Source organism: Aulonocara stuartgranti (assembly GCF_965226115.1).
Source record: "Aulonocara stuartgranti genome assembly, chromosome: 7".
Taxonomy (NCBI): domain Eukaryota; kingdom Metazoa; phylum Chordata; class Actinopteri; order Cichliformes; family Cichlidae; genus Aulonocara; species Aulonocara stuartgranti.
Window position 1 is genome coordinate 61,467,477 of NC_138945.1, and position 270,534 is coordinate 61,738,010.

The window sequence follows — 270,534 nt, forward strand, 5'->3', positions numbered from 1 at the left end:
ATTATTTGTTTAACAAAACTTTATTTAGGCTTGTTTTCCAGCAAGAAAACCAGAGGTTGCTGTCGTTGAGCTGACCACGAACTCCTCTGGATACCACAGCAGCAGCAAATCTGCAACAGAATGACTGAAAAAGAAAAGGCAGGCTTTGGCAGGAGCTTCAGGGAGCTGTGCACAAATGAAAGAAGCTGTAAAGAAGAGTGGGCGAAAATTCTTCCACAACGATGCAAGGGTCTGATAAAGACACGCAGACGTCATGTTTTCTGATGTGCTTATAAATCTTTCATCTAAGTTAGACTATACTTTCATTGTTACTATATTTTTATATTTCTTAGCATCTGCATACAGAACTACAGATCATTGAAGTCTGTTGTATATCATGTGAAACAGAGAAGTAAGCCATTGAAATCATGCTCTGATAGAAGCTTATTAAACTTCATCTATGATTGATACATATGACATATTCATGTGTAACACAATAAAGCAGCACTTTGTCTAGCCTGACTTATTCAGAAGACTAGCAGACACTCTGACAACATCATCCAGTTGGATAGTTCAGTTATCTTTAATCTTTACATGGAGGAACATAGAAATGTCATCAATGTGGTGCATCTTCCAGTAAGTCTAATCAGTTTTCAAGCTGGTTGATCTCACGTCCTGACCTCTGTAAGTCAATAAGTAGATCACAGCAAGCAACAAAAAGCTGCCGACTCATCTCCTGTTTGATCTCATTAACACAGCAGTGGCTCATTGTTCAGGAATTTCTTACTGTCTGTGACATTTCATAGACTCCCTTCATTGTCTACCTGCCGCCAGTCTGTTCAAGGGTTATTTGGACAGTCTGTGTTACATTATGAGACCAACAGTGGCTGAGAATCTTTCTGCCTCTAGGTGAGCTCTGAATGTACTCTTTGGGATAATATTTTAGCTTCAGATGAGAAAAAACGTGTCGGTAAACGAGTGAACATTGTAAAACACCAGCAGAAGGATTGTTTGATTAATTGTTGCATTGGGAGTAGCTGTCCCATAAAAAGAGATCAGGTGTAAAAACCTTTGTCTCAAAAGGTTCTTGCATTTTAACAGGGTTTGGGCACGCCTGCTGTATTTGCGCTTGTACCTTAAACAAAAGAGGGTGTTGATCTTTTCCAGATCATTACTCACTGTGAGAATTAGCAATTATTACAATTCTAAGTCTGTTTATTTACACATGGTCCATGTAAACAAGCTACAGTTGTTATGTGACGGCTGTGTGCAGGCAGGAAAAGGACCCAAAGTGCAGACTCCGGAGACAGAAAGTAACTCAAAACAGCTTTAATGCTGAACTCAAAAGGGTAACAAAACTAAGAATACAGAATACACCTACACAGCCAGCACACACAGCAAGATAAGAGTAGATAAGCATAGATCACAACAAATGAAAAACTGAAACACAGGGCTTAAATACATAGAGGGAGCAATCAGGGAATGGACAACAGGAGGGAAACACAGCTGGGGCAAATCAGAACTGACGAGACAAGGAAGCGTAAACTGAACACACTGAGATAAGACAGAGACCTTCAAAGTAAAACAGGAAACACATAATACAGACTGAACAAAAGACACAGACTCACATGCAGATACTACAACAGAGGGAACAGAGACGTGGGACCAGGGCAGACACAGACACTGACTGGACACGGGGATATAGCGGACAGGGGAGACAGCAACTAAGGATTACACAGAGACAAACCATAAGACATGACTCTAACAAAAACCCAAAGACTAGAAATGATAAATAATATAATAAACTCAAAAACCCTGGGTCAACGACCCAGGCATCCTAACAACAGTGGCTAGTCATGCGTTTGTTTTGCTCCTTCTGCAACTCCCAGTGAGCTTCAAATCCAGATTATAACATGTCTGCATTGCAGCTCCCAAAGATGTGGGCGAAAGGTTGACTCATGGTACAGCTGATCAAAAGGAGTTACTCCAACCACGTGTTTGGCTCAAATATCCCTTATTTAAGTTGTGTGTTAATTATCCTTTGTAGCTTGGAAGACATAAACAAAGTTTGTCACTTTTTAATTTCTTAATACACTTAGATCCATGTGTTGACAAACAAATAATGCAATCAATATATGATTGACATGCAGAATTTCAGCTTTTATTCAAGGCCTTTAACAAAAGCATTGAAGTAACTGTTTAGGTGTTGCATCTGTTTTAGCTCCTTATATTGATACATTATTTTTTAAATTCATGAATAGAAACACAGTGGGTTTACAGGAAAGTGAAAACTGATTCAAATTGTTGGACTGATAAAACTAAAATTGACTTGATGGAAAGAGAAAAGTATGGAGAAGGAGGGAAATAGCTCATGATCTGAAACAACCACAGAATCTGTTAGTGATGGAGACAGTAAGACAGTGTTTATTGATAACATGACTGCTGATAAATGTAGCAGGATTGTGAAGTGTACAGGGCTACGCTTTCTGCTCAGATTCAGCCAAATGCTGCAAAACCGATCAGACCAAGCTTCACGGTGCAAATGGATAATGACCTAGAGTATGCTGCAAAAGCAAAGCAAGAGTTTCTTCGAGATATAAACGTTCTTCAATCTCAAAGTCAGTCACATGATCTCAACTCAATGGAGCGTGCTTTTCAGTTACTGAAAGACCCACAGACAACAGGATTTGAAGGTGGCTGCTGTAAAGGCCTATCAGAGCATCCCAAAGGACGACTTTTTGCGATGTCCAAAAATGATTTCCGACACAGGAGTTTCATCTAACTAAAAACTGTATTTCTAAAATCCAAAATATGTTAGTTTCTCCAATGACGTATGAACCTCTGAATATCTGGGGATTTACATAAAAAAATTACACTACTGTGAAAAAAAGTCTGTATTTCACTTGATAGCCGTTTATTAATCCCTCAAGTTTAAAATCACAGTTGTTTTTAATGGCTAGTATGTGCATTAAGTATATAATATAAGGTAAACATGCAAATCTACAAACATCAAATCAAATCACTTTTATTGTCACATCACATGTGCAGGTACATTGGTACAGCACATGTGAGTGAAATTCTTGTGTGCGAGCTTCACAAGCAACAGAGTTGTGCAAAATACAATAATGTAAACAAGCAAAATACAAGAATGGCTACATCTGAAACTAATAAATATATGTACAATATATAATAGTATATGCATTTCTGGATGTGTATACTAAATATTTTTCTACGTGTGTGTGTGTGTGTGTGTGTGTACACATATTTTACAAATTAAATAGAGTAAACAATAAATAAAATATATAAAAATATACAGAGTTGAGACATGTGCAAAACAGTGGCATTACTGTACAGTATGGAGTGCATAATGTTAAAGTTCCAGTAGTGAAGCTGAGGTGTCTATGACGTGTTCAGCAGTCTGATGGCCTGGTGGAAGAAGCTGTATCTCTGACATATACATGTCATTATCCATATATCTCTGATAAGCCATATTCATTCAAAACAAAGGGTATTGACGTTCACGTCAGTTGTTACCGACTCTTTTATTTATTTGTTATTGCTAGATTATTGCGGCGAGGCCCTTTAACAAAACTATAAACATTTCCATGTGACTCTTGAACGCCACTTGAGCGTCCTATTCTCCTCTGATTGGTTAGTTCAGACCACGTGGCTATGACGTCTCGGACAGCAGCAGCTGTGGACAGTTGGAGGAGTTAGCATATTTCTTTATTTTGCTCTGAAGCCAGAGCTGGTGGTTTCATGTCGCGCCGTTTGTTTGTACTGAGGCGGATTCCTGTCCGGGTCTGGGTGTGAGCCTCTTCGGTCGGCGTGTCCCAGGTTAATCATGTCTTCGCCTGAGCACGGTGAAACTTTCAGTCAGCTCAATAAGTTTGAGAAACTGTCGTGGAGGCCCTCCATCCGCGACTCAGGTTTGTAAACACAGGCGACTGCTCTGCAGCTGGATCCAATCAGCAAGCCTTCCTGAGAAGTTAATGTAAATACTTGGTAATGCTGCTCAGAGCTCGCTGCCTCTTTGGGCAGAGCTGGCTGCTCATTTGCATTAGCTGGGCTTTGTCTGTGAGCTAGCCATACTAGCTTTGTGTGCATTCTGCATCGCTACAGCAGCTACACAGGCCAAATGTTGCTAACGTTGCTACGGAAGCCAGCAGAAATCAGCCACTGAATATTTCAGTGTTATTGTTGCTTATGTTCCCATTTAAATGGAAATGAAAGACAAAGGCACAGCAATGGTTTTCATATTCTGTAAGCTCTCCCATACATGAAGTGGATTCTCGGTTACACAAAGCATACTTAAGAATAGAAAATGAGAGCGGTTACACCTGTAATCCTGATTTCTCTGAGTGTAGCAGTGCACAGAGTATCTTGATTCACCGAGGAAGTACAATAGCTGTGGCTTAAAAACAAAATAAAAAAAACTATGGGAGTATACGATGACTGTATTCATATACTTCTACGGTTTTTACTGGGATCGTCCCAGAAACATCAGCCTCGGTTTGCTGGAAGTGTGACGCTTGGCTGAATATACGTGACTGTGGTTGTTCAACATTTGTAAAGCCTGCAGTGTGGTTGAAGTAAAATAAACAGGTGTGACGGCGGTGGAGCTATCAAATGATCGTCCAGGAGCTCCAGAAAATCTTTTCCATGACAGAAGGATCGTGGACAACACCAGCTGCTCACAGCAATCTGTGAGATCCTGTAATTGGTCTGTAGTGAAAAGGGGAAAGAAATGTCCCTTTGGAAGTTAAAATGAAACGGTAGATGCTAATTAGTTCAACCCCTGACAAGAACATGAGAGAATTGGTTTATGAATCTGTCTTTTTCTCTGTATATCTTGCAGCCACTAAGAAGCGAGCACGGTGGTTTCAGGCCCGGCGCATCTTCTCCCCTTCCTGCCCAAACCTGCGGATCCCCAACAGGTTTCTGAGAGAAGGTACTAAACCTGCACAGACACCACACTGGACGGTCTAAACTCATAAACAGTAGAATTCAAAGTGCAGGAGCTGCAGTTAATGTCCTGTAAAGCAAAGCTAGAAGTGTTATATTGCTCCTAATAGAACTATTCAGAGGGGAGAAAGAAGTCTGCGTGATGATTTACATGGTGGTGTGTGGCGATGAGACTGATGGTGTCTGTCTACAACTCCTCCTCCCCCCACAGGACACTGCATTCCTCCTGCCCGCAGTGGACACCGCTGTGTAGCAGACAGCACCAACCTGTATGTGTTTGGAGGCTACAACCCAGACTTTGATGAGGCAGGCGGCTCAGAGAACGAAGACTACCCTCTGTTCAGGGAGCTCTGGCGGTATCATTTTGCCACAGCATCCTGGCAGCAGGTCCGCACAGAGGGGTACATGCCCACGGAGCTGGCTTCTATGTCAGGTAAGGACTGATGCTGCTTTTATTTTTATTCCCTTGGTATAAGGGACAAGCTGGAGGTGGCGGCTGGGGAGAGGGAGGTCTGGGCCTCTTTGCTTAGGCTGCTGCCCCCGCGACCCGGATGAAGCGGATGAAGATGGATGGATGGATGGTATTCAAATGATGTGATGTGGTTCTGCTGGATTGATGAAAATATTTTTTGACTTATTCCAGTATTTTTATCAGCATATTCTAAAGGCTGTATGCACACCCCTGCCTTCATTTATGCAATACACACTGAGCACATGTGGTTAGTCTAGCTGTTATTGAAAAGCAGCTCTAAATTCACCCCTGCACACTTTTTTTTTTTTTTTTTTTTTTTTTTTCTTGAACTCACACAAATAAATTAGGACGCATCACATTTGAGGCTAGAAGCTGGCCTGCATTTCTCAGCAAGTTGTGAGACTTTTGGTTGCAATTTACAGCTCAGTTAATTTAGGTGTGAATTCTGGCATTTTATAGCAATGTCTTTTTTTTAGCAATAAAAATAAAATATTCTGCTCTAAATGATATTTCTCAAGTTCATACTTTTATCTGATAACTAAAGTTTTATCGTTGTTTAGTCAACAAACAGATGCAAAGTCCTGCAAAAACTCAACTCTTTGGTTTGTAATTCATTATTTGTGTAGTCACAGTTGACTGTTGTGTAGACTTTAGGGGGACCTTTTGGCATAAATGTATTCAGATTTATTTTTAGAATTAGTCCATATAAGAGGGAGGTCCACCTCCACACTACATTGTGTTGTCATGTTTCCACAGCATAGGCAGAAGTGTGCAGTGAAGGCCATTTAGTTGGTTGAAATCTGTAGCCTCACCACTAGGTGGCACTAGCAGAGAAAGCAAAGCTAGCAGAGGTGTCTCTTCTGGGATAAAAAAAACCCAAAAAACTACAGTATTCAGAGGACAGAAGTCTGCATGATGATTCACTGTGTTGCATCAAGATGAGACTGCCTGAGAACCACTGAGCCTGGTTTGTGTGCGCCAGTGTGTCTCACTAACGGACGTGAGCCAAAAATGACCTGACGGCGGCTGCCGTGCCCTGCACTTTAATGTCTTTCTGGTTTTGTGTCAAAGTGATTTCCAATGTTTATGCATTTTCTCTCTCGGTGTGTTGGTGTGTGTGTTGGTGTGTGTGTGTTGCTTCTATTGGTAAATAAACTGTAGTGTAGTCTCAGGATTTATGAAGGTTATGTATTAAATAAGGAAATGACCCGTTTTGCAAGTATCTTTGTGACTTGGCTTTTTTTGTACCTACATTATAATCAGTCCTTTGTATCGACTTTAATGTTTTTATACAACTGCTATGTTATTTGTCTCTTGCCCTCCTGGCAAGATCACTCTTAAAAAATATACATTTTTAATATCATAGAAACGTTTTGGCTGGATACATAAAAGATATATAAAAGTCACTTTGCCAAAAACTGATTGCAGCTTCTTCGTGACAGGAATATTCTTTTCTGGCTCAACATGACTTTACATCATTCATGCGAGATGAGATCTAGAAAACACTTTGACTCAGATTTCCTATAGGTTTTATAACAGAAGACTCCTGTACAAAACATTCAGGGTTTTGTTGTTTCTTTTTATTCCCAAACTTCACTCCTAATCAACAAAACTGAGTTTGATGCTGTTATCTTTCCCCAGCTGTCCTACATGGGAACAACCTGCTTGTGTTCGGTGGCACCGGGATTCCATTCGGTGAAAACAACGGCAACGACGTCCACGTTTGCAACGTTCAGTACAAACGATGGAACCTGCTCAGCTGCAGAGGGAAGAAGCCCAACAAGATCTATGGACAGGTAACTGTTTTTGTGTATGAGGTCCTTTTGAATGTTCTGTCCCATCCCATCTGTTACAACCATTTATCCTCCTTTTCCAGGCCATGGTCATCATAAATGGCTACCTTTATGTGTTTGGAGGGACGACGGGCTACCTTTACAGCACCGACCTGCACAGGCTGGACCTGACCACCAGGGAGTGGACCCACATCAAACCCAATAACGCGCCCTCAGACCTACCTGAGGAGAGGTCAGTCACCTTAGGTCATTCATACACAGCTAAAAGCAGCAGGCACACTTTGTTAAACACACAGTGAATTCTCTACATGTGGCTCCAGATTTTCTGAAAATGAATCAATAATTTTGCAGATATAGACATGAGCTAGCTCATGACGGGCAGAGAATATATATTTTTGGAGGCGGGACTTCCTGGACATCATATCCACTAGACAAGGTGAGAGTAACTGGCACTTAAACACCATTGCATGCAAACTTGTTGTCGTCCTGTCTTTAAATTAAGGTTATTTGTGTTCATCAGATTCATGCTTATAATTTGGAGACAAACTACTGGGAGGATATCATGACAAAACCCCAAGAAAAAATAGGTTTGACTCATGTTCAACTTTTATTTACAGCGGTAAAGCGTTTTGACTGCCACAAGTCAAATTCATTTCATTTTCTTCTCACAGGATATCCTGCTGCCCGTCGATGTCACAGCTGTGTACAGGTCAAAGAGGGTGAGTGTTTCACACGACATCATCAAACGGGCTTTCTCTGAAATGTTTCTGCTTCATGCCTCTTTTTATGTGCAGAGGTTTTTATATGTGGGGGTTATAACGGAGAGCGCATCCTGTCAGACCTCTGGAAGCTCAACCTGCAGACTTTTCAGTGGACAAAGCTTCCTGCGATCATGCCGGAGCCGGCTTACTTTCACTGTGCTGCGGTCACTCCGGTCAGTACCATCGCACACTGAGAGAACAAAAACTAAATCGTCATAGAGTAGACTCAGATTTCATCCTCTGGTGTTCCTTTTCCTTTAGGCCGGCTGCATGTACGTCCACGGCGGAGTCGTCAACATGTCTGGGAATCGAAGGACTGGCTCTCTGTATAAAGTGTGGCTGGTGGTTCCCAGCCTGCTGGAAATGACCTGGGAGAAACTGCTGAAAACTTTCCCTCACTTATCCCAGCTGTCCACCCTCCAGCTGCTCAGCCTGGGACTGACGCACACGTTAATCCAGCGGCTCAAATAAAGACTGAATGCAGCGGTATGTGATGGCGTAGCACGGACTCTAAGATGTCTGACGATTTAGGGTGAAAGGACAAAGTAAGCCTGATGATGTCAGATAGTTATGAAAATACTTTGCCTTTTTACATTAGTCTGATGTAAATGTGTGGGTTGTTTTAAAAAAGTGCAATTTATTTTTTTTTTAAGTTTCCCAGTGTGTCATATGTGCACGCATCCATCAGAAACTGTGTAGAAAATAGAAATTACTGTATGCTGTTTGTTTTTCACTTCTGCCTTCTTCAGGTTTTTCTTCGTTTTTTGGTCGTGGAAACTTGTGGAGCCTGAGAGATATTTTATAAACTCCAAAGACCACTTGTTAAAAGGCCAAATGAATGTTGGTACAGTAGTGAAGTTTTAGCTTTTATTTAGAGGCAAAGACTTTTTTGTCTGTTCTTTCTTTTCCCAATCCTGAAGTGGAACAGGTTGTGCAGCACTACCCTCAATCAGTCCTGCTGTTCCCTCTTCAAACCCAGCAGAGGCACCAGTTTGTAGGCCCTGACATTTAAATAGAAAGTTTCGAGATTCTCAGTAAAAAGCAGACTTGTATTTCTGATTGCTTTTCACAGTTTAAGTAACACATTTCAGCCTCAAAGACTCACTGATTAGGGTGCTGATTTGGAGCTGCGATTAAAACTCGACCGTTCAAATTGAAAAATGTTCCTCTTGCCGGTCACAATTAGGCCTTCTGATCAGATGAAAACATGTGACACGGCATCACTGTGAAATATCTTATGCCTCTTCAATTTTTATTCCTCTTTTTTGGGGGGGGGAGGGGAAAAAATGAAAAACCTGCTTTGAACGCCCGTAGCTCCAGAGTATCTATTTATTTAGTGCCTTTTGAATTTCAAAAAGTGGGGTGTACAAATTGGTCTGCAAGAGTCAAGTTTATTTCACTCAGTGTGTAGCCTTTTTTTTTTTTTTTTTTTGGTTTTGTTTTGTTATTCGCCCACTAGGTTTTAGTCGGTGCTCTTCATAAGCTATGTATGCTTAACTAGTCTGTTATTTTAAACCCACGAAGCCATTTTTACTATTTAAATCACTGTGCTGCTGTTTTTATTCTATTAGAAATCTTTGAACTGCACCCTACTTGTAGCTGTACTTCCCCAGAAACCCCAACCCAACATTTCTGTCACGTTCAGTTTTTTCCACTTTAAAGCCAAGAATCCATTTCAACTTTTTGTACTGCAACATGCATTGTTGATATTATTATTATTATTATTATTATTATTATTATTATTATTATTATTATTATTATTATTATTATTATTATTATTATTATTACTACTACTACAACATTGTTGTTTTTTTAGAGATGCTGTGCTTTGGTACTTGGCAAGGAACATTAACAAACTAGTAACAAGGTGTGGAAGGTGTACTCAGGATGTGAAATACTGTGATCAGTCTGATGAGCCGTGCAGACACTCATCATTGAAACATCAGCAGGTTCAGTGTGAAACCAGATCTAGGCACACCAGCAGCTTTGTTTTTTGTTTTAGTTACTGTGGACTGTAAATCTTTGATACTGTTGTGGTTCTCCTAGTTGCTTTCATGCAATTTATTATTTTATTTTTTAAAAACACATTTTGCCTTGCATTGAGCATTTGAATTCACGTTAACTGCAACTGTGCTGGTTCGATTTCGAGCTGCGTTAATCTGACGGCTATTCTACTACGATCCCTTTTGTACACTGCGCCACACCTCAGTTCCTTTAATCATGTCATGGCCTTATTCATTTCTATTTTGAAGCATTCTGCTTCACTGCGTGCTCAAACTTAGTAACGACGTTGCTTCAGATTGACATGTTCAATATTTGCATCATTTTTTTTGATGTTAATGAAAGCTCAATGATCTGTTGCATGTCGGTATGGTGTGCATGTCACTTTAAACTCTTGGGAGAAAAGTTGAATGTCTTTATAAAAGGCAAATATGGCTGCAATATGTTTTGTAATTTCTGTGTACAAACAATTAAAAACGCAGGCAGCTGGTTTTTCAAAACATTGTATTGACTCACTTTTTTTTTCCCCCCCAATAGCCTGTTCATAGAGAACAAATCTTTGCTGGCACAGCCTGCCATGCCTGGTTTCCAGTTAGTCTTTTGAAAAATTCAGTACACGAGCGTTCAGGTCTAAGGTGTTGCGTATCAGTGTGTACCTTAAAACATCATCTGAAACATTACAATTGGGTAATACAACCTAAAATGAACAAACGGCAGAATAATACAGTCATTTATTTAACAAAAACAAATTAAAAAAAAAAAAAAAAAAAAATGTAGAAGCAGTTTGTTGAAAAGCTAGGTACCATCTTACTGCCTCTATAAGAGGCTAAGTACAAGCCAGATGCTGCTAATCAAATGTACTTGATGGTGGGAAGGAAGAACTCCTTTTGGTAAGTCTGTTTTATTTATAAGCATATTTTAAAAACAACACAGGTTGACTAAAGTGCTGTACAATAAAACTCAGTCACAATTAAATGCTAGGGATTAATGTGTGGTAAGACCCCCTAGGGGTCTCCAAGGGATGGTGGTTTGACAGCCACGGGACTTGGGACACGTGCAGTCATTGAGTCGACCATGAACTCTGAATATTAAAGTATTTTAGAGTCGAATACAAGGCCATCTAACTGATGAGTCGTGGCCAAATTGGGTAATGCAACAAAATGATCTGAAGCACAGCAGCAAATTGAAGTGTAGCAATGACATTTCAAACTCCAGACTTGCATCCAACTGAAATCCTGTCCCGGGACTGAGAGCTGTGCATGAACAAACGGGGTGTGTGGTAGTTGTTCACACACTGCTTCTGTTTTGGCGTAGCTTTGGTTAAATAATGACACTGTGTAATATCTCATGCTGTTGTCGTTCATCTGAGGCTGTGTTTGAATCATAAAATCTGTTAAGCACTGTGTGATGTAAAAGAGGGTAAACTTTCTAACATAATTCACACGACTCATTTAAAAATGTCACATCACACACACAAAATTTTACTGCAGTTAAAATATACAGACTTCATCACAATTGTTGCTTTAAAGTATGATCAGTGCAGAAACTCCTGTTGTACAGTAAAAATAGTTGATCTCTCATTGCTGTTAATTATGTCAGTTTATAAAATATACTTTTTTTTTTTTTTAACAGCACTAGTCACAAAAGTACCATCCTGAGCTTACAATTTTTAGTTTTGTCTCAAGTATGATTACAATAAAAGAAATAAAATAGATTAAAAAAATTAAAGGTTCCATTTGGGATTTCCCCCATCGACATTTATGCATAATTTGACGAGATAAGAACCTGCCAAAAAAAAAATCGGCAATTTGTGCAAAAAATCCCCATCCAACGTTCAACAGCCGGCTGGAGATGGAGCAAAGTAGTACTGAGCCAGGAGGATGAGGTAGACGACCACCAGAGCTGTACCTGGGAGAAAAAAAACACCAAACCACACTGGATCAAAACACCCTAAAATAAGATTCAGGTCTTTCAGCTGCCATTAGTATCAGATCCCAGATATGCCTAAGGAGTAAACAAGAGCAACTAGAGAGCAAAACTCCTTCCAAAGGGCAAGGGCTATATCCATGATGTTTTTATTACAATATGCTAATGTCAGCCTGTTGTTCCGTTATTGTAGGGATGTTGTAGGGAGTCGTATCGAATTTCATATGACTTGATGTGGTTACTTTAAATTTTTTTGGCAATGATCAACTTTCAAGGTCAAAAGCTTAGCCAACTAGGGTACTCCTGTCCCCCAAGGCCTAGTATATTGTTTTGAAGTTTTAAGACCATCCATAAAAAAACTGGGCAGTATAAAGTTTTTATTTTTACATTTTACACATTTTTACATGCTCCCGCCCTTCAGGGGAAAAACAGCTCACTCTGGTTTTTTTGTTTTTGGTTAAAGTTTTAGATTTCAAAACACCCATTAGTAATGCAAAAATACAGTGCATGGACCCCTTTTATAGTCTTATGTGATGTATTTCACAAAGGGGGAGCACATTGTAAAAATTCTGTTTCTTAAATGCACATACAGTGGGATGCAAAAGTTTGGGCAACCTCATTAACAGTCTTTATTTTCCTGTATAAATCGTTGGTTGTTACAATAAAAAATGTCAGTTAAATATATCATGTAGGAGACACACACAGTGATATTTGAGAAGTGAAATGAAGTTTATTGGATTTGCAGAAAGTGTGCAATAATTGTTTAAACAAAATCCGGCAGGTGCATAAATTTGGCCACTGTTGTCATTTTATTGATTCCAAAACCTTTAGAACTAATTATTGGAACTCAAATTGGCTTGGTAAGCTCAGTGTCCCCTGACCTACATACAAAGGTGAATCTAATAATGAGAAACAGTATTTAAGGGGGTCAATTGTAAGTTTCCCTCCTCTTTTAATTTTCTCTGAAGAGTAGCAACATGGGGTCTCAAAACAACTCTGAAATGACCTGAAGACAAAGATTGTTCACCATCATGGTTTAGGGGAAGGATACAGAAAGATGTCTCAGAGATTTAAGCCGTCTGTTTCACAGTTAGGAACATATTGAGAAAATGGAAGACCACAGGCTCAGTTGAAGTTAAGGCTCGAAGTGGCAGACCAAGAAAAATCTCGGATAGACCGAAGCGACGAATGGTGAGAACAGTCAGAGTCAACCCACAGACCAGCACCAAAGAGCTACAACATCATCTTGCAGCAGATGGAGTCACTGTGCATCGTTCAACTATTCGGCGCACTTTACACAAGGAGATACTGTATGCGAGAGTGATGCAGAAGAAGCCGTTTCTCTGCCCACAGCACAAACAGAGCCGCTTGAGGTATGCTAAAGCACATTTGGACAAGCCAGCTTCATTCTGGAATAAGGTGCTGTGGACTGATGAAACTAAAATTGAGTTATTTGTGCATAACAAGGGGCGTTATGCATGGAGGAACATGGATTCCACTCAGTATCAGCAGATTCTGGAGAGCAATGTCCAGGAATCAGTGACAAAGCTGAAGCTGCGCCGGGGCTGGATCTTTCAACAAGACAACGACCTGAAACACTCCTCAAAATCCACTAAGGCATTCATGCAGAGGAACAAGTACAACGTTCTGTAGTAGCCATCTCAGTCCCCAGACCTGAATATTATTGAAAATCTGTGGTGTGAGTTAAAGAAAGCTGTCCATGCTCGGAAACCATCAAACCTGAATGAACTAGAGATGTTTTGTAAAGAGGAATGGTCCGAAATACCTTCAACCACAATCCAGACTCTCATTGGAATCTACAGGAAGCGTTTAGAGGCTGTAATTTCTCCAAAAGGAGGATCTACTAAATATTGATTTCATTTCTTTTTTTGTGGTGCCCAAATTTATGCGCCTGCCTGATTTTGTTTGAACAATTATTGCACACAATCCAATAAACCTCATTTCACTTCTGAAATATCACTGTGTGTGTCTCCTATATGTTATATTTAACTGACATTTTTTATTGTAACAACCAAAGATTTATACAGGAAAATAATGACTATTAACAAGGTTGCCTAAACTTTTGCATCCCACTGTATATGATACAAGAGCCAGCTATCCACAATTTCAGCTCCAAAATCTTTTAAACTTACTAACTTTAACTTACCCTGAAAATAATCACACTTGCCATCCATGAAGATGTAGTTGACCAAGATCACACTGAAGATGCTGGCCCACAGGTGCTGGTCACTGAAAATCAACACAAATCCCACATCCTGGGAAAGGCAGAGATAGATTGTGTCTATTATAAAACACTGTAAAGCAGCAGAATGACTTGTATTTATATATGAATAAATGAAGGATTAAAATGAAGGCTTACATAGAAAGCATTAAATAGGACCAGTATTGGTATTTGTAGCATGCAGACCTGCACAGCGATACAGCTTCCCACCTCGAGGCTGGAATAAAAAAGAAAAGTAGATACAAATGATGCTCTTCAAACTGTTCCTGTAGCTTATTGATGAGACGGGATGTACCTGAGACTGATGTTGTTCTGGAGTGCAAACTGGATCCCGTTAACAATCTCGGGGATCTCAGGAACCATAGCCAGAACGGTCACCCCGATGAAATACTGCCGGGAGAGAAGAAAACATTAAAGCTATAACATACAAACAGCCTGAGCGTGCTCAGATCCGTGTACTTACCTGAGAGATGTTTGGTTGGCTTAGTATGGGCTGAATGTGCTCGGTGGCAAGATCGGCACAAGCAGACGTGAGCACCGTAGCCAAGATGAGGATGACCAGAGACCTCCAGCGTGACCAGTGGACCACCGTCCCGTGGTGGCCACTCACTGGTGAGATTATAGTATTGTAAGTAAGCATCAAACACAGCTCACTTTTCTCTAAAATAGCAAAATGTAACATGAAATTTTTGGCTGACCTGTTAAGTGTGACTCGTTAGAGTGATTCATACCCTGTACTTCTCCTACGTGGATGTTGTAAATGTGGGAGTGCGTCTTCAGAGTGAAGAGCAGACCGATGATGTAGGCAACGGGCAGGAGGGCACACACGGTGTACACCAAAGGCCTAAAAACAAACATTGCACAATTAATGAGCAGCAAGTGCAGCAAAATGATGATGAATGAGGCCTTAATGTGTGGTTTTTAGACACAGTTTCTACAGCTTCAGATTGAATTACTCCTCTCCAGGAAGATTTGTTTCATTAGACTGGTGCAGCAGTTAGCTTTGCTACCTCACAGTGGAAGGGTCCATGGTTTGAATCTCCTGGTGGGGTCAGGACTGTCTGTGTGGAGATTGCGTGTTCTCCTCGCGTCCTGCAGAGGTGAACTGTTTATTCTAATTTGACTTTAGGTTTAGATGGGAGCCTGAACGGTTTTGCGGTTTAGGTCCCTTGACAGAGTGGGCACCTATCCATGGTGAACCCTGCCTCTAATCTTGGATCTGCTGGGATAGAGGTCAAGAAAATGGATGGCTAGGAAAAGAGAAAAGCCCTAAAAGTAATTTAGGGAATATTTAGATTTAGCAACATCAGATAGTCACTTTCAAATTACAATGTCAAAGTAATTCCCAATTATATCCATCTATACTTTTAACTGCTGGAGCCAATCCCAGTAACATTGGGAAAGAGAGACAGACACCGTCCACACCTTTGCCAATTCAGAATAACCACTCGGACTAACATGCATGTCTTTGAACTGTGAGACACAGACACAGGGATGATGCTCAGAAGCCCCGCAGCTGGCCAGCAGGTCCGAACCAGGAGCTTTCTTGTTGTGATGTAACGGTGCTCACCACTGCACCACCCAACAATGATCACTTTAATAAAAAGTTAAGTTGGTGCGTTAAATTGGAGAATCCGCTTAGAACACCTCACCGGCCACTTTGATAGGTACACCCGTTTAATTGCTTATTAATTCAAATATGTAATTAGCAACACTATGGTTGTTCCCATGGTCCAATGAGTCTCAATTTCTGCAACAACATTCGGGTGTTTCAGCTGCTAACCTTTCTTTACATCGCTTCCATTTTCCCTGCGCTCAAAGCAGACGTCATTGCTTTAGTCCAATCATTTTGCTGCTCGCCTTCTCCAGCCTGCATCCTTTTTTGTCATTCTGTTTTTTTGGGTCTCATTCCTACAGGCCACTTCCTCACCATATCCAGCTCAATATCTAAGCCTTCATCTTCATCTTCACCTATCCTCCAGGTGTCCTCTCATAATTCCTCACTGCTGGGCTTTGTTCTGCTATGATGGGACATCGGAGTCTAATTGCCAAATGGCTTAAATTAATTCTGTATCTCAAAAATCTTTTTCAGTTCTTACAAATGATTTCTCCCTATTGAACTGAAGGAAAAAGGGGGTCCAAGCAAGTTCTTGAAAATTAACTGTGCAGTTCTAAAACAAATTTTTATTAGTAGATAAATTTGAAAAATAACTTACTGGACATGGTTGTGAAACAGTGTACCATTGCTCTGTTGAAAACAACAACAACAACAATAAAAACATTGTACATGTGCAGTACAGTGCATACGGACAGGGTGTCCTCCTGGCTAATGATACCTACCAGGTCATAGTGGCAGTTGTGGCAGACAAACGACCCGCTGCTGTTGCTTGTGCTGTTTGCCCCGGTAGAGTTGGTACAGGAGTCACACACCAAGTTCCCATAAGCCTTAGAGAAGAGCGTGGGTGCGAACACACCTGCCAATAACATTCAGAGGAGGGAAGTGAGTGTTTAACACTGTTTGTAATGTTTTTAAACTATAAGATGTTTCTGGGGAGAATAAAAACAAACTGTTCGTGCTGCTTTCAGCTGACTTGATTCATGAAGACAATCCTCTTAGACTTAGCTTGTATTCGGTGTTTTAAGGGCACCAGTTCGATGGTATTTGCATTTGATTATTTAATATCCAGAGATTATAATGGCCGACATCTGCTGCGGGTGTTACTTACTAACAAAAACAATGAAATAAAACTATCGCAGGCATAAACATTTGTTTTCTGATTGTGGCACATACATGCTATTCACATATTTTCATGTGGCAGTCTGAACTGCTTCTGCAGCCTTCTGCGTGTGCTGATTTTCAAATACGTGCCTCCTATAGAGATGAAAAGCAGCGCGCAGCTCACTCCGGCAGAACGGCTGTTGAACCTTTGCTCACTGTGACGGAGACCTCCAATTATCATGCAAATGCCCTGAAAAGCAAACAAAACATGACGTCTCACTCATACATGCTTATTTAACACATTTCTCAAACCTACGCCTTGAAAATATATATAAAGTATACTGGTGCTGGCACTAACTGTGTTACTTAAAAACTGACGTACTAGCATTTTTTCTTTTTTTGTACAGGTAGACTTTCCAACATATTAGCCATTCATGTTGTTGTGCACAGCAGTGCAGTGCCAAAAGGCTGTAGGTAAGTCTTACCTACTAACTAACCAACTAACAAACCTAAGCAAGCTAAACAAGATGAAGCTTGACTCACAGGAATAAAGAGGATACATCCAAGCAGTGTCCCAGTCAGCGCAGCCTTAACAACCTCCTCCAGACAGGTGTTAGCTTTCTGGTGACCTCTGAGCAGGGCTGTGATGTAAAAGGTCAGTTCTGTGATGGAACCAAAGGTGGCGTTGACCACAGCGCCCACAGCAAAGTTACTCTGAGCTGAAATGCTGCAAATGCAAAAACGAAATATAAAAATCAGAGACTCTGTTCTGCTTCTCGAGGTGTTAATGGTTAATGAAAAATACTTACCTGGCAATTCCCATGCCAATGTAATATGACAGAGGTATGATGGAGCCAACTGCTATGGTGAATTTGACATCGGAGCTGGCGTACTTGTTTTCTCTGTCAATATATCCAGTTACCAGGGCAACTATCACTAGAGGGAGGAGGTCTGAGACAGGAGTCAAGGATAATAACAGGTCTTTATATCACAGAAGGAAACACACACATTTTATGTGTAAAAGGATACTGGCAGCAAACACATTAATCCCATCAATCGTGTACTTGTAGTAGTACCAGTTGGCAGCGTGGTAGCAACACAGTAGCGCTCTGGTCTCATAGCCCTGATGCTAAAAGTGAAGAAAACCAAAGAAAATGGTGCATTAGGAACTCCCCAGGACTATGCAGTGACCAATAAACACTACGTGTCACCTGTACCTTCCTCTGTGAGCCAGCAGAGATAGACACATCCTCAGGAGGCAGCAGGAGGATGACGCCCAGAGTTCGTGCGTTCATCTTGAAAACTGGAATGGTGAAGACCAGGATCCAGGAGATGAAGCACGCCAGAGAGTGAACGACCACCAGAGGAGGATATCCCAGCAGCAGCCACACATAGGTGGCAAAACGACGCTGTACAACAAGAAGGGCACATTGTATAACGATATGTTACACTTGCAGCAAAAAATCTGCTAAACATGCAATGTATTCAGTGCTAGGTCAGTTTTACTTCTATAACCCAGTACTGCAAATTACAGCAAGCAACACCCTCTGCACTAAATGCCAAAGTCTTACTTGTGAATTTCCGGTATCTATATATATGTTTTTAAGTGTGAACATTTACCCAGTAAGGAGTGCGCAGAGGTCGGTCTGGCATCTCTGGGACTGGCACCTCTGTGGGTGATGGCAGCAGAAATGGTGAGTTATCTTCTTCCGCCTCCATACTGCATTCACAGTCTGGTGCGCGCTCACAGCATCGCCTCAGTGTATTTCCCATCTGGAGGAACACAACCAAAAAGATGTCTTTTACAATCATGCTTCATGCTTCAGGTCTATTCAGTGGTTTTATTAAGGTACAACTTAACAACATGCACACATTTAAGGTATTCCTGCAGCAAAGATTCTACAATGTACTTAAAACAGTGGTGTCCAAACCCAGGCCTCAAGGGCCGGTGTCCTGCAGGTTTTAGATGTGTCCTTGATCCATCACTGCTGATTTCAATGGCTATTATCTCCTCAACATGTCTTGAAGTTCTCCAGAGGCCTGGTAATAAACTAATCATTTGATTCAGGTGTGTTGACCCAGGGTAAGATCTAAAACCTGCAGGACACTGGCCCTCGAGGCCTGGAGTTGGCCAAGCCTGACTTAAAACATGCTGTAAATGAAAGAGTCAGTGGAAACATGGCATAAAATTACTGCCTACTGACCAATTAACTGCAATTAAAAAGCTTATTTTTCCATGCTGTGCATTAAATCACCAGATTAACAATTAAGCATCATCTCTTGTTCTTTTTTTTCAGTTTTACTATTAGATATTCTACGTTGTTCATAGTTTTTTAGTCACCATTTGATAATATTTCAAAATAGATGTCATAGGGATCATTTTCTGTGGAGGAGAGAAGAGTCAAATGACCCTTAAAACACCCTCTTTTTGATTGGTCAGATGCTGCCAACACCCTTTTATGTGAATGCGCAGGAGAAAGCCTGGGTTAACGTAACAAACTGATGACCAGCTTCATGTGACTGTTTATCCTGATTTCCAATTTTAGGGTAAGTAAATCCAGATAACAGAAAGATACCCTGGGAATGCTGAATGAATTCGTAGTATAGGGCCCAGGTTATGTGTTCGGCATACGCTACCATGCTGATTTAAGCAGGTAATATATAAAGACAGTTTCATGACACAGAAAACTTTGACTTTAAGCTCGTTGAGCCATTAATCTCACTTCACAGTACACCTCTCTGTGAATGGGGAACAAATACAGATGCTGTGACACAGACTAAGAGAAGGAGAGAGAGGGGGGATTAAGGAATAACGAACAGGAGGATAACAAGCACAATCCCATACAAGTGAAGATTATCAGGAAAATTAAGGGGACTGTCGAGAAAAGTGGGACAGAGAGAGATTGAAGTTTCCTGGTTTACCTCTCATTACATCTGAGAGAGGGTGAAAAGGGTTAAAATCCAGTCTTTTCACAATCTTCACTTTCATTTTTGGAGTGATAATTGAAACTCTTATTTTGCTAATAGTAACTTTATTCTTAATCAAAGGGATAAATCAAAGTATAAGTCTGAGAGATATGTAGTTTGAGCTGTGAAAACGTCTAGACCAGGAGTAAAACTAATCCATAAACAACAGAAAACAAACCTTCAAACAGGAAGTACCAAAACAAAAACTAAACACGGAGACAAAGATACAAAGAAGCAATGGAGGACAGGGACATAAAACAGAATAACAAGTCAGAGGAAGGAGGCGTTAGGGACACACTGAGGGAACTCACTGAGGGTGTTCAAAGTCGCCCTTGCACCCTGAACGTGTCGCCATAACAAGTTGTTGCAAATGCACTGTTGCAGACTTGTGACATCATTCAGAAAAACACGACTTCTGCTTTAATGACCACGAGTCAATGAAGAAACTACCGGATTTACTGTGAATCAGTCTGATGCCGGCTAAATGAAAAGAACCACAGACAACAGCAGGAATATTAACTCAACCCAAACAGCACCTCGTGGATTGGGTTGCCAAACGGCCACAGGAAGTAGCAGCACAGCTTCCAGCACAGTTTACCTGAAGACAGAAACAGAGTGAAGAACAAAGGGAATTGCAGATGATCAATTATTATCATTATCTATTACCTCACCTACCATACGGTACCCCAGTAACAGTGATGAACATCAGTGTGCCAACCAGGAAATATGCCAGAGAAACCCACCAACCAAACAGGAGCACGTAGGCTAGGTTTCCACATGTGATGAAATGACCTGACAGCAGAAGGACACAGAGAATGAAAGAAGTGTTTCAGCAGAAATATCTTTACGCTTTTAGGATTTATGAATATAATTTAACTTAAATTTCATTAATTAATGCAAAAAAGAACAGAATAAATAGACAGATTTCACTTCCAGATTATTATTATCAGACACTTTTTTATTAACAATGTTACTAAAGCCTCAAAATATAATAACAAAAAATTCTATTGTCATCAGATTTAGTTCAGGTAAGGATTTGTAAGTCTTATCAGTTTCTTCATTGTTGTTACATGTAATGTGTTCAAAAGAACTTGACAGCCAGTTTTATCTTCTACAACTAATTCATATCAAAGATGGTTTCAAAGGTTTTTTTAAAGTAACATTCATAAAAGATTTTCTCAACTAAAAACTAAAACGAGGCACAAAAAATGTGTGTAAATTGGTTAAATGGTAACAACTGTCTTACTCCCTCTGACTCACTCCTCACTTTTTCCAAGGAGAATGATGCTATTTTACAATATTAAATCTGACTTGAATCTTTGATCAAATGTCATGATCCTGGGTCATTTGACCCAGCATTTTGAGGTTTCTTGTGTTTTTCTCATTTTGTATTATGTTTAAGTCCACTTTGTTAAGGGTTTATTCTATAGTACCTTGGTTATTCTGTTTAGCTTTCGTTTATTAGATTCCCACCTGTGCTTTTGCCCTCTGTGTCTCCCTCTGTGTCTTTGTGTGGTTGCTTGTGCCTTGTTTCCCCTCCTTGTGTTTTATTCCATCATGTTTATTCTATGTTTCCCCAGCTCGTTATGTCTCCTCTCTCTACCTCATGTTTCTTCGCTCCCTCTCCTCCACTCTTGCGTCATGTTCCTTCGATTCGTATTTTATTGTGAAGGTCCCATGTTTTCTTGTCTAGTTGTGTTCCCCGTGCGTTCTCACTTCCCTCGTTTTCCTTCTGTGTATTTATGTCAGCGTCTCCCTCAGTTCTGTGTCGTGATCTCCCTCATAGTTGCGTGTGTTTCACTGTGTTCCTAGTTATGTTCCCAGTATAGTTTTCTATCACTTTTTTAAATTCTCTGCAATAAAGCTGCATTTTGAGTTCCCGTTTCGCCTCAGTTGAGTCTGCGTTTGGGTCCTCTCCTGCCTGCACACAGCCGATTTATGACATCAAACTTTCAAATCTATCACTATTATTATTTCTCTTATTCTAAACCGAGACGTAGGGACAAGAAAACATTTTAGTTTTTAAATACATTTTTTAAATACATTTACCCTTTCATTACAGTAATTTAGCTGTAGTGTTTCTCAGCAATTATCTTTGTGCTCAACTTCAATGAACATGACAAATAATGCACGAGATTTAACAGACTGATATCATGCATCAACACAAACTTTACATAAAACAAAAACATTAACAAAACATACCTGGACCTGAATGCGGTTTTATGACATTCAGCTCAGAGTATAGTTCTTTCACAACATCTGACCGGCCTTCAAACGGCCGCTCCGTCACGTGGCTCTTCCACTTTCTAAACCCAAACTGATAAAAACGCACACACAGACAGCAATTACTCCAGTGTCCTCAACTCGGCTCACTTTCTTTTCCTGTGCAAAACTCTTCCAGTTTCTTACTCTGTAATTGTTGACCAGTTTGTTGGCTTCCACTTCATTCTCGGCTCTGATGGTTTTCTTATTTTGGCTTTCCTCCCAGCTGTCTTCGCATGCATGATGGCTCGGACCTACAATGAGAAAATAACCAAGAAATGGCTGCAAATATCTCTTAACAGGAGAGCTGAATATGGATATAAAGACTGGTAAACTACACTCACATGCACATGCACATGCAGCAGTGCATTTTGTTGCAGAATATAAGGAGTGTTGTGAAGATGAAGTGGAGGAGTCTGCGTGCTGAGCGCCACACAGTCGATCATGGGCCTGTTCATTACTGTAACCTAACAGAGGATCATGCTCGCTTGAAGAATCTGTAACACCAAAGAAACAAAAACTGAAAGATGTCAAAGACAGCATTCATACACCAAGTGCCATCCTTAAAAAGACCCAGACTGGAACTTAGCATGAGCTGTTTTTGCCAGGTGTCCATGGGCCTGAAAAGGACATCCCATAATATATGGTAATAGGCAGCATTTTGTGTTCAATCAGGTTTTAATCAAATATATTGTTGTGGCACAGCAGTGAATTTACAATGACTTTTAGAATAATCAGACAATTTAATTTCAATTGTATTTTTATAGCACGGAATCACAACAATTTGGAATTTGGAAGTGAGCAATCTGGGAAAAAAGCAATTTCAGCAACTCATGGTATTTCAGATTTTCACCCACAACCATCTCCAGATTTATAGAGAATGGTCTGAAAAAAACATCCACTGCCCAGAGATCACAGGAGAATGCAGAAAGGCAACATTATCTCAAAGAACCACTCGTTACATCTGAGCTAAGCAGAATTACAATTTGTAATTCTTGCGAACATTCAGGTACAGTTAGAATTTAGAGTAAATAACATGAAAACTATGGATCCATCCTGCTGTGTATTAATGGTTCAGTACAAACTCAGGACCCCTCAGCACCCATCACTGATGGCTGTTTCAAGCAGAATAACGCAGCATGTCACGAACAGTTAAGCTGTGCCAAACTATTCCAACACTCGCTCCTATGAACTGATAAGACAAATAAAGACATCACATGGAAACTGTTTCAAAAATCACTAATCACCGTAACCCCAACTCTGTAAAAGACTTCAGCAAGAAAATCATCACATGAAGAAAAATCAAAATAGCATGACTCTCAATCGATTCTCCAAAGTAAATGGCCTGTATTTATATAGCGCTTTACTAGTCCCTAAGGACCCCAAAGCGCTTTACATATCCAGTCATCCACCCATTCACACACACATTCACACACTGGTTAAAACAGTAATCAGAGAAGGCCAGTTTTTAAGTATCTTGCTCCCCACTTGCACATATTGCATCTGGGTCAAAAAGTATGATGTGCATATAGAATCAGATACACTGTGTCACAGTGCACGCCAGGTTTTGAGGTTTTTGTGGTTTCATGATTTCTTTTTGCTTTTTAAAAGGGATTTATGTTTGAGCTCTTTAGTCTTTTAATGATTAGACTTTATGTGCCCCTTGTTCTTATGAGCTGTTGGTTATTCTACACCTTGAGTCCTTTGCTTAGCTTTTGTTGGCAATAGGTTACTTGCCTTTTGTGTTCCCCATTCTGTTCTTTCACTCCTGTCTCCATGTGTTTGTCTTTTTTCTCAGTGTTAGTTACTTCTTGTTTTATTTTGATGGTCTCTTGCCTCATATGCTTTGTATTTAGTTCTACTTCCCTTGTCTCGTCCTCCAGGACCACAGAGTACAGGAGGATTGGAAGACAATTCTTTGCAAGATATCCCCTCATCTGTTGCTTTAAATATTGGCCTTGGTGATTCTGGTGAATTCAAATGAAATATCATGTGACTGTCATCATTTTCCTACTAACTGAACCATTAAGTGACCCCCTCATGCCATACAAACAGGGGCTTTGTAAACCTGTCAGTGTAGATGAGGAGATTCTGATTTGCCTTCCCTCTATGTCCCTTCAAAAGCTGCACACAAAACACCTCATCTCTTAAATTTTTCATTATTATTATTATTCAATGACATGATGAGACGTGTACATAGATCTCCTGAGGGGCATAAAAGGCTTTCTATCTATCTTAACTTGACCTGATTAAAGTAGCTAGATTTGTTACAGTGAAACCAGACTTGTGACAGCAATTAAAGCAAGGAAAGCGCCTGCAGCCATTCAGAAAGATACAGAAGATTGATGAATGAATGGATACATAACAAACCAGATGCATCAAAGGCAATGTGGGCACATCGGTCCTGACTTCCCTTTTTCAACAGCTCAAATTGGCTCACACACTTTTAGGTAGTCTTGTTTTGTTATCCTGGTTCTGCTTTTTTGTTGGCTTCCTTAAGTGTGTCTGCAAATACAGCAGCTGCAGTGTTATATGATGGTGTTAGTGACTGTGCACACACACAGCATCACCTCGATACACTATCGTGATTTTGTTCTTTAGTGTGCATGAGTATTTGAGAACACTGAGAATGCCTTTTAAGAAAGAAATCACCCTTGTTCCTGTGAAATCAAATACAAGTAACTAAAAATGCTGTTATCTTTAAGTAACAGAGAAGCTTGAGTAAGAATGGAAGAATTCTTTAAATATGCAGTAATGAATTAATATCTTTTCTATTTCTTTGTTTAAGCCTCTATGACGTGAAAACTGGACATTGGCTGTTGTAATATTTGGCTTTCAGGAACGTTTGTCAGGTACATATAAAGACACTGGACAGGAGGGCACTATTTATGACATTTATAGGTCTATATTAATCAAAAAATTAACTGAAATATATATTAATTAGTTGAGCGCTATCATTGATTAGTTGAGAGCACAACCGTGCAATAACTCCATAATGAGCTCCTGTAAATATCAGTGTAAACAAAGCCTACGCAGACAGAAATAAAGCGGAGACAGTTAAAATGGGGAGTGTAATAACGGTGCTGTTAGCGACACATAACAAATAAAGTTATAAGACGCTAAATAATGAGCTCGTGCCGCTCACCTTGCGCGTGTTCAGCCGGCCTCCTCCTCCGGCTGGTCGTGTCCGGGCTCCCCGTGGACGACAGAGACATCTCCGCCGGTAAAAACACTTCACCGTTTGCTGAGTGTGTTACCGGAGCCTGACCGGATCATCTCCTCGGATGCTGCTGTCGCTGTCGCGTGGACTCACTTGATTTAATGAGTGTTATGGAGCGTGGAATTATGGGAAATGTAGGCCTCTGGCGTCTTAAAGGGAAAAGCCACAATAAAACGCAACAACTGTTCACTTCAGCTCAGCCGAGCCTTTGTTAACTGAAAAATAAAAATACAAAGTCGTCTGACTAAATAAATAAATATTTTTTTAATATACGTATATTTGTTTTTATTTCAACTATTTAACTTTACAATAATTACATTTTGTTATTAAAAAGGCTAAGTGTGAGTGGTATGGAGTCTTTTACCCTTCTTGAACTGTTGCTGGTACTGAAGGTGTTGCCAGTTTAGTTAATTCATTTGAAAGGACTCCCGGTGTCCGGTGCAAGTCGTGAAACAAACACTTCTTATTAATTATATAATGATGCTGGCATATTAGTGAATTAAACATTGTATTTCATAAATATCGCATGGTTTGTGTGGTATACAACGAGACTATTTTAGGTTTGTGAATCTTGGTAAAATACAGAATTCGGTGTAAATAGAAAACGAGATAAATGACAGCACTGAACCTACTAAATGTTATGAAATGCATCAGAACCCAGGTCGTTAATACCAAGGACCAACAAACAGCTGTTTCTCTTTCTGTTTTTATCGCTCTTTTTCACTAAAAAGGTCACATCCTTCAGCTTAGTTTCACTCAATATATTTCTCTTGGTTATTCATGCTCCACATCCAGTGGGCATACAAACGACCGCGGTTGCTATATCTGAAAAACAAAATAATAATAAACTGGGCCAATTTAGTTGTATATATGTGTTAAAGAGTGTAGATTTTCTAAACAACAAAACTGCACAGTTATGTGGTGCGTTTGACTTGAAAATGACTGTAGGCCAGCAGAAACACAGCAAATAGCTCCACGATATGGTCACATGTAGCTATGACATGAAGCGGTTTGTCCTGTTTTTAGGTTTTAGCAGAGGTTTCGTACTATAAGCACCAAACACACTTTTAAAATGGTTACATTCTAAATCCAGACAGGAGGTTCTTTGCAAAGTCAGTGCCTTATTATCAGCTTCTTTCTTGCTACCATAAATATATCTAAATAAATTTTAAATAAATTAATTTAGAACTGTAGCACAGAAACTCCCTCACTATACTGCACACTGTCCCAGAATAGTTTAAGGATCAGACAGCTCCAGAAACCATCTGAGCTGTCCAGACTTTAGTTTTTTGGAGTTAGGAAAAAAAAAACCTACACAATTTTTCAATGAAAATCACTCCACATATATGGCTGTTGTAGTTGTTTTGATATTTATTATAGATGTCCATTATAGAGGTGACTGCAATTGCCAATTCACATTTAGTCTTCATATAATTTATTGAACGGCCCCTCAAATTAATAATGATCCTCTATAATTATCCACTTGTGCTTTTATACATTTCAGAAATAAATGCTTAAATGAATGTCTCAGTATTATCTGATATATTTAATATGCGTCCTTTAACATTCTTGTCAAAGTGATGTTTAAGTTGGAGGTCCTGAAATAGAAATCCTGACGAGCTAGTTTGTATCTATCAGGCAATTTTTTAAATGTGTCCCCAACAGACACAGTGCTGTCAGTCCTCGTCTCCTCCACTGGATAAACCTGTTATCATTTGCAGCAGGTTTAACTAGTGTTATAACTTAATCAGAGGAATCATGAATTTGAATTTTGGCCACATGGCCGCAACTGATAAACAAGCTTTACATTGTAGTGTAAAGTTAGAGACCTTTGCATTTCAGAAGGAAATGGTCGCACTCAGGCAGACTCAGAGTAAAGCAGTGCACACTGATTTGACTGGTGAATGAGAGACGGTGCAATCAAAAAGATCCCACAGAAAATTTGCTTAAACTCACCAGCGTGTAAAACTAGAGACTGATGATTGAAAACTCTTGCACATTTTATGTGAGCTAGGCTTAATCTGGGTCAACATTATCTCCTTTTTCTCCTCTAATGGAGGCTGGTCCAGTATGGTGAAGAAGATAAGAAAGAAAGTACTGGGAAATACTGCTCCTTTACATTTAAAAACTGGCTCTCATTTCATCTACCACTTCTAGGTCATTTCACTGTTACTAAGTATGAAAACAAACTATTCAACCTCAGCTGCTGTGTTCAAGTCAAACATAGTTTTCATCTGTAAAGATTGCTTACTGTGAAAAAAATATTTAGCATCTTAAGAAATTTTTTTTTTGGGGGGGGGAATAGTTTTTAACTAATCTTTTGCATTCAAAATAAGAATCTATTATTTGACTAATCTTATGTGTAGTTTGGCATTACATTTGGCTTAGCTTAAGATTCTGTGCATATATCCACTGTGTTGGCCTGTCTTCACATGTCGATGTTGTGTAAATGTTCAACTGTTAGAGGAGTAAGATAAACAGCTGACAAGGTCAAATGTGAGATGTCCGGATTATTGCGTTCTGGCAAAATGAACATTTGCTGGCAAATAAAACTTGAGGCCACGCAGACCCTAAAAAGGTCTCTGTGACCCAGAGTTGGACCTGTAAATAAACTCTTTAATCTCAAACTGTGACCAGCACACTGATCTTTTATTGTAGTTTCATCTCCTTTCCCACCAATACAACTTCTTATCAAGTTTCTCAAAATTATATTACACATAACCAAAAAAAAATGAAGAGTAGGAGGCTGATACAACATAGGAAGGGGCTTTTGAGATCTCATGCCTACATGTAAATGTAGCAGCAAATATAAATCATTCACTTTAGAGCTCTTTGGGTAAAACTGGGATCAAACCATGGCAAAGTCCTTGTTTTCTATAGATAAGAACCTTGTTTAACAAACACACTCCAGTGGATGTACTGGGGGCAACTCAGGGTTCAGTATCTTGTCCAAGGATGCTTCAACATGCAGAATGAGGAAGTTTGGGGCACAAACCACAGACTTTCCGATTGGTAGACGACCCAGTCTGTCTTATGAGCCACATTCACCCAGTTAAGAAGTACATATGGAGAAGGTGTGAAACAGCTAATGATCCAAAGCATACCACATAACCTGTAAAACATACTGGAGTCAGTGTGATGGCACTGGGACACTAGTGTTTGTTGATGATATGGCAAAGGGCAGAAGCAGCCAAATGAATTCTAAAGTTTTCAAAGATAGTGTCTGCCCAAATCCAGCTAAACACAGTCAAACTGATTGGGGGCTTTTCATAATACAGATGGACAATGACCCAAAACATACAGCCAAAGCAACCCAGGAGTTTATTAAAGCAATGAAGTGAAATATTCTTGAATGACACACTCAGTCACCTGATCTCAACCCAAGTGATCACGCATTTCACGTGTTGAAGATGAAACTTCAGACAGGAAGGCCTGCAAACAAACAGCAACTGAAAGCTGCTGCAGTAAAGGCCTGGCAGAGCATTAAAAAGATGGAAAACCAGCATCTGGTGATGTCCATGAGTTCAAGAATTCAGGTTGTCATTGCCTGAAACCAGAAATAAACATTTTATTTTCAGTTATTTCATTTGTCCAAATAGTTTTGAGTCCCAGAAATGACGGGATTGTGTTAAAAATGCTTTAGTTCCTCAAATTTTTATGCAGTCTTTTTTGTTCAACCCAGCGAATTAAAGCTGAAAGTCTACCATTTGACTGCATCTGAGTTGTTAAATTTAAAATTCATTGCGTTAATGTACAGAACCAAAATTAGAAAAAAAGTAGCCTCTCTCCAAATATTTATGGACTTAACTGTCACTGCGAAATCAGGCTGCACTGACATGCTATCAGTTTGGATCCATGCAGTGTTAGTTTTAAAAACATTTGGTGACAGATACAATTTGAGGCTATGAAGACCTTTAAAAGGTTTGTGTGACCCAGATTTTGGATTTGTCAACAGATATTTAAATGTTTCTGACTGTCGAAAGTTGCTAAGCTCTGATTGGTGGTTTTTTTGCCCGAGGAGGTGGGTTTATAAGAAAAAAAAAAACTTTAGGGTTGGTAGCAAATAAATGGTACAGCTGACTGAAACTGTGCACTTTGGAAGTGTCCAGATCAGACAGCTGAGAAACCATGGCAAAGTTCTGGAGTGCCAAATTTTTCATGGCACTAGCTTGGCTAGGCTCTTTAGCTGGGACAGAGGTGGAGGCTCAATACGTTCCACCATTCGTGCCTCCTCCGTGGCAGAAACCCCAGGACCCTCAAGTTCCACTGTACCGTCCTCCTCCGTGGCAGAAACCCCAGGACCCCCAAGTTCCACCATTTCCGCCTCCTCCTCTTCCAAAGCCCCAGAACCCTCAGATCCCTCCACCATACCGCCCTCCTCCACCAAAAGATCCTCAACAGCCTCGACCTCCTCCTCCACCTCCGCCATACAATCCTCCTCCATGGCAGAAACCCCAGGACCCCCAAGTTCCACCATTCCAGCCTCCTCCTCTTCCAAAGCCCCAGAACCCTCAGATCCCTCCACCATACCGACCTCCTCCACCGCAAGATCCTCAACAGCCTCGACCTCCTCCTCCACCTCCGCCATATCAGCCTCCTCCATGGCAGAAACCCCAGAACCCTCAAGTTCCACCATTCCAGCCTCCTCCTCTTCCAAAGCCCCAGAACCCTCAGATCCCTCCACCATACCGACCTCCTCCACCGCAAGATCCTCAACAGCCTCGACCTCCTCCTCCACCGCCATATCAGCCTCCTCCGTGGCAGATTCCCAAGAAACAACCTCCGCCTCCACCTCCACCGCACATCCCTCCTATACCACAAAATCCCCAGCAACCTCGACCACCTCCAGGGCAAGCCATACCTTTTCCTCAAGTATCCGATGATTACTTTCCCCAAAAACCAAAAATCCCACAGAATCAAAAGGTGCCTCCGACGCTGCCACCTGCTCAGAGCTGTGATGTGGAAAGAAGTGTGAGAGTCCCATGCGGAACTACTGGTATTTCAGGTGCTCAGTGTGAATCCATAAAATGCTGTTTTGATGGCAATCAGTGCTACTTTGGAAAGGCAGGTGAGGTTTCTTTGGTTTGTTTTATCTAATAAATGGCTTATATTAATTGATCCAAAGCTGTTGTCAACAAAACCTTGAAGTCTGATTACACTAAAAATATTCAAGTAAAAGTGGTGTTCTTAATCTTTATGTTGTTTACAGTTTGTCAGCAACATCAAATCCTTTATCTGCCAACTTTTTTTTTTATCACCAGTGACTGTCCAGTGCACTCGGGATGCCCAATTCATTGTTGTTGTCGCCAAAGATGTTACTCTACCCCACCTTGACCTCCAGACAACCTCGCTGGCAACAGGTGGTCCTGGCTGTTCATATGTTGACTCCAATTCAGCCTTTGCCATATATCAGTTTCCTGTTACTACCTGTGGCACTACCTTTATGGTAAAACAGTGTATTCTCCTACTTTTCCACCAGTCAGGCAGGGTATATTTGTAAATATTGTTATCTTACCAACCACGTTTAACCTTTTGCAGGAGGAGCCTGGTGTAATAATCTATGAGAACAGAATGACTTCCTCATATCAGGTGGGGGTTGGGCCTCGTGGATCTATTACCCGAGACAGTCACTTTCAGTAAGTAAACATTTTAGAGTGTCCTGACATTAAATTAAAGTTTTGGACTGTGTAGCATGATATCACTTTCTTTTTCAGCTTCATCTTCCAGTGTAGGTACATCGGCACCGATGTTGAAACTGTGATTGTAGAAATCCTACCGTTACAAAATCCCCCTCTGCCAGTTTCTGCTATGGGACCCATTAATGTAGTCTTGAGGTTGGCCAATGGACGATGCCTTACAAAGGGTTGTAATGAATGTAAGTGTATTCCAACTTAAAAGAGTCCATTCGTTTGCAAGATAATGTAAAATCTTGTAATAATAATTGACGTGTCTGCTCTCACAGTGGATGTGGCCTATACTTCGTTCTATACGGAAGCAGACTACCCTGTGACCAAAGTCCTGAGGGACCCTGTGTACGTGGAGGTTCAGCTTCTCAAAAAGACAGATCCGATGCTTGTCTTGACTCTTGGTCGCTGTTGGGTAACCACAAGCCCTTTCCCTCACTCCTTCCCCCAGTGGGACATTCTGATAGACGGGTAAATAAGATACCAGTGTGCTCAGTCCTGTTTGTGACAACATGTAGAATTTTAATCAAAATGTATTTAATGCTAGATTTTTGAAGAAAATAATTTTATTAATATTTGGGAATGAAATAAAGACATGGTTTTGATAAATCATCCAATAATCTAATAAGCTGAAAGGTTCGTCTGTAGTGGACACACAGTATATTATTTATAATCGATCTTACCCGTAGCTGGTATTGCTGAAGACAAAAAAACTGTTGGCTAGTGTTCTCTTAAATAAAATTGTTCTCCATGCACTCCATCCAGATGTCCATACCGGGATGATAATTACTTGTCCTCACTGGTACCAGTGAGTGCTAACTCTGGCCTGGACTTCCCCAGTCATTACCGGCGTTTCGTTTTCAAAATGTTCACCTTTGTGGGTTCCTCAGTAAAGGACCAGAAGGGAATGGACCCACTGCATGAAAAGGTAATTAGTACATCAGTTTGAGCAGTGTTTCTGCACTAACTAAATATTTTTCCCTTTTAACCAACACGCTTATCCTTATTCCTTCAGCTGTACATTCACTGTAGCACAGCCGTGTGTGTTAGCGGACAGTTTGTCAGCTGTGAGCCAGCATGCCACAGGACAAGTAAGATATAAATTCATAGTCTCTAAGATTCAAATGCAAAATGACCTTCAATCTGATCATGTTTCTATTTCCATGTGTAGAGAGAGATGTCGAGGCTGAAGACCAAAAGACGAATGAACCAAAGACTGTGGTTTCCTCTGGGCCACTGATCATGACTTCTCCCGAGCAGTTGACAGCTTGACCTCAAGAACTTTGCTGAGAACAACAAGTTAAAAAAAAATCTGCAACATGAAACGGTTATTAGTAGTATGAAGTGGAAATTAGATTATAATGTAGGAGAAAAGAATTCAAGTGTGCTGTAGGAAGAAATATGTCTAATGATGTCATTGAGATTTATATTAAAGAAGTATTGGCTCCAACATGATGCAAATTAGTTTGTTTTTTGCTTGTACTATACCTTTTTTACCAGTGACATTCCTAAAAAGGAGAACCAATTTCTGTAGTACCCAAGTCATGCCTTTATAATGAATCCTACATAAAATACAAAAAGTCATCTTTCCCCAACCACATCCCTTTATTTTAAGAAAATTTTTAGAAAAGATTAACAGATAACAGACACCTTCCCAAAATGATTTTGGGAAGGTGTTTGTTATCAAACAAACAAAAACAAACAAAAACAAAAAAACAAGATATTAGATATTGGTTCACAGCAAATCTGTAAGCAGGTATATGGACTCAGAATGCAGAACTAAACTCACAATCACAGCATTATAACTGGTAAACAGGTGACAAAAACCAAAAGCTAAACAACAGATCCTGAGACATGACAGATTGGGGAGACACAGGGACGATGAGATGAACGTGGCAACATGGAGGCAGAACACATAGAGACCAGACGGACAGGACTGGGGAGATCAAAAGTAAACAGAAATTAAATAAATTTGCAACGTAATTTATGTTCCAAATTATAAACTAAGGTGAAAATTGTGCAGAAAGTTTAAAATCTCCAGAAAGATTAGCGTAATACACACTCACCAGTCACTTTGTGAGGTATACCTGTTTAACTACTCGCTAATGAAAAAATCGAATCAGCCAATGGCATGACAGCCACTCAATGCATTTAGGCAGGTGCAAGTGGTCAAGGTGGTCTGCTCAAGTTCAAACTGATCATCACAATGGAGAAGACAGATTATTTAAGAAACTTCGAATGTGGCATAGTTGATGGTTCTAAACACGCTCGTCAGAGTATTTCAGAAACTGCTGACTTACTTGGACACAAATATCTCTCAGGTTTACAGAAAATGGTTGGAAAAATCCAGTGACTACATGGAAAAATTATGAAGAGAGAGATTTGATGTCGGCTGTAACATTCAGATGCCAGTAGGATAAGATAATAAGGTGAGAGATTCTAAGGTGCTCAATCCAGTAAAGCACCTTTTGGATGTGGTTGAATGGGAGACTGTCACACATGTATGTGCAGCTGACAAATCAGCAGTAACTCCGTCATGTTATCATGTTAATACGGACCAAAATCCCGGAGTAATTTTCAGCACCTCATTGAATTTACCTTATGAAACAGCAGTTCTGATGACAACAGTGGGTCCAACCCAATACTAGCAAAGTATAGTTACTGAAGTGTATGTTATAAACTGAAAAATAAATAATAAAAATTGTGCCTTTTCAGTGTGCTTAAAAAAAAAAAAAACAACAAACAAACAAACAAACAAAAAAAAAAAAAAAACACGAACAAATACTGGTAGAAGAAAAATAAAATAAATGTTAAAGCCCTCTATTTAAAGTAACATTAGTAGACTACAACAAAAACATGAAGGAATAAGGCTGCTTTAAACTGTGACATGAATTTTACAAAATATATTGATGAATGTTCAGAGATGCTGGTGCAGTTCTGAATTTAAATCACAAATGTATTAATAGTGTAACGCTAGTAAATGCAATAATTTGGTCTTATATATATTAAATCTTATTTAGTAACAGAGGAAACAGAAAACAAATGACTTTCAGATATTTTATTACAAAAACAAATTCTAAGTATATATTTGCCATGTTTGAAAAGGCTTCTAACAATCTGTAACACTGATCATACAAAAGCTGTGGAACCTCAGTTCTCCATGATACAAAGCCTGAAAGCTACTTAACTGGAGCTCAAAGGTATGCACTTTCACAGGTTTTCAGCTTAAAATGTACACTTGAAACTGAGAATGTAATTCCAAGAAATCCAGCTGTCAGAGTTTTACCACACAGCAGTAAACAAAGTAACAAACAAAAAACAAACAAAGCACTGATGAAAACTTTACTGGACTGCAGACAGTGTGTGGAAAAATGTTTAAATAACAGAAGTAGTGAATGTATGAAACAGGAAAAGGTTTCATTGCAATTAACAAGCTCTGAATTTTAGACTGTAATGCTGTATTTATTATAATAAATCAGGATCGGTATGACAGCACAAAACATTTCACTAAGCTGAAAAATACAGAAAAAAAGACATCAGTCAAAAACCCACCAATGAAATATCAACAACCAGCAATGACTTTTACAGGTCTGATATATCTTTGATTAGACATACCTTCTGATTTGTGAACAACTGAGTAAATGAAAGGACATGAAGGAAACCTAAGAATTTCCACATAAAGTAACAGTGTTTGCCAGTTAACAGTAAAATATGAATAAACACATCATCACAGATCGCTGATTGTCTTGCAAGTAAATTTGACTTCATAAGTGCTGGTTTTCCTCCCGTACAAAAGTTACTAATGGAAGCAGTGTAGCGGACCATCACTGAACATCATACGAACATTTTATTGGCACAGCCGAAAGGTCTGGTGTTTGCATTTAACAGCAGCAGTGGAGTGTTTATTATGCCGCTCTATACAAAAAAAGCCATTTAATTTTATGGATGTAGGTTTTACCAACAAACACACACATGAAACTAAACAAAACAAAACCAACAGCAAAACGTGCACACTGAACTTCTGAGTCCCACGTTGCTCTTTTCCTGCTCAACAGTGCTGAATCAGGTGAAACGCCGTGCCAGCGTTACCACTCAGCTGAGCGTCTCTGCATCAGTCAGACTTGTCCTTCTTTTTGCCTCCCCCTATAGGAACTTTGCTGGCTACTGCGGAGCCGACAGCAGTTACTCCTCCAGCAACAGCACACACTCCCCCTTTAACCAGTCCTACTCCCATCACAGGCACGGCGACTACGGAGGTGACAGCAGTTTTGGTGAGGTCCAGACCCTTTCCTCCTATCCAGGTCACACCGCCTACTGTTGCTCCCAAAGCTCCCTTGGTGGCACCGTATAAGCCCCCCGCCAATCTGCCGAACATGCCCGGCTGAGCCACTGGATGGTCCTTGTTGTCTGATTAGAAACATCAAAAATATCATCTTACATATTTTTTTTTTTTTTTTTAAATCCTCTGAGCCATCCTGAACTATATTATACAAAATAACACTTCACCCACAGCAACAATTCTTGCTTCACATATAAATCTAAATTATTTGTGACATAATTGCACTAGGGCTGCCACAAACGATTATTTTGATAGTCGACTAGTCACTGATTAGTCGACTAATCAGATCATGCATCCATTGGACGTAAAACGTACAGCTTATTGCACCAGCATGCATTTGCTCTTATATAACTATCATTAGTTTACAGCTTTAAGTGTTTAAGATATGTGCTAACTAAAAATAAAGACAAGATGATAGTTTATTACATTTTAAAGGAAAACGGTGAAGCTATTGGAGTTTAAAGACATGATTTCACTACAAAGACTGATGAACTGAGTTTTGACGTACTAAATTGGTGCATAATTGGATCGCTAATTGAAACATGCCAACGCCCTCTGTGGAAATGTTTGTCCGCTGCAAAAGGCAGGTAAATGGATGTCATGTTTGTACTTTAGGCTATGGACTCTCAGTGTGCTGTGCATCTTTATAAAGTTTGAAATAATCCAAGAGGACAATAAAAATGTCGGATATTAAGAGTAAACGAGAGGATGACACTGAGATGCAAGCAGAGAAAAGAAGCGTTAAATTTACACCAAAAGGTTTGGATTTGTATATAAAGACATGCCAAGAAAAGCGCAGTTCAATGTGTAAGCAAGCATCTAAGTACATGGGGAAAATTTCCGCTTTAATGACCTCACATGAAAACGTTAAGGAAGTGTCTTCTGAATTTGGGAAGTTTATTAAATGCTATCAAGATGCAAACGCTTTGCAAGAATCCTTTTTAAGTTTGCCACTGCCAGAAGATGAAGTGAAAAGGCAAGTTGCACATTTTCAGTCGAAGGTGACAGCATTCTCTGTTTTTATGGACAAAGTAAAGGTTTGGTTGCAGGAGGCGGGCGAGCCGTATACTGAACAAAACAATACTGTTCGCAATGATAAAGCTGTTGAAAGTTTGGATGAAATAAAACCTGAAGACAGTGTCTCTAATATCTCAAGTGTAAAACCACCTTCAAAAACCTTGTCACAGCAAAGTCGAATTTCATCAACATCTTCCGCATGCATTAAAGCTGCGGCTGACAAGGCAGCGCTCATGGAGCGACTCGCTGCATTAAAGAAAAAACATTCTATCGAAGCGCAAGAGGAAAAACTGAGAAAAGAAAAGGAGAAACTGAGAAAAGAAAAGGAGACATTATCCTTGGAAACAGAGCTGGCAGCCACTAATGCAAAGCTTCGTGTCTTAAAAATAAATTCAGTTTGTAGCTCTGAGCATTCTGATGGAATGAACTCTTATTTTGAAAGAGGGCACGTACAAGAAGCGCCTAGTTTAAATCCTTGTGCCGATACATTTGTTCCAACATCAAGAGATTACTCTGGTATAAATTCTGCATCTGAATCACAAGTAATCGTACCTAGACAAAGTCAAACCCAACATCAGGTTGATGATTCAGCTCAAGTGACGCAGCAAACACAGCCTCAGTCTCCTACTTTGACTGGGAATTGCACGAAGGAGATTGTAAATATTATGCAAAAACAAAATGACATCACTACTTTGCTTGTAAAACAAAACTTATCTTCTGTCCTCCCCGCCAGAAACATCCCTGTGTTTGATGGAGACCCTTTACAGTACAGATCATTTATGAATGCCTTTGAAAATGGAGTGGAAGCTAAAACTGATAACTGGAGCGACTGTTTGCATTTTTTAGAGCAGTTCACTAGGGGGCAGCCTAGAGATTTGGTGCATAGTTGTCAGCACTTACCACCTGAGCAGGGCTATTCCACAGCCAAAGATCTTCTTGAAGAACATTTTGGGAACGAAAATAAAATTGCCTCTGCATATATGGAGAGGATTGTGAGTTGGGTACCTATTAAAAGTGAGGATGTGAAAGGTCTACAGTCATTCTCTCTTTTTCTTCAAGGATGTTCGAATCTAACACAGCAAGTTGTTTATATGAAGGAGTTGGATTTGCCCTCAAATATGAGAATGGTTGTTATGAAACTTCCATACAAATTGAGGGAAAAATGGAGAGTTGTTGCCTATGAACTGCAGGAACAAAATGGTTACAGAGCAGTATTCACTGATCTGGTTACCTTTATAATAAAACAGGTAAAAGTAGCATCAGATCCAGTGTTTGGCAACATACAAGACTCAATCTGGAAGCAGCTTTAAAGCTTCAAGTTCTACCAAGCAAAGGAGAAAAGGAAGTAGTTTTGCCACTAATGTCAGTACAGTGCCAGGAATCAAAACTCAATCAACTGGAAGCAGAACAACTTCCGCCGTTCTGCATAGTTGTTTGTTTTGTTCACACAGCAACCATTTACTAGAGAATTGTAAGCAGTTTAAAGCTAAAACGCATCAGGATAAGTTGACTTTTATCAAGGAAAGGGGAATTTGTTTTGGTTGTTTAAAAGTTGGTCACACAAGCAAAGACTGTAGGAGTCGTTTGGATTGCGACGTGTGTCACCAAAGGCACCCAGGGGTTCTTCATATAGAGCGAAAGGATCCAGGTGCGTCTTCGGAACAAACTCAACAGAGGACAAACTCTAATGTCAACTTTTCAACTGCAACCACTCAGACATGTGGGTATATTGGGGCTGGTCATGAAGTTGATGCAATTTTTTCTATAGTTCCAGTTCAAGTTAAGAGCCAAAAGAGCAATAAAATTGTGCAAACCTATGCGTTTTTGGATCCTGGAAGTTCAGGTACATTCTGTACAGAAACTCTGGCAAAAAGACTGAATGTAAAAGGTAAAAAGACCAATATCTTTTTGAGAACAATGAGTCAAGATAGGATTGTTAGTACACAAGTTCTGTCTGGTTTGGAAGTGTCTGGTTTGGAAGCAAATGATTTCATGCCATTGCCAGATGTTTTGACTCAAAAGACTATGCCAGTTTCTACAGTTAATATTCCCCAGCAAAGCGACATCGATCAGTGGCCTCATCTTAAACCTGTTAAACTGTACAACGTTAATGCAGATGTGGAGCTACTGATAGGCACTGATGCTTCCAATGTTTTGGAGCCATGGAAGGTGATAAACAGTGTGGGAGGTGGACCTTATGCTGTAAAAACAAAAGTTGGCTGGGTCATAAATGGTCCCCTGCGCACTGGAAGTAACAGTGGAAATAAAACCAACTGCACTGCTGTAACAGCCAATAGGATTTCCGTTGAGCGTCTTGAAGACATGTTGATTAAACAGTACAATCATGATTTTAATGAAAGATCATCAGAGGAGCAGACTGAAATGTCTAGAGAGGATCTGTGTTTCATGGATATTGTTAGTAGTTCAATAAAGCTTATTGGAAATCATTATCACATTGATTTGCCTTTCAGGAGAGAAGGTTCCAGTTTGCCAAATAACCTCTGTGTCGCGGAGCAGCGTCTCCAGAGTCTCAGACGGAGATTTGAAAAGGATACTCATTATAAGGATGAATACACTAAATGTGTAAACAACATGCTTGAACGAGGATATGCCGAGTTTGTGCCTGTAGATGAGTTGCACAAAGATGATGGAAAGGTGTGGTACATCCCTCATCATGGAGTGTATCATCCCACAAAGGGCAAATTAAGAGTTGTATTTGACTGTGGAACAACTTATAAAGGAGCATCATTGAACAGTCAGCTTCTACAGGGACCTGATCTCACAAACTCGCTGGTTGGGGTTCTGATCAGATTTAGACAAGAGCCTGTTGCATTAATGGCGGACATTGATTCCATGTTTCACCAAGTTCACGTCTCAGAAAAACATGTCAACTTTCTCCGTTTCCTGTGGTGGCAACATGGCAACACTTCAAGGTCTGCACAGGAATGCAGGATGAAAGTGCATTTGTTTGGAGCTGTATCTTCGCCAAGTTGTGCAAATTATGCTCTACAGAGAACTGCAGATGATAATGCACAACAGTTTCCAGCTGAAGTGGTTGATACAGTCAAAAGAAACTTTTATGTGGATGATTGTTTGAAATCTGTTGCTTCAGAAGAGGAGGCAGTGCACATGGTGAAGAGGCTGACAGATATCTGCGCTAAAGGAGGATTTAAGCTTTCAAAATGGATCAGCAACAGTCGCACAGTGCTCATGTCAATCCCAGAGGAAAGAAGAGCAAAGGAAATTAAGGATCTGGATTTGGACACAGATCAACTTCCAGTTGAGAGAGCACTGGGTTTACAGTGGTGCATAGCAACAGACAAGTTCCAGTTCAGAACCTCCCTGCAGGACCGTCCAACAACCAGAAGGGGAATTTTGTCTGTGGTCAGCTCACTGTATGATCCTTTGGGAATCTTGTCTCCCTTCAGTATGCCAGCTAAACTGTTGCTACAAGAGCTTTGCCGACAAAATTTGAAGTGGGATGAAGTTATTCCCCACTCTCTTTCCCAGCGGTGGCGTGATTGGCTGGAGGATCTCCAGCTGATTTCAAAGTTTAAAGTGGAACGTTGCATTAAACCAAATTGCTTTGGAAGACCAGATAGGGCACAACTTCATCATTTTTCTGATGCAAGTCAAGATGGGTATGGAACGGTGTCATATTTAAAGTTGGAAAAGAATAACGTCACGCATGTTGCTTTTATCCTGGGAAAGGCTAGAGTTGCTCCTCTCAAGCAAACTACAATTCCCAGGTTGGAATTGACGGCTGCAGTTCTTGCAGTTCGGATGGACAGGCTTCTGCAAAAGGAGCTGCAAGTCAGGTTGGAAAAATCAGTTTTTTGGACTGATAGCACAACAGTACTGAAATACATCTCCAATGAAACCAGAAGATTCAATACTTTTGTTGCAAACAGAATTGCTGTTATTCGGGAAGCAACAGATGTGAATCAGTGGAGATACGTTTCTTCTAAGGAGAATCCTGCAGATGACGCATCCAGAGGTATGAGAGCTGGGGATCTCCTCAAATGTAGGAGATGGATAAAAGGGCCAGAATTTCTCTATGAGTCAGAAAAGGAATGGCCTAAACTGGATGTGGAGTACAGTGTAATTTCTGCAGATGACCCAGAGGTCAAAAGGGACCTGACAATGAATGCCATTGTGAGAGAATTACAAAATCCTACCAGCTATTTTATCCTCTACTTCTCGTCTTGGGCAAAACTTAAAATCTCTGTAGCCTGGCTTTTAAAGATGAAAGAGGTCTTGGTGTTGTTGGCACAGAAGAGGAAAGAGTTGCTTGCTGCAGGTTTGAATAAGAATGATCCGGAAGGTCAGAAAGAAGTGGAGATAAGAATGGAAAGATTTAAGACCACTTTGAAGAAAGGAAATCTCACTCCAGAAGACTTGGCAAAGGCAGAACAAGCTATTCTTCAATATGCACAACAACAGAAATTTACGACTGAAATGGCTTTAATCCGCAATGGCCTCAAAGGAGTCTCTAAGGGAAATTGTCTCTATAAACTTGATCCAGTGTTGGATGCAGGAATCCTCAGAGTGGGTGGCCGATTGAATAAACCAGCCATGTCTATGGAATTAAAGCATCCTGTAATTTTGACAAAAGATATGCATGTGTCAACACTGATTTTACGCCATATCCATCAAAGGTTGGGACATGCAGGAAGAGCACACATGCTGTCAAAACTAAGACAAAATTACTGGATACTAAATGCAAATTCTGCTGCCAGGAAAATCATCTCTCGTTGTATCACGTGTAGACGCAACAGAGGAAAGTTTGTTGAACAAAAGATGGCGGATCTGCCTGAAGAGAGAGTCCTGCCAGACATAGCCCCATTCACAAATGTTGGAGTGGACTATTTTGGACCTATAAGTGTTAAAAGAGGACGAAGTCTCCTTAAAAGGTATGGAGTTCTTTTTACTTGTTTCACCAGTCGTGCAGTACATCTGGAGATTGCATGTACACTTGATACAGACTCTTGTATAAATGCTGTGAGGAGGTTCATCTGTAGACGAGGCCCAGTTTCGACCATCAGATCTGATAATGCTACAAATTTTGTTGGGGCGAATCGAGAGTTGAAAGAAAGTTTGACTGAGCTGGACCATGCCAAAATTCAAAAGGCTTTTGTTCAGGATGGCATGAAATGGAACTTCAACATCCCAGCAGCTTCTCACCAAGGCGGTGTGTGGGAGCGTCTCATTCGTTCAGTAAAGAATATTTTAGCCTCAGTTCTTAAGGAGCAAGTTCTGGATGATGAAGGACTCCACACAGTCTTCTGTGAGGTTGAAGCTATAATGAACGACAGACCCATTACTAAAGTTTCAGATGACTCAAATGATCTTGAAGCACTGACACCCAATCACTTGTTGTTGCTGAAAAATAAACCAGTTTTTCCACCAGGACTGTTTCATCCAAGTGATTTGCATGTCAGGAAAAGGTGGAAACAGGTACAGTACATGGCAGAGTTGTTCTGGAAGAGATGGCTTTCTGAGTACCTACCTCTGATGCAAGAAAGACAAAAATGGATGAGGACTAAAAGATGTCTTATACCTGGAGATGTTGTTTTAATTGCAGACGCTACAGCTCCAAGAGGATCATGGATGATGGCGAAAGTCTTAAATGTAAACCAGGATGCAAAAGGCTTGGTGCGTTCTGTGAGACTACAAACAAGGACCAGTGTTTTGGAAAGGCCAGTGACAAAACTTATTTTGCTACTGGAAGCCTCATCGTGAAGAAAATCCTCAATGAAAATTAAGGATTTGTTTAAGGGAATAGCTCCTCCTTTTGGGACTTTAAAGTAATTGTGATTGTATGCACAATTAGGGGCCGGAGTGTTGGAGCTATTTGTTCTTTATTTTTGTTTTTGTTCTTATTTTTGAAATTAGTTAAAGTTTGTTGTTAGTTTACTTATATTTTGGGGTTTATTTGTCGGTTAATATTTTGTTTTAAATGATTTGTTTTGTTTGTTGTTATTTTGTTAAATTAGTCAGTAAGAGCTGTAGGGCCATTTTGTTTCTATAAATAAAGAGACTGGTATAGGACCAGCATGCATTGGGGTGGGCCTATGGTTTTTTACCAGAGCAGGAGAAGCAGTAGGAAGGATCTTGTTATTGCTTGCCAAATGGATAAATAAACCAAAATCAAAACTCTCAACTAAAAGGTTTGGACAATGGACTTCTTTTGCCTGCGTACGAAATATTACCTCAGTGCAGCAGTGGCTTGTGGACTTTAAGTTGTGGGACGTTTGATCATACAAAAGTAAAGGAATTGCCACTACAGTGATTGATATATCTATCTATCTATCTATCTATCTATCTATATATATATATATATATATATATATATATATATATATATATATATATAAAATTAAAACTATCATGTTTATTAATGATTAATTTTTGTATTTTTGTTTATTTAAATATATAATCATTTAATCAAGATGTCCCAGAGCTCAGGCTGAAACCTTCAAATTACAATCTAATCAACAGCCATAATGATATTGTAACTGGTGGTTGGGCCTCAGGAGATAAAGCAGGTTATCCACCAACTGGACGCTAGCTTGATCCCCAGTTCCTCCAGTCCATATGCTGATGTGGCCCTGGGCAAGAAACTGAGCCCCAAATTGCCCCAATGCATCTGCTGGAGTCTCTGTGCGTGTGTGCTTGTGCATGTCTTTGCGTGCGTGCGTGCGCTTGCACGTGTGTGACTGTTACAAAAGCTCTTGAAGGCATGTGACAAAAAATGCAGTATAAGTGTGTGTGTGTGTCTTTCAGTGAAAAGTGCCTTGAGTGCTCAGTTAAGAGTATAACAGTTCCATTCTACCCCAAGTACCAGTCCTACTTGGGGTAAAAATTGCAATAAAATTTCTGATGAAATTTTAAAAAAGAAAAGAAAAAGAAAGGTGAACATTTTACTGACGCTTACATCCAGCAGAATTTATAAGTATAAGTAAATAAAAGGCATTTTCCATTCTTCTTTTCCAACGAGCTATTATAGTTAATGACACACTTCCTAATTTAAAATGTAATTCTACTGAAACAAGTTGGCACAAGCAGCAGCAGCAGCACTATAGCAGTGACACGACATTGTATTCAGTGACAGAGCAGAAGACAAATTTTAGCCCAAAATTAGCCTAGGTTGTGCTTTTCACTGGAAATTCAAAGCAAATAGCTAATAATAACAAACAAATACTAAAGTAATGTAACCTTATAACTCTTTAGGACCTGCACAAATATGTCACATGATAAAAAAATAAATGAAAACTGAAGTATTTTCTATACGTGGGATGAACCAGCTGTTTCAAAACCTGCTATTTCACCATGTAACAACATCAGTAATTTCCATCTACTGATTTCTTTTCCTGTCATATGAAGTGCAACTAGCAAGGCTCAGTGGAGTCATATGTTGACATTTGGGTCACACATCCACAGGTGTTAGCATCTCCTCTTTCATAATCTGGCTGAACTCAACGGTGTGTTTTTGCCTCAAGTGGTGAAAGAAGTTTGTTGTTGCCAGCTTTAGCAGAAACTGGTTTCTTGCATATTTTGCAAAGTACTGTGATATTTTAGAGGCGGTTGGAGTACCTCCCTTCCTAGGTACTAAATTGTCACTGGAGGCTAAAAGGAAGCTCTTGCTCTCACGCATCCCTGGCTAGTCTCTTTGCGAGTACCAAGAAACATAGAAAATATATCGTAACATGATATTTTTATCTATTTTAAAAATTTGTACCACTGTTATTGCCGACAATATCAATGATATCGCACAGCCCTACCTGTGTTTCTGTAAAAGTAACCGCTGTTCAAGATTTATTAGATAAAAGTCCAATACAAAGAGTTGGACTTTGGCAGAGTAATGGTGACGCACCAACAAGAGTATAAATGTAGACAACACTGTTGCCCAGTACAGCAATGCTATTATAGAAAACATGTTGGCGGTGTGGAACAGCCATTACGACTTTCCCCCTTCATACGGGATATTTAATTATAACATTTCCCAGTTTTGACAAACTGTAGCAAAAGGACATGAGGATTTCAAACAGAGCAGTTAAAATCTCTTTGTTGTATACAGGCTACCCTGTGAACACCCGCTAATCAAATTTTAATAAAATTACAGTGCCCTTAATAGCTGATTCCTGGAGAAACAGCTAATCACTGTGGTAAAAACGGTCCTAATTACATATAATTTCCCCCACGTGTACATCTTTAACCAAACAGTGTGCTACTATGCTAAGCTTAAAAGACGTGTTAGCATACGTCAAAGGAGGTGTCCCGCTATACTTACCTGCAGCTGCTGGCTCATCTTCATGGCATGCAGGCATGTCCGAAGGCGCCTGCTCTGCCTGACTCATCTCTCTGGGAAAATAAGTGACACAATTACCAACATGTCACACAGCAACGCAGATATGAAGTGTACTGAACTACAGCTAAACAGAGACTGCCTTAACTTGAAAATCCCACTGAAACTATTGAAAGTTATCTTGTTACTGACTGAAGTGTTTCCGTGCATGTTGAAGCACGTTTAGCTGTAATGCTGAATGTGATAAGTTGCTGTATTTTCAGTTTATGTCCTTAACATTATGAACAACAAAGTACATAGTGCAAAACTGCTCCACCACAAACACGTTGGTGTAAGTTTTGACGTCTGTGACAACGTTTTGAGCTTACTGAAAGCCTTTCTTCCAAATAAAATATGTATGTATGTAAGACAGCCTACAAAGACAGCTTTAACTTACAACGTCAGTGTAAATAACTGGCTGCTGGATGCACAATGTGTACAGAAAATAAAGGAGCTTGCTTTGGGCGTGCTCCGTATCCTTAAAACAAGGCGGACCTGTTCAGGTGTTTCTCACAGAGCAGGTTAAAAAAAAAAAAGCACAAAGAGATAAAATATGAACTGTGTACACCTTCACTCCAAATCACTCCAATTCTATTGTTGAATTCGTTAGTTAATTTGTGCACAACTATTTAAAGCATTTTCATGTCTGCACAAGCCTATTTCAGAACAGACGTTGGCCAAAACAACAAACATAATAAATAAAGAGCCATTTCAAAAACAGACCATTAAGAACTTATAAAAACCTGCTCAAAAGACATCTTCTTTAAATGGGTTGTAAACATAACGACGGATAACGGTTGAAAGCTGTCGTGGAAACAACTCTGTATAGGGTTCAAACAGATCGAGCTCTACGTGCAAAATGCGACAGTAACTTCCAGTCAGTACTCGAAGAGTACGCTAACTTGTATTACTAACCTTTATAACCGTCATAGTTGTGTGACTTATACGCGGAGCCTGAACGTCACGCGCTGATTAATGTTATTTTGTAGAATCTTCTAGCTCAAACGTCACATCTCTCCCCAGGGAAACGCCACTTTCAGCAGCTTTCTCCCGCTAATAGTCGACAGTGCGTCGTCATTTCTAAACTAGCCGTCCCGTATAAAGTAAGGGTCTGCGGTGTTTTCGCTCGGGAGTTGTTTTAAGGAAATATGGCTGAGGTGTTTTCCTTTTCCTTTTTTTCTTTTCAAAAGTGACGCTCGTGCTTCTGCTGAAGTTTTCATGGCTGACTGTCATCAAACAAACTGAATCCCAAACAGCTAACCCAACACTTACCTTGCGCGAGCGTACAGCTAGCAAAGAGAGCGACCCACTTTTGGGGAAGGCTGTGTTCTTTAAAAAAAAATGACCACAGTTATTTCTAAAAGGACCAAAATCCTCAACAATGAAGCTGCTGATGGCGAAGCGAGCTTGTGTTGTCTGTCTGACTCTTTTTTTTGGAGGAGGAGGACCTCAGTCTCCACCCATAAAAAAACAGACTTACGCACTGTTTGCAGATGGATCCCCAGCTGCTTCTCCGTGTGAGAAAAACACACGGCTCACAAATACTGGATCTAAAATTAGACTGTTCCTGTTTATAATTTTAGTCCACTTTTTGACATGTTTCCGAAATTAATTAGCATAATTTCATAATGCAGTGAGGCCCTTACGTTTAAGAACCTAAACAGTGTTTTCCGATTATATCTAAACGGTTAAGAAGTGTACAGGGGGTTGTTTTCACATTTAAAAAATGTTTTTATTTTGGATATGATTGGGAACACCGTATTTCGAAATATACATTTATATGTAGTAGAAACAATGGGTTTAAATAATACGCAGCCTCAAAACACAACCAGACTTTGGTGGGATGGGACACGGACATAAATACCTCGAGACCGCCTCCTCCCTTCGAGGCGGAAGTGACGTACATGTTTAGGTTTACCAGAGATCGTCTGTCTTAAATAGATGGTCACGTCTCACCTGAAAACAAATGCAACCTCTGTGCGTAAAGGCATAAGATAAGATAAGATAACCTTTATTAGTCCCACACGTGGGAAATTTGTTAAAGGTGAAAGGTGGTATGAAATATGATAATAAGCTATTAATTTTAGAAATATACACATTAAAAACTTAGTATCAACCGAACTGAAGTGAATAAGGGTATAGGTCCTGTATTTTAAATCTTGTCACAGAGTTTGTGAAAGTTATCCAAACATTTATCACAACATTAAGATAAGAGTAGTCCAGGGGTAGGCAACTCCAGGTCTCGTGTGCCCTGCAGATTTTAGACATCACCCCGTTTCAACACACCTGAATCAAATGGTCATTCCCAGGCCTCTGGAGAATGTCAAGACATTTTGGGGAGGTAATTTAGCCATTTAAATCAGCTGTGTTGGATCAAGGACACATCTAAAACCTGCAGGACTCGAGGCCTGGAGTTGCGTACCCCTGGAGTAGTCTAATCCACACTTGGTCAAAAGTACACATACAGGCTTGCATATTCATAGACCTTCACTAATACTTGGTTAAAACTCCTTTAGCAAGTTGCACCTTGACCAGATGCTTTTGGTAGCCATCAAAAAGCTTTGGTTACAGCTTCCGTTGGATATTTGTTCACTCTTCATTTCACGCTTGGTAGTTAATTGAAATTTGTTGGTTTGATACATGGACCTAACTTTCAGGTGTAGTCTGCACATTTTCAATAGAGTTACGGTTTGGAAAGGTTTGGAAAGATGTTTATAGCAGCTTAATGTTTGCCTGCATTTTCCACTCCAAAACCAGTTTTGATGTGTCTTTGTGATCATTGTCCATTTGAAACACCCAATTTTGTCCAAGTTTCAACTATCAAGCTGTTGATTTGAGGTAAACTTGAAGAATTTAAAGGGAGTTCTCCTTTATTATTCTGTCCATTTTCTGTAATGTACCAGTACCCCTGGTAGCAAAATAGCTGCAAACAACATGCTACCACCACTATGCTTGACAGCTGGTACAGACTTTGCAGATTTAAAAGCCTCACCTTTACTCCACTAAACATTCCTCTTGTCATTGTGGCCAAAGAGCTCAGATTTTTCCTTGTCTGACCATAAAACTTTTCTTCAGAGGACAGCTGGACAGCATGGACAGCTGTAAATTTCAGTCAAGCTTGAAGATGTTGATTCTAGAGCAGGGGATTGTTTCTTGACTGACACAATCTTGTTCCATAGTGATGCAAAAATTCACTTAATTGTGGGCAGAGGACATTGATGTTTCAGCAGTTTCCAGGTCATGGCAGGTTTGAGCCTCGGTGGCTGCTGGGTTGTTCCTAAACTTTTCCTGTCGTCTGAGGGTAACAGTTTGGCTCTTTTCCAGACATTACAAACAGATGACAGATCTGAATATCTTGTCCTGGCCTTGTCTTGCCAGAACAAGATGTTTAAATTGTTGATCTTGAATTAATGATCTTGTAATCTGTTTAGAAATGGCTCCAAGAGACTTTCCCAACTTGTATAAATCTATAATTCTTCTTCTTAGATCTTAATTGAGTTCCTTGGACTTTCCCATTTTTCTGCGTATCGATCAATCCAATGAGTGCTGTCAAACACAGCCTTTCTATGTTGGCAAAGAGAAACTACTGTTGTAGTCAATCATGATAGTTTTTATATTTACAAAATGTTTAGTTTTGGTTCATTTTTAAAATTAATTTCTTTTTTTTAAATTTCTTTTAACTATTACAGTACTATAATATGGGGGTTTAATCAGGGCCAATTTTTTTTTTTTTTGCTTGTGTCTTTACTGGTCTTGTCACATGTTTGTGAGCACAGGCTAAATAAAGGAAACATCTCTCTGTATGATATCAGCAAATCAAGCTACAGCCTCCAAAAAGATTACAAACACCTCTTTGAACATCCAAAATGTATCGCTGGGTGACTTTTAGACCTACTATTAATTTGAATAGGACTTTACCGGAAACGTGGTGTCACGTGACTCCTGTTTAGTTTCCCGCCTGTATTCGTACACAGTAATTTAGTACCCGGAAACGGCAGCAGAGTGACATCTCGCTCTGTAAAAACTTCCCGTTCAGGCTGCGTGCAACCTCACTGTATGGCTTTGAGAAGAAGGAGACACCCTTAATACAGTTTAAACAGCTGTTTGTTTGGCTGCCGCAGCTGGAGGGCTACGCTTTAACATTTTACGGGAAGCTCGAAAGTTTTTGTTTATTTTTTTGGATGTAAAACATCACGAGTGGCTCAACAAAAGTCTGCAGTGTGTCGTCGTCGTCTGCTCGTCATTCAGAACCTCTGCCGTCTGGAAAGACACAGGTAGCTAATGACATGCAAATGAAATGAAAGCCCTCTTATAACCTTTCAGTGGCATTACTGTTAGTGCTACCACTGCACTTCCATCTTTTAATATCAATTCCCATGTTTTCCTGCAGAATGAAGCGAAATAACGTCAAATTGATTTTAGGGAAAGCTTTTTTTTTTTTTTTTTTTTTTTTTTTACTAAATGGATCCACATACAGTTTCATGAAACGAGTCCATGGGCCCTTCAAGTGAATTAAAACCCCACATTTTCAGTGTGATCTGACGTAGTTTGCACTTATGCTAAGTCGAAGAAAGGGCTGATTTTCCTCTCTGAGAAAGTGGTAGGCCTATCTAGATGTCTGCTTCCAAAATGTGGAAAGTTTCACGCTAACATGTCTCCCCCATCATTTTAGTGACAGTGTAAAGATTTTCTGAGCTACAAGCATTCAAAATACATCGGGGTTTGTCCAGAAAAAGCAAATCAACACCTGTGACAGAGAAACCGAAATAAGCATTGGCACCCTGGATGTTATATGTGCTTTTATTACAGCTCAACTGTTGTTCGTGTAAATCAGGCCTCCCTTTCACACCTTTAGTTGGTCCAAAATGCTGCTGTTCACCTTCTTAACAGAAAGCATAAGATGCAACTTATTCCTCTGATCTGGCCTCTCTTCAGTAGCTTCCCCTGCATCTTAGGATTGATTTTAAGATTTATTTTTTGCGTTGAACCCACCATATATTGCTTATCTCTTAACACCTTATGTGCCTCCAATCAGAATCAGAATCAGAAAGGGTTTTATTGCCAAATGTTGAGCAGGTTTACAACATTAGGAAATTGCTGCGGTGCTTCAGTGCAAACATACTGTCATAAATTACGCTAAAATAGACATGAAAATGAAAATAAGAATAAGAATTAAAAGTGCTACGTAGATAGATATATACATGAGTGCAGGTGGTGATCAGTGCCAAACATGGAATGATGCAGTGAACACAGCGTAGGGTCATGTGTTAGTGGTGGGAACAGTCATATGGTTATTGTTCATGAGTCCAACAGCAGAGGGGAAGAAACTGTTCTTATGGCGAGAGGTTCTGGTGCGAATGGACCGGAGCCTCCTGCCTGAGGGGAGCAGGTCAAACAGACTGTGTCCAGGGTGTGAAGGGTCAGCTGTGATCAGAGTGCACGCCCCAGTGTCCTGGAGGTGTACAGGTCCTGCAGAGATGGGAGTCTGCAGCCAATCACCTTCTCAGCAGAGCGCACAACACGCTGCAGTCTCTGTTTGTCCCTGATAGTGGCTCCAGCGTACCACACGGTGATGGAGGAGGTGAGGATGGACTCGATGATTGCAGTGTAGAATTGCATCATCGTCCGTGTTGGCAGGTTGAATTTCTTCAGCTGCCTCAGGAAGTACATCCTCTGCTGGGCTTTCTTGATGACGGAGGTGATGGTGGGCTCCCACTTCAGGTCCTGGGTGATGGTGGTACCCAGGAAGCGGAATGAGTCCACAGAGGTGATGGGGTTGTCAGTCAGGATGATGGGGGGGGGAGTGGGGCTGTGTGCTTCCTGAAGTCCACAATATTCTCCACTGTCTTCTGGGCATTCAGCACCAGGTTGTTGTGGCTGCACCAGGACACCAGACGTTCAACCTCCCTCCTGTAGGCAGACTCATCCCCGTCCGAGATGAGTCCAATAACGGTGGTGTCATCTGCAAACTTGATTTGCAAGGGCCCTAAGATCTGCTAACCAGCTATAAACACTAGCCTTAAGAACAGGGAGGGGAAGTCTAACTTTCTCAGCTATAGTCCCTAAATTGTTGAATAAGTTGCCCCCCACCTCATGTTAAACTGGCTCCCACCTTTAGTATGCCTTCAAACTCATGTTTATTCTTTGACTTTAAAGTCTGCGTGAAAGCTTAGATATTTAAGCTGATGTATTGTCTCTTGCATTTTTGTGTTAATTACTGATAAGTGTGGGCATGTGTGCGTGGTGCATCTTTCTTTATTGTGTAACTATCTGCTTCATGTGCAACACTGGTCAGCTTTGTTATTTTAAATATGTTTCATAAACAAATTTGGACTAGAATTTTTCTGTTAAACGTTTAAAAACATATTTCTGGGTCAATTTTCAAGGATCATATCATTTTTGACACCAGGCTCATCTTATACATCCATTTCCTGTGTTTCAAAAGTAAATATCTAATATAGTCATTTTAACACTTACAAGTATTTGGGCTTTGAAATAAAAAAATAAAAAAACACAGAAGGGTGTCTGGATCAGTGGATCCTTTGCATTCATGGACTAGGACAGGCTTCAGCTGTGTTGGATTAACGACACATCTAAAACCTACAGGGACACCGGCCCTCGAGGCCTGGAGTTGCCCACCCCTGGACTAGGAGAACTTCCTCAGAATCTGAAGTTGTTGGATCATTGTGATATCACCAAACTATTCTATAAAACACACAAACATCAGTGTTTTCATAGCCATGAGTTAAAAATGTGACTGCCAGAAATGATTTTGACACAGAACAGATTCATGTATATCTAAATGTAGGGGAAAGTGATGCTCATATGACCCTTGACTGTTTACCCAAAGTGCTTTGTTTTTTTGTTTGTTTTCTCCAGTGAAATATTAAAAAAAAACCAAAAAAAAAAAAACCCCAGTAATGTTTGCACTTGGTGCAGGTGTTAGTCTGCACCCTAAAATTGTTTAAATGTATAAAACCACAGCAGATCCAAACTAGCCCACTGGTACAAACTATATCAGTTTGTACTGATGTAGCTTGGAGAATACAGAGGTTTGTAGTCAATACAATGCACTTACCACAGTGTAGCTGAAATTATCCCTATGTTGTTGGTGCCATATGTGTCCGCCTTTACTTGGGGGTCTAACATTTATCCACAATCACGGTTTCTTCATTCATTTTTATGGTTGGGCTTCTCTGTTATGGCAAGAATCTTGGTAATTTTTGTCACTGTTTTTGCATTGTTTTGTTTTTAATAATTAACTGAAGCCAAATTTCTAACTGAGATAGAAATTTGGTGCTTGCACAGTCCTAGTTTGTGGTTAGTTTGTTGTTTACTAAAATGTTATGTGTAATGCTTGAGAAGTGCCAGCAGGTGACAGTGTACCCTCACTGTGTGTAACACAGCACTAACAGAGCCTCCACCATGTTTTACAGATGACTGTAGACACACAGTTGTACCTCTCTCTTTAGGTTCTTCAAACATATTGACGACAATTTTAATCAGAAATTTCAAATTTACATTAATTAAGACCTGTTGCCACTGATTTTCAGTGCAGTTCTTGTGTAATTTGGCTACCTCAGCGTTTTCTCCCTGTTTCCCTTCCTTAAGAATAGATTCTAGACAGCTATCCTTTCTGAGAATATTTCTGTGAGACTTCAGTGAACAGTAGATGAATCAACTAAGGTGAGAGGTGTACATCTCAGGTCCTGTGTAAAGTCTGCTGGATTTTTCTTTTTCCCTATTTCTTAAAGACACAGCTTTCAGATGCTGTGTAACTGTTGTAGATCATGTTTATTCTAGCCACTTCTTCTCTGGTTCTTCACTTATCCGGTTTCCTGTTGTGACTCACCTTGTTGGGAAAAAAAATAAATAAATAAAATTATGTCTGTCAAATTGTGTTGTCTTTGGCATTTTCATAGATTCACCTTCAAGTGACCACACGTTGTTTTTCAAACATTTTTGGACATATTTCAAATTATTGAAATTATTATTTTTTCTCATATGGAGTGAAAATAATGTAGAATTAAACTGTTTAATTAGAAAGTGTTTCTTATTACTAAGCTTCACTATTGTGAAAATAATGTCATTTGAATTTTAAAGTGATGCAGTGACTTTAAAGAGAATGTAGGTTGTTCGGTACAAGCTATAAGCTTGTATTGATAGCTCATTGGTTCTTAATTTAAGGCGAGTGCGTCTTCAGAGGAGCAGCAAGGCAAGAGTCATTATTCAGCCATCGACCTGCTGGGCAAATTTAGCTCTCCACCGCCCACCTTCCTCTCTACATGCAAACAATATAGCAGCACAAATTAGGACTTGCTGCTTTGTGTCAATTGAGAGTCCAACAAAGATGCTACATAGAGTGATATGTCATTAGTGAGCAGGTGGGGTGGGAGGACATATAGCTGCTGCCTCTCCAATTAAGTAATGAAGTGGTTTCTATGGAGACCAGGCTGCTGTGTCTGCTTGGGGAGGGGGCAGAGTTCAGAGTCGGCAGTTGTCAACTCTGCTGCAAGTGGAGGGTTAAATGCCGGGGCTGCAGGGGGAAGCCCCTCATTAAACATACCTAAATTTAATCAAAGGGACACCTGAGCCTTTCTTTGAAGTTTCAGTTGCACCGCTCACAGAAAATGGATAAACTGCAGCACCATTACGATGATGTAATCATAAAAACATACCTAAGCAGCTTTAACATTATTGCACTGTGAATGTCAAAACTAAACACGAAACTAACACTCTTAATCCTGTTCCTTATGGAAATGTTTGCTGTTTTTTATTTTTAAAATATAAATTACTCTACTATTCCTTTGATTTATCTCTATTTGTGTTCCTTTTTAACACAGTATTTAGGTAGAACTTGTTTACCTACTGATCAGTAAATATCGTGGGGATGCTGTTGCCTTTGTTCCCTTTATACAAACTTCTTGGTTGGCATTTGGCCTTTGCTCTCAGTCTCTTATATGTTAAAAGGATTATCAATCAGCCTAACTTTCTTTTAGGGGGGTTTCGTGGTGATCAGTGAGGTGTCCTCAAACCTAATTAGATGACTGTAACCCTCATATGAGCAGCTACAGGCCTGGTGGTCTGGTAGTGGGACTCTCTGGGCTCAGATTTTCAACTAGGGAGAGTGAGAACAAGCAGAGTGAAAGGCCAAGCAAAGAGAAGGGGGCACTCAAATCCGTTTTAAGCCTTTTGTCATTTATTCAGGGATTTATTTGTCATTAAAGAGTGATAACGGCATCTGTGGAACGTTTAGACTTTTTGCTAGATTTGGGGGGGGGGGGAATTAAAATCAACATTTAAGTCAAAGTCAGCGTGATGGTGGTGGTGGTGATGTCATAAAAAATGACTTTGTGGACCTTTTGTGGCAGAGTTGTTTCTGAAGTTTAGAGGTCAGAGTCATTTGCTCAACTTAAGATTCACTACAGCAGTTTGTGCAGCATCTCCAGATGTGATTCTGCTACAAGAGTTAATATCATGTTGTTGAGTTGAGTGCTGCAACACAACACGGTCTGTGCGAGATCTTAATAATTGGGCTGGTGATATATTGCCTGTACTCAGCAGTGTCTTTTTGAGAGGGGGCCAGACAAAGCCAAGACCCTCGGCCTCCTGCTGTTTTTAATAGTTCTTTAGGTAATGTGGGAGCTTCAGTCTTTTATGGAGGGAAAGAATGTGTCTAAAATATAAAGCAGGTTGATGAATGTGAACTTTAACATGTTCTTTATCACTAATGCATTATTTTAAGAGGGGAAAAAAGTTGCATTTTTTTTTCTCAATTTTTATTGTTTATTTTTTGCTTCAAGCCTTTAAATGTTAAAGTAGTTTTAGCAAAGTAGTGTCCTGCAGAGGTGTCTCTTCTCCTCTCACCTCTGGAGGGTGATAAAGAGCTTCTGGAGGAGGGTGCATCGTATCTCCCTGCTGCTCCCATTGCTTTCTGAAATGGACTTGTTTTATGGGTTGTACATCTTTTGTTTTCTTGTTCACAACCTCTCTGTGGTCATTCCTCGTGGAAGTTCTTTGAAGGCCTAGAATAGCTTTGAGGAGAAGCCCCCTCCTCCCTTCTGTCCTCTTCTTCTCCTCTGCTACCTTTTATTGAATCCTGCTTCTGTATCATTTATCTCTGAACACCCCCTCACCCCTGTCTGCCCATTTGTGGGGGCTGTTAGGGGGCATCCTCTTTTCTCTCCCAGCTGGGTTTGTTGACACACAGTCAACCTACGCTTCTCTTTCACCTCTGCTCCCCCTCTTTTTAACTCTCACCCCCCACCTCGCAGCTCCTCTCTCTGCTTTGACTGAACAGTAAAGCTGCCACAGCTGTGGGTTGTATTGGCATAGCTGCTGGGGGGGTAAATATATTGCAGTCATTACCTTTTGTTCAAGAGTTGACAGTTTTAAAACATTTCAGCTTCTCAGTGTGTAGAGGAACTGAAGAGAAAAGGATGCCCCGATGATTTGAGTGTAACAGCTTTTTAAATATGGGAGGAGAAGGAAGGAAAATCAGAGAATACACATTCATAACTAATTAGCAGAAAAAGATGTGAATTGAAAGGAAAACGTGCATTGGAAAAAAAAAAAAACAAGCTTATGAATTGCCTCTTTAAAAAAAATGTCCATTGTGCTATCAGTACACAGACAAATCTCATACAAATAAGACAGAGGGAAGAAATTTGAATTACAGCTCATGAACAGTCACTGAAGTTTAATTTGTGTATTGTTTTCGCCAACAGGTGTTGGAATGAACAGGTCCAGGTCCAGCTGGGATAAAAAGACCTCCCAAGCTTCAGTCACCAGGATAACCCGCAGCTCTCAGGCCAGGCACACCAACCACATAGAGCCCCCGGACTCCGGGCCGAGCCTGTATGGAAAACAAAGGAGGAAGCAAACTGATTCGGCATTGGCTCAGAACCTCAGTCAGATGAGTGTGAGTGGACAGGATGCTTTGTTTACAGGGTAAGGACATGTAACAGTGATCCTGTATAAAGAAAACCACTTAACATCACACAAGTCCAGTACAGCAGTGTATTAATTAATAGGAAAATGTTCAGTGTCTTGGAGAACTTTTGGCTCTCTCAAGCCATTTTTCCACAGGAACATCAGGAAACATCAAGACAATGGCCCTCATTTACTAATATATACATAGAAATGTCACTATGCTATGAGCACTAAATAAAAATAATCAGGTTTTAAAAACATAATATGATCAAGAAATTGGAGTGCAAGTGTTGCAGCAGTGTGGCCTTAATATGCTTTAAAACTGAGGCATGATCATCATCATTATGTACAGAAGTGTTCATATCAAGTATTTTTGTCTAGCAGTGAAATGGTTGCCTATGAACTAATTATTATTTTTAAAAGTATGCTTCAGCCCACGCCCACCAAAATGTCTTGAGTCTTGGTTTCTTTACACTCAGTTTTAAATCCTTTTGTTTGATTCTGTGGGTTTTACTGTTGGTTAACATTTGGGAAACGTGACAGAGATGAAATTATGAATATTTTGTCATTTAAAGATGTGTTAACTAGAGCAGGGCGATATGGCCAAAAATATTTATCACGATATATATTTGAAAATTTGCGATAACGATATAACTGACGATATAATTGATGCGAGACAAAATACAACTCCACAACATTACTAGCGCAAAAAGACAACCTTCCATTTATTTTCACTTAAACAAGAAGCTGGTTTTTATGTACATTAAAGCTTTATAAAAATGTAACAGTGCAAATGCAAATTCCTTGCTGAAAGTTTAACCAAAAGGCATTTCCAGTAGAAATGGGCTGACATATACTGAGCATAACCATGTATAATATCCACTGAAGTTAAAAAGAGGTGCTTTGCAACATTAAACTGCAGTGTGCAGTACGTATTTTTCGGACCATGAGGTGCACGGGATTATAAGGCACATTAAGCGAAACAAAGCAGTCAGATAAATCAAACTTTATTAAACTCATTCTTCTTGCTTCCTCCACTTCTGTACCATTGATTCATTAATGTTGAATTCTCTGGCAGCTGCTCTATTCCCATGTTGTTGCAGTATATTAATGACTAACCTCGTATTGTGGATGGATTATCTCAGTTGTTCTCGTGACTGAAGTTTGGGGCATTTCCAGCATCCTGCCATGCGATTGCATTTGTCTCTAACCATGAGGAACCTTCACGTTAACTTTTATAAGTGTAAAAGTGTTAGTGTTCGTCCTCCAGCTTCACTGTTTATGTTATGCTAACATAGCTGTGTCGCTAGCGATAACGTAGCACATCATTATATACCAGCTAGCCCAACTTCAGTAACCCTACAAACCTCACTGCTGTGTAGTTTGTCTTCATTTATGTTGGAAGTGATAGCAGAGCTGTACCTTTGAATTTTTCCAGAAATCTCAGTCAGAACATGCTATATCATGCTTAGGCAACTAGCAAAACTAGCGAGCTTACTTCCGCTAGCTTCCTGCTAACTTCTAACTCCGTTAGTTTTGTTTTCATGGATGCCTGGAAGTTAAACTTCATAGTTACACCTGGTAAAGCAGCAATGCTGATCGTTTTATTAAAGATGAAAGAATTTAGACAGTTTAACTCTCAGTGATGCTGCAGTGTTTGCTTGACCTGAAAGTACGGAGTTTAGGACCCAGATTACTCCCAGATTTAAGAGCATCTTAGTCCGACAAATACGACAATAACGACGGCCGCTTGCATGTTCTGCAAAAAATGTGCTTTGTTGTGTATCTGACGGACAAACACCAAACCAGTTCCACATCACTGAAGTTGCACCATTTTTACAAACCAATTCTGGTTCATCTGTTTCACTCAACAATCGGCCATGTGCGTATGAAAACAAAGGCACTGCGCGTGCGCGTTTTACTCATATTCTATCGCGATATTTCATTTTCCTATCGTCGCCTAACATTATACCGGTATTACCGTGAACGTTATAATATGACCCAGCCCTAGTGTTAACATTCTGAGGCGTGCTGGCCTTCTCAGACAGGTATAATTGTAATAAAATATTGATGGATGCTGGATTTGTGCTGAAGATCACAGATCTGTTTGAGATTCCTTTTGGTTGAGGTGCCTGTGGTCTTTGAGTAGAACATGCAGGATGTAGGACCATTCACTAGCTGTGAAGTCACTGCATTACTATTACATACTGCTCTATTATTTGAGCCACCAGGTGAAAGATTTAACAGCCAGTGTTTGCATCACATGCACTTACTGAAGTTCAGCACTGTTTTATGAAACAAAAATGACACACGGACTTCATGAGGAGTTTAGGACTCACAGTGCTGAAGAGAGTCCTGCAACAATGAGCGGAAACATAATGAATTTGGGGCAGATTACACCTCCTTGGCGGTATGGCCTGACTGATAACTGTCTAAAGTAATGTTGGTGTGGTCCATGTGACACGAGACTATAAAAAGAAATAATGAAAGCTGCAAAGTAAAGCACACACTGTCTTTTTCTCCAGTAAAGGAAAGGTTCCCAAAGCCAGCAGTGATTCTGTGCCGGCACCTCAGCCCTCTGCACCAAGATCTGATCAGACTGCTCCATCTTCGCCCGCTGTTAAGTCATCATCCCAGGGAGGCCTGGCATCTGTGGCTCGGCTGGTGAAGCTCGGCCGCTGTAAGAACGTAGTGGTGGTGGCTGGAGCAGGAATCAGCACAGCAAGTGGGATCCCAGACTTTAGGTTGGTGTCTAAAACCTCACCAATCTGCAGATTTTCACTGTGAAAGCTGTGTAGCAGCTCAACCTTCTTGTCCATAAGAAGAAATCCACCACTGGCTCACTTTTATCTGCATTACTTGAACCTCAGAAAATCAGTGTTTCAGAATGTACCAATGTACCAATTTTTCAGGACTCCAGGAACAGGTCTTTACGCAAACTTGGAAAAGTATAACATCCCATACCCAGAAGCCATTTTCAACATCGACTACTTCTCCAATGACCCGCAGCCGTTCTTCTCCTTGGCTAAGGCTCTGTATCCTGGCAGCCATCGTCCAAACTACATACACTACTTCATCCGCATGCTTCATCACAAAGGCCTCCTGCTCCGATTGTACACCCAGAACATCGACGGACTGGAGAAATGTGAGTGAGAAACAGTTGGGCTACAGCATCAGTGTTGTTTTGAAGCTGCCCAGTGGTTTGTGCATTGACTTAAGCTCGAGATGCCTCATTACCATTAATGTGACTTTTTGAAAAACCCAGCTACAGGATTGGAAGATTTGGCTGCCTTTTTTTATTGAAGCATCTGCCAGCAGGGATGAATTGTAAAGGGTTGTTGTTTGACGATTTAACAATAAGGTGTCTTTGAAGGGGCTCCCTGTCCACTGCTGTTTGGTAGCTTTCATTTTTCAGTGTACTTCGCTATCTGTGAGTTCTTCAGTGCATTAGTCAGAGAAGATGTGTAATTTAATTTACCTTTTTGGTGGGGGATTTGTCAATGTAGCGGCTATCTCGGGTTTTACAAAGTGGCTGCAGCTAAAAAAAAAATTGAGTTTAGCTAAATCTACTTTTTCAAGGCCAAGGAATCCAGTGCAGGAAAAACAGGTTTCCCCCGTACAGCAAGTGATGTTATCTGTGCTCTGTGGATGATTTTATATAAGCGATCGAAGAAACGCCATCAACACTGGCTTTCTCTTTACAAGCAGCGTATCAACATTAAGACAACCCTCAACTGCAATGGCATCTTTTCTGTAGCTGAATGCAGAAGAAGGTGAGAACTCAGTCCGTCACTGCTCTAAAGCAGCACATTTTGAGAGTTCATATTCAAACAAAGGTACTGGTGACAGCTGCTCTGCAGGACCCAAAGCTGGCTGCCTGTTCTCCGTTCTCCTGTGTCATAGTCGGTTCAAGCTAATTTGTTGCTGTTATTGAATTCCTTGGCCTAAAAGTATATTTAGCAGTTAAAATCAATGTTATAATTAGTTTCTTTTTTTGTTTTTTAAAGAAGTTTAGAAGCAGAAATCCACAGAGACATCTGGGCAAAATGCAACACTGTGCTTAAAAAAACAGCTTTTAGATATCCCCCTAAAAACCCACCAAAAATACAATTAATTAACAATAATTATAAACCCTCACTATGTGGAATATCTTGTTATGTAAAAGATTTCAGTCAGCACGCCTGATGTTAAGATTTGTCTTGAGGGACCTAGAGTAAGATTTTTATTCCCCCTCATTATTGTCTGACTTTAATAAAAGTCAAATAGGACAAACTCAGATTGTTTGCATTAATGCTCCTGTTTCGCTCCTAATGTGATCATATTTGAAAACCTTCAGTGTGTGGCATCCCTGATGAAAAACTCGTAGAAGCTCATGGAAGTTTTGCCACTGCTTCGTGTCACCTGTGCTACACTCCTTACCCCGCTGAGGAGGCCAAGGTTCGTATGCCTCTTTATATTATATATGAATCCCATGCGCTTGATGCCACGTTAATCTTTCCTGCGTGTTTTTTGTCTAACAGCGGGCGATAATGAATGACAACGTCCCCATATGCACATTTTGTGCCGCAACGGTCAAACCGGATGTTGTGTTTTTCGGAGAGGACCTTCCTCAGAAGTATTTCCTGCACACTAAAGATTTCCCAAAAGCTGACCTGCTCATCATTATGGGCACGTCTTTGCAGGTAAACATTAAAATTTAATATGATATCATAGTAAAAACAGGTTGTTTGTGTAAAGGCACATTCCATTAAATGTTAAATAAAATGTTTCAGATTGAGCCATTTGCCAGCTTGGTGAACACGGTGCGCTCCACTGTGCCACGTCTCCTCCTGAACCGACATGCTGTGGGTCCCTTTGAGAAGGTCCCGCTCCGGCGAGGGGACCACATGGAGCTAGGAAACCTGGAGGATACTGTGCGGAAGTTTGCCGAAATGCTCGGCTGGAACAACGAGATCGAAGAGCTGATGAGGAACCAGGAAACACTGGTGGGTTCTAAAAGCTCTCACAGGTCATACATGTCTCAGTTAAAAAGGAAAAAAGCTGCAGAATGATTGTTACACAGTCCTGTGGCACTCAGTGGTTTTCATTTCTTTCTGCAGACCATCCCAGCGTTGGTAAGCAGTCCGCCATCACAGACATGTCCGATCAGAGCAACAGCAGAGCCTCAAGGCAGGACGGAGACATCCAGGTCCATACCAGGAGCTCAGAGAGCAGCAGGCAGCGGTGGCGAGGAGACAGATTCTGAGACAGACAGCAAGAGCTCTGCATCGTCCACCCTAAGCAACTAAATATTACGACACTTGAAGGATTTTGAAGTTTCCACTATCCATAGTTCACATGGCAGACTGTTCTGTTAACTGTAACCTCTAATCAGATTAGAGTCTTACCTCTTCATCTAAGAGCCAGTAATGTGATGTTTGTATCATGGTTATATGAACGCGTCAAAAGGTTAATCAAGTTCAAACAGCATCCATCAAGAACACTAGTAGACATTCGAGCCTTGTATCAAAAATATTAATTTTAAGGTGTTTTAAGTCAGTGTAATGTGTTAATGTTTTATAATCAGTATAACACTGTCTTTGAGAGCGTATTTAATAAAAGTATTGTGTAATTTGCACTTTGTCCAAAAAAAGACATTTATTCTTCAGTCTATTAACTTTTGTGGAAATGATATGATGCCAGTTCATAAATGCTTTCCACTTAGAAAAACACGAACAGAAAACTTGAATGTGGTGGAATAATTGTTTACAGCTGAGCACAAAACAAATCTACAGCGATGCGGGGAAAAATACAGACATGAGAAACCCAGCAAATGATAACCAACTTTAGCAAATCGAAAAGAGTAAAGTCAACTTGCACAAATTTGATTAACAATGAGAAACGCTGATGTAACAAGCAGTTAAATTATGTGTATAACCGGCCAAGCATGTGAGATCTGCATAGAATTAAATTATACCAAGACACAGAAAATATATTACTTTGTTTATATAAAGTCACACATTTAGTGTCAAATAAACAACATTTTCATAGGTTTCTTTTTTTTGATTCAACATCATGCAGATGACAAAAGGAACAGAGATTAGAAAACAATCATCGTAGTTCACACATTTCATTGTCAAGAGCCCGAACAGGCAAAAACCACCATCGACCTGTGGAGAATGCTGCATTGCCTCAAGTCTTAAATTTAATGAAACTTGTTTTCTTTTCTCCATAACGTCATCGAGTACCAGAGAGAAAAAAGTGAACTACCACTAACATTTGTCTTTTGTCCATGGTAAAAACTGATTACACAAAGTGAGCTGCAGGTTTAAACCGTCCACAAACACATCAGTCCTGTGCTCCAGCAGTACCAGCAGCTTTACCGCTAACAGTGTTTACTATGATTCGTGTTAAAATTGTGCACCTTCTAGTCATATATTTTTTATATGTATATATTTTTAAAAAAGAGAAGTGAAGGAATGTTTATTCACACCCAAAACTACACTTTAAACAAAACAGTGTTTCCAGCAAGAAGCAAAACTCAGCAGAAAGTATATTCTTTCCCCACAGGGAGCACTAAAGCAAAAGATGCAGCAGTAACTGTGAACTCCTCCTCGGCAGTCTTCCTGCCACGCACGACTCCGCTTCAGCGCGAGACAGCCTCTGGAGCCTGCTGTGAAATGTTTAGCTGCGTTCTACTTCAGGACTGGTTTGATTTCATTTATTACAGCAAGTGCCTGTCCTATTTGAAAAAAAAAAAGAGGCTAAGATTTTGCTAAGAGTCCAGTCCATGATTGCAAAATAACACTTTATTTGCATTTAAGTGGCCGTCAGTCAATATCACTAAGAAAAACCAAAGAGGAGCTGATTGCCCTGCAAAGCGCAATAAAAGCCTGATATAAACTTACACATAAATATTTTATTTTTCACCATCACCATTTGTTCAGCTTTCTGTTAATCACTACCACTTGTCCCAGTTACAGCCCCCGAGGTGATAAATGGGACTTTCCCATCCAGCACCTGAAGTTTTTGGACACAGCTCTACACTCAGCAGCAGCTCATTCAGGATGGAGGCACAAATTCAAGCCCAGCTACAGAACCCACCTTCAATAATCACAGCTCGAGATTTGTTGGGGGTGGGGCCCATCGGGCTTAGTCTGGAAAACGTGGCTGAGATATTCAGCAGCACTAGTCCGAGTCTGAGTCCGAGTTTTCCTCAGGTGGACTGCAGAGAGTTTCTTCCAAAGGTGCCAACGTCCCGTCGGGTTTGACGCCCATCGGTCGAATCACGTGCTGCCTGCGGACACAAAGAAGTAGATATCAGATATGACGTGCTGGATGGATGCTAAAGGAAAGCTGGAAGAACATTTTTCTTTTTAAAAAGGGCTTTTCAATTGCATGCGTCTGCACGTTCTGCATACACAACTCAAGGACCCTCACTCAACAACTCCCTCCCCTCCTTTCATGGACACTCGCCCCTGTCTGGCCATCCTCCCTCCCCTCCTTTGCAGTGGCAGTTTAATTACAGGATCAGTACTCAGCCTAATCTCCTCAAAGCCACGGCTGCCCCTTCACCCTAATCCAATTATACCTGCACCGTGTGTCACCACTCCCTCCGAGATGATTTATCAGAGAATTATCGGTCAAAAGATTTGACAGACTCAAACACAAATGGCCATGTAATTCCTTCTGATTCCTAGAATTAAATATCATTTAATTCTTAAAGGTTAAAGTTCTTTAAAGAGAACCAGAATCTCGTGACCCGGTATCACTGGCTCATTTACAATACAGACCAGCGTGACAAAACAAACAAAAACATGTGGCATCATCTCTTCCAATTAGAGAGGGCGAAAAATGTCTTCCTTCCTCCTCGGGAGTGACAGAGGGCTGGGCGGGGGGAGTCTGGCAGGTGTAAGGGGTGGGGTGGGGGTGCAGAGTATGTGCTAATTGGAGCACCAGTTAAACAGTTAGAGGGGCACATTCTTGCAAGGACCTGACCGATCTCCTTAGAGTCGGCATCAAGGGACCACCTCTCCTTCATTGCAGAGGAAGAGAAGAAAGGGGATGCGGCCTCGGAAAGGAATCTTCCTCTTCTGGGTGCACGTGCCTCATTACAGCTCAACGCCCTCTTTTGGCTCAACAAAGGCGAGGACGGCTTTCTTATGCCTGCGCATTTATCCACCTATGTCTCTTGATCCACGTTCCACCCGAATAGCTTTGTCTAGCTGTGCCTCTGTCTCAGTCCACTCCTTGTCTGACCACCGCCTTGCTTGTCAAATAAAAAGAAGAATAAAGTCAGGACGTGTGTTATTAAAAACCAGAATAAAGGAACAGGGAAACGACAAGTCGACTGTGTGAGCCAATTAGGTGATAATTAAGGAGCGGAGGTAATGATGCCGCTGGTGCGTTGTGGCAGCAGCTCCTCCATTTACACCGGCTGAATGACGCGGCGTGCACAAAGTCCAGTCCTAATTGAAGCTACACCTAAAAGGCAAGAGATTCTTCCAACGATGACTCGGTTGGCAGGGAGCGGGCTCAGTGTTACTTTTGTGCAGGCGCTGTGCAAACTAACGTTGGCCTCTGCGCTCGCTGAGGAAAGGTCAACACAAACACAGCACGACCCTTTGCTCGGGAAACTGTGTATTTATATTTTGAGCAGGCATGGTAAAAGAAAAAAAATATTTCGACAAGACTTCTGAGGCATCTATCATACTGAATTTTCCATTTTACACAGACTTTTTTTTAAACACATTCATGCATCCAAAGCTAATCTAAAATATGAAAAAGCAAATTCCCAGACAGCAGATTGCTTTATATATTTGCGCTTTGAGGCAGAGCATGAAATGACCTCTAAACCTTTTTCAGTCCATCAGAAACTGCGGTGAAGTCAGAACACACACAGCTGTTTTCGGTCCAAAAACTTTGCAACTGAAAATCCTCTGGTACTTTTCTAAGTGTTGTAAACAGCACATTGTAGATTTTGAAGCATGCCTCACTACTAGTTAGCGAGCTCTCTAGTTTATTACCTTGACAACTTGTCGAACATGTTGGCCAGCTTCTCGGCTTCGTACTCCTTCTGCTCCTCGGTCATCTCTTCGACGGGGTTCGGCATCGGCTCCTCGACGTGACCGGTGATGGGGTTGATGCTGAAAAAAAGAAATAGATGAGAACGCTGAATGTATAGCTGCAAAGTGAATTCAACTAATGGCAGCTATTTGTTATATCTGGGATTAAATTACTGGAGTTTGTTCTACGAGAATAAAAGGAAATAATTTTTTTTTTTTAAAAGAGAGAGGGAGGATCAACATCAGCTACTAGACCAGCAGTTTTTGAATCGGTGCAGCACAAATGTAGTACACACAACAGTTAAATATGTGACACCTTATTGTAATCCCAGTGTGGAGGACTCACAAAGGTTTGGCAGATTTGTATTCTTCTGTGTCTGAGTCCTCATCATCAGAGTACTGAGTCTCTCCTCTCCCTCCTCCAAGAAGTCCTCGAGCCGCAAGAAGTCCTGCTGCGTTTCCGTACCCCGTGTACTTCAACAGGTTGTCCACTGCAAGACAACACATTTACTAAAAGGTGGTATTGCTACACATAAATCCTGATGTGTTAAGGTAATTATTCTCATAAACTGCACTCAACCGAAAAGGCCACATTTTTCGTCCCCTTCTTCTCCATTTTAAATCACTCACCGCTTTCTTTGCAGAGGACGAACAGGAACTCTGCAGCTGTCTGCTTCACGCCCATGTCCACATGTGTCATGAGGCGAACCAGCTTGTTTCTGATGGTGGTGCCAATCTCTGGCCTGCTCTTCACATCTTTCAGTGGGGGAAGTACCTTAAAAAAACAAAAAAAAAAAAAAAAGGATATAAGGCTTAATAGTGCATCAATATTTCTATTTTAACACGCCTCTAAAGCTGAGCCCACAAACCGTGATTACCTGAGCTTTGATATATCTGCGGATCTCCCTGTGGTGTCTGGATCCTTCAGTCAAAAGGCTGAGTACTGGAGTCAAACCCTCTTTGTAATTGGACCCCTGCTTGGAGTGACAGACCACAAAAACTTCACTGTCTCCACAAACTCAGGGGCTGGATAGATATCCTTAACACACAAGCACGCAGCTAATAGAAATAAGATGACGGAGACACTGAATAACAGAGGAGAACCTGAGGGACATGACCTTTATTCAGGCTTTCTTCTCCTTCTAATCATAAATAAAAACAAAAACATCCAGGTGGAGTTAGAACACCTTTATGGATGCTAAACCGTTATTCTCGCGTCATCGTCATCGTGACAGAAGTTGAATTTTACCTTGTCGATTCTTTTCTCCATGAAGTCCAGCAACACCTCGATCGCGTCCATGTTTTTTCCGGCATATTTCTCCTGCCCTCCCTGCACGGGGACGTCAATTAAAACATCCAGATAGGACACGGGCAGGTTGTTCAGCAGGTTCACGGCATGGCTGCAAACAGTTAAAAACATTATATTTTTTTAATTATCCAGAGGTTTTAGGGTATTTGGAGAATAAAATCGAAATACAAAAAGGTTAAAACACTTTTGAAAAGACATACCAGGTTTTGCTCAGGATTCACCACAATTCACAGGTGCAAAGCACACAAAGAAAGTGACATGTTTTCTTCTCACTCATTGGCTGTATTAAATAACAACATCTGGGACAGGTCACTGTAGTTCACTACCAAATGAATGTGTCAGAGTTCGGGAGAATTAAGACGACATGCTCAGCAGAAACCATGAAAATATGTGAGTGCACCCGCATGTCATGGCACTGTTAACCCATAGGACCCCTTCCGTCCTAATCCCCACCAATGAAATCATCACAGTCTAATGATATATAAGTGAAATGCATAGCAATGCAATAGTTCAACCTTTCCTATCATTTGGTACTTTCTAAAGTTCTTTCTTCTTAAACGTGTGAATCTTATGTCACGACTTTCAGATTGGGCTTAAACATTTCCTTTTTGACAAAGCTTCTAGTGAGGGCTGGTCCAGATGAGTATGAACCCTCCGCTAGTTAAATGGGAATAGACCTAGGCAGCCGGAAGCTTCCCATGATGCATTTCATCTTCTCACACCTCTTTGCACTCTGTTTATACACCACTCTGCATTTAATCGTTAGTTATTATATCTCGCTCTCTTCCACAGTCTGTTTTTTGTCCTCTCTTCGTCCCTTCACACCCAACCGGTCACAGCAGATGCCTGCACCTCCCTGAGCCTGGTTCTGCCAACGGTTTCTTCCTGTTAAAAGGAAGTTTTTTCTTCCCACTGTCGCCAAGTGATTGGGGTATTCTCTCTACTATTGTGGCGTCTTTACCTTACAATATAGAGCAGCTGTTGTGATTTGGCACGATATAAATAAAGTTGATTTGAATTGAATTGGAGTAAACTGTCTTTGCCAATTTGTTGAAACTGAATATTGTTCAGTGTATCAGGAGCAAGCGATTGGCGAGATTGTAAGTCGTCTCCAGAAAGGTTATGCTGGTAAAATGGAACAGCAAAAATGATAATTTGGTTGAAGCATCGTTTAGTGATCTTTGTAATCAAGTTTCACTCAAATCTGACCTATACCCAGGAGGAACAGCAATAGACAGATAAAGGAGTTTTTTCCTGTTTGTTTTCTGATACGTTTCTGCTTTCTTCGCATTTGTTGTTATTAATGCTTTCCAGTTTGAGACCAGAAGGAGAGAAAAATCACTAGGAGCTCAAAAAGAGCACATGGAATAAAAATATGACAAATCGTGTCTCTGTCATGTGGTAAGTTTGCATTTTAACATCTATACCTCCTAAACTATAGATTCACCAGAGATCATCTAAAATACTTTATTTTTCTCAAGTTAGCAATACTTACAATTACTGGTACCCAAAGAGATAAAAGTAGGAATAAAAGAAAAAAAAATAGTAAGAGTAGTTCTGGAAATGAGGTGATCCTTGAGCCGGTTAGTTTAAAAAGACAACAGTTTTATGGCGTAACCAGGGAGCACAGATGTAGGAATTACTGAGTCTGATACCAGAAGTCCGTCAGTCATAAACGCGTAGCACCAAAACACTCTACATTTGAAAATATTTATGTGTTAGTCTGACGATCATCCGACTAACAAACTTTAAAACGCCTGCCAGCTTGGCTTAAAACTAACTCTCTCCTTCGTGCTACCCTTTTCTATTCAAATTAGCTCTGTGTTACACTGCATTCAAATTACAGCTGGGTCGGTCAATGGGTCAACCTCCCACGACTGATTCAGCCACCAATCTGACAGGTCAAGAGGATCATCACTCACTTTTACATGACACTGTTTAAATTTCAGGCTAAGACCACACATTCTTGGCATTCTTGTGTGAAATTACCATGAGAAACACTGCTGTCGCACAATGACAGAAAAAAGCTCATAGATAATATAAAATACAACTACACAGCACTTTGCTATCGACACACGCAAATCTCACAAGGTGATTTTCCTACACAGACACGGCGATGCAGTCTGCTTTTCTATGTAAATCACTTTCAAGTCATGTCTGAGGCTATAACTCATTCACACATGAAAGCTACAGGACACGGATACACAAAGGGACTGAGCCTCTTTGTGTTTAAGAGGTCCAAACAAGTATATTGGTTTAAATCAAATACGAAGGTGCAGTCCGCTACAATAAATTATTAACATATGAAGATCAGCGAGGAACAGATTCCCACCTGTGTGCTTCCTCCGTTTTCTCCTCGGTCTCGGTCTTCAGCATCAGGAGATGACGCAGGATGGCAGCAATGAGCCGGAGCTGGTGATCGTCTTCCTGTCAAGCCGAGCACACAAAAACACCGAGTCCAACCAGGGGTTTTGTTTATGCACAGCAAAGCAGTACGGTAAAAATACCTACGCTACAAGGGCATGAGGCTGGAAGCAAAGGCTAAAACCTTCAGTTAATCAATCATCCGTGCAAGTACGCATCAGTGGTACGGAATAAAGTGGCTATTTTTATTCTAATATTAAAGTAGCTACTGCTATAACTACCGGGATATGCTGCCATTGTGTAACTGAGTAGGAATAAAATAAAAAGGCATGAAGGGGTCACTATGTGTGTCATTTTCATTTGTTTCTCCCTCCTATCAGCACCATCTACCATTTAGCTCCCGCAAGTTTCTTCTTTATTTCCTTAATTAACTTTTATTCACGTCACTAAGTGACAAATTAGGGAGGGCAGTTAAAAGTGCCTAAATATAAATATCAAGATTGACACCAATACATCAAGAAAATAAGTAAGAAATTGCTGTGTTGGTACTTTTGCTGATGATATTTTGAATATGAGAATGGGGTGATTCTCAGCTCAGCGCAGAGCTGCAAGTATCTAGGCTGAAAGTAAAAAACTAGTTTAACAACAAAAAGTAACCTGAGAACTCAGGAGTACGCGAGGAGGAGTTACTGGTCTAATAGTGACAGGAGCAGAGAGGCTGTGGTGAGACTGAGGAAGAGGAAGTTTGGATTTCTAAGAGGAGAGCAGGGCCAAATGGGAATCTTAAAACTAAACGTAGTGTCAGCAGGACTTACACTGCCTCAGGTGCTGCCTTTGCAGTCGCGTTTCTCCTTTGAAATGCCTCCTCAGACAAGACGATCAAGTTTGACAGTGAATCAGATGCAAAAATTATCATACAATAAGTACATCATGAATGAAAAGCATGTGTACCAAGTATCATCCTTTTTTCAAGTCATGTTCATACTGAGTGGCCTGTGTGTGTGGGGGGGTGGAAGGACTTACTGATTTTGTAATAAAGGAGCAATGAGCCTAACTTCAGACTGGTCTAAACACAGCAGGACAAATTTTCCTTAATGATGGTCAAAGTGGCAGCCTCAAACTTTTTCTGATAGGCTTCACTTTTAAAGCCAATAAGATTTTTATCAGGCGTTAACATCTTTAATATATAATATTATTCCAGCTCAAATTTATTTGAAGGTCAGGGCAAAATCATCAGAAAACATATTGACTTAACATTGCTGTGCAATTTTAGAACTATGGTCTTTAAGGGCCGTTTTAGACTGTGATCATGTAACAATGTTTCATAGCTGTGATCAGTTTTTGGGGAGATTTTTTTACAGAGGCAAACATATTTATCCTTCAGGTTTTTCCACTTCTTCGCATATTCCCTCACATCCATTTTTATAGTTTCGTAGTCTCCTTACAGGAATCTGCTAAACTTTGTGAGTAATTATATTTATGCTATGATTATTATTGCTTATACCGAGTTGATGACCATTATTCTCTCATTGATAATGTCAAAAACTGTGGCAAAAATAAGCTGGGAATGCACAGGAGGATTCGACGGGGCTTAACTGGCCAATAGCACTGGGTTAAAAGGGGTTTCCAGTTACTTCTTAAGTTATGGTATAGATTTCCTGCAAAGGTCTAAATCAGGCATAACGGATGGGCAGCTTGTTTCACACAGTGAATGAACACATTCTCTGTTGTAGTGCTGCACCTGAGATAAATAAGGATTATTCTGACTGAGAATCATGCAAAGCTACCAGAGGAGCTTTGCATAAAAGCCATTCTTACTGATTTTTTTTTTTTTTTTACTCAGGCTGAGTTAATGTGGTTACACACTCACAGTAAATCACTGAGAGGAAGAGCGACTTCCTGAGAACCAGCAGTTCATGACAGATGCAATTTGGCTGCTCTTGGGAACAGCATATATGATCTTTGTAGTTCAGATTAAGACTGTAGTGCAATTAGTCACAAACGATTAGCACCGAGTGAGCCTTTACTGTAACATTGTTTTGTATAACCACCGCATACTCACCTCACCACCAGTTTCAGACAGTGTGAGGTTGAACATGGCTTTGAGTGCTTCCATCGCTCGCTCATTATTCTCTGCAGGCATGGACACAGCTTGCGGATCTGGACGGGCAGCTTCATACGGACCAACCCAGCGCACATCCAGCGTGTGCTCCAACACCTCTGTCAGCAGTCTAACAGCATGCCACTCTCTCCTCAAAAGCCCCCTCACGGCAGGTTGGAGGGCAGACAGCAGGAAGAGAAGGCGCAGTGTGAACAGGCCCACCTCATGGGACCACGTACGGGCCGTGGCCAGGCTGGCACACAGACCACGAACCAGCTGCACATCCACGCAGACCTGCTGAGCCGCAGGGCTGTTATATACAACGTTGCAAAGGCACTTTAGGGCCTCCACCACCACCCTCTTGTTCTCCTCTGACAGTGTCTGTTCCTGAGAGCTTTTCTTGTCAGCATCCTGTTCCTCTCCAGCCCGCAGCCTCGCCATCCCTGCCAGGGTCAACATGCCTTCCTTGGTGGCTACAGGAGCCAGGACACGCTTATCTCTGGACATGATGCGGAGGGTCTCCAAGCATGTCTTCTGACAGCTGGGCTGCACCTGTCTCCCGAGGACTGTGAGCACACCGTGGCACAGCTTCTGCAAGGACGCACAGAGACACACACACACCGTCACTATCACACATTTCATGTAATAAGAAGCTGCTGGGCTAGATGGTACTCACACTCCGCAGGGTTTCCTCCTTTGGGTCAAAAGTGAAGGTTTGGGTGTTCTGCAACAGAAAGGATGCTCAGTGTCGACAGCAAACAAGATCGACTCGTGTCAAGCGTGCACTATCACATATTAGAAGCTATGAAACGGATTTAAAGTTGGAAACCTCAGAGAAACATGCAAAGTTTTCACGGATGATGCATGATTAGCATTTTTTAGCTCTACTCTTTGCGCTGTAAATAAGGCCATATTGCATACTTTTGCTTCGCTCAATGTGTGTGTTCTTTTTTCTCTGCTAATGCGAAACCAAGTTTCATTTGACGGAGCCAAACATTTCGGCTCAGCAGCCCAGAAAGATGTTCATGTCACCCAGAGCTAGCTGTCTGGCTAGGTGGCTAGCTAACGTTAGCACGGGCGTTTGTTTTGGTTGAAGAAAAACGAGCAAACGCGCGACTCACCTCTACATTATACTGCTGCAAGAGCTTCTCGATGTCCTCTTCGCTGGCAGTTTCAAGCTGAGATAAAATATTATTCAGATCCATGGGGGCTACCTGAAAAGCTCGGAGAGTTACCGGTGAGTGATGTGCAGCCACAGCTAGCTGGATGACAGGCTAACTTGTTTCAGGGCTGCTACTGTCAACAGGGAAACTCCCCTGACTGCCTCCATCAGCTGCAGCAGAGACCTGCTCCCACTTTATCTATTCACATATTCCAGTAAACAGTCCGATGATGGCAAAATGTGTCATAGGGAGAGCCGCAGTTTATCTGGCAGGATACATGACGTGTATTTTGCGTATAAACAAAGACGTGTAGAATGAATGAATCCAAGTAACTTTAATAAATATTTAGAAAACTGGAAAAACTAAAAAAAAAACCTAAAAAAAACCCCGTGAAATTCTTAAATTCATTTGGAATTTGTGAAAACAAATTTTGATCAATCAAAGTGTGTCGGATCTGGAAAAATATCAGTTTACTGACCAATAAACCCCCATAAAACCGGACTCTGTCTCTGACATTTTATTTTCAAGTCATGTTTTCTCCCATCGAAATAATAACGAGGAAAAATTCGTTCTCATTTTGGTCATTTTCGGGTTTTGATATTATTAATTTTATTTAATTTTAGTTTCCAAAGTAGTTTTTCTTGTTTTAGATTAATTTTATTGGTTTTACTGCTCATCAGTGAAACATGTTCATCAGTACCTCATCAGGGTTGCAATCAATTAATTTTTAAAATATTTTTTCAGTTCACAAAGTCATCTCAGTTATTTTATTTTAATTTTAGGTCTAACTGTAACATCAATAGATAGACTGTGGTCATAACGGATAAGTGACAATACCCACATATGATAGCTGGCACTAAAGGGTCTAAAGTGTGCCTTACACCATTACATCGCCAGCTACCCGAAACACTGATCCAAGGCAGGATAGATCCATGCTTTCATGTTGAATACACCAAAGTCTGATGCTACCATCCATATTTTGCTGCAGAAATCAAGACTCATCAGATGAGCCAACATTTTTTTTCAGTCCTCTATCATCCAAATTTTGTGAGCCCATGTCATCTGTAGTCTCAGTTTCCTGTTTGTAGCTTACAGGAGTGGCATCAGTGGTCTTCTGCTGATGTCGCCCCTCGTATGCAGAAGATGCTTTTCTGCATACCCTGATTTAAAAGAGTGTTTATTTGAGTTACTGTTGCTTTCATGTAACTTGAAGCAGTCTGACCTCTGATGCAATCAAAACATTTTCACTCAGAGGACTGCTGATCGTTATTTTCAAACTTTTGGACCATTTTCTCCACACCTAAGAGATGGTTGTGTGGTTTTCCCAGCAGATAATCTGTTTCTGAAATACTCTTACCAGCGCTTTCTGGCACCAACAACCAGGCATTTAACAAGCAGTTGAACAGGCGTACTCAGTAAAGTGCCTGGCAACTGTGTTTGTTTCACTTTTTAAAATTATATTTCATTATTATTATGTGTAGTCTGTGTTGCTTTGAGACTGTGCACCTCAGTTTAAAGCATGCCTTGTCTCCAGCATCGGCTCCATAGACTCAATGTTTTCTCTCCTCATTAGCTGTTTTTTTCTAATTATAATACAGTATTCCCGATTGAGTTTCACACAAACTGTTGGACTGCATAAGAAGTCTAATGTGGTTTATGCAAGGAACTAATTTTCATGTATTTCTAAAAACAAAACGGGATGTGGTTGCTATAATAACTGTGTAAGTGGTGCTTTGGTGATATCAAAGATGAAACCTCCTGTGGCAGCACATTTCTCCCAGCTGATAGGATCGCAGATCTCAGTCTGAAATTTCCAGCGGATATTGATATTGACACTCAGGTCAGCTGATTAAATCGATGATATATATATATATTTATATATTTATATTTGGTGGTTTTTGTTTTTGTGTCTTTAAAGAAGTTTTCTTTATTCAAAGTTTCTTGTTGGGAATCAGATATAACACAGAGGATCTACGCCCTAATAAATACAAACTGGACAGGGGTCAGAGGTCAAAGGTTACGGGACTGAAGTGCAATGACCCCAGCACAGCAGGGACATTCAGTCCTTAGAAATGTAACCCATTCTGCAGTGTGGCCTTTCTGCTACTCGCCCAGCCCCCCACTGTGTCGGTGCATGGACAGCGAGAAGGAAAATCCAATTCAGGAAACATTTCTACTTCTGCAGCAGCACACGGATTAGAAATGTGACATATGGATAAAGAGGAATGAGGGAATTTCAAAAACAACACAATAGCAGTTACAAGATTAATGTATTTGGGCAGGAGATGATTTAATTTAAATGAATACGATGTAAAACAGTTTAGAAAGAGGCTAACTCGAGACTTTACTCCAGCACTGATGCTGTGATCGTTCAGTAGGTACCACAATGCATTGACACCCCCCACCCCCCTTCCCTCCAGAAAAAAAGAGATTAAAAAAAAAAAAAAAAAAAAGACATTTGACAAGAATGTCTCACGGTTTTAAATTTATGTGTCAACATATTTCACACATACACACCAGTTTTAACTGTGATAGTCTAACAGTCACCACGGATGGTTTCCAGTGCTTTTATTTACAGAAAAGTGACTAGACTTCATGTTACTGTACACTTTGATATTTTTCCCTTTTTATAAATACCCATAGGGTAATAGGTCCTCAGTAGCTTTGAGTGCATTATATAGAACACACAACCCTAGGTTAATGCGTCTTTACTAGCGATACAAAACAGAGAACAAAGTACCAATTGTAACATCGAAAATAAAGGATACACCATGTTACAAAGTTACAGAAAATACATACTATATATATATATTTATATATATGTGTGTGTTTGTGTGTGTGTGTGTGTGTATAGATATATAGTCACAGAAAAACAGCAAAAAGGCTTGCGACAGAATACACTTTTTTTTCTTTCTAAGTCACATTGTTCATCATTTTTTTTAAAAAAGTATCCAAGATGAAGAAACCTTAACACACCCATCAAGGTCTTTCTTGAGTTTGTATCGGTCACCTGTGATGTTAAGTATCCCAGGAGAACGTTAAGGCAGTGCAGTCCATCATCATCATCGAGCTGCAGTGCAAGCATCTGCTGCAGAGGGCTCACGACAGGATACTGCTGAGCAACAAGAGGAGACTGAGATTGTACAGCTTAGAGCACGCAGAGCCGTCAGTCGCTGGACATCACTGACGGAGGGGCGGGCGGGTTGGTGGGACCGTGTGTGCGCCCGACCTCGTGGATGAGGGAAACTCTGGCAGAGGTGTACATTCCTTAAATCGAAGGCACAGCTTGGCAGCAGCATTGCACTCTCATAATGATTTTGCTGCAATCTTATTTTGTTTTTCTTCTGTCGACTGCTGAAGAAACTTTAATAAACCTCCCCACAAGTTGCAGCCAATCATTGGATGTGATTGATGTAATGCGTGTTTTAAAATTGTCAGAACATCCACGCCGTGATTCGTTTTACCTTACGCTGGCGCATTTTACTCTCCGTTCCCTTTTTTTTTTTCATGCGCTTGATTGGAAAGTGTTCACAGCTCTCAGATTTAAGGCTATTTGGCCCAGCCGGTGGTGGCCTCCCCGTTGATGTAGGCAAAGCCGGGGAAATGTTGCGAGTGTTCGTACTCTGAGTTCCTGCGTGGGCCCAGAGGTGAGTACATATCCCCAGAGGTGGCATAGCGGGACGAATGCATAGGCGGGCTGGTGTAACAGCTGTTACCTGGTGACACATCTGGCCACCGGGGGGCAACAGGCGTGGGGTGCAACCGAGGAGTGCTGCCCATCAGGCACGGCTCCATTCGGGACATCTGGCTGTTGAGCTGGTACTGTGGAGAGGAAAAGGAGGGGGATAAGTTAAGTAGAAGATGGAGCAGTACTTCTATGGTGCTGTTCGGCTTTGACTGCTATTCAAAGTGCTTTTTTCTAGTTAGTCACTCTTCGCTGGAACCATCAGGGGCAACTCAGGGTTTGGTATCTTGTCCAAGGCCCGAAGAAGACCACCAATCTTCTAACTGGTAAACTATATCAGTCAACCCCAAGTGATGGCGAGCTTTAGAGGAGCTGTTGCGTGGATTTTATCTTTTTCCATCCTTTATGTTAGGATACCTGATCTAACTCTCTTCCTGACAGCAAGTCATTTAAATGCTGCCCTCTTTGCGCTGCCAGAGTGATACGAACCTTAAAATTCCCTTTTCCACAGGTCTCGTGGTCCTGAAAGGTGACCACGACCCGGCCGATATCTCATTTGATGCTGTATTAAGCATAAAATATTGGGTTTGAACTGACCCTGCTACTGGTAATTTCCTGTCATGGGAAATTGCTTCACAAGTTGTGGCACAGTGGTCAAAATAGAAAATTAAGCCACTTAAGAAAATGAGGGTTTCACCCAAAAAAGTGCTTTTTCTCTCTCCCTCCTTGTGTGTGCATGCATGTGTGTGATCTGTTGCCTGTGGTGACTGACCTCAAACAGACCAAATCTGCCTGTTGACAAAAATATTTTGGACAGATGGGGATCCGGCAAAGTTTTCAGACCGTTTCAGCTCCATGTCCAACCTCTCGCAGTGACAAAGTGCAGGCATTGTGCCCTATTTAAGCTCAGACGGGGCTAAAAAAAAAAAAAATGTGGAAGTAGACCCTTTCCCCTTTTTTTAACTAAATATAAACACGACAGTCGAAGCCATTATGAGGGATCACGGCATGGAAAAAGACAGTCAGTGCAGAACAGGCGGCTCAGCTGCCTCTTGTTCACAAGCAGAAAAGAGACCATTGAATAACAATATTTTAATAAACGCCCCCTTGCCCTGCTCCGTGGCCACTGGCTCAGACAGATGAAGAGACTATTGAGAGCTGGAAAGAGAAGTAACAGAGCAAGGCCCCCTCTTGGCCCCGGCCGAGCCACCTTTCACTGTCTGCTTCCGCTGTGTGGAGAGGGTGATTCAGGGACTTTTAGAAACACTGCGAGCGCTGAGGCCCAGCTGATCTCCTCCCTCTATAAAGGCAGCAGAGGCTGGAGGACCCTTGACAGGAAATTGCCACCAAAAGAGTAAAACTCACTCGGTAACATCAGCGGCTCAATCTCATTCTAATAACCTTTCTTTTCTTTTTCTTTTTTTTTTTTAAATAGCATCATATTTAAATCTATTTATTCCCCTAAAAGGACAACTCAGTCAGTTCATCCTCACATTTAGTTTATCAGATGCTACATATTTTTTAACACGTAGTATCAGCCTCATATAATGCATAAAGTTTAAGTAGCAGTTAGGCATCACACAAGGTATTAAACCCCAGTATTTTCATACTGATACTTATGACTTACTTAGCTACTTACTTGAGTTACTTTATACAGTTTAAATCATAGTTTTACCTCCACGCTGTGAAAGTCTAAAAGTGTCCTATCACTGCATAGATGCAATCCAGGATTTCAGATCATCCAAACAGTCAGAGGGTTTTTTTTAATCTTTGGAATCTAACAAATGTCTTCCCAAGTGTTTCATTTATTTTCTTTCATTATTAAAACCTAATACTTTTATTATTTAGCATTAACAGGTCCTTAGATTAATATAAAACCTGAATTCATCTGATCTGCTACCACACCCCATTCCTGAGCATCAGAGCCTGACCTGTGCAGATGTACGGTGGTAGGCGGAGTAGTGCAGCGGGGCTGGGATCGTCGGCTCGTGGGCCAAACTCGGGTACTGGCTCTGGATGGAGTGAGGATGCTGGTTGGCGTAACTGCCATAGTTGTAGCTACCAGTGTACCTAAAATGGAGTTAAACAGTCGAAATTTAGTAAATATAATGAATCCAAAAAATAAATTGAGAATGTATTTTAATACTGCAATGATCAATAGTTTTGTAATCACCCATGCTCCTCCCTGTAGACTGGCATCCTGTGGGCAGAAGATGGAGGGGGTACGGGAGCGCTGCTCCTCATACAGGACAGCTGCTGCCCGGCCTCTGGAGCGGCTCCGCCTGCTGTTGTCACTGTGTATGTAAGGGACCAGGTATATGACTGAACAGCGCCTGGTAGACACATATATAGACACAGAGACAGACGCTTTGGCGCAGAGGAACTACGTTAAACTCTGCTTATTCTGGGCTTTTTGTACGCGAGTCCTGTCTCACCTGTCGTGGCAGGTACTCCGGTGTACTCCGGGGACACGGCTGCTGTGGGGGAGCTGGCCGAGGAGACGCCCACAGAGTGGACTGACCGAGCGGGAGAGTAGGATCCCGGAGACGGCGAGACAGGGGCGGTTTCTGTCAGCGTAAATTCCTCCTCTCTCTCTGCTGAAGGTGTCGGGAGGAAACAGGCGGTTAGACAGTTTAATGCAAAGAGGGATGCTATGTTAAAGAGCCAGAACAAATCTTCAGTTAGACAACAAAGTCTTTTTGTGTGGCAGAAAACAGGCTCATTCTAAAAGATTCATCAATACAAGGTCACTGCAAACAAGTGTATACATTTTATTCTATAATATATAAGATTAAAAAAACATTTAAAATTGAGAGAAATGAACAGGAACACTTTACAACAGTGAATTCCTGGACAGGTAAGAATAAACTACCTCTGCTGGTGTTTCGGAGGCTTTTCTGGACAGTCACCACAACATTTAGGGTGCAAATCTCCCTGGGTACGCGCAAACGTATGTCTAAGGTTTCCAGGCAAAGCTATGTCAAAATTTCAAGCTCAACTTCTAGAGTCAAACTTGAGAATAAGTCAAAATTTTTGAGATAACAGATGGAAATTTTTACTTATGGATGATAACAATTTCTTTTTTTCCAGTTGTGAAAACAAGCTTCCTTATATTACTTGATAATAATGTTGAGTGTTGACTAACAAGTGTTAAATTAATTTATTCTCATTTGTTTAAAAAAAAGTATAATACATAATAAATGACCCAAAAGTGGCTCTCACATAAAACAAATCAATTATGCTGGAAGTTAAGAATAATAAATAAATAAAACAGTTCTTTTTTCATTTAACAGATATTCAACAGATTTTTTAAATTCAAGTTAATTGTATTTATGTAGAACATTTAAAAGAACCAGAGTGTTTTCCAGGCAAAAAAATGACACTAATGACCAAAATATGAGAAATAAATCAAATAGTGTAAAATTAAACACCTGTAACTTAAACCTGATATTAGAAACAACAATAAAAAAAATCATGAAAACGTTGGTTGGAGAGGATTTATGTGGGATGGCAGACTACTGCAGAGCCTGGGGACAAGAACAGCAAAGGCCCGACCTGGAGGGCTTTAAAACCAAATGAAAACCATTTAAAATCAACTCTGTGTTTCGGAGGTAGAAACTGAGCTAAAACAGGAGCGACGTGCTGTCTTTTATGTGCACCAACTGTGTTTTGAAGCATCTGCAATCGAGGAAAAGTGAAATTGGACGATCCTTTACAGAGGAAGTTGCAGAGGTGCATCACTGAGAGGTGATGTAGGTGTGGCATAAACTAAAAACACCACTGATCTGATTGTTAAAAGTCAGAGATCTGTATATAAAAACGTGCCTTTGTTTGGGTATTTGTAGGGATTGGAATCGGAGGAAAGTAAGCCAACTTCAGCTTTTCTATCATTTAGCTGAAGGAAGATTTTTGCCATCAAGGGTTATGGATCATCCAATCAGTCAGAGTTAAGTTCAGGGTTTTGGAAATGTCCACTGATGTAGTCACCTTACCAAACAGCTGTGCTGCTGGTTACCACCTGCACCTACAGCTGGAGCGCTCACCTGTGCTGCCCTCGCCTTTCATGGCCCTCATGAGGTCATTGGCTCTCTCCTGGCAGTGCAGGGACTCCAGCAGGTAAAGCACATAGTCGTCAAACATGAGATGGATCAGGTGGAAGGAGCCTGCAGACGTATACAAGAAAGCACAATCAGACAGTAGAAGCATTTATCTGGAGTTAGAGTGGCACAGTTCCAGTGAGTCGCTGAAACCAAACAAACATCTGTCCAGCATGTAACTGATTACAACCATTGAGATGATGACATCACATCCTGCAGGCATGACAGGAGGGCCGCTGTTATTAAAAAGGAGCGAGCGCGCTTGTTTCCGTGTACCGAGTCAGTGCCAGAAATATGTCAGCTGACCCCGGGGGTCGCACGAAAGATGAGCATGTGAGGGAGTGTCACAATTGTGTCATTGTGCCGGCCGCTTCTGCCGCCGCCGTGTGCATAATAAACACTTGTGGCCATTGAGGGGAGCCGGGTGTAACACTGACCGGTCATAAAATGGGAAAAGACAGGCAAACGCATCGGGGAGAGGGGAGGGGCGACCTTTGTTAATTAGCTGTTTGTGCACAGAGACCTGCTTTATCAAAACACTGCAACCAGCTGTGTCTTTGATATTCACAGACAGGGACAGAGGAGGGGAGAGAAAAGCCATTTTCTTTTCTTTAATTTTTACTGCTTGTCGCTTACCACAAACAGTAAGCTGTTAAAGCAGCAGCCATTTCACTCGTGCCTACTCTCTCCTCGTCTCAAAGTCGAAGCTAAGCAAGCAGAGGAATCATTAAATGAGCATTTAGCCCCAATTAAGAGACATTTCATCTCTTTATATCAGTTTGATTTGGCTCATATTAGCTTTTAAATGTGAAAATCATGAGCAAGTGAGGGAAACTCTAAACTTATACTTAAAAAACCCTCAAATTTCACTAAAGATATTATTAGCGGAGCTATTTTCAGCAGTTTACATGGATGACACAGTAAATAAAACGACTGTCAACGCTGTGTGTTTTCTGTTGCATGAAAAGCAGGAGGAGCTCACCGAAGCTGGGCGCGCTGTGCAGGGTCATATCCCGGATGACTCTGGTACCAAAACACGACCACATAAGCAGGAACTGCTGGGCCACCTTCTTCAGGCTCCCGGGCCTCTTCCCCGCCACCTAGAGAGAACATTTCCATGAGAAAAGAGGGGGGAAGGGTGGGGACGCCGGGGTAGAATTAACCTCCGGGTCCGTATTGGGGCTTAACCCTCAGGAACGAAAAACATGTCAACAAGTCAACTATTTAATTTGCCCCCGGGGACACGCCTTCCCATTGAACTATTGTCTGAGCAGTCCAAGACGTTGCCGGGGAGACGGAAATTTTACAAGGCAATATCTGGCACATAATGGACGCAAATGGGAAGCTTGAAGACATCATTAACTGGGAGGATCGCAACCTAAGTGACTCGGTTTAAGAGAGAGTTGCAGGGAAGAGAGGGAAGAGGGCTTTCAGCCACAGGTGTCTCAGTGAGGGGAGGATTATAAAAAAATATGCACTTTTCACATGTGCAGCTTACACTGAAGTGTCTAAACAACCACACAAAAACAGGGGATAATGCCTGTTAGCTGTCTGACCTTGACGACGCAGCGATCCACCATCGAGTCCAGCCACTCGATGTAAGCCTCGATCGGCGACTGCTCCTCCAGCAGACGATCAAACTCCTGATACACTGTGAGAGAAGGGAGCGTTACATAGAACACAAACAGCACCTTCACCTTCACACAGCAGCTTCTACGTATGTGTGACCTCTGACCCCTTCCGGGCCAATGCAGAGGCGCGAGGGTGCAGGGAATTGGAAATGCTCCGCAGGGTGTTTGAGAGCAGATTGAACTTGTTTAACCTTTTGCTCTCCGTCATTAACGCTCTGACTCTGCCGGCCGTGGGAATGACCGTCCCTCGGCGAGTCGTTCACGTCATAGTAAAGTGCCCGTCCGGGTGAGTCAGGGCGACTTACAGTGGATAATAAGCTGCCTGTGCTCCTCCTGCGAGTCCTCCATGGTGTAAAGTGTCTGCTTGGTGATGCTGTTCAAGTCCACGTTCCTCCAGTCCTCTAGCATTTGAAAGGTGATGTCGGCGCTGTTTATCACAGTCCGCGATGCCTTGGGACAGATAAGTCAACAATATGACAAATCTAAGCATACCCACATCCCTTATCAGCTTTGTTCTTTCATATGGATTTTATTAAAAACATTCAGACCACGATAGGCACCTGACATAGATGGTTTAGTGATGTTTGCCGCTTTAGGATCTGCGAAAATCTCCTCGATACTGAAATACAAAAGGAGAAGAAAATACAATAAATCCCTGAGAAGTTACCCTATAAAATCCACACGTGCTTAAGAAGCAAACAATCACTTTGGCATATTTTATGCTTACGTTCAAATTTGATATTCCTCAGGTTTTCTGGAAGGTCATGAAGTGCTATTTTAAGCCACTCATCGAGCTGTTTGGCAAATTTTCGAATGACCTGAGTTAAACTGTGCAGATGAGGAGAAAATGAAGCACATTTAGTACCTGAGACAAAACACGTGATTTTATTTAATAAGGGTCACAACTAAAGAACTAATTAACTGTTAGAGCCATAAAAACGAAACATAAAGAGCGGACCATGAGTTCAAAACCATTTCGGAGCTCAGGATTGAGCACTGATCCTCAGTAAGACTGTTCAATTTGTTTTTTCACAAAAGACTCAAATTTAATTTTTTCAGCACGTCTTTCTTGTTTTGTCTTCCAGATGAGACTTTACTTGAAACTTTGAAGCTTTAGAAAACGAGCCACCCCGCCTTTACACATCACGGTAAATAAATTAATTGTGTTTCCAAACAGCTGATAACTTTAAAACTGAAGATGTGCCTGCAAATCATCGGAGATGGAATGACGTGACCCTACAAGACACACACTGTAAAAGTGTAGCTGCATAAGCTGTGCACAAGATATTAAAACCACAAAAAGAGAGGTTAAATCAGGATATTACTGTGAACTCTGAGCTGCAGTAGAGGGACACTCTCACCTATCAGGCAGTGCTTGCAGGACGGTGGGCATCAGCACCCCTGAGATGGCCTTGTAGAGGATGGAGTCACAGACACCGACGATGTTCACCACCGTGGGGGAGCCGAGGACAGGAAGCATGTGGGGCGGCATGCCCTGCCAGAAGTGCAGCAGGAAGCTCTGGACCTGTGGCCGTTGCACACGACGTGATATTACAAACATACAAGCGGCAAACACCGAATGTGCTCAAACAGACTTTAAAGTGGTCATTTTAAACAGAAAAGGACTCGCCTCATCAAAGTTGGCCCGAATAACGGTGTCCAGTATCCTCTGACAGTGTGTTCTGTACATCATGATGAAGGTTGACACCTGTGGGCAACAGCAGGGTATTAATCTAATTGCATAACAAACTTAATAGCTTTTTTTTCTCTTTGGGAAAAAAAAATGCTGCAAAAACAAGAAGATAAATCTTGAACAAAGCATGGGAGCCAATAAATAGATGTTACAGGCCTAGGCTTGAGCGGAGTAATATAAAACGAGCTTTAGAGATCAGCAAAACACAAACCATTTAAAATCATGGCCCCCCTTTAAAAGCCGGACAGCTAGTGCCTGTCCTTTTGTCCACAGCTAGATCTTATTATCTCCTCCAAAAGATTAAGAGTTAGAGAGGAGCCAGCATATAAATCCTCAAGGTCCTTCTCTAAACGCAAACCCACTGAAGCTCCCGGGGCAGATAAAAGAGCCAGAGGGGGCGCAGAGCTGGTGAGATGGCAAGCAACGGCGAAGGGAGGAGGGGGCTGAGGGGGGCGCTGGAAGGATGGACTTTTAAAACTCCTGTTTACCCTTTCTTCTGGCAGGCTGGCAGGCAAATTTAGGTCTTTGACATTTGGAAACTCTGGCAGGAGCGTCCCCAGTTTGGAGCGCGGTGAATACGCCACTGTCTGCTTCGTGGCCTCTTTCTTCCCCGTCTCGTTCACCCACGCCGCTCCCTTTTTGGAGTACATCACATCATAATACTGGGAGGTCTCCTTCACCGCTATTCCATAGTAGTGATACCTGAGGAGCAGAGACGACGGACAGATCAATGGCAAGGACGTTTGAGGATCACTTGGCTGATATATAATAAAATAAAATATTGTTTGAAAATTCTAATGTCTTTTTTTAAATAAATGTTATTTACAAAATAATAATAATAATAATACTCAAAGTGTGATTTAATTTTTTTTATTGATTAATTTTAATTTTGCTTTTTGAATACATGTCTTTTGTTTTTTTATTTTTTAGGTGAATATTTCCAAAAGTACGTTATCAGAAAAGCAATAAGTTCTTTCATATTGCTTTTCAAAGACAATTTACAAATAAATATATCCACTAATTTAAAAAAGCATGTGAACAAATCATTACAGGTTGTTGTGCAGGAAGAACATGACAAAAAATATTTTTTAAAAAGGAAAACTACAGGAACATAAGATAAATGGTAAATGGTAAATGGCCTGTATTTATATAGCGCTTTACTAGTCCCTAAGGACCCCAAAGCGCTTTACATATCCAGTCATCCACCCATTCACACACTGGTGATGGCAGCTACATTGTAGCCGCAGCCACCCTGGGGCGCACTGATGTCAGCAAAGCACAAAATGCAGTCTAAACATGTGGTTTTTAACCCTTGTGTGGTGTTCGTATTTTTGTTACTCAGCCAGTGTTCGTGGGTCTGGTGGACCCGCTAGAGTTTTGGCTTTCCAAATTAACACTATCAAACAATTTTATGTTAAATTACTCAACAGATGTTTACTTCATCCCAATTACAAGACATATGAACAGCAAACATGGTTAATTTTTTCCCTTTACCTTTGTTAGATCACATTTATGAATTAATGTGCTTCTCGTTTTTCTTTTATATAAAATGTTATAAATAAATCAGTTATAATCAAGTGGAGTGAGTGGAAAGACACAACACATTTACACGTGAAAAAATAATTAATTGTTTAATTTTTCTTTTGAAAAAAACTGAACACGGGTCTCACAGACCCGAACACCATACAAGGGTTAAATGTTTTTAAGCTGAGGAACTGACTCAGCTTCTCTAACATAAAAACCCTGAAACATCTTACTTTGACTGCCCTCTTGTTCCCAGTCGTCTGGTAGTCAGTGCTGGAAACTGCTGCCTTATGATCTGTTTATTGTGAGAGAAATACTGTTAGCAAGTATAGATTCAAAATATTTATGTGTTTTTGTCTGCGTTGGATAAAACCAAAAGAAAAAGAAAAGATGGTGTAAAGAGGCGACATAAGGAAGCACCTTATGTCGCAGGTGTGTGCATTTTACTTGTTATTATTGTACAATATGGCTTTACAGCACGCAGAAGTCAACAGAATACGCTGCACTTCATTTTTAGCTCTTGGTGAGAGAGTGTTTAATAAAGTTGGTCTTGCAGTCATATCCACAGGGAGCGCCGTGCAGAAGAAAAGCTTCCAGAGTCTATGTATTTATGACATCCATGGGTATTACTCCCCCTCCCTTACCCCCATATCTACAGCCTCCCTGCATCTTTCCACCCACCCATCCTGACTCCTTCTCTCCCTCTTTACCTTTTCCACTCCCTCCTTTCCACCTTTCCTCTCTCTTTCTCTTTCTCTCTTTTTTTGTCCAAAGAGATTGGCTCCTCGGTCCAGCTCCTGGTGCAGAAACTTTAGCAAACAGTGTAGCTCTCCATTGTGTGGGATGAAAAAAGAGGCCAAGCTGTGAAGTTTCTGTCAGGCCCCGCTTGATAAATGAGCAGACAGGGAGGCAGTCCGGGCCCTCTCTCGTTTTTTTGTCCTGAATCAATGAAGCCTTCCTAAAGGACACCCCACACTGCTCCAGCCACTGATCTAACATTCCGCAACATCTCACCCTTCCAAATTTCCTTTAATTACACATTAATCCAGGCCCCTTCTCTTTTTCAATATCTTCCGACAGGAGCTGTGGAGGGGCGGGGGTAGGCCCGGGTTGGGGGTTGGGGCTGGAGTCCAGGGTACAGGGGATGGCTGGGGGTAGGAAGGCTGAGGAACTTCTTGGGGTTGTGGGAACAGACCAAAGCACATCTCCTTTGGCTCTAGATTATGTGTTCAGCGAGAGCTTTGCTTCACACTGAGTTTTGATCTGATATAACTTCAACACAGCCGCACAAAAACCGACCCAGGCGTGCAACGGCCCCAGCGTAATGCTCGCGGCTGACTGAGCAGAAGACCGCTTCGATTTGTGGTGCATCTGCAACATCAGCTATAAGTTTTAACTTCGTACCTGAATATTAAAAACACTAAAAACTAAAAGAAAGTAGTAATAATTGTGAAAAGGCATTTCACAAATTAAACACTCCTCCCAAGCTACAATAGATGTGACTGTTGACTCTCCACACTGTCTGATCTTCATCACTACTCAAGTTTGCATTTCACCTTTCCAAAGCTGGCTGCGTTCACAGGCTGCGTGTCGTGCTTTTCGCTGAAGTCTAGGTAATGCATATAGAGGGCACTTCGGGGGATGCACACACCTTCGGCTATCTCGTAGTTTTCTTCTAGCCTGTGAATAACAAAGGGGGAAATGTCAGGTGGACATTTGGAAGCTCGTGTATGGTTTTATGACGAACAGGGCGTTTAAAAATTACCGTGATCTGATATTAAACTGCACGATGTTAGAGTTTATGTTATTAAGAGGACAGATTAAAGCAGATATGCCATTAGGGTACCGCCTCAAATTCAGTTCAAAGATGAGAAGAAAGAAGTAGGACACAATATAAATTAAAGAGCTACATCATGGTAATCATTATCTTACTTCCAGTGTAACAACACTGTAGCAGTGTTTATTATAAAGCAAACTGTCTGTTGCATCCCAGCAGAGCTAACTGTTTCACGGAACAGCCATGCATTGGGTTGTCATGCAAGACATGACAACGCATCAACAAAGACAACAGCTACTCCCTCGGGAGTTGCAACATCCATTTTTCCTGCAGCCTCGTCTCACTAACAGCTGCAGTGGACAAATTCACATTAAAGCAGAACAGCTGTTTATCAGTGTTCCCAATACTGGACGTCATATTTCATCAATCTTTGATCGTCGACAATGAGCACGTCATAATTTCTAAATGATTCACATTGAAATATTTGCCCTTATTTACACAAGCAGCATTTGTGCTCTTAACTGTTTGCCAACACAGGAGACATGAACACTTCTGACGTAATTAGCATTTCAGAGATGGTTTCAAGTATTCTGCCCCCAGTGGCTCAACAAAGCAATGACTTCAATACTTCAGCGTTGCTTTTCCGAACTCAAATATCTGAATGAGTCACTCATTTTTAAGAAATGCACATCACAACTCATGTGCATTTTTACATTTCATCCCTCATATTATTTGTGTAAATCTAACAACTTAAGAAAAGGTAATACGATAAATACAAAACGACCTAAAACTAAGCCTTGAGGTACACCAGCATCACAATTAGTAGTTTTTATTGTTTTCTGTTTGTAGTTCACCTTTTTTTAGTTCACTTTTATATTGCAGTGGAATTTTTCACAGCCCCTGTATTATTCTCTTTAATCTAGAAAAGATTTTTAAATTAACCAATAAGATTAGCACTTAATTGCTAATCTTCTATGTGTTTACAGAGGACGCAGGAATTAAGCAAAAAGAGCGGTATGAATGTGGTATGAATGTCGGTAACAATGTCAGCCTGATTTTTTTTTCACGTTTGTAAAAACTGTCCCTAAGAAATCCTGTTTTTGGTGCAGCCGTCAAACAAATCGCTTAAATGTGATGTCTGTAACTCATTAACAACAATCAGAAGAAGAAAGCACTATTTCCACTTTGTATAAAAAAAACACCATTAAGACGCAACAGACTGATTAAGTACAAGTAAATTTGACCTTTCAAACGGTTGAACTACACGTTAAAACCTGAAACTGCTGCAATTACTTTTATTATTATTTACAGAACAAAAGTTTCATTATTAGCCTGAAACATTAATGTTTCCCATGGTTTTCCAAGCTTCTGAGACCTCATTTATTACTCCAAATAATTACCTCTTAAATGCACTTTAATGCTGGGTAATATGCCATACCGTACTGTATGTGTCTGGGTACTGCATGTAGACCTCTGCATTGGCTGATTGTCTGTTTCAGTGAAGCTGAGTAAGAACTAAGATAAATGTTCATTTACTTAGAAACTGTTTTTTGAATTGGATCCATTTTTACTGCTTTTCGGTAAAACAGCTACATTTAGGTCTTCTGACAATCAAACTGTGATCAGTCACGTGACCCAATATATTATTTTAGGTTAAAAAATTGTTCTTTAATTACAAATATACAAGCATAACTAATGCTGGACAGATTATTTACTCTTGATTCAACACCCTACCTACTTAGCTGCATAAGAACTATTTGCTGATAATTTCCTAATAGAGCATACAGTATATATTATAACATTTTTAGACTGATTTTCTTCTGTTTAAATCAACAATTTACTTATGACACAAAATAAAAAGAGACTCACTTTGAAAAGTAAAAAAAAAAAGTTCATTATTATTACAGGATATTTGATGTATAAAATTATTCTCTTTTAATTCTCTAATTTTAAACAGACTTGTCACAATTGGAGTTGGTATTCCATGTATATATACATGATATGAATGAATTGTGGTGCATGTTGAGGCTGCAGGTGCAATTATTTGTTGCTGCCTAGCAGATATAAAGTAAATTTCCCTAAAATGTGCAGAGAAACTTATCATCTGTGTGTACGGGTGACATTTAAGACAATTTAAATTAACTAAATCAATCAAATTTACTGAAAATAATAACAGAATCTGCAGGATGAAGACAACACAGGATTAAAACAATGAAAAAAAGTGCTCTGATGTGCACATTATTTAATTTTTAAAAAGAATAAAACAGACTCTTTTGTGAGTGGTTGATTTAAAGGACTGGTTACATCAGTTTTACATTAATTTGAGAATATATTTAATATTTTAAATAGGCTGTTGTGTTTTGACATGTTGCAGCTTTTCTCTTTAAATGATAAAAGAAAATTTTTTTTAATAACTTACCATTCCAGCGTAGCCGGTGTCGAATGTGGTTTCGAGGCTCTGTTATTTTCTTTTTCTTCATCTGGAATAAACAGCACACGTAGGGCTTAATTAAGTAATTACAGCAAAATGACAGAAGTGTGGCACAAACATACACTTATCATTTCTTCTCTGGCTAAATGACATTTTCTGAGGTTTAAAAGCTACGTGCAGACAGAGGATTCAGTGCAAGTACAGTCGGTCCTGCTTACGTTCATCATTGGACATGTTCCCCAGAGACGTGTGGCTGGAGTATCGCTTACTCTCACTCTCATTAAGGCATCTTTCAATCCAGCTCTCTATAAAAAAGACCAAAGATCAGCTCTTAGAAATGACTTTAAAAAATTAAAAAATGACAAATAAGTTTTAAAAAAATGTTTAGTTTACATTTTCATTCAGTTTTGTTCTTTGTTTTTTAAATTAACTTTTAATTTAACTAAAGAAAACCCACATATTTAAAAATCCCTTTTTGTGAAGTGACTAATGTCATCCTGCAGTGGAACAGAGCCAAAGCTGTATTTGCATAAACACTGCAAATCACTGGCTATACAGGACACTTTAAATGTCGCTAATGTGACAGGGTGAGCTGACAACAATCGATTGTATGGGCAGCAGCGCAGCCCTGGCTCTATTTGACATGTTTTCACCAGGACGGCAGGAATCCAGCATTGTTCTCAGGAGACTACGAGCATACACACTTGCTTAAAAGAGCCTGTGCACATTACTGAAGCAGTCTGGGGGAATAGAAGCCATTGTCCTGTTTTAATTTCTACTTAGAAATAGCTCAACTGGTGTGCTTTCTGTGAGCGAGCAGCAGCAAAACACCAAGGCTTTCATATAGAAACAGCCGAGTAGAGTGGAAAAAAATCGAATTCTTTAACTATTTTTATGAGAGGCATTCACAAAATTCTTTTACTTTAATTCGGTGTAAAAATTGCTTGGATTTTAAGCTACAGCTTTTTCTCTACCAGGAAGTTTAGAGCTAAACTGCATGTCGTAAACAGAGAATCTGAATTATAAGCATAAAAACGAAGATGTGATCAGGAAAAAGTCACCGACATATTTATGCAAAACTAAACCAAACTTTTAGGCTCTGCAACAAATGGAAATCCTTCCACATTAAAGTTATTGAACCTTTTTTCATTTGCAAGTGACAACATTCACAGCACCAGCTGCTGGTGCTGTCTGAGCACGGCATCGAGGAAGATAATAAAAACTTTTAAAAGTTAAGATTCGATGAAGAGTGGATACTTCAATCTTCAGCACGTCCTGTCTAGAGAAAAAAAAAAAAAAAAAAAAAAAAAAAAAGGAGTGACTGCTCTTAAAATCCTGTCTAGAAAAAAAAACAACTAAAAACTCCAGAGGAGAAAGATTTTTTGGTACGTAAATATTTATAGCTTACTCTTTAACAGTGTTATAACACTGTAGCACTGACAGATGGTAAATAGCATCACACAGAAATTACATCATTTCCAGGTCCTCATCGTGTCTCATCAGTTCCCGTCTGCACTGGCTTCTTTCTCTAGCTTAAAAAAAACCCTGGAAATGAAAAAGAGAATCTTCTGAAGTGGAGCTAATTCTCCACAGAGGCTCGGATCTCAAGCTTCATTTGCCACAAGAACAGATAAGTTGGGGATCTAAATAATTGGATTAAATTTGATCAACAAGTGAAAATGGATGTTCACTCATTTATGAGCACACATTTGGGACTAAACTGCATCATCCTGAAAACTATGCTAAATGACAATTAAGGACTCACATAAAAAAAACAAACCAAATTGCCTGAAAGTGTGTATAATTAGATTTGTCATTAACGTTGCAGAGAGGACTCAGTTTTACAATAAGAAACTCAGTTTCTTACCATAAGAAAATTAATTTGGTGATAAATTCTTAGTAAAAACCTGTTTCAAAGCTGAAAAAATGTCTTGCTTTAGCAGTTTTGTACCTAGTAAATAACCTTTTTAAAAAGCAGGTGCACTGTGATGTACACTTGTGTTTTTAAATGCTGCTCTCATAATTACAAGTTCTCTAGTTTGACTTTAAAAAATAACAGCAAGAAACCAATTGTGGAGACTGAAGGTCCATTTCCTGCTTTTCTCTAATCAAGTGTCTCCTGCATCTTCCCGTAAGCGAGTGTGACCGAAAACACTCCCTCGTAAGTAATTTCAGAAATTTAAAAAGCTAATGAGCATCCGGACAGTTCACCCGAATGCCTGCAGAGAAAGTTCCAGACTTGCATAAGCGCAGCAGAAAACTCATACAATGTGAATAGAAGCTGGGTTTCCTCAACATATCCAAGGCAGGCAGAGTTTAACAGGACTGACCTGTGGAATCCATGTCAGGCTCCTCCAGCAGCCCGCAATGCATCCTCTTCCCATCAACGACACTGACTCCTCCAAGAAAATGGCTTAGCGCACGTTTCTCCCTCCTCAGTGGCTCTCCCCTCGTCTAGCTCTGTGTTTCCGTGACCGCTGCCAGTCACAGGAGATGTTGAGGATCTGAGGTTCGCCCAAGAGAGGGGTGGTGTTGGCGGAGGAGAGGAGGGGAGGTGGGAATGAGGGTGGAAAGGAAGGGGGTGAGGGTGTGGGGCGGGGGGGTAGAGACTCCAGAAATCCAGCGGGGGGAAAGCCAGACCCGTCAAAATGTTTGCTGATGTTTCATGGGAAAGGGGCTGATTTTATAGGAGCCCTGATGGGGACATGTCATTGATAGGCTTGGAAGGCTGATGAATGGCCCCAAGTCAGATGGGGATGTGGCAAGGCTCACTGGAAGTCTTTTGTGGGGCTGTTTTGAATAAGAAAAGCTCCCTCCCAACGAAAAAAAAAAGAGAAAAAAAAAAAGAGGCTTAGATCTACGCAGTCCTAACACTGTGGCCTCCCCGTCTTCCATTATGGCATTTAATACGTTTTTTTACACCCCCGAGCTCCGAATAAACATACATCTCTACACAACCACCACTCTTGCCTTTCCTTCTGGTTTTAACTCCCACTTCACATCCCTCACACACTTGTTGCCTGCATTTGTGCTGCTCCTCACTCCTCATTCAAACCACCCAAAGCACTATTGTGGTAACTTTTCCAGAGCTGCGGCGCAACACACATCCATACATGATGAAACTGCACCAGTGTGAATGTTTTGGTGGAGTTCTCACCTCTTTTTTTTTTTGCAACCTTATTTTTGGTATGCCTCTGAGAAGAGGGAACGGTCACAAAGGGGGGGAAGTAAAAGTGCAAAACCCGAGGCTGGGAGGGCTCTGATGGAGTGCCTGAGAGCTGGAGAAGGGAAAGCTGTGATTAGAATATGAATGGAACCGCAGGAGAGGGGGAGAGGAGAGGGGAAAGAAGAGGGGAGAGGAGAAAGGCGGATTATGGCTGAATTACTCACCACACCATGGAGCGCAAAGAAGGACTTTCACTCGCAGTGCGCAGGCGTGGACACCACTGCTGACACTCAGCGACGCACAGGACAGGGTGACGGACACAGGGCCACGCTTAGTTAGGACAGGGGTGAGCATCAAATCGGGCTCAAACAGGAAGGAAAGAGCTGCTGGATTGGGTGAAAGGTCAGGGAAATCTAATTTTTGACTCAACTCTCAAAGCTCTAGATGCTGGCCCACAAAGTCAGGACTTCAGAGGAGGACCTAATTAATTTCAGCCTAATTTCAATGGCTCTCACTCATTTTTTCCCAGCCTAGTGACTGTTATCTGCTTATTAGTGCCTCGTAAAATAGGACAGGTGCAGCCACTAAAAAAAAGAGCCCTTTTCCACCAATCCCATTCTCACACACTCTGCCCGCACAAACGGATGTGCTCTGCTTTGTTTAGTGAAAAGGCCCCAATAGAGTTGTGTGTGCACGTGGGAGTAGGGGGTATGTGGTTACGCCACATACGACAAGTTGGTGGCATTAGGGCTTCACTTTAAAGAGGAAATCATATGACTTAAAGCTGCTCTCTCCCTGGTAACGTCAACAAAGCTGCTGCATCGAGCATCCAGCTGTCCACTCGTATTGAATTCAAACAGGAGACATCCTGCTCTCTCTACCGAGAGACTTCAGTCACTCGTGTTTTTGATTGTGATCAAACAAAATTAATCTTCCAAAAATCAGTTAAAAATGTAAAAAAATTAACTGTACACTGCTGATTATATATAATAATAATAAAAAGATACTTATTGTTCCATGAGATGAATTCTAGAACATTTGAATGCTCATTTTCTGTGCGTGTATCAGCTGCATAAAGATGCACTGATATCAGAGCACAAACTATTTGCTCTTTCTACGAAAAGGCTTTAAATCATCAGGATTTCTGCATTGATAACTATAAAACTGTGCTCTGATTCTCATTTATACGTTTAACTAACACAAGCATCAGCTGATGCTTTGTGAGTAATCACTATTCACACCTGTAAATTCTAAAAGGTTAATACATGTCTTAAAATTGTACTTTAACTCCTTCCCAAATAAAAAAAAAGACTTGACAACACACCTCAGTATAAATGCACAAAGTGTTAAATGCACACTATTTTGTTTTCATTACTTCTTGGGTTAAATTCATAACGAAAACATTATTTACAGTGATGCAGTGCATTCACTTTTATTTCAGGCATCTCTGTTTTATTACAGATTCTTTATGATTTGACAGGATGGTGGTCACCACTTGCAGAAAACAGCCCTTTCTTTATCTTTAAAGCAACACTAGGTAAGGGTGTTTGTGTATAGTATAACATGTTACTGACGTTGTATTTTTTGTTGTTGCATTTTTAATGTGTTTTGAGTTTGCATGGCCGCCACCTGGGCAGGTAATTCTCAGACTCAGTACGATTCCCACAGAGCAACTTTATAATAACATTATTATTATTACTTTGAATTTTCTAAGGAGTTTTTAATTGTGTTTTTCATTTTAATCCAGTTTAGTTTGATTTCGTTTCCTGAGCGGGTTTGCTCATTTCAGTTCAGATTTTATTGTTTACAACTAAAAATAAGCAGTTATTAAAAATTATTTTCAGGGTAGTTTTTGTCCTAAGTATCGTATTTATGACATATACCAGAGGTAAGATTTACGGAAAAAAAGTCTCACAGTGTTGTAGACATCTGAAGCCTCAATAAATACATCCATCAAAGCCTCATCAGACAAGCTGTGAGAATAAATCTCACAAAACTAACATATACAAAATTGTCATCTAAATTTGTTGTTTTGGGGGGTTTTTTCAGTTAATCTCCTAATTTCACAACATTGTTTCATTAAAGTTTTGAAAAACAAATAACTAAGTTTTTTATTTTAGGTAACTAAAATGTTTTCACATCTAGTTTTAGTTGATTCCTAGTTAATTAATTTTAAAGTTAAGGCAGGTTAAAGCATAACACAACAGAATTTGTTAATTCAGGTAATAAAAAACAATGACATCCCATGGCCCCCTTACACACACACATCATGTGTTCACGGTGCAGGTGTAAAGTTGCAGTCACAGTAATTCAGCATTAGAGAAGTAATGCTTTTTTACGTGTTGGGTCAAATACTTTTCAAACGGCTCAGCAAATATCAGAAAACACAGAAACTGTTTCTGAACTAAACTGGTGTCAAGAAATGTAGAGAAAGACTCGAGAAAGAAGTTAGCACAAAGGGGACGACTGCTGATATTTTATACACTAGAAAACTAAATCTCAAATGTACTGTCCTATTATTTCGTATATTTATCTGATAGTGGATCTATACATGATGTGCTTTTGAATGATATCTTTGAGAAAGACCTTGAAAAACAAATGCGTGTGCTAATTTCATGTTATTCAAAGGTTGCATGAAAACGCTGGGGCAGGTTACACTGGTTAATTTGCAGTAAGTGACAAAGTTTACAGCCATACAGGACACTGTTCGTGGGTAACAAAGATCAGTTTATATTTAAGGTGACGATACTGATTAGATTCACTCAATTCTACCATTTAGCTTTATAGCGTCCTTGGGTTGGATATCTGGCATGTAGCTGCACGCACCTGCTTTTATCTTTTTGAATTTAAGTGATTAAATCAGCAGTGAAGAGTGAATCTACTGAAAAGAAGTTATTATGGGACCTCTTTGACTCTAGGGTATGTTTTCTTCACACTGCACTGCTACAGCCGATCTCAAAGTTTCCAGCTTCAAAATCCTACTTAACATTTATTAGACAGGAGAAAAGCAGACAGAAAAAAAAAAGTGGGGAAATATGACCCAGGTCAGGATGTTCAAAAGATCTTGCGGTCAAAACATGTTTCAGGACAAACAATTTAAAGTTGGTGACATCCTGGAGATTTTGCCCTCAAAGGGCAACCTTTTGATATTTGTAATGAAAGAAGTCAAAGTTAAAGAAAAAACATCAACTTATTTATTATGTACACAAACAGAGAAAAAAAGAAACATTAAAAAAAAGAAACAGGAAAAAAGTTTTCAGATTTTAACCAACAACAAAAATAGTCCTGTTTCAGCTTCTTTCTGCTTGTTTGTCGCTCGATCAAACATTCACAAATCAACTTATAACTCTTGCTCTAAACCTGTGACTCACACGTCCCGTCTCTGTCCTGCTCACTCGTTGTAGCGCGACAGCTTGAGTCGAGGGATGATATTCATGGACTGCAGCTCCTGGAAGAGGAGTTTGCAGGCGTAGGGGATACGCAGGGAGGAGACGTGGCAGGACGACTTACAGTAATGACACCTGAAACACGGAAACAGAACAGACGTTTATGGACCACCCGGATTACACAGCTACCAAGCTTTTTTAGTCACTGTGTAAACTTAAATATTTCCCCTTCTTTCAGTTCGTATCAATGTGCACCAGATCTTGTGATGCCCCCTAACATGTTTCACCAGCAGAAACAGCTTACCACCCAGAGTATCCCAACAGCCCGCACTGCCCACACACGTCCACCTCGAAAGCGTCGCTGGAAATCATGAGGCGCTCCAGGAGCAACATGCTCGCTCCGTAGCCGATCAGACAGTCACGTTCCATCTCACCCAAACGCAGACCTCCATCTCTGGAGCGACCCTCCGTGGGCTGCCTGTTATCAGGACAGTTGGATACGGAGAATTTAATTCAACACTTATAGGCACTAATTGAATCTCAACGTCACCACAGATGAGAAACTACCTGGTGAGAACGGCTCTGGGGCCTCGGGCTCTGGCGTGCATCTTGTCAAGAACCATGTGCTTCAGTTTCTGGTAATACACAGGTCCAAAGTAGATATAAGCCTCCAGAGGTTCTCTGAGGGAAAAGCAGGGGTCAGGAATTGTGTGCACATCAGGCTAACACATACATTACATAAGCATATAAAATCTATCATTTTTTGTAATAAAATAGTGGATAAGCAGAGCATGAGATGATTCCAACAAAAATCTGCCTTCTTTTTGGACTGCTGGTCCATAAATTTGAATAAAGAAATACTAACAATGAAAGATTTGTACACGTGATCCTTGCCTTCAGACGGCAGATTTTACACAGAAATTAAATGTACTGTTTATACACAGCTGGTGCCGGATGGACAGGCACTAACGAGGCCACTATGCCAATATGCAATTTCTGCATAATGAAAACATTCAAGCTACTGTTTAACTCATTCACTGCCATTGACGTCTATAGACGTCAATTACGTTTTCCAATGGGAGGGGCTAGAATACAACCTCGGGCAGCTTGTCAGTGAATATCAGACTGCTTGAAATGTATTTTTCACAAAAAGCTCGTTTTCTCCCTTTTTTTGGTCAAAACAGGCATTTTTGGTGGAACCCACCTCTCTTCTACAGCTGATTACTAAAGAATGGAAAATGGTAGAAACAAGCTTTTTTTTTTGGATGAAAGAAGAGAGTCTGTTCTTCATTTTGGTAGGTTCAGCATTTATATGATCATAACACACAGTTTTCTGTGGCTCTTCAAAAATGAGTAAAAATGCTCAAAAACCCTGGCAGTGAATGAGTTAAGAACTAATATTGTGGTGAGAAAATGTTAACATCACTCTGAGAAATTTTTCACAGCATTAAGAGAAATAAGACTTGTAAACAGTCATGAGTAGCAATGCAAACACTTGTGTAGCAGCATTGTGTTGTGTGTGGCTATTAACCTAAAACATCCTCTATTAATTACCCAGTGATGCCTGAAGTGACGTAGTCTTTGCCCTGGTAGTTGTATCCATAACGGATGAGATCCTCACACACATCCTTCACCTTGCTGCCTCCGAAGGCTGTGCCATAGTGGAAGCGCCCATCCAGGACCCCCGCCTTCCCAGCCAAGAGTTCAATCAACTTTCCCACCTGACGAAGTTCAGGAAAAGAACAGCAGCTCTGTTCATTACACAAATCTTTTTGTGCTTTACATCCTCTCCTGGCACTAAATGTGTATATTAAGGGTGAGATTAGATTACACATGTACTCCTCAGGGTTGGTGACAGCAGTCCAAGGATGGCTGAGTTCAACAATTCCACTAAGATCGCACTCAGAGGACCCCTGACCCCGACACACAAAGGGAAACACCTACTCTCATATCACTCCCAGGCCACAGAAACATCCTCTGGAGCCAAGCATTTCTGAGCCTTTTCCATGGAAACCAGAGTGAGCAGCAGTAAAGATCATTCAGGTTTTTACAGTGTATGAAACAGAGCCAAGTCTCATGTCATTCACATTCATCACCATCCTACAGTTCACATGTACTGGCCACGTTTTATAAAACTTCCACACACACCGCTACAGGCGGTGGCCTCACTGGCAGCTGTCTCCGCAGCAACAAATATCTGTTTGTGAACAGTGAGATTGCTGCTTAACGGCGTCAATGGACGTGTGCTCTGGAAGCCAATGATAACCCAGAGAGAAGAGGAGTGGGGATAATGAGGGTTTTGTCTCAGGAGAGCCGGCACAAACCTATAAAGAGCGACAGCCACAGCATCCTACGTGACTCAGACTCCAGTCGTAGCAAAAAGAACAAAAACAAAAAAAACAACAACCCACAAATAAAAACCAGAAGCACGTCCTCAAATTAGACGGCAAATAACCAGCTTTTCACCAAGAGAAAAGAAAACTTAACCTCCCTGACAAATGTTACAACATCGGAGCAGAAATGACAAAGCCAGTGATGAATTAATAGCCCTAAAAATACCATGAATAATATATTATAAGTTCTAGCTCCAGCGAATGGGTTGATCATTAATGATTGGATCTTCCAAGATGTTTAAAGGTATCACTTTTTTGCCTTTGGGGTCTTTTAAAACTTTTGAGAAAATAATCGTTTAATCAACTGTTTAGCAAACGTTTCGTTATCTGCAGATTATATTTCACACCGTTTTTTGACATTATGGTTGTTTACTGTTTAATTTTTTAAATTTCTTCCCCTTTGGTTTATTTCTGAACAAAACAATGGAAAAAAATGCAAAAAATACTTGGCATATGAATCAACAGAGAAAAATGTTGCAGAATTTGAGTTTCCACAGCTGTGAAGTGTCGCACCGTCATTCTGGAGGGATATCCATGAGGGTTCATGATGATATCTGGACAGATCCCTGTGTCACAGAACGGCATGTCCTCCTGTGGGACGATGAGGCCACAAACACCTGAAACACACAAACACACACACAAAAAACATTAATGCACACATATGGCAAAGAGAAAACCAATCAGCTTCCCACATGTGAGGATCCGAGGCTGTACTTTAACTTTACAGCAGTGTTAACTAGGGATGGGTATCGTTTAGGTTTTATCCGATACCGGTGCCAAATCGGTACTTTTGAAACGGTGCCGGTGCTTAAACGGTGCTCAAACCGGTGCTTAAAGAATGGAGAACACAAAATTGGTCCAAAAACCTCTCATGTTCAGCTGGTTTTTTGTAAAAAGATAACAATGTTAGCCTTTTCTGCAGCTATGGGGCATATATGGTATCACTCTTGGCTGGAAGCAGTGCTTAAACAATGGAAAAAACACAAACTTTGTCCTAAACCTCTCATGTTCAGCAGTTTTCCACTTTTTCTTTGGTCATTTTAGCCTTTTTGGCCAGGGTGAAGGGAGTATCTGCCATCAAACAAGAAGACAGCCGCATGTAGCTATGATGATGTTTGCTAGTTCACCTTACATGCATTAATGTAATAACATGGTTAGCCTACTCAATGTAAATTACACACAAACAACATTAAGCTACTCACGCAGAGAAGAACGGCTGCTGCTGCATCATCATCCTCATCATTTCTGCTACACTGGCAGAGCTAGGGGCCAGGACTCTCCTCTTCGGGTTTTTGGGGATGTTGCTAAATCTGGGTCCGATAACAGGCACCACACCCGCAGTAGATGTGCTCGGTGTGAGGTCTCGCAGCAAGCTATCAAATACGGCGCATTTCTCGGCTTTTAAAAAAAAAACGCTATGCGTCGCCAGGTGTTTCATCGGATTTGAGGTGTTACCTCCTTTGACAGTATCACAGTATCAGCTTAAAGCACTTGTTGCAGGCTGCTGAGTTTGCATCTTTTGCTGTGAAGTATAGCCAGACTTTTGACCGCTTCACCTTGGGCATTTTTAATCTGTAGCTCTGCTCTAAAAGAACGTACGTACCTGGCCCCGTCTACTATCCTCGGAAACGTAAAATGATTGGCTAGAAGTGTATCACAGCTCAGGAAAAAAAAGCACCGAAATAAAGCACCGAAATGTGCGCTGCTTTTCGGTCTGGTTACTACCGTTTATGTCAGAACCGACACCGGTACCCATCCCTAGTGTTAACACATCACTTTGGCTGCACAGAATGTGTAATAGGCTTTTTATAATATTTTGAATAGAAAATGTTAAATAAAAGTGATAAGTTTTAAAAGTAGGCTGCAGTTTTAATCTGGTTTTAAGGACAAAAAAATCTGACTTTCTGACTTAACTGCAAGCACCAGTTCAGCAAACTTAATAGTGTTTGTGCTGTGGGGGCTCTGTGTGGACCACTGGCAGAGCATGACATTTCCATACTCATGTGGACAGACAGGGACCTCTTTTGACTCGCATGATGTGGGGGGACAAGCACCCCTGGTAGCCAGGAGTTTAAGTGTGAGTGCAAATGTTTACTGAGGGGCCGAAGCACTCTTCCTTGGCCATGGTAAACAGATTGTAGGTCCATTTGCAAATGAAAAAACGAAGAAAAAAAAGGAAAAAGGAGTGAAGTGAAGGAGAGCAGGAAGTGGAGAAAGGTGCTTAGCTGGACAGGGAGACTGGGATTACACACCCATGATTTTCAGTTCAAGTCAGAGGAAGTGGAGGGGATCAACTCGAGAGGAGAAAACGAATCAGTGCACGTGGGAAAAATTCACTATTAGCCGACCAGTCAGCGACGCAGCTGACTGCTGATGCCTTACAGGATGTTGCAACAGGATGTTGACTAGGAACAAGTACGGCGATTAACAGGAAAGTCATCCAACGGCAGGAAGAAGGTGAAAAGAAAAGAGAAAAGGCGGGTAAGGCAGGGCCAGAAGAAAGCATAAAGAGAGAAAAGGCATTAAGAAAAAGGCTGATTATCAGGTTAAAAGTACTCCAAAAGAGGAGTGAGAGGAGGAAGAATGAAGTTGGAAAACGGTGGAAAGCACCACAGAGACACTACCAACAGCAGACATCCTTGGGTGTTGTTTGTTTTGTGTGAAAGTAAATGATAAAAGAGGCATGAAATCAGCAGAGAAAGGCAAGACAACAGCAAGGGTCCAGAGCCCTCCATCACAGCTCATACAGCTCCACAGTGGCGGCTCACACAATAGGCCCCTACTACTAACAGCCCGTCCGCCGCCTCCCCCACCTACACAGCTGTGTATGTGTGTGTGACCGGTAAATAATTAACTTATTCTGCTCTGCTGACCAGGACTTATGAGAGTAGTCATGAGAAGCTGGGAGATCCATCACTGCAGCCAAATTCACTTCTAATTAAACACTTTTATATATTGATGAAGAAATAATGAGTTTGTTCCTTTCAAATTACTCAGAGAAGAAATAAATGGTTGTTTTTACAGAGAGATGACCACAGTGAAGCAAAAATGTAGATAAAAAGGTTTACTTTTCCTCTTTGAGGCAATTGTGATTAAAACTAGCTCCACATCAGCTGCACATCTGGGTGTCTCCATCCAAAACTCCTCCAGCTAACCCCACACTGACCTCTCTCCTTGTCACTATCTGAGACAGAAGACATTGTCCCATCCCGAGCTGACCGCCCAGTGCCCACCATGTTAATGAAGAGAGTAAATTATGCATGGCGCCAGTTAGCTTTTTGATTAAAACATCATACTAGCCCTCTATAGGGGAGGCGCTGCAAAACAATAGAGGCTATAAACACTTTTTTCCCCCCAGTAGCACCAGAATACTGCTGGGGTGTAATAAATTTGCATAGTCTGGCACAGGACAAAGAGCCAATTAATTGAAAAGGCTCTTGAAAGATGAGAACAGGGGGGCAGTGACAGAACAGCAGCTAGTGGGACTTGACTCAACAAATGCTCAAGCACAGTGAAAGATTTTCCTCTTTTTGTCCAGGCATTTACAAATCTCTCGCAACAGGTTGAAAACCCTAACCCTCTGTACTCTCCCTCCAGCTTTGAGCTCAAAATCTTTAGGCTCTGGTCTCACAGAGCAGGCATTGTGGCTGTCATGGGGTCGGCACCTTTCTGTCCGTGTCGACTGCTGAATTTGTCGCCTATTTCAGGTCTCCTGGTCTGCCTCAGGAGGATCTTGATGAGGAAGGCGTCTTCAGCATTGGACGAGATCAAGACCTTTTCAATGTACGAGTCCGTTGACCCCTTATAACTGAAAACAAGAGAATTCAATCTGAGTCCCGTTTTTCCCTCTACATAGATGTAAGAGCTGAAAAAAATAGTTCCACAGTGATGTGTGTGGGCGTGGTGCTGGGAGCTGACTCACCTGATGGGCACGTCTCTGTACTGGGGCTGGCCTGGCTGGGTACTGCCCTCCAGTGGTGTCTGCGTGACAGTCGGCATAGATTTGTTCACCAGCACCTGCTTGTTCTCCACTCTCTCACCTGAAGCACACAAAACACATCAAAGAGTCTTAGACAGACTGGCCTACATAGACTAAAGGCCATTAAGTTCTCTTTAACTTGTGCTAACGTCAAATCTTTGACCAAAAGCAAAAGAACGAAAACAAATAAGTTTGTTTTCAGACTTATTTGAGCTCACACATGTGGGCTCTCACATGTGGGCTCTCAATTTAAAACTGTATTTAACACAGTTTTAAATTGCTTGTTACCTGTTTTGTTTTTGCTAGCTTTGTTTACATCTGCTTTCTTCAAAAATGTCTCTACTGTTCTGGTAATGACTTTGAATCGCTACTAAAACCATAAACTGTATATGAAAGATAGAAACAAGCTCTTTGATGTCCATGCCCCCCCCAAGGTTTGTGGTCTCCTGCGCTATTTTTTTAAAACTAAATATGATGAACGAGGAGTGGATCCGACTGAGAAGCGATCCGCACGCTAGAGCCCGACCAATACTGGAATTGATACTGAAATTTGCAGACTTAAAAATCAGATAGCAATACTCATACTTGTTATGTGCAGTAACTTATGTGTCCTTACCAACATAATGTTACAATGCAGGTTTAAAAATAAGTTTGTTTTACTTATTCATTATCCATCTGACTCTGCTCAGATCAACTGGCTGTTTTGTTTGTAGCATGTTGCCAACAGGGAAGTAGCAGAGTGCCCTCTAGTGGACAAACTATGCAAAGTCAACACCGATAACATGGTTGAAGGGTGTTTTTTTCTGTTTCTTCTTTACTGTTAATTTATTGCCTGACAAATGAAAATTAATATATCAGCAAATAGGAGCTTTATATAAGTTGGGCTCTGTTGCTAATACAGGATATACAAACAAAAATCAACTTTTTGAATCTTAAATATTATTTTCATAATAAAAGCATAAGTCACAGGATGCTTTTAAAGGGGTCTGCCACATGAGGTACAAATGATTAATTGAAAATAAGTTTCTGTACACCCACCTTTACATAATAACGAAACAAAAGCAGATGCAACAGATTTACATTACAAAACAAACGTCAGTTACTTACATCATTTTTCAGCATGTTTATAATGTCACCAGACAACAGGACCTTCGTTTCTTTTCACTCGTCTCTACAATTTTTTTTGTAACTGCTTTGATACTTTGCTCATACCGAGGCTTACAATGCATCTCATGGCTGCAGGCCGGCTATAAGCTCTGGACAGCTTCAGCTTTAGGCACTTTCTCTTTGTTAACTCCTTTAAAATGTCCATATTGAGCTTGGTGAGGGTGATTTAGGTGCCAGATTTGGTTTGTTGTAAAAAACGATTTTGTGGTGGTTCCACCAGGATTTACTCTGGGAACTGTGTGTTCACTCACAGTGAAGAGCTCAATAATGGCCACAGCGAGTGTGTGAGCAACTATTTTCCTGCGCTACTGTGCATGCATGAAATGGACTGGCTTGTAATCAGGCATACGTGAGATGCCTGATTAATCCACACTTGTACTGTATGATCCTATTTTCTTCTTCTTCATACTAATAATATTGATAACACATTTCTAACTGTTCCAATCGATGAAAAACTATGGAGATATGTAAGAAGTGGTGTGTGTGTAAATATTGCAAAATAGGCTTCACTTCTCTCTGAGTGAAACATCAGTAAAAACAAACTCCTGACCACTATTAATGACACAGATAATGCTCATAAAATGAATGCCACAGAAGAGGCTGTTAAGGAGCAGCGAACCATGCTGGATTTGCTCCAGTCCTGCTGGTACTCACCAGGGGAGCAGATACCATCAGCATCCAGGATGCTGTGCCTCCAGATGGGTTTTCGTGTTGCAGCATCCAACATGGGGCCCATCACCTTGTCGAAAGTCTGATTGGTGTAACGCCGCAGTATGCATTTTGTATTTTTGTAGACAAGGCACCGTCCAAATCCTGTTTGGAGACACATTTACTGTTACATTAGATTTTCTACCTCCTATTCTGGTATTTTGTTGCTTAAAAACGACTATGCAATTCTTTAAGTTGGACAGATCTCACACCTCTGTCCAGTGAGGCTTTGTTGAGGACCAGAGCGTCCTCAATATCATAGCCACTGTAGCTCATCACAGCCACGGTGGCGTTCTGACCAGCCGGCAGCTTCTCAAAATCAATCAGCTCAATGGTTTTTGTTTTGACCATCGGCCTTTGAGGATAGGCCAGCAGGTACATCAGGGTGTCGATGCGGTTTCTCTGGTTGTAGCCGATAGTCCCTGGAGAGAAGAATCACGAATTTAAAAAAAAAAGAACTGAATTTTTAATAAAAACTTATATGTAACTCACTGTGTGTCTGTAATCTAGTGATTTAGGGCATCTATAAGAAAATATATAAAATTGTCAATAAATCCATTTTTAGAGGATTATAGATGTTACTTCCTCCTGATTAGACCTCTCTTATATTATGGCCTAAAGTCTGGCCTCCGTGTGGTTTTGACACTTGTCAGATGATACTGCTTCACAATTAAACTGCGTGTGATAACAGGGCCGGGCCACACAGCCAGATTTGCACATGTATGAGAGCCGTCCATACAAAATAGACAAGGCAGAGAATATTGGGCCAAATATAGTTCCAGTCAGTGTTTTTGTAAAGACTGGGAGGGCGGGGAGGAAGGAACGGATGAAGGTAAAGTGGAGGGGTGGGGGCGACCGCAGTCCTTATGAATGTTAGCAGGGCCGTTTGGGGAAGTTCTGGTTACCAAGGAGCTCCGGGTGCACACTCAGTGGTCTTTTGCAGCTGAGCACACTGACCCCCCGAGCACAGCCAGAGCAGACACAATGAATTGCTAATGACACTCTGGGTGACTGGCAGGGAAAGGGCCTCTGCACACACAGCACAAAAGAAAACCTACGCAAGCTCCCCATGTTTGATGTTCATGCTCACACACTCACACACACACATGAGACACTTAATCACACATACAAATGCATTCTGACAAGAAGTGGTGCAGGAGTGGAGTTTTGGGGGAGACGAACCAGCAGGCTGCTTGTATCTATACCATTTGTTATTCTAATGCCCTTTTGTATGATTTTAACTTGTGCAAATAAAAGTGCAAACTCTGAACCGGCAGATTTAGGAGGCTTAGGAACACTGTTCATGTGTTCATGTAAGATTAAATTACTGTAAGAGGCCGTGTTTGTGTGTGCACATGCAGCTGTGGGGAGGATGTTTGAGAAAGGATTCGAGATCCTTGCAGTTTGATGACCTGTGTGCTAGCTGCTCAGCCCACTCTTACCCATTGCCTGCTTGCCCATAGCACACTGGTATGTGTTCCTGGGTGACTGGTTGTGGTGGGGGTAGGGAATGAGGCCGGCACACACCCCGAGCAGTGTGAAGGGCTCGATCTCCAAGTGTGTTGTGTCTCTAGAGAGGTTTAAAAAAAACCCCAAAAAAAACAGGTATAACTTACTTGACATAAACCTGAATGATCTTTTCATTTTACTGAAATCAGCTTATCATGTGCCACTGACTTGTTAATCATGTATTCATAAAGGGCGATCTGACAGTCGTTCTCCTCGTTGACATCCAGATACTCCACCAGGCCTTCATGTAGGAAATCCTCAAAAGTTCTGAAGTAAAGTACAGAAACTATTAATAAAAATCTACTGTTTGGGAAGTGCCTGTATGGTGTGATTGTGGTGTGAGGATACACTCATAATTTCACAAATATGCACGATACTAACCAGTGGCTTTTGTTTTTCAAGCAGTTGTATAATTGATGTTTATTAAGTTAGCAAATAAGCCAAAGTGGCGAGTTTAAAAAACAAAACAGTAACTTAAAGAGCTGCTTCTTTAATAACAGCAGTCACTCTCTGCACTCCTACCCTCACCTGTAGCCCTGAGACAGGTCTTCGATGTGCTTGTTTTTCACCATTGGAACTCCCTTCTTTACGATGATGTATGGTCTGCAGAGGGAAACACAACAAAACAAAGCTGTGTGAAAAACATTCTTACAACTAAAGAACTCAATGTTACGCTAAGCAAACACACTGGTGTGTAACGATCTTCAGCAAACATTTATTTCCACATTATGCTATTTTTTCTAAACTTCCGCACCTGCAGAGTCGTCCTCCATCAGATGAGATGTAGACGCAGCGGTCGCTCAGGTTTGTGGAAATGGACACAAACTCATTGATGAAACCCGCCCTGCGCATCAACCTGAAAGTGTTGATCAGCTTCTGATGGTCTCGGATCACACCGAGGATGTTACCTGTGGACATGATACAGATAAAGAGGATAGACATTAAATATTAAACATATTTTTGGGTTAGAAGACTGATGTGCTGAGCTAAACACATTCTGACTTTGCGTATTCAGTAATCTTTAAGAGCAACCAAACAATTGTTACGCAATTGTGATACAGCACGCCAAAACAGGCTAAGACCAATTTTTTTAATTTATTGATGTTACAAAACCCTTTGATAAGAAGAACACATTATATTGATCTTCCTTTGATTATTTTATGTGACTTTTTCACTTCATTATTTCAAATTCATGTCACAGTCACTTGTAGCACGTTTGTCAATGTTGAAAACATCTGATGGATCACAATGCATACAACACTATTGTCACAGCGTAGAGACAGAAAAGTTGCCAGCATCATTGAGGAGCTACATTTCACTCTCTGACGAGCCAGGTAGCGTCTGTAGGTGTGTGGCTGTGATGAGTGAAGGTTTTGCCCTCACAGCAGAGATGTTTGCTGGATGTAAACCCGCTAAAAAGAGTGCACTGTTAAATGTAGTTTATGCATTAGAGACTGTTCAATAACAACATCTTTTGACATAGTTTTGACAGATATTGCAGTTCACATTAGGGACAGTAGGATTGTTCTTGATTGCATCACTGCTTGGTTGTTTGTGTGTGAAGCTGTTTAACCTGCTGCATCACATTTGTTTAACATTTAGAGTTCACATTAATAAACACATGGATTTTGCTTATCCAATAATTTACCAGTTGTTTTCTCAGTTAGTCAAATTATCAGTAAAATGCCAAAGAATAGTAAACCATATAACAATGGCCACAGTACAATAAACACCTGTCTGAAGCTCCATTATATAAAACAAGAAACATGGACACATTTGACATCTAAGAGGCTAAAACAGGACATTTATGGGATTTTTACACAAAAAAGCCACGACAAATTATTCATCAGCTGATTTTGGTTAAAATTCAAACTTTAAATGCAAAGAAGGAGTGAAGGCGGCATTTGTAAGACACCGCAGCTTACTCTGGAAGAAACGGAGCTCTAACTGCCTGTAGGGGTGTGTTCATATCAAGTCTGACAGACAAATGACTGGAGAACAGAGGAGACACTGTGCTCTGCCTCTGTGTGAGGACACATTTGCACTGAACACAATCTGAAGGGCTTTGACACCTGCTGCTACCAACTAATTAAATGGTATGGCAGCTAATATAATTTGACAGTTATCAGTGGCGAGACAAACATATACAGTAATTAAGGGGCCAAGTTTTGACTCAAGAATAATACCTGCTGCTGTCGTGAAATGAATGAATTATCAGCCTCACAGTGAAATGCAAAATTACCTTCTGTAAACTAAACAGAATATTTTTCCCTTCATGTTCATAAGCAACACATTCAAAACAGGGAGGATTAAGACTTTCTTTTCAAACGATCTAAAGCAAAAGCCTCCGGTGTTAATTCTCTCTGTGTTTATTTATTAATTAGGCTCCACTGCGGAGGAGGAGGTTTACCATTGAGGAAGACGAGAAACACGCTCGGGTAGGAGAGCTCCTCTCCACACAACAGGTTCACATCTTCCACCCCGAGGTTGAAGGCCAGCTTGATGATGGGACCGTCCTCCATGTCGGTGGTGATGTGCGTCATCAGAGCCAAGTTCTTCACCAGACCACAGGCCTACAGATACACATATATAATCCAATATTATCCTTGTGGAAATACATAAAAACACAGAGACAAGAGTTTTTCTAAGAGTCTCAGTGTCAGTAACCTCCCCTCCAATCCCCATTTAGAGGTAGATCATTGTCTAACCATCACAGGGAGTGTTATAACATGAGAATAACTCATTAAAGTGAGAAAGAAATTGCTGACCATGATTCCTATATATAGCAGTACATGTGCCACAGCATATTAGCCTTTGAGAAACCTCCTGGGCCATCAGGTGTGGCTGCCGCAGCACACTCACCTCGCCCTCAGGGGTGTCAGATGGACACAGCATTCCCCACTGTGACGGCTGCAGGGAGCGCGGTCCGCTGACTTTCCTCGTCTTCTCAAACTGGGAGGAGATCCTGGTCATCATGCCGAGAGCTGAAATGTAGGAGAGACGAGACAGGACCTGGGTGACTCCCTGACGGTCCATCTTGAATCTCTTCAGAGACCAGTTACCCTGTTGCAAGAAAACATCAACACCAATAATTACATACTGCATAGTAAATATTACTTAGTACACAACACTTTATTGCTCATTAATGCATTTTAATGACTGATAAGCATCCAAAAATGGAAGCTAGAGTGTGCCAGTATTAGCAACTATTCATAAGTGGTGCATGTTTCATTTTAATATTACAAAAATTCATGCAATGACTCCAAATTAAGAAAGAGACATTTCTGGCTTAAATTCTGAAAGCGGAAGCAGGATTTCACTCTTAATGTTGTTTTAATATAAATCTATAAATCTCCATCTAAGTAACTCCTGCTTTCTAATTTTTGTTTGATCAGTGACCACTTTATTCTTCTATTACAAGTACAGCATGAGAAAATTTTAAGTTAACACTCACATAGGAACACAAACTGAACCTCTACTTAATTGGAGGCACTACGGTTGATGATGTCGGTACGCCTGATAGTTTTTGATTGTTTTGTTTTTTTTTTAGCTATCATAAGGATCTTTAATAAATGTAATAAACATTTTGATATGTTAAATGAACATTTCCCCTGCACGTCTGTTTCTTTTGGCCTGCAGCTCTATTTATCCATCAAGACTGTTTTGCAAGCTGTTTGATGTCAGATACTGACTTTAAAGAGAGTCCAGCCAGCAAGCAATACAGCTCAGCCGACCAGGACACCATTAATACTGATATTTTAGTTTTTTATGTTCAATATTTGATCAACCCAAAATAAAAGATGAATGAAAATGAATTTGGTCCATTTTTGTGACAAAGAATTTCATGTACACTTGTTTTGTATTACAGTGCTGTGAAATTTAACTATATATCATTTTAAAATGATCACTAATAGCCTATTTAAAGGTTTTTATTGTTTGTTTTTATTAGTGCATACTCAAATATGGGATTTTTTGTTCTTTAAACTTTAACTAGCCAATGAACAGACATTTTTGGATGCAGGCAAATTAGAGGATCTGTAACTTGGAAAATGTCAAGATTTTATCTTTAATAGTTTTCAGCTATTTATATTTAAACATAAAAATAAATAAACATTAAAAAAGGTTTGACAGCGATGAACCTTTTCTAAAATTATGTATCTTAAAAGTGTCTGACATATGAAGCTAAAATTCTCATTATATACGCAAAAATTTTGGACCATAAAATTTTGATGCAACATGCAGACGGTTGAGCAGAAAACTTTCCAAAATGTTGTTTGAGATGGAACGACCTCCTGAGCTATAGCAGCCATGACTTTCTCACCGTGGATATCGCATTGACCATGCCGTTGGTGATCTGATCCTGCCGCATGTGCTTGACCACATCAAACTGAGCTGCTCTCTGCTTGGGGATGATCTGGTCTGCGATTTTCTTCAATTCGGCATTAAACTTCTTAAAGAGATCTTCAAACAGCAGAGACAGGAGCTAAAAAGAAGCAAAAAAATGCAGATGTTTTTTGTTTGCTTTTTTAAATCTCAGGTCTCCTGGCACGCAGTGTCAGTTCACGTGCATCTACTGCCAGATGTAATAGCCAGGTGTGCCAGCTCACAAGTAAGCCAGGTCCCTGTGGTCCTCTGTCCGGTCTACAGGAGGCAACTTCTCTTACAACCCCCACCCAACCTGTGCATTAGCATACATCCAAACAAACAGGCAGCACTGCTTGAAATTAATAAAGAAATTAAGCTTCCATTGCGCAGCCAGGCCAATTAGTTGAATGTCAGGGAACCATAATTGGAGAGTGAGGAGATTGCTGGCGTTGTTAGTATGTAAGCCCCTTATTGAAACAGGGCTCTGTGCTCCCCCCTCCCTCGATCCCTCCATCTCCTGCTCCTTATACAGAGCAGGTTGGGGGGGGGGAAATTAAAGGCCTTAAGACAGCAGTAATTACATTATCAGAGCCGGGCCTGCGGATTAGCTCAATCGCTCCAGTCAAGGCAGCATTTCTATTGTCACGGTGCTGAAAAATCCCCATGCTTCCACAGCCTCAGGATTTTGGTGCCACCGCATATCTCTCTCCCGACAAAGCCAGGCTGAAATACTAGTGGGGGAAAGGAGGGGGGTTCAAAAACAAAACAGGGAAAAACAAAGCTGAGGGAAAATAATGAGAGTCTTATTAAAAGAAGGTGGCAGGAACAAAGGTGCAGGTGAGAGATCAGGCCTGGAGCCGGCGCTGTCCTCTGGTGTAGTGCTGTGATCCCTTCACACTGAAGCACGAGAGTGTTGGTGTGTTTCTGCTCGTATGGTATTAATAAGCATCAGGCATGTTTTGTTTCTAGTTGTTTTATGAGTAAAGAAAAGGAAGTAAACACCTTTCAGCTCACAAACATGAAAAAAAAAAATCAATAATCATTTAAATAAAACTTTATAGTCTGAACTGAACTCTGGCTCATTTGGTTTTAAAGTCAAAGAACAAAAACAGAACTGAATGCAGCATTAAATAAAGGCAGTGCATTAAAACCTCAAGGATGACAGATGCACAGAAGCTTACCTGTCCAGCCAGCTCAAGACGTTTGTTGCCATAGTAATCTCTGTCATCCACCTTGTTGTCCCCTTGAGCCAGGATCACCCGCCGGACCATCACGGCCAGGTAAATACACTTAGCCCGAAAGTTAAACTCTTTCACCTGGACACAAGTTATACAGTCTTTACATTTTGTCGAGTAACCTTTTAGTGTGAATGCCAGTTATCGTGATGAGCATTCTGTTTACATACAGGCACATGTGTGAGAATGAGAGATGCTAACAGCTCTCTGGCCTCTTCCATCTTTGTTTTCTTGGGGCCTCCCCACATCCGCTGTCTGCGCACTTTATTCCCAAGATACCTCAGGGCCTGAAACAGAGCAGCCAAACAACATTTGATTCAACCTTTTGAGGAACATAAATATTTTTACCAACATGACTAATTTGGGGGTGAGGAAGACAGGAGGAGGACAAGGACACACTGTGGAAGAGAGCCTAATGAGGCAACATTTTTCTAATCTTCTATTGTCGAGTTCTAATGACTCTTATGTGAACTGTAGCCTTAGTTTCCTGTTCTTGGCTGACAGCAGGTGTGGTCTTCAGCTGCTGTAGTTCGCAGCACTCATACTCTTCTGGTACCTTAGGTATAAAGAATGGTTATTTGAGTACTGCTACCTACCAGCTTGAAGAAGTTCAAGTCAGCCGCTTGAACTGCGGCTGACTGGATTGTTTCAGATACATACAGATGGTTGTGTGGAGAAATCCCAGCAGATCAGCATTTTCTGAAATACTCAGATCAGCCCATCAGGCACCAGCAACCATGGCATGTTCAAAGGAACTTAAATCAACTTTCATCCCCATTCTGATCCTCAGTTTGAACTTCAGCCAGCCATTCTGAACAAGTCTAAAAACCTAAATTCACTGATTTGTTGCCATATTGTGTTAACAAGCAGTTGAGCAGGTGTTCCTAATAAAGCTGTGTGTATATGTTACATCAACTGTCAGTCAGACAAGGAACGCACCATGAGAATCAGTTAATTTTCCAACCAACAAAAATGTCCAAAACAACAAATATAAATAAATATTAATTAGTGCTGTCAAAATTATCGCGTTAATTGTTAAGATCAACGCGAAATGTTTAATGCATTAAAAAAATTTAACGCTGATTTTATTTTTTTATTAATTTCCTGTAATCTAAGACCTTTAAATTCATGAGCACCTCTGGAGGAGGGGGCAACAGTGTGCTATGCTGGCATTTGGCCTGACAGAAATGATTAGAAGAAGAAGAAGAAGTGACACCATGCTACTATCTAGCTAACACTAGCTAACACACGCAAGCATGGACGAGGGCGGACTTTTGGGTGGAAAGTTTCTCTTTAAGAAGTTGCCTGATGGCTTGTTGGACAAAACGAGAGTAAGATGCACAATTTGCAACGCTGAATTCAAGTACCACAGAAGCAGTTCATCACTGGCGTATCACCTGAGAGCAAAACACCCAACTGAATCCACCTCTACGGGACCTCGCCAGTCTACGCTTCAGGAGTATGGTGCTTGTGGACGAATAACAAAAAATGTGAGAGAAAAGGTAACCAATTCCTTGGTTGTTTGGATAGCTAAAAACTGCCGACCAGTTAGCATAGTAGAAGATGATGGACTGAGAGAAGTCATTCGTGCTGCATCAGGAGATGAGTGTTACAATCTGCCCTCGAGAGGAACCATTGTGTCGAGACTGCACACTTTGTATGGGGACCAGAGGGCTCAGCAGTCCAGCAAGCTTGTGCAAGTAAGGAATGTCGCTCTCACCGGAGACCACTGGACTTCGGTGAACAACGATAATTACTTAAAATATAAAGAATAAAAAAATGTAATTGGAGCCAGGCTATTAATAAAGTAATTGAGATTAATCGCAATTAATAACAGAAAATTGTGAGATTAGTTAGTTAATTTTTTTTAATCTATTGACAGCACTAATATTAATATAAATTAATGTTACAGTCTCGAGGAGATATTTTGTGTAAAAGATCAACATTCTGAATTTTTAAACAGAGAACGGAGAATCGTGTATCAGACTCTTGGTAGGTCAAGTGAACCACAAAGGGAACAATGTGCACATCACCCACACCTGAGTAAGCGCCCAGCTGGAGTCCTCAACAGAATTATAGCAAAGGTCAAAGGTTAATAAGGATGGACCACCCAACTTGCCCTCAAAACTGCATAAAAAATAAAAATAATTATTGTTAATATTTCTTTAAGGTAAAGGTAAAAAAAAAAAAATCTGTTTAATTTAGAGAAATTTTAAAAAAAGAAATCAGATGTAATCAACAGTGTCCGGATTCAAAAAAAAGAAAAGAAGATGACAGTCAAATTTGGTTTTGCCAGATTATTTATCATAATCTGATAACAATGTTTCTTAAGCCTTATCTGCCTTTAATTATATAGATTTAGGCCTCATTGTGCACAATACAATGACCCAATGAATACCATGAAAAGACATCACGGAGGCTGGCAGACAGAGGAACACGAGAGCTGTGGCGACCGGTTGCTAGGAAGCAAATGTGGACTCATCAATGCATCAGCGGTTCCTCTAACAACATAATCTTTATGAAAAACAAATTGGCCGATTGCATTCATCTGTCGATGTCAAAGAAAAACACGTGGGCCTCATGAAATCCCCATGAAAAGCATTACTTAACTGGCTGGTAAGACAAAACCTTCGTCATCTGATCTCAAAGAGACAAAGAAAATACCTTCTGACAGCAGACAGCCAATAGAAACAGAAACAACATCCTGCTCTGCACACATCCGCAGCTAATGATCGCACATTAGAGATGCCAAGCAATTCACACTGACTTTTACGTGCTCTCACCCAAAAATTATTATTTTTTAAACAGTTTTTTGAATCAGGATTTCATTCACTTGAGCACGAGGAACATTTCTGTTTAATAAACAGTCAGAAAATTAACTTCCACTCTAGATGTGCATGAAAAGGTGTCGTTTTCAACAACAGTTTATTTTTATTGGGTGATTTTAACTTGTCACATCTGTAAATATGAAGGTGGGGAGCTTATTTACAAAAACCAGCCGGGAACAAACAACAGGCTGAGGTTCTGGGCTACGTGACCAATTGGTCATCTTTGGTGGTGCTAGGACCATGTCTGTGCTAAGGTTAAGGTGAGAGAATAGTCTACGGTTACAGCATACCTACAGCACAGATTTAACCAAGATGTACATCCCATGCATGTTACGACATCTCTCTTGTTAGTGGTGGTGAAGTTCAAGTCTTATAACCCTTAGAACTGTAGTTCTTTTATAGCATAAACATTAGCACTGTACTTTCAGTGCTTTTTAGTGCTCCTTCAGTTTTGTAATATTACTTTTTTCCCTTATATTACCAGTATATTGTCTTTGGAAATCAAAATTCAAAGATAATTAAAGCTTCAATCTAACATCGAGTAAATGGGGCTAAACTGACCAGAGTGTTTGTTTAAGCTTGAAATAACACCGGCCTGCTCTGGTTCTCTTGGATTGATAAAATACCTGAGTCTGTGTGAAGATTTGCGCTTTCTGGCACTCCTCCAGGCTCGGGGCGAAGCTGGCCATGACACTCTCCTCTGTGCCGATCATCTGAACTATCTCCTGGTCACTCTCCACACCCATCCCCTGTGTGGATGACATGTAAACGGTGTGTGTAAAATATTTGTACAACTACAAAAAATAAAAATCTTGTTATATTTAGATAAAAGCTTAACCGGGAAGGGGGAGTACATGAGACAGGGAGTGTTCACAGGGAGGGGTGAGGTGAGGAGGGAGTCATAATGTTGCCTGACATTTGCTTATGGAAATGTGAAGCTGTGGGAACTGATTCCAGATCGTCTCTGCAGCCGCTGCCAAACAGAGGGAGGGCTGGGGAAGACGTTACCCGGCAAACACGTGCAGTGAAAACACAGCGAGCATGCAGCATCATAAGGTAACATGTTTGAAGAGGTCTCTCCTCAGAGGGCAAAGAAGTTCATGATACCAGCTGTCAGCTAACATTTTCATTCTGAGGTGGTGTAAGAAATGTAATCAGTCGAGCAACTAATGAAACTAGAGTTCTAAAACTATTCACGATCTCATATAAAAACACTTCTCTATATATGTAACTTAAGCTTTGGAACAACTTCAAGCTGTAGCAAAAACAAAGACAGAGAGTTTGGAAACACTCACAAGTCTTTGCTTCAATCTGTAAGGCAATAACATCACAAACATCTTCATCTCTGACCATTTACCTGTGCTATAGCACCACCTACTGGACTTATTTCAGCAGACTCATAAAGAAAAAAAAAAAAAAAAAATCACCCCTACCTTAAATATGATTGCAATGGGGGCATCCTCTGACAGCGTGTTGTGTCTCAAGTAGAAACGGCCTTGTTTAACAATAATATTAGTTCTGCTTTTCTTTTCATGAGTGGAGCTGGAGAGGACACAAAGAGCAGAGCAAACACGAGCATGTTTAGTGTCAGGTTCTTGTTCTTTTGCATGTTCACCTTATAACTGTGTGAGGTCTCTCTGCATACTCAGACTTCCTCCCACAGTCCAAAAACTTAACTGGTGATAATTAACTGGTCAAAGGTGTGAATGGTTTTCTCTGCTGATCTGGGAACCTGAGCAGAGCTCACCCTATGACAGCCGGCTCCAACACAACCCCAAATTGGAAAATGAGTCAGAAATTAGATGGATCCACTAATATAAGACTAAAAGCTTAAGCTATACATAGATCTACTTCTTGCATAATCTTAAAAACAACAACAACAAAACAAAGGTTTATATTTAACTCCAGCCAACATCTACAGTGATGTATTCTTTTCATTTAGAAAAGAGAAGTGCAAAGTTGGAGAACCGAGTGCGCAACTGAGCAAGGGTGTAAGGGTCATTCAGTGTCAGGTCATCAAATGTCTCCCACGTGACCATCTGAGATTTGAAATAGGACACTACAGCCAGATAAAACAGTGCTGTTCCTTATTAAAGCTTTAATGTCTATAAAACAATTGCCGTGATTTAAACTTTTATTTTAAATCATACTTAAATAATGCCACGAACCTTGTGTACGAGAATCTGTAAACTAAGTGCCAGTCTGCAGAATCGTGGCCTCCAACATCTGCTATCACAGACAGGACACTCAAATATTTTCTGACCTTTAAGCATCCATCAGTCTATGTTATCATAAGCTACACTCCTGAGATACCAGGGATTTCCCCTAAAACATTCCAAGGATAATGTTGCATAATTCCTAGTAATTAGTGCATCTTTCCCTGGAATTAATTCAAGAAAGACTGATGATCACAGTCCTGGTGGAAATTTTTTCCTTTTAGATTTGATGAACTGGAATGACCACGAATATATCAGAGTTTCACAGGTCTTAAATTAGCAGCTTCACTTTATGGTTTCCACCAAGCACCAGTCACAGCATCCACACTGTTGAGTCGTCTCCACACTTCTGCGCTTCTGGGCAGAATCGCAAAGAAGAAGCCAATAAAAGGAAAAGGTTAAGATGGTCAAACAAGACAGCTACTGAAAAGAAACAGCTGATTTTTTCTTTACATGTCTGCCAAGAAGGCGACTTTAAAATCATGGATGAACAGCTGCTAATGGATAGGTTGTTACAGTACCTGGTAACTGATGCTCCAACTGCACCCTTCCTGTCCTGCTCCACAATGATTCGGTTCTTGGACAGCTGTTCTTGGATCAGAATGACTTTCTCCTGACCTTTTACAATGAAATAACCCCCTGTGGAGAAAACAAAACAAAACAAGGGACACGGATCAATTTAACTGGAGAACCTGATGACAAGTCATTTTCTTTTACTTAATTACTCTCAGAGTGTGTAAAGGAAGTTTTAACTCTTTACTCCTTGAAACTCTTTTCAGTAATGAGCCGTTTCTGTCATATTTCAGACCTGCTTATAGTACAACTTTTCTGAATGTGCATCAGACATTAGTGAGGGTGATCACTACCTGTACAGCCCTAACCCCTAACCCTATCTACCATTCCTCTCAAAAATTCTTGAAAAAAATAGTTGCTTCACAAGTCCATCTACACCTTACTGATAATAACCTTTACGAACAGTTCCAGTCTGGTTTCCGTCCTCTGCATAGCACCGAAACTGCTCTTATAAAAATAACAAACGATCTTCTTATGGCAGCTGATTCTGGTCTCTTCTCCATCCTTATTCTCCTTGATCTGAGTGCAGCCTTTGACACCATCATCCCATTCTTCTTAGCAGATTAGCTTCTATTGGTCTCTCTCATACTCCATTAGCCTGGTTTAAATCATACCTTTAAGGGGCGATCGTGGCTCAAGAGTTGGGAGTTTGCCTTGTAATCGGAAGGTTGCCGGTTCGAGCCCCGGCTTGGACAGTCTCGGTCGTTGTGTCCTTGGGCGAGACACTTCACCCGTTACCTACTGGTGGTGGTCAGAGGGCCCGGTGGCGCCAGCGTCCGGCAGCCTCGCCTCTGTCAGTGCGCCCCAGGGTGGCTGTGGCTACAATGTAGCTTGCCATCACCAGTGTGTGAATGTGTGTGTGAATGGGTGGATGACAGGTTGTGTAAAGCGCTTTGGGGTCCTTAGGGACTAGTAAAGCGCTATACAAATACAGGCCATTTACCATTTATACCTGTCTGACCGCACTCAGTTCATTCAATTAAAATCCTTCACTTCTCAGCCTTCTCCTCTATCTACTGAGGTGCCCCAGGGATCTGTCCTCGGGCCCCTTCCTTTCATCATTTACCTTCTTCCACTCTGACATATTTTTCGTAAATATAACATTCAGTTCCACTGCTATGCCGATGACACCCAGCTTTACCTCTCTACCAAACCCGATTCTACTCTTCCTCCACCCTCCCTCACCCTCTGCTTAGCTGAACTCAATTCCTGGTTCTCCTCCAACTTTCTTAAACTCAACAGCAATAAATCAGAACTTCTCCTGGTCGGCACTAAACGATTGCTATCCAGAATTAACAATTTCTCTCTCACTATCAATAATTCGTTGGTCCCTATCTCTTTCTCTGTGAAAAGCTTGGGTGTCATTCTTGATAGCACATTATCTTTTAATTCACATATCAATAATGTCACACGTGCAGCATATTTTCAACTCTGTAATATCAATCGCCTCCGCCCTTTCCTCACTCCTCATGCCACTGCCATTCTCGTCCATAATCTTGTTATCTCTCGAATTGATTACTGTAACTCACGATTATTTGGCCTTACACAAAAATCCATTAACAAGCTCCAACGTGTCCAGAATTCTGCTGCCCGTATTATTACTAGGACTTCCTCTACCCACCACATCTCCCCAATCCTGAAGCAGCTTCACTGGCTCCCGGTTAAATTTCGCATCCATTTTAAAATAATCCTTTATACATTTAAGGCTATTCATTCTCTCTCTCCACCATACCTCTCCAATTTAGTACAGATGAACTTCCCATCCTGGTGCCTCAGATCTTCATCTTCTCTTTCTCTCTCTGTTCCTTCCGCTCGTCTGATTACATTGGGGGGCAGGGCTTTTAGTTGCTCTGCCCCTTGACTTTGGAATTCCTTACCCCCTGACCTCAGAAATATTAGTTCATTCCCTCTTTTTAAGTCCACCCTCAAAACTCATCTGTTTAAAATTGCTTATGTTTAAACCTCTGTATGCTCTTAACTTTTATCTGTTATTCTTATCATTGTGTATATTTCCAGTTTTTGTGTTTTTATCTGTTGTACAGTGTCCTTGGGTGCTTTGAAAGGCGCCATTTTTAAATAAAATGTATTATTATTATTCTGTCAGGCCTAGGCTACTCACTAGGGCTGGGTATCATCACTGATTTCTATAATCCATTCGATTCTGGTTCTCAAAGTCCTGATTTGATTCAATTTAGCCTCAGACAGTCAGAAATATTATAATTCTGATCATTTATCAGTACTGATACATGTGAGACTTCATCAGAATTGTGAACATCACAGCAGATGCCTTTGTGTCAAAGTAACTGAGAATAAAACAGAAAAACATGAAGGAGATTTTTCTGCCTGGATTTTTATAGCAGATAACCTTAAAAATATTCTGCAATTTTGCATAATTTTAAAAAGTTTTAGTTTCTTCAGTATTGAACAGCAGAAATTAGGCTTTCTTGTCCGAGGTCATTTAAGTGAAAAGAGGGAATTCATGACGACATTTATCAAATGTGAAGCGTAGTTTGCTGCTTCTTTTGCTGCTGGCTCGGTTCAAAACAAAACCTGCAGCTCAGAATCAGCGCAAAAAGACGTAAACACAGAGCGGACCCAACGCATCAGAATCGGTGAGCTCCGACAGTGTGTCCGTGTTCGGGCCATCAGGTGAGAAAGCCAAGAAAGAGAAAGCTGATTCTGATGCGTCGAGTCCGCTCTGTGTTTACGTCTTTGTGTGGAATCCGTGTACCTGCTCTCATTTGCTGTTTGGTGGTTGTTGAATTAGTTTTGTGGGCTTTAATCGGAGAATCTGGCGTTTCTGGCAAAACACAGTTCTATTTAAAAGTCGATTCAGGATTTAATGAATCGATATCGTTTTATTCAAGCTACTCACCTCCCACTTCCACCTGCACTTTCAACTGGACCACGGCCAATCAGAGAGGTCCCGCCCCTGACTATCTCTGATTGGTTTAGTCCACGATAGGGGCATACTGTGTGTCTGTTGTTGACCACACGGAGAGTTGCCGATTTTTTTTTTTGTTACCCGAACAGTTGGTCGCACTGGTGCGACTAAATATTTTTTTTAGTCACACCACTGAAAAATTTGGTCATATTTGCGACCAAATTAGTCGCACTCTAGAGCCCTAAATGGTCATCAAACATTTTACTGATATATATATACTGAGATGCCAAAACTCATCATTAAGGGTTCAGGTGAGGCCCTTCAGGGGGAAAGAGTTAAAATGAGAGTGCTATGGTTACGTGCCTGGATCCAGGGGACATTCGTTGAGTTTTGAAAACTCCATGGGCGTCTTTCCCGTGAGAACGCAATTCGAGCTTCGCAGCATGATGGGCATCCTGAGAAAAGCAGAGTTATCTTCATTAATAAAATATGAATATTGCTTCAGTGTTGTTATAAAGCAGAATGCGTCAGCACAAATGAGTGAAGGAGGTCAGTTTATCAGCAAACAAAGCTTAAAAATCACAAAAGCTAAATCTTTTTTTAGCACTTGTTGGCTTACTGAGCTTTGCTGGAGAGGTTTTAAATTTGTAGATTTGATATAGATGTAACATAAATATGTCTGTTTCAGGGGAGGGGGAAAAAAAAAAAAAAAGATACCTTCCGATGGGCAGCGCATTGCGAATTATCCTCTGACTGCCACGGGTGTACTCTATATCCACCGTGATGGGCGCAGAGTAGGTCATATCTCTGAGACGACACTTTGGGATGAAACAGATGACTCTCAGCTATATCTCATCATCTTTAAAGGAAAGTATTGGAGGTGTAGGCATTCAAATATAAGTAACAAAAATAATTAATTAAGAAATACCTCTATGAGGGCTACAACTAAATGCCAACTGAGTCTAGAGATGCCTGAGTGACACATGTTCCCTCTGTATTTAATGTGTGATTATCTGTCCAAAGTGTAGAGAATTAATGTGCTGTGCTATATATATATATATATATATATATATATATATATATATATATATATATATATATATATATATATATATATATATATATATATATATATATATATATATATATATATATTTTTTTTTTTTTTTTTTTTTTTTTAAATTTACTTATTTTAACTAATTTAAAGCTGTGTATTTGATTACTCTAAAGCTTTATTCAACTTTAATTAAAGCACAGTAAACAATGGTTCATACTTAACAGCAGAAACACAGACTACTCTCACCTCGTGGGGAGAGACTGGTCTGGTCACATTGAAACTTTCTTCCACATCCGGCATGCCAACATAGATATTGAGGTATCTGCAAATATTTAAAAATCCATTATTTCCTCTTTTAATAAAAAAAAATAAAAATAAAAAAAACAACTTGTTGTGCATGTCTGCAGTGTTAAAGTCAGTGATGGTAGATGCACACAGTGACTTACTTGAGGTACCACATTGGATCAGCATCACTTGTGATTTTCTCATTTGCCTTCATAATTTTTTTGATCTAGAAGCAGAACAAATGAGACATCGATGCTCAAAATCCAAATGTACATGAAAAAGCAGCAACGGACAAAGACATGCTCGTGTTTTACCTCTACATTAATGAAATAGTTGAATGAGTCGATGTGCTGCTTTACCAAACCTTTCACCTGCAAAACACACAACGTGATATACATGTTTACTCTCCCAAATAATATTACTCACACAGATGTAGACCCACCAACTGTTCTCTCATCATTACACAGGAGGATACTTTGATATTTGATGACCAAAAAAAAAAAGTAATTTAAAGAAGGTCCATGACTTAAAACTTTAACAGGGTAAAAGAACAAGACACGCTGTATGCGGTATATTTGGTCATTATGGCAATATTTCATTATTTCATGGCCATACTGGACTCAAATGTTTCACTTTTTACTAAATGTTTTTCTTTGGCCAAAAATATCTTGCTAAGGAATCAGAAGAAAAATGACCAAATAACCACATCAATAAGCTTACCAAAACTGCTTTATGTAACTTAAAAAAAGGTTAGAAAATCCCTATCTCAAACTGACTGAGAAATTGGATGTCAAGGAAGGTTAGTTTATTGCAGTGCTCTAGTTTCAGGACTCCCCAAATCATCAGTTGGATTTCCCTTACTCATTTAAAATCTAGCCTTGGAATCCTTACAGGTACACAGAAATCACAAAGCTTTTGATGATTTGGTACCCAGTACAGACATCTCAGGTCATCAGTTTCAGATCTGTTCTCAAAATCATATCTTAGTGTGTTGAGGGTACTTTCAGATATTCTGGCTCTGTTCCTTGGAGCACGCTGCTGACCTAAGATCAGTTACATCTCAGTGTACATTGAAAAACAGACTCAAAACCTTTTTAGCCACACAGGCCCACAGCTAATAGATGCTGTTGTTTTATTTTATTGTTTCTAATGCCTTAAGACATCATAAACCTACAAAGGGTTTTTTTCAGCTGTCATGTAATTCTGTATAAATAATCATTCTGTAAAATACGATAATTTCTCAGTCATCCAGGTCATCGTAGTCAAAGGAGCTTGCAAAGAAAAGCGTCTGGACTTCTTTAAGTTGCTTGAAGACGTTTTACCTCTCATCCGAGAAGCTTCTTCAGTTCTAAGGTCAAATGGTGGAGAGTCCCAGATATAAACCTAGTGGGAGTAACCCCCCACAGAGGGACAAAAGGACCCCCTGATGATACTCTAATCGCCTGAGCCAAGGTGGGAAACTGGGCGTGGGTCCCAATCGGCCAGAGTTTCGGGTGTGTTCATTGTGAAACCTGGCCCCACCTTATCATGCGAATTCCTGAGGTCAGATGGCCCAATGTGAGTGGGCGTTAAGGCATCTGGGAAGGGATCTCAAAACTGGATTATAGATGGCAGAGAGTTGGTGTCGTAAACCCCCGCCTCTGTTCAAAGATGGTCGCTCACAGTGGACATAGATGGCTTCTTTCACTCCTCTTTCAGACCATCTGTCCTCTCTGTCCAAAATGTGAACATTGGTATCCTTGAAAGAGTGTCCTTTATCCTTAAGATGCAGATGGACTGCTGAGTCTTGTCCTGTGGAGGTGGCTCTTCTGTGTTGTGCCATGCGCTTGTGTATAATCCAGTTTTGAGATCCCTTCCCAGGCGCCTTAACGCCCACTCACATCCTGGGCCATCTGACCTCAGGAATTCGCATGATAAGGTGGGGCCAGGTTTCACAATGAGCTCACCCGAAACCCTGGCTGATTGGGACCCACGCCCAGTTTCACACCTTGGCTCAGGCGATTAGAGTATCATCAGGGGGTCCTTTTGGCCCTCTGTGGGGGGTTGCTCCCACTAGGTTTATATCTGGGACTCTCCACCATTTGACCTTAGAACTGAAGAAGCTTCTCGGATGAGAGGTGAAACGTCTTCAAGCAACTTAAAGAAGTCCAGACGCTTTTCTTTGCAAGCTCCTTTGACCAGTGACAATAAAGTTGAATTCTATTCTATGTAATGACCTGTACTATTTAAATAAAGATGTCCTTGTTATTGTCTGACTGCTTTGGAGTGATAGGAAGGAAACAGTAAGTCAAATTACTACTACACCACTACACGAAACTGAGGCTACATTTTGCACAGACTCAGCAATATAAGATTGGAAAAAGGTTTTCTGGTCTAATGAGTTTTGATTTCAGAATTTGGTGTGAAAATCATGAAAGCATGGGGCTGCTGGTTGTGGTGGTATAAATGGGTTGGGGGACATTATCTTCTCACACTTCGGTCCCCAGTTGACTAAGCACCATTTAAACACCAAGGCTTGCTAAGCATTAGTGCTAACCACAGTATGGCTGCTTCCAGCAGGGTAACGCACCATCTCACAGAGCTCAGCTCACCTCAAACTGTTTTTATAAACATGACAGCACACTATTATAGTTTCTACCATACTTTAAACATATTTTAATCAAGCAGCATTAAAATTTAGTAAAAGTGTGTAAGGGCTGTTGTGTTCTGTTACCTTCAGGAAGGCTGGTAACAACTTCCATTTTTCCTGTTAAAAAGGGAAAACGAGCAAATAAACAACAAGTCCGTTTTTATTCATAACGCGAAAACTATTCGAACTGTGTCCATACTTATGCACTTTCTCCAAATTGTACACTAGAAACAATATCTATCAGAAACAACAAACTGGGACACAGGACGTTCCCCTTCACTCTGCATCTCTATGAGCTAACAGCCTCCACGCTAGCGTTAGCATCTCTGTGCTCGTGCTGCTAGACTTTCGGTCCTTTCCGGTCTTCATACTCACAGCTACAGTGTTGACAGGAGCCGCCAGCTCCAGTGGGGTCATGTCGCTAAACTGTCCTCCCAGGACCTCCATGGTTTACTCCACTGCTTAACAGCAAACACACAAAAACCTGTACCAACTGTCAGTGTTGATATCGTGCAAGCGTGACTCCTTTGTGTTGCACTCTAAAACGTCCGTACGACCGGAACCAAGAAAAGCGTTCCGACTCTGTAACTCAAAAGGACTGTATCGTTCTACTTTTTAAAAATTACGTCATATAATATTGTATTGTGACGCACAGTTACTCACAATTGCGTCACAAAAAAAGTAACTGTGCGATGCAAAAAATGGTAAATGGCCTGTATTTGTATAGCGCTTTACTAGTCCCTAAGGACCCCAAAGCGCTTTCCATATCCAGTCATCCACCCATTCACACACACATTCACACACTGGTGATGGCAAGCTACATTGTAGCCACAGCCACCCTAGGGCGCACTGACAGAGGCGACAGTACAATGAGACTTTAGAATGTTTCCTTTCTTACTTATTGGAGTCATTTATTTAATTTAAGTTCATATTCTCTCTCTCTCGCACTCTCGGGTTTTCTTTAATGAACTACTGTAATAAATATTTAAGAAGAATGAATGGCACGTGGTTCATTAGACTTAAGTCAGATGTCCTGCTCTAGAAGTGACATCTCCAGTTTCATTATTCACTGATGACTCTTCTACTTCTGGATCACCTTTCAGTGCATTGAAACTATTTTTGAAACCACCATTACTAAAATTTAACCTTGACTTCAATAATGTCAATCTAGTTAACACAAAAGTTAAACAGTAAGATATTGAGAGACCTGTAGCTTGCTACTGTCAACAACCTTCTACTGCTTAGAAGTATTTCTTATTTGGCTTTCTGTTTTTCTTCTTTTTTTCAACATATAGTGTACATACAGTGTAATGACTGTGAATGCTTCTATGCTGGAAATGTCAGGGCTTTGTGTGCGGGCAGGCAGAGATGAGGATCCAAATGCAGGACTCGAACACAAAATTGTAACTTAAAACCTCAACTTTATTGCTGGAGAAAACAAAACATGAACTGAACAAGGGTACTGAACATGAAAGTACTGAACACAAAAACACACAGGTATAACCTGTACGACGCAACACTGAGCAATGGAAAACACAGGGCTAATATACACAGGGAAGTAATCAGGGAATGGAAAACAGGAGGGAGACACAGCTGGGAGAGATTGGGGCTAACGAGTCAGGGGATCGAAGCTGGACACACTGACATCAGACACAATCCTTCAAAATAAAACAGGAAACAATACACACTAAATTAAGACACGGACAGAGAGAGACAGACTAGACACTGAACTAAACCAGCAAAAAACATGAGAACACAAAACCTAAGAACTAATCCCTAAACAAGAAGAACTAAAACATAGATTAATAATCATCATCATCATCATCATAACCAACACAAGCACCACAAGAGAATAAGAAAAAAATCCATAATGCAAAAACACACCAAAACATAACAACTCAAAATACTGGGTCAAACTGACCCAGAACCGTGACAGGTAAGGAGATGTCATTTCAGGACTTAAACCAGACTCTAAGAAATTGCTGTGTCTAATTTTGCGATGCTGTGAGTAACAAACTGGGTTTAGTTTGGAGGTTGAAGAGGAACTTTCCCTTGCCAGGCCGACAGCCGTCTGTGTTTATCTCATGCAGCGCAGGGCTAAATTTAAAATTATTAAATACTTAAGACAATGTATATTCTTCTATGACAAAAAATACAAGTATTCATTTAAGCAAATAAACAGAGCCGTAAGAGATGTTTTTCAGAAACTGTTGTCTTTATTTTGATTTGCAACTAACAAATTTTTTTAAAATTTGTAGTTTTTGTTGTGCTCTCTATTATGTGAACCCCTCACCTAATTTGTTATGTTTTTTAACAAATTAAACCCCAACAATCAAATGATCCCCTGTGAGCAAGCACTAGGCACGGTGGAAAGGAAAAACTCCCTTTAAACAGGAAGAAACCTTTGACAGAACCAGGCTCAGGAAGGGGCAGCCATCTGTCGCGACTGGTTGGGGGGTGAGAGGCAAAAGAAAAGAAAAATGAGAGCACAAGTTAGAGAACATGAGCAACATTTAGCTAACATGAACAACGTATGGTTTTCTGGACTGTGGCTGAAAAGCAGTCCATCATTACTAGTCTTTAAAAGGGAACTAATCGATCACCAAGGTGGCAATATGGCTCAACGAGGCCATAGACAGAGTTAAATAGGCAATCACTGTTAAGCACTGAAAAGCCCCAGTAACCTGCAGCTATAATAAGGCCTACTGCGGCAACACCTAAACCTATTTTAAGTAGGCGTTTGGCACCATGACGCCATGAACCACTACTAGTCGGAGCCACGTCAGGAGATGGTTCTGAGACAGGAGAATCAAGCTCCTCAGGTTGAAGACCAAGATTCTCCTGTGTCGGAACCACGTCAGGAGGTGGTTCCAAAGCAGGAAAAAAAAGCTCCTCGGGTTCAGGAGCAAAATTCTCCTGTGTCAGGACCACAGGTGGTTCCAAGGCAGGAAAAAAAAGCTCCTCGGGTTCAGGAGCAAAATTCTCCTGTGTCAGGACCACAGGTGGTTCCAAGGCAGGAAAAAAAAGCTCCTCAGGTTCAGGAGCAAAATTCTCCAGCTGCAGAGCCTCCAGAGATTCCACCTGTGACTGTTGTTCTTGGTACTCAAGAGGCTCTAAAGTTTTCTTGAGTTCGTCTCTCTCCCTTTCAATAAGTGACAACTGAGCAGCAATGCTGCTGTTCTGTCTAAGGAGATATTCTTCCTTTTCCAGAAAGTCACGGTGCATCATTTGAACGGTGTTAACCTGTTCCTCCAATTTAGCCTCCAGAGAATCCACCCTTGACTGTTTTTCATCCAGAGCCTGTCTCACCCGACGCTGAAGAACACATATTTCTTTTTTCAGCTCAATTATTTGTTCAGTCTTGTGATCTATTTCTCTATTCTGTTTTTCTATTATCTCTTCTTTTTTTGTTATTTTGTGGTGAGCTTCTCCCACTTGGTGCTCAAGTCTCTCTAACTCTGCCTTGACATCACGGTGCATCGTACTAATTTGTTCTTGTATTTTCATTTGAAGGTCTCTATACGATATTTCTCTCTCCACTAACCCATATAGTCTTTGTGATTCCGCTGGAATCGCTCTGTCAGACTGTGAATTATTGACTATTTCTCGTGACATTTCTTTAAAAGCTTAATGCAACGTGTCGAAAGAAAAATACGTGTGCTTAATTATTTAACTTTAAAATAGTCCCTTTCTGAAAGGTTTCTGGTTTGCTAAACACAACTCGCTGTTTCTGAAAATGTTCCAAGTAAAACTGTGTTTGCAAAGGTGAAGAGGGGCTATTTATAGACTTTTGTGGCAGCGAATTTGACGTCAGCGCTCTTTGAGCCTTTGATCCTTTGTTTGGTCACAGGATCACATGACAGCTGTGCGTAATTCTGCGCATGCTCAGAGAATACCCATTGTGATGCACGGTTTTGTTTTGAATTTTTTTAAATACCCTGAAAACAGTCCAAACAGTGTTTCCAACTTAGCGATTTTGTCGCTATATTTAGGGAGTTTTCAAACCCCCTTAGCGTCGTTTTTTTTTTTCTAAAAAGCGACTAGCGACAAATCTGGCGGCTTTTTCTGGTGTTATTGGAGGCTTATTTATGACGACTTTTGACGTGAAAGCGTTGTTACTCTCAACAAGCAGCGGGTGCTGCCGTGGGCACATCGCTCGTGCCAAAGCGCTCACAGGCGGAGGATAGTCCTCCTCCAGCCGCTATCAGGGCAGGAGATGTTCACGTGTGTCCAAACTGCAAATGAATCGCGCACGAGCAAAGCCGCCGCTCCCGCACTGACTGTAACGCAGTCAATTCTTCTTTTACTGTTATGCTGTTTTGTGGATCACAAGGTTTAAAACTACTTGTAAACACACACACATACAGTAACTCCACCTTAACCTGCAGCTGCAGCGCAAATAACAACGAAAATTGTTTGTAAACGTGTCCTGGAGTTTACAGGTGCAGACAGTGCAACAGCTTCCAGGTCATTTATTCTGCCAATATGGCAAGAAGGTAGTGATGGCCCGCTTGAAGCTGACGCTCCGGAGCGTGTGTCGAAAAAAACAACACACTGGTTCAGAAGCACTGTGTCGAGGCTTGCTTCGTTTGGCAAAAGTCACGTGACCAGTGACGTCCGAAGCTTCATTACGCACGTAACTGCTTCGGTACCTGATTCAAACGGATATAAGGAAGTGAATCATCCACGGGATTCGTGGAGTGTGTTGATGGTGACAGAGAGCGAAGAGGTGATCATTCCACTGACAGATATGGAGCCAGCGAGGAAGAGAGGACGTTCTGGCGTGTGGGAATATTTTGAGTTGATTTTGCTCAATTCATTTTATCTGCCGAAGTGAAAAACTTGAAATGTCCAAAATCATGTTTTCATAATGTAAATATCATTACAGCATATGACTTCAGGAACACTTCCATGTGAATTAAAGCTAATGAAGACTACAAAAATGTATTTGACACTATACGTACATTACATTGCTACACAGTTTAGAAAATCATTTTGTTTATTGTTTTTAGGTGATAGTCTGCAGGACCCAGGAATACCTGCATATCTACCAGCTTGCAGTGTAGTTCCTGCACTCCACAGCCTCTTCTGTTCCATGCAAGTGGATTTTCTCCAGGGCAGGAGAAACTATTTCTAAGAAACGAAACAGACTCAGCCAGCGCACAGTAACACTAATCCTCTTTTTAAATGTAAATAACAAAAGGGCTACCTGACATAGAGCATGTTTTTACTTTGCAAGTTCTTGATTAGGGGTGGGTTTTGATTATCGCCTTTCTGATTACAATCCATGCTAAATTGAATAAAGTGATATTGATTCATTAAAATCCCGTGTCGATTTGTAAATTAACGTTATTATGCCTGAAACGCCAGCATCTCAGGTTAAACCTCACAACATGTCGTCAAACACCATACAGCTAAAACAGTAACTGGGAGCAGGTTTACGGATTCTGCATACAAACGTGAACACAGAGCGCGGACCCGACGCGTCAGAGTCAGATTTTGGTGCGTCGTCGGGTCCGCGCTGTGTTTGCCTCTCTTTTTTTCCGCTGGCTTCTGCAGCTGCAGGTTTCATAACTCTCTGTTTACATCTCTAATTAAGTCTCACATGTGTCAGCTTTCTTTTAATAGATACGAAATTATGGATATATACTGTTAAATGATCAGAATTGTAATATTTCTGACTGAGGCAAAACTTTCCAGATTCCAATCAAATTGAATCGGATCCTGTATCGAATCAAAAATGATTCTACAAATCAGTAACGATGCAGCCGTACTCAGCTCCCTAAGCATTTTCCCTTTCCAGTTCACAATCAATCCCACCCCTAGGTCAAAAATATGTATAGGACAATTGGCCTCATCTAATATTTTGTATGAACCTGTCCAGCTGTCCAGTGATTAAACGACAAGTAGATGGAGGCAGGACTTCACAGCAGGGGCATACTCCATAATGTGCTGTGCATTATCATATGTATATTATATATATTGCTCACTTATTGTATTTACCAACATCAAGGAGTTATGAGCAAAGAAAGGCCACACCATAGTGCATGTTTAAATAGGGAAAGTTTATTGATCAAAATGTATTACGCAAATACGCATTACATTTTTTTCAGCCCCCCAATCGAGAAAACAAAACCAATTACATGTTCAAAGCAACGGAACGGTGGCCCAATATCAGAGAGAACTCCACTCTTGAGTGAGCAGCGATGATTGAGCAGTCCGTTTTATTTTGCAGATTCAAGCTGCTCTTCAAAATTTTCACCACCAGATGTCACCGGAGAGGACTGTGTTGAAAAGCTTCGAGTAATGAACCGTTTTTCAATACAAGCTTCAGTGCTTCGGAAAGCTTCATTTGGCCATCACTACAAGAAGGTCATAACTGCTTCAAGCACTGTCTATATCAGGGGTAGGCAACGCCAGGCTTCGAGGGCCGGTGTCCTGCAGGCTTTAGATCTCACCCTGGGTCAACACACCTGAATCAAATGATTAGTTCATTACCAGCCCCCTGGAGAACTTCAAGACATGTTGAGGAGGTAATTTAGCCATTTGAATCAGCTGTGTTGGTTCAAGGACACATCTAAAACCTGCAGGACTCTGAGACAGGAGAGTCAAGCTCTTCACGTTGAGGACCAAGATTCTCCTGTGTCGGGACCACATCAGTAGATGGTTCTGAGACTGGAGAAACAAGCTCCTCAGGTTCAGGAGCACTACTATGACAATTTCCCACATGCCAAAGCAACGGAGGAATGTGCTTCATTTGAGCACAACACACAGGGAACCAGCAGTCAGTGATGGGCAATAGAGGAAGCCTGGAAGCAAGAAGCAATCCTGGACTACAATAGGCACAAATACAGCTTGGATAACCTAGAGAGGATGTCAGTCAGTACAGCCTTCCCTTGTTAGCAAGTAAAACCTGGTTCCGTTTTGTTTCCTTGCTTTCGTGAATGAGAATAAGTTTCTAAATTAGCGGGGCCTGTGGAAGCGCAGACCTAACAGAGTGTGCCATGTGTTGTGCTGTGTGTCACGTCACATGTGTATTCATACCTCACAGTGAATATAAACCACTAAGCCCACCAGCTAAATCCTGCAACCACACAGACCATACTGATGGATTACCACAGAGTAAAAATGGCTTGAGCAAGAAAGATCAGAACTCAGCCTAAACCTCCTGTGAATGAGACGAACTGTGTTTGACCTCCAGTGGGACAGATCATCTTAGAATTGTAGACATATTCTTGCTCTATGACAGATTCCCCGACTCATCTTCAGCCTGTTTCCAGCATTTCCTTTTCTGTTAGCTGCCACTTTAGCCAAGCAGCAGCGTGAGTACAAATTACAACCTAAAAAAGCCAAAAAACTGTGACCTGTTCTCAGTTTTCTACCACGGTCTATCCATCTCTTAAATCTTAATGTTGATTCAGAGGTTTGCCTCTTATCTTTATTTAATTTAATAACAGTACAGTACTTTGTTTTTGGTAAGCATTGTTCTTAAGGTAAATATGTAAAAATTGTGTGTGTTTCAGTTCTGTGTCTTGTGTACTGTTTGTTCGTACATGTGTCTTTCTTGCTACTGTTACATCCAAATTTCCCCTTGTGGGACAATTCAAGGATTATTCTATTCTATGTCATTTGTTCACAGCCTCTCCCAGTCAGAGCTTTTCTCCATGCTTGTCTTACTGCACATGATGTTATTAGCACAACCACTTTAAAGGTGATAATTTAGGACTTCATCAATAACACAGACAGCAATGTAGTTAAACATCTTACACTTCATTTTTATTAGCAATGAACTTAACCTACATACACATTGTATTTATCACTACCACTCATTACAATATTCATTGTTTGCTCAAATGTAATTAATACTTTCATTTTTCTAAAAATACCTCAAAACACAATTGTATGGAAGTAATAAAACACAAACAAATCAGTAAAATATGTATTTTACAAAATTGTGCTAGATAACATTCTGCAGTATTGCACAAACTCTTTCCAATGACAAGTAAAATATAAACTATTTTGACCACTTTTTTCCATTTGACTGCATAAAAATGAACATTTACAAAGAGTTATCTTATCTAACTGTTAATTTAGACTTCATCATTATGCAATGCATACCCTGCTGCATCTAAGCCCAAACCAGTAACCAGGCAGAAGTACAGAACAGTGTCCCTGGTAAATGAAGAGGAATCAAACGGGGCTTGCGTTTGTGTGTGTGTATTTGTGTTTTAATACATGGTGGTGAAGCATCTTTTTTAAGACCCAAAGGGTTACTTTGGATATTTACAAGTCTGCTTTAACTCCAAATGATCAAAATTTAGATATCTATAAATTTCTAAGAGATCATAGTCATGTTTCTGCAGTCAAGCGACTAGTCTAAATTATGCGTGGTGACACTGCACTATTTTACAGAACCAGACTTCTAAAGGTCCAAACTAATCCTTTAACATTATATAGAAACATATGCACATTTACAAAAAACAACAAAAAGCAAAACAAAACAAATCGAGAACTCCAAGGAAGATCTCCTCTATTTTGTTCGCTAGCTGTCTAGCTTCACATGGTCACGTGTCGTGAGGGCAGCATAGTGAGGCTGCACTGACTTACAAAGCTTGCTCTACCCTAGGCAGTTCAAACACAGAACACGTCTTTGTACAAGCACAAGACACAGCAGTCGCTAAATAAACTAGAAAAGATTTGTCACCTGAACAGAGTTTGTGTGGATTCTATCAGTCATGTGTTAGCAGGGTGAACAGCAGTGGGCTGTGTTTATTCCTAGTGAGTCCAACTTCTTTACCAGCTTCTGGGGAAGTTAGGTTATATATTACCAGTAACTTTTCAGATCAAAAGGTGATAAAGTTCAGATTTTTTTTCACCATATCATTGATGAAACTTACTTTTTTTTTTTTAAATTTCAGCATCAGGGACAAGGCTGTTAATTGTTAAGGTCAAGGTTAAGCATGTGTACTCTGTGTGAACACTCGAGAGCAACAGAACATGATCTGGGATGCACTGAACAGGTTCCTGAAAACTGTGGAACAAACCAAAAATGCTTATAAATATGTGACCTCATGCAGTGTGTGCACTTAACAAACAATGAAAATAGAGATTTTCCATTATTAAAATATGTAAAAGGACTCTGATGTGTGAGTGACGTCTGTTGTTATATCTTACACCGATTAGTTTTCTCTGAAATGTAAAAAGAAGAAACAAACATGTACTCCCCCTCCGTCTGCTCTCACCTATCATTTTAGTGATAAATATGTCTTGAATTCTCGAATTGACTCGTTAAATATTTAACCTAATTAAACCCTAAAAATGGAGTCATAAGACTTTTGTCCAAATGTTACCTGCAGTCACAACAACAGTCACCGGAAGGGGCTGAATACTGCAAAGACCCCACAGAACAATCAGACAATCCACTGTCAGTAAATGTGAGTAAATCTGTGATTCTGTGAGTAACACACTGGCTCCAGTTTGGAGGCTGAAGTGGAGCTCTCCCTCGCCAGGCCGACAGCCGTCTGTGTCACAGTTAATCTCATGCAGTGCTGATTTAAAAACTCTCACATATTTGGACAATCTATAATCTTCTAACACAAAAACATACAAATGTTCATTGAAGTAAACACACAGAACAGTAGCAGATTTTTTTAAATGTGTTTTATTTATTTTCATTTGCTGCTAACTGCCTTGTTTTCATTTGTAGTTTTTGTAGTAGGAAGAACTACAAAATCTACAAATAAAAGTGCAGTTAACAAATGTAGTGCTCTCCACTATGTGAACCCCTCACCTGAATTTTTTAGGTTTTTCAGTTCAAGCCAATTAAATGAAATCTAAAAATTCAGCCCCAACAATCAAATGATCCCCTATGAGCAAGCACTCTGGCAACGGTGGAGAGGAAAAACTCCCTTTTAACAGGAAGAAACCTCTGGCAGAACCAGGTTCAGGGAGGGGCGGTCTTCTGCCATGACTGGTTGGGGGGTGAGGGGCAAAATAAAATCAAACATAAAGGAGAGCACAGCGTATTTATAAGATAAAGTTTTATAAAAATTTTATAAGATCAGATTATTATCAGGGGTGCACATAAGTGGTCCGCAGGTGCACATGCGATCTTGAGGAGATCAAACACGCATTGCAAATTCTTATCTGGTGCGCGTCTTTTATTTTGACAGCGCATGCGGACCACTTATGTGCACCCCTGATAATAATCATGACCCCACAGAGCGGGACATTCACTCAGCCAAAGAGGTTTGAGATGGCCCAGCAAGCTGCAGGAACAACAATGGCCACTGTGGCAACACCCAAGCCTACTTTACACCACCAAGTATGGGTCTCCACAGTTTCCTTGAGTTCTGCATTGTCTTTTCTAAGCTGTGCGTTCTCCTGCATGAGTTTATCTACCTTACTTTGGACCTCGCACTTCCGGCCTTAGTGGTCTTTGAGTACGCGGCCCTTGAGGACTTTAAGGCTGCAGACCCTGAATTGGGATACAGCCCATATGTGATAGACAACAGGAAATTCGCATGATCTGAGCATGCGCAGAATGATCCACAGCGCTCCTTTGATCTTCTCAAACGATCACTGTGACGTCATATTCTTTGCCACTAGTGGCAAAGAATATGACGTCACAGTGTCCATAGTCTATAAATAAGAGCTCGTTTAACACAGTTTACTTTGGAGCATTTTCAGAAACCAGGAACCTTTCAAAAAGCTAATACACCGTGACACTGTGCGGTCAATTTAAAAAAAAATGGCAGAGGAAAGGTTAAATAATTTACGCTCTGTACCAAACATTGATCAGCATTTTAACAGACTGAGTGGTACAATGCAGACGTTGATTACAAAGGCTCAGATAAAGGAAGAGGGTCACCTTAAGGCGATAAGGAGCCTTCGTGCTGAGGTGTGCGAGGTCCAAAGTAAGGTAGATAAACTCATGCAGGAGAACGCACAGCTTAGAAAAGACAATGCAGAACTCAAGGAAACTGTGGAGACCCATACTTGGTGGTGTAAAGTAGGCTTGGGTGTTGCCACAGTGGCCATTGTTGTTCCTGCAGCTTGCTGGGCCATCTCAAACCTCTTTGGCTGAGTGAATGTCCCGCTCTGTGGGGTCATGATTATTATCAGGGGTGCACATAAGTGGTCCGCATGCGCTGTCAAAATAAAAGACGCGCACCAGATAAGAATTTGCAATGCGTGTTTGATCTCCTCAAGATCGCATGTGCACCTGCGGACCACTTATGTGCACCCCTGATAATAATCTGATCTTATAAAATTTTTATAAAACTTTATCTTATAAATACGCTGTGCTCTCCTTTATGTTTGATTTTATTTTGCCCCTCACCCCCCAACCAGTCATGGCAGAAGACCGCCCCTCCCTGAACCTGGTTCTGCCAGAGGTTTCTTCCTGTTAAAAGGGAGTTTTTCCTCTCCACCGTTGCCAGAGTGCTTGCTCATAGGGGATCATTTGATTGTTGGGGCTGAATTTTTAGATTTCATTTAATTGGCTTGAACTGAAAAACCTAAAAAATTCAGGTGAGGGGTTCACATAGTGGAGAGCACTACATTTGTTAACTGCACTTTTATTTGTAGATTTTGTAGTTCTTCCTACTACAAAAACTACAAATGAAAACAAGGCAGTTAGCAGCAAATGAAAATAAATAAAACACATTTAAAAAAATCTGCTACTGCTCTGTGTGTTTACTTCAATGAACATTTGTATGTTTTTGTGTTAGAAGATTATAGATTGTCCAAATATGTGAGAGTTTTTAAATCAGCACTGCATGAGATTAACTGTGACACAGACGGCTGTCGGCCTGGCGAGGGAGAGCTCCACTTCAGCCTCCAAACTGGAGCCAGTGTGTTACTCACAGAATCACAGATTTACTCACATTTACTGACAGTGGATTGTCTGATTGTTCTGTGGGGTCTTTGCAGTATTCAGCCCCTTCCGGTGACTGTTGTTGTGACTGCAGGTAACATTTGGACAAAAGTCTTATGACTCCATTTTTAGGGTTTAATTAGGTTAAATATTTAACGAGTCAATTCGAGAATTCAAGACATATTTATCACTAAAATGATAGGTGAGAGCAGACGGAGGGGGAGTACATGTTTGTTTCTTCTTTTTACATTTCAGAGAAAACTAATCGGTGTAAGATATAACAACAGACGTCACTCACACATCAGAGTCCTTTTACATATTTTAATAATGGAAAATCTCTATTTTCATTGTTTGTTAAGTGCACACACTGCATGAGGTCACATATTTATAAGCATTTTTGGTTTGTTCCACAGTTTTCAGGAACCTGTTCAGTGCATCCCAGATCATGTTCTGTTGCTCTCGAGTGTTCACACAGAGTACACATGCTTAACCTTGACCTTAACAATTAACAGCCTTGTCCCTGATGCTGAAATTTAAAAAAAAAAAAGTAAGTTTCATCAATGATATGGTGAAAAAAAATCTGAACTTTATCACCTTTTGATCTGAAAAGTTACTGGTAATATATAACCTAACTTCCCCAGAAGCTGGTAAAGAAGTTGGACTCACTAGGAATAAACACAGCCCACTGCTGTTCACCCTGCTAACACATGACTGATAGAATCCACACAAACTCTGTTCAGGTGACAAATCTTTTCTAGTTTATTTAGCGACTGCTGTGTCTTGTGCTTGTACAAAGACGTGTTCTGTGTTTGAACTGCCTAGGGTAGAGCAAGCTTTGTAAGTCAGTGCAGCCTCACTATGCTGCCCTCACGACACGTGACCATGTGAAGCTAGACAGCTAGCGAACAAAATAGAGGAGATCTTCCTTGGAGTTCTCGATTTGTTTTGTTTTGCTTTTTGTTGTTTTTTGTAAATGTGCATATGTTTCTATATAATGTTAAAGGATTAGTTTGGACCTTTAGAAGTCTGGTTCTGTAAAATAGTGCAGTGTCACCACGCATAATTTAGACTAGTCGCTTGACTGCAGAAACATGACTATGATCTCTTAGAAATTTATAGATATCTAAATTTTGATCATTTGGAGTTAAAGCAGACTTGTAAATATCCAAAGTAACCCTTTGGGTCTTAAAAAAGATGCTTCACCACCATGTATTAAAACACAAATACACACACACAAACGCAAGCCCCGTTTGATTCCTCTTCATTTACCAGGGACACTGTTCTGTACTTCTGCCTGGTTACTGGTTTGGGCTTAGATGCAGCAGGGTATGCATTGCATAATGATGAAGTCTAAATTAACAGTTAGATAAGATAAGATAACTCTTTGTAAATGTTCATTTTTATGCAGTCAAATGGAAAAAAGTGGTCAAAATAGTTTATATTTTACTTGTCATTGGAAAGAGTTTGTGCAATACTGCAGAATGTTATCTAGCACAATTTTGTAAAATACATATTTTACTGATTTGTTTGTGTTTTATTACTTCCATACAATTGTGTTTTGAGGTATTTTTAGAAAAATGAAAGTATTAATTACATTTGAGCAAACAATGAATATTGTAATGAGTGGTAGTGATAAATACAATGTGTATGTAGGTTAAGTTCATTGCTAATAAAAATGAAGTGTAAGATGTTTAACTACATTGCTGTCTGTGTTATTGATGAAGTCCTAAATTATCACCTTTAAAGTGGTTGTGCTAATAACATCATGTGCAGTAAGACAAGCATGGAGAAAAGCTCTGACTGGGAGAGGCTGTGAACAAATGACATAGAATAGAATAATCCTTGAATTGTCCCACAAGGGGAAATTTGGATGTAACAGTAGCAAGAAAGACACATGTACGAACAAACAGTACACAAGACACAGAACTGAAACACACACAATTTTTACATATTTACCTTAAGAACAATGCTTACCAAAAACAAAGTACTGTACTGTTATTAAATTAAATAAAGATAAGAGGCAAACCTCTGAATCAACATTAAGATTTAAGAGATGGATAGACCGTGGTAGAAAACTGAGAACAGGTCACAGTTTTTTGGCTTTTTTAGGTTGTAATTTGTACTCACGCTGCTGCTTGGCTAAAGTGGCAGCTAACAGAAAAGGAAATGCTGGAAACAGGCTGAAGATGAGTCGGGGAATCTGTCATAGAGCAAGAATATGTCTACAATTCTAAGATGATCTGTCCCACTGGAGGTCAAACACAGTTCGTCTCATTCACAGGAGGTTTAGGCTGAGTTCTGATCTTTCTTGCTCAAGCCATTTTTACTCTGTGGTAATCCATCAGTATGGTCTGTGTGGTTGCAGGATTTAGCTGGTGGGCTTAGTGGTTTATATTCACTGTGAGGTATGAATACACATGTGACGTGACACACAGCACAACACATGGCACACTCTGTTAGGTCTGCGCTTCCACAGGCCCCGCTAATTTAGAAACTTATTCTCATTCACGAAAGCAAGGAAACAAAACGGAACCAGGTTTTACTTGCTAACAAGGGAAGGCTGTACTGACTGACATCCTCTCTAGGTTATCCAAGCTGTATTTGTGCCTATTGTAGTCCAGGATTGCTTCTTGCTTCCAGGCTTCCTCTATTGCCCATCACTGACTGCTGGTTCCCTGTGTGTTGTGCTCAAATGAAGCACATTCCTCCGTTGCTTTGGCATGTGGGAAATTGTCATAGTAGTGCTCCTGAACCTGAGGAGCTTGTTTCTCCAGTCTCAGAACCATCTACTGATGTGGTCCCGACACAGGAGAATCTTGGTCCTCAACGTGAAGAGCTTGACTCTCCTGTCTCAGAGTCCTGCAGGTTTTAGATGTGTCCTTGAACCAACACAGCTGATTCAAATGGCTAAATTACCTCCTCAACATGTCTTGAAGTTCTCCAGGGGGCTGGTAATGAACTAATCATTTGATTCAGGTGTGTTGACCCAGGGTGAGATCTAAAGCCTGCAGGACACCGGCCCTCGAAGCCTGGCGTTGCCTACCCCTGATATAGACAGTGCTTGAAGCAGTTATGACCTTCTTGTAGTGATGGCCAAATGAAGCTTTCCGAAGCACTGAAGCTTGTATTGAAAAACGGTTCATTACTCGAAGCTTTTCAACACAGTCCTCTCCGGTGACATCTGGTGGTGAAAATTTTGAAGAGCAGCTTGAATCTGCAAAATAAAACGGACTGCTCAATCATCGCTGCTCACTCAAGAGTGGAGTTCTCTCTGATATTGGGCCACCGTTCCGTTGCTTTGAACATGTAATTGGTTTTGTTTTCTCGATTGGGGGGCTGAAAAAAATGTAATGCGTATTTGCGTAATACATTTTGATCAATAAACTTTCCCTATTTAAACATGCACTATGGTGTGGCCTTTCTTTGCTCATAACTCCTTGATGTTGGTAAATACAATAAGTGAGCAATATATATAATATACATATGATAATGCACAGCACATTATGGAGTATGCCCCTGCTGTGAAGTCCTGCCTCCATCTACTTGTCGTTTAATCACTGGACAGCTGGACAGGTTCATACAAAATATTAGATGAGGCCAATTGTCCTATACATATTTTTGACCTAGGGGTGGGATTGATTGTGAACTGGAAAGGGAAAATGCTTAGGGAGCTGAGTACGGCTGCATCGTTACTGATTTGTAGAATCATTTTTGATTCGATACAGGATCCGATTCAATTTGATTGGAATCTGGAAAGTTTTGCCTCAGTCAGAAATATTACAATTCTGATCATTTAACAGTATATATCCATAATTTCGTATCTATTAAAAGAAAGCTGACACATGTGAGACTTAATTAGAGATGTAAACAGAGAGTTATGAAACCTGCAGCTGCAGAAGCCAGCGGAAAAAAAGAGAGGCAAACACAGCGCGGACCCGACGACGCACCAAAATCTGACTCTGACGCGTCGGGTCCGCGCTCTGTGTTCACGTTTGTATGCAGAATCCGTAAACCTGCTCCCAGTTACTGTTTTAGCTGTATGGTGTTTGACGACATGTTGTGAGGTTTAACCTGAGATGCTGGCGTTTCAGGCATAATAACGTTAATTTACAAATCGACACGGGATTTTAATGAATCAATATCACTTTATTCAATTTAGCATGGATTGTAATCAGAAAGGCGATAATCAAAACCCACCCCTAATCAAGAACTTGCAAAGTAAAAACATGCTCTATGTCAGGTAGCCCTTTTGTTATTTACATTTAAAAAGAGGATTAGTGTTACTGTGCGCTGGCTGAGTCTGTTTCGTTTCTTAGAAATAGTTTCTCCTGCCCTGGAGAAAATCCACTTGCATGGAACAGAAGAGGCTGTGGAGTGCAGGAACTACACTGCAAGCTGGTAGATATGCAGGTATTCCTGGGTCCTGCAGACTATCACCTAAAAACAATAAACAAAATGATTTTCTAAACTGTGTAGCAATGTAATGTACGTATAGTGTCAAATACATTTTTGTAGTCTTCATTAGCTTTAATTCACATGGAAGTGTTCCTGAAGTCATATGCTGTAATGATATTTACATTATGAAAACATGATTTTGGACATTTCAAGTTTTTCACTTCGGCAGATAAAATGAATTGAGCAAAATCAACTCAAAATATTCCCACACGCCAGAATGTCCTCTCTTCCTCGCTGGCTCCATATCTGTCAGTGGAATGATCACCTCTTCGCTCTCTGTCACCATCAACACACTCCACGAATCCCGTGGATGATTCACTTCCTTATATCCGTTTGAATCAGGTACCGAAGCAGTTACGTGCGTAATGAAGCTTCGGACGTCACTGGTCACGTGACTTTTGCCAAACGAAGCAAGCCTCGACACAGTGCTTCTGAACCAGTGTGTTGTTTTTTTCGACACACGCTCCGGAGCGTCAGCTTCAAGCGGGCCATCACTACCTTCTTGCCATATTGGCAGAATAAATGACCTGGAAGCTGTTGCACTGTCTGCACCTGTAAACTCCAGGACACGTTTACAAACAATTTTCGTTGTTATTTGCGCTGCAGCTGCAGGTTAAGGTGGAGTTACTGTATGTGTGTGTGTTTACAAGTAGTTTTAAACCTTGTGATCCACAAAACAGCATAACAGTAAAAGAAGAATTGACTGCGTTACAGTCAGTGCGGGAGCGGCGGCTTTGCTCGTGCGCGATTCATTTGCAGTTTGGACACACGTGAACATCTCCTGCCCTGACAGCGGCTGGAGGAGGACTATCCTCCGCCTGTGAGCGCTTTGGCACGAGCGATGTGCCCACGGCAGCACCCGCTGCTTGTTGAGAGTAACAACGCTTTCACGTCAAAAGTCGTCATAAATAAGCCTCCAATAACACCAGAAAAAGCCGCCAGATTTGTCGCTAGTCGCTTTTTAGAAAAAAAAAAAACGACGCTAAGGGGGGGTTGAAAACTCCCTAAATATAGCGACAAAATCGCTAAGTTGGCAACACTGTTTGGACTGTTTTCAGGGTATTTAAAAAAATTCAAAACAAAACCGTGCATCACAATGGGTATTCTCTGAGCATGCGCAGAATTACGCACAGCTGTCATGTGATCCTGTGACCAAACAAAGGATCAAAGGCTCAAAGAGCGCTGACGTCAAATTCGCTGCCACAAAAGTCTATAAATAGCCCCTCTTCACCTTTGCAAACACAGTTTTACTTGGAACATTTTCAGAAACAGCGAGTTGTGTTTAGCAAACCAGAAACCTTTCAGAAAGGGACTATTTTAAAGTTAAATAATTAAGCACACGTATTTTTCTTTCGACACGTTGCATTAAGCTTTTAAAGAAATGTCACGAGAAATAGTCAATAATTCACAGTCTGACAGAGCGATTCCAGCGGAATCACAAAGACTATATGGGTTAGTGGAGAGAGAAATATCGTATAGAGACCTTCAAATGAAAATACAAGAACAAATTAGTACGATGCACCGTGATGTCAAGGCAGAGTTAGAGAGACTTGAGCACCAAGTGGGAGAAGCTCACCACAAAATAACAAAAAAAGAAGAGATAATAGAAAAACAGAATAGAGAAATAGATCACAAGACTGAACAAATAATTGAGCTGAAAAAAGAAATATGTGTTCTTCAGCGTCGGGTGAGACAGGCTCTGGATGAAAAACAGTCAAGGGTGGATTCTCTGGAGGCTAAATTGGAGGAACAGGTTAACACCGTTCAAATGATGGATCGTGACTTTCTGGAAAAGGAAGAATATCTCCTTAGACAGAACAGCAGCATTGCTGCTCAGTTGTCACTTATTGAAAGGGAGAGAGACGAACTCAAGAAAACTTTAGAGCCTCTTGAGTACCAAGAACAACAGTCACAGGTGGAATCTCTGGAGGCTCTGCAGCTGGAGAATTTTGCTCCTGAACCTGAGGAGCTTTTTTTTCCTGCCTTGGAACCACCTGTGGTCCTGACACAGGAGAATTTTGCTCCTGAACCCGAGGAGCTTTTTTTTCCTGCCTTGGAACCACCTGTGGTCCTGACACAGGAGAATTTTGCTCCTGAACCCGAGGAGCTTTTTTTTCCTGCTTTGGAACCACCTCCTGACGTGGTTCCGACACAGGAGAATCTTGGTCTTCAACCTGAGGAGCTTGATTCTCCTGTCTCAGAACCATCTCCTGACGTGGCTCCGACTAGTGGTTCATGGCGTCATGGTGCCAAACGCCTACTTAAAATAGGTTTAGGTGTTGCTGCAGTAGGCCTTATTATAGCTGCAGGTTACTGGGGCTTTTCAGTGCTTAACAGTGATTGCCTATTTAACTCTGTCTATGGCCTCGTTGAGCCATATTGCCACCTTGGTGATCGATTAGTCCCTTTTTAAAGACTAGTAATGATGGACTGCTTTTCATCCACAGTCCAGAAAACCATACGTTGTTCATATCAGACAACATAAGCAACATTTAGCTAACTTGTGCTCTCATTTTTCTTTTCTTTTGCCTCTCACCCCCCAACCAGTCGCGACAGATGGCTGCCCCTTCCTGAGCCTGGTTCTGTCAAAGGTTTCTTCCTGTTTAAAGGGAGTTTTTCCTTTCCACCGTGCCTAGTGCTTGCTCACAGGGGATCATTTGATTGTTGGGGTTTAATTTGTTAAAAAACATAACAAATTAGGTGAGGGGTTCACATAATAGAGAGCACAACAAAAACTACAAATTTTTAAAAAATTTGTTAGTTGCAAATCAAAATAAAGACAACAGTTTCTGAAAAACATCTCTTACGGCTCTGTTTATTTGCTTAAATGAATACTTGTATTTTTTGTCATAGAAGAATATACATTGTCTTAAGTATTTAATAATTTTAAATTTAGCCCTGCGCTGCATGAGATAAACTGAGATGAGATAAACACAGACGGCTGTCGAGGCCTGGCGAGGGAAAGTTCCTCTTCAACCTCCAAACTCAACCCAGTTTGTTACTCGCAGCATCGCAAAATTAGACACAGCAATTTCTTAGAGTCTGGTTTAAGTCCTGAAATGACATCTCCTTACCTGTCACGATTCTGGGTCAGTTTGACCCAGTATTTTGAGTTGTTATGTTTTGGTGTGTTTTTGCATTATGGATAGTTTTCTTATTCTCTTGTGGTGCTTTTGTTGGTTATGATGATGATGATTATTAATCTATGTTTTAGTTCTTCTTGTTTAGGGATTAGTTCTTAGGTTTTGTGTTCTCATGTTTTTTGCTGGTTTAGTTCAGTGTCTAGTCTGTCTCTCTCTGTCCGTGTCTTAGTTTAGTGTGTATTGTTTCCTGTTTTATTTTGAAGGATTGTGTCTTATGTCAGTGTGTCCAGCGTCGATCCCCTGACTCGTTAGCCCCAATCTCTCCCAGCTGTGTCTCCCTCCTGTTTTCCATTCCCTGATTACTTCCCTGTGTATATTAGCCCTGTGTTTGCCCTTGCTCAGTGCTGCATCGTACCGTCGGATTATGCCTTTGTGTTTTATACTGTGTTCAGTATTTTCGTGTTCACTACCCTTGTTCAGTTCATGTTTTAATTTCTCCAGCAATAAAGCTGAGGTTTTGAGTTACAATTCTGTGTTTGAGTCCTGCATTTGGATCCTCATCTCCGCCTGCCCGCACACAGAGCCCTGTATTTAAAATCCAACTCTTACCTGAACTCTGCTGCCTTTCTGTCTCTCTCGCTGCTTTGTAACGCACCATCCCCCTTTTGACATTAGATAATGGTACATCAAACCTGCACTGCAGAGAGGTTGGCATGACAGGAAGTCGAGATGATAACGATAGACCAGCCTTCAAACTAAGACGCGTGATGTATAAAAGTCTTTCTACTGAGTAAAGGACAGTTTGAGTTTCCTGCTGGCACCATGCACTGTCTTCACAAGTTTCTTCTTTGTTTTCTACCATGTCTACAAGGCATCAGTGTGAACATCAAATATATCTGATTTATCTTACGGCTGTAAACGGCACACTAACTTTATCATCTTCTTTTTTTTTTTAATTTACCAGAGTTTTCAACAGGAATTATTCATGGAACAAAAGCTCCGGACAACTCGATACCCTACATGGGATCAGTTCAGAATAACAAGGGTCAACATGTCTGTGGAGAATTCCTCATCACTGAAGACTTTGTGCTCACTGCTGCACACTGTGACCGGTTGTGAGTTAGATTTCCTGTTCATGAAGTTCATCCAAAAACAAACTTTTTCAAACTTGTGTTTATTGATCAGATCACTCGAAGTTATTGATAAGGCAGATGTTATTTCGAGGGAAAATAAAACACAATTAAGTGCAATAGCATCAAATAAAAATGACCTTTGACTTCTGACAGCCGTTGGTTACAGCAATGCTGACATTAACCTGCTTGTGACAATTGCCTAATGAGAAATAAAGATATCAGTTTAAAATTGTTGACATTTTTAATTCCCTCTCAATGATTACTCACACAGTGACCGCACACACTGATCATCCCAAAATAAAGATTGAGAGAAAATGAAATCCATGAAGGATACCAAAACACTGAACATGCTAATGACATCATTGAAAGCAGCATCAGTTTCATGTGATGTATTTGTAGAATAATTATATTTTTAAAAGAGTTTTTACATGAAAATGTGTTTCTATTTTTTACTTCATGTTGTGTCTCCAGTTGTGTGTGAACGTTCAATTAGTTCACAGAGTACAAACAATTCAGCCTCCACGTGCTGAAATAAACCTAAAAGAAAATCAAGTGTTTCAGGTGGCGAACCTGTTGATGAGCCGACGGTGGTGGACGTGTCTGTCATCGAACCAAAGGTCTGTAAGAAACACTGGCCTGGTCTTCCTGCCAGTGTTTCCTGTGCAGGTGGATATGGAACAACCAAAGGATTCTGTCAGGTATGTTTTCTGTGATTTCAGTGGAAACTTGTGTTCTGTTGACAAATGTATAAAAAATATATATATATAATCTGACATATTAAAATCCTCACAGGGTGAGGTAATACCAGGATGCTCTGTAGAATCCTGACCACTTTTTCATGGGAATTGATCGGCTGCTGACCGCAAGGCACTGCAGCGGGTGATATAAACAGCCCAATTATTCCACCATTTATACTGGCCTTATCTGTATTTATACATGTAAATGGTAAACGGCAAATGTACTGGTTCTTATAGAGCTACTCTTTCTACTGTTCTTTACACAACTTGTGCATTCACCCATTCGCACAAGCACATTTTTCTAGGTGCTTTCTAAGTAACATTCACACACACTCTGTGTGAATGTCAGAGATGATCTGCTCTACCACCTGAGCTACAGCCACCCCGTGTGTGTTGACAATAAACTGAAATCCTAATCCTAAAATGTGGATCGTGTTTTGGGTCTGCCACTTGAGGATACACAGAAATAAGCCATGCTGAACAGATTTCCACATCTTTTCATCTCATCACAAATGCCTCCAAGATACCTGAAAAGCTTCTGTTTCATTTTATATGGAGAAATAAAAGCTAATATTTACAAACAGTATTTTGTTTAATGTTAAAAGAATCTGGTGGTTTGGAAGTTTAAAGTTTGAGACATTAAAGTTACACGGTTAACTACTGTAAGGAACAAAAAGACACTGTTAGAAACTCTTTCTTCAAACATATCCTTCATTTGATACATTAAATGATGCATGAATTCTACTAATTCTATTCTACTACATCAGTCATGCGTGATAAGCACTGTTGATGATTCACCAGCAGGATCGTTTTACGCTGAAATCATTTTGAAATCAGGACGGTGTGTGGCCACAAAATAAATGATTCATATCAAATGTGTTAAACCTAAAGTAAGAAGCTCATTTTGGAAATGTGAGGGGGGAGAAAGTGGAGACGTTTGACTTCAGATGTTTGGTGTAAAAACAAAGCTCTCAGGAGACTCCTCGAATACTGTAACTCTGTGAGTACAGTAATGGAGTATTTTTACTTTGTTACATCATTGATTAACATCAGTCAGCCTTTTAATATCATTTATTTAAAAAGACGTTTGTCTGTCTGTGTGCGTGATGCTCTGCGAAGCGTCCTGCATTAGAAACAATGGAAAACTATCCACATCTCTCATTTTCAGCGTCTCGTTTGATTTCTGATGCAGTACGCTCATTTGGCCACACAGCGGCGCTGCTGACTTGTTAAATAGCTCAGCAGAAACATTTCAAATTATTTCATTCAGCATTCGTTTCGTGTCTCACTATGAAAACGCCTCATGCGTGACCTCATCAGAAGCTCAAATGCCATTACAGCAGCCATAAGTGACGCCCATGTCAGGAGCGACAAGTTTCTGGTCACCTTCTGGTGTGCTGTATACAAAAGCCAGCCGGCCCTCATAGGTCCAGTTAAAATTTTTAATTTTATCTTAAAATATCTGAAAAGCTGGAGCTGCTTTTATTTGAACTCATTTATCACAAAAGAGAAAACACATTAATAGAGGAAAGGGGAGGACGAGTCACAGATATCCTCGGTCCTGCTATGTTTTCTGAAGCGTCTCATTCTGTGGCTTGGAGCAACCCGTTCTCACTCCCGACACGTAAAATAATGATGATTTGTCGCGTCCCTTAACTTCTCATGCTGACGCTAAAGGTATCCTTCCACGTTTTTATGTGACGCTGTGGGTTGTCAATTCATTCCAATATGAACCCGCTCGCGCGATCAGAGACGCTTCGAGCAGAGGCTCCAGCCATCCATTTACTCCAATAATAATCCCGTCACAGCGAAACATGACGCTGTGAAGCACAATCTAACTGGAGAACCGGGGACCCTCTCCGCGAACGGGTTTTTCTCCCTAATTTAATGCTTTCTTTTAATGGACATCGTTAACATTTCTCAACAAAAACACATGAAAGTATCACTGATAATGCAACAATAAAATCGCTTCATGTTGTGGCCATCACACAGTGTTTTCCAAACTGATTCACGAGCTGAAAGTGCTCAGATTTAACGTACATAATCCTTTGTTAGGTTTATTATTTTCATTTCACACGTAAAACACATTTATAGATTCATCCACCACTCCTGTTAGTTTTGGATGTGCTCGGCTCCAACCAATCAGATGCAACCTGTGTAAGCAAAGGATGATGGGAGAATGGAGAGACCCATTTATAAGAATAAGAAAATGAGGCGGAACTGATTGATTCTAATGCAGGTATGTAAAAAATACATATTTAAAGTAATAGGGCAGCACGGTGGTTAGCACTGTTGCCGCACAGCAAGAAGGTCCTGAGTTCAATTCCACCATCAGGCTGGGGTCTTTCTGTGTGGAGTTTGCAAGTTCTCCCCGTGTTTGCGTGGGTTCCCTCTGGGTACTCCGGCTTCCTCCCACCGTCCAAAGACATGCAGCTTGTGGGGATAGGTTAATTGGATAATCCAAATTGCCACTAGGTGTGAATGTGAGTGTGAATGGTTGTCTGTCCCTATGTGTTAGCCCTGCGACAGACTGGCGACCTGTCCAGGGTGTATCCCGCCTTTCGCCCTATGTCAGCTGGGATAGGCTCCAGCGCCCCCCGCGACCCTGAAAAGGATAAGCGGAAGCGAATGGATGGGTGGATGGATGGATGGATCTTGATGTGTGTTTCAAAGTTTGTTTTTCATAAAAGCTTCAAACAAACAGAGGTGACTGATCTCGAAACGGTTTAATGCATTTAAAAATGACTACAGCTACCGTCAGCATGCTTGCTAGGTAACGACTACACGTGGCTACTGCAGCATTAGCCATTTAATCCAACGATGATGGATTAAATCTATTACAAACGTTAAAGGACTTGTGTGCTGCAAAATACCCTCACATGGTGCGTAAAGCAGTTTTTGCATTAGAGTTCTGCTAGCTTTTTATAAACTGATGATGCTAACGTTAATTGCTAACGTTAACTGGAGCGCCAAGACTGAAAATCATTTGAGTTGCGTTAGTTATGCGTTTATGTCACAGAGTTCTGCAAAAATCTCTTTCCTCTTTAGCTTGAAAATGAGCGATTCAGAGGATCCCGAGCTGGAGGAAGAGCTTCAGGCTGCTGACGAACTCCTTCAAGATATGCAGGTAATATTTTTAGTGGAAACAGTTGTTAAAGAGGGAACACGCTTGTCTAATATTTTGTACGGAGTAAACGTTATATTATTTGAAATTTTTTTTTATATATGTGTATATATAAGTTTGTCAAATTAAGTTGGCCTCCCGCAGGCCCACCACCCGCAGGAGGCGCCATAGGGGTCGGGTGCATTGTGAGCCGGGTGGCGGCCAGGAGCGGAGGCCCTGGCGGACCGACCCCCGGCTGCCAAGACTGGCAATAGGGACATGGAATGTCACCTCTCTGGTGGGGAAGGAGCCTGAGTTGGTGCGTGAGGTTGAGAGGTACCGGCTAGATATAGTTGGGCTCACCTCTACGCATTGTCTGGGCTCTGGAACCAGTCTCCTGGAGAGGGGCTGGACTCTGTCTCAGTCTGGAGTTGCCCCTGGTGAGAGGCGGCGGGCTGGGGTGGGTATTCTTATATCCCCTCGGCTTGCTGCCGGTACGTTGGGGTTTTTCCCGGTGGACGAGAGGGTTTGTTCCCTGCGCCTTAGGGTCGGGGAACGGGTCCTGACTGTCATCTGCGCTTATGCGCCGAGTGGCAGTTCGGAGTACCCAGCCTTCTTAGAGTCCCTGGGGGGGGTGCTGGAAGGTGCTCCACCTGGAGACTCTGTTGTCCTGCTGGGAGACTTCAATGCTCACGTGGGTAACGACAGCGAGACCTGGAGGGGCGTGATTGGGAGGAACGGCCTCCCTGATCTGAACCCGAGCGGTGCTTTGTTATTGGACTTCTGTGCTAATCACAGTTTGGCCATAACGAACACCCTGTTCGAACATAAGAGTGTCCATAAGTGCACGTGGCACCAGGATGCTCTAGGCCGTAGGTCGATGATCGATTTTGTAATCGTATCACCAGACCTGCGACCATATGTTCTGGACACTCGGGTAAAGAGAGGGGCTGAGCTGTCAACTGATCACCACCTGGTGGTGAGTTGGATCAGGTGGCGGGGGAGGATGCTGGACAGACCTGGTGCACCTAAACGCGTAGTGAGGGTGTGCTGGGAACGTCTAGCAGAGGCCCCAGTCCGCGAGATCTTCAACGCACACCTCCGGCAGAGCTTCAACAGCATTCCGAGGGAGACTGGGGACATTGAGTCCGAATGGACCATGTTCAGCGTCTCCATTGCCGAAGCTGCTGCATTGAGCTGCGGCCGCAAGGTGGTTGGTGCCTGCCGTGGTGGTAATCCCCGAACCAAATGGTGGACACCAGAGGTGAAGGGAGCCACCAGGCTGAAGAAGGAGGCCTATCGGGCTTGGTTAGCCTGTGGGACTCCGGAGGCAGCCGACAGGTATCGACAGGCCAAGCGGAATGCGGCTCGGGCAGTGGCTGAAGCAAAAACTCGGGTGTGGGAGGAGTTCGGAGAGGCCATGGAAAAAGACTTTCGGACTGCCTCGAAGAGATTCTGGCAAACCGTCAGGCGTCTCAGGAGGGGAAAGCGGTGCTCTACCTGCACTGTGTATAGTGCTGGCGGAGCGCTGTTGACGTCGACTGAGAAAATTGTCGGGCGGTGGAAGGAATACTTCGAGGACCTCCTTAATCCCACTGACACGTCTTCCGGGGAGGAAGCAGAGTCTGGGGATGAGGGGTGTGACCCACCGATTTCCGGGGGCGAGGTCACTGAGGCAGTTAAACAACTCCTTGGTGGCAGAGCCCCTGGTGTCGATGAGGTCCGCCCCGAGTTCCTGAAGGCTCTGGACGTTGTAGGGCTGTCTTGGTTGACACGTCTCTGCAATGTTGCGTGGAGATCAGGGGCAGTACCTGTGGACTGGCAGACCGGGGTGGTGGTCCCCATCTTCAAGAAGGGGGACCGGAGGGTGTGTTCCAACTACAGGGGGATCACACTCCTCAGCCTCCCCGGGAAAGTCTATGCCAGGGTGCTGGAGAGGAGGGTTCGTCCGCTAGTCGAACCTCGGATACAGGAGGAACAATGCGGTTTTCGTCCTGGTCGCGGAACACTGGACCAGCTCTTTGTCCTCTCGAGGATACTTGAGGGTGCATGGGAGTTTGCCCAACCAGTCTACATGTGTTTTGTGGACCTGGAGAAGGCATTCGACCGTGTCCCTCGGGGCGTCCTGTGGGAGGTGTTGCGCGAGTATGGGGTGTCTGGCCCATTGCTACGGGCCATTCAATCCCTATACAACCGTTGCAAGAGCTTGGTTCGCATTGCCGGCAATAAGTCGGACTCGTTCCTGGTGGGTGATGGGCTCCGCCAAGGCTGCCCTTTGTCTCCGGTTCTGTTCATAATTTTTATGGACAGGATTTCTAGGCGCAGCCAAGTGGCGGAGGGCTTTCGCTTTGGTGGCCTCAGAATCTCATCTCTGATTTTTGCGGATGATGTGGTTCTGTTGGCTTCATCGGGTGAGGGCCTCCAGCTCGCACTGGAGCGGTTCGCAGCCGAGTGTAACGCAGCGGGAATGAGGATCAGCACCTCCAAATCTGAGGCCATGGTTCTCAGCCGGAAAAGGGTGGAGTGCCCACTCCGGGTCGGGGATGAGTTCCTGCCCCAAGTGGAGGAGTTCAAGTATCTCGGGGTCTTGTTCGCGAGTGATGGGAGAAGGGAGCTGGAGATCGACAGACGGATTGGGGCTGCGGCTGCAGTAATGCGGACGCTGCACCGGTCAGTCGTGGTGAAGAGGGAGCTGAGTGTAAAAGCGAAGCTCTCAATTTACCGGTCGATCTACGTCCCTACCCTCACCTATGGCCACGAGCTGTGGGTAGTGACCGAAAGAACGAGATCGCGGATACAAGCGGCGGAAATGAGCTTCCTCCGAAGGGTGGCTGGCCTCTCCCTTAGAGATAGGGTGAGAAGTTCGGCCATCCGGGAGGGGCTTAGAGTAGAGCAGCTGCTGCTCCACATCGAAAGGAGCCAGCTGAGGTGGTTCGGGCATCTGGCAAGGATGCCCCCTGGGCGCCTCCTGGGCGAGGTGTTCCAGGCATGTCCCACCGGGAGGAGGCCCCGGGGCAGACCCAGGACACGCTGGAGAGATTATATCTCTCGGCTGGCCTGGGAACGCCTTGGTATTCCCCCGGACAAGCTGGAGGAGGTGGCTGGGGAGAGGGAGGTCTGGACCTCTTTGCTTAGGCTGCTACCCCCGCGACCCGACCTCGGATAAGCGGATGAAGATGGATGGATGGATGGAACTTAAGATGTTTGATAATCTTTGCTTTATGGACTGTATTTTAGGTGTTCCCTTTTTTCCTTGTTAATTGCGTAGAATGATGCACAGAGTGAACCTCAGCCAAGACCAGTGCGCTGGAAAACACGTGACAGACAGACAGGGAGATTTTATTCCTCAAAGACCATCAACCAGTCGATGTACTAGTTGCATGCCACGTGGTCAGTGTTCACACAACCAATGATTTTATCTCACAACTTGTTTTCACCAAAGAATTTCAGTAAGTAAATATTCTTCAATCTCTTTTTTTCCTCCCAGTGTCCAGAGAGCAGCATCAATGTCCACGTGAAGAACCTAGTTATGTTGCCAGTGTCAACCCAACAAAAGGTACTTTACCTTCTTGTATATGTTGTGATTTCTGTTTACTTTTATATTTGTTGTTATAGTTGAGTTAGGCAGGGCTTTTGTGCAGTCCTAAGAAACATACTGCCTAGAGTGTTTTTCACTTTGTGGAAGAGTTTCTTCCTTTATTTTTTTTCTGTTAGTGTATGGAACTGAGGTGCTTCGTCAGGAGCTCCTTCAGTTGTTGGAGGATGGAGAAGAGGACGCAGCCATGACTTGTGAGACGTCGTCTGAGTCAGCTGCTACTCACTGGGCGATCAGAAATATGGTGTCCTCGCAAAAGTGGAAAGAGGCCAGGCCTTGTCTTATAGATAATATGTTAGCTACTCTGGATCCACAGTCACACCGTGTGTGTCAGTGTGGCAAACAAGTAGTTGTGAGGTGTCTGGACTGCCTGCCTCTCCCATTCCTTTGTGCTGACTGTGATATTGCAGTTCACACACGCTTTGTCCTGCACAACAGAGAGGCAGTAACAGGAGGGTTTTTGCAGCCTTCATCACAGTTTAGGTACGGTTTTTAAGTCTTATGCATTTCTTGCTATGTACTATGAGTGGGTGCTGTTATTGTATATTTGTTGTGTATCAGTTAATTTCCAATTCCTTTTTATATATATATTGTGTGTTTTAATGTTAGTTCGGCTGTTGCCTGTGCAAAGGCCAGAACATGTGTGTGACTGCCCAGCAGGTAACGTTGAGGTTTCACGCGGCGCAATTGTGGCTCTTGTAACCATAAATGGTAAGTTGCCCTTTTGTCACACACTACATACACAATAGATGTGTTTGGAGTATGGCTGCCACGATTAGTCAACTAGTCACGATTACGTCGACTATCAAAATCGTCGACGACTGATTTAATAGTCGACGCGTCGTTTGAAGCTTTGTAAGATCCCAAAAGACGCAGGTATAAGTAGTAGGATTTAAGAGTGTAATAACGGACTGAAACAGAAGATGGCAGCACTGCATGTACAAGGATGCCAGCTGCCGTTAAACCCCGAAGAAGAAGAAGAAGAAGAAGCTGTGTCCCAGAATTCATAGCGCAGCCCAGCTCAGTTTCCAACAATGGCGGCAGCTAGTTAGTTTTAATATTACTCTTATTATTCTTTCTGGGTCACAAAATAAACGTTTAACATATTTTCAGGCGAGAATGTAGCTGTGTAAACCTCAAATATCTGCTCAGTTTATCAAGACACCACATATTTTCAAAAGCGCTCCTGCGTTTTCGGAGCCGTCTGTTACCCACTAGCTCGATAGCTAACCGGGGGCTAGGCTCAAGAGCCGTGAGAACACCGGACTCCCGGCAAATTTCGCTACTCAGGTTAAACATGATATAGAAGTCACTTGGTGGATAACTTCCAAATGTTATTTGGCTTTTTTCAGTATTTTATTTGTTCCTGAGTAAATCGGTTTGGCTGAGATTAAAGTTATAGTTTTTACACAGCTGAATAAACATCAAGCAGACAGCTGATTATCAGAAGTGTGAGATTAGGGGTGGGTTTTTATAATCGATTCATCGATTAAAATCGATTCTGGCTTGGATAACGTAAAATCGATTCATTAAAATCCTGAATCGATTTTTTTAATATAAATTTATTTTGCCCGAAATGCCAGAATCTCTGGTGACATCTCACAAAATTTCAAGAATTTAAATTTAAATTTAATTTTAAATTTTAAATTCAATTTCAAGAACCACCAGACAGTAAATAAGAGCAGGTACACGGATTCTGCACATAGACTTAAACACACAGCACGACCCGCGGATCAGAATCTGTTAGATGTTGCCTTTCTCACGGTGGGGGTGAAAGCCGACAGCGCGCTGATTCTTTGAATCGCGCTTTGTGTTCACGCCCTTAATGAGCCGATTCTAAAGCTGTTAGTTTGATCTCTCTCCAAACAATATTGACCGAACCAGCAGCAAAAGAAGATCCAAACGCTTTACATAAACATCGTCATGAATTCACTCTGACTTTCACTGTTTTGCTTCCACCGCGATGCGCAGCTCTCTCTCCCTCTCTCTCTCTCTCTGTACTTCAAGAACAGTTTCCCTTTCTTCATTATTGGCTTGCTTGTTACACACCAGTCTACTGTTGTTTACAGCGCTGTCAGCCGCTGTTTTTTTTCCCTTTTACATTTTCCGAAAAGAAAACCTAATTTCTGCCGTTCAATACTGAACAAATTTAAACTTTTTAAAATTATTCAAAATGCAAAACGCTTAACCGTGTCTCTAATAAAACCGCTGTAACTTCAGAGGTAATGTTCATATATTGATTAATGGTTTTCTTTCGTTTTTGATGTACTGCAGAATATTTTTATAAAATCCCAGGCCAGGAAAATCACCTTCATGTTTTTCTGTGTTTTATCTTCAGCTACTTTGACACAAAGGCCTCTGCTGTGACGCTCACACCTGTGATAAAGTCTTGCGTGTGTCAGCTTCCTTTTTATTGATACAAAAATATGTAAATGTACTGATCTGAATTATAATATTTCTGACTGTCAAAATTTCCCAGATTTAAATAGAATCGAATTAAATCGAATTAAATCGAATCGTGGATCGAATCAATTCGGGACCTTGTGAATCGGAATTGAATCGATTCTAGAAATCAGTGACGATACCCAGCCCTATGTGAGATGCTCGAGAATTTACTCCGGTGTCCTGTTATATTTTAGATAGCAAGGAGTTTATTAAACTCCACCGAGACAATCTGCTAATTTCATTAAAATTTAATAAACTATCATCTTGTCTTTATTTTTAGTTAGCACGTACCTTAAACACTTAAAGCTGTAAGCTAATGATAGTTATATAAGAGCAGACGCTGCTGGTGCAATAAGCTGTACGCTTTACGTCCAATGGATGATGATCTGATTAGTCGACTAATCGCAAAAATAATCGGTGACTAGTCGACTATCAAAATAATCGTTTGTGGCAGCCCTAGTTTGGAGGTTTTATTGCAAATTGTGCATTGCTATCTTGGTTTGAATTACCCTCGGCCCGCAGTATATGTGGGCACCTGTCAAAGGTCATTTGGATTTACCAGACCGATTTGAAAACAACATGAAAAAAATGAATGCTTTGAGCCATGACTGAATTTATCCTGATCCTTTCTAAAGGCCGTTATAACCTTGCACTGCCAGTGGTGAGCTGCACCAGCTGTGGCCTAATGTGGTCCCCCTCAGTTAAGGACATCCTGGGTAGTGGATATTGGCCTGGCACCTTAAATTTCTGCACCCTGTTTTCAATGGATGTCTTTCAGTCTTTCTATGACATTAAGAAGGCTGCACCAGGGATGTCACTTAAGGCATTTGTCAAAGTGCTGGATGAACGAACAGCCATTTTGGAAGGGTGAGTTTCTAAATTTGCCAAGTTTAAGGAAATTGTGTAAATCAATGTTTATGATGACTGTCCTTGAATATTCTGTTGTATGTCCTCTATGTAAAAGACTGGCCGAATATCAGCTGATGCCTTCAGTAAAAGTTTCTTGGAGTGGAGTGCTGTAAAGTTTGAGGTGGACAGGATGTGCAAGGAGCCATGCTTTAGCTGCCCTGCCTGCACTCCAGACATGCTTGCCGTCTCAGTTGATGGAAACCGCAAGCTTTATCGCTTTCAGTCTAATGCAAGGTACGTTATGCATTGTGTACATAAGTCAAATATGGATTTGTAGAAAAATGTATTTTAATGTTTCTTTTCAAACAACTGTCACTGTGTTCGTTCAGCACTTCAGAGCAGGGGAACTTTGAAGGTGTCTTCATTGAAAAAGATGAGGAAGATTCTGAGTTTGTGAAATACATCCAGAGACACACAAATCATGTAAGATACACATGTATATTAGTGCTGTTAGCGTTAATCTTGTTAAAATGACGTTAATGCCATAACCATATACACATACGTGTGTGTGTGTGTGTGTGTGTGTGTGTGTGTGTGTGTGTGTGTGTATACATATATGGATGGGTGGATATTTATTTTATTTTTCTCTTAGTGTTGTCGTAATACTGTTTACTTTACTTTATCTTAATGTGTACTTAATTTTGTCACCATGTGTATTTATTTTGATTTTTATTTTGTGTTGTCAGTGCTGTCCTGGGGAGATATGAGGTCTCGTGTAACTTAAGGCTAATTCAGCTAATTGTTATGCATTTGTTTTAAAAAGTTTGTCCCTGATAGGGCTTAATCATGCCGAGTCTTTTATGTTAAAATCTTTGGGTGTATAGGTCCCAGGGAAAGGGTTGTGCGGATCTTCATCTTGGACTGCAGCAAAGGAGTCGTCCAAAAAGTCCACTGGGAAGTTGGATGAAGAGGGCGTGGAAATAGCTGTTTGTCACCACGGAGTCCTCTTAGCTGCATTGAACATGTTTCGAGGGGAGATCTTTGCTTACCCTCTTTTTCTCCAGAGGAAGTTGGCAGCTAGCTTCCCAGGACATATTACGTTCCTTTGCTCCGATGTGGCCTGTAAATATTTCCCCCTATTTAACCAAGGTGGCTCAGCAGTGCCCTGAGCTGAGGAACCTCTTGTCAATGCGTCCTTTTCTCTCCGTCATGCATGCAAAGGCTCACACTTGGAAATGCGAGGTATACTGCAGCTTGTAATTTTGGATTAGTTTGAGACATTTTGTTATAAGGTTGAATGAATTCAGCAGTCATGTATTGTGACCTCCTTTCTATAGATCAAATGGGGAGGTGCGTTTGAGGATGGGGCCGGTTCAACAGTTGGAGAAGAGGTGGAACAAGTAAACAGTTTCCTGTCTAGGGCGGCCATCACAACGAAGTACATGTCTAAATTAGGTATGTGTCTGTGTGTGAGATTCCACTCAGTCTCCTGCTCATTCATTCTTATTTGTATACTAACTGAAATGCAGGGCGAACAGACATGCTGACCCTCCTGGCTTTGGGCTGGAACAAAAGGAAAGTGGAACAACTGGGCTGCACTTTGAGCCAGAGATATCTAAAGGTGATTTCTTTTCAAAAACCATTTTAATGTGTGGGGTAATGGGGGAAAAACACCCGTACTCTTTTAATGTCAATATGAATGACATTTATTAATGTATTCTTAGATCATAAGGATCCTTAGAGAACAAGTGGAGAGCCTGAATGCGACCAGAAATGAGCTGGGTGTAGAAGACGACACACTGCAGCAATGGGTGGCCAATGTGTAGAAATGGGCTGAAGGTGAGTCTCAATATAATGCACTCGTGTATAACAACAGGACCCACCATGGCCTCATTAAAGAACTTAAGGTAGAATTACGACAGTGTCAACAAACAATGAAAAATAAGCCTTGTAAAAGCAGAATTTATGGCAGAGTTGTTGCGTTTCATCAAATTGGATAGAACCTGGGTTGAAATGATGTCGTACTAGTTGGTTTTATAAACCTGAACACCAACATACTTGTTATCTAATGATAATGCAGCACATGCAGGCTCCAGATGTCTTATAATGAATGTCATCAAGTCAGTGATTACAGAGTCCACTGTAGTTTGGTGACTGTTACTCATCCTGTGTTCTGATTAATATTCCTCTCACTTAGAAAGTGATCAAACTGATGGCAGCCTTGGAGCGTTGCAGGCACGAATAGAGGAGCTTGTCGTCATCATCAGAGTGCGAACACAAAGTCTTTACAGACAAAATGGTACGTCCCAGTTTCTTTGAAATGGACCGTTTGATGCTGAGTTTGTACAGCTTGTACAGCTACTTTGTAAACAGAATAAAATCAGATCCAGGTTTGTTTAAGCTGGATGTGATTTGTTCTAGCAAACAAATTGATGAGTGTAGATTAAAATGTAACTATATACATTATACTGGCTGCTCTATGTGGGCATCACGGTGCAGGAAGATCCAACCACGATGTGACGTTACAAACCTTTGGAGCTTCTTTCAGGATTATAGATAGTTAGCTTTTCCTTGTAACCCCTGAATTTCCTGCCTTGTTTTCCAGACACACCGTCGGCTGGTTTCCCTTCAGAAGGAGAGTGCAGGTCCCAGAACCCAACCAGCTGTAGCCCCCCGAGAACCAGCAGAACCAGAACAGGAACCCAAACCTGAATCCAGTAAGAAACTCATCATTTTTCTCTCTTGTCCACTTTTCCCTACATTTGATGAAACTCCAGCTAAATGCTGCACACTGAGAAAAGACTGAATGTTTTTGAAATGAGCTAGCAGAGAGACCAGGGTCAGGTCGAGTCTCTAACCTGCACACAGGCCCTGATGTTTGCTGTAGTGGGTGAATTAAGTGCTGCAGGCTGATGTGTGACGTGTGTGTGTGTCTCCTCAGGCAGGTGAGCACGCCGACAGACAGCAGGATGAACCAGCAGCTGGACGGCCTGGGTTTTCTTCAAAACCTTCTTCTCCTCCCTCGTACCCGAGGCCGCTCAGGCTGTGGCCTAACTGAACATCTGGGACTGAGGACTGATTGCAGACAGTTCCCGCTCTTCTGTCATCTCTGGAGATGTTTCTTGAAGCGTGGGTGGAAGGCGTTTACCGAATAATAAATGGACGCAGACAGAGCGCTGCACCTCAGTGCTCCGAGTTCCTGTGTGACTTTGATCTTTCAAGTGAGCGGGAAGCAAACCACCCCAGCACGAATCCCAAGAACTGCCAAAAAATGTGGACAGAATCAAAAGATGCAAGACCTGAAAATGTATTAATAAATCCTCCAACAGGATCCCAGCTGACCTGACCACATACCTCCACTGCCTGCCACCAGCCCCCCACCCTGATCGTTCCCTCCTTTTGTCCATTAAGCACAAAGTGGCAGCGTGTGCCGATAATCCTCCTGAAAGCTGAAACTGTTGTGCCTAAAACGCTCTTCATGTAACGACGTTTACATCCACATGCCTTCTGATTTAAAGTCATGTGCCACGCCGTGGTCACTGCGTGGCCCGGCTCCGTGAATCAGTATTCAGCTCATCCGAGGACGCGTGGGTGCACGGGTGTCTGTAACACTCAATCGGACTGAAACGTTCGCCTCTTCCAAAAGCGGCTAAACTTATCTTCGCATTGAATTTTTAAAATCAGGGTCCTCAAAATTATATATATTTAAGGATTTCTGTTATTCATATATATAGGGACCTTTATTTGCTTCCTTACACTTTTTATAATTAAACTGTTCATCGGTGAAGCAGCAGCAGTTATTGCTGATGTTGTAGAAGAAATTATTTTCTGGGTCTATATCCTTTTCTAAGTCTAGAACATTATGGTCTGTGTATCGAAATGTTCTCAGTTCCAGATGATCATAAACAGAATTCCAAAGAGTTATATTGATATTGTTGTCAGATGCAGATGAAGCTCTTTTAGACTGTGTTGGAGTCAAATTGTTAAATGTTGTCATTGTGCTACTTAAATTTGTAAATCTTAGTTGAAACTATAGGATCAAAGACATTCCTTTGTCTCTGACCACCTCTCCAGCCAATTTGTTGGTGGGGGAGGCTGACGGGTTTTTTATTGTAGGCACATCTTATCTGAAAGATCTTGTCACGGTCCCCGTGTCTCTCTGCTTGGCCCACGCTGGCTACAGGGGCCCGTTCTTCGTACCTCGCTAAGTAAGTTAGCTGGATTAGATTGTTGACGATTTCGCGTGATCTTGGATCGTTCGGTTCTCCGAAGCTCATCCGGGACTTGCTGTCATAGCAACAGATCCGTAAGCGTAAACCTGCTCGGGAGCAGGTTTACTTTATGTAAACAAGATTAGATCGCGGCCACTCAGACATGTCCGCTTCATGTATACGAAAGCAACAGCGATATTTGACCACTGTTTTTCCATAAATAAATAACATCAATGTAACTAAAGATAATTGTTGGGGGAAAACTCTGTAAAAGACCCAGGAGAAATAAAGACACAATGAGACAAAGTTACTTTCTTTATCAAACGTGTACACGGGTGAGCTGCTAAGAACAACTCACACCATGCACAGTGGCTTGGTAATTTTTATAGGAAAGACAGTGAGAACAGGATAAGAAAATACAAAACAAATAAAATAAACAACTCCATATGTGGCGCTAGTCTCGTCAGCAGAGAGCTGGGAGAAGGCTGTGAGAGATAAAACAATCTAAAACAATATGTCCCAAAACAGTATGTCTTTGCTGAGAAAGTCTAAAAAGATCATTCTAAACTAATCTAACCATAGACAAAAGGGCATGCTTGCACATTTAAAAGAAGGTAAAGAAACATAGAAACATTTTTCCTGTAACATTCCCTCCTGTTTTAACTTATTTTAAATGTATACAACAATTGTCTGTGAAGGTTATTTATTAAGTATCTTAAGCAATTTTTAAATTCTCAAAATGTCAGCATAGCAGAAATGGAAGTCATTTGGTCTAAAGAATAAAACAAAAGAAAATAATACAAAGAAAAACATAGTAAATGAAAATCATAGTAAATGAAATAACAAGTGGAATAAACAAGAAAAAATAATAAAACTAAAACTACAAAAAATAAAAGGATGAAAACTAAAATGAAAACTTTGTATTTAAAAATGATGAAAACCTAATATGTAAAATGAAAACTTCAAAAAATACAAGGATGAAACCGTATACTTAAAATGATGCAAACCTTAAATTGAAAACTTTATATGTAAAATAATGAAAACTTCATATTTAAAATGGAAACTTTATGTTTAAAACTGAAGACTTCAAAAAAAAATAAAAGCATGAAAACTTGCATAACCTACTAATGTTTTAATCAGTGCATGATCACTTGACAAGTCATTTTTAATCACCACGTCATTTATTAGCAGCTAGTACAAGTTGTCCTCTAACAGAATTGCAACGGGATGTTGTTCTTCTTCAGGCACGGCAACATAAGCAGTCATTGTAGTTGTTATCATCTGTGAAATCATTTGGCAACACACACAACACTAATATGAGCAGTGCTATCATGATGAGACCTAGAAGGAAAAATGGCTTTGCTACAGCAGCCAGCCATGAACCGCTGAACAGCCAGTCCAGCCAGCTTTGTGCTGTAGCTGCTCCAGGTGTGTGGTCAGTGACATATTTTTGCAGAGCGGTCAAATTCTGCAAAGCTTCATAAATGTCTCCTCCAGTTTCGTATCCATCAGGGATAAAAGTGCAACATGTTTCCCCGATCAGCTTGCAAACTCCTCCTTGTGATGCTGTTAGCAGGTCTAGTGTCAGTCTGTTCTGCAGCACCATCGTTCTGATGGCCTGCTGTTCTCCTGCTAAGGCGGTTCCCAGGGTCTTAGTCAAGTTGATGTGTCGTAGCAGAGCATATCGGTTGATTTCCACGTGATCCCGCACCTCGGCAACTCCAATGCCGGGGATCAAGCTCTGTAAGAATTTCACTCCTCCTCAGATGCGAAACTCTGGTTCCTTTACTGCTTGGTGCCGTCCGTGCACATCCTGTCTGGTAATGAGTCTTTGTTTGTAGTATCATTCGGTAGCTGTAGTTGGAGCGACAGTTGAGGCTCATCAGTGTCGCGTTACTGGCACAGGTTTCGTTGAGTGAACAGTCCATACACTTCCTCTCGTTCCTCGGTGGGCAGAAAGTGTATATGTATTTGCATAGCAGTCAGTTTTATTATTCAAGTAAGCTGTAGTGTTCATAAACTGCCACCAGAAATTAGTGGCATAGCCATGGGGAAACTTGGTGTACTTTCCTTTGTCATACAGTGTCTGCCTTTTCTCCATATAACGTGACTTGTTGTCCCTCACGGAAGCAAAGGTGAGGAGCCCGGCCATGGTCAGGGCCGCTGCAGTTGTTAAGAGCCACCACCTCATGACGACGGGACACACCCTCCTGTCGCGAGTAGACCCCCCGGCCAGGAAAGCTGACCCCTCCACCGGGCGAGATCACAACAAGTGGGCAAGCCTGCCGTCAGCTGTGTTTAGATGGCTTCACTGACTCGCCTGCAGTGACTCTGATGGATCCAGGATGGTCGTTCCGCAATTTTGCAAGCGGTCGGTGTAGTGAGGAGGACTTGGTATGGCCCCTCCCACCTGGGTGTGCTCCAGTTTTTCCTTTGGAGCACTTTGATCAGAACCCAGTCACCGGGCTTTGATCTGCAAGACACTTGATAGACATCATTACATTCTTCGTCATTTACAATCATCTCTTTATTTTCCTACAACTTAGACATACATTTTGCTACTGAAATTATATCTGCCTTTTTCACTGGGTAGATTTCTGGCCACTTTGAGAATACATCTATAACCACTAGGGTGTATTTTTACCCTTGGCATTCATTTAGCTCAATAAAGTCCATATGGATTGTGTGGTCTCAGGTTACCCTGAGCATTATATTTTTGACACGTCATGCACGTTCTGACAAATTGTTTTGCTGAGGTTTCAAAATTTACAGTGTAGAATTTACAGTGTAGAAATGAGAGTTGACAATACTGGTCAGTCCCCCCGTTGACAAATGCGTACAGCCATGAGTCACTAATGCCGCCATTTTGTGGAGGAATTTTTTTGGCAACACTGGCTTGCCATAACACATCATTAAGTCGTTTGTCAGAACTGCACCGTGTTTTAGCCATTTTGCCTGCTCTGCTGTGCTCGCTGCTTTTTGTTCATTTTTCAACACATCCAGTGGAATCTGATGTGTGTTTACTGCCATCAATGTGGTGTTTGCCTGTTGTGCCGCCTATTTTGCTGCTCTGTCAGCAAAATTGTTGCCTGTAGTAATGAAAGAGTCAGTAGGCGTTGTAAGAGGTTGGCATGCTGGTTTGCCAGTTGGTGTAATCATTCCTCTGTTATGCCAAATTTTTTGCAAAATGATGCACAGCAGAGAAAACATACTGGCTGTCTGTATGTATGTTTATTAGTTTGTCTTTGTGTATTTAGCTTTCGCGTATCACAGCTATCAGCTCAGCGCTCTGTGCAGGACATGAAGAAGAAAGTGGTTTTGCTTCTATTATTTTACTATCTGTGGTTACTGCATAACCTACACAATTTCGGCCTGTGCTGTAAGGTCAAATGCTGTTCTCCTAGCTTCCACACTTGCTGATCATAAGGTGGATCTGGGCCTGGAGTTTGTTTAAATCTCAGAATGTTGTGATACTCGGTCGGTTTCTGGCACTCAGGTGTAATACCAGAAAAGAATGGCATGACTGCTATCTTAAGTTTTGTCAGAGCGTCTCTACCTAGCAAATTTACTGGACACGACGGGTCATATATGCATTTAATAAAGCACCTGCGGCCACTTGCTGTGTGTACTAGTTCTAAAAGGGCAGTTAATTGTTGTACAGTTGTGTGGCCTGAAGCTGACTTTACAACTAATTTGTCCTTTACTCCTACAATCTCGTGGGAAGTGACCTTCCTCTCCACGGTTCTAGCAGGCGTTGTCTCTATGTTATCTGCTGTTTCTGCGTGGCTGTCTGCAGCCTTGGTGTTTGTGACTTTGCTCGCCTCTCTGTTCCTGATAGCCACCTGCGGATTAGTGTTTTAGTCTATTGTCAACAGTCAGCCTTATTTTGAAGTTACAGAAAGCTTCTTCTTTTTTGTTTGTCTTGGTTTGGGAGAATAGATGCAACACTACATTTTCACTTAAGGCAGTTTTGAATAATTTCTAGTTTTTCAAACAATTCATGGATCTCACACATTTCAAACGTTCAAGTTAGGGTTGTTTCCCATTTATACATATATATATATATATATGTATATATATATTTAACTTTGCATAGCTCACAGCTCTAAACCTAGGCATTTTTCAATCATATGCCTAATCACTATGTGTCACTGTGATTCTCAAGTATTGTCACAAGTTCGTTTAAATTCGTTTCCAAAACCAACAAAATAATCAAACAAAAACAAAAAACATAAACGTGTCAGGACACAAAAGAAAAAAGAAAAATGCTGCCACCCGAACAAGGCAGAAGTCTGCATATGTTGGCTTTTAATAGCATGCAGCTTGTAACATGGTAGACTAATGTGCCTGTGTTAATTCAGCTCCATATTATTGTGTGAAGTTGCACTGGGTTGGGAGTGGTTTTGTGGTTGTCACATTTTTGGTGAGCCAATGGCTGGAATGGGGTTGGACTAATTAGAGGCAGGTGTACTTGATTGCACTGATACACCGGTCTTCTTATAGCCCACACTACAAACACTGCTGTGTTGTTTTGTCTCTCTGTGCAGGTATGTAATGTGATGAAATCAGATATGTTTGGGATGGACGGGTTTTGCCCTATGAATTTTATATTAGGTGTGTCGTTTTGTCTCTCTGTGCAGGCCAGGGCCTATTATATGCCACAGCCTAAAGGCAGCAGGGTTGCAGAGGCTTGAGTGACCACTGACTATATGCTTGCAGGGTGGTGGGTCTCCAAGGACAACTTCTAACCCTGTTAAAGGCAACATGTGGGGTGCAACTTGGCTGTGTGGCATAGCTGGCTCTGGCCTTGGGACTGTGTGTTTTTATACAATTCTTAAGTGGGACACTGGACTGTTTTATCTTTTATCTCTTGATATATTTTTTGTCAATAAATTATCTTTTAGAATTTTATTGACTGACATCTTTTTGCCCATGACTGAGACGGTTGGTCAGACCTAGAGTCTTTCTTTGGGTGTGTTACAGCAGCTTCTGCTCTAAAAGAAACAAATAAATAAAAAGAAAAGAAAATGTGGAACATGCTCATCAGCTTAGCAGTGTCTACATATTTAATTCAGCTTCTCAATCCTGTAGTTGTAGCTGTTGTCTACAGGGTTTTGCTTATTGGTTGTTATTATAGGTGTGCTCTCTCAGCAATGTGTCATTCTAGAATGATAAGTTTCAAGCTGGTCAAGTGCCTCTATGCACTTCATTAGTTTAGTTATTCTCCGTATTGTCTTCATCTCACATGTCATTACACTGAGTTTCAGCAAACCTTAAGCTTGATGCAGACTACTGCTTAACAATTATCCACCTCACATCATAACCGATTAAGGTGCCTCTTCATATTAATATTATGTCATTGTTAATATTATCCTCTTTGTCTTATATAACAGCAATAGCATATTATATTTTATCAGTGTGTACCACTATACTACTACTGAGCCAATTTGATAGTTAGGATCATCTTATTCAGCAAACAGATAATTTAGAATTCATCCAATCTGCGGTCACATTTGTTCTCTCTGTTACATGGCGGACCAGGCAGTTCTATTATAATGTATTATTTATATTTTATTTTGTATCCATCAAGGGCTTCAGATGACCTGCAGAATCATCCTTTTCCCAAGGTGGAGACAGTTACCTTTTCACACACTGTCCTTGGCTGAACAGTGACACAGCCTTAATATACTTTATTTATGTTATTAAAATATTTTCGTGTGAATTATTTGCTTTATATTCATTTTATACATGCTGGGCATGGTCATCATGCCAACTGTGTTTCATTGTTAATATCACTTTACAGGTTGTTATCCTTGCTATTATTAATTTCAAATACTCTAAAGATAATTTCTACTGTAATTTTCCCTTTGTTCATCTTTATTTCGTACTTTTTATATTTATATCTACTCAGTGGGGTCTGTTTTCAACCCTTTTAAACTACTTCAAACTACTGTGATCTCTAGTTTTCACTTAAGGGATTATTAAGTTCTTCCTGATATGGGTGTTGCTGCAGATGCGGCTGCAGGAGTGAGTGATGGTTTACTAAAAGGATTGTGGGGACTGCAGTGTCTCGTCTTCTGGTTTTACTAAACTGGCAGTTGAGTTCTGGTCTTCTGACTGTTTATATTTTGTTTTCTTAAATCTCTCAGTTTACAGACACTGTTTTTGTCCGGCGTCTGGACCTTTTTTTTTTCTCACCACTGCTCGTCAGCAGGAGTGAGTTTTAATTTCACTTGCTTGATTACCCATCTTATTTATGTATTTACTTATTTTTGTTTAAGTAATATATACACGATACAGCTGCTATCACCTTCGCTGGTATTAGAGACGAGAGTGGTTGCTCACACGCCCTTCTACTTTCGGACTATTTCCAAAAGCGGTGTGAACTTTACGAGACGGAACTCGACCGTTCTCTCAACTCACCAGCACGTCAGTGAATAGCAGTAAAAGAAAAACACAGTAGGAGCAGCTCAGTCTCTTATTGGACCGTGAAAATTCAGCTTGCTCCATTAATTACAACAATACACACACATACATTCACATTCACACTTATTCGCGCGATCGGAACCCTTATCATAAGGGGAGCTGCCAGTCTTTCTGTAGACGAGCTACTTATTCCCTAGACCCTGTCTAGACCCAGCTGGGGGAGCTACCCAGAGCTCCAAACCTAACCCACAGAAGTGGGGAGCTTCCAGTCGACGAGCTCCAAGCTACCAGCCGACGAGCTACTTTAAACCCACAGAGGTGGGGAGCTTCCAGTCGCGACGAGCTACTTTCGCTATTTTAAATTCCCTGAATTTAAAATGCGCTTTTACGCAAGATTGTGTCAGCACTTGATCCTTTTTATTGATTCCATACAGATACATACAGGTCATTTCCTAAAAAAAGGGAAATGTACTATTAATTATTCTATTACATGTATTTGATTATTTCAGATGTAATTCATATTTCAGAGTAGTAATTGCAAATTACTTTGTGTAATCAAGATGGGAGACCACGGCTATAAAAGTGAAGGTGGATTTGGGAAGCCTGTTGCAGCCATGTCCTGTCCGTATACGCGAGCAACCCATTGTGGAAGGTGCAAGATTGATAAGGAGAGTCCTCAGAATTCAGCGTATATTGCGGGACAGACAGGATCCTTTAGCTCAGCGCGACAGTGTGCTCATAGAGAGATATCGATATTCCCGTGAGGGTATTATTTACCTAACCAACTTGTTGACGAGGGGGTGCAGGACCACCACCTGTCTTTTTTTGCTCTGCCCTTTTCTTGGTTGCTGTTATAAACAAACAAACAGATTATTCCAGGGTCTCTTTCCAAGAGACTAAAAGCAATATAAGTGATAAATATTACCATTCTGTAGAATATTCTTATATTTCACTTTTATTTGTTCCCATGTTCTAGTGGGTCCTGTCGTGGCTCTAATGTGAAAGAGGATATAATGTAATATAATATAATATAATAAATTTACCCTACCGCCTACTGGTGTTGGCCAGAGGGGCCGATGACGCGATATGGTAGCCTGGCTTCAGTCAGTCTGCCCCAGGGCAGCTGTGGCTACAACCGTAGCTGCTTCCACCAGTGTGTGAATGTGAGAGTGAATGAATAGTGGCATTGTAAAGCGCTTTGGGTGCCTTGAAAAGCGCTATATCAATCCACTCCATTATCATTATTATTATTAAATTACTTACAAGTTTAATTTGTCAGCAACTTTCTGCAAGCCCTCCTTGCTTTTGCAGCCTTTGCAGTGTTCCCTTGAGTTTTAATTAAACTCTGAAACTCCTGAAATCCCTCAATCAAGAGTTCTTGCTCTGCTGCCGAGAAATACCAAGCGCGCTCCTTCGACATTTTCGCCGACCAATCAGAGGGTTGCCGATCAATGTTTCTACTATCGATGCGTAGCCCCTGTTAAGCCACCCAGTGATCTCACATTACTTCATCCAGCTATACTAATCGTCAACAACAGGTGTGTTCGGAGAACCAGAATAGCGAGCTCAAAGTTAGCGCGATGATTTGATCTTGGATGTGTCATTTGATCTTGGATGTAGTGAGCGAGGTACGAAGAACGGACCCCTGGTTTTGTTGTTGTTAGTTTTTGTTTTCTTTGTCTCTCCTCCTCCTCTCTGCCTGGGTGGAGCTCGTTACGGGCTCTCGCTCTTGGCCCACGCACCTGTGTGATTGTGTCCACCTGCTGCTGATCTGGCTGATTTCCCCAGCTGCTATTTAAACTGCGGTAAAGTGAGCCGTCATTTGTGAGCCGCGGACAAGCCAGCCGCCTCCTATCCGCCGCATAAATTTCCTTGCGCTTTTACACCAGTCTTTACGGTAGCGCCTTTTCGCTTTATATCCTGATTGAAAGCCTAGACTCGCGCACACATGCACGCGCGTGAACAGTCACACGCACGCGCGCACACAAATTACAATGGAACAGCCCAATACAGCCATCGTGACAGTCTGGTTGCATATTCAAAAATTCATTAAAAATCATTCTTAAAAGTTGATGCCAAGCTTTCAACACAATCCTCTTCTCGGACACCTACTTTACCTCTGGGCCAGTTTTTACCCAGATTTACTGTAATATTACTCAGAAATCACAGTAAACTCATATTCAGTGCAATACAGTCAATGCACTACAATTATGTTTATTTCAAAAATTCATTAAAAGTCATCCTGAATAGTTGAGGTCCAACTTTCAACACATCCCCCCTCTGGGACACCTACTGTACCTGTGTGCCCATTTTCATCCAGATTTACTGTAGAATTCCTCAGAAATTAAAGGAAACTTATATTCAATTCAATACAGTCAATACAATAGAATTATGTCAATTTTCAGAAATTCATTAAAAATCATCCTGAGTAGTTGATGTTCAACTTTCAACACATCCCTCCTCTGGGACACCTACTGTACCTGTGTGCCAGGTTTCATCCAGATTTACTGTAGAATTCCTCAGAAATTAATGGAAACATTTATTCAATCTAATACAGCCAATGCACTACAATTGTGTCAATTTTCAAAAATTCATTAAAAATCATCCTGAGTAGTTGATGTTCAACTTTCAACACATCCCTCCTCTGGGACACCTACTGTACCTGTGTGCCAAGTTTCATCCAGATTTACTGTAGAATTCCTCAGAAATTAAAGGAAACTTATATTCAATTCAATACAGTCAATACAATAGAATTATGTCAATTTTCCAAAATTCATTAAAAATCATCCTGAGTAGTTGATGTACAACTTTCAACACATCCCCCCTCTGGGACACCTACTGTACCTGTGTGCCAGGTTTCAGCCAGATTTACTGTAGAATTCCTCAGAAATTAAAGGGTACTTGTATCCAATGCAGTCGGCCAATACAATAGAATTATGTCAATTTTCAGAAATTCATTAAAAATCATCCTGAGTAGTTGATGTACAACTTTCAACACATCCCTCCTCTGGGACACCTACTGTACCTGTGTGCCAAGTTTCATCCAGATTTACTGTAGAATTCCTCAGAAATTAAAGGGTACTTGTATTCAATTCAATACAGTCAATACAATAGAATTATGTCAATTTTCAGAAATTCATTAAAAATCATCCTGAGTAGTTGATGTCCAACTTTCAACACATCCCCCCTCTGGGACACCTACTGTACCTGTGTGCCAAGTTTCATCCAGATTTACTGTAGAATTCCTCAGAAATTAATGGAAACATTTATTCAATCTAATACAGTCAATGCACTACAATTGTGTCAATTTTCAAAAATTCATTAAAAATCATCCTGAGTAGTTGATGTACAACTTTCAACACATCCCTCCTCTGGGACACCTACTGTACCTGTGTGCCAGGTTTCAGCCAGATTTACTGTAGAATTCCTCAGAAATTAAAGGAAACTTATATTCAATTCAATACAGTCAATACAATAGAATTATGTCAATTTTCAAAAATTCATTAAAAATCATCCTGAGTAGTTGATGTACAACTTTCAACACATCCCCCCTCTGGGACACCTACTGTACCTGTGTGCCAGGTTTCAGCCAGATTTACTGTAGAATTCCTCAGAAATTAAAGGGTACTTGTATCCAATGCAGTCAGCCAATACAATAGAATTATGTCAATTTTCAGAAATTCATTAAAAATCATCCTGAGTAGTTGATGTACAACTTTCAACACATCCCTCCTCTGGGACACCTACTGTACCTGTGTGCCAAGTTTCATCCAGATTTACTGTAGAATTCCTCAGAAATTAAAGGGTACTTATATTCAATTCAATACAGTCAATACAATAGAATTATGTCAATTTTCCAAAATTCATTAAAAATCATCCTGAGTAGTTGATGTACAACTTTCAACACATCCCCCCTCTGGGACACCTACTGTACCTGTGTGCCAGGTTTCAGCCAGATTTACTGTAGAATTCCTCAGAAATTACAGGGTACTTGTATTCAATGCAATACAGTCAATACAATAGAATTATGTCAATTTTCAGAAATTCATTAAAAATCATCCTGAGTAGTTGATGTCCAACTTTCAACACATCCCCCCTCTGGGACACCTACTGTACCTGTGTGCCAAGTTTCATCCAGATTTACTGTAGAACTCCTCAGAAATTAATGGAAACATTTATTCAATTCAATACAGCCAATACAATAGAATTATGGAAATTTCAAAAATTCATTAAAAATCATCCATAATAGTTGAGGTCCAACTTTCAACACTTTCTTACTCTGGGCGTCCTACCGTACCTCTGGGCCAAGTTACATCTCAATTCACTGTAATCTTTATCAAAAATTGAAAGAACAATTCTATGTAAATGCTGGCTGTGTGTCCTTTCAAAGTGACACTAAATAACAGAACTCAGGCACATCAGGGAATAATCCAAAAGGCGGATTTATTAAACAAAAACAACATACAAAATATCTCTAACCCATACTACATAACCTAAAAAGAAACAAAGGGACACTTAGAAGCACAAGGAAACAATACTGAAAGGGCAAGAGACACAGTCCAAACACAATCCACAACTAAAATGCCAAAAGAACAAGTCATCCCACATAGCAGACGGGTCTTGCCTGGATCTGGTGTCAAGCCGGCACTGCTGGCTGACTTCTGGCATGGTAAGATGGCACTGTTTATGTGATGGCATGCCACATTTGGCCTGATTGGGTGAATGTGACATGTTGTATAGAGCACTTTGAGTAATATGGGTGAGTAAAAAAGTGCTGTATAAGAATCAGTCCATTCACTGTCTGAACAGAGTTTCGTCATGTCACTTTTGCACTATTATGTTCCAGCACATGTTGTTATTACATGGCTTACATGGCTAAGGTACACATTAGGCTGACATCTGGGGCCAGAGCTGAAACTGTTCTGGGCCAGCACAGGGCCAGCAGTGTGTCTGCAACTGGCCTTGTGCTGGCTCATGTGTGGGCCACCTCTGGTAAACCAGATCTGGGCCACCATAGGGCCGTCATTCTTTGCGGTACGCAGGCCATGTGTAAGCACATTGTGTGGGACAGATCCAGGCCATACCAATTTTGCTATGTGGGAGGAATTATGTAAAAATAGAAACATCATAAAAATGAAAATGAACATAAAGTAAAATGTACTGAAAAGAACATCAGTATGGCCATCATTATTTGCTTGGAAAGTCTAAAGTTCCATGGCTTTGAACAGCCAGAGAACGCAATGCCCAGCTTAGAGTGACTAAAAGTAACTTCTTTTAACATTCTGTCATTCTGCTTCTATATCAAAAATCCACTAAAAATAGTCATTTGAAAAAAAATATTCGCCACTTTTCATCAGTTTGGGTTCCTCTGTTTATAGCAATTTTTAGAAAAGAACCCAATACCTTTGTCACTATACAGTTGTACAGTGAGATACAGAGCATCTCCTACTCATTGCAAACATGCTGGGAGGGTGGCTCTATCCGCCTTAGTGCAGCTGCTGTACCATACTGTGATGCAGTAAGTTAGTAGGCTCTCAATGGGCGAGTGGTGGAAGGGTGAGCTGTAGTCCACAAAGAGCATTCTGGCGTAGCTCTGCCGCTGTTCTAGGTGACTCAGCACCGAGTGGAGGGTGATGGCATCTTCTGTGAATCTGTTTGCACGGTATGCAAACTGGTGGGGGTCGAATTCTGGGGGGAGGTAATCCTTGGTGTGCTGAAGGACTAGTTTCATGATTACCGGTGTGAGGGCCACAGGGCAATAATAGTTCAGGCTGGTGATGGGAGACTTCTTTGGTACTGGGATGATTGTGGCTGATTTTAGACAGGATGGGATGGCTGCTTCATCCAGTGAGAGGTTGAAGATTCTGGTGGAGATGAGGGTGAGCTGGTGGGCACATGGTCTTAGCACTTTACCACGTATTCCGTCTGGACGCCTTCCTGGGGTTCACTGCTAGGAACACTCATCTGACATCGTGCTCCGTTACAGTGAATGGAGCGGTGCAGGAACCAGGTGAGGATGAGGATGGGAGCAGGGCTGAGGCAGATGAATGCTGCTGTTGTGGTGTTTCAAAGCGGGCAAAGAAGCTGTTTATGTCCTCTGCTAGCTGCACACTCAGGTTTTCTGTTTTCACAGTTCTGCCTCTGTGGTTTATGATGTCTATTATTCCATGCCATGTGTTGTTGCTGGACAGGTGGGACCCCTTTTCAGGTCAGCTCGAGCAGACCTGTACAGAGCTCTGTCAACAGACCTACAGGGAGTGCAGAATTATTAGGCAAGTTGTATTTTTGAGGAATAATTTTATTATTGAACAACAACCATGTTCTCAATGAACCCAAAAGACTCATTAATATCAAAGCTGCATGTTTTTGGAAGTAGTTTTTTTTTTTTTTTTTTTTAGTTATTTTAGGGGGATATCTGTGTGTGCAGGTGACTATTACTGTGCATAATTATTAGGCAACTTCACAAAAAACAAATATATACCCATTTCAATTATTTATTTTTACCAGTGAAACCAATATAACATCTCCACATTCACAAATATACATCTCAGAATCAGAATCAGAATCGTGTTTATTGGCCAAGTACAGTGGGGCAAAAAAGTATTTAGTCAGCCACCGATTGTGCAAGTTCCCCCACCTAAAATGATGACAGAGGTCAGTAATTTGCACCAGAGGTACACTTCAACTGTGAGAGACAGAATGTGAAAAAAAAATCCATGAATCCACATGGTAGGATTTGTAAAGAATTTATTCGTAAATCAGGGTGGAAAATAAGTATTTGGTCAATAACAAAAATACAACTCAATACTTTGTAACATAACCTTTGTTGGCAATAACAGAGGTCAAACGTTTACTATAGGTCTTTACCAGGTTTGCACACACAGTAGCTGGTATTTTGGCCCATTCCTCCATGCAGATCTTCTCGAGAGCAGTGATGTTTTGGGGCTGTCGCCGAGCAACACGGACTTTCAACTCCCGCCACAGATTTTCTATGGGGTTGAGGTCTGGAGACTGGCTAGGCCACTCCAGGACTTTCAAATGCTTCTTACGGAGCCACTCCTTTGTTGCCCGGGCGGTGTGTTTTGGATCCTTGTCATGTTGGAAGACCCAGCCTCGTTTCATCTTCAAAGTTCTCACTGATGGAAGGAGGTTTTGGCTCAAAATCTCACGATACATGGCCCCATTCATTCTGTCCTTAACACGGATCAGTCGTCCTGTCCCCTTGGCAGAAAAACAGCCTCATAGCATGATGTTTCCACCCCCATGCTTCACAGTAGGTATGGTGTTCTTGGGATGCAACTCAGTATTCTTCTTCCTCCAAACACGACGAGTTGAGTTTATACCAAAAAGTTCTACTTTGGTTTCATCTGACCACATGACATTCTCCCAATCCTCTGCTGTATCATCCATGTGCTCTCTGGGAAACTTCAGACGGGCCTGGACATGCACTGGCTTCAGCAGCGGAACACGTCTGGCACTGCGGGATTTGATTCCCTGCCGTTGTAGTGTGTTACTGATGGTGACCTTTGTTACTTTGGTCCCAGCTCTCTGCAGGTCATTCACCAGGTCCCCCCGTGTGGTTCTGGGATCTTTGCTCACCGTTCTCATGATCATTTTGACCCCACGGGATGAGATCTTGCGTGGGGCCCCAGATCGAGGGAGATTATCAGTGGTCTTGTATGTCTTCCATTTTCTGATGATTGCTCCCACAGTTGATTTCTTCACACCAAGCTGCTTGCCTATTGTAGATTCACTCTTCCCAGTCTGGTGCAGGTCTACAATACTTTTCCTGGTGTCCTTCGAAAGCTCTTTGGTCTTGGCCATGGCGGAGTTTGGAGTCTGACTGTTTGAGGCTGTGGACAGGTGTCTTTTATACAGATGATGAGTTCAAACAGGTGCCATTCATACAGGTAACGAGTGGGGACAGAAAAGCTTCTTACAGAAGACGTTACAGGTCTGTGAGAGCCAGAGATTTTCCTTGTTTGAGGTGACCAAATACTTATTTTCCACCCTGATTTACGAATAAATTCTTTACAAATCCCACCATGTGAATTCATGGATTTTTTTTTTCACATTCTGTCTCTCACAGTTGAAGTGTACCTCTGGTGCAAATTACTGACCTCTGTCATCATTTTAGGTGGGGGAACTTGCACAATCGGTGGCTGACTAAATACTTTTTTGCCCCACTGTATATAATGTACTACCATAATCTAAACCCAGTCAATAAAACATAATTTTTCTTAAAGCAAACATCAGCAACCCTGATGCAAGGTTAAGTCTGCAGCTTCACACTCTCATGTGAACCTTCAGTCTCCCTCTCTCTCTTGTGCTCCTGCTCCTGGCAAAGCAAAGCATCCCCTTTCTCTTGCTGGCATGGTGAATTATTTGTCAACATTTATTCATCCTAACCTTGGTCCAGTCTTTGTCTCAATGTCAAGTCAGTCAAACCTTTAGTCCACATCGTCAGTCCAGTCACACGCATTCATTCAAAAGAAAAAACAATTGTTTATCATTTTTGATCTGGATTGACACGCGGCAATCCTTTTAGACAGGAACTCCCAGGTTCCCACAGATGGCTTTTCCTCAGCCCATTGTAATCAGGAAAAGCTCATCTTATATTTGCTCTCCTGAAATTTTTTTTTTTACAGCACTGTTAATTCAATCTTGCAGGCCTGCTTAGAACAAAAGTGAGAAAAAGAGAGCTGATTATTAGCTCATCAAAACACAAAACATAATCACCTGACAGGATTTCTCTAAGTGCACTGTTACAATTTTAAAGGGCCTGTTATAAACATGTCCATGATTAGTAAAACTCCCTCAACAGGGCTCTAGACTAACTTTTTGCCATGGGCGCACAGGCACGAAAGTTAGGTGTACTCAAATTTTTCGACCACATCGCTTAACACCGCAGTTTTACATGTGCACTTTTGGGGGGGAATTGCAGTCCATACAGACAATATTCATTTGTAAATTATTAACTGACAATCTTGTGCTTAAAGTTAAACTTAATGTTAAACTTAATCATCATCTCGGCCTCCTCTGACCACCTGTTTGCTGCTGCCTGCTGCTGAAAGGCAGCGGGGAGAGGGGACACTTGGGCAGTGCATTTATTGAAGCATATAATGTGTTTTCTGGATACACTGCTGCTTTTCCAGCATTCAAAGATTGATGACACCGTGTCAGAGCACTGGCTATGAATTTCAGAAGGATCAGGCCTTAACTTAACAGAAAAGTTATCAATAGTTCTTTTCTTATTACAGCTACATCCACTTCTGCCGAGCCTAAGGCTACGTTCACACTGCAGGCGAAAGCGCATCAAATCCGATTTTTTTGACCCTATGCGACCCATATCCGATCATGCTATGACAGTGTGAACGGCGCAAATCCGATATTTTCAAATCCGATCTGGGTCACTTTCGTATGTGGTACTGAATCCGATACATATCCGATGTTTTAGAAAGCGACTGCTGTTTGAACGGTCAAGTCGCATTAAATCCGCCTTTTACGTCACCGACACAAGACTGAAGCCAATTATCAGCGCCCGAGAAGACATCGCGAACGCTTCCTAGCCATCCAGTGTAGATGTCAGTGAAACTGTTGGGAAGACAACGTAAACATTTTATTTGTACTGTATAATCTGCAGATTCTGACAGAAATCTGCAGCTATCCTTTGAAGCACCGCTCCTCTCTTAAACAGCAATAAGGATCATTATTAGGTTATTTACATTATTATGTAAATAACAAAATAACTTAAAGCAAAAATTGGGAAACGTAAAGTCCGAAGTCTTTATATTAACGGCCATCAGTCAAACAATACTGTTTGTTCTTGGTCTAAACAGAGCGCGTTGTGTGTGACATCTTCTTTTGCGCATGCGGGCCGCTTTGAGCGTTCACACTAGAGCGCGTTTGCTGTCGCATTTTATTTGTAGTGTGAACGAGGAGACAAAAAAATCGGATTTGATCAAAAAATCGGAATTGAGCATTAAGACCTGCAGTGTGAACGTAGCCTAAGCTGCTCACTGGGGCTGGGTATCATCACTGATTTCTATAATCCATTCGATTCCGGTTCTCAAAGTCCTGATTCGATTCAACTTAGCCTCAGACAGTCAGAAATATTATAATTCTGATCATTTATCAGTACTGATACATGTGAGACTTCATCAGAATTGTGAACATCACAGCAGATGCCTTTGTGTCAAAGTAACTGAGAATAAAACAGAAAAACATGAAGGAGATTTTTCTGCCTGGATTTTTATAGCCTTTTTTTTTTTTCATCTTTAAGAAAGGGGACCGGAGGGTGTGTTCCAACTACAGGGGGATCACACTCCTCAGCCTCCCTGGGAAAGTCTATGCCAGGGTGCTGGAAAGGAGAGTTCGTCCGTTAGTCGAACCTTGGATACAGGAGGAACAATGCGGTTTTCGTCCTGGTCGCGGAACACTGGACCAGCTCTTTATCCTCTCCAGGATACTTGAGGATGCATGGGAGTTTGCCCAACCAGTCTACATGTGTTTTGTGGACTTGGAGAAGGCATTCGACCGTGTCCCTCGGGGTGTCCTGTGGGAGGTGTTGCGGGAATATGGGGTGTCTGGCCCATTGCTACGGGCCATTCGATCCCTATACAACCGTTGCAAGAGCTTGGTTCGCATTGCCGGCAATAAGTCGGACTCGTTCCTGGTGGGTGATGGGCTCCGCCAGGGCTGCCCTTTGTCTCCGGTTCTGTTCATAATTTTTATGGACAGGATTTCTAGGCGCAGCCAAGTGGCGGAGGGCTTTCGCTTTGGTGGCCTCAGAATCTCATCTCTGATTTTTGCAGATGATGTGGTTCTGTTGGCTTCATCGGGTGAGGGCCTCCAGCTCGCACTGGAACGGTTCGCAGCCGAGTGTGAAGCAGTGGGAATGAGGATCAGCACCTCCAAATCTGAGGCCATGGTTCTCAGCCGGAAAAGGGTGGAGTGCCCACTCCGGGTCGGGGATGAGTTCCTGCCCCAAGTGGAGCAGTTAAAGTATCTCAGGGTCTTGTTCGCGAGTGATGGGAGAAGGGAGCCGGAGATCGACAGACGGATTGGGGCTGCAGTTGCAGTAATGCGGACGCTGCACCGGTCCGTCGTGGTGAAGAGGGAGCTGAGTGTAAAAGCGAAGCTCTCAATTTACCGGTCGATCTACGTCCCTACCCTCACCTATGGCCACGAGCTGTGGGTAGTGACCGAAAGAACGAGATCGCGGATACAAGCGGCAGAAATGAGCTTCCTCCGAAGGGTGGCTGGCCTCTCCCTTAGAGATAGGGTGAGAAGTTCGGCCATCCGGGAGGGGCTCAGAGTAGAGCAGCTGCTGCTCCACATCGAAAGGAGCCAGCTGAGGTGGTTCGGGCATCTGACAAGGATGCCCCCTGGGCGCCTCCTGGGTGAGGTGTTCATGGCATGTCCCACCGGGAGGAGGCCCCGGGGCAGACCCAGGACACGCTGGAGAGATTATATCTCTCGGCTGGCCTGGGAACGCCTTGGTATTCCCCCGGATAAGCTGGAGGAGGTGGCTGGGGAGAGGGAGGTCTGGGCCTCTTTGCTTAGGCTGCTGCCCCCGCGACCCGGCCCCGGACAAAGCGGATGAAGATGGATGGATGGATGGATGGATTTTTATAGCAGATAACCTTAAAAATATTCTGCAATTTTGCATAATTTTAAAAAGTTTAAATTTCTTCAGTATTGAACAGCAGAAAAAAATAGGCTTTCTTGTCCGAGGTCATTTAAGTGAAAAAAAGAAAAGAAAAAGACAGCGGCCAACAGCGCTGTAAACAACTGTAGACTGTTGGGTAATAAGCGAATGAATAATGCAGAAAACAGAGATTTGAGACGGGAAACTGTTCTTGAAGCACAGAGAGAGAGAGCTGTGCATGAATTAGTGATGGGTCGTTCGCGAACGAAATGGCTCTTAGAGCCGGTTCTTTGACGTGAACGACGCGAGCCGGCTCCTTATCGCGAGCCGTCACGTTTTTGGTTTTTTTTGTTTTTTTCTTTCTCTCAGCCTCTCTCTCGCACTTTTTTTCCGCTGCACTCTGCAAGCGAGCCTTGTGCTTTACGCTGGGCAGAGGGGGGGTGTAAATGACCTTTAAATTTGGTAAATATTTTTTACGATTGTTTGAAAGGCACTTCGGTTTTATTTTGAAATCCATGCTTTTATTTTGAAACAGGAAACTGGCACAAAACCGTTAAAGGGCTGTTAGTAACGTTTCTTTTAGGATATGATAAATAGTGTGCCTTAAAGTGAAAAATATGTACGTTTACTTTGCCAATTAGTACCTGGCTGACAGTGGCACAAGGTTTGTTAATGTTTTCTTTAACGGAATAAGTTACATGCAATCAAAATGTCGTTTAATAGAGTTTATGTTGTTAACCTTGACCTTGACCTTTATGTGTAGTTGTAAGTTAGTGAGGTGATATAATGAATTGAGTGATGTAAATTTGATGTATATGCTATATGTGAGCAGGAGAAATTTGTTTCCTTTGATGTTATGGTATTAATATTGCTGGTTTTGTTTTGCTCCTAGCTCTTACGGTGTCTTCACTGAATGTTTCAATAAAAACATTTCCAATAAAACCTCTGTGAAGCATCAGTATAAGAGACCATCATTCAGCCAGGGATGCTACAGTAAGAGCTTCAGCCTCACGAGTTTCACCTGACTGCCAAAGTCTATGATGAAAGAAGAGGGATTCATTGTGATGGTCTAAATGTGACACTCGCTCAAAATGGAAGCATCTCAGATATTAACTGCAGAAGCAGAAGGCTCAGATCAAATAAAAGACATCTGTCAAGCAAGCAAGGATGAGGAACTTCGCAGATCTGATCGCCCAAGAAATCCCACGGAGAAGATGCTTACATTTCAGAGAGAGGAGGCATACAAAAGGGAGAAGCGGCTCATGCACCTTTATGATCAATGGAAGATCCAGGCACGTAAGGCAAGAAATCAGCTAAAGCTAGACATTCCAGAAAGTGAAATCGCAGCTCTCATTGATATCTTAGAGAAATGCATGAATGATATTACGGACATTTATGTACAAATCAGAGATCACCTCACACCATCCAGTGAAACGAGACGTCGTGTTGATGCATGTGAGGCCGTAACAAAGGACATTATTAAAATTGCATATGAAAGAATATCAGGCATAGACGAAGACTATGATAGTGAAGCAGTCAAAGAACTTCATGTCATTAGAAGCAGAGATTGCCTGTAACCCAGTAACTTCCCTCCATGCATTACGTTTATCAGACTTACCTGCAGAGAAACATCATCTGAAAGAAAGGAAAAATAAATCTACTGTTCTCCATACACAGACACTTACAGAGAATGAGAAGAATGTACCATCCAAGACAAGCTTAAAGCCCCCTTGTACATTCTGTCATGATAACAAACACCGCCTACATAGTTGTCCAGAGTTTAAAGGAACGCCTCTGGAAGAGAAAAGAAAGTATGTAAGGGAAAACAAACTCTGCTATGGTTGTCTGAAACCAGGCCATAATGTTAAAGACTGCCGCCACAGACACTTATGTGATATCTGTAAGGGACGACACCCAACTTGCCTTCATGACGACAGATATTCCAACATGAATGCTGTGTTAGCCTCTAATCAGAATACAGACGAAGCAGTTACGACATTGTCTCTCAATACAGAGACTGAGCACACATCTACAACTACATCCATGATTTTGCCAGTCTGGGTTTCCTCTTCCAACAACCCAGGAATAGAAAGGCTTGTCTATGCTCTGCTTGACACCCAGAGTGACACTGTGTTTATTGATGAAGATGTTAGTCGTAGCTTGACAACCAAGACCTATCCTGTAAGGCTAAAGCTAACCACCATGATCGGAAAGGACACAGTAACACACAGTGAAAGAGTCTCAGGTCTCAGAGTGCGTGGCTATACCTCCACAAATCACATTGATCTCCCTCCTGCCTATACCAAAGACTGCATACCAGTGAATCGAAGGCACATTCCTACCAGTGAAACGGCGAGGCATTGGAATCATCTCAAAGCAATAGCAGATGATATTCCACCACATTTAGACTGTGAAGTTGGTCTTCTAATAGGTTATAACTGCTCACAGGCACTAGCACCAAGACAGGTCATCCTAGGAAGAGATAATGAACCTTGTGCAGTCCGCACAGACCTAGGATGGAGCATCATAGGCTGCTCACCACCTCACCTTGAATCTCCTCCTGTCGCCAACATATGCCATAGAGTAACTGTCAAAGAGCTTCCTCCAGTGACGCCATCCGATGCCATTAAAGTACTTGAGTCTGACTTTAAGGACATCAGCAAGGACAGCAGAACAGTGTCTCAAGATGACATCCTCTTCCTCAATATGCTAAAGGAAAGCATTTACATGAACGCCCATGGTCACTATGAGATGCCTCTCCCTTTTAAAGAGAGACCCTACCTTCCCAACAACAAGCAGTTAGCTATCATCCGGCTCAACCATCTCAAACGAAAGCTGCTGAACAACAAGAACTACAAGACTCACTACGTAACGTTTTTGAATGAGGTAATTAAAAACAATGATGCTGAAGAAGTTCTCTGTGAAGAGAAGGAAGGTGAAACATGGTATATTCCACACCACGGAGTTTATCATTCCAAAAAACCAGAGAAGCTCAGAGTGGTTTTTGATTGCTCGGCTAAGTACAAGGGAACTTGCCTAAATGATCATCTCCTGTCGGGCCCAGATTTGACAAATACTCTAAATGGTGTTCTTATCAGATTTCGACAGAACCATGTTGCTCTGATGTGCGACATCGAAAGGATGTTTCATCAGTTTCATGTGCGCGAAGCGGATAGAGACTACCTACGTTTCCTGTGGTGGAAGGATGGGAACTTCAGTGTGGAGCCACAGGAATTCCGTATGAAAGTTCACCTTTTCGGTGCTGCATCTTCACCGGGATGTGCCAACTATGGGTTGAAACATCTCGCTAAGGAGAACGAGAGCCTGTTTCCTCTGGGCTCCCAATTCATTATGAGGGACTTCTATGTGGATGATGGTGTCACAAGCATAGCAGATGTAGATGAGGCTATTCAGCTTGCAAAAGAAGCCCAAAGGCTCTGTGCTATGGGTGGTCTGCGACTACACAAATTTGTGTGTAACAATGCGAAGGTGCTTGAGAGTATAGCACCATCTGAGCGTGCCACTGAAGTAAAGGCTCTTGATCTTGCCTTTAGTGATTCATCGCTGGAAAGAGCCTTAGGAATCCACTGGCACATTGAGTCAGACAGTTTCAGGTTTCATGCCCGTTTGAAGGACCAACCAGAAACCAGGCGTGGTATACTATCCACTGTTGCCTCTCTTTATGACCCACTTGGGCTTATTGCTCCTTTCCTGCTAACTGGGAAAAGGGTTCTTCAAGAAATGTGTAGGCATGGTACAGGTTGAGATGACCCACTCATCAGTAAACTGCAACCAGTCTGGAGATCCTGGAAGAGTGATCTGGCAAATTTGGATAAAATCACCATACCCCGATGCTATGTACCAGCTGACTTTGGAAAGGTCACAAAGAGAGAGCTACATCACTTCTCTGATGCAAGCACGTATGGTTATGGCCAGTGCTCATATTTGAGACGTGTGAATGGAAATGGAACTGTTCATTGTGCTCTGATTATGGCAAAGTCCAGAGTTGCTCCAATCAAAGCTGTGACCATCCCCAGGTTAGAACTGACTGCTGCTGTTGTATCAGTTGCAGCAAGCAATACTCTAAAGGAAGAACTGGGAATTTCAGGGATTGATGAATACTTCTGGACAGACTCCAAGGTTGTACTGGGGTACATTAACAACGAGTCACGTCGCTTCCACACATTTGTATCAAATAGGATTCAGAAAATACATCTCAGTACAACTCCTCAGCAGTGGCGATATGTTTCTACTGACAAGAATCCTGCAGACCTTGCTTCGAGAGGTTCTAGTGCAAGCAAGCTTCTGACATCGAACTGGTTTACTGGACCCAAGTTCTTATGGGAGAAAGAGGTATCACCAGAGGTAGAGGTAATCCCAGAAATCCCAGTTGGGGACCCTGAAGTTAAAAGGGTTCAAGCACTAAATTTGGAGTCTGCAGAACAAGTGACTCTTCCAGACCGCTTGTCAAAGTTTTCTTCATGGTGTAAGGTCAAACAAGCTGTTGCGCGACTTCTTCGCCGAACCAAGAGTGACAAGTCAACAAGTCACAGCACAGTTCAGGAGCGAGAGGATGCACAGCGCATCATTATAAGAGATTTACAGAAACGAGTGTATCGAGATGAGATCCAGCTACTTAGTAATGGCTTACAACTTTCACGGCAGAGTAAACTGTTTCGATTGGATGCCTTTCTTGACAAAGATGGAATCCTCAAGGTGGGAGGAAGACTGAAAAATGCATCTCTCCCTGCCTCTCAGAAACATCCAATGATCATTCCAAAGGACCACCACATAACGAGGATGATAATAGCTCATCATCATGAACAGGTTAAACACCAAGGAAGGGGTATAACCCTCAACGAGATCAGATCAAATGGATACTGGATCCCAGGAATGAACAGAGCTGTTGCATCTTATGTGCATCAGTGTGTCAAATGCAGGAAACTCAGGGGATCAGTGGAAGAGCAACGAATGGCAGACCTGCCATCTGAGCGGGTGGATCCATCTCCACCTTTCACTTATTGCGGAATGGACTGTTTTGGGCCATTTTTTACAAAGCAAGGGCGTAAGGTGAATAAGCGTTATGGTCTGCTTTTCACATGCCTTTGTTGTAGAGCAATTCACATTGAAATGGTGAATGATATGTCAGCAGATGCTTTCATTAATGGCCTCCGATGTTTTGTCTCCATAAGAGGAGCAGTACGACAAATAAGATGTGACCAAGGAAGCAATTTTGTTGGAGCTAAGAATGAAATGTATAATGCGCTGAAACAGATGGATGTCAATCATCTGACTGCATTCTTGGCTGAGAGGCAGTGCGACTTCATTATGAATGCTCCCCATTCAAGCCATGTTGGAGGTGTCTGGGAGAGACAGATCAGAACAGTAAGAAATGTACTTCGGTCCACTCTTTCACTCTCACCTGGAAGATTAGATGATGCCTGTTTGAGGACATTGTTTTACGAAGCAATGTCTATTGTGAACAGCCGTCCACTCACTGTGGATAACCTGAATGATCCAAATGGTCCAGAACCGCTGACTCCTAATCACCTACTCACTGTGAAACCGACTGGAGCCTTACCGCCTCCTGGGACGTTCATCAGAGAAGACATGTATGCTCGTAAAAGATGGCGCCATATCCAGTATCTAGCAGAGCAATTCTGGAACCGCTGGAGAAGAGAGTATCTCTCTAATATTGCCACTAGACAACGTTGGCATATTTCTAGAAGGAATCTGAAAGTTGGTGACATAGTCATCGAAAGGATGGATGATCTGCCACGGAACGAGTGGAGATTAGCCAGAGTTGAAGAAACAGTCGCTGATAAAGATGGGCTTGTGAGGAAAGTTAAGATTCGTCTTGGAGACCAGAAAATGAAAAGGGAGGGTCAATGTTCTGGCAAGCCATCTATAGTTGAACGGCCCATTCAGAAACTGATCTTGCTTTAAGAGGCTGTCTAAGACAATGACTATATCCTTTATTGTATGAAGACTTGTGGACATTACCTGCAGGCTCATGCATGGATAATTCTTTGTTTTCGTTATGTAAAAGGCCTTGTGGTTCAGGTCATTTGTTTTTAAAAATCATTTGTGTTATGGTTCTCCCTTTTGTTAAAACACTCATGATTTGGTGGGAGTGTAAATGACCTTTAAATTTGGTAAATATTTTTTACGATTGTTTGAAAGGCACTTCGGTTTTATTTTGAAATCCATGCTTTTATTTTGAAACAGGAAACTGGCACAAAACCGTTAAAGGGCTGTTAGTAACGTTTCTTTTAGGATATGATAAATAGTGTGCCTTAAAGTGAAAAATATGTACGTTTACTTTGCCAATTAGTACCTGGCTGACAGTGGCACAAGGTTTGTTAATGTTTTCTTTAACGGAATAAGTTACATGCAATCAAAATGTCGTTTAATAGAGTTTATGTTGTTAACCTTGACCTTGACCTTTATGTGTAGTTGTAAGTTAGTGAGGTGATATAATGAATTGAGTGATGTAAATTTGATGTATATGCTATATGTGAGCAGGAGAAATTTGTTTCCTTTGATGTTATGGTATTAATATTGCTGGTTTTGTTTTGCTCCTAGATCTTACGGTGTCTTCACTGAATGTTTCAATAAAAACATTTCCAATAAAACCTCTGTGAAGCATCAGTATAAGAGACCATCATTCAGCCAGGGATGCTACAGGGGGAGGGGCGGTAGTTACACTCAGTAGCACAGGAACAGAGCCAGAGAGAGAGAAAGAGAGGCAGGGACAACAACATTAGAAAGGTATAGTAATCATCCACAACTATTTTCGGTTGCAGATGATAAAGGATTCAGAAAGTTTATTCATGCAGGCCCATATGACAGAGAATATGCATGTTCTTTTTGTTTTCATATTATAATTTATATTTAATTGTGTTGTGGTTTGCAGTGTTTTATGTTGTTTTCACTTTAAATTTGTAAAAGAAAAAAGCTGAAAATTTAAATAGTTAAAACTTGAAATGTGAATAGTTGATTTTTGTATTATGTGATTTATTTATTACATTTTATGTGGAGTGAATAAATAAAAGTATATTTACGGTGGCCCCTAGAGACAAAGCACATACAAACTTCAAATCACGTACGAACTCCAAAACACGTACAAACTCCAAAACACGTAAAAACTCCAAAACACGTAAAAACTCCAAAACACGTAAAAACACGTACAAACTCCGAAGCACGTAAAAACTCAGAAGCATATAAAAACTCAGAAGCACATAAAAACTCAAAACACGTACAAAAGACAACAGAAGTGCTCCAGGATGCTGGGCGCAGTGTTGAGCCTTTGTTATCTTGTGGCTACACAAGCCAGCAAGTACCAACGACCGGATTTGGTGTGTGGTAGTAACAGGTAAATGAACTTTTTTTAAAATTATTTGAATATATATGAGTGCCTGTGTATAAATACACAAACAATACACACATGCTTTCAATTGTGTAATTTAAGTGATCTAGTAGCTCTGCTTTGGAAGTTCAGTTCATGCTAGAAATGTGTTTTGGAGTTTGTACGTGTTTTGTCTCTAGGGGCCACCGCATATATTTATATATAAACATATATAAATAAAACCACTTTTTTTACGTTAGTAATTCCTTTTGTGCATAATTTTATATTATTGTTAATAATAAATTAATTAAAGCAACAAAACAACCTGAAGAGCCGGTTCGGAGCCGAAAGAGCCGGCTCTTTTTAGTGAGCCGAACCGAAAGAGCCGGATCTGTAAAAAGAGCCGGAAATCCCATCACTAGCATGAATGGATGAGGGTGATAATGACAAAGAGGGGGAACAAGAGGAGTGCTTGCTTCGGCAAGCGCGTACGCTAAATTGGATACGATACAGAGAAGATTAGCATGGCCCCTGCGCAAGGATGACACGCAAATTCGTGGAACAAGAGGAGGAGGAAGAAGGAGACGAATCAGCTGAGAATGATCAGCTTGAAGAAAGTGGGGAGTCTTGTGACGCCAATTCGCCTGCTCCTGAGGCCGAAGTTTCGAGGATTAAATAGTCAGAATGAAGGAGAGAAAGAAGAGATTAAAAAGATTGTCATTACTGCTGCTCGCAATCTTGAAGGTGAACCTGCCGATCAGTACAATAAAGTACAGAAAGAGACCGAGAGGGCAAAATGGGTACCACCTAATGTTTTAAGGAAGCCTGAAGGCGATGTCAGCCGAAAGACAGATATAATGGAAGAGCTTGGTCTGGGTGATGTTGATGATCTGGAAGATGCATCGGACTGGGATTCAGCCAGTACTGCCAGTATGGGAGCCCTGTCTGGTCACAGGGTTGCGTGCCCTGTAGTTGAGAAAATTCCAGAGTGCTCCAGTTCATCTGATAAGGACCAGGACAAAGATGATGTTGCCACAGTAACACTGACGCATCAGAAGAGCATCAGCCCAGACAAGAGACTGCCCAGCACACCCTCTCAAGCTGTTCCTCAGCCCCAACCTCGTACGCAGAAGACTGTCCCTCAGAAACTAGAGAGTGAAGAAGAATCTGATTGGGAAACTGAAAACATAACATCTTGCAAAACAGCTGAAAATGACAATCCACTACAAAATATGGCTGAGCCTCAAGTAACGGTTAAACCAAGGTCCGCTGACCCCTCACTGATGGAGAAAGACAGTGAAATCATCACAGAATTTGAAGAGCAGCAACAAAAGATTGGAGAAGGGAGAACAGAAATCGAGGTTGAGGTACAAAAATAAAGTACTTCCCAGGTTACTAGTGGAATAGCATTGGAGGAAACTGGTATGGGGAAACCTGAGACCAGCTTAGGATGCATGTCAAACCAAGCTGAAGCACTTGACCAGGAGCAGCAGCCCGAGGCCACCATGAGTTTGGCAGCCAGTGGACCAAAGAACGATAAGGACTGTGAAGAGGTGGGAATGGCAGAAGATTTTGATGAACTCTCTCAGTCCTCAGACACAGCCACAGATGATGCTGATTCACCGCTACAGGCTACAGTCACGCCTCTCTCCTCATTAAGAAACTGGACTCAGCAACTTTGGACTCAACATGTGTAGTGAAGCTGCAGAACATTTTCCATGAATATGAGCGCTCCATCAAGAAGGGAAAGGATCGGCATAAGTACTTGACTGATAAAGTGGTCCTGCTGGAAACTGAGAGACGAGACTTGAAGAGCTCTTTGGAGGACATTAAAGATGCCAAGTCTGCCATGGAGCGGGTGCAGTTGGAATTACAGACTGAAGTTACAAATCTCAAATTTCAGCTGAAACAAGAACAGGAGAATCACCGCCACACCACCATGAAGTACAGTACCGCTGCCGATAAGATGAGGAGGATGGATGAGGAACATCAGAAATAAATTCAGGAAATGCAGAAGGTGCACATGAACCTCGAGCTGCTGCGAAGCAACAGTCCAATAAAATTGATGCACTGCAGAAAGGAGCTCAGGAAGCTGCCGCGGTTCGAAGTCACTTGGAGGACATGGTTACGAACCTCCAAAGCAGTAAGATGACCTTGGAAGACCAACTGAATAGAGAGGTCCAGAAGCAGAGCTTGCTCTCTCACACAGCCCAGGACTCTCGGGCCTTGTGGGAGGAGGAGCTAAAGGGCCGCTCTAAGTTGGGAGTACGATTGGCAGAACTTGAAAAGGAAAAAGGAGAACTGAGCAGCCAGATGGAGATTGAAAAGAAGAAAGCCAAGAAAATAGCAGAGCAGAAGAAAGCTGTTGATACTCGTCTGGATCAGGAGATAAAGAGAAACACGGAGCTTCAAAAAGAAATGTACAGGCTGCGAACCTTATTGAAGACTGCAAAAAAGAGAGTGCGAGAACAAGACGCTGGCGGTGCTCAGTTTGGCTCTCCTATGAGCAGCATGCGGATGGATCTGGGCAGACACACTGAGGGGCACTTTGGGCGAATGAAAGACAATTTGCAGGTGCAGTTGGAGAAGGAAGCATCTCTTCGCAGACAGCTAGAGAAGGTGAACGAGGAGCTCGAGGATCAGGTGACTTCCTTGAAGAGCATGAGCCACAGTAATGATTTGCTTGAGAGGAGTAAGAGGCAGTTGGAGGAAGAGGTACTGGACCTAAGACGCCAAATGGAGACTGCTCAGGTTGAGCAGAGCTACGTGGAGCAGTACCAGCGCGATGCAAAGGAAAGGATCTAGCAGGCTGATGCTAGCACCTCCTGTGCCTTTTCTATGAATTAATTAGCATAACGGAAACGTGGTTATATCAAGTGAATGTTCATTTTGTTTTATGTCATGATTACAGCTCTTACGATGTGTCTATGGTAACTTGTGAATAAATGGGTTGGAATACCCCACCATGGTCCATCCGTAATGATCATTGAGTGCATCGTCTGAATAAAGTCCAGCTGGAATGCTACAAAGACAACAGAAGTGCTCCAGGATGCTAGGGGCAGTGTTGAACTTTTGTTACCTAGTGGCTACACAAGCCAGCAAGTACCAACGACCGGATTTGGTGTGTGGTAATAACAGGTAAATGAACTTTTTATTTTATTTTATTTGACTATATATATGAATGCTTATGTATAAATACACAAACAATACACATATGCTTTCAATTGTGTAATTTAAGTGATCTAGGAAGCTCTGTTTTGGAAGTTCAGAGCTACCTAGATCACTTATGCTAGAAATGTGTTTTGGAGTTTGTACGTGTTTTGTTTCTAGGGACCACCGCATATATTTATATATAAACATATATAAATAAAACCATTTTTTAAATATTAGTAATTCCTTTTGTGCATAATTTTATATTATTGTTAATAATAAATTAATTAAAGCAACAAAGCAACCTGAAGAGCTGGTTCGGAGCCGAAAGAGCCGGCTCTTTTTAGTGAGCCGAGCCGAAAGAGCCTGTTCTCTAAAAAGAGCCTCTAAAAACTCTCCCCGTTGTCCTCCAGGGTGTTAGAGATGATAAAACAGATGTTGTTAGTTATATGACAATTGATTAGTATATTTGGTAATACTGAAGCTTGAAAAACCTTTGTTAAACTCTATGCTACCATTTGCTTTTTTTCCCCGCCAATTCTCCGGCGTCTGACGTCACCTACAACATGGGTCGCTTACCTTACTCGTCACTTACCGTCGCTTACCTTCTTCTAATTACCTTACAAACATTGGGGGATTTAAATTTTTTTTTGATTGGACAACATTTTTTTTCCTGGTAGTCAGGAGGATATGGACCTGCCATACTGATACATGTGAGACTTCATCAGAATTAGGAACATCACAGCAGATGCCTTTGTGTCAAAGTAACTGAGAATAAAACAGAAAAACATGAAGGAGATTTTTCTGCCTGGATTTTTATAGCAGATAACCTTAAAAATATTCTGCAATGTTCTGCATAATTTTAAAAAGTTTAAATTTCTTCAGTATTGAACAGCAGAAAAAAATAGGCTTTCTTGTCCGAGGTCATTTAAGTGAAAAAAAGAAAAGAAAAAGACAGCGGCCAACAGCGCTGTAAACAACGGTAGACGACTGTTGGGTAATAAGCGAATGAATAATGCAGAAAACAGAGATTTGAGACGGGAAACTGTTCTTGAAGCAGCAGAGAGAGAGAGCTGTGCATGAAGTGTGATTTTTAATAGTCGTGGAAACAAAACAGCAAAATTCAGAGGCAAAACTCATGAAGACATTGAGCAAATGTGAAGCGCAGTTTGCTGCTTCTTTTGCTGCTGGCTCAGTGAATTTTGGTTGGAGAGAGACAAAACCTGCAGCTCAGAATCAGCGCAAAATGACGTAAACACAGAGCGGACCCGACACGGCGTGTCCGTGTACGGGCCGTCGGGTGAGAAAGCCGAGAAAGAGAAAGCTGATTCTGATGCGTCGAGTCCGCTCTGTGTTTACGTCTTTGTGTGGAGTCCGTGTACCTGCTCTCATTTGCTGTTTGTTGAAATAGTTTTGTGAGCTTTAATCCGAGAATCTGGCATTTCTGGCAAAACACAGTTCTATTTAAAAGTCAATTCAGGATTTAATGAATTGATAACGCTTTATTCAAGGTACTCACTTCCCTCTTCCACTTGCACTTTCAACTGGACCACGGCCAATCAGAGAGGTCCCGCCCCTTACTATCTCTAATTGGTTTAGTCCACGATAGGGGCATAATGTGTGTCTGTTGTTGACCACATGGAAGGTTGCAGTTTTTTGTGGGGTTTTTTGTTACCCGAATGGGTCGCACTCTCGAGCCCTGCTCTATTGAAATAAGAAAACAACCCAAAACTAACAAACCATCACAAGATTGGTTCAGATCTCTGGATTCATATATTTCCAAATTCCTTTGGAAAGATAAACCCCCGCGTATCAGCTTAAAAACGCTACAAAGAACCAAGGATAGAGGAGGATTAGATCTGCCTAATTTTCACCAATACTTCTTAGCCAACAAGCTTCAGTTCATCTCAGAATGGTCAAAACATACCTTCTTGGATGAGCCCTGGCTAGATGTTGAACAGGCACTATGCAAGGATCTAGAGATTTCAGACCTACCATTTATTAGCTCAAACATCAAAAGACATGAATGCTTTAAAAGTATCAACATCAGCTTCTCTCTGACAGCATGGTGGGAGTTTCTAAAAATAACGGAGTCTTCATTAATCCCATGCAAACGTACACCTATCTGGAATAACCCTGACATATTACAAAACAATAATATGATTAATTTCCCAGAATGGAGTTGTAAAGGAATTAAATACTTAGAACATATATTAGAGGGAAAAGAATTTATTCCATTTGACAGACTAGTTGCACAATATGGGATCAACAAGAAAAGATTTTTAGAATATCAACAAATTAAATCCATAGTAAAAAAGAAATTTAACCTCAGTCAAGTTGAATTACAAACACCACCAAGTGCGGCACATTTCCTTACTCTTAAATCCCCCAAATTATTATCTAAAATATACAGAACACTTTCTAAATTAGATGAATCAATATCCCTTCCTATTGCAAAGTGGGAAGCAGATTTATCAGTCAGCTTAGACCAAAACCTCTGGTCTCAGGCATGCTTAAAAACCTTTAAATTGATTAAAAATCCCAGTCTGCAATTAATACAATACAAAATACTACATAGAGTGCACTATACAGGTCATCGGATGTTCAAGATGGGCTTTACATCTTCCAACAACTGCTCACACTGTCAAGGCAATACACCAGACAATTACATTCACGCTCTTTGGTTCTGTCCACCAGTGCAGAAGTTTTGGCGCGAGATATGTGAAGACTTATCAAAGTGTCTGAAATGTAACATTCCAACTTCCCCCTTAGTGTGTTTGTTGGGCAGCTTAGATAATGTCACTTCAGAAAAGAATATAGCCCATATGGTTTTCACTGCCCTATGCATAGCCAAGAAAACTGTCCTCATGAACTGGAAAAATAAAAACAATCTTAATTCTAACCAATATAGAAATTATCTATTAGATTACATTAGTCTTGATACAGCCTCTGCCACCACATCAGATCAATTGCTCTGGGCTCCTTTGATCAGCTCCATCACCTAGTGGGGGTGGGGGGGTCATAGTTTGGTCCCGCCTTCACTGTTGTGATTGGTGTGGGGGTAGGGACAGGCTTAGGGCGTCGGGGGGTTCCCCGGAGGACTCTTCCTTGGGGGGCTCAACCCGGGGTTGCGGTCATGTCCGGGTGGGGGCTCTTTTGGCTCTCGGGTGACTGTTTCCTCGTGGCTGCGTGCAGCGGGGCTAGGGGAGGGTCTGTGCTGACGGACGTGGGTTACTGACCTTGTAGCCTGTCTGCCCCAGGGTGGGTCCGGGATGGGCGTGAGGTTCTGGGGGCGCTCCGTCTCTGGGCTGGGGCCCTGGCCGGGCCTCGGGGCCTTGGGTCCTGGTTTGTGTGTTGCCGGGGTTGTGGGCGGGTGGGTGCATGGGGGCCCATCCCTGGCGCGGGGTGCCGCCGGTGCGTCGAGCCGCCTGGGGGGCTCTTCAACTGGTGGGGGAGATTGTCACACCTTGCAGGAGCTTTCCTCTCCTCAGGAACTCTCTGCAGGAGGGGGAGATACAGGAGAGGTGGAGGAAGATCTCAGCCTGGGCATCTATTGTCTCATGTAGTCTGGAAGATGAATGGATGGTGGGGTGGGTGCAGTTTTCTCTGTGGTGGGGTTGGGTGGACTGTCCCGGGCTCTGTGGGGCCGGGGGGCGCTGCTGCGCTGGGCCCCGGTCTGGTTGGGCCTGGGCCCCCTTTCCCTGGCGGGTCGCGGAGTATGGGAGTGCCTACTGGGGTCAGCGGGGGAGCTGGCCCCAGGGAGGGGTCACCTGCCCCTCCCTTCCTTCCCTCCCCATCTCCAGCTGCCTCCCTCTTCCCGCTCCACCACAACCACCCACACATGCAGGGCCTTGGAGTAGGGGTATGTCACCAGGGTGCAGAGGAGGCTACCCCCCCCCCCCCCCCCCTTCTGGCTGCCTCTGCCTCAATTTTATCCCACAACTTAGACATTCACATTACTCACACTCTCATTACACATACATATAGGATCTTGGGGGTGGGCACGATACACGGAGTCCAAATTACCATCAGGGTGTACACCTCACCCCTGGCGTCGTTGCCCACCTCTCAAGGTTAGATACACGTAGACATTGAGGGCTAGCAGGAGGGACTATGCGCTTACCTGCTGCTCTCTGGCAGGTAGCTCCATGCCCTCCTGGGTTTTAATTGCACCTTAGAACACACATGCATCAACACTACAATGAGCGGGTGGAGTGAGGTTTGGAGTCTTCTCTCACCCCCGTTCTCTGCGGCCTGCTGGAGCGGGGGGCTAGGAGGAGTTGGCCGTCCGACTGCGGTCTGGAGTGTGGGGCCTCCCTGCTGCTGCGGAGTCGGGGCGGTCTGCCTCTCCCCACCGCAGGGAAAAGGGTAACACCACCTGGGTCTGGGTGCAGTTCCCCCCTCCAGGGGCAAGGGTACCTAGACCCGGTTCGTAGAGTACGCTTGGGGAGTGTGATCGTGTGTACAGCATCTCTTTATGTCTGTCTCCACGTTGGTTGAGTGTGGAGTAAGTGCATATGAGAGCATGAGGGTGGGAATGGATGTTTGTATCTGTGTGTGCCTGTATGTCTGTGTCTATATGTCAGGTTGGGTATCAGACGCCACCTCTCTGGGGACATCTCAGGCCCTCCAAGGTTTGGAGGCCTATCTCCACCCACCACCACTTCCCCTGCCAGTGGCGGACTCCCTCAGGTGTCGGTGCGTTGGTGGTTCTTTGTGTCTGGGGGGGGCGTCCGGGTACACACCGGCTCACTCCTTGGCGGCCGCTTATCGGGGCCTGGAGCCTGGGGCTCGCTCGGGCCACTTCGGAGGTGGGGTGCCCCCGGCCTCTCGGCCTGGGGCTCGGTCACTCAGGAACAGCTGGCTGCCGGCGGAGCTCACGGGCGCGTCACTGCAACTCCCCCTGGCTTCTGCTCCGCGGCTGCTGAGTGAGCCCTCATCTGGGACTCTCCTCAGCTCTTACTGGGACAGTGGTGCGGCTGCCCCTCTGTTGGTCTTCCTTGGTCTCTTGTGTTCTGGGGGCCTCTGGATGTCTGGAGTTTTGATCTCCTCCATACCTGCTTCATACCCTGGAGGACGGGGCTGTGGCTCCCCACACTCCCTAGCAGATCGTTACATGGAGAAACCTTTGGAATGCAAGCATGCTGATCCACACAGGTATGCACACAGGTGTACACACGGGTATTCACAGACGCGGACTACAGCTTTCTTGGCTGCTGCCTCAAAGCACATTGTGTGCTGTCTATCTTGCGTGCTGCACAATATCGTTTATTATTTAGTATCTACTGATATCTACTGCTAGCTAGTTTATTGTGATGGTGCCGTTTTTTTTATTATGTTGCTCTTTGTTGTTTGCTTTCTCTTCTGTTTTTTTTCTCCATACAGGTGACCCAGGTGTTTTTTTTTTTTTCTTTCTTCCCCCCCTTCTCACCGTCTCGTCTCCCCTTTGGTTTTCTTTCTCTCCCTCTCTTTCTTTCATTCTTTCTCCCTGTCCTATCCCCCAGTCATGTCTGTCCCGTTTGTAGCAACTGAAAATAAAATAAATTCATAATTATAATAAAGGTCAATCAAATGGACCAATATGGCAAGGCCATGATGATCCACTTGGTAAAATAAATCCGCTTGGCATCTTTCTTGGCCTTAAGACAACAATTCTGATGGCTAAAGATCCAAACGGGACACACAAAAAAAAAAAAGAAGACTGAAATAATTTTTTGGGAAAAAAAAGTTTACATTTTTTAGATATCACATGTCCACTGCAGAGGACATTGGAAGGCCAAACATGTAAAAATGAACTTTGATGGCAAACATTTGCTTCAACTCTTCACCAAGGAGAAGTTTGAACTCAAGGAACTGTAGTGGTTTCTTCCCCCAAAACTGAAGCCACGAGTTGGTGATTGCCAGATCAAAAAGTAGAAAACTGCACATACTGTCAATTTCTGAGTGTGAGAGACCATCCTGTAGAATCTCAACATTCAATATGGTCCACGTCACCTATATTGGTAGTGTACTCAGCAATTGCCAGTGGACTTGGTACATGGACAAACCATTTGTTTTTCTTAGACCATCTTGTGCGTCTGTCCTGAGGTTGATTGCCATAGGCAGAGGATGCCATGACAACTGGCTTGTTGTCCAACCACTTAATGACAGCAAATTCAGGTCTGAGTACCATCCCTGATGCTCCTCCTTCTTTCTTCTTCAAGGGCTTATTCCCTATGATCCTCTTCATCAGACAACTCAAGATCTGGGTTTCCCTCATCAAACTGCAATAAATTTCTTTCTGCTTCTAAAAAGGACTCCTTTTCTGGTCATTTAAAAAAAACAGAACAAAATGGAAGAAATGACTACAAATGTCCACTATGGAGGACATTTTTTAAACATTTCAATACTATACTAAAATGAAGTTAGAATTAAGCATACTATGTTTTAATGTGTTATTAAGAGACTTATTTAAAATATGCTAACAACATTTATAGCTAAAAATTGCTCAATAACAAGTTTTATGCACTTACTTTTCTTCTTCCCATAAAATGTGCTTGCAGCGATGGCTGCCATGTTCCTTAATGAAAAAACTAAAGTTCCCAAAGCTCCACCCCTTCACATTTGGTATCATTGGAAAGCCCTAAATGTCCTCTGTAGATACCAAAAGGAGGCAATTCTGTAGTATGCAGTGCATGGGAGATATTCAGGTTTAGAAAGGTGCTCTACAGAGGACAAATTTGCATTGCTGGTAGTCAGGAGGATTTATGACAGAGAATATGCATGTTCTTTTTGTTTTCATATTATAATTTATATTTAATTGTGTTGTGGTTTGCAGTGTTTTGTGTTGTTTCACTTTAAATTTGTAAAAGGAAAAAGCTTAAAATTTAAATAGTTAAAAGCTGAAATGTGAATAGTTGATTTTTGTATTATATGATTTATTTATTACATTTTATGTGGAGTGAATAAATAAAAGTATATTTATGGTGGCCCCTACAGACAAAGCACATACAAATTTCAAATCATGTACGAACCCTGAAGCACGTACAAACTCCAAAACACGTACAAACTCCAAAACACGTAAAAACACGTACAAACTTCGAAGCACGTACAAACTCCAAAACACGTAAAAAGTCAGACTCACGTAAAAACTCTAAAACACGTACAAAAGACAACAGAAGTGCTCCAGGATGCTAGGGGCAGTGTTGAACTTTTGTTACCTAGTGGCTACACAAGCCAGCAAGTACCAACGACCGGATTTGGTGTGTGGTAATAAGAGGTAAATGAACTTTTTATTTTATTTTATTTGACTATATATGAATGCTTATGTATAAATACACAAACAATACACATATGCTTTCAATTGTGTAATTTAAGTGATCTAGGTAGCTCTGTTTTGGAAGTTCAGAGCTACCTAGATCACTTATGCTAGAAATGTGTTTTGGAGTTTGTACGTGTTTTGTTTCTAGGGGCCACCACATATATTTATATATAAACATATATAAATAAAACCATTTTTTTTACATTAGTAATTCCTTTTGTGTATAATTTTATATTATTGTTAATAATAAATAAATTAAAGCAACAAAACAACCTGAAGAGCTGGTTCGGAGCCGAAAGAGCCGGAAATCCCATCACTAAAATATATAAAATATAACTATTTATAGAGAGATAGGAATAAAAAGGACACCGTTTAAAGTGGAAGCGCCTCAGGGAGAAGGACTAGAAAAATAAGAACATTGTTTCTGCCCTGGAGAGCCTGCTGCCTCATCAGAAAACTACTGATTGCTAGTGTCCAATGTTTCCAAATTTAACAACGCTGTGCTGTTTTCAAAAAATAATTTGGACGCGCGACTGGAGCGTTTTTGCGATGCAAATCTGCTTCTGGATTTTCGTGGGACCTCCAGTCACGCGTTATTGAAAATGTGACGGCATTCTGGGGTAAAACCGCAAAGGATTCTGGGTACGAGTGGCAAGCGCTACTAGCGCACATAGATGAAAACAGCCACACAGCGATAAAAAGAAACACAAAAAAATGGCAAGAAGCTGTTGTATTATTAACTGCAATAGCCGGTCGCATGACAGCCACGGGAAGCCGACGGGTAAAGAGATCGTTTTTTATCGAATTACGTCGTAGAAGAGAAATTTTTCAAGCCATGTTTTCGAAGTAACAAAGAGCTGACGGATGGCCTGGACTGCAGACCAAATATAATGTTTCAGAACACTCCGGCTCACATGTTAATCTTACATCAGTGCTGCAACTTGCAGTATTTTATTTTATTAACTGATTCCCACTACAAACTGGGTTTGCCTCTTATTTGTATCTAATTTCATTTTATTTAATAACAGTACAGTACTATTTTTTGTAACCATTGTCCTTGATGTAAATATGTAAAAACTGTGTATGTTTCAGTTTTGTCTTGTGTACCGTTTGTTCATACATGTGTCTTTGGTGCTGCCGTTACATCCAAATTTCCCCTTGTGGGACATTTAAAGGATTATTCTATTCTATGTCATTTGTTCACAGCCTCTCCCAGTCAGAGATTTTCTCCATGCCTGTCTTACTGCACATGATGTTATTAGCACAACCACTTTCAAGGTGATAATTTAGGACTTCATCAATAATACAGACAGCAATGTAGTTAAACATCTTACACTTCATTTTATTGGAAATTAACTTAACCTACATACACATTGTATTTATCACTGCTACTGAAGAAAATATAATCTGATCAAACATTATTCAGCTTTAAATATTGTTCAGCTTTAAAGTTACTGTGCAACTGTGTAATAAAAATGTGCTCACGACTTTGGCCTTGAGAGCGATAAGAAGCGATCGCCTCATCCTGCAGGTGCAAGATATCTGCAAGCGAAGAGACTAGAACACCCAAGGCCGATTTCCTTTTATGGAGTTGTTTTTTCTGCTAATGCAGCACTTTCCTCACAACCCCCTCCTGTAAGTTTTAGAGAATATATACCCATCCTCACAGCAAATATTAGGAATCTCCTGATGTGAGCTGTGTTGAGAGGTTGTCTCTGTCTCAATAAAAGTTCACTGATTCCCCATCTGCAGCAGGTGTCCGGTTGTCTTCATTCTCCGCCAGCCTGGTTAAGTCAATTCCTCCTTAACATCTAAAAGAACCTATTTAATGAAGGAAGACGGGTTCACTTTGTGTTTAATATTATTCTATTGCTGTTGTTGTTTTTTTTATATCCTTCAATTGGCGTCACGAACAGGATCCGCTCCAGGTCAACTGGAACGGATGGGAGGACTTCGGCCGTGGTCTGAGTGAACGGAGTTTGGACAAAAGCTGTGTGCACACAAAAACAAGGTAAGCAGACCTTTTATTTCTGCTATATTGAACATTATAAAAATACTTAGTGTCCAAACTCCTAGTAATTCATAACCAAAATTGTCTGGCTTACTTAAGGCTTGTTGAGAATCAGACAAGTGAATAAGAGATAAGTGAATAAGAAATAAGTGAATAAGTGAATAAAGATAAGAGTGAACTGAGGTCTGACCACGGTTGCAGCCGACGGGTTGCTCTCCGGTGTCGGATACATACCTCAGTGCAGGTCTGGGACCTTGAAAGGGTTTATTAGTAACGCCTTTCTAAACAAATTAAAAGGTTAAAGGCCTTGAGAATATTTTTTAGTAATATTCTCTAAACTACAGAAGGGTTAGGAAGGCCCAGAGGACTTTATTAGAAAAGATCCTCTAAAACTTAAAAAGGAGAAGTACTGGTTGGAGTCCAAAGGAGGGGTCCCTTTGATCAATAGGAGAAAACGGATCTCTTCTTAAAACCCCGATGATTTTAGTGTTTTAAATGTTTTGATGTTCTGTTTGATATTGGACACACATAAATACACGCTGAATGCTTGCTGTGGAACACTGGGCAGGACAGTTTGGTTCTCCGTTGTTCACAGATTACACAATTAAAGGAACTAGGTTCCTCTTTTGGTTAAAATAATACACCACACATAGAATTTTTTTTTTTTTTACACATTTATTACATACATAAGGAGGGTAATGAGTGACTGCAGGTAATGTATGAAGTGTGAATGAGACGTGTGAACAAGGTGACAACCAACTAGCACCCCTATCAGGAAGCTCTAGGCAAGGTTACCCGCCAGACTCCGGTTTGGTAGAAGCTTGGTAACACCTGAAGGGATATTTCAGTGCTGACTCACCTTTAAAGCAGCGCCCCAGCTGTTAGTGCCTAACAGAGGCAGAAACCCAGCTGGCCCAAATTCTCCTTTAAAATCAATAAAAGAACACTCCTCCATTGACAGTAAAATGGATGGAGAATTAGATCGAGAAACTAAAGATGATGGTTGGGGTCCCGGTGTTATTCTTAGCACATTGGGAGAACAATTAACATGTGTTGAGACAGTCATCAACTCCACACACCAGCCTAAAGAAGCAAAAAAGCAGAAAGAGTCATTGAGGAAAACAGCTGAAAGGTTAATGAAAGAAAAGGGAAAGGACGAGGGGAGTAGTGGTAACTGGGGAATAATTTGGCAGAATAAGGCTATGCAGGCAAAAGAGAAAGAGGAAGAAGCCAACTCAGCAGCAGCAGGTGCAGGTGTGATGAGCGGGGTGAGATACAGAAAGGAAGCAGATAAGCACGCAGGCCGCAAAGCTAAATTTAATCACTGGGTGTGTTTATGGGAAACTGCAAAACCACACATGAAGAAAAATAGGTCTCAGCCACCTCCCTATTCTGCCTCAACTCCTCCCTCAGCAGGCATATATCCGGTACTTAATATCTCTGGTGGAATAATGACTATTGGAGAAGAACCGCCCGTAGCTCCAACTCCCATAGATACCAAGCATTTTTGCCCAGGAAGCTCCTCTCTGTCGGCGACATCCTCAGCTAGTAGTAGAGCCCCCTCTTCTATGTCCCATTGTTTTGGAACCGGATCTGAGGGCCTAACTGACCCATTTGCGAGCGCACCATTTGCGGTTCGAATGAACAGACAGGAACCCACTGAACAACAATTAACTGATCTAGAAGCAGCATTACGCAGCTGCTTAAATGAACATAGGTCAGTGGTCCAGGTGAATAATCGTGTTGCGTCAGCCCCTCTTTCCCGGTCCAACCCCTTTGCCAGCACTCCTGTCGCTGTTAAAGGAGATCTGACCGCTACTGCAAAAACTGAGCCTGGCACTTCACCAAATGTCACAGTTACCATGTCTTTGGTGGGCCGTCAGGATCCGGAAACACAGATGAGTTTAGCCCACGCTTTTGCTGACACTGCTACCCCACCAGGCGGGGAAGAAACTGAGGATACTGATGATGAACTCAGTGACCTTAACAATACACGCCCCTCTACCCCTCCCAGTTTAGGATATCAGACTAGATCTAAGGGCCCTGTGCCTCAGCCTCCAGGCATATTTCCCCTGGTCCAGACTAAAGCGCAACGTAGACCAGTGTATCAACCTTATTCATTCGGAGATGTCCAGGCCCTAGTGGACAAACTCCCTGACATAACGGAGGGAGGGAATGCCTGGTTGGCTGGTTTGGATAAATACACAGCTGGACAGGACCTCGCACTGGGAGATTTTAGAGCTATTATAACTAGGTGCACATCCCGATCTCAGGCAGCGGACCTGGAACAAAATGCGGGTACTACCATGCATGAGAACGAGGTGCCACTAATGCAGGCCTTGAGGTTTATTGGACCGGCCCTGCGTAAACAATTCCCACCCAAAAATCAAGGCACCTTACAGAAATTTAAATGGGAGGGAAAGCAAAATCCCACCCAGTATCTAAATCAGGCTGTTGAAGACTGGGTGAACCATACAGGTCATCACCCCAGTAGGACTTGTTCACAGAGCATGTGGTTTAGAAGGGCGGTGCTGAGGGGCATTCCGGAGTCAGTAAGCCAGAAAATGGAGGATAATCCTGATTTGCAGGACTGTGACTTTGCAATCTGGAAGAAACATTTGATTTTTAATCTTAACAAAGTGCAGATTAAGTCTGATGATAAAGCGGAGAGCGTCGAAGATTTACAGTTGCAACTGTTGAAGGTTCAGCTGCAGAAAGCTAAAAACGACCTGGGTGGAAAAGGTGACAAGCCTAAAAAGCAGCTTGTGGCCGCTGCGGCTCCCGCTCCTGGTCCAGTTGCCCCTGATTTGTATCCGAACCCATGGCCAACTGATCCACAGCCCCCCCAGTATGGTGCTTATCACTCCCCGGCCCCTTATGGGCAGAGAGGTTCCCCATTTGGAGGAAACAGAGGTGGTTTCAGGGGAAGGGGTCAGATGGGAGGTGGTAGGGGAGGCCAGATGTATGTTTGTTTCCGGTGTGGACAACCTGGACACTGGGCTAAAGCGTGCCCTTTGAACCCGGCTGCTGGAAGAGGCAGGGGAGCCCGTGGTGGGCCCTATCAGCATCCTGGCCACAGAGGTGGACCTCGTGGTGCTTTAGTTGAAGTGCCCCCGGCCCCACAGATGCCTGTGATGGGGTGGGAGTACTACGAGGGTGGTCCCCAGCTATAGGACACCCCACAGACTGCCCAGGACAGTGAAGGGACAACGGCGGACCCTATGCTGTCCATAACTGTAGATAGAAGAAGAAGCAGCTTTTTAGTGGACACTGGAGCTACGTACTCCACCATTAAGGATGTTGCTCGTGAAAGACTTACTGACAGAGTGATTACAGTGGTGGGCATATCTGGGGAACCTAAAACTCTGCCTTACACCGTGCCCCTCCCCACAACGGTTGGAGATCAGACCTTGTTACACACCTATGTTTGTTCAAAACAGGCGCCTGTGAATTTACTGGGAAGAGACTTGTTGATTAAATTAGGAGCCACAATACTCTGCTCTTCACAAGGCCTAACTGTGACTCTCCCTACTGGGGTTGTACTTCCCTGCTCTGAGGGCCCAGAGGGAGGTGGTCAGTTTCTGCTGCAACCCTCCTCCTGTTTGGCGGACTCTGCTGACATCTACTGGGCATTATTGGAAGTTGAAACACCTGCTGAACCAGGAGTTTGGACTGCTTTTCAGCAATGGCGGCCGTGGCTCTCACTCCTACATCCTTATGTCCCTCCCCCTGACCCACCTCATGTTACACTGTTTTATGACAGGCATGACACCACCTGGTACCAGCACATGTTCCAAGAGCAGTGTGAGGGGCGGGCTTGGTCTCTGAACATGTCGTGCATTTTTGCGGCACCGGAGGGAGTGGCAGCAGCGGTTACTTTTACAACAGATCAATTACAGTGGTACATGATGTCTGATGAGGCAGCTCCCCATGTGTCACTGGCCTTACATCCTGGACACCAGGCTAAGGAGCTGGGTGGAATGGTTAAACGTTCCCTTGCGGCCACTGACTGGACACCTACAAAACTCCCACAGGTTTTGTTTTCTCCATCTACCAAGACATACCAAATTTTAAATGATTGCTTTAATTCCTCAACACTGCAACATGGAGTGGTCAGCGGGTCACATGGAAGAGAACACACAGACCACTGTGATGCTGCGCCTTTACTCGACTCTCTTCCAGATTGTTTGTGGTCCCTTGGACCCACAGATGTAGGTTTAGTTGATGTGGAGCCAGTCTCTTTTCAACTGTCATCTGCTACCCCTTTGTGGCAGCCTCAGTACCCACACAGACCGGAGGCTGAGGCTGGGATTGCAGAAACAATTTCTGGTTTGGTCACTGCCGGTGTCTTGGAGCCCTCCTGCTCTAAGTGGAACACGCCCATCCTACCCGTTGAGAAAAAAGGCACGGGGAAGTTCAGAATGGCACATGATTTGAGAAGGATTAATGCCTTACTTGGCACTCCTACTTTGCCTGTGCCTAATCCTTATGTTGCCTTGACCAACCTCCCACCATCTCATGCCTGGTTCACCTGCATTGACTTGGCTAATGCCTTTTTCTGCCTCCCACTTCGTGAGTCACTGCGTGACATTTTCTCATTTACATTTAGAGGCCGACAATGGCGTTACACTCGCTTACCACAGGGATTTGCCCTCTCCCCAGGACTGTTTAATCAGTGTTTGAAAGAACTTTTACAAACCAGCCCACTACCATCTGACTGTATGTTAATACAATATGTGGATGACCTTTTGCTGTCTGCCCCCACGGCTGACATCTGTTTGGAGGCCACCAGAGTGGTACTTCACCACCTGGCCAACACAGGTTTTAAAGTGAGCAAAAACAAACTACAGATTGCAAGAAAACAGGTTTCTTTTCTAGGCCGCATGGTCTCACAGTCCGGTATTTCCTTGTCCCCAGAACACAGGAACTCCATTTTGCACCATCCAAAACCTCTAACTGTAAAAGACATGTTGTCATTTTTGGGCCTGACTGGTTACAGCAGGACCTATGTCCCAGACTATGTTGGCCTTACTTCCCCTTTGCGCGCTTTGGTAAATGAACAAGGCATGAGAAACCTCTCTGCTCCCCTCTCATGGACTACAGAAACAGAACAGGCGTTTATAAAATTAAAACAACAGCTTTCTGTCGCCTCTGACCTTGCTGTGCCAGATTATGCTTTGCCTTTTCATCTTGATGTTTCTGGAACTGGAACCCATATCAATGGTATCCTGTTCCAGAAAAAAGGGGGAGAGAGAAAAGTGTTGACATATGTAAGCGTAATGCTTGACAACACTGAAAAACGCCACCCACCGTGCACACAACACGTTTCTGGACTTGCAAAAATCATTCAGAAAACAGCACACATAGTGATGAACCACCCACTAAAAATTTTGACATCACACAGTGTGGTGGCCTACGTCTCCTCACAGGCCTTCACACTCACTTCACTCAGGCAGAGACGCCTCAGTACCATTTTGGAAGCACCACACATCACCTACTCACATGAAGGCATAAACATGGCTGATCACATGGGATCAGGGGAACCACATATGTGTGAAGAGGTTGTGCAGGTACAGGAGAAAATCAGGCCAGATTTGCAGGCAGAACCTCTAATGGATGCAGAAAAAGATTGGTTCACAGATGGATGTTGTTTTAGAACTGAAAGTGGAATGTTGAAGGCTGCATGGGCAATAGTGGAACAGACAGACATGAGATGGAAAACAGTGAAAGCAGAGCAGTTGACAGGACAACAGTCTGCACAGAGAGCTGAACTGAGAGCGGTGATTGAAGCCTTAAGGATGGGAAAGGGACAGAAAGTGAATATATACAGTGATTCAGCTTATGCTGTGGGAGCAGTGCATGTGGAGCTCAAGCAGTGGCTAAGAGCTGGTTTTTTGACAGCCAGCGGAAAGCCTATTAAACATGAGATAGAAATGAGGGAATTAGCGGAAGCACTGTTGTTACCTGTTAAGGTGGCAGTGGTAAAATGCAAAGGACACAGTGCCGGATTGGACTTAGTGGCATTAGGTAACAAACAGGCCGACTTAGTAGCTAAGCAGACAGCTGGTTACTTACCCTCCCTGATTATGGTAATGGACCCAGAAGCCACACCCCCTCCAGAAAGACCACCCATACAACTAGGCCTAGCCACAATCAGAGAGTTACAGGACAAAGCCAGCCCCCAGGAAAAATCATTATGGGTAACAAGAGGGGCCACAAACACAGATGTTTGGCGTGGCCCAGATGGAAGGCCCATTCTACCGCCAGGGGTCAGACAGACAGCAATGGAAGAGGCACATGGAGTGGGGCATGTGGGACCTGCACAAATGATGAGGAACTTAGCCGCCTGGTGGCACCCTTATCTAAAAGACATGACAAAATACATGGTTAAAACCTGTAAGGAGTGCAACCAATTTGGAATCAAGCCCGCCTTCAAGCCAATAGCAGGGTACTTCCCCATCCCACTTTGCCCAGGGAAAGAAATAATCATTGATTACACAGACATGGTGGACAGAGTAGGTAGTTACAGGTACCTGCTGGTGGCTGTGGATGCATTTTCAGGTTGGCCAGAAGCCTGGCCGACAGCAAGTGAAAACAGTAGAACTGTGGTGAAGTGTCTGATTAATCATTATATACCACAGCATGGGTTTCCCGAGGTCATAAGGTCGGACAATGGTTCACATTTCAGGAACCACGATCTGCAGAGGGTTGAAGCCGCATTAGGTTTGAAACATAAGTTTGGCTCAGTTTACCACCCCCAATCCCAGGGGAAAGTGGAAAGGATGAATCAAACTCTAAAAACTAAATTGGCTAAAATCTGTGCACAGACCAAACTAGATTGGGTTAAGGCATTGCCTCTTGCATTAATGTCCATAAGATGCTCAGTAAATCAAACCTCTGGTTACACTCCATTTGAGTTGGAGCATGGCAGGCCTTTTCCTGGCCCCTCCTCTCGCCTGTTAATGTCGGATGAAGCTGATTCAGACCTCGATCCGAGGACATATTATAACATGCTCCGCAGTTTTGTTGCCCAGTATTCCTCACAGGTCGCTGAAAGAAACCAGCAAGAGCTGAAAGAGGCGGCTACACCTGGAATGGACTACGTCCTCCTGAAAGTCACAAAGAGAAAGTGGGCTGAGCCTCGCTGGACAGGCCCTTACCGCATAACAGAGCGGACCTCCCACGCTGTCAGGCTCGAAGGGAAAGGTGACACCTGGTTTCATTACACACAGTGCGCTGCTGCCACCGAACCAGGAAGAACCTTGAGAGAGGTGCAGAAGGACCTGTCAGAAGGAGCTGCAACAGCATCACCAACCACTTGAGGGAGCCAAAGCTCAACCTACAAGCCGGCTGGTTACAAAAGGGGGTGTTCTTCATACTGAACTAAACATTTTTATTTTTCTATTTTTAACATCTTTTATGACTTTGCTTTTATATTGGCTTGAGTTTTTAAGATTTACATTTTACATTGCAATAGTTTTAACCGCTGAAAGCTCATTTAAAGTTGTGTCACTGATACTTTTTGTTGCTCTTTAACTCCTAGAACACGCCCTTGGCGAGGTGGGGGGAACTGGACCACCTTTACGTGCCCCATCATCCTCTATTAGAAGACATCCAAGCTAAGTAAACATGTCTTGGCCCTTTCCCCCTGAAATGACAGGCAGGCAAAGATGTTGCGTCTTTGTTTGCTTCCTGGCCCTGGGTCTCATTCCCATTGGCATAATCCTGATCTGTGAAGGGCCCCCGACACTTCTGACACCTTCAAGTTCAAAAGCTTCGCCCCCTTCTGACAGTCCCAATCTGACAAATGTAGCCCCTAGGGTCTTGCCCACCACTTCCTCTCCAGTTTTGCCCACGCCCGATCGATTTAGAAAGAAACGAGACACGGTTACCTCCTGTACCCCAAGTACGACTAGAATGATTACTCTCTGTGTCCCCAACAATAAAAGTTGGGTAGTCGAAATAGATTTCGCTAGCTTCCCAGTCACTCCCGTCACCAAAGACCAAGGGGGGGATCTTTTTAACCTTGCAGTACATCTCTCCTCCTCAGTGTGGTATATAACCCTGGGAGGTTGGCATCAGTGGAAGTGGTCCAGTTTAGTGTCAGAAACGGACCTCGATTGGTCCAAGCACTCTAGGGGTCAGGCTTTGCACTGGAGAAACCAAAATATGCTCAGAATAGCAAAAAAACCGGATCTTTCAGGCTTAATGTTTACCCTAAAGGATCTGGCCTTGACCTCCTGTCAACAATTTATACTTGCCCTCTTCCAGAGACTGATTGTTACAGCTCTCACTCCTGAGGATAAGGATCTCGCCCGGCAGATGCCTTTATTGGCTAGTCAACTTCCCACCTCCTCGCCAACGGATGATGAAAACTCTGATCGTGAGGGTGACGAACATTATCGTCTTTCTCTTGTTTAAATGCTTCTAGAATGGTTGTTTCTCTGTGGTGTTTTGTATTAGGCTTGTTATTAATTGTTTCCCTCACCCACTTCCTCTTGAAGGATATATCTGGTTGAACTGTGTCTGGTCGGGTTGTGAGGGTTAAGCGATGTTCTCAGGGTCTCCGGACTTAAGCCTGAGCGAATGTGTACTCCCACCACTGGATATAAATTGTTTTTTCCACACCCCTTCCTCACGTTTTACCATATTCACTTTTGAATGTCCTTAGCAGTTACCGTTCTGGGTTTATTTTACGGTTGATTTATTCTTTCACATTTTCACGTTTATATCTCTCATTATTATAGTATACTCTGTACTCTCCACATTTTTATCATTACTTATGCTTTTTGGTTGCTGAGTTACAGGAACTGTTAATTTTGTGTCACTACCCTGGTTGCACTGACTCGTTGTATCCTTGTGTGCAGGACAGCTGTTACTGCTTTCGTCGGGAACCGAGACTGCTTGCAGCCGACCCCTGGGCAGGGTGGTGCCTGGACTCTTTTCTCCTCATCTGCAATGACAGATAAAGACAAATGATAAGACCCGAGGAGTTTTTCGAGCCAGGCTTCGACACGTCTCTGTGTTCCTTTGAATGTTACTTATTTTTGTGTGTTGACCCATTTAAGATGGGTCAAAAGGGGGATTTGAAGAAAATATAATCTGATCAAACATTATTCAGCTTTAAATATTGTTCAGCTTTAAAGTTACTGTGCAACTGTGTAATAAAAATGTGCTCACGACTTTGGCCTTGAGAGCGATAAGAAGCGATCGCCTCATCCTGCAGGTGCAAGATATCTGCAAGCGAAGAGACTAGAACACCCAAGGCCGATTTCCTTTTATGGAGTTGTTTTTTCTGCTAATGCAGCACTTTCCTCACAACCCCCTCCTGTAAGTTTTAGAGAATATATACCCATCCTCACAGCAAATATTAGGAATCTCCTGATGTGAGCTGTGTTGAGAGGTTGTCTCTGTCTCAATAAAAGTTCACTGATTCCCCATCTGCAGCAGGTGTCCGGTTGTCTTCATTCTCCGCCAGCCTGGTTAAGTCAATTCCTCCTTAACATCTAAAAGAACCTATTTAATGAAGGAAGACGGGTTCACTTTGTGTTTAATATTATTCTATTGCTGTTGTTTTTTTTATATCCTTCACTACTCATTACTATATTGATTTTTTTAATATAAATAATTAAGTTTGTTCAAATGTAATTAATACTTTCATTTTTCTAAAAATATCTAAAAATGCAATTGTATGGAAGTAATAAAACATTAAAATGTTCAGAAAAATATGTATTTTACAAAATTGTGCTAGATAACATTCTGCAGTATTGCACAAACTCTTTCCAATGACAAATATAAACTATTTTGACCACTTTTTTCCATTTGACTGCATAAAAATGAACATTTACAACACATCTGCTATATCCTGAACATTTAACACATTTACACAGGCATTTGAAGAAGGATCTTGAACTTGCATGGAAGTCACATGAATTGTTAATTTAGACTTCATCATTATGCAATGCATACCCTGCTGCATCTAAGCCCAAACCAGTAACCAGGCAGAATTACAGAACAGTGTCCCTGGTAAATGAAGAGGAATCAAATGGGGCTTGTGTTTGTGTGTGTGTGTGTGTGTGTGTGTATTTGTGGTTTAACACATGGTGGTGAAGCATCTTTTTTAAGACCCAAAGGGTTACTTTGGATATTTAGAAGTCTGCTTTAACTCCAAATGATCAAAATTTAGATATCTATGAATTTCTAAGAGATCATTGTCATGTTTTTGCGTGACACATGGCCCAAAAAGAGAAAGTGGACACAAATGGCCAGCATTAGAGCCCAGAGGGTTAAAGAACATGTTGTCTTGTTCTCTTCCAAGATCTTCCAGACATTTTTGAAAAGGTGTCATTTGTATGCTGTGATGGATTTGACAAAACGCTAAAAAACAGACATTCCTTAACCGTTGATTTACATTTCAGTAGAACAGTAATGTCTATTCAATTCTTTACCTACTGTCACTGCAGCAAAATTAGACAATTTGGTTTGAAAGGGTACAAGTGGTTATTGGCATCCATCTTGGAAGAGAACAGTGCAATCTTCAGAGGCAAAACAAAATTTAACATAAAGGAGAGCACAGTATAGTTATCACAGATATGCATGGTTGTTGGACCATGGTTGGAAAACAATTTCTTAAAAGATAACTGGTTCATGTCCAAAACTATAGTAGGCCTCAAGTAGATAATTTGCACAGTTCCACAGAAAAAAGCTGGAAAATTCACTCAAGAAGGCCCAGTAAGCTGCAGAAATAACAAGGCCTGCTGTGGCAAGACCTATGTACTTTAAGTAGGCGTTTGGCACCACATGGCTACGAACCACTAGTCAGAACCACCTCGGGAGGTGGTTCCGAGACAGGAGAATCAAGCTCTTCGGGTTGACGACCAAGATTCTCCTGTGTCGGCACCACATCAGGAGATGCTTCTGAGACAGGAGAAACAAGCTCCTCAGGTTCAGGAGCAAGATTCTCCAGCTGCAGAGGTTCACCAGTGATGTTGTGAACAGCAGCTAATATTTTTTCTTCCACCTCCCTTCTCAGCTCATCCTTAAGATTATTAATGATCTCTCTTTTCATTTTTAGATGTTCATAAAGTTCATCTATGAGATCTTGGTTATGAACAATCTTGAAATTCTGTTTGACTTTTTCTTCCAGCCAAAATATTTGCAGTGTCTGACTTTCTGCCGTCTTTTCTTGATATTCAAGATTTTGTAAACGTTTCTTGAGATTTGTGTTCGCCGTTTTTAATTTGTTTATCTCAGCAGCAATGCTGCTGTTTTCCTTAAGGAGATATTCTTCTTTTTCTTGAAAGTCACGGTGCATCCTCTGAATTGTGCTAACCTGCTCCTGCATTTTAGCCTCCAGAGATTCCACCTGTGACTGCTTTTCATCCAGTGCATATCTCACCCGACGCTGAAGACTACAAATTTCTGTCACAGTCTGGCGAGGGCAAACTGTAAGTATTATGAAGAGGACCCAAAATGCAGACACCATGAAACAAAATTTAAATGTTAACAGAAAGCGAGCCGTTTATTAAGGCTGGTGAAAACATTACAAACAAAAGGCAGAGGAGAAGCTAAACAATAACCTAAACTCGGAGAGCTAAGATAACATACAAACCCAAAACATGAACCCTAACATGGACACAAAGAACAGCAGACAACCTGACAATGACACACTGAAAACAGAGGACTTAAATACACAGGAGGTGATTAGGGGAAGTGGGAACACATGGAGGAACAGCTGACTGACATGAGCCTAATGACAGGACAAGGGAAGTGAAACTAAATACAATGAACAAAGAACACATGACTCCTTCAAAAGAAAACGGGAAACATGAGACAGACATGATACTGTAATACAAACTTGATAACATAAGACAGAAACTCATACAGGGGAAGAAAACACAAGGAGTCTAATAACCAAATGAACTTCACTAATCTAATGAACTTAAACATAAACAACATCCAAATAAGCTAAAACTTAACACTGGGTCAACAGACCCAGGAACATGACAATTTCTCTTTTCAGCTCAAATGAGTTCTGTCTTGCGAAATATTTCCCTATATTGTTTTCCTATAATCTCTTTTTTCAGTTTTCAATTTTCTTTCTTTCTTTCTTTCTTTCTTTCTTTCTTTTAAGGGCATAATTCTCAGTCAACAGATGTTCTATCTATTTTGTTTTTCTAATATCTCATCCTTTTTTGATGTTTTATGATTAGCTCCTGTGTCGGAACCATATCAGGGGTTGGTTCTGACATAGGAGAATCCAGTTCCTCAGTTTGAGGAACTGGATTCTCCAGTTGCAGAAGTTCACCAGAGATCTGAAAATTGTCTACATCTATTTTTTTTTTATATCGCATCCTCTTTTTGTTTTATGATTAGCTCCTGCTTCGGAACAACATCACTGGGTGGTTCCGACACAGGAGAATCAAGGTCCTTAGGTTCAGGAGCAAGATATTTGTGTTCTCTGGCTTTAACTTGTTTATCTCAGCAGAAATGATATGTCTGAACCACATCAGTGGGTGGTTCCAACACAGGAGAATCAAGTTGCTGAGGTTGAGGAGCAAGATTCTCCAGCTGCAGAGGTTCACCAGTGATCTTGTGAACAGCAGCTAATATTTTTCTTCTTCCTCCCTTCTCATCTGATCCTTGAGATTTTCAATGATCTCTCTTTTCATTTTTAGATGTTCCGTAAGTTCATCTATGAGATCTTGTTTATGAACAATTTTGAAATTTCGTTTTTTGACTTTTTCTTCCAGCCTAAATTTTTTTTTTTAACAAAATATAACACAGAACACCCCCCCCCCCCCCCGATGCGTTACAGAAAAAGCAGTTAATTCAAAAAAACTTGCACTTTATAAGAAAAGTTAAATTGTGCACAAGTGCCTCTCATGCTGCTGCGACAGCAGGGAGCACGTCCACATTGTCCCAGAAGCAGTCAAGGACGTCCATGTTGTCCACGTCACCACCACAGCAGCCGGGCATGTCCACGTCGTCCACATCTCTGTCAGGGCAGGCGAGCACCTCTACATCGCCTCGGTCTTACCACTCTTTGACTGCCTCCTTCCTACCTGGATTATGGTCCGAGAATGACGAGGCCACCGCTTCATGATTTCAGGCTGGCCAGAGCTTCATATGAACATTTTGACTATGATGATGTGAATAATCCCATATGGAAAAGAGATATATATATATATATATATATATATATATATATATATATATATATATATATATATATATATATATATCTTATAAAGTTTGTATCTGTCTTGTGTGAAACTTGTATGAAAAGCATATAAGAGTGAAAACACATATAAGATCCCTTGAAAAATTATATAATGAAACTTGTATGTTTTGGATACATTGGATACATGTTCTGTTACATTTAGTTAATTCAACAGTGGACAGTGGTTGCACACAGATGTTTTGATTTGGCAGCAACTTGAAGTTAAATTAGGTTAAATTAACACAAGGTATTCACATTTAATAAACCACTGTATTTTTTGAATGAAACTATTTTCTCACTTACCTCTAACACTATTCAATAACTTTTACCCCAAATAATACTTTGTTACTTAAATAATACATATCATCTTCACATTACATGATGACATTGAATTCTAGTATCATATATACAATTTTACAACAGAGGCCTTATAACAGATATCATACTGTTCTCTTCCAAGATGGATGCCAATAACCACTTGTAACCTTTCAAAACAAACTGTCTAATTTCACTGCAGTGACAGTAGGTAAAAAATTGGATGGACATTACTGTTCTACTGAAATAAAAAGAAACAGTAATGTCAGTTTTTCTGTGTTTTGTCAAATCCATCATGGCATACAAATAAGACCTTTTGAAAAATGTTACAAGTAAGCATCCTGGAAGGGAACAATACAAAGCATTTTGTTTAACCCGCTGGGCTCTAACGCTGGCCATTTGTGTCCACTTTCTTGTTTTGGGCCATTTTCAATGCGTTAATGCGTATGGAATGAAACGTCCCAAGGGTCTAGATTTTTTTTCTGATTTTTTTTATTTATTTTCAGCTTCAAATTAAATACATGAATAATATATACTTTACTGACAGGGGGAGGCCAAGCAGCTGATGGCAAAGAACGTAAAAGAATATTTAGAGAAGGGACAAGTATGTGGATCCCAGTACTGAGGAGAGACTGCTCTATAATCTCGTGTGCCCACTGGTATCAAACCAGGGCTCGACCTGTATGCACTTCCCTGCACTAGCAGCCAGAGATTAACAAAACAACCTAGAACTACCTCCCCAGCTCCCCAGTTGCAGCAGACAAAGATTTTGTTGTCTGTCTTTGGCTTCACCAAAACTACCGTTGCACTATCCTACATGCCAAAGCAAAGGAGGAATGTGCTTCTTTTAAGCACAACACACAGGGTTACAAAGTTAACTTTTTTTTTTATTCCTTTGATTAAAGGATTGTCCACCTCATCAAGGAACCAAACAAAAAATGGTGCAGCACAACCTTGAACAGGCCCCAGCAATTAAGAGTTTTTGCTTCAGACAGGAGCTGCCGTTTGCTTCATTCTTTGGGCAGCCTTTTGGGGAGAGTGAGGCCTCCAACCTGCCGCACACTGGAGAAGAAGGCACAGACAGAAATGGAATGTTTACCTCAGTGAGGAGATCGTAGATCCACTGGCTTGGTGGGAAAATGAACGAAAAACGTTTCCCGTTAATGTCCCACATGGCACAGAAATATCTGTGTATCCCAGTCACAAGCACACCATCAGAATGGATCTTCAGCACCGCTGGTAATATTTTCAATCATCTGGGCACACAGATAAAACTGGCAAGGTAAACAATATATAGGAATATAGGAAATATTTATTTTCCTTTGTTCATCTGAATATTACAATAAAAAGTCCATAGGAGAGATGGTATCTGATTAAACAAGTGTTACAAGATAATAATAAAATGCAAAGATTGGTGACAACACTTGGAACTATAAGGCAACAGATTTAAAAAAAAACTGTGGGAAATAAACTAGGCTCGGAAGAGGATTAGGGCCACTGGAAAAAAAAATCTGAGAAAAAAGTCAGAATTCTGACTTTAATCTCAGAATTCTGACTTTTTAATCAAAATTATTTTTTTTTTCAGAATTGTGGAAAAAAGTCAGAATTCTGACTTTAATCTGACGTGCCCACTTTTTTCCCCCAGTGGCCCTAATCCTTTTCCGTATCTGCCTGTGACTCAATCTCCTCGTCTCATCTATCACTCTCCTGTTCCTGTCCATCTGAGAAAAAGGCACAATTTGCTATTACATTAATCTATTATTTAATTATCCACACTTAACAACTCTTGCACCTAATCCATAAAAAAGTAATAATAAAAAATGTTACAGAACCAAAACATTGCAATTGTGTTTACCATTATTATTTTTACACTTGAATATCTCTGCAATTCAACAACTGGTACATGTGTTATTGCTGCCTGTGGTCTGGTGAAGGATCCACTGCCTTTAGCAGCCTCACATATCTCCTTTTGCCACCGTTTCCTCCTCATGTCCCTACAGGATATATCTGGACATTGTTATATCATAAGTAATCATTTTAAAACATCTATACACATAAAACACGCGCACACACACTGACATTTTATATCTTCTCCAGAGTACTGTACATACTACTCCCACAAGTTTTCATCATGGTGGTGATACATAATACTTCCCTTATTATTTATTCATAGTGCAATAATAATAATAATAATAATAATAAAGAGACAACAATAAAGGTAAAAATATAAAATTATATATTTATGATTATTCAATTAGTTTGACTGGCCACTCAGTGCAAGGCAGAAAGCTTATTATATGTTTAAATGATAGCGATACAATAATTTTGCTGCTGTAAAATCAGCAGTCATATTTGAAATTTAACTCTTATATAACCTGTTTCTTAATGTAATTTCTTGAAATGTGTTTTTAATATCATAATTTAGTCTCCATAATTACTGGATTTACAAAAATTGTGCAATAATTGTTTAAACAAAATCAAGCAGGTGCATAAATTTGGACACCACATAAAAAGAAATCAAATAAATATTTAGTGTATATCAATGTGTGTGTCTCCTATATGATATATGGGGTGCCTTTGTCTGGACGTGCTTCCCATCCAGAGCTGCACAGCACAGAGGAAAGTTCCAGCGCTCCTGGGATCCCTCTGTCATGGACCGCCAGTCTCCAGGTGAAGGCACAGCCATGAAGTCGTCCACTAGACAGTCCCAGATGGCCATCGCTACCTGGGGGGTGATCTGGCACACCGTGGACACACCGAGTCTGCAACTGAATGCTTGGTCGTGAAGGAGTCCCCGGTGACAAGGAACCTGGACAAAATTGTTCAAAATCAGTATTATGTGTACTGCAGTTACAAAATACATTATTCAAATTCCAAAATACTTTTGTGATGTCAGATTTAAATCACAAAACTTAAATCTTACATAAAACATTTTGTAATTATAAGGATAATAACAAAATGTATATTAGATAATATCTAAAACAGTTGTGTTTGGTTTTAACTTTTATAACTACAGTGAGCCAATCACTCATAATTCCTAAACATGTCAATCAGGTAGGAATGAAGTAAGACATTAATAGAAATAAAAGAGTTGTATGTTGACATGTAGCCCTTTCCTTGCTTAAATCATTAATATTTTTGAAAAATTAATCTGTGATAAGACAGCTTATCAAGATAGAACCATGTAACTAAAGATGAACCAAACTGTTCACAGTTTTATCTAACTCTGTTTTAATAAAGGCTGGTAACCCCTGTTATAGAGTCTGACAGCTGCAGGGATTATATACAAATATTCAACTATCCCAGAATTAAACCAGGTCTAAATAAAAAGGAGTGAGTATCACTACAAAGGTTAACTCAGTGGTCCTAATGCTACAGTTTGATATCAGCAAACACCGAGCGCATACATTGATGTGACACCACAGCCATGCTATCATTGCAAACACTCTCCACCATTTGACCTTAGAACTGAAGAAGCTTCTCGGATGAGAGGTGAAACGTCTTCAAGCAACTTAAAGAAGTCCAGACACTTTTCTTTGCAAGCTCCTTTGACTACGATGACCTGGATGACTGAGAACCTTCACAGACATATTGCAAACACTAATAACAGCATAAATTGAATTAAATCGGGACTTGATGAGAGCTTCTGAGTATCACTAGAAATATTATAAACAGTCGTCTCCGTACGTGTTTTGGAATTTGTACATGCTTTTGAGTTTGTAGATGTTTTGGAGTTTGTACGTGCTTTTAGGAGTTTGTACGTGTTTTGGAATTTGTACATGCTTTTCAGTTAGTAGATGATTTGGAGTTTGTACGTGCTTTTAGGAGTTTGTACGTGTTTTTGAGTTTGTACGTGGTTTGGAATTTGTACGTGTTTTAGAGTCTGTACGTGCTTTGGAGTTTGTAGGTATTTTAGAATTTATACATGCGTTTTGGAGTTTGTACGTGCTTTTTGGTAGTGATGTGCGATACCACTGATTTCCTTTCCGATCCCAAGTAAAATTCAGGGTGGTATCGACGATACTGATCCGATACCGATACTTTGTACAAAAACGTATTTCAGTTATTGTATCTCAAATTATAGGGTCATAATGATTACAGGACATCGGATTACTTGTTCTTATCGCTTAATAATGCACAGTTATCATATAGAAATAAAAAAAACTGAAGTTGTGCGCTATTTGAACACATTGCCTGCCTGCAGCACTAAAGGACTCCGTGAGAGACGTCTGTCTCGCCCTTGCAGCACCTGTCCCTGTCCACTCCTCTTCAGTTCACCTCAACATCATGTTCTGTGATATGATTTACTCTGAAGTGCTTGATGAGGTTAGTAGTGTTGCCACAACACCTCCCTTTCTTGCCACATGTATTGCAAACTACGTCTCAACCGTTTGTGGAAGTAAAATACGTCTGCACATGACTCCATTTATGCTCAGCCATTGTTGTGAGTGTGCACAACAAGGGGCTGGACACATTTATACAAACGTACGTCACACATGACTATGACAGGTGGAAGACTAAGTAGTTCCTTCCAATGTAGACAATCCAAATGATATAGTTTATTTGCACTCTGTTCCTGTTAATGATAACCTACAAATTTACCCTAAATTACTAAAATATCGATATTTTAATATGAGTATCGATTCTAGAACATAAATGACTGGTATTGGAGGAATCAATATTTCAGTATCGATCCGCACATCACTACTTTTTGGAGTTTAAATGTGTTTTCAAGTTTGTACGTGCTTTGGAGTTTGTGCATGCGTTTTGGAGTTTGGAGAAGCACGTACAAACTCCAAAACACATACAAACTCAAAAACACGTACACACTCCAAAGTATTAGTGATGGTTTGGTCGCGAACGAAATGGCTCTTAGAGCCGGATCTTTGACGTGAACAACGGAGCTTTTTTTTTTTTTTCTTTCACCCTCTCTCTCGCACTTTTCCCCTCCTTCACTCAGCATGCGAGCCTTGTGCTTTGCGCTGGGCAGGGGGGGAGGGTCGGTAGTTACACTCAGTAGCACAGGAACAGAGCAGGAGGGAGAGAGAGAGAAAGAGAGCCAGGGACAACAACGTCACATTAGAAAGGTATCCGGTTGTTCAGTCTGACGTCACTAGCCGTGTCTGGACCTAAAATCCGCTGCAGGTCCATATATCAAACGATCACTATGGCATTACTGAGAGTTGAAAAACTGTCTAAAGTCTTTCATCTTTAATAAAATGATCAGCGTTCTGCTCTACATCCAGGCATCCATGAAAACGGAATTTATGACATTTTATGGAGTTAGAAGTTAGCAGGAAGTTAGCTCGCTAGCTTCTATCTAAATACAATATAGCATGTCCTGACTGCTGGGTTTTGGAAACAAATTAAAACGTACAGCTCTGTTATCACTTCCAGCATAAATGAAGACAGAAAACTAAACAGCAGTGACGTTTGTAGGGTTACTGAAGTTGGGCTAGCTGGTATATAATGATGTGCTACGTGACCGCTAGCGACACAGCTATGTTAGCATAATATAAACAAGCTAACTTTTTTTCCACTCGATAAAAGTTAACGTGAGTGTTCTCGGTGGTCAGGAACAAATGTAATTGCATGGCAGGATGCTGTAAAAGGACCAAACTTCAGCCAGGAGAACAACTGAGATAATCCATCCACAATACGAGGTTAGTCATTCACATACTGCTGCATGGGATGGGCTGTAGTTGCATCCTAAGGTTTTAAAAACTGAGCCTTAAATAAATGATTAGCGGTAATAAAAGCCGAGGGAGGTCAACAGTGATCACTGACTGTTTTAGGAGCTTTTTGAGATTAAATAGAAGAAAATACATAACATTAAACATGTTAACAACACAACTCCGAAGCAGGTATAAATTCCAAAGCACGTAAAAATTCTGAAGCACGTACAAACTGCAAAGCATGTACAAACTCAAAAACACGTACAAACTGAAAAACGCGTAAAAATTCTGAAGCACGTACAAACTGCAAAGCATGTACAAATTCAAAAACACGTACAAACTGAAAAACGCGTACAAATTCTGAAGCACGTACAAACTGCAAAGCACGTACAAATTCCAAAGCACATATTTTGCAGTTTGTACATGATTCGGAATTTATACGTGTTTTGGAGTTTGCATGTGCTTTGTCTCTAGGGGCCACTGTAGAAGATGTCCTTTTGCCATTAATTATGCCAGAATTTTAGTTTTCATTGTGAATACTTGTGTTTTATACTAGGTGATACTGTAGAACTAAAAAGTATATACATATTTTTTATTTGCAGTAACTGACCATATTTACTACTAAGATATACTGTTTTATTAAGCAGCTGGATTGCCTTTATTTATTTATTTTTTTCCGTAGTTTTAAAAGTACTGTATGTTTTTGGTGATTAACATACAGTTGTAGATTGTAAATTCAAATGATAATAGCAGAAAAGACTGTTATGCATACAGAATTATTACGTAAGTTATAGGGTGATTAATTGTAAATAATGCTACAAATTTTTCTTGTTGTTTTCAAAGACAATGGGCCATATTACTGTACATTATTGTACTTTAAACATTTTAGCAGTGCAAAAATTAAAGCAATTTACCATTTTTCAATTTACAGTGATTCAACATAATTATTACAATTATCTACTTTTTTGGATTTAATGGTAATTTACCGTTGCCATTTCGCAGTTATTTACTGTAATTTTTATGTACATTTCTTACAGTGTAAGATTATTATCAGGGGTGCACATAAGTGGTCCGCAGGTGCACATGCGCTGTCAAAATAAAAGACGCGCACCAGCTAAGAAGTTGCAACACGCAAGATAAGGAAGATAAGGTGAGATCTTCTCAAGATGTGGAAGATTCTCGGAAAAGTGGTTGCAGGAGGTGAGCTGGCTTCAAACAAATGATTTTCACAGCATACTCTGCACCACATCTCTGAGCATTCATCATTTGTTTGAAGCCAGCTCACCTCCTACATCCACTTTTCCGAGAATCTTCCACATCTTGAGGAGATCTAAACAAACTCTGTCCTCCTCCAGAAAATCTTATGTCTTATCTTATGGGTCTCCACAGTTTCCTTGAGTTCTGCATTGTCTTTTCTAAGCTGTGCGTTCTCCTGCATGAGTTTATCTACCTTACTTTTGACCTCGCACAGCTCAGCACGAAGGCTCCTTATCTCCTTAACCCTCCTCTCGTGTTAGGGTCGGCACCGACCCATTTTAAATTTCAAATGCATAAAAAAATCACATACATTTGTTTATTGTATCAAGGCTTTTTGACTTTGTCAGGAACCTCTATTTCTACAAAATAAAATAAAAAAAATTATTTTCACTAAATTATAAAATGCCCTAGTTGAAATTATGACCTTTGTGTTGTTAGGGTCGGTTTCGACCCAGGTATAATATTATGAGTATAAAGCAATAATTAAAGCCAAAACTGAAATCATAAGTGCACTGTCAGCTAAAACACTTACAGCAAGCGCCTCTCCTAATCATATGAGCTTTAGGGGATTCTTATTTTGCATGTTTTTTGCAGTATACCTGCACAAAAACAAAACAAAATAAACACGGGCATGTGAGGTGAATTCACTATTTGAGTGGCCATTTGACTTCCAGAGTGCACATTTACAATTTGCAGCATACAAAAAATGAGAAGAAGATTCACAGTGAGCTAAGTTCTGGATCATATTTTTGGTGAAAATGAAGGAGAGGACACAGAGCAGCATAGCGATTCAGATGGGCAGGTTTCTAAGGAGGAAGACAATGTGGACTATCATCCAGAAGACACAGACACATCTGATCAGAGGTGGAGGTCGCTGGTGCTGAAGCTACTCCTGCTGAAAGATTCAAGTCCAAAAATGGTAAGATCTTTTGGAGCTCAGTACCTCATGATGTACATGGCAGGGCAGCTGCTGCAAATGTCATCAAAATGACCCCTGGAATCACAAGGTTTGCTCTGACCAAAGTCAGTGACATCAAGAGATGTTTTGAGATATTTATGCCATTGTCACTAGAAAGAATCATCATTACTATGATAAACCTTGAAGGAAAAAAAGTCAATGGCGACATGATGAGGAATACCTGGATGCTTTCATTGTTCTTGCTGGAGTGTACAGATGCTGCAATGAGGCCACTGATCGTCTATGGGATGCATCGACAGGCAGAAACATTTTCTGGGCAACGATGTCACTTCACACATTTGATATCATTTTGATTCAAGAGTCCTCAGATTTGACAACAGAGAGACCAGACCGAGGTCTGACAAACTTGCTCCCATCAGGGATGTCTGGGAGAGATGGGTGCAGCTTCTTCCACTGATGTTCATCCCAGGGCCAGTGACAGTGGATGAATGTCTTGTCCACTTTTTGAGGAAAATGCCCCTTCCGGCAATATATACCCAGTAAGCAAGGGAAAAACGGCAGAAAAATCTGGGAAGCCTGTGATGCAAAAACCAACTATGCCTGGAATGTACAGATTTTCACAGTCAAAGCTGCGAGTGGCACCCCTGAGAAGAAACAATGAAAATGTGTGGTCCTCCATATGACCACTGGACTGCAGGATCACAATATCAGCTGTGATATTTTATTTTATTTTATTTTTTACCAGATATGACCTTGGACAAGAACTTCACAAAGGAAACTGAGGTGAAGCTGTATCATCGGGAAGTGATAAAAAGCCCACAATTACCCACGGCTATAACCAAAACAAAGGAGGAGAGGACTTTTTCTTTTTTTCAGTTTATATTAAAGGTCTACTGCTGAAAAAAAACAAACTTTTTTTGTCTTTTCTTGATGTAAATGTCTATGGGTCGAAATTGACCCGTAACACCATCGATGTCATTTTAGTTATTAATCTTAAAATGAAAAAAATCAATAAAACAGATTTATTTAAGAGATGTGTCCTATACCCCTCAGTAATACTCAGGTAACACAGAAACCTTTTATTTATTAATATGATTCTCTTGAGGTTAATTTTACAATTTTTTTTTAATTGAAATCGAGGGGTATAGTGACAAAAAAAGACCCAGAGGCCCACACCAAAAGTATTAAAACCAACATTTTCATGGATAAGGAAGCCTAACAAGGTAACCAAGAGATGAGAAACAAATTGGATGATAACTTATTGTTTTTAGTATATTTTATAGCTGATTTAATTCACGGGTCAAAACCGACCCGCTAACATAAGAGATGATAACAGAAAGCTAACACGAGAGGAAGGTTAAGGTGACCATCTTCCTTTATCTGAGCCCTTGTAATCAATGTCTGCATTACTTGATCCACTGTACCACTCAGTCTGTTAAATTGCTCATCAATGTTTGGTACAGAGCATGTCAGAGTCCCGTTCGTTATCGGAATTAACCAGACAGATCGCTCCACCAACTAAGAACGGCCATGCACCACCACCCACAGAATCGAGAAAGAGCTATCAATCTGTCAATCCTTTCCGTGTCGGGTGAGGTTTCCCGTGTTGAGTCAAATTAAGCCGCAGGCTCCACTCCTGGTGGTGCCCTTCCGTCAATTCCTTTAAGTTTCAGCTTTGCAACCATACTCCCCCCGGAACCCAAAGACTTTGGTTTCCCGGACGCTGCCCGGCGGGTCATGGGAATAACGCCGCCGGATCGCTAGTTGGCATCGTTTATGTCCGACCATTTTTTTTTTAAATTGACAGCACAGTGTCACAGTGTATTAGCTTTTTGAAAGGTTCCTGGTTTCTGAAAATGCTCCAAAGTAAACTGTGTTAAACGAGCTCTTTTATTTAAGGACTATGGACACTGTGACGTCATATTCTTAGCCACCTGTCCTGGAGTTAAATAGGCAATCACTGTTAAGCATTGAAAAGCCCTAGTAAGCTGCAGCTATAATAAGGCCTACTGCGGCAACACCTAAACCTATTTTAAGTAGGCGTTTAGCACCATGACGCCATGAACCACTAGTCGGAACCACATCAGTAGATGGTTCTGAGACAGGAGAAACAAGCTCCTCGGGTTCAGGAGCAAGATTCTCCAGCTGCAGAGGTTCACCAGTGATGTTGTGAACAGCAGCTAATATTTCTTCTTCCTCCTCCCTTCTCAGCTCATCCTTAAGATTATTAATTATTTTTCTTTTCATTTTAAGATGTTCATAAAGTTCATCTATGAGATCTTCGTTATGAACAATCTTGAAATTTTGCTTTTTGACTTTTTCTTCCAGCCAAAATATTTGCAGTGTCAGACTTTCTGTTGTCTTTTCTTGATGCTCAAGATTTTCTAAACATTTCTTGAGATTTGTGTTCGCTGTTTTTAATTTGTTTATCTCAGCAGCAATGCTGCTGTTCTCCTTAAGGAGATATTCCTCTTTTTTGTGAAAGTCACGGCACATCCTCTGAATGGTGCTAACCTGTTCCTGCATTTTAGCCTCCAGAGATTCCACCTGTGACTGTGCCTGTCTCACCTGACGCTGAAGAGTACAAATTTCTCTTTTCAGCTCAACTGTGAGTTCTGTCTTCCGAAATATTTCCCTATATTGTTTTTCTATTATCTCTTCTTTTTTTATTGTTTTATTGTGAGCTTCTCCCACTTGCTGCTCAAGTCTCTCTAAAGAGTCCTTGAGATCTGCATTCTCTTTTTTTTGCATGTTTCTCTCATGTTCAATCTGAGACAACTGAGCAGCAATGCTGCTGTTCTGCTCAATGAGAGATTCCGTCTTTTCCAAAAAGTCATGGTGCATTGTCTGAACGTTCTTTTCCTGTTCCTGGAGTTTAGCCTCCAGAGATTCCACCTGTGTCTGATTTTTTTTAGCCTGAGCCTTCATGTGTTTAAGCTCATCTCTTGACTGATGGAAATTATCTTTATAATAATTCTTTTTGAGCTTTAGGGTGCTCAACTCCAACTGGAGTTGTTGAATTTTCATTTGAAGCTCCATAGGGTCAGGTATTTCTGTCTCCATCAACCCATACAGTCTTTGTGATTCCTCTCGAATCTCTCCGTCAGACTGTGAATTATTAAATGCTTCGTTTGACATTTCTTTAAACTCTTAATGCAAAGTGTCGACAAGAAAAAATGTTTGCTTAATTGTTTAAGTTTAAAAATAATCCCTTTCTGAAAGGTTTCTGGTTTGCTAAACACAACTCGCTGTTTCTGAAAATGTTCCAAGTAAAACTGTGTTTTACAGGAGAATCAAGCTCCTCAGGTTGAAGACCAAGATTCTCCTGTGTCGGAACCACGTCAGGAGGTGGTTCCAAAGCAGGAAAAAAAAGCTCCTCAGGTTCAGGAGCAAAATTCTCCTGTGTCGGGACCACAGGTGGTTCCAAGGCAGGAAAACAAAGCTCCTCAGGTTCAGGAGCAAAATTCTCCTGTGTCGGGACCACATCAGGAGGTGGTTCCAAGGCAGGAAAAAAAAGCTCCTCAGGTTCAGGAGCAAAATTCTCCTGTGTCGGGACCACAGGTGGTTCCAAGGCAGGAAAAAAAAGCTCCTCAGGTTCAGGAGCAAAATTCTCCAGCTACAGAGCCTCCAGAGATTCCACCTGTGACTGTTGTTCTTGGTACTCAAGAGGCTCTAAAGTTTTCTTGAGTTCGTCTCTCTCCCTTTCAATAAGTGACAACTGAGCAGCAATGCTGCTGTTCTGTCTAAGGAGATATTCTTCCTTTTCCAGAAAGTCACGGTGCATCATTTGAACGGTGTTAACCTGTTCCTGCAATTTAGCCTCCAGAGATTCCACCCTTGACTGTTTTTCATCCAGAGCCTGTCTCATCCGACGCTGAAGAACACATATTTCTTTTTTCAGCTCAATTATTTGTTCAGTCTTGTGATCTATTTCTCTATTCTGTTTTTCTATTATCTCTTCTTTTTTTGTTATTTTGTGGTGAGCTTCTCCCACTTGGTGCTCAAGTCTTTCTAACTCTTCCTTGACATCACGGTGCATCGTACTAATTAGTTCTTGTATTTTCATTTGAAGGTCTCTAGGCTCCGATATTTCTCTCTCCACTAACCCATATAATTCGTTTGATTCCGCTGGAATCGCTCTGTCAGACTGTGAATTATTGACTATTTCTCGTGACATTTCTTTAAAAGCTTAATGCAACGTGTCGAAAGAAAAATACGTGTGCTTAATTATTTAACTTTAAAATAGTCCCTTTCTGAAAGGTTTCTGGTTTGCTAAACACAACTCGCTGTTTCTGAAAATGTTCCAAGTAAAACTGTGTTTGCAAAGGTGAAGAGGGGCTATTTATAGACTTTCGTGGCTTCGAATTTGACGTCAACGCTCTTCGAGCCTTTGATCCTTTGTTCGATCACAGGATCACATGACAGGAGATGTTCACATGCGTCCAAACTGCAAATGAATCGCGCACGAGCAAAGCCGCCGCTCCCGCACTGACTGTAACGCAGTCAATTCTTCTTTTACTGTTATGCTGTTTTGTGGATCACAAGGTTTAAAACTACTTGTAAACACACACACAGTAACTCCACCCTAACCTGCAGCTGCAGCGCAAATAACAACGAAAATTGTTTGTAAACGTGTCCTGGAGTTTACAGGTGCAGACAGTGCAACAGCTTCCAGGTCATTTATTCTGCCAATATGGCAAGAAGGTCATAACTGCTTCAAGCAATACTAAGTGCAATAATCCTTTCTGTCATCGTTGTATTTTTACTCAGTTGTATATAGTATTTGTATTTGTATTCTATTTTTATCTTATTGTATATTTATTTTATTTTATTCTACTGTATATAGTATTTTATTTTATTCTATTCTGTACAGTTGTGTACTGTATTTATTCTTATTGTATTCTAATTTTTGCCTCATAACTTTTGCACTGTCCACTTCCTGCTGTGACAAAACAAATTTCCCACGTGTGGGACTAATAAAGGTTATCTTATCTTATCTTAAGCACTGTCTATATCAGGGGTAGGCAACGCCAGGCTTCGAGGGCCGGTGTCTATGGGCTCAAAATGTGGTCATAAATATTTTGTACTTGTAAAAAAGATTTGTACTTGTAAAAAAGATTTGTATGTGTAAAAAAAATTTGTGCGTGCGTAAAAAAGATTTGTATGTGTAAAAAAGATTTGTGCGTGCGTAAAAAAGATTTGTATGTGTAAAAAAGATTTGTGCGTGCGTAAAAAAGATTTGTATGTGTGAAAAAGATTTGTGCGTGTGTGAAAAAGATTTGTGTGTGGACTTAGAAAAAAAACCCCTGCAAGTTACAAGTACGAATTTTGACCCTATTTTTCTTCCTTTAAGCTGATTGGTCAATGTCATGTCAATCACAAATTAAACAATCCAATCAGAGAACAGATGGGTTTGGCTGTCGGGGGGATGCTTTACGGACCTTCAGGTCCTGGAAGGGTTGCAGATTGAAGATGGAGGACAGCGGTGCCGCTTCTGCGGCGCAGGTAAGCTTTAGTTTATGGTTTACTGGAACAAGCTAATTGTCCAGACATATATTTTTGAATATCATGTTCGTTTACTACACTGTAATTTTTCACGGTGCCAAAAGATAGCTTAAAAAGGGCTCTCAACATTAGCCCTAGTGTTGCATGTGTTTAAATAGTCTCCTGTGTGGCACGGTCTGTCTGCTTAAACATCAGCATCGTGGAGAATTATGTGTTTGGATTTAAGTGTAATCCCGATGAGATGTCGTTTTGGTAATAATTGGAACTGAAATGCTCTGACTTGACCTTAGCACTGGTCCCAGGTCACCCCCGAGTTTGTGTTAGAGTAATACTACAGTAATTACAGTATACAACAACTTTCAGCAGCTACTGAAAGTTAGGGGACCTAGCTTAACTTTCAGTAGCTGCTAACGCATTAACGAGCAAACCGCGCTAACGTGTTATGCTGCGCTAACGGAAAATCGGTTAATGTCATTTTAAGGAGATTACTGCTGACAGCACAAATATATGTGTGTGTATAAAGTATCTGATTTCAGTTTTCTTCTACTACTGTAATTATGGCTTAACAAGCTTCCTCAGTGTTCTTTTAAACTCTCACTCATGACTATTAGTTATACTGTTAACTATTTTAATATTAGGTTAATAAGGGAAAAAGGGATATATCGGGAAACCATATGGTATTGTTTAAATGAAGATGCAGATGTTCAATAACATATAAATATATTTTCAACAGGAGCCAAAGACTGCAATAGAGAAGGCTATACTGAATCTTGTGGGAATTCTGTCAACTTCCCAGTCTGATATTAGGAGTAGAACTGCAACCACATCTGTTACTGCGACAGTGCCTCAGCAAACCCCAAGAGTGAGCACCCAAATAGAAATGCAAAGGTAAAAAGAAAAAGAAAATTGCCAGTAATGCTACTCCTTTCTTTTTTTTCGGGGGGGGGGGGGGGGGGGGGGAGGAGTGTTATGGAACAGTAATCAAAGATATTCAGTAAAGTAGAAGCCCAGATAATTAGGTTTGTATTTCAGTTGTTCATATTTTTAATATTCTTTTCCCTGTATTCTGGAGAAGACATAAAATCTGTACTGACAAGGATATAATGAATACTGGATTCAAGGAACCCTTTTGGTTTTGAGTTACTCTTTGGTTTTGGTTTAAAAATATAATTCATAGGCTTTAACCTGGCATGCACAAAAGTAAAATGCTGCATCCAGGATTTGTCTCTATTGTGTGTTCAGCTTTTACTCTTACTCTCTTTTATGTAAGTCATCTTTTTATTTAAACAACCTGCTCTGCAAATTACCTATGCTCTTGGATCCTCCTTAAACATCATTATGACATTTCACCTTAACAGTAATGCAGTACTTTTCCAATCAGATGAGTAGTCTTGCTTTAATTTGGAAGAATTTGGCACAGTGTTTAATGCCTCAAATGTATAATCTTATTTACAGGTCATTTCCAGCAATGTTTCAAAGAAGGCAATCCAAAGAAAAGAGGCCTTTCCCAGCTCCTAGTAATGTCATACATGCAGTTCGCAACCTTCAGTTGCAATTCTGTCTTTTGCCTGACTCCACGACAAAAACCCCAAAGAATGAAATACGGCTTCTTCAAGCTGGACTTGGAAGGCGAACTCTCAGCATAGCTGACAATGCTGATCATGAAGAAGTACTTTTCTCAATTTTAGATGCCTTTATCTTGTCAAAAAAAAATCTAATTTTAAACTTTAAAATTAAAATTGAAAAATGTTACAATTTGATTTGACAAACTAATGATGAGGAAATGTTTGATTTCTTTTAACCCTAATTTAGATTACTGTAGCTCTGCATGAAGAGTATCCGAAGATGAAGGCCCTAACTGGTGGATGGCTCTTGTATAAAGCAGGAGGTAAGTCATTTTAACTCCCCGACTTTGTGTCTGAGTTAATAGAAGACATTTACTTAGAGCCAAAAGCATCCGGATAAGTTTTACAAGAAGCTTTTTTGTCTAATTAAAACATTTCTAACACTTCTTCCGAGAATAACTTATGGAACACTGATATGGCTTTTATTATTTATTTTTCAAATTTGTAGGCATGGTCTTTTTTTTCGATTAACTCACTTTTTTTGTGCATTGTGATTGAAAAGCTATAAAGGCATAAGATGCACATCAATACACTTCCATTGTTTACAGGTATAAGATCAACAGTACAGCACCACTTAATTAAAAACTTGAATATTCGGAATATGTTTATGGATGAAATATTGTTTTGGTCTAGTGATTCATTCAACATTTTAAGCATTGTTTAAAAATGAAAAGCATAGTTTGCTACAAGGTAGTTTTTAAAGACATTGCTATACAAGAGTAGTGTTCCATAATGTTATGGATTTATTTGTACTTTATGATCTCAACTTTTAGAACATTGCTGTATTGCGAATGCATTATTTGGTTTTTGTTCCATATTCTAGGTGGTAGCGGACAGAGAAATCTCTCTCTAGTATCTCAGGGAACACAAGGCTACACAGCCAAGACGCTCAAGATGGCCACCAACAATGGAAAAAATACTCTTTATATTGTCCCTCTCCAAGAAAAAATTGATACTACACCTCTTCCACATGATGCTGCAGAATTCAGCAAAATGCCGAAGTCTCAGTGCAAGACCTGTGGTGTGACTATGCCTCTTCAGCTACTTGTTTGTCACGTAGAAAACTGTGTACAAGTAAGCCAAATTCAACAGTAAAACAAACATTGCTACCACCTTTGCTAAAAACTAAAACTTTTTAAGTTGTATTCTTTTTACTACTTTCAAAATGGAAGGACAGAATATTATGCTTTACCCAAGACTACTTTGGGTGAATTTCCAGAGTCAATGTATGTGCTGAAATCAGTCGTAAGTTTTGCTCTAAATGTCTGTGAAGTTTCTCAGTTATCCCAGTCATTGTAGTCTAAAGAGTTTGCAAAGAAAACATCTGGACTTCTATAAGTTTTCTTGAAGATGTGCCACCTCTCATCTGAGAAGCTTCTTCGTTTCTTTAGAGCATAGGTGTCAAAACCTGTCCCGCAGCCTAATTACATTTGCCCTGCGAAGCCATACCAAATTACTATTAGAGTTGGCCTACTGGTATTATACAGCTAATATATATATTGTTTAGTATTAAGCTTTGCTTGTTTCATATTCCGTTTTTTAGCAAAACGTGTTTGAGTCCATAAGAAAAGATTCATTCTTATATCTGGAGGAACAAATATATTTCAATAAATATTAATGTTAGCCCGCGACTTTGTTCCAGTTTTGAATTTTGGCCCACTGTGTATTTGAGTTTGACACCCCTGCTTTAGAGCAATTGGTGGAGAGTCCAAAACTTTATGCCCTATTGGAGTGTCCCCATGAGGGGCGTTGATCCCCTAGTTTGCTCTAAATGACAAATCGTGAGCAGCATGTAGCTACCATAAATGTGTAATGTAACATTAGATTCCTTTACCAGGAAGCCGCGTGTGAAAGCATAACTGACCAGGCACATCAGAATGAAGTCCAATTGGAGGTGAGTTCCCAGATATATTTAACATTGTAATATGGACAATACAAAATTCCAAGCAGATCTTTGTTCAACTGTTTCATTATTTGCTAATTACCTGTGGCATTCTGTGCTAGATTTGGACTGTTCATCTTTGCTAGGACTAAAATAAATACACTTTTTAATTGCAATATCCTCTTCAGCCTTCTTGTCCTGTTTGTGGAAATCATTATCCTCCAGATGACTTGGTCTTGCATGCCAGTACATGTGGTGATCGGTAAGTTCATTTTAGTTGGACAACACTAAACAAATGCTATGTGTAGCACATTTATAGTTGCTCTTGCTTCTGTCTTTGCATCATGTCATAGCAGGGGCTCATCCTTATCTAACCTGTTCATCTTCTATGATCATGTTGACCACATGGATGAGCTTTTATCAGTGTTCATCCTGGCATTTTAACAATATACTTTTGCTTCTTTAGAGTGCATTGTTTAGGTGACCTTATCTTTTATTGACAGTATTCCTGCATCCATCTATCGATCGATTGGTTTAAACACTGATGTTTTTTTTTTCTTTTGCAACACTTTGGGTAAAGTGAAGTGGATGACCTGCATCACGCAGCACATGAAGTCAGAGACACACTTCTCAATTTTGCTGCTGAGATGAACACTGACATCCCAGCCAACAATAAGGAAGGTACTTTTCATACCAAATGTCAGAGTATATTTAAAATTCCAAATTGACGTGCTTACCAGAAAGTGTGCTGGGCCTTAATTTTTTGGCTTACTGGGTTTACAGTACAAAATGTTATTTTTGCATACAATGTACTTTATCTTTTAGTAGAACAGTGGAAAAAGGCCAGTGATCCCCAAGATGCTGCAGTTTTGTTTAAGAGGCATCTCTTAAAGGAAAAGGAGGAGAACCCCAAAATCACAGCTATCATTGACATTCGACAAGATCAAACATCCCAGAGCCGAGAGATCATTGCTTTCTACAAAAGACCACAGATTGATTGGGCAGGACCTTTTCGTTGTTCTTTACAAGGTAATGCTTATGGTGAAGCATAGATTCAGTTACTTTCTTTAAAGGCTGTTTAACATTCCAACTTGGTAAATGAGAATTTTCCATTAAAGGGTGCTGTAAAGCAGTTTGTAACTTTACTTGTGTTGTTGTTGTTGTCTTTTTCTTTTTCCCAATTTTAAAATAGGTGACACAGCTGTTGGCACTGGGGTCCAGAGACATTTTTTCAGCATGGCAATGCTAAAGTTGCAACATGGCTTTAACATCCATAGCGGTATGTTTCTATATCCTTTTCTTAATTAATGTGAGATGAGTTTTTAAAATAATCCATCGAGAAATTTACTCCAGAAATTTAAAAAAGAAAAAAGATTGAAGTATTTGCATCATGTTTGACCACTTCATTAATCAACTACTTACGTCAATAGATAACGCTATACCTTTTTTATTTTTCTTGTACTGTTCTTCTCCAGGTGCAGCCAACATGACCCTTCTCTTTGAGGGACAAGAGAACCATCTAGTGCCTTCTACTTCTCAGATTTTGGCAGACAGTGACTTATTTGTGGTAGCAGGCAGAATGATTGGGCATTCATTTTTGAACGATGGGCCACGATTGCATGGCCTCAGCAAGGCTATTATTCACATGTTGGTCCATGCTGATAGAGACACTGTCACTGTACAGCTCGATGATGTGCCAGACCTAGATATTCGTTCTACAATTTGCATGGTGAATACTAATTTACTTCAAGCCTTTGTGAAATCATAATTTAAATTAAGTCATTATTTTTATATACGTGTAAATACCCCCCCCCCCCCCCCCCCCCCCCAAGAAAATGCAGATTTTTTATGCAATATATTTGCAACATACTAAAATGGAATTTTTTTTCCTCTATAAGCTTGATGGTAATAAACACCTCACTGAGCAGCAGAAGGATGACATTAACAATTTGGCCATTTCCTGGGACTTGCCACCCGTTAGTGCAGAAAACTGCAGATGGCTGTTCCAACAGCTTCTCCATCATGCAGTAAGATTGCCCTTTAAAAAATTTTTTTAGATTGTCATCACCTAAGCAAATGTCATGTGGTTATTTTTAATTATTGTTTTAGGTGATAGGCCGAACTAAAAGGCAGACAAAACACATCAGAAAAGGTCTGAAGGACACCGGATTGTTGACTATGCTTCAACAAAGACCTGACACAGCCTCAGTGGTCTTTCCCCAGCATGAAGACAGCATTCTTACTGCACAGGTATTTCAATGCATTTCTAATATGCCGACTACAGTGACAAGGCTAGATGGCATGACAGTTAATGCTGCTTTTAGGGGAGGCTGTAGCTCAGGAGGTAGAGCAGGTCATCTACTGATCAGCAGTTTGACCCTGGCTCCCCGCTCTGTATGAATTTTTGGTAGGAAGTACAGAAAATAACAATGTGATTGTGACAATGATAATTGTTGTAGAAAAAACTTTGAAGGGTCTGGGAGAGTAGAAAATTAAGAATCAGTCCTTTTACCATTATACTTTAAGTGAGACAAAATGATTGATTGATAATACTTTATTCATCATGAGGAAAATTCTTTTAAAGGCTGCCAGATAATCCAGTGCCATCATGAGCACCCCGTAGAATACACCATATATAAATGCCAAGTGTCGGAAAAAAGTCCCTTCGCAAATTTAACATGTAAAAAAACTGTATTTAAGGCAGTTGCATTCTTAAGTGTGTCTCTGAAATCTCATTTTAGGCTGTTCTTAGCCACATTGTTTGGCCAGGAGATGAGGGCGATGATGAAGACGATGATGATCCACCTTACCCACAAAGCATCCAAATGCAAACAGTGGGATTTCTGAAGACCTACATTGAAACAGGCGAGTGTAATTGCATTGTGATTCAAAATTTGAATCTAATTTAATTTCTAATGCATTGATTATTTTTACAGCCACTCCATTCCAGCTCAGCCAGCTGATGAGGTTTTGGGTCGGGTGGGAAATTCCGACTGGTACCATGAAGGTTGAAGTAGTCGAAGCAGACTACCTCATATCCTCTACATGTTTTGGAACGTTGCGTGTGCCTGGGCACTTCCACGAGTACAATGTCTTTTCCAAACATGTTGATGATTGCATTGCAACTTGTGCCACAGGTTTCGGCCTTATTTAAAAGCAATTTGTAGACACTGGATGTCGAATAAACTTGCTAAACCATGCTTGAAAAATGTTTTACATAGCCAAAAGTTTCACTGTTACTTAGGCTTATTGATTTTTTGTGAATATTGTTATGCGAGTTTAAATATAAAAATTAAAGTTACAGTTCCCACCATTAACATTTATATTTGAAGTTAAGGAACTAATGATTGTGTTATTTAGGTTTCAGTCATTGTCATGCATCCGATTTACATCATCTCTTTGTTTGAAGAAGTTTCCTGGATTACACGATTAATACCAAAGCTGTATTAAATGTTACACACAGTCCAATGATGTTGAATATAATGTTAATAAAAATCTGCCACACTGTCAGCTGTGGTCAAGCTATTTAATTACCACATGCAGGACAGCTAACACACATCAAAACATTACAGTTCTACAGTCATGAGAGTTTTTGTCACTTTCAAGCTGTTATCAATAAAGTCAAGTTTTGGGCTATGAAAATTGGATGATAATTTTCCGGATTATTTTTGAGGTTATTTGAAATCATTTTGTAAATCAAAGGAAATATGCTTGAACACCCCAAATTGAAATCCAGAATTTGTTAAGGACATGGATTTGGAGCAGCAGTTATTGGACTTAAATACAAGTTACATTCTAGACTCCATCACAGTTAAGAAAAAGAAATCTTGTCAGACTGTAAATAAAGTATATTAATTGAATCTTGCCTTTAAAATGAAATAAAAATATAAATCAGCAAGAATAGGCATGATGGCACCTAAACAAAATTTTATTGAAGCTATTATTAAACAAAGGACTTACATGAGAACAGAAAGCATTTATCATGTTACCTTTGCATTAACTGACAGATTATCAGGAAAATATGGTTTAGTAAACTCATCAAACACAAAATGCATTAACATTAAAAACTGAAAATAAATATTGATGCAGACTTTTAGTAACTGTCCTCAGATACAAAAACTGATAATTCAACATAATGTAAACATCTGTTAGGGCATATTATTTTCAACTATCACTAGATAAAGCTATAAATCCTGCCTGTTCTCAAGAATGCCTTCCACATACTGGAGAAGGGAACTGTAAATGTCAGCCCCATAGGACATAGAGGGTTCCATGGGATTGAAAAGGTGTCTCACTCTTTCCAAATCCTCACTGTCAAGTGGAGACACAAGTTCTGGAAGGTGAATACCAGTTTGGTCCAAGTCTGCAATGTCCACATCTGGATACTCTGCCTGAAATTAGACGCCATCAATTCAGGAAGTCTTTAAAATACATGCTTTATTAATTTTGTCAATGATATACATATATTTTTTTTTTCAAAAAAGCAATTTGAATAATTTAGAGATGTGTAATCATACCACAATACTTTCAGGAGGATTGACTGGATTCTGAGTCTTTCCAATCTCCCATAGTTGGTTTGGGGTGTAGTTCCGCTCTGTCCTAAGAGAGTGATTGTTCCAGCCTTCAATAAACGTCTCCAAATCTGCTTGGATTCGTGGCAAAAACACATACTGTGCACAAAAAAGGTCAGTACAGTTTGTTGGATCCAACAGTCTGTCTTCCTCAAGTCTGTGAAGAAGATCGTAGTAGATGTTGGTGACAACATTCCAAACGTCTCGCCACAGGCGCTCTATCCTTTAAAACAAAACAAAAATTTTAAACGTAATTTTGTTAATAACACATTCAATAATTAACGCCAGAATACTACACCTGGCAATCAAAAATATGTTTTTGTTGTAAATTAGGAATACCTTTGGTTATGCACGCTTTTGCCAGACATAAAGCTTCCTCTACCACAGCCCCGAACTTCAAACATGTATCGAGCAATGTCAACATTCTCAACTCCTTGGTCTCCCCTCACTCTAGAAATATGAAAAACAAAGGACACAGAAATTGCAGAGTATCACAGTTTAGCAATATTTTAAAGTTAATCATTTAAAGAAAAATGTGAATGTTTTACATTCAACTGTATAATATTTTTAGGGCTCTTTGAGCTCTTATGCAGAGCTATATTTGTAAATATTTGAAACTCGCCGTGGATACAAAGATACCTGAAACCTGGAGCATAGAAGCAGAGACGCATGGAAACATGGCACAAACGACAACAGACAACATGACAAAGAATGAACAGAAACACACAGACTAAATACACACAAGTGTGATTAGAGAAAATGAAAACACATGGGAAACAGCTGACACTGATTTGACATATTCGTCCATATTTATCTGATCTTCTACATTTGTACTACATTGGTACTCGCCCCCTCATACACTTCGCTCTTTTTCAGCTTCCCTTCTGTCTGTTCCACATGCTTGCCTAACTACAATGGGACTCAGAGCCTTTAGTTGTTCTGCCCCAAGACTTTGGATGTACCTCCACCAGATCTCCGGACAACAAACACTTTCACCACTTTTAAGTCACGTCTCAAAACCCATCTATTCAGAATTGCATACACCTGATTCTGTATTAGTCCATTTTAACTTGATTAGCTTTTATACTGTCATGCTTGCTTTTCTCTTCTTTAACTTATGTCTACATTTTATTTGCAATGTTTCAATATATTGTATTGTTGCTATTGTAAGATAACCTTAAGGTGTTATAAAACGTGTTATTATTATTATTATTATTATTATTGTAGTATTTCTCTGAAAATATAATACAAATGATAGGAAAATTCAATCATTTCCAGACAGCAAGCATGTGTGTCAGGCACGAATGTGTATTCAAAATATAAGTGAGACTGATTTAAGCCTCTATGCTCTAATGTGAACAGCAAGTTTTTGCATTATACCTCAATGGAAATCCATGCTTCTGTACAGCCTCAAGGAAGAACATCAGTGCTGTAGAAGCCTTGTTGTTGTTAGCTGCTTTCAAGTACAAGATCTGAAAATAAAGAGACATTATGGAAGTACTAGTACTAGCATCACATTTTCTGCTATTTTAGTGAAGAATGCAAACCTTCCTTGAGAAGCCATCAACACCACCAAACATCACAAGTCCATATCTGTAAAGAGACAAAGACACAGCCCCTAAGACTTCAGCCACTGAGTATAATTAATTAATTGCATTTTTCACCAATAATCAAATATGATATATAAACACTAAATATATATATATATATATATATATATATATATATATATATATATATATATATAAAACTGCTAACTTGGCGGTAAAGTGATGGCGTAATGTAAAATACAGTGTTTGCATATGCATGAATGAGTTAAATAGTAATGGGCCCAAATGTGCCCTATGACTATTGAGTTATGTTAAACTTACCTAATTAACTTATGGTTGGTGTCAATGTGGAGTAGTGACAGAGGACCAGGAACACTGTATGTCCTTCTGACAACACATCCAAGATTTGCCATCCTTTCAAGGATTCCAGCGCTGTCAACACGACGCATGGAATCCCATACTCTGTTCCACTGCACCCTGTGGCCCAGTGCCCTGAGGCATCCTTTAACCATTCTGTAGCCTAAAAAGACATTCCATAGTGAAAGAATCACAACTGCACATTGGAAGGCACTTATAGTACAGTAAATCAAACTACTAACTAATCATGACATTCAGCTAGTGTTATTCATGTAAATATGAACGGTTGCTAGCAAGAAAAATAAAATAGCCTTATTACAAGCATTATTTTTCACATGAATAACTAACCCAGATTTTTTGATTCCTGTTTTATGGCTGCAATTAAGTTGTCAATTTCATCATCTGATAGTGAGCTGTAGGTTGCCGTTATTGAGAGGCCCCACTCTTCCATTCTTCGTCGGACTGTTTCCTGCGATATGCCCAAAAGCTTGGAGATACAAGGAACGGAGAGGTCCATCTTTATTAGATCTTTGAGGTGGTCTTTGGAAACATAGAGCTTTGGCCTCCCCCGTTCACCAGCTGAGCTGTCAACAACAATGGCAGACCTTCTTGTATCCATATCGGAATGGATGAGGCAGATGAGGTGGTGAAGAGCTTCAACCACCTAAAAAATGGTTGCATTAAAATATTTAGTTGGATGAAATCCTGGAATTCAGTTTTACCATCTTACTATCATTATTCTTATACCCAATCTTTATATTGAAACACAGAACAAAATTTCATCTTGGATTTAACAAGGCAATGGATGACAGGTGCATTTGTATAGCATAATTACTACACTGTAAAATTAACATTATAAGATACATAAGAATGGCATATATTGAAACGATTTTTAAAGATAACCAAAACTAAATCAAATAAACCTACCACTGATGGAACATTAATATGAGCAGAAAGAGAACAGACTAGAGTTGATGCGTTCACGCAGAGGAACTCAATATGATCAAGGTCCAAGGGCTGCTGTTGGTAGGACTGCACCAGCCTATTTTGAAGGTTTTGGAAAACATGTCTTCCTAAAGCCACCTGAAAGAAGAAAAAAATTATTCAATTACTAATATCATATGAAGTGTATTGAAGGAACAATGAAATGTCAAACTGCGTAAAACTCAATAAAACCAAATAATATTCTCATGAAATCTTTTTATTTTGATTAACTTTGTAATACAGTAAAGAAACTGAATTGCATTAAAAATTATTTTTAAATATGTTTTATCCTGTGCCACCTTGCTGTATTCAAAAAATTCAAACAACTTTACTTTAATAATGAAAAAAATGAACCCACCAAAGAGTCACAGGAACATCCCAGGTTCTCTGTTCTGGAGGGAGATCGACCAAGGTCCACTTGATTTACAGTCACCTGTTAAGTAAAACAATCAGGCAATTTTCAAAGATTTACACGTTTCTCTATGGATGTATCATACACTCTACTATTTCTCTCTCTGAAGTACCCTGTGGATGTTCCCATGATGACACAGATGACCCACAAATTTAGTATAGCACACTTCAAAACACATAACCCGATGCAGAAAGACTTTAAAAGTCCCTAAACACATGTGACATCTGTTAGGGTTGAAAGTTTACTTTACAAAATTATTAAGTAAGGCTGTTTCATTTTTTTTTTAAAGATGTACACAACGCAAATGTGCTCATAAGCATGTTGGCACTCCATGTTTGAAGGTTGAGAATGTCATTCAGCGCTGTATTCGAAATATTGCAGGTACACATAGAGTGCAGAGGGGTTTTTTGCAGTATGCTTACAAACACACGTTAATGGTTAGATTAGTCTCTGGATTAGGGAGGCTGAACAAGATGCCGTGAACTGGGCCTTAGAATCAGCATATGTTTTTATTGTCACAGTATATAAGCTGTAAAGCCCGTTTCAGCATTATCCTTTTTGGGAAGCTGGTTCACACAAAAGGCTGGCACTATAAACTTGTAATTTCAACTGCTGAAGCAAATCCAATCTTTTTAAATCATTTTCTCCTGAATTCCTTCTTAAATTTTTGAACAGGACACATCCAGCAAAAGAAAATATCAACAGACATTAGCTTACTGACACCAGACAGACACTGCACTACAGTTAACTACAGAAGCATTCTTGGTCAATCTGGTACTGTATAACAGAGTACTTCTCAATGTCACTGCCTATAACAGGGCTCTAGACTAACTTTTTGACATGGGCGCACCGGTACGCCTAACTTTAAAAATTTAGGCGTACCGGCACAAAAGTTAGGCGCACTCAAATTTTTCAACCGCATCGCTTAACACCGCAGTTTTACATGTGCACTTTCTTTGGGGGGGGAAGTCCATACAGACAATATTAATTTCTAAATTATTAACTAACAAACTTGTGCTTAAAGTGCTTTGTCAATATTGTAGAAAATGTTAAAAACTTAATCATCATCTTGGCCTCCTCTGACGACCTGTTTGCTGCTGTCTGCTGCTGAAAGGCCGTGGGGAGAGGGGACACTTGGGCAGTGCATTTACTGCAGCATATAATGTGTTTTCTGGATACACTGTGCTTTTTCAGCATTCAAATATTGATGGCACCGTGTCAGAGCACTGGCTATGAATTTCAGACAGATCAGGCCTTAACTTAACAAAAAAGTTATCAATAGTTCTTTTCATCTTTTCTTATTACCCACAGCTACAGTACATCCACTTCTCTCAGGCCTAGGCTGCTCACTAGGGCTGAGTATCATCACTGATTTCTATAATCCATTCAATTCTGGTTCTCAAAGTCCTGATTTGATTCAATTTAGCCTCAGACAGTCAGAAATATTATAATTCTGATCATTTATCAGTACTGATACACATGAGACTTCATCAGAATTGTGAAAATCACAGCAGATGCCTTTGTGTGAAAGTAACTGAGAATAAAACACAGGAAAACATGAAGGAGATTTTCCTGGTCTGGCTTTTTATAGCAGATAACCTTAAAAATATTCTGCAATTTTGCATAATTTTAAGAAATTTAAATTTCTTCAGTATTGAACAGCAGAAATTAGGCTTTCTTGTCCGAGGTCATTTAAGTGAAAAAAGAAAAAGCGCTGTAAACAACGCTAGACTGGTGGGTAATAAGCGAATGAATAATGCAGAAAACAGATTTGAGACGGGAAACTGTTCCTGAAGTACAGAGAGAGAGAGAGCTGTGCAGGAAGTGTGATTTTTATCGTGGTGGAAGCAAAACAGCAAAAGTCAGAGGGAATTCATGACGACATTGATCAAATGTGAAGCGCAGTTTGCTGCTTCTTTTGCTGCAGGCTCGGTGAATTTTGGTTGGAGAGAGGCAAAACCTGCAGCTCAGAATCAGCGCAAAAAGACGTAAACACAGCGCGGACCCGAAGAATCGCTAAGCTCCGACAGCGTGTCCGTGTTCAGGCCGTCGGGTGAGAAAGCCGAGAAAGACGAAGCTGATTCTGATGTGTTGGGTCCGCTCCGTGTTTAGGTCTTTGTGTGGAATCCGTTAATGAATTGATATCGCTTTATTCAAGCTACTCACCTCTCTCTTCCACCTGCACTTTCAACTGGACCACGGCCAATCAGAGAGGTCCCGCCCCTGACTATCTCTGATTGGTTTAGTCCACGATAGGGGCATAATGTGTGTCTGTTGTTGACCACACGGAGAGTTACAGAGATTTTTTTTTTTGTTACCGGAACAGTTGGTCGCACCTGTGCGACCAAATATTTATTTTTAGTCGCACCACTGAAAAATTTGGTCGCATTTGCGACCAAATTGGTCGCACTCTAGAGCCCTGTATAAGCTGTCATAAATCCCAAAACGCTCACTCAGGAAGCTTGTTAAGCCATAATTACAGTAGTAGAAGAAAACTGAAATCAGATACTTTATACACACACATATATTTTTGCTGTCAGCAGTAATCTCCTTAAAATGACATTAACCGATTTTCCGTTAGGGCAGCATAACACGTTAGCGCAGTTTGCTCGTTAATGCGTTAGCAGCTACTGAAAGTTAAGCTAGGTCCCCTAACTTTCAGTAGCTGCTGAAAGTTGTTGTATACTGTAATTACTGTAGTATTACTCTAACACAAACTCGGGGGTGACCTGGGACCAGTGCTAAGGTCAAGTCAGAGCATTTCAGTTCCAATTATTACCAAAACGACATCTCATCGGGATTACACTTAAATCCAAACACATAATTCTCCACGATGCTGATGTTTAAGCAGACAGACCGTGCCACACAGGAGACTATTTAAACACATGCAACACTAGGGCTAATGTTGAGAGCCCTTTTTAAGCTATCTTTTGGCACCGTGAAAAATTACAGTGTAGTAAACGAACATGATATTCAAAAATATATGTCTGGACAATTAGCTTGTTCCAGTAAACCATAAACTAAAGCTTACCTGCGCCGCAGAAGCGGCACCGCTGTCCTCCATCTTCAATCTGCAACCCTTCCAGGACCTGAAGGTCCGTAAAGCATCCCCCCGACAGCCAAACCCATCTGTTCTCTGATTGGATTGTTTAATTTGTGATTGACATGACATTGACCAATCAGCTTAAAGGAAGAAAAATAGGGTCAAAATTCGTACTTGTAACTTGCAGGGTTTTTTTTTCTAAGTCCACACACAAATCTTTTTCACACACGCACAAATCTTTTTCACACATACAAATCTTTTTTACGCACGCACAAATCTTTTTCACACATACAAATCTTTTTTACGCACGCACAAATCTTTTTTACACATACAAATCTTTTTTTACGCACGCACAAATTTTTTTTACACATACAAATCTTTTTTACAAGTACAAATCTTTTTTACAAGTACAAAATATTTATGACCACATTTTGAGCCCATAGGTGTCCTGCGGGTTTTAGATCTCACCCTGGGTCAACACACCTGAATCAAATGATTAGTTCATTACCAGCCCCCTGGAGAACTTCAAGACATGTTGAGGAGATAATTTAGCCATTTGAATCAGCTGTGTTGGTTCAAGGACACATCTAAAACCTGCAGGACTCTGAGACAGGAGAATCAAGCTCTTCACGTTGAGGACCAAGATTCTCCTGTGTCGGGACCACATCAGTAGATGGTTCTGAGACTGGAGAAACAAGCTCCTCAGGTTCAGGAGCACTACTATGACAATTTCCCACATGCCAAAGCAACGGAGGAATGTGCTTCATTTGAGCACAACACACAGGGAACCAGCAGTCAGTGATGGGCAATAGAGGAAGCCTGGAAGCAAGAAGCAATCCTGGACTACAATAGGCACAAATACAGCTTGGATAACCTAGAGAGGATGTTAGCACCTCGAGTTGTTGAAGGAAAACTAGCTGCTGGCTCTTTTCTCCAAAGATTTGTTCACACATATGCTTGTTTAAGATGCCAAATGTTAATGAAACTGTGCATATTCATGTAACCACAATAAAAGGCAGTGCTACAGGGGAACTGACCAAGAGTGCCTGGGGAAGCGGCAGGAACAGCGCTTGGTCCGGTCATCTCCCTCGTCCACGAGATCACACAAAGAGCTCTGGTGCCTTGCATCTTGCTCTTGCTAGTTGCAGTAGGTGGTCTCAATTGTTCCAGCAAGGTTTGTACTTAGACAAGCCTAACATGTTTCATCATGAAAAAATGTGAACCTTATTGCTATTTCCCCCACAAAAATGTAGTAATAATATGTAATCTGACTGATATTCAAAGGGTATAATTTCTGAATTTGAATTATATATTGGTTTTCATAACTAGCACCGGTGCTAATTTAAAAAATCAAGTCAATGAAAGTAGGAAAATGTTTTAATATATACTAATTTGATAGCATTTTGTGTACGTAAACAGGACGTGGCCACTTTGGCCACGAACAAGCTGAGAGGGAGTTTTTTTGTTTTTCTGTCACTGCACAACAACAAAGATGCATAAAATTCATTAATACTGTTAATTATTGCCAATGTAGACCGCTCATAGTTGTCCAGGATTGTCATGTAACCTGCGAGCCCACAAATCCCATTATTACAGTGATGACTGCAAACACGATCTGAATGTTTAAGCTCAGAGTGTTTGAAAGTACACACTAAAGAAAGTGGTTATATTTCTCAGTTTGCTCTCATTAACATTAGAGAAGAGCGGCTGTGAGGCTTGATCCTGCACTGCACTTACAAAGCTTGCTCTACCCTAGGCAGTTCAAACACAGAACACGTCTTTGTACAAGCACAAGACATAGCAGGCGCTAAATAAACTAGAAAAGATTTGTCACCTGAACAGAGATCGTGTAGTCTATCACAGGTGTCATGCGATTCACATCCAAACTCCACAGCTCATTGAAAATAGCTGACAGCTCCTGCTTTACAGCTGGTCTGTTATAGAAAGTGTCAGACAGAGGCTATGCAAACATTTGACGCATGCACACAAAAATGGAGGAAACATCAGCAGAGTTTGGGTTATACCACTGTACCTTGATCCATTCAGTCCACTGAGGAACACTGCAAGGAGCAGAAATCCACAGAACAACCTGCATATAACCGATGTGAAAACAGTTACATGGGAAAAGCAGCAATGTTCTGACCTGTAATCAGCTGCTCGTGCATCAAATTCAAATTTTATTTGTTACACACACAACCATACACAGTGTGACATGAGGTGAAATGCTTGTAGCTGCGCAATGCCCGACCATTAAATGACTGTGGTTTTACAGTATTTACAATTTACAGGTTATTACAAAATTTACAGATTTAACTTAGAAATTTACAGTAAAAATGTGCAAATAGCAGAAAGAGATTATAAATTATAGGAAGTGTGCATGAAGAAAATCCAGAGTGCGTGTGGTGATGTGATGTGTGTGAGAGTCCAGTCTTATAGTGATGTGATGTGTGTGTGAGAGTCCAGCCCAACACCTGGCTCAGGGCCCGAATAGCCTGGGGGAAGAAGCTCCTCCTCATTCTCTCTGTTTTGGCCTTAAGGGAGCAGAAGCGCTTCCCAGACCTCAACAGTGAGAAGAGTCCATTGTTGGGATGGGAGAGGTCCATCATAATCTTCCTAGCTTTGGACTTGCACCGCTTGGTGTAGATGGACAGCAGGTCAGGGAGCTCTGATTGAATGATGCGTTCGGCCGAGCGCACCACTCTTTGCAGATCTCGTCTGTGCTGTTCCCAAACCAGGTGCAGATGTTTCCCTTCAGGACGTTCTCGATGGTGCAGGAGTAAAAGTTCTTAAGCACCTTCAGTGGCAGATGGAAGTCTCTAAATCTTCTGAGGAAGAAGAGATGTTGACGGGCTTTCTTAACCAGGGTGTTGATGTGACAGGACCATGGCAGGTCCTGAGTGATGTGGACACCCAGGTATCGGAAACTGTCCACTCTCTCCACTGGCGTGCCACTGATGATGAGGGGCTTGTAATTCCTCGCCTGCTTTGTAGTGAAGTCCACAATCAGCTCCTTAGTCTTGCTGACGTTTAGGAGGAGGTTATTCTCCTGGCACCAGGTCTCCAGGTTCCTAATCTCCTCCAGGTAAGCCATCTCGATGCTGTCGGAGATCAGGCCCACAACAACAGTTTCGTCAGCAAACTTGACAATGGAGGTGGTGTCTGATGTGGCTACACAGTCATAAGTGTACAGTGAGTACAGCAGGGGGCTTAAAATACATCCCTGAGGCACTCCAGTGCTGAGTGAGATGGAGACTTGTTTTCCCACCCTCACTGATTGGGGTCTGTCGGTGAGGAAGTTGAGGATCCACTGACACAGTGATGTGCTGAGTCCTAGATCCGTCAACTTGGTAAAAAGCTTAGAGGGAATCATTGTGTTGAACTGTAGTCCACGAACAGCATCCTAACATAATTCCCTCTGCAAGTGTCCAGGTGACTCAGGGATGTGTGGAGCAGGTGAGATATGGCATCGTCTGTGGAACGATTAGTCTGGTAAGCAAACTGAAGTGAGTCGATGGTGGCAGGAAGTGAAGAAGTGATGTGATCTCTCATCAGTCTTTCAAAACACTTCATTACAATTGAAGTCAGTGCTACTGGATGGTAGTCATTGTGGCAAGCGGGCTGTTGTTTCTTTGGAACAGGGACAATGATGGACTGTTTGAAGCACATGGGAACCACTGCTTGGGCCAGGGAAAGGTTGAAGATCTCAGTGAACACCGGTGCTAGCTGGTCAGCGCAGGCAGGGATTGCATCTGGTCCTGCTGCCTTCCTGGTGTTCACCCTCCTGAAGGTGTTCCTCACGGCATGCTCTGTGATGATGAATGTAACGTCTTCACTGGTGCACTCCGAGCACGTGCAGCCGTTTGTTATTTTAATTGTTTTAATTGCTGCAGTGTGGAAGAGAGCATAAAACCTGTTCAGCTCATCAGCCAGTGAAGCGTTGGAGTAAACAAACTGGACTGCAGCAGAGGACTCACACACAGCCTGTCTGTCTAAAGGTCCAGCCTCCACCCAGAATCTTGCAGGGGCCTTTCTGAGCCTGAGACCCACTTTTAACCACCAGATGGCGCCTCATTTCAGGGCACAGCCTCTCTCTATAGTTTTGCATGAACTTTTACTAAAGTGATACAGCGATGCAGCTTCAGGTGGTTTTAATTTTTATTTTTCATGCAACTTAGCTTATAAACCAACACATACTTGATACAATTTAATATCAGGTCCCATCCAGAGTCTCAGTGAAATGTTTCTCATGTATTGTTTCAGTGTAAAGGGGGATAAGAGAAGGGTAGACACTATATTCATTGAGTAGATAAAGTAGGCTGTGCAAAAGTAAGGTGAAATGTAAATCTAGGGAAAGGCAGGGATCTATGCCCTGAACACAAGGGAGCGTACTGAGCTTTCAAACCGCTGCTGTCAAACAGCAGAAAATGTTTTCTCAGAAATGAAAGCCTCTGTGCTTTAAAATTCACCAACATGCTAAAATTAAAAGTTAACGGCCTAGATTAAATTTAGTTCTTTGGAAAAAGGTTAATGGTCTCACTCTGCCCAGGAATGTAGCTGTCCTGGTTTACCTCTGAGCAGGAGCATGCATATTTGTTAACTATGTGAGCATGTCCTGTAGAGTGACCACATGTCAACAGCATTATTATAGTAGGTTACACTGTAGTGGCGTGATATATATCACCAGTACAGAGGTCAGAGGTGGGTGTACCTCACCACTGAACCAGGACTCTTGTGCAGAACACATCTCATAAGTTTAATGAGTGTTCTGTCATTTAGAGCCACAGCAGTTCACACGTCTAAACTCAGCAGCATTCAGATTTTGTGCCGCCTCACAGCGGACAGACTGATGACCTGTCTAGCGTGTACTCTTCCTCTCACCTTATGAAAGTATGAATAACCACTTTGTGTGTGTGTGGAGGTTACAGATTTAAAGATGCTATGATTATTGTTTATCAGAGACCCGGAGAAACAGGATTATAAGAAAGTACAAGTAAATAGACAGCTCAGGTTGGGTGCTTTGGTGGTCTGAAGTTAGAGAGGCAAAGTTGAGCTTGCTTGTACATGTGCAGAGGAAGGATTGTCAAAGGATGTTGAAGATGGAGCTGCCAGGCAGGAGTAAAAGAAGACAACCTCAGAGGAGGTTTGTGAATGAAGGAGGACAGAGGGTTGGTGTGATGTGGGAGGATGCTAGAGATAGGGTGAGATGGAGGCAGATGAAAAATAGTAATTTGTTGGACAAAAGTCAGATTTATTGAAAGTTTCCTCTGACAAGGGAATTTTTGTACCATAATCATAATTCAACTGACACTATTAGTTTCTATAGCAAACCTTCTACAGCCCGGCAGGAAGTGCAGCTAGGAAACGGTGCACTGAAAGACAAACCACTAACAGCATAATAAAATAAATGTTGCATTATGATAATTTTATCTCAAGTTTTTTTGCCTTATCAACTGAAAGTTAAATTTGATTGACCACATAGCCTGTTTTTTCTGCCCAAAGTTAACATGAGAGGGAGAAACAGCAACAAAATGTGTGTGTGTGTGTGTGTGTGTGTGTGTGTGTGTGTGTGTGTCTGTTAGCTGCTACTTTAGCCAAGCAGCAGTGTGAGTACAAATTACAACCTAAAAAAGGCAACAAAAAAAAAGTGACTTTTATGCAGCCAGGGAGCCCGACTGTCGCTGTGGAGCTGCTTACAAATTGTTGTAAAACACTCCAAGTTACAGCTGCAAAATTAAAGCAGGTTCTCTTCCATTCCTGAAAAGTCGACTCGTGTTTCATCCAGCAGTGGCTCCAAGCCACAGAATGAGACGCTTCAGAAAACATAGCAGGACCGAGGATATCTGTGACTCGTCCTCCCCTTTCCTCTATTAATGTGTTTTCTCTTTTGTGATAAATGAGTTCAAATAAAAGCAGCTCCAGCTTTTCAGATATTTTAAGATAAAATTAAAAATTTTAACTGGATCTATGAGGGCCGGCTGGCTTTTGTATACAGCACACCAGAAGGTGACCAGAAACTTGTCGCTCCTGACATGGGCGTCACTTATGGCTGCTGTAATGGCATTTGAGCTTCTGATGAGGTCACGCATGAGGCCTTTTCATAGTGAGACACGAAACGAATGCTGAATGAAATAATTTGAAATGTTTCTGCTGAGCTATTTAACAAGTCAGCAGCGCCGCTGTGTGGCCAAATGAGCGTACTGCATCAGAAATCAAACGAGACGCTGAAAATGAGAGATGTGGATAGTTTTCCATTGTTTCTAATGCAGGACGCTTCGCAGAGCATCACGCACACAGACAGACAAACGTCTTTTTAAATAAATGATATTAAAAGGCTGAATGATGTTAATCAATGATGTAACAAAGTAAAAATACTCCATTACTGTACTCACAGAGTTACAGTATTCGAATAGTCTCCTGAGAGCTTTGTTTTTATCTGAAGTCAAACGTCTAGTTAACCGTGTAACTTTAATGTCTCAAACTTTAAACTTCCAAACCACCAGATTCTTTTAACATTAAACAAAATACTGTTTGTAAATATTAGCTTTTATTTCTCCATATAAAATGAAACAGAAGCTTTTCAGGTATCTTGGAGGCATTTGTGATGAGATGAAAAGATGTGGAAATCTGTTCAGCATGGCTTATTTCTGTGTATCCTCAAGTGGCAGACCCAAAACACGACCCACATTTTAGGATTAGGATTTCAGTTTATTGTCAACACACACGGGGTGGCTGTAGCTCAGGTGGTAGAGCAGATCATCTCTGACATTCACACAGAGTGTGTGTGAATGTTACTTAGAAAGCACCTAGAAAAATGTGCTTGTGCGAATGGGTGAATGCACAAGTTGTGTAAAGAACAGTAGAAAGAGTAGCTCTATAAGAACCAGTACATTTGCCGTTTACCATTTACATGTATAAATACAGATAAGGCCAGTATAAATGGTGGAATAATTGGGCTGTTTATATCACCCGCTGCAGTGCCTTGCGGTCAGCAGCCGATCAATTCCCATGAAAAAGTGGTCAGGATTCTACAGAGCATCCTGGTATTACCTCACCCTGTGAGGATTTTAATATGTCAGATTATATATATATATTTTTTATACATTTGTCAACAGAACACAAGTTTCCACTGAAATCACAGAAAACATACCTGACAGAATCCTTTGGTTGTTCCATATCCACCTGCACAGGAAACACTGGCAGGAAGACCAGGCCAGTGTTTCTTACAGACCTTTGGTTCGATGACAGACACGTCCACCACCGTCGGCTCATCAACAGGTTCGCCACCAGAAACACTTGATTTTCTTTTAGGTTTATTTCAGCACGTGGAGGCTGAATTGTTTGTACTCTGTGAACTAATCGAACGTTCACACACAACTGGAGACACAACATGAAGTAAAAAATAGAAACACATTTTCATGTAAAAACTCTTTTAAAAATATAATTATTCTACAAATACATCACATGAAACTGATGCTGCTTTCAATGATGTCATTAGCATGTTCAGTGTTTTGGTATCCTTCATGGATTTCATTTTCTCTCAATCTTTATTTTGGGATGATCAGTGTGTGCGGTCACTGTGTGAGTAATCATTGAGAGGGAATTAAAAATGTCAACAATTTTAAACTGATATCTTTATTTCTCATTAGGCAATCGTCACAGGCAGGTTAATGTCAGCATTGCTGTAACCAACGGCTGTCAGAAGTCAAAGGTCATTTTTATTTGATGCTATTGCACTTAATTGTGTTTTATTTTCCCTCGAAATAACATCTGCCTTATCAATAACTTAGAGTGATCTGATCAATAAACACAAGTTTGAAAAAGTTTGTTTTTGGATGAACTTCATGAACAGGAAATCTAACTCACAACCGGTCACAGTGTGCAGCAGTGAGCACAAAGTCTTCAGTGATGAGGAATTCTCCACAGACATGTTGACCCTTGTTATTCTGAACTGATCCCATGTAGGGTATCGAGTTGTCCGGAGCTTTTGTTCCATGAATAATTCCTGTTGAAAACTCTGGTAAATTAAAAAAAAAAAAGAAGATGATAAAGTTAGTGTGCCGTTTACAGCCGTAAGATAAATCAGATATATTTGATGTTCACACTGATGCCTTGTAGACATGGTAGAAAACAAAGAAGAAACTTGTGAAGACAGTGCATGGTGCCAGCAGGAAACTCAAACTGTCCTTTACTCAGTAGAAAGACTTTTATACATCACGCGTCTTAGTTTGAAGGCTGGTCTATCGTTATCATCTCGACTTCCTGTCATGCCAACCTCTCTGCAGTGCAGGTTTGATGTACCATTATCTAATGTCAAAAGGGGGATGGTGCGTTACAAAGCAGCGAGAGAGACAGAAAGGCAGCAGAGTTCAGGTAAGAGTTGGATTTTAAATACAGGGCTCTGTGTGCGGGCAGGCGGAGATGAGGATCCAAATGCAGGACTCAAACACAGAATTGTAACTCAAAACCTCAGCTTTATTGCTGGAGAAATTAAAACATGAACTGAACAAGGGTAGTGAACACGAAAATACTGAACACAGTATAAAACACAAAGGCATAATCCGACGGTACGATGCAGCACTGAGCAAGGGCAAACACAGGGCTAATATACACAGGGAAGTAATCAGGGAATGGAAAACAGGAGGGAGACACAGCTGGGAGAGATTGGGGCTAACGAGTCAGGGGATCGAAGCTGGACACACTGACATAAGACACAATCCTTCAAAATAAAACAGGAAACAATACACACTAAACTAAGACACGGACAGAGAGAGACAGACTAGACACTGAACTAAACCAGCAAAAAACATGAGAACACAAAACCTAAGAACTAATCCCTAAACAAGAAGAACTAAAACATAGATTAATAATCATCATCATCATAACCAACAAAAGCACCACAAGAGAATAAGAAAACTATCCATAATGCAAAAACACACCAAAACATAACAACTCAAAATACTGGGTCAAACTGACCCAGAATCGTGACAGGTAAGGAGATGTCATTTCAGGACTTAAACCAGACTCTAAGAAATTGCTGTGTCTAATTTTGCGATGCTGCGAGTAACAAACTGGGTTCAGTTTGGAGGTTGAAGAGGAACTTTCCCTCGCCAGGCCTCGACAGCCGTCTGTGTTTATCTCATCTCAGTTTATCTCATGCAGCGCAGGGCTAAATTTAAAATTATTAAATACTTAAGACAATGTATATTCTTCTATGACAAAAAATACAAGTGTTCATTTAAGCAAATAAACAGAGCCGTAAGAGATGTTTTTCAGAAACTGTTGTCTTTATTTTGATTTGCAACTAACAAATTTTTAAAAAATTTGTAGTTTTTGTTGTGCTCTCTATTATGTGAACCCCTCACCTAATTTGTTATGTTTTTTAACAAATTAAACCCCAACAATCAAATGATCCCCTGTGAGCAAGCACTAGGCACGGTGGAAAGGAAAAACTCCCTTTAAACAGGAAGAAACCTTTGACAGAACCAGGCTCAGGAAGGGGCAGCCATCTGTCGCGACTGGTTGGGGGGTGAGAGGCAAAAGAAAAGAAAAATGAGAGCACAAGTTAGCTAAATGTTGCTTATGTTGTCTGATATGAACAACGTATGGTTTTCTGGACTGTGGATGAAAAGCAGTCCATCATTACTAGTCTTTAAAAAGGGACTAATCGATCACCAAGGTGGCAATATGGCTCAACGAGGCCATAGACAGAGTTAAATAGGCAATCACTGTTAAGCACTGAAAAGCCCCAGTAACCCGCAGCTATAATAAGGCCTACTGCGGCAACACCTAAACCTATTTTAAGTAGGCGTTTGGCACCATGACGCCATGAACCACTAGTCGGAGCCACGTCAGGAGATGGTTCTGAGACAGGAGAATCAAGCTCCTCAGGTTGAAGACCAAGATTCTCCTGTGTCGGAACCACGTCAGGAGGTGGTTCCAAAGCAGGAAAAAAAAGCTCCTCGGGTTCAGGAGCAAAATTCTCCTGTGTCAGGACCACAGGTGGTTCCAAGGCAGGAAAAAAAAGCTCCTCGGGTTCAGGAGCAAAATTCTCCTGTGTCAGGACCACAGGTGGTTCCAAGGCAGGAAAAAAAAGCTCCTCAGGTTCAGGAGCAAAATTCTCCAGCTGCAGAGCCTCCAGAGATTCCACCTGTGACTGTTGTTCTTGGTACTCAAGAGGCTCTAAAGTTTTCTTGAGTTCGTCTCTCTCCCTTTCAATAAGTGACAACTGAGCAGCAATGCTGCTGTTCTGTCTAAGGAGATATTCTTCCTTTTCCAGAAAGTCACGGTGCATCATTTGAACGGTGTTAACCTGTTCCTGCAATTTAGCCTCCAGAGAATCCACCCTTGACTGTTTTTCATCCAGAGCCTGTCTCACCCGACGCTGAAGAACACATATTTCTTTTTTCAGCTCAATTATTTGTTCAGTCTTGTGATCTATTTCTCTATTCTGTTTTTCTATTATCTCTTCTTTTTTTGTTATTTTGTGGTGAGCTTCTCCCACTTGGTGCTCAAGTCTCTCTAACTCTGCCTTGACATCACGGTGGATCGTACTAATTTGTTCTTGTATTTTCATTTGAAGGTCTCTATACGATATTTCTCTCTCCACTAACCCATATAGTTCGTTTGATTCCGCTGGAATCGCTCTGTCAGACTGTGAATTATTGACTATTTCTCGTGACATTTCTTTAAAAGCTTAATGCAACGTGTCGAAAGAAAAATACGTGTGCTTAATTATTTAACTTTAAAATAGTCCCTTTCTGAAAGGTTTCTGGTTTGCTAAACACAACTCGCTGTTTCTGAAAATGTTCCAAGTAAAACTGTGTTTGCAAAGGTGAAGAGGGGCTATTTATAGACTTTTGTGGCAGCGAATTTGACGTCAGCGCTCTTTGAGCCTTTGATCCTTTGTTTCATCACAGGATCACATGACAGCTGTGCGTAATTCTGCGCATACTCAGAGAATACCCATTGTGACGCACGGTTTTGTTTTGAATTTTTTTTAAATACCCTGAAAACACTCCAAACAGTGTTTCCAACTTAGCGATTTTGTCGCTATATTTAGGGAGTTTTCAAACCCCCCTTAGCGTCGTTTTTTTTTTTTCTAAAAAGCGACTTGCGACAAATCTGGCGGCTTTTTCTGGTGTTATTGGAGGCTTATTTATGACGACTTTTGACGTGAAAGCGCTTGTTGCTCTTACTCTCAACAAGCAGCGGGTGCTGCCGTGGGCACCTCGCTCGTGCCAAAGCGCTCACAAGCGGAGGATAGTCCTCCTCCAGCCGCTGTCAGGGCAGGAGATGTTCACGTGCGTCCAAACTGCAAATGAATCGCGCACGAGCAAAGCCGCCGCTCCCGCACTGACTGTAACGCAGTCAATTCTTCTTTTACTGTTATGCTGTTTTGTGGATCACAAGGTTTAAAACTACTTGTAAACACACACACATACAGTAACTCCACCCTAACCTGCAGCTGCAGCGCAATTAACAACGAAAATTGTTTGTAAACGTGTCCTGGAGTTTACAGGTGCAGACAGTGCAACAGCTTCCAGGTCATTTATTCTGCCAATATGGCAAGAAGGTAGTGATGGCCCGCTTGAAGCTGACGCTCCGGAGCGTGTGTCGAAAAAAAACAACACACTGGTTCAGAAGCACTGTGTCGAGGCTTGCTTCGTTTGGCAAAAGTCACGTGACCAGTGACGTCCGAAGCTTCATTACGCACGTAACTGCTTCGGTACCTGATTCAAACGGATATAAGGAAGTGAATCATCCACGGGATTCGTGGAGTGTGTTGATGGTGACAGAGAGCGAAGAGGTGATCATTCCACTGACAGATATGGAGCCAGCGAGGAAGAGAGGACATTCTGGCGTGTGGGAATATTTTGAGTTGATTTTGCTCAATTCATTTTATCTGCCGAAGTGAAAAACTTGAAATGTCCAAAATCATGTTTTCATAATGTAAATATCATTACAGCATATGACTTCAGGAACACTTCCATGTGAATTAAAGCTAATGAAGACTACAAAAATGTATTTGACACTATACGTACATTACATTGCTACACAGTTTAGAAAATCATTTTGTTTATTGTTTTTAGGTGATAGTCTGCAGGACCCAGGAATACCTGCATATCTACCAGCTTGCAGTGTAGTTCCTGCACTCCACAGCCTCTTCTGTTCCATGCAAGTGGATTTTCTCCAGGGCAGGAGAAACTATTTCTAAGAAAAGAAACAGACTCAGCCAGCGCACAGTAACACTAATCCTCTTTTTAAATGTAAATAACAAAAGGGCTACCTGACATAGAGCATGTTTTTACTTTGCAAGTTCTTGATTAGGGGTGGGTTTTGATTATCGCCTTTCTGATTACAATCCATGCTAAATTGAATAAAGTGATATTGATTCATTAAAATCCCGTGTCGATTTGTAAATTAACGTTATTATGCCTGAAACGCCAGCATCTCAGGTTAAACCTCACAACATGTCGTCAAACACCATACAGCTAACACAGTAACTGGGAGCAGGTTTACGGATTCTGCATACAAACGTGAACACAGAGCGCGGACCCGACGCGTCAGAGTCAGATTTTGGTGCGTCGTCGGGTCCGCGCTGTGTTTGCCTCTCTTTTTTTCCGCTGGCTTCTGCAGCTGCAGGTTTCATAACTCTCTGTTTACATCTCTAATTAAGTCTCACATGTGTCAGCTTTCTTTTAATAGATACGAAATTATGGATATATACTGTTAAATGATCAGAATTGTAATATTTCTGACTGAGGCAAAACTTTCCAGATTCCAATCAAATTGAATCGGATCCTGTATCGAATCAAAAATGATTCTACAAATCAGTGACGATGCAGCCGTACTCAGCTCCCTAAGCATTTTCCCTTTCCAGTTCACAATCAATCCCACCCCTAGGTCAAAAATATGTATAGGACAATTGGCCTCATCTAATATTTTGTATGAACCTGTCCAGCTGTCCAGTGATTAAACGACAAATAGATGGAGGCAGGACTTCACAGCAGGGGCATACTCCATAATGTGCTGTGCATTCTCATATGTATATTATATATATTGCTCACTTATTGTATTTACCAACATCAAGGAGTTATGAGCAAAGAAAGGCCACACCATAGTGCATGTTTAAATAGGGAAAGTTTATTGATCAAAATGTATTACGCAAATACGCATTACATTTTTTTCAGCCCCCCAATCGAGAAAACAAAACCAATTACATGTTCAAAGCAACGGAACGGTGGCCCAATATCAGAGAGAACTCCACTCTTGAGTGAGCAGCGATGATTGAGCAGTCCGTTTTATTTTGCAGATTCAAGCTGCTCTTCAAAATTTTCACCACCAGATGTCACCGGAGAGGACTGTGTTGAAAAGCTTCGAGTAATGAACCGTTTTTCAATACAAGCTTCAGTGCTTCGGAAAGCTTCATTTGGCCATCACTACAAGAAGGTCATAACTGCTTCAAGCACTGTCTATATCAGGGGTAGGCAACGCCAGGCTTCGAGGGCCGGTGTCCTGCAGGCTTTAGATCTCACCCTGGGTCAACACACCTGAATCAAATGATTAGTTCATTACCAGCCCCCTGGAGAACTTCAAGACATGTTGAGGAGGTAATTTAGCCATTTGAATCAGCTGTGTTGGTTCAAGGACACATCTAAAACCTGCAGGACTCTGAGACAGGAGAGTCAAGCTCTTCACGTTGAGGACCAAGATTCTCCTGTGTCGGGACCACATCAGTAGATGGTTCTGAGACTGGAGAAACAAGCTCCTCAGGTTCAGGAGCACTACTATGACAATTTCCCACATGCCAAAGCAACGGAGGAATGTGCTTCATTTGAGCACAACACACAGGGAACCAGCAGTCAGTGATGGGCAATAGAGGAAGCCTGGAAGCAAGAAGCAATCCTGGACTACAATAGGCACAAATACAGCTTGGATAACCTAGAGAGGATGTCAGTCAGTACAGCCTTCCCTTGTTAGCAAGTAAAACCTGGTTCCGTTTTGTTTCCTTGCTTTCGTGAATGAGAATAAGTTTCTAAATTAGCGGGGCCTGTGGAAGCGCAGACCTAACAGAGTGTGCCATGTGTTGTGCTGTGTGTCACGTCACATGTGTATTCATACCTCACAGTGAATATAAACCACTAAGCCCACCAGCTAAATCCTGCAACCACACAGACCATACTGATGGATTACCACAGAGTAAAAATGGCTTGAGCAAGAAAGATCAGAACTCAGCCTAAACCTCCTGTGAATGAGACGAACTGTGTTTGACCTCCAGTGGGACAGATCATCTTAGAATTGTAGACATATTCTTGCTCTATGACAGATTCCCCGACTCATCTTCAGCCTGTTTCCAGCATTTCCTTTTCTGTTAGCTGCCACTTTAGCCAAGCAGCAGCGTGAGTACAAATTACAACCTAAAAAAGCCAAAAAACTGTGACCTGTTCTCAGTTTTCTACCACGGTCTATCCATCTCTTAAATCTTAATGTTGATTCAGAGGTTTGCCTCTTTATTTAATTTAATAACAGTACAGTACTTTGTTTTTGGTAAGCATTGTTCTTAAGGTAAATATGTAAAAATTGTGTGTGTTTCAGTTCTGTGTCTTGTGTACTGTTTGTTCGTACATGTGTCTTTCTTGCTACTGTTACATCCAAATTTCCCCTTGTGGGACAATTCAAGGATTATTCTATTCTATGTCATTTGTTCACAGCCTCTCCCAGTCAGAGCTTTTCTCCATGCTTGTCTTACTGCACATGATGTTATTAGCACAACCACTTTAAAGGTGATAATTTAGGACTTCATCAATAACACAGACAGCAATGTAGTTAAACATCTTACACTTCATTTTTATTAGCAATGAACTTAACCTACATACACATTGTATTTATCACTACCACTCATTACAATATTCATTGTTTGCTCAAATGTAATTAATACTTTCATTTTTCTAAAAATACCTCAAAACACAATTGTATGGAAGTAATAAAACACAAACAAATCAGTAAAATATGTATTTTACAAAATTGTGCTAGATAACATTCTGCAGTATTGCACAAACTCTTTCCAATGACAAGTAAAATATAAACTATTTTGACCACTTTTTTCCATTTGACTGCATAAAAATGAACATTTACAAAGAGTTATCTTATCTTATCTAACTGTTAATTTAGACTTCATCATTATGCAATGCATACCCTGCTGCATCTAAGCCCAAACCAGTAACCAGGCAGAAGTACAGAACAGTGTCCCTGGTAAATGAAGAGGAATCAAACGGGGCTTGCGTTTGTGTGTGTGTATTTGTGTTTTAATACATGGTGGTGAAGCATCTTTTTTAAGACCCAAAGGGTTACTTTGGATATTTACAAGTCTGCTTTAACTCCAAATGATCAAAATTTAGATATCTATAAATTTCTAAGAGATCATAGTCATGTTTCTGCAGTCAAGCGACTAGTCTAAATTATGCGTGGTGACACTGCACTATTTTACAGAACCAGACTTCTAAAGGTCCAAACTAATCCTTTAACATTATATAGAAACATATGCACATTTACAAAAAACAACAAAAAGCAAAACAAAACAAATCGAGAACTCCAAGGAAGATCTCCTCTATTTTGTTCGCTAGCTGTCTAGCTTCACATGGTCACGTGTCGTGAGGGCAGCATAGTGAGGCTGCACTGACTTACAAAGCTTGCTCTACCCTAGGCAGTTCAAACACAGAACACGTCTTTGTACAAGCACAAGACACAGCAGTCGCTAAATAAACTAGAAAAGATTTGTCACCTGAACAGAGTTTGTGTGGATTCTATCAGTCATGTGTTAGCAGGGTGAACAGCAGTGGGCTGTGTTTATTCCTAGTGAGTCCAACTTCTTTACCAGCTTCTGGGGAAGTTAGGTTATATATTACCAGTAACTTTTCAGATCAAAAGGTGATAAAGTTCAGATTTTTTTTCACCATATCATTGATGAAACTTACTTTTTTTTTTTTTTTTAAATTTCAGCATCAGGGACAAGGCTGTTAATTGTTAAGGTCAAGGTTAAGCATGTGTACTCTGTGTGAACACTCGAGAGCAACAGAACATGATCTGGGATGCACTGAACAGGTTCCTGAAAACTGTGGAACAAACCAAAAATGCTTATAAATATGTGACCTCATGCAGTGTGTGCACTTAACAAACAATGAAAATAGAGATTTTCCATTATTAAAATATGTAAAAGGACTCTGATGTGTGAGTGACGTCTGTTGTTATATCTTACACCGATTAGTTTTCTCTGAAATGTAAAAAGAAGAAACAAACATGTACTCCCCCTCCGTCTGCTCTCACCTATCATTTTAGTGATAAATATGTCTTGAATTCTCGAATTGACTCGTTAAATATTTAACCTAATTAAACCCTAAAAATGGAGTCATAAGACTTTTGTCCAAATGTTACCTGCAGTCACAACAACAGTCACCGGAAGGGGCTGAATACTGCAAAGACCCCACAGAACAATCAGACAATCCACTGTCAGTAAATGTGAGTAAATCTGTGATTCTGTGAGTAACACACTGGCTCCACGTTATCTCATCTCAGTTTATCTCATGCAGCGCAGGGCTAAATTTAAAATTATTAAATACTTAAGACAATGTATATTCTTCTATGACAAAAAATACAAGTGTTCATTTAAGCAAATAAACAGAGCCGTAAGAGATGTTTTTCAGAAACTGTTGTCTTTATTTTGATTTGCAACTAACAAATTTTTAAAAAATTTGTAGTTTTTGTTGTGCTCTCTATTATGTGAACCCCTCACCTAATTTGTTATGTTTTTTAACAAATTAAACCCCAACAATCAAATGATCCCCTGTGAGCAAGCACTAGGCACGGTGGAAAGGAAAAACTCCCTTTAAACAGGAAGAAACCTTTGACAGAACCAGGCTCAGGAAGGGGCAGCCATCTGTCGCGACTGGTTGGGGGGTGAGAGGCAAAAGAAAAGAAAAATGAGAGCACAAGTTAGCTAAATGTTGCTTATGTTGTCTGATATGAACAACGTATGGTTTTCTGGACTGTGGATGAAAAGCAGTCCATCATTACTAGTCTTTAAAAAGGGACTAATCGATCACCAAGGTGGCAATATGGCTCAACGAGGCCATAGACAGAGTTAAATAGGCAATCACTGTTAAGCACTGAAAAGCCCCAGTAACCTGCAGCTATAATAAGGCCTACTGCGGCAACACCTAAACCTATTTTAAGTAGGCGTTTGGCACCATGACGCCATGAACCACTAGTCGGAGCCACGTCAGGAGATGGTTCTGAGACAGGAGAATCAAGCTCCTCAGGTTGAAGACCAAGATTCTCCTGTGTCGGAACCACGTCAGGAGGTGGTTCCAAAGCAGGAAAAAAAAGCTCCTCGGGTTCAGGAGCAAAATTCTCCTGTGTCAGGACCACAGGTGGTTCCAAGGCAGGAAAAAAAAGCTCCTCGGGTTCAGGAGCAAAATTCTCCTGTGTCAGGACCACAGGTGGTTCCAAGGCAGGAAAAAAAAGCTCCTCAGGTTCAGGAGCAAAATTCTCCAGCTGCAGAGCCTCCAGAGATTCCACCTGTGACTGTTGTTCTTGGTACTCAAGAGGCTCTAAAGTTTTCTTGAGTTCGTCTCTCTCCCTTTCAATAAGTGACAACTGAGCAGCAATGCTGCTGTTCTGTCTAAGGAGATATTCTTCCTTTTCCAGAAAGTCACGGTGCATCATTTGAACGGTGTTAACCTGTTCCTGCAATTTAGCCTCCAGAGAATCCACCCTTGACTGTTTTTCATCCAGAGCCTGTCTCACCCGACGCTGAAGAACACATATTTCTTTTTTCAGCTCAATTATTTGTTCAGTCTTGTGATCTATTTCTCTATTCTGTTTTTCTATTATCTCTTCTTTTTTTGTTATTTTGTGGTGAGCTTCTCCCACTTGGTGCTCAAGTCTCTCTAACTCTGCCTTGACATCACGGTGCATCGTACTAATTTGTTCTTGTATTTTCATTTGAAGGTCTCTATACGATATTTCTCTCTCCACTAACCCATATAGTCTTTGTGATTCCGCTGGAATCGCTCTGTCAGACTGTGAATTATTGACTATTTCTCGTGACATTTCTTTAAAAGCTTAATGCAACGTGTCGAAAGAAAAATACGTGTGCTTAATTATTTAACTTTAAAATAGTCCCTTTCTGAAAGGTTTCTGGTTTGCTAAACACAACTCGCTGTTTCTGAAAATGTTCCAAGTAAAACTGTGTTTGCAAAGGTGAAGAGGGGCTATTTATAGACTTTTGTGGCAGCGAATTTGACGTCAGCGCTCTTTGAGCCTTTGATCCTTTGTTTCATCACAGGATCACATGACAGCTGTGCGTAATTCTGCGCATACTCAGAGAATACCCATTGTGACGCACGGTTTTGTTTTGAATTTTTTTTAAATACCCTGAAAACACTCCAAACAGTGTTTCCAACTTAGCGATTTTGTCGCTATATTTAGGGAGTTTTCAAACCCCCCTTAGCGTCGTTTTTTTTTTTTCTAAAAAGCGACTTGCGACAAATCTGGCGGCTTTTTCTGGTGTTATTGGAGGCTTATTTATGACGACTTTTGACGTGAAAGCGCTTGTTGCTCTTACTCTCAACAAGCAGCGGGTGCTGCCGTGGGCACCTCGCTCGTGCCAAAGCGCTCACAGGCGGAGGATAGTCCTCCTCCAGCCGCTGTCAGGGCAGGAGATGTTCACGTGCGTCCAAACTGCAAATGAATCGCGCACGAGCAAAGCCGCCGCTCCCGCACTGACTGTAACGCAGTCAATTCTTCTTTTACTGTTATGCTGTTTTGTGGATCACAAGGTTTAAAACTACTTGTAAACACACACACATACAGTAACTCCACCCTAACCTGCAGCTGCAGCGCAATTAACAACGAAAATTGTTTGTAAACGTGTCCTGGAGTTTACAGGTGCAGACAGTGCAACAGCTTCCAGGTCATTTATTCTGCCAATATGGCAAGAAGGTAGTGATGGCCCGCTTGAAGCTGACGCTCCGGAGCGTGTGTCGAAAAAAACAACACACTGGTTCAGAAGCACTGTGTCGAGGCTTGCTTCGTTTGGCAAAAGTCACGTGACCAGTGACGTCCGAAGCTTCATTACGCACGTAACTGCTTCGGTACCTGATTCAAACGGATATAAGGAAGTGAATCATCCACGGGATTCGTGGAGTGTGTTGATGGTGACAGAGAGCGAAGAGGTGATCATTCCACTGACAGATATGGAGCCAGCGAGGAAGAGAGGACATTCTGGCGTGTGGGAATATTTTGAGTTGATTTTGCTCAATTCATTTTATCTGCCGAAGTGAAAAACTTGAAATGTCCAAAATCATGTTTTCATAATGTAAATATCATTACAGCATATGACTTCAGGAACACTTCCATGTGAATTAAAGCTAATGAAGACTACAAAAATGTATTTGACACTATACGTACATTACATTGCTACACAGTTTAGAAAATCATTTTGTTTATTGTTTTTAGGTGATAGTCTGCAGGACCCAGGAATACCTGCATATCTACCAGCTTGCAGTGTAGTTCCTGCACTCCACAGCCTCTTCTGTTCCATGCAAGTGGATTTTCTCCAGGGCAGGAGAAACTATTTCTAAGAAAAGAAACAGACTCAGCCAGCGCACAGTAACACTAATCCTCTTTTTAAATGTAAATAACAAAAGGGCTACCTGACATAGAGCATGTTTTTACTTTGCAAGTTCTTGATTAGGGGTGGGTTTTGATTATCGCCTTTCTGATTACAATCCATGCTAAATTGAATAAAGTGATATTGATTCATTAAAATCCCGTGTCGATTTGTAAATTAACGTTATTATGCCTGAAACGCCAGCATCTCAGGTTAAACCTCACAACATGTCGTCAAACACCATACAGCTAACACAGTAACTGGGAGCAGGTTTACGGATTCTGCATACAAACGTGAACACAGAGCGCGGACCCGACGCGTCAGAGTCAGATTTTGGTGCGTCGTCGGGTCCGCGCTGTGTTTGCCTCTCTTTTTTTCCGCTGGCTTCTGCAGCTGCAGGTTTCATAACTCTCTGTTTACATCTCTAATTAAGTCTCACATGTGTCAGCTTTCTTTTAATAGATACGAAATTATGGATATATACTGTTAAATGATCAGAATTGTAATATTTCTGACTGAGGCAAAACTTTCCAGATTCCAATCAAATTGAATCGGATCCTGTATCGAATCAAAAATGATTCTACAAATCAGTGACGATGCAGCCGTACTCAGCTCCCTAAGCATTTTCCCTTTCCAGTTCACAATCAATCCCACCCCTAGGTCAAAAATATGTATAGGACAATTGGCCTCATCTAATATTTTGTATGAACCTGTCCAGCTGTCCAGTGATTAAACGACAAATAGATGGAGGCAGGACTTCACAGCAGGGGCATACTCCATAATGTGCTGTGCATTCTCATATGTATATTATATATATTGCTCACTTATTGTATTTACCAACATCAAGGAGTTATGAGCAAAGAAAGGCCACACCATAGTGCATGTTTAAATAGGGAAAGTTTATTGATCAAAATGTATTACGCAAATACGCATTACATTTTTTTCAGCCCCCCAATCGAGAAAACAAAACCAATTACATGTTCAAAGCAACGGAACGGTGGCCCAATATCAGAGAGAACTCCACTCTTGAGTGAGCAGCGATGATTGAGCAGTCCGTTTTATTTTGCAGATTCAAGCTGCTCTTCAAAATTTTCACCACCAGATGTCACCGGAGAGGACTGTGTTGAAAAGCTTCGAGTAATGAACCGTTTTTCAATACAAGCTTCAGTGCTTCGGAAAGCTTCATTTGGCCATCACTACAAGAAGGTCATAACTGCTTCAAGCACTGTCTATATCAGGGGTAGGCAACGCCAGGCTTCGAGGGCCGGTGTCCTGCAGGCTTTAGATCTCACCCTGGGTCAACACACCTGAATCAAATGATTAGTTCATTACCAGCCCCCTGGAGAACTTCAAGACATGTTGAGGAGGTAATTTAGCCATTTGAATCAGCTGTGTTGGTTCAAGGACACATCTAAAACCTGCAGGACTCTGAGACAGGAGAGTCAAGCTCTTCACGTTGAGGACCAAGATTCTCCTGTGTCGGGACCACATCAGTAGATGGTTCTGAGACTGGAGAAACAAGCTCCTCAGGTTCAGGAGCACTACTATGACAATTTCCCACATGCCAAAGCAACGGAGGAATGTGCTTCATTTGAGCACAACACACAGGGAACCAGCAGTCAGTGATGGGCAATAGAGGAAGCCTGGAAGCAAGAAGCAATCCTGGACTACAATAGGCACAAATACAGCTTGGATAACCTAGAGAGGATGTCAGTCAGTACAGCCTTCCCTTGTTAGCAAGTAAAACCTGGTTCCGTTTTGTTTCCTTGCTTTCGTGAATGAGAATAAGTTTCTAAATTAGCGGGGCCTGTGGAAGCGCAGACCTAACAGAGTGTGCCATGTGTTGTGCTGTGTGTCACGTCACATGTGTATTCATACCTCACAGTGAATATAAACCACTAAGCCCACCAGCTAAATCCTGCAACCACACAGACCATACTGATGGATTACCACAGAGTAAAAATGGCTTGAGCAAGAAAGATCAGAACTCAGCCTAAACCTCCTGTGAATGAGACGAACTGTGTTTGACCTCCAGTGGGACAGATCATCTTAGAATTGTAGACATATTCTTGCTCTATGACAGATTCCCCGACTCATCTTCAGCCTGTTTCCAGCATTTCCTTTTCTGTTAGCTGCCACTTTAGCCAAGCAGCAGCGTGAGTACAAATTACAACCTAAAAAAGCCAAAAAACTGTGACCTGTTCTCAGTTTTCTACCACGGTCTATCCATCTCTTAAATCTTAATGTTGATTCAGAGGTTTGCCTCTTTATTTAATTTAATAACAGTACAGTACTTTGTTTTTGGTAAGCATTGTTCTTAAGGTAAATATGTAAAAATTGTGTGTGTTTCAGTTCTGTGTCTTGTGTACTGTTTGTTCGTACATGTGTCTTTCTTGCTACTGTTACATCCAAATTTCCCCTTGTGGGACAATTCAAGGATTATTCTATTCTATGTCATTTGTTCACAGCCTCTCCCAGTCAGAGCTTTTCTCCATGCTTGTCTTACTGCACATGATGTTATTAGCACAACCACTTTAAAGGTGATAATTTAGGACTTCATCAATAACACAGACAGCAATGTAGTTAAACATCTTACACTTCATTTTTATTAGCAATGAACTTAACCTACATACACATTGTATTTATCACTACCACTCATTACAATATTCATTGTTTGCTCAAATGTAATTAATACTTTCATTTTTCTAAAAATACCTCAAAACACAATTGTATGGAAGTAATAAAACACAAACAAATCAGTAAAATATGTATTTTACAAAATTGTGCTAGATAACATTCTGCAGTATTGCACAAACTCTTTCCAATGACAAGTAAAATATAAACTATTTTGACCACTTTTTTCCATTTGACTGCATAAAAATGAACATTTACAAAGAGTTATCTTATCTTATCTAACTGTTAATTTAGACTTCATCATTATGCAATGCATACCCTGCTGCATCTAAGCCCAAACCAGTAACCAGGCAGAAGTACAGAACAGTGTCCCTGGTAAATGAAGAGGAATCAAACGGGGCTTGCGTTTGTGTGTGTGTATTTGTGTTTTAATACATGGTGGTGAAGCATCTTTTTTAAGACCCAAAGGGTTACTTTGGATATTTACAAGTCTGCTTTAACTCCAAATGATCAAAATTTAGATATCTATAAATTTCTAAGAGATCATAGTCATGTTTCTGCAGTCAAGCGACTAGTCTAAATTATGCGTGGTGACACTGCACTATTTTACAGAACCAGACTTCTAAAGGTCCAAACTAATCCTTTAACATTATATAGAAACATATGCACATTTACAAAAAACAACAAAAAGCAAAACAAAACAAATCGAGAACTCCAAGGAAGATCTCCTCTATTTTGTTCGCTAGCTGTCTAGCTTCACATGGTCACGTGTCGTGAGGGCAGCATAGTGAGGCTGCACTGACTTACAAAGCTTGCTCTACCCTAGGCAGTTCAAACACAGAACACGTCTTTGTACAAGCACAAGACACAGCAGTCGCTAAATAAACTAGAAAAGATTTGTCACCTGAACAGAGTTTGTGTGGATTCTATCAGTCATGTGTTAGCAGGGTGAACAGCAGTGGGCTGTGTTTATTCCTAGTGAGTCCAACTTCTTTACCAGCTTCTGGGGAAGTTAGGTTATATATTACCAGTAACTTTTCAGATCAAAAGGTGATAAAGTTCAGATTTTTTTTCACCATATCATTGATGAAACTTACTTTTTTTTTTTTTTTTAAATTTCAGCATCAGGGACAAGGCTGTTAATTGTTAAGGTCAAGGTTAAGCATGTGTACTCTGTGTGAACACTCGAGAGCAACAGAACATGATCTGGGATGCACTGAACAGGTTCCTGAAAACTGTGGAACAAACCAAAAATGCTTATAAATATGTGACCTCATGCAGTGTGTGCACTTAACAAACAATGAAAATAGAGATTTTCCATTATTAAAATATGTAAAAGGACTCTGATGTGTGAGTGACGTCTGTTGTTATATCTTACACCGATTAGTTTTCTCTGAAATGTAAAAAGAAGAAACAAACATGTACTCCCCCTCCGTCTGCTCTCACCTATCATTTTAGTGATAAATATGTCTTGAATTCTCGAATTGACTCGTTAAATATTTAACCTAATTAAACCCTAAAAATGGAGTCATAAGACTTTTGTCCAAATGTTACCTGCAGTCACAACAACAGTCACCGGAAGGGGCTGAATACTGCAAAGACCCCACAGAACAATCAGACAATCCACTGTCAGTAAATGTGAGTAAATCTGTGATTCTGTGATTCTCCACGTTATCTCATCTCAGTTTATCTCATGCAGCGCAGGGCTAAATTTAAAATTATTAAATACTTAAGACAATGTATATTCTTCTATGACAAAAAATACAAGTGTTCATTTAAGCAAATAAACAGAGCCGTAAGAGATGTTTTTCAGAAACTGTTGTCTTTATTTTGATTTGCAACTAACAAATTTTTAAAAAATTTGTAGTTTTTGTTGTGCTCTCTATTATGTGAACCCCTCACCTAATTTGTTATGTTTTTTAACAAATTAAACCCCAACAATCAAATGATCCCCTGTGAGCAAGCACTAGGCACGGTGGAAAGGAAAAACTCCCTTTAAACAGGAAGAAACCTTTGACAGAACCAGGCTCAGGAAGGGGCAGCCATCTGTCGCGACTGGTTGGGGGGTGAGAGGCAAAAGAAAAGAAAAATGAGAGCACAAGTTAGCTAAATGTTGCTTATGTTGTCTGATATGAACAACGTATGGTTTTCTGGACTGTGGATGAAAAGCAGTCCATCATTACTAGTCTTTAAAAAGGGACTAATCGATCACCAAGGTGGCAATATGGCTCAACGAGGCCATAGACAGAGTTAAATAGGCAATCACTGTTAAGCACTGAAAAGCCCCAGTAACCCGCAGCTATAATAAGGCCTACTGCGGCAACACCTAAACCTATTTTAAGTAGGCGTTTGGCACCATGACGCCATGAACCACTAGTCGGAGCCACGTCAGGAGATGGTTCTGAGACAGGAGAATCAAGCTCCTCAGGTTGAAGACCAAGATTCTCCTGTGTCGGAACCACGTCAGGAGGTGGTTCCAAAGCAGGAAAAAAAAGCTCCTCGGGTTCAGGAGCAAAATTCTCCTGTGTCAGGACCACAGGTGGTTCCAAGGCAGGAAAAAAAAGCTCCTCGGGTTCAGGAGCAAAATTCTCCTGTGTCAGGACCACAGGTGGTTCCAAGGCAGGAAAAAAAAGCTCCTCAGGTTCAGGAGCAAAATTCTCCAGCTGCAGAGCCTCCAGAGATTCCACCTGTGACTGTTGTTCTTGGTACTCAAGAGGCTCTAAAGTTTTCTTGAGTTCGTCTCTCTCCCTTTCAATAAGTGACAACTGAGCAGCAATGCTGCTGTTCTGTCTAAGGAGATATTCTTCCTTTTCCAGAAAGTCACGGTGCATCATTTGAACGGTGTTAACCTGTTCCTGCAATTTAGCCTCCAGAGAATCCACCCTTGACTGTTTTTCATCCAGAGCCTGTCTCACCCGACGCTGAAGAACACATATTTCTTTTTTCAGCTCAATTATTTGTTCAGTCTTGTGATCTATTTCTCTATTCTGTTTTTCTATTATCTCTTCTTTTTTTGTTATTTTGTGGTGAGCTTCTCCCACTTGGTGCTCAAGTCTCTCTAACTCTGCCTTGACATCACGGTGGATCGTACTAATTTGTTCTTGTATTTTCATTTGAAGGTCTCTATACGATATTTCTCTCTCCACTAACCCATATAGTTCGTTTGATTCCGCTGGAATCGCTCTGTCAGACTGTGAATTATTGACTATTTCTCGTGACATTTCTTTAAAAGCTTAATGCAACGTGTCGAAAGAAAAATACGTGTGCTTAATTATTTAACTTTAAAATAGTCCCTTTCTGAAAGGTTTCTGGTTTGCTAAACACAACTCGCTGTTTCTGAAAATGTTCCAAGTAAAACTGTGTTTGCAAAGGTGAAGAGGGGCTATTTATAGACTTTTGTGGCAGCGAATTTGACGTCAGCGCTCTTTGAGCCTTTGATCCTTTGTTTCATCACAGGATCACATGACAGCTGTGCGTAATTCTGCGCATACTCAGAGAATACCCATTGTGACGCACGGTTTTGTTTTGAATTTTTTTTAAATACCCTGAAAACACTCCAAACAGTGTTTCCAACTTAGCGATTTTGTCGCTATATTTAGGGAGTTTTCAAACCCCCCTTAGCGTCGTTTTTTTTTTTTTCTAAAAAGCGACTTGCGACAAATCTGGCGGCTTTTTCTGGTGTTATTGGAGGCTTATTTATGACGACTTTTGACGTGAAAGCGCTTGTTGCTCTTACTCTCAACAAGCAGCGGGTGCTGCCGTGGGCACCTCGCTCGTGCCAAAGCGCTCACAGGCGGAGGATAGTCCTCCTCCAGCCGCTGTCAGGGCAGGAGATGTTCACGTGCGTCCAAACTGCAAATGAATCGCGCACGAGCAAAGCCGCCGCTCCCGCACTGACTGTAACGCAGTCAATTCTTCTTTTACTGTTATGCTGTTTTGTGGATCACAAGGTTTAAAACTACTTGTAAACACACACACATACAGTAACTCCACCCTAACCTGCAGCTGCAGCGCAATTAACAACGAAAATTGTTTGTAAACGTGTCCTGGAGTTTACAGGTGCAGACAGTGCAACAGCTTCCAGGTCATTTATTCTGCCAATATGGCAAGAAGGTAGTGATGGCCCGCTTGAAGCTGACGCTCCGGAGCGTGTGTCGAAAAAAACAACACACTGGTTCAGAAGCACTGTGTCGAGGCTTGCTTCGTTTGGCAAAAGTCACGTGACCAGTGACGTCCGAAGCTTCATTACGCACGTAACTGCTTCGGTACCTGATTCAAACGGATATAAGGAAGTGAATCATCCACGGGATTCGTGGAGTGTGTTGATGGTGACAGAGAGCGAAGAGGTGATCATTCCACTGACAGATATGGAGCCAGCGAGGAAGAGAGGACATTCTGGCGTGTGGGAATATTTTGAGTTGATTTTGCTCAATTCATTTTATCTGCCGAAGTGAAAAACTTGAAATGTCCAAAATCATGTTTTCATAATGTAAATATCATTACAGCATATGACTTCAGGAACACTTCCATGTGAATTAAAGCTAATGAAGACTACAAAAATGTATTTGACACTATACGTACATTACATTGCTACACAGTTTAGAAAATCATTTTGTTTATTGTTTTTAGGTGATAGTCTGCAGGACCCAGGAATACCTGCATATCTACCAGCTTGCAGTGTAGTTCCTGCACTCCACAGCCTCTTCTGTTCCATGCAAGTGGATTTTCTCCAGGGCAGGAGAAACTATTTCTAAGAAAAGAAACAGACTCAGCCAGCGCACAGTAACACTAATCCTCTTTTTAAATGTAAATAACAAAAGGGCTACCTGACATAGAGCATGTTTTTACTTTGCAAGTTCTTGATTAGGAGTGGGTTTTGATTATCGCCTTTCTGATTACAATCCATGCTAAATTGAATAAAGTGATATTGATTCATTAAAATCCCGTGTCGATTTGTAAATTAACGTTATTATGCCTGAAACGCCAGCATCTCAGGTTAAACCTCACAACATGTCGTCAAACACCATACAGCTAACACAGTAACTGGGAGCAGGTTTACGGATTCTGCATACAAACGTGAACACAGAGCGCGGACCCGACGCGTCAGAGTCAGATTTTGGTGCGTCGTCGGGTCCGCGCTGTGTTTGCCTCTCTTTTTTTCCGCTGGCTTCTGCAGCTGCAGGTTTCATAACTCTCTGTTTACATCTCTAATTAAGTCTCACATGTGTCAGCTTTCTTTTAATAGATACGAAATTATGGATATATACTGTTAAATGATCAGAATTGTAATATTTCTGACTGAGGCAAAACTTTCCAGATTCCAATCAAATTGAATCGGATCCTGTATCGAATCAAAAATGATTCTACAAATCAGTGACGATGCAGCCGTACTCAGCTCCCTAAGCATTTTCCCTTTCCAGTTCACAATCAATCCCACCCCTAGGTCAAAAATATGTATAGGACAATTGGCCTCATCTAATATTTTGTATGAACCTGTCCAGCTGTCCAGTGATTAAACGACAAATAGATGGAGGCAGGACTTCACAGCAGGGGCATACTCCATAATGTGCTGTGCATTCTCATATGTATATTATATATATTGCTCACTTATTGTATTTACCAACATCAAGGAGTTATGAGCAAAGAAAGGCCACACCATAGTGCATGTTTAAATAGGGAAAGTTTATTGATCAAAATGTATTACGCAAATACGCATTACATTTTTTTCAGCCCCCCAATCGAGAAAACAAAACCAATTACATGTTCAAAGCAACGGAACGGTGGCCCAATATCAGAGAGAACTCCACTCTTGAGTGAGCAGCGATGATTGAGCAGTCCGTTTTATTTTGCAGATTCAAGCTGCTCTTCAAAATTTTCACCACCAGATGTCACCGGAGAGGACTGTGTTGAAAAGCTTCGAGTAATGAACCGTTTTTCAATACAAGCTTCAGTGCTTCGGAAAGCTTCATTTGGCCATCACTACAAGAAGGTCATAACTGCTTCAAGCACTGTCTATATCAGGGGTAGGCAACGCCAGGCTTCGAGGGCCGGTGTCCTGCAGGCTTTAGATCTCACCCTGGGTCAACACACCTGAATCAAATGATTAGTTCATTACCAGCCCCCTGGAGAACTTCAAGACATGTTGAGGAGGTAATTTAGCCATTTGAATCAGCTGTGTTGGTTCAAGGACACATCTAAAACCTGCAGGACTCTGAGACAGGAGAGTCAAGCTCTTCACGTTGAGGACCAAGATTCTCCTGTGTCGGGACCACATCAGTAGATGGTTCTGAGACTGGAGAAACAAGCTCCTCAGGTTCAGGAGCACTACTATGACAATTTCCCACATGCCAAAGCAACGGAGGAATGTGCTTCATTTGAGCACAACACACAGGGAACCAGCAGTCAGTGATGGGCAATAGAGGAAGCCTGGAAGCAAGAAGCAATCCTGGACTACAATAGGCACAAATACAGCTTGGATAACCTAGAGAGGATGTCAGTCAGTACAGCCTTCCCTTGTTAGCAAGTAAAACCTGGTTCCGTTTTGTTTCCTTGCTTTCGTGAATGAGAATAAGTTTCTAAATTAGCGGGGCCTGTGGAAGCGCAGACCTAACAGAGTGTGCCATGTGTTGTGCTGTGTGTCACGTCACATGTGTATTCATACCTCACAGTGAATATAAACCACTAAGCCCACCAGCTAAATCCTGCAACCACACAGACCATACTGATGGATTACCACAGAGTAAAAATGGCTTGAGCAAGAAAGATCAGAACTCAGCCTAAACCTCCTGTGAATGAGACGAACTGTGTTTGACCTCCAGTGGGACAGATCATCTTAGAATTGTGGACATATTCTTGCTCTATGACAGATTCCCCGACTCATCTTCAGCCTGTTTCCAGCATTTCCTTTTCTGTTAGCTGCCACTTTAGCCAAGCAGCAGCGTGAGTACAAATTACAACCTAAAAAAGCCAAAAAACTGTGACCTGTTCTCAGTTTTCTACCACGGTCTATCCATCTCTTAAATCTTAATGTTGATTCAGAGGTTTGCCTCTTTATTTAATTTAATAACAGTACAGTACTTTGTTTTTGGTAAGCATTGTTCTTAAGGTAAATATGTAAAAATTGTGTGTGTTTCAGTTCTGTGTCTTGTGTACTGTTTGTTCGTACATGTGTCTTTCTTGCTACTGTTACATCCAAATTTCCCCTTGTGGGACAATTCAAGGATTATTCTATTCTATGTCATTTGTTCACAGCCTCTCCCAGTCAGAGCTTTTCTCCATGCTTGTCTTACTGCACATGATGTTATTAGCACAACCACTTTAAAGGTGATAATTTAGGACTTCATCAATAACACAGACAGCAATGTAGTTAAACATCTTACACTTCATTTTTATTAGCAATGAACTTAACCTACATACACATTGTATTTATCACTACCACTCATTACAATATTCATTGTTTGCTCAAATGTAATTAATACTTTCATTTTTCTAAAAATACCTCAAAACACAATTGTATGGAAGTAATAAAACACAAACAAATCAGTAAAATATGTATTTTACAAAATTGTGCTAGATAACATTCTGCAGTATTGCACAAACTCTTTCCAATGACAAGTAAAATATAAACTATTTTGACCACTTTTTTCCATTTGACTGCATAAAAATGAACATTTACAAAGAGTTATCTTATCTTATCTAACTGTTAATTTAGACTTCATCATTATGCAATGCATACCCTGCTGCATCTAAGCCCAAACCAGTAACCAGGCAGAAGTACAGAACAGTGTCCCTGGTAAATGAAGAGGAATCAAACGGGGCTTGCGTTTGTGTGTGTGTATTTGTGTTTTAATACATGGTGGTGAAGCATCTTTTTTAAGACCCAAAGGGTTACTTTGGATATTTACAAGTCTGCTTTAACTCCAAATGATCAAAATTTAGATATCTATAAATTTCTAAGAGATCATAGTCATGTTTCTGCAGTCAAGCGACTAGTCTAAATTATGCGTGGTGACACTGCACTATTTTACAGAACCAGACTTCTAAAGGTCCAAACTAATCCTTTAACATTATATAGAAACATATGCACATTTACAAAAAACAACAAAAAGCAAAACAAAACAAATCGAGAACTCCAAGGAAGATCTCCTCTATTTTGTTCGCTAGCTGTCTAGCTTCACATGGTCACGTGTCGTGAGGGCAGCATAGTGAGGCTGCACTGACTTACAAAGCTTGCTCTACCCTAGGCAGTTCAAACACAGAACACGTCTTTGTACAAGCACAAGACACAGCAGTCGCTAAATAAACTAGAAAAGATTTGTCACCTGAACAGAGTTTGTGTGGATTCTATCAGTCATGTGTTAGCAGGGTGAACAGCAGTGGGCTGTGTTTATTCCTAGTGAGTCCAACTTCTTTACCAGCTTCTGGGGAAGTTAGGTTATATATTACCAGTAACTTTTCAGATCAAAAGGTGATAAAGTTCAGATTTTTTTTCACCATATCATTGATGAAACTTACTTTTTTTTTTTTTTTAAATTTCAGCATCAGGGACAAGGCTGTTAATTGTTAAGGTCAAGGTTAAGCATGTGTACTCTGTGTGAACACTCGAGAGCAACAGAACATGATCTGGGATGCACTGAACAGGTTCCTGAAAACTGTGGAACAAACCAAAAATGCTTATAAATATGTGACCTCATGCAGTGTGTGCACTTAACAAACAATGAAAATAGAGATTTTCCATTATTAAAATATGTAAAAGGACTCTGATGTGTGAGTGACGTCTGTTGTTATATCTTACACCGATTAGTTTTCTCTGAAATGTAAAAAGAAGAAACAAACATGTACTCCCCCTCCGTCTGCTCTCACCTATCATTTTAGTGATAAATATGTCTTGAATTCTCGAATTGACTCGTTAAATATTTAACCTAATTAAACCCTAAAAATGGAGTCATAAGACTTTTGTCCAAATGTTACCTGCAGTCACAACAACAGTCACCGGAAGGGGCTGAATACTGCAAAGACCCCACAGAACAATCAGACAATCCACTGTCAGTAAATGTGAGTAAATCTGTGATTCTGTGAGTAACACACTGGCTCCAGTTTGGAGGCTGAAGTGGAGCTCTCCCTCGCCAGGCCGACAGCCGTCTGTGTCACAGTTAATCTCATGCAGTGCTGATTTAAAAACTCTCACATATTTGGACAATCTATAATCTTCTAACACAAAAACATACAAATGTTCATTGAAGTAAACACACAGAACAGTAGCAGATTATTTTAAATGTGTTTTATTTATTTTCATTTGCTGCTAACTGCCTTGTTTTCATTTGTAGTTTTTGTAGTAGGAAGAACTACAAAATCTACAAATAAAAGTGCAGTTAACAAATGTAGTGCTCTCCACTATGTGAACCCCTCACCTGAATTTTTTAGGTTTTTCAGTTCAAGCCAATTAAATGAAATCTAAAAATTCAGCCCCAACAATCAAATGATCCCCTATGAGCAAGCACTCTGGCAACGGTGGAGAGGAAAAACTCCCTTTTAACAGGAAGAAACCTCTGGCAGAACCAGGCTCAGGGAGGGGCGGTCTTCTGCCATGACTGGTTGGGGGGTGAGGGGCAAAATAAAATCAAACATAAAGGAGAGCACAGCGTATTTATAAGATAAAGTTTTATAAAAATTTTATAAGATCAGATTATTATCAGGGGTGCACATAAGTGGTCCGCAGGTGCACATGCGATCTTGAGGAGATCTAAACAAACTCCTCCTCCAGAAAATCTTATGTACGCAAACACGCATTGCAAATTCTTATCTGGTGCGCGTCTTTTATTTTGACAGCGCATGCGGACCACTTATGTGCACCCCTGATAATAATCATGACCCCACAGAGCGGGACATTCACTCAGCCAAAGAGGTTTGAGATGGCCCAGCAAGCTGCAGGAACAACAATGGCCACTGTGGCAACACCCAAGCCTACTTTACACCACCAAGTATGGGTCTCCACAGTTTCCTTGAGTTCTGCATTGTCTTTTCTAAGCTGTGCGTTCTCCTGCATGAGTTTATCTACCTTACTTTGGACCTCGCACACCTCAGCACGAAGGCTCCTTATCGCCTTAAGGTGACCCTCTTCCTTTATCTGAGCCTTTGTAATCAACGTCTGCATTGTACCACTCAGTCTGTTAAAAGGCTGATCAATGTTTGGTACAGAGCGTAAATTATTTAACCTTTCCTCTGCCATTTTTTTTTAAATTGACCGCACAGTGTCACGGTGTATTAGCTTTTTGAAAGGTTCCTGGTTTCTGAAAATGCTCCAAAGTAAACTGTGTTAAACGAGCTCTTATTTATAGACTATGGACACTGTGACGTCATATTCTTTGCCACTATAGTGGCAAAGAATATGACGTCACAGTGATCGTTTGAGAAGATCAAAGGAGCGCTGTGGATCATTCTGCGCATGCTCAGATCATGCGAATTTCCTGTTGTCTATCACATATGGGCTGTATCCCAATTCAGGGTCTGCAGCCTTAAAGTCCTCAAGGGCCGCGTACTCAAAGACCGCTAAGGCCGGAAGTGCGAGGCTTGTGAAATGGCAACCCGTTCTCACTCCCGACACGTAAAATAATGATGATTTGTCGCGTCCCTTAACTTCTCATGCTGACGCTAAAGGTATCCTTCCACGTTTTTATGTGACGCTGTGGGTTGTCAATTCATTCCAATATGAACCC

General features: G+C 41.1%; 9 protein-coding genes and 2 long non-coding RNA genes across 24 annotated transcripts; 4 read left to right on the plus strand and 7 right to left on the minus strand.

The window, feature by feature from the left end:
• Positions 1 to 3,651: 3,651 nt before the first annotated feature.
• On the plus strand, positions 3,652 to 10,471 carry LOC309710970 (kelch domain-containing protein 10-like). The gene is made up of 10 exons (XM_082540885.1): positions 3,652 to 3,908; positions 4,838 to 4,930; positions 5,156 to 5,377; positions 7,058 to 7,212; positions 7,293 to 7,441; positions 7,561 to 7,645; positions 7,730 to 7,796; positions 7,881 to 7,928; positions 8,004 to 8,143; positions 8,232 to 10,471. The coding sequence occupies exons 1-10, from the start codon at positions 3,824 to 3,826 to the stop codon at positions 8,439 to 8,441; spliced, it is 1,254 nt and encodes a 417-aa protein (XP_082397011.1). The 5' UTR covers positions 3,652 to 3,823; the 3' UTR covers positions 8,442 to 10,471.
• A 215-nt stretch (positions 10,472 to 10,686) lies between these two features.
• On the minus strand, positions 10,687 to 25,497 carry LOC309710966 (uncharacterized protein). 3 transcript variants are annotated; one of them, XM_082540880.1, is made up of 20 exons: positions 25,233 to 25,497; positions 22,432 to 22,584; positions 22,235 to 22,341; positions 22,028 to 22,142; positions 20,501 to 20,617; positions 20,362 to 20,423; positions 18,479 to 18,631; positions 18,076 to 18,267; positions 17,888 to 17,987; positions 17,668 to 17,809; positions 17,402 to 17,585; positions 17,009 to 17,108; positions 16,480 to 16,613; positions 16,356 to 16,387; positions 14,871 to 14,983; positions 14,603 to 14,748; positions 14,435 to 14,529; positions 14,278 to 14,356; positions 14,065 to 14,173; positions 10,687 to 11,879 (listed from the first exon to the last, which is right to left on the minus strand). In XM_082540880.1, exons 1-20 carry the CDS (start codon positions 25,300 to 25,302, stop codon positions 11,806 to 11,808), a joined length of 2,277 nt encoding a protein of 758 aa, XP_082397006.1. In that variant the 5' UTR covers positions 25,303 to 25,497; the 3' UTR covers positions 10,687 to 11,805. The 3 variants fall into 3 exon arrangements, with proteins under 3 accessions (XP_082397006.1, XP_082397004.1, XP_082397005.1); XM_082540878.1 differs by having other exon boundaries at positions 14,838 to 14,983; XM_082540879.1 differs by having other exon boundaries at positions 14,838 to 14,983; positions 22,438 to 22,584; positions 25,233 to 25,496.
• A 3,938-nt stretch (positions 25,498 to 29,435) lies between these two features.
• On the plus strand, positions 29,436 to 32,577 carry LOC309709491 (zona pellucida sperm-binding protein 4-like; the record flags this gene model as incomplete). Its single annotated transcript, XM_082538106.1, has 7 exons — positions 29,436 to 30,375; positions 30,569 to 30,753; positions 30,846 to 30,943; positions 31,022 to 31,182; positions 31,270 to 31,462; positions 31,757 to 31,919; positions 32,007 to 32,577. 7 exons carry the CDS (start codon positions 29,436 to 29,438, stop codon positions 32,091 to 32,093), a joined length of 1,827 nt encoding a protein of 608 aa, XP_082394232.1. The 3' UTR covers positions 32,094 to 32,577.
• A 1,457-nt stretch (positions 32,578 to 34,034) lies between these two features.
• On the minus strand, positions 34,035 to 46,490 carry tmem263 (transmembrane protein 263). 5 transcript variants are annotated; one of them, XM_082540862.1, is made up of 3 exons: positions 46,175 to 46,490; positions 44,641 to 44,711; positions 34,035 to 35,398 (listed from the first exon to the last, which is right to left on the minus strand). In XM_082540862.1, the coding sequence occupies exons 2-3, from the start codon at positions 44,705 to 44,707 to the stop codon at positions 35,103 to 35,105; spliced, it is 363 nt and encodes a 120-aa protein (XP_082396988.1). In that variant the 5' UTR covers positions 44,708 to 44,711; positions 46,175 to 46,490; the 3' UTR covers positions 34,035 to 35,102. The 5 variants fall into 5 exon arrangements, with proteins under 5 accessions (XP_082396988.1, XP_082396985.1, XP_082396987.1 ...); XM_082540859.1 differs by lacking the exon at positions 46,175 to 46,490 and adding an exon at positions 45,967 to 46,168; XM_082540861.1 differs by lacking the exon at positions 46,175 to 46,490 and adding an exon at positions 45,649 to 45,940.
• Positions 46,491 to 48,641: 2,151 nt separating this feature from the next.
• On the plus strand, positions 48,642 to 61,243 carry LOC309710969 (NAD-dependent protein deacetylase sirtuin-3). Its single transcript, XM_082540884.1, has 8 exons — positions 48,642 to 48,968; positions 55,422 to 55,644; positions 58,152 to 58,370; positions 58,539 to 58,771; positions 59,963 to 60,063; positions 60,147 to 60,308; positions 60,399 to 60,611; positions 60,726 to 61,243. Exons 2-8 carry the CDS (start codon positions 55,430 to 55,432, stop codon positions 60,912 to 60,914), a joined length of 1,332 nt encoding a protein of 443 aa, XP_082397010.1. The 5' UTR covers positions 48,642 to 48,968; positions 55,422 to 55,429; the 3' UTR covers positions 60,915 to 61,243.
• Positions 61,244 to 61,596: 353 nt separating this feature from the next.
• Positions 61,597 to 71,851, minus strand: ric8b (RIC8 guanine nucleotide exchange factor B). 2 transcript variants are annotated; one of them, XM_082540881.1, is made up of 10 exons: positions 71,566 to 71,851; positions 71,121 to 71,168; positions 70,406 to 71,035; positions 68,312 to 68,406; positions 65,920 to 66,070; positions 65,549 to 65,647; positions 65,301 to 65,445; positions 65,017 to 65,161; positions 64,632 to 64,751; positions 61,597 to 62,902 (listed from the first exon to the last, which is right to left on the minus strand). In XM_082540881.1, exons 1-10 carry the CDS (start codon positions 71,647 to 71,649, stop codon positions 62,794 to 62,796), a joined length of 1,626 nt encoding a protein of 541 aa, XP_082397007.1. In that variant the 5' UTR covers positions 71,650 to 71,851; the 3' UTR covers positions 61,597 to 62,793. The 2 variants fall into 2 exon arrangements, with proteins under 2 accessions (XP_082397007.1, XP_082397008.1); XM_082540882.1 differs by having other exon boundaries at positions 65,549 to 65,644; positions 71,566 to 71,850.
• A 2,021-nt stretch (positions 71,852 to 73,872) lies between these two features.
• Positions 73,873 to 94,679, minus strand: rfx4 (regulatory factor X, 4). Of its 4 annotated transcripts, none has more exons than XM_082539331.1 (18): positions 90,776 to 94,679; positions 88,664 to 88,750; positions 88,434 to 88,494; positions 85,794 to 85,917; positions 84,471 to 84,532; positions 83,202 to 83,415; positions 82,651 to 82,728; positions 82,382 to 82,545; positions 81,748 to 81,848; positions 81,581 to 81,639; positions 81,326 to 81,470; positions 80,946 to 81,040; positions 80,372 to 80,489; positions 79,336 to 79,455; positions 77,728 to 77,886; positions 77,466 to 77,625; positions 77,224 to 77,362; positions 73,873 to 75,429 (listed from the first exon to the last, which is right to left on the minus strand). In XM_082539331.1, exons 1-18 carry the CDS (start codon positions 90,816 to 90,818, stop codon positions 75,157 to 75,159), a joined length of 2,202 nt encoding a protein of 733 aa, XP_082395457.1. In that variant the 5' UTR covers positions 90,819 to 94,679; the 3' UTR covers positions 73,873 to 75,156. The 4 variants fall into 4 exon arrangements, with proteins under 4 accessions (XP_082395457.1, XP_082395458.1, XP_082395456.1 ...); XM_082539332.1 differs by having other exon boundaries at positions 77,466 to 77,586; positions 77,728 to 77,889; XM_082539330.1 differs by having other exon boundaries at positions 77,728 to 77,889.
• Positions 94,680 to 94,782: 103 nt separating this feature from the next.
• polr3b (polymerase (RNA) III (DNA directed) polypeptide B) lies at positions 94,783 to 123,390 on the minus strand. Of its 2 annotated transcripts, none has more exons than XM_082539328.1 (28): positions 123,201 to 123,390; positions 122,910 to 122,942; positions 120,511 to 120,567; positions 120,358 to 120,422; positions 120,158 to 120,233; positions 119,572 to 119,672; positions 119,218 to 119,309; positions 115,919 to 116,036; positions 114,615 to 114,723; positions 113,808 to 113,930; positions 110,524 to 110,640; positions 110,300 to 110,434; positions 109,075 to 109,236; positions 107,616 to 107,816; positions 107,164 to 107,326; positions 105,508 to 105,661; positions 105,282 to 105,356; positions 104,922 to 105,020; positions 104,687 to 104,814; positions 103,457 to 103,666; positions 103,191 to 103,349; positions 101,313 to 101,430; positions 101,056 to 101,198; positions 97,904 to 98,007; positions 96,552 to 96,718; positions 95,565 to 95,678; positions 95,302 to 95,475; positions 94,783 to 95,132 (listed from the first exon to the last, which is right to left on the minus strand). In XM_082539328.1, exons 1-28 carry the CDS (start codon positions 123,270 to 123,272, stop codon positions 95,003 to 95,005), a joined length of 3,399 nt encoding a protein of 1,132 aa, XP_082395454.1. In that variant the 5' UTR covers positions 123,273 to 123,390; the 3' UTR covers positions 94,783 to 95,002. The 2 variants fall into 2 exon arrangements, with proteins under 2 accessions (XP_082395454.1, XP_082395455.1); XM_082539329.1 differs by lacking the exon at positions 123,201 to 123,390 and adding an exon at positions 123,025 to 123,155.
• Positions 123,391 to 130,909: 7,519 nt separating this feature from the next.
• Positions 130,910 to 239,607, minus strand: LOC309710978. The gene is made up of 3 exons (XR_014277844.1): positions 239,549 to 239,607; positions 239,351 to 239,450; positions 130,910 to 131,447 (listed from the first exon to the last, which is right to left on the minus strand). It is a non-coding gene; the product is annotated as an uncharacterized lncRNA (long non-coding RNA).
• Positions 150,423 to 158,229, plus strand: LOC309710973 (uncharacterized protein). 3 transcript variants are annotated; one of them, XR_014277837.1, is made up of 11 exons: positions 150,423 to 150,770; positions 151,248 to 154,121; positions 154,219 to 154,397; positions 154,493 to 154,586; positions 154,988 to 155,345; positions 155,441 to 155,558; positions 155,633 to 155,724; positions 155,828 to 155,942; positions 156,301 to 156,402; positions 156,709 to 156,820; positions 157,045 to 158,229. XR_014277837.1 is itself a non-coding variant. In XM_082540893.1 (6 exons), the coding sequence occupies exons 2-6, from the start codon at positions 154,294 to 154,296 to the stop codon at positions 155,927 to 155,929; spliced, it is 510 nt and encodes a 169-aa protein (XP_082397019.1). In that variant the 5' UTR covers positions 153,881 to 154,121; positions 154,219 to 154,293; the 3' UTR covers positions 155,930 to 155,942. The 3 variants fall into 3 exon arrangements, 2 of the variants coding, with proteins under 2 accessions (XP_082397019.1, XP_082397020.1); XM_082540893.1 differs by lacking the exons at positions 150,423 to 150,770; positions 154,988 to 155,345; positions 156,301 to 156,402; positions 156,709 to 156,820; positions 157,045 to 158,229 and having other exon boundaries at positions 153,881 to 154,121; XM_082540894.1 differs by lacking the exons at positions 150,423 to 150,770; positions 154,988 to 155,345; positions 156,301 to 156,402; positions 156,709 to 156,820; positions 157,045 to 158,229 and having other exon boundaries at positions 153,888 to 154,121; positions 155,441 to 155,541; positions 155,828 to 155,911.
• On the minus strand, positions 203,880 to 205,773 carry LOC309710976. The gene is made up of 2 exons (XR_014277838.1): positions 204,551 to 205,773; positions 203,880 to 204,091 (listed from the first exon to the last, which is right to left on the minus strand). It is a non-coding gene; the product is annotated as an uncharacterized lncRNA (long non-coding RNA).
• Positions 239,608 to 270,534: the final 30,927 nt, after the last annotated feature.

What these genes read in the sequence shown, in the direction of transcription:
- LOC309710969 (XM_082540884.1), top strand. Translation starts at nt 55,430, where the DNA reads ATGAACAGGTCCAGGTCCAGCTGGGATAAAAAGACCTCCCAAGCTTCA. An exon ending in AGTGGGATCCCAGACTTTAG is followed by an intron (nt 58,371 to 58,538) that starts GTTGGTGTCTAA and finishes CCAATTTTTCAG; the next exon opens with GACTCCAGGAACAGGTCTTT. An exon ending in TTATGGGCACGTCTTTGCAG is followed by an intron (nt 60,309 to 60,398) that starts GTAAACATTAAA and finishes AAAATGTTTCAG; the next exon opens with ATTGAGCCATTTGCCAGCTT.
- LOC309710973 (XM_082540893.1), top strand. Translation starts at nt 154,294, where the DNA reads ATGTGCAAGGAGCCATGCTTTAGCTGCCCTGCCTGCACTCCAGACATG. An exon ending in GAAGTACATGTCTAAATTAG is followed by an intron (nt 155,559 to 155,632) that starts GTATGTGTCTGT and finishes ACTGAAATGCAG; the next exon opens with GGCGAACAGACATGCTGACC. An exon ending in TGAGCCAGAGATATCTAAAG is followed by an intron (nt 155,725 to 155,827) that starts GTGATTTCTTTT and finishes ATGTATTCTTAG; the next exon opens with ATCATAAGGATCCTTAGAGA.
- LOC309710970 (XM_082540885.1), top strand. Translation starts at nt 3,824, where the DNA reads ATGTCTTCGCCTGAGCACGGTGAAACTTTCAGTCAGCTCAATAAGTTT. An exon ending in GCCCTCCATCCGCGACTCAG is followed by an intron (nt 3,909 to 4,837) that starts GTTTGTAAACAC and finishes TATATCTTGCAG; the next exon opens with CCACTAAGAAGCGAGCACGG. An exon ending in ACTGTGCTGCGGTCACTCCG is followed by an intron (nt 8,144 to 8,231) that starts GTCAGTACCATC and finishes CTTTTCCTTTAG; the next exon opens with GCCGGCTGCATGTACGTCCA.
- rfx4 (XM_082539330.1), bottom strand. Translation starts at nt 90,818, where the DNA reads ATGCATTGCGGGCTGCTGGAGGAGCCTGACATGGATTCCACAG. An exon ending in GAAAGGCGAGGGCAGCACAG is followed by an intron (nt 77,890 to 79,335) that starts GTGAGCGCTCCA and finishes CGACACCTTCAG; the next exon opens with CAGAGAGAGAGGAGGAATTT. An exon ending in ACCACCGTACATCTGCACAG is followed by an intron (nt 75,430 to 77,223) that starts GTCAGGCTCTGA and finishes TCCTCTCCACAG; the next exon opens with TACCAGCTCAACAGCCAGAT.
- LOC309710966 (XM_082540878.1), bottom strand. Translation starts at nt 25,302, where the DNA reads ATGTCTCTGTCGTCCACGGGGAGCCCGGACACGACCAGCCGGAGGAGG. An exon ending in GATGTATCCTCTTTATTCCT is followed by an intron (nt 17,109 to 17,401) that starts GTGAGTCAAGCT and finishes TTTGCTTTTCAG; the next exon opens with GGCATTTGCATGATAATTGG. An exon ending in TAACGAGTCACACTTAACAG is followed by an intron (nt 14,749 to 14,837) that starts GTCAGCCAAAAA and finishes TAATCTCACCAG; the next exon opens with TGAGTGGCCACCACGGGACG.
- tmem263 (XM_082540862.1), bottom strand. Translation starts at nt 44,707, where the DNA reads ATGAGTCAGGCAGAGCAGGCGCCTTCGGACATGCCTGCATGCCATGAA. An exon ending in AGATGAGCCAGCAGCTGCAG is followed by an intron (nt 35,399 to 44,640) that starts GTAAGTATAGCG and finishes GTTTCTAATCAG; the next exon opens with ACAACAAGGACCATCCAGTG.
- polr3b (XM_082539328.1), bottom strand. Translation starts at nt 123,272, where the DNA reads ATGGAGGTCCTGGGAGGACAGTTTAGCGACATGACCCCACTGGAGCTG. An exon ending in ACTATTTCATTAATGTAGAG is followed by an intron (nt 120,423 to 120,510) that starts GTAAAACACGAG and finishes TTCTGCTTCTAG; the next exon opens with ATCAAAAAAATTATGAAGGC. An exon ending in TATGAATACATGATTAACAA is followed by an intron (nt 104,815 to 104,921) that starts GTCAGTGGCACA and finishes AAACCTCTCTAG; the next exon opens with AGACACAACACACTTGGAGA.
- ric8b (XM_082540881.1), bottom strand. Translation starts at nt 71,649, where the DNA reads ATGGATCTGAATAATATTTTATCTCAGCTTGAAACTGCCAGCGAAGAG. An exon ending in TGGAGAAAAGAATCGACAAG is followed by an intron (nt 65,648 to 65,919) that starts GTAAAATTCAAC and finishes TGTCACTCCAAG; the next exon opens with CAGGGGTCCAATTACAAAGA. An exon ending in TACAAATCTGCCAAACCTTT is followed by an intron (nt 64,752 to 65,016) that starts GTGAGTCCTCCA and finishes TCTTTTTTTCAG; the next exon opens with CATCAACCCCATCACCGGTC.